The sequence below is a fragment of the Syngnathus acus genome, chromosome 3 (assembly GCF_901709675.1).
Source record: "Syngnathus acus chromosome 3, fSynAcu1.2, whole genome shotgun sequence".
NCBI classification, from domain to species: Eukaryota; Metazoa; Chordata; class Actinopteri; order Syngnathiformes; family Syngnathidae; genus Syngnathus; species Syngnathus acus.
In genome coordinates, this window is record NC_051089.1 from 13415122 (window position 1) to 13647146 (window position 232025).

Here is a 232025-nt window from a genome sequence, read left to right on the forward strand (position 1 = left end):
GCCTGCGCGTGCTACACAAAGACAACTCAAACATTCTTATCGAGTCTGCAGGCAAATACAAAGGACAGCGGTTCAATACGTAGCCTATGAGAAGGACGGACTGCTCACATGAAATCAAAGCCAGCCAGCACAAAAAGCAAGAGTCCCTTACAAACACAAGGGTGAACAGCTGGCGACGTTCCTGGGATCCAATTGAGGACCGGGCCTCTTTCTTTGGCACCAATTGGTGGGTCAAGTCAGGGACAAGTGCTACCAATCTGAGAGGAGCACTTATGAATCAAGTTTATGAACGCCTGTCTCAATGGATGTTTATATGGACAAAATTTTAGAATAAAAATTTTGATCGACTGCATTGTGTTCTACTCAACTGTCAGACCAGGCTTTTAGGTCAAAGGTCAGAGCTCTGCGCTCCCAAACCGGTGATGATGGAGGCGTCAGTTCGGGCCCTGCGTGACGGAGAGGCGGGAAAAAGCCAGCGAGTGAACGTTTTCTTCGACCGTAGCCTTTTACAGTGCTTGTTTTTGAAACCCGAGTCCTGAGTGTACATGCTGAACACCATTTAAATATTTTAAATGGGTGTTGGATGGTGCAATTACTTGACTCTTGGACAAACACCAGTTCATCCATCAGGCCAGTTGACAGACATCATGGAGCTATCCCATGAAGGTGTAACCTTTTTACCTTCACTCAAAGGCCATGGGAAAGACATCAAAGTGTCATTTTTAAAATTATTCATTTTTCATTGGGTTCAAATTAAAGTGCTTGTGGTGGTATGGATAGGATGGAAATGGTGTTACATGAGCAAGCTAAACCTCCCATCATGCACCAATGTGACAGATTATTGAACATTTCATGCGTTCCTACATCTTTGGTTTTATTTAGTAGTTGACCATTTAGTTTCCTTTTGCAATTATCCAACAGTGTCCTTGTGAGCATTTATCAATATTTATTAGTATTAGAGTGACCCTGTTCACCTGAATGCAAACTGGAATTAGAAGGGAACATATCGAGTTCATTGTATAGAACATTTTGAAACTGTACATGTGATAATTCCAATTAAAATTAAAAATACATTAAGGATTCTCTATGAAAAACCTGTCGCCTATCAGTCTTAGATTGAGAATGAATATTAAAAAAAAGAAAACAAGTTGGTGTGCTGTCATCTCCAGTTACTCCAGTCAGCGCATGCTTCGGCCTTCCAGAAAAGGAGTACATCATTCACAGGTGTAAAATGACACCTGACATGGAACAATATCTAGTCACATGGATGGAGCCATGCCAGTGAACTTGGTCTCCACCATTTTCCTTCATGGAAACTCAATGCTGCAGTACAGCACAATGCCAGCCGCTGAAACCCAATCAGCCAAATCCTAAAAGGTAAACCTGCTCACCTACTCAGGCAATGCTTCTGATGCCTGAAGCAGAACAATTGTGTTCAATGTTCCACAGACAGTAAACTTTTCTTTTACATCCAGAGAAACGGCAGTTGGCCATCTGATTTATGAATGCACCCCGTGACCTCCTCCAGGGAAACATTTAGCTTGGATGGTCTTGGATTGGTCGACTGTTCACACTCAGTTAACTGACTGGACAATCAGTGACCCCGCCTAGATGATGACTTCTCAAAAACAGTTATCACCTCCTATAATGGATCTAGAATTGGTTGTTTGAGATTGATAGCTCCCTACAGAGTAAATAGCAAACAATTCAATACATCCACTACATGAGAAAGACGGATACAGATGCTACATTGGGGCAGGGTGTGACAGTGCCCCGTCAGCTCCACTAGATGGAGCTCTTTTTAGCTTTCTTGTACCTTGACTTACAATGCCCCCCACTTACATGACACTTCTCCCATTACTGTCCTTTTTTTCCCACTTCATAAGACCCTCTCAACCACAGTTAAGTTTACCTTTATCGAATTCCATCTGTTTTATGTTGAGTCATCATACGCTGAGTTTGTAGTGTGTAACAAGGTTAGTTTGGCAAAGTAAGTAAAGAACAGCTGATGATTCTGTTTTCAAATGTAGGAAGTAAAAGTAAAACTTTTAAAAATAAACATCAAGTACAGATGCCTACAGAGTCTACCTGAAGCCCGCTTTCTACGGTAGAATTATCAATTAGATTTTAGCCCCAGATCTCCCCTTTTGCCCATTTTGAGTTAAAATTTTTATATTTCTTACAAGTGTGCAGCTTTGCTCAGTCATCATTTAAGTAACATTTTTGATGTTCAGTCGATTTAAGTAAACACGCCGGAGGAATTTGGCTTCCAATCAAATACTACAGTCTGGATGTTAAATACTCAAACAAGGTCAGATTAAAGTGTCAACATGCATTTTAGCCTGGCTTTCTTCGAGCCCATAAATTACTGACGGTTACAGCAACGGGCACTCAATAAAAGCATCTTGACAGTGTTCAATCAATTTTGAGCTGCAAGGGAGACAGACACAAGTAGAGGGATCAGCAATCAAAGCAACATTACATCAAACAACCACCGATTTCCAGTGGATTTATCTCAAAGCCCAGTAGTGCTTGGAACAAGTTTTTAGGCTTAACATTCTTGTTAGCTTTCAAATCTTTCTGCACACAAAGAAAAAAGTCAGCAAAAGATATTTGGAGGGTGTCTGTGATCAGATACCGTGCTTCGGGGTAAAGGTTTTTCACACTGATTGAGCCAATCAAATGCTGTTTGAATAAAGATGGATTATATTGAATTGTATTATGCTACTCTTCCCACAAATGTGCATTTCTCACAAATGGGGCATCATTATGTGGAATAGACATTTGTAAGATGAGCAGCAGAGCAAAGAGGAAAATCCTCTCTGCCAATAGTAAACAACATTGTGATTTTGGAGGACAGAGTTTGGACCCAAACTGGAGATACAGATGGCTTCTGGTTGCAGAATCTCATCTCAATATTTCTCGTCCAATAAAATTGCTTCCAATGAAGACAAGCCTCATTTTTTCCAATGATGGAAATGCCACTCAAAACCACTGCACACATCCACAAAAGGATTTGACTCTATCGACGTGGCAATCAGCAGAGCATTCCTCGTGTCCTCTCTACATTTTGCCTCTACAATTTAACTGTCGTGGGGAAAATTTGGACTCGTCACTCTGCACAATATTCCTCCACATTTTCAGGTTTCAGCTCACACATTTCCAAAACCAGTACAAAAGGACCTCTGAGTCTGGACAGATTGCCATATCATCCTGCAAAACCTATCTACAAATGGCAATTAAATCAGCCCATGGTACTTTCTTACTTACACACAAACCATACTTTGCTGTCTTGTCTTTTTAAAACAACCATTTTGCGGCCTGGCTCTGCCGTCCCTTATTATATAGAACTTCAGAACTTTCGTACCAGAAGCTCAACACACGAGTCAATGACAACATAAAAAGAAGCTGTTTGGTAATGCCAAAGAAGATTTCTCAAATTTTTTACTTAGCTCTGCTGCTCAGTCCAGAAAGGCATATACTGTGTGTATGTATGTGTGTGTGTGTGTGTGTGTCTGTGCGTGTGTGTGTTTCAGTCAACCCAGAATAGACCCTGTGACAGATTCTCATCCAGCTCTGACATTTTAAAGCATGAATAAAGAAGGTCAAAGGTGGAGATGTCCAAAAACAGGTCTAGGTCTGCGTTGGTGTGTGTACTGAGCAGGTTTTTTATGACCTCTCATCGTGTGTAAGGGTATCCTTGCTGTCCATCAGCACCATTGCATCCACAGTAAAGTGGAGGAGAACAACCTATTTTGGTTTGTGGGTCAAAAAAAGCATTTTTGCGATCATGTGCTGGACACAGACAGGTGACTGTGTCCTTTCCACCTCATTCTGTAGGCCAGGCTGTGTGTTCGAGCCCCAAATGGTGATATATGCCACCGGGCGGAATGTATTCATTGGTGGTGACACGTGTATGAAAAGCACATCAGTTCATTCTTCAGCTCCTTCATAAATGGAAAGCACTTGAAGGCGAGTTGAGAGAAGGCGGTGATAGGAGTGACATCTAAATTAGTCATGTGATTCATCTTGCTCGACTCGTCTGCAGCAGATCAATTGGAGCGTATTCCGCCGACTCTCCAGGATGCTGAGAACGCAGAGACGTGTAGTCTCTTGACACAGTGAGGAGGGAAGAGAATGGATTTGGTGTTGAACAGCACATGGGTAAATCGTATAGAAGGGCTGTTTGTTGTCATGGTAACAGGCAGTGTGGGCTGTGGCAAAAACACATCCCTTGCAAAGAGGCTTGATCGGGATCCAGAAGCTCGGCACGCCGCTGCTCTCCTCCTCCATTTTGAACATTGGAACACCGGTTGTGGTGCAAATGTGTTATGATGCGTTACCATCACATCTACATGAAACGCACAGATCAGCCGAGGGAGCTGAAGAAAGACGCGCAGTGTGAAGCACTGCTGAATTGGGATGATTGTGTGGAAGATGATTTTGTTTTGTCTTGTGAGATTTCAGTGTAAAGCTCAGAGAGAAAAAACAAATGTCAACAGCATTGCCATACGAACTTTTAAAATTGGTTTCATGAAGATTGGAGCTTTTTTGTTTTCTTCTTAAAACTTGTTTACAGGTACGATGGTCTACAAACACATGAATGCCACCTGACAATTAGATCATAAATTCACAAAAAAGCCTTTCATGGTGATCCAAACCAAACAGAAATCTAACAAAAAAAAATGCAGAGAACATAGATCCTAATTACGGTTGAGTCGTTGCTATGTGGATTTTGCTTTGGATTGTTTAGTTTTAACCTGCACTTGTAGACGGTTTTCTAAAGTTTCTTGAGCCCACTTGACAATAAGGGATCTAATGTTAGGGGCATTCAGTGTTGGTTTTGGTCTTGCCCCTTACATACTGAGGCTTCTCCAGATTATCTGACTCGTTTCATAATTATATAGACCACAGATGATGAAATCCTTGAATGGCTAGCAAATTTATGTTGAGATTCTTAAGATGGTGAACTATATGCTTATGTACTTGCTCAGAAAGTGGTGAACCCCGCAACATCCTTGCTTGTAAAGATGCTATAACACATTTATTGTCAAATAAAAAAACATTTAAAGATACAACTAAATTGTAATCATCGCATTAATGTAGCGGTAGTTGACCAAGTTTAGATCATGACTTCATTTTCAATCCAAACATGATGCACTGTTTGCAAATGCAATGTCGGTAGCAAATTTCTTTGTAGTAGCAGTTTGGACCCCCCTCTCTCTGTAATGTTAATTAAAACCTGAGCATTAAATGATTTGTTAATTTTATTTTTGATCAGCTATTTTACTGGATCTAATTTGTATCAAGAATACATGGATGCTTGAGTGCACCATGTATCATGTAGTGCATGATCTGTTGCCAAATGACTTACGAAACTGCTGTAAAGTAAGATGAACGATGTAATGTTTCCAGATGCCCAATATCACCATAAATTATACAAGTTTGAAGTCATTTGGACAGAAATTTGGAAGCAGGCTAGACTGATGACCCTGGACCGGTATAACAGAAACAAACAGTAGAGTAAAAAATTTAACTGTTCACAAGTGATAAATATGAAATCTTAAGGTTTAGAGCTGAGGGGAAATAACAAATCACAGAATGAGGATTAAGTTTCGGTTCAGGATTTAAGTGAGGAGTTAGGAATAAACATGAGCAGTAGGTGATGTTTTCAGGAATGGATTTGGTGAGTGGAGGTGAAGTGCACCGAGACCAATTTGTAGGGTACAAAGACACAGAGATTGTGTTATTTCTTTCAATAAATCGCCCCTTGAGTTTACTGGGCTTCATTCACAAGAAAAATAACTGAAGAAATGCATCATAAGGCTTGCCACTCCCACTTGACTGTAATCCCCTGTGTAAGTGCATCTCTAAATTGACTGATCTTCACTTTGATTGTGCATGCTTGAGTGAAAACATCTGCCTTTTCTACAGGAACAGGCTGTGAAAAAAAAATGGTCTCACCTTCTGTATATTAATACTAAGTAAGAAAAAGCTTGTCGGGAAACAACAGTCTTGCTCTCGCTCTGAACATTACACAGTCTGCGCCCAGGAGCTCCGGCTTTGCATAAAATGAGCATTGATAAATTTAGCAGCCCTTACATAACTCATGCTCAGTTTGAATCTTACTGATGAGGCAGAAAAAGACATTTATTTCCCTTCAGCCTCCCCCCTCTAATGATTTTTATTTTTTATTTTTTGCAGTAAAGCGGCAAACATGAACAGCGGGGGCCGCAGCCTTTGACAAGAGTGGTGGGCGGGCACTGGGAGGCTGACAAATGTATAGCATGTACATGCACACTCACTGCCAACTTTCAGCCATCTTCGTTCCTTAAACCCCAAATAGAGAAAGGGGGACTTATTAACATTGCTGTGAAAAACGATTTGCGCTCTCAAATTCTTGTCTTTTTGCATAGTTTCCCCACTTTAATGTTCAAAATAGAGAAACAAATATACAATTTCAGAGAAAGACAACTCAAGTAAACAAAATGCGGTTTTGAAATGATAATTTTATTTACGTACATAAACTATCAAAGCTACCTAAAGATTTTTTTGTGGATCTGGAGAAAAGATACGCTCACTGAATGTTTCATTGCTGTCAAAAAGCGTGTTTGCAAGACAAAAAATAAACACCAACTTCTCATACGCTACACATACTTCAAAGCTACTGTTGTTATTACAAGACAGAAGTGATGCATTCGATTCACGCTTGATGGACACAAGGAAAACTTATCATAAGTCTGTATTCATCTTAAGAACAGGAAACAATAACCTCATATGTTGTTTTCTCTGTGCACAAATTTCTAGAGAGGGGTAGGGGTGGCAATATAACATGAATGTAAGCAGAAAATGTGCTATAGTGTGAGACTAATGGCCCGGGGGCCAGAGCTGGCCTGCCACATCATTTGACGTGGCCTGCAGTCAGTGAGTTTAAATAAAATGCTCAAGTGAGCACATAGAGGCAGGCGGGTGAGCAGTAACCCTGGAGCGAAAATTAAAAACAAGATAAACTTAATACGAGCATGGAACTAAATCCTACAGTTTTAGTGTGATAAAGGCACAAGACAAGAATCAGTTGTTGCGATCGTCAGTGGATATGCTTAAGGCATAAGGAGTGACAGAAGGCAGGTATGTGTTAATCTGGGATTAGTGATGGTTTGATATCAACTGCAGGCGCATCAGCAGGTCAGAAGAAGCCAGGTCGGCCAACAAAACAGCGGAGGAGCAAACCGGGACAAGAAAGAACAGTCACTTTGTTGATTGCGTTACCGGCGCCACAGCACAATTCCACTGAAGTTTGTTGAAAGTGGACTTTGATGTTGCAAGAAACGATAAAACACATTCAATTTGGGTGTGGATTAATGCCGTTTTTGAAAGTGTCAGAAGTGAACATGAAGATGCACAATTCGGTGATGATTCATTCTTATATTATGCTTTATCTTTTTTCCTGTCTGGAAACCAAGAACATCAAACAAATGATGGTGCTCTGCTTGTCTTCCAAAAATAAAAATAAATAAAAGACCTGCTTCTGCATATTTGTTGCATAAAATATCTTCAAGTGGTGGTGCAACACCCGGATTTTCTTCTGGATGAAATGCGAAGGACGAGGTGTGTCAAACTGAGGCAGATGGAAAGTCCCTGAAGCCCACTTTACTAATTAAGCTCTAATGATATGTGATGTTAGAAACTCAGCCCGTGGCTATTTTTCACCACATGCTTGGCTACTTAAGACTTGTGACCTCTGGCTTCCCCAGATGCTGTGTTTCCAAACAAAAAAGTGACCTTCTGCTTTTTGCACTCCCTGTATGATAGTGGACTGATTAAAAAGGACATTTGCCATTATGGTGCATTGTTGATCCCGGGCGAACGTTTGCAATAATGGAGAGTGGGTGCTGACTTTGTGACTGTGAGCTCAAATGACAAAAATGACTTCTTGTTGCAGTTGATGACAGTTTGGGCTGACAAAATACTATAATTGAACTGATTTGGAAATCAAATCAAACTTGAGAAAGTGTCACTGAATAAGTCGAGATGCATTTTGCACCAATAAGGTATTATTTTAATATCCATGATATTAAAAGCTGAAAATGTACCGTAATTTTCGGACTATAAGTCGCACCGGAGTATAAGTCGCACCAGCCATAAAATGCCCAAAAAAGTGAAAAAAAACATATATATGTATATAAGTCGCTCCTGAGTATAAGTCGCCCCCCCACCCAAACTATGAAAAAAACCGCGACTTATAGTCCGAAAATTACGGTAATTAAAAATGTGTGTGCGGCTCCATTTTATCATGTGGAATGCAACCCTACATTAAGTTTGGCCTACATGTTTGACATTTTTCATATTACTATATTTGCACCCTTAGTATTCTGTTTTTATTTGTTGTTTTCATTTTTTCCACCAAAACCAATTTCTTTGCTACTGCTGTGAGAGAACCTCCCCACAGGGATCAATAAAATTTCATATTATCTTTTATGAATCTGTGCACAAGAGCAAGACAATGAGTAACTTAAAGGGCGTTTACTGTGCAGTGTCATCTCCTGAGTTCTGTGTTGACTCTCGAAAGGGATACTTTTTTTGCCTTTTGACTTCCACTATTATTGCATCAATATCGCTGTGCACAGCGGTTGTACTGTAAACATTTAACATGCTACATAGTGTTTCCCAATGACACAATCAGATTTAGTCCACGAGTGAATGCTTTTCAACTGCAGTTCAAGCCCAAACTCCAGACGCACGAGCATTCAAATAAAAGATTTCTGTCAATTCTGCATATCCAGGTCACAACCATTGTGGAGCAGTCCCGCAAGTAGGTGGCGTCACGGTTCGGTTCCAATAAAACTGCTTACTCGGGCTGTCTTTCAACTCCAAGCCTCAAAGGAATTCTTCTCCAAAACATTTTGACTGGCTTTGTTGCAGCACTTTGAGGCTATGGACAAGAGGTGAGTTTAATTTGATGATTTTAAATAGGATTCTTTGCTTGCTGTCTTAAAAATAAAACGTAAATGAAGGGGCTAAATCACGAGAGGTCTGTGGAAATTAAACTTGTTTTAGATGAGACGTAAAACGGATGTAGACACAATATATGATAATATATCTTATATATATATATAAGTGTACTAAAATCACTCTCAAAGTTAGCCGTCAATGATTCAGGCGTAGCTAAATTCTCTCATTTCTTCCTTTTTGTTAATTCCTAACACCCGAGACAAATGTAAACCGAAAAGATTTTCTTACAGCCCGGAGTGCACGATACAACATGCATATACTGTTCCAGTTTTCTCACCATGGAGTGTCTGCCTCCAAAATGTCTTCAATTTTGGGTTTGCTGGCTCAGAGGTGTGAGCTGACAGTTTATTTGGGTAGTGATGAATAAGATTTAGCAAAGGCCAGAAGCACAGAAGTGCAGGAGAGTAACACAAATCCCACCAAAAAAGCAGTCACACTGCAGTAGTCTTAAGATGACAGTTTCCAGCTGTCTTCTGTTAACAACTATTGATTATTAGAAGACACAGATTGGTGGGATGCTTCCTCGGGTCCACTGACAGGAACGTCTGTCTCCGCTGTTGCGTGCATTGAAGCGTCTAATGACTTTTAGAGTGAGCTGTGTGGAATTTAATGCATATTTTTCAAAGGATTATGACTGCTGTTATGGAATTATTTAAAGTGTATCCACAATAATAATGTTATAGTGAGATGTGCAGCGCAGGATAGCTCATCATCTCATAACATGGAGTTGTAATCAGATGGAAATGTGGGGTGTGAATTTCATGTACTTTGAATATTTGGGAGGGATCGCAAAACATACATTAGCAACAATTAGCAGAGACCAAATTTGACAATGGGGAAAAGACAACATCACTAATGGGCATCGAGTCTGTGTTGGAAGTTAATATTTTGCTTTCCCTCCACTCCTCTCTCCAATATTGTTTCATCCATTACAATATGAGGAGTAATTCAATGAATGTATTCGTCCTCCATGGCTTGAGGCATCATCATTATAAGATCTGAAGCGCAATTGGCTTTTTGGGGAGTGGTGTTGGGGGGGGGGGATAGTGTGGGCATGGTGCACATCTTACCATGAAAACATCACACACAGATAAACCCTCTTCAAACAAAACAACGATAAAAACCCCTTTGGCTTTCCCTGACAAGAATACTTACGAAGGTTTTAAACTGTTGAGCTAGCCTTGTTCAATTCAACTACACAAATGTATTTGGTGACCTAAAAACATTTGCAAATGCACTTACTGGTTTGATTCAAAGAGAACACAGCCTGAAGATAGTCATCACAAATCTCAAGTCGAATCAACCTGATTTACTGATACAGTCACATTTTCTTTGCTGCTTTCATGCTTGCTCCTGTTTTTTCCTCCAGAGAGAAGCATGCCTATCCGATAGAAAGTCAAGATCAGACTAAACAATAGAGAGCTGACAGATGGGTTTTTTTAGTCAATAGGATGGGTCACAGCTTCATATTTCAACCCCACACACACACAAAACACCTTCCTGCAATATTGTACTCAGCGATTATCATTGTGGCCCATGAAAGTGGCCCACAAGTGTCAGCTGCCAATGTGTGAACAGCCACTGATGAATGGAGCAGGCCATCTCGCTCAGCAGGATGCTGGCTGGACTCCTTTCCTAAATACAATCAGAGACAATGCACTAATATACAGTCCAAATTGACAAAGAAAAACCAAGCTTATGGATTGCTTAAAATAACAATTTAAATACATAAATAGATAAACGACTGGAATAGCAATCATTAAAGCACAAGTATCCACCAAGGAAACCACAACAGGGAGAATCTATTCTTTGGTATTTGTTGCAGCAGATTTGGTGTGTCTTCGGATGCTGAAGGACAGGAAACAATAGTAATTCTTTTTCATACTTTAAAAAAACAAAACAAGCAGTATGAATTGTTGCTTGCTATGGCAACAGCATGTGAACTATGAAAGAAGGGAGTGCGCACTCGTGTATACTTCGAGCAACACATTGGACCGGTGTTCTTATGTATAATGTTTGTTTTGTTTTGTTTTGGCTGGAGGATAATGTGTGCGACACAGCAAGCCTGATGTGCCTAAAATAACAATTGCCACAGACCCTGCTCGTAAACATCCCAAAGATGTGTGTTGACAGACTCTTTGTCACATGAGGATTTGCCTTACAAATGAAAACAGCACTTTTAATGTATTCTCTTCTTTTGTTGCATGTCTAATTTGCTCACAAATGACCCAATTATAATTTGTAGTTTAGACAATGATAATATAGCAAGGTTCAATGTGTTTTTTTTTAAATGATAATTTATATGATATATAATTCAGTTATTCCAGAGAACACAAGAAAAGCATTTACAATTGATTGCTAATTCGCTATGTCTTCATGTCATTGGACAAATCTCAGAGCTCCATTTGGCACTGGAGTACGGTCACACATTTTAAAAAGCTAGCCTTTTGTTTAAACATTTAAAACGAGTCGTGAAAAATGAAATAACCATCGGGGAGCTGACAGCTAATCTCCACATGCTCCATTAACTGCAATGAATGAGGGAAAAACTTATGTGAGAGCCCAAAGTGCAGCTCAATGTTTAATGACATCTAGATTAGCTTAGTCCACTCTGAAGTCCTGATGAATGTGTGTATCAAGTTCAGAAAAATATGCAATGTCCAAGAAGGAAAAATAGTTTTTGGTTGTGTCCTAGGTCAAAATTGCATTTTTAGATCTTCCATCATCCGTCCATCCATCCGTCCTTCCGTCCATCCATCCATCCATATTCTATTCCACTTATCCTCACTTCAGTTTTGGGTGGCCTTATCCTAGCTGATTATGGGTAGGGTACACCCCGAACCAAACTTGATGTGTCTGTATACACTGGAAAATAAACAATGGATAAACAAAGCAATCCATCATTACCTCTAATATTTTAGCTTTAAGTGAGGTGAATCATTTATTGAGTACAAGATGAAATTTTGAACGGTAAGTAAACTAATATCTTAAGGGGAAACAAGTCAGTTATTTCAATGGGTCCCAAACTGAAATATTTAAATTGGCTTTATGACAACCCCAAACAAAATGTCATGAATACATTTGTCACATTTGAAAAAGACAACCTAGAAATGGCTGTATTTGTTTTCATACAGATGAAATCACTCTATATGATTTTACACAGTGTTTTAATCTGTGGGGGGGGAATGCAAACATTTATTGGTTGTCTTTTTTCACCGCACTTTTATATGCAATAGGATGCGTTATGGTTAAGGTGGACTAAGGATTTAAATTTAAAAAGGGTTGTTTGTAATAAAGCTAATTTGTCACTCTTCATTTCAGAATAACCACTTGAAATTAAATGAATAAATCTTAAATTTGGGTATAATGTTGTTTTCAACTTAGATCACTTATGACAGAAAAATCAGAGCTCACCATTTCCGTTGCCAAACTCTCAAGATAGACTGAAAACCACAACTGTTGGCTGACTATTCATGCCTAACGTTTGTGTTGGAATTGTTCCAGTTAAATCCAGTAGGCAGCACTAATTTGCATTTCATTTATGACAGCAGTCTGTGGATTGCAAAGGCTGAAACAATGCTCACAACAAAGGAAGTGTGGAAATATTCCAGAATAAGGTCCTGTTTAAAGAATCAGATGAATGCATTTTTTGCAACAATGCAGATTTTTAGATGTCATTCTCACAAAAGTGATATTGTACTGTATTATGTATTGAAAGACAAGAAATCACCACTGTACATGGCAAAAACTAAAGAGATTATTTTGAACGACAGGCAGGACAGAGCAAACCCGGCCCCGCTCTACACAAACACAGACTGTGTGCAAATGTATTTTTTGCATTACACAAACCTTATTCATGCATTTTTGATACATTCTATTGCATAATCAAATATAAATATTGTTTTATATAAAGGCACTGAGGAGTGGCAAGCTCAGATTTTGTTGTGTTGGAAATTTTGTTATAAGCAAAACAACACTCAGTGATTTATAATCAAAATAGAAAAGAGAAAACAGCTTGAGGAAACGCCGCTGCCTCAATCTGTTTGTCTGTTGGATTCTCTGCAGCTGTTAAGCCAAATATCATACCAATTGTTTCTTGTAATGTCAAATGGCCTGCTATGTCATCCATCATTGTTTCAGAGAGACAAAGATTAATATGATCAATGTAGAGGCGACAAAAAAAAATAAAAAAAATAAAAACGGTCAAACGGTCAGGATGTAATATAGCGATGGACGGGAATGATGATTCGAGACCCACAAAAATAGATAGTGAGACGGGAGGCAGGCGACCATCATCATCATCACACAGCTTTTTGCAAATGTTCGCATTTTCTCCTGCATGTTAAAAATGTTCTTGAGAAGAACTTTTGAATTAAAATAAAATATAATCATTTTACTTGGGAGGATGGCCCAAAACCTCCATGGATTTTAAATGGAGGGCTTTCTCAAGATATGAGTGCACACAATAGGCCACATAACGTACCATTTGGTCATCATTTTATGAAGATTACGGGTTTAAAACGACCAGAGTTTGAGATATGTGGTAGCTAGTGGATGCTTATCTGCCTTTACGCAGCATAGGCAGTAAAAATGTCCATCTGGTATGCGATACAAGATCAGCATCAGTTACTTAAGAATACGCAGTTTTACCAACTTTGAGTCCTGACGATATTAGCCGTAAAACCAAGATGTCGCCAAAGCATGACTTTTATGCGAGTTTTTCAGAACATAACAGACAATAAGTTCCCTCAAAAATTCTGCAGATAGGTGAATCCATGAGGAGTAAACCGTGAATGTGCATAATAACGATTTTAAACGGCAGAAAATCGAGAGCAGGAACATGCTAAACAGACCTTTAACAGAAAATCTCATTTCAAAAAATATTCCGTGTCTCACTTTGGTATTCAGTAATTATGAGTTCATGAACTCAATTTCATATTTTTTTGTTTTTTTTGTTTTGACTGCTTCATTCAACAAAATCTATGCAGCATTGTGACTTTGTGTGAAGGCTGGCAGCGCTTGCCACGAGGAGTTAATGAGGTCAGCACCCAGTTACATCACTGCATGGCACTCAACCTGATAAATCTGCCCTGGGAGGAAATTGGTCCAGTTGACTGGGAATGTGCGTACATTCTGTATCATGTGACGACGCCCAAAGCGAGATTTTACATCGTATATTTTGCCACGTCCATGTGAATATTCTCGCTTTATACCATGCACTTGCTCTAAATCTGTATGATCAAACCACTTGACAAATATTACTGTTCTGTAAAATTTCAGCTTCTACATTTACTTTTGATCCTAGCAGAACTCTGGCAATGCAGCACAACGGAGAAACAAATTGGCACTGCAAATGGTCCTCAATGTCACTGGGTTGGCATTAATGAGCCCGCTCGGGCAAATAGATAACCGTCTACAGCCTGATTGAAGCTATATCCACATTAGCGATGACTGCTGCATCCTCAGATGCATCTCAATTGATGACACGCCCCTAACCCATTTCCAAATGAGCGTCTGGCAAGATCCTCCTTGTCAAGGCAGATAGGATGGCCATGCAGTCCAGGGTACAAATAGTGAGGGTGCTAACCCACAAACAGAATGAAAATGACCCAGAGAGACGCTCAGCGGGACGGAGATAGATGGAAGTATCACGCTGCTTTACTTCATGGCGTTTCTTTTTACAATGATGATGGTGCGATGAATCATGTGACCTACATGGAAGTGACCTGGCTGAGTGAATCAGATGGATATCTTTTATTACTGTGCTATCTCCTTGTAGAATTTATTGTTTGGTGGCAGATCGGAACCCTTGAGGTTTATCAAGTCATTCGTCCGTCCGTCAATCTGCTCATACATCCGTCCTTCTATTCTTGTAGGGAAAAAACACATTTGTCTTCCCTCATCTAATCAACCCAAAAGTTACAATTAACAATCAAGAAATGAAATAAGTAATATTATAAAATATGTCAAATTTCCTAAAAATCTACCGTCTCCTATATATATTTGAGTTTAGTTTGATATTTGAAGCAAACTAGAATGCATCCAACCTTTTCCTATTGTGCTTATCCTCTCTAGAGCCTATTCCAGCTAGCGTTGCGTGCCCCGAACAAGTTGCCAGCCAATTCCAGGCTAAGTGGGATATTTGAATTCATAATGTTGGTCTGCAACAACAAATTGAACCCAAATATCAAATAAGTCAAGTGTAACATATAAGATATAATCACTGTTCTGTAGATTTGAAAGCATAGCAGGAAAAAAAAAGCACATCACTTGACTTGTTGGTTGTCAGTTCATATTATTTTCCAGCTTAGACCATTGAGGAAGGCACGCTAAGCTTCACCCGCAGGATCTGAGCAGCACGTTCTCATTTCAGGACCAATGAATTATCATAATGAGCCGACTGTGGTTGTTGATGTGTATGTATGTCAAACATGCTGTAGCAAACCACCCCCGGGCACACACTGCACGTCTTCGTGTGAGTCCAAGTTACCGTTGACTGAATGGCCTTCCATAATGTGCACTCCTAGAAAGTCATTTTGTGGTTCAACGTAGGGGAGAAGACTGAACTCAACAGTAGCGTACTGCATGAAATACAAACCCAAATTCCAATGAAGTCGGGACACTTGGAACTACGATAAGGACGCTAATCGTTAAAGCTTGGTAGGGGCAATCCTTGAGATGCTCAACAGTTCGCAATCTCCGCCATGGTCATATTTTGCACATTTTAGAATAGAATAGAGTAGAATGCCCTTTATTGTCATTTTACAACTTAGTTGTACAACGAAATTCGGAGAGCTGCTCCCTTCCTAGTGCAAACATTACAAAATTTAAAAAAGTATAAAAGGAAGTCTGAGAATAAAAGTGAAAGATCTTATTTACAGTATAGCTATTAGTCTAAGAATGAAAGTTAAAAATCTTATTTACAGTATGTAAATATTTCAAATGTATGTAATATTTAATATAAATATATAAATAATATATAAATATTTAATATAAATATATAAGTAATATATAGAATATGTAATATTTCAAGACAAGAGGAGACATCAAGGTCTGAACTGCTGGTATCCGTTCACTACAAAGCCACACATTTGTCACACGTGCAGAATATGGAATTATTTATCTGAAATAAGCAGTGACTTTGGTGAAAAAGATGTGCGCAATCATATGTTGCTCCCAAATTCGTACGTATCTTTCAGCATTAATGATGCCTTGACAGATGCGCAAGTTGGGCTCATAGACACCCCCATTCCATCCCAGATGCTGACTTTTGAACTTTGGCTGATAACAATCCAGATTGTCCTTTTCCTCTTAGGCCCAGAGGACACGCCATTCATAATTTTCAAAAACAATTTGAAATGTGGACCTTGCAGTGAAGCATCTGAGATAAACTCCGGCACAGATAAGCCTGCGGCGTTTGTGCATGTTGCTGATATATGGCTATCATCGCTTTGCATGGTCTGGTTAAACTTGCATTTGTATAGAGAGCGACAAACTGTGTTAACTGACGATGGTTTCCTGATGAGTTCCCGAGTTTTTTTAATAGAGTACGGATTGGAGGTCACGGGCATTCAATGGTCATTTTTAGCCTTGGCACTTGTGTGCAGAGATTTATCCAGATTCTCTGAATATTATGGATAGATGATGAAATCCCTTAATTCCTTTCAATTGTATCTTGAGTGTTGTTTTTAACGGTCTGACTTTTTTTCACAAAGTGGTGAACCTCAGCCCATCTTTACTTGTGAACAAACAAACCTTTTGAGGATGCCCATTCATTTAACCTGTGGAATATTCCAATTTTTTTTTCAATTATTTTTACCTTCTTCAACTTTCCCAGTCTCCTGTCACCATTGTGACAACTTTTCAAATTTAAAATAAGAGAATATTTACTAAAAAAAAAAAAACAATCATTTTCATCAGTTTGAATTCAAGATTTCTGATCGTTCTCCGCGCAGCAACAATCATGTGTTGCAGACCAGTCCCAGAACAGAGTTGCTGCACAACACAATGCATCGGTTACGTAATGCAATGCGACCGTTGAGGCCCACCAGTTTATTTTCTCCCACAGGACAAGCAAGACAAATTCATATTGACCTTTGAAAACGATACGCTTAATACTATGTGTCACCGCCAGCTCCATCGTCGTCAAAAGAACTAAGTCAAAATGCAGTTAAAGGAATTCAGAACACACGCCGTCAGTTACACAAACTAAATGCAAAAGGCAGCTTGACTAAGGCAGCCTTGGCACATCTTCTGATCCTTGCTTACTTCAGTGTGCTGGTGATTTCATTCAACCATTAGCATGTTGATCTGACAAACTGTGTGTCAAGAGAAATGAATCATAAAGAAAGCACTAGTAGAGGGAAAAACCGACAGTTTGCATGTGTGCTAGAGGTGCCAATGACAACAAATATTTTTGCGATATTTTGACGACCAGTTTTGGGTGTTGTCTGCCTTTCACCCGTTGCCGTCTGGGATAGGCTTCGGCACTCCCCCGCGACCCTGAACTTTTTTTTGTGCGAAAATACATGAACTTCTATCAAGTGTGAAATTATACAACAAAGTAAATATTTGCTCAACTGTCTTTTTCTGAAAACATGTCATTTTGCACTTCCACCCTACTGCTACCTAACATCGGTGTTAATTTATGTAATACAGTAATTGCGATCTGCAGAGTTTCGTATCGTCATCACTGTCAAGTTGTCCTGATTTTTCCCAGTTCTTTGCCCCAATTTGAAAAATGGCCTTAATCCTTAAAACAACTCAGATCTTCCTCTTTTCATTTGTCTTTTTGCAGTTTATTGCAAAGGTTAATTAAAGGGTGATTAGGTTGATAACCTTAAAGAAAACATTGCATTATTTTACATTGAACTAAGTAATTTCATACATATACCAGGAAAATATGAAGCATAGGTAACTAAGTGAAAGAAAATAAGGAACATAACTGAGTGTTTAAACATAAGCATATGCCAAACATAAACATCCACTTTGCCTTTGTGAATACTTCAAATTGATTGAGCCACTCAAAGTTCAGATAAACACAGCTTGTAGCTCACACCAAACAGTTCATCAAACAAAGCATTAACCAAACATCCAAGTCAATTTCCTACCAGTTGCTGACCAGGAACTGAGGAGTATCTTTGGGTTTTCTTCTTTGCTTTCCATGTTTAAGCTTTTCTATTTTCATTAACACTTATTTGTTCATCCAGCTCACATGCTGGTCTGTAGGCAATAAGACCATCCCTGGCACCTGACAGGAAGTTTGGTGAATTGTGATGTGGCTGTTTTTTCTCTGCCTCCTGCAGGTCTGGAAGGTGACTAGTGGATATTTTGACTGAATGATCTCTGCCTCTGTCAATTGACGTGACAATTACACACCTGATCATTATCTCTGCACGTTTTGGTTGATTAAAACAAAGTAGGGAGTATCTTGATAGTGTCATGGGTCATTGGTGTGTAGCGTTAAACAGTCATGTGGAAAGTCGATGTTGCTACTTTGCTCAAATGTGTTCATCCAAATAGAAGATCCCCTCATCTAATTAGGCCTACATCTTCCCTTCAGATTCCTTATAATGCGAAGCCGTGCGTGCGTGCACATGGTATAGTGCATTTGGATGCATTTCGCTGACCCAAGTGTTTGGCCATCAAGCTTGTTGACCCTCCCAGTGTCAAATGCGTGAGAAAACAGACTCACAAGATGCACGCTATAGGACAGCGAGGCTTCCAGAGGCCATTGCTTCAACATGCAATTGCGGGTGCCACTGACAGCAACTTGAAGCCCACATGACAAACAGCAGTTGGCTTGCATGCTACCAACTTATACCAATGATGTCTCTAATGCACACAACCCCTTTACATCCAAATATCCTCCTTAGATTACCCCATTCACACATACGCACGCACGCACAGCCAAGCTGGAGGGCAACTCTGGGTGATCAACAACTATAGTTTATTTAATTTAATTTATAAATTATAAAACAATGTCACATTGTCTCATAAGACATTGCCTAATCGAGGGAAAAGGCAAACCAAAGGGAAGTGGAGCATTAACAGCATTTCCAAATATTCTAAAATAGTTTCCAAGTATGACATTTACTTAATTTGTAGATTTGAATGACTGGTAATTAGTGCAAATGAATCAGACAGTGTGAATGAGTGGGAATCAGACGTACTTATGCCTTGGGGTCTCTTGTCCAATGTAATACTAAAAATTTCATAATCCCAACACAATTATTGCCTTGAAAATAGAAAACATTAGTCTTATTATTATCATTATTATTATTGCAATATTGTGGTACATTCAGTGTTTTTTGTGTTACTGCTGCTCAGTCTCAAGTCAGTTAGGAAACATCTGTGCTCTATCTGTATGTATACAATACACACACAAAACAGCAGGCTGTCTCTGGATCACTATATTAAACAGAAATAGTGTGTTGTGGATATGACAAAGGTTCAATACGTCAATCAGTTTTCTCCAGATGATGTAAAAATTCACCTGCTGCTCAACGTCCCCATAATATGTCAGTCATTGCAGCTAATTGTCAGGTTTGAGATATTACACATTTGTCAAATCCAATGCCAGCCAAAAACTTGTTCACATAATACCATTTTTTAATGAAGAGTTAATGACTATAAGGATCTCTAATCAAATCAGAAATATTGACCTTCACAGTTTTTTTTTTTTTTGAACACCTAAATCATCTGCACTTGCAGTAATGAAAGCTTTAAAGGCATGGAGTCGCCACAAAGAAGCCGTTTAATTCAAGCCCTGCCACTATTATCGTACGTTTTAAACAACCCGCAGATGTAATTAGACCGGCTGGTCGAGCATGCAAATTTGTTGCTGTCTTCTGTAAGAAATGTCTTGTTTTTTGCAGAATACTAATTGCATATAGTTTATTTATAGTTGTACAGTTATTACTTTGCTGGGGACCGGTCCAGCATGTACATTTACATTTCAAATTCCATTTCCTGCAAAAAAATATACATGATGTATACAATGTGCAAAAATATACACCAATGTGTAGTCACTATCACTATGATGAGACCCGCAATAATTGAATACCTGTAGGTTTGGCAGAAACTTTTCGAGTCCTTCACTTCATCGGATTGATTGGTATTGACGACATGTGCTGTCAATTAAAACCATGAAAATAAAGCACAAAAAGAATCCATCAGTTCCAAGATGAAGACAAATTGTCTTTCCTACAGAAAGAAAAGTTACCTCATTACACTTGGACCATCTGCTCAGGCCGTCTTTAGAAAGTCCGACACACCTCAAGACTCAGAATCCCGTGCATCCTCCTGAATTGGATATGACCCGAAAGGGGACGGAGGGCCAGATGTTGGGCGCTACGCTTCAGGGGAGCTGGCGAGTGCTGAAGTGAGCCTGACAGAACAAGTGAGTGACAAACTGCACGGTGTGCATCCAGAAGGATAAGAGGCTCCTGTCAGCACACTGGAGCCGATAAAGTTGCTCTTCTTCAGCGTGTGCATATCCAACGACTTGCAGGCCTTCAAGCCAAGAGGCAGCTCAGGGACAGGTTTTAATACACAGCCTGAATGTTTTTTTTGGCTCACACGTTAGGGGAATGCAGATTTAAATATTATGTCGCTGTTCAAAAAGCAAAATACAATACAATCAGCCAGAAATCCACTTTACAGGTTAAACAAGAGAGAAGAAAATATTCTGTGGAGCTTCTGCTGCTAAATGAGTCATGGAAGATGTGTGATGGAAGCTGCATTAATCATGCTCTAGTAATTCATATCTGCATGTTATGGCTTTTAGCAAACCAATGCAAATATTTAGAGGACAAACCGTGCATTGAGACATCAATGAAGCTCGAATTTGTGCACAGGTGTGCAGTCATGTTTTGCAAATGGCGAGAAGCTCTTTGACAGCCAAGGAATTCATTTCATGGATTATTTTTTTTTTCTTCATGCAGTATTATATTAATTTAAATTTTATCGGTGGCCCTTGACAGCCAAGACAGAACCGGCTTTTCCCCTCATGTTATTGAGACGGATAGACCAAGAGTCTTGCTGCCATCTACAGACACATGATTACATTTGTTGGCCCTCTGCTCAGTTATACATGAAGTCACACAGTGAATCAGAATGAGACATCTGCACTAAGAGCAGCGATGAAAGAGCGAATGAAGCGCCGCATGCACAAAACGAGTTCTCACTAGCTTGCTTTCAAGTGTAACATCGCCAGAGTTGATGGAGTGAAAATCACAGCAACCAGAGACCATAAAATAATCGGCACCAAACAATTCTTTCTCTTTTATGTTTTTAAGCACTTTCTCACGCTCAAGATGGATACACAAATCGTCAAACTCGTGAAATGTGAACAACCCCTCGGGATCCGAGGTGTTCCCAGTCAAGATTGCAAATTTACAGTCGTCTATTGCAGATGCAACAACACAACTTTGTGGGAATATTTCTCAATGTAAGCTCAGAGGTCACCAATGTTGCATTAACGTGGATAAGGTTATCGACCTTGCTGTGTGCAGTCATGCCTGAACGTAAACAAGCCTTAACCACAGCGTCTGAAGCACCCAAAATGTTTGGCTTGATTACATTTGCATGATTATACTATGACCAGGATTGAGATTTCAGTTAGTGCTCGAAATTAGAACGGCTGGGGGACATAATCAACCATTTATTGTGTCTAGGAACATCCAGACATTGAGCACGGTCCAAATTTCCTTGGACGTTGTTTAGGCAGAAGGTAAATGCTGCGAAGCAGATAAAAAACAATGTTCGTGATCCCACGCTGCCAGGGTTACAGTTCAATATCATGCCAGTAATAGCATCAAGGCTAAGCTACTTTGGGTTTTCTTTGCCCATGGGTCAGAAGAGACACAAATTCCTTCACTTGTTTGCCTGTCACAAAGAAACACAAAGATTCCTGCTTGATTCAGCATGCAGGCAAGCAGAAATCCAATCAGCTTCCAGGAAAATCAAGTGCAGAGAGGAGGTGAAGGGTGTAAAAGGGTTCTCCATCTGAAAATAGCATACAGCTCTCTTCTACGGAAGATGATGTGCTGCGAACAGACAACCGCATCGGCACGAGTGGAAAGATACTTTAGAAATGTCATAGGCCGGCATTATTAACGTTTGTGTTAGCTCGTGTGTTGGCTGTCACGGCAAACAAGATAGCCTACAAACAGGCAGTGTCCTGCACGCCTGCCTCGTGAGATAGACGAGGGAGAGTTATGGTTTTCATCAGCAGGGAGCATTACTTGGGGAACACTTGTTGTTCACAGGCCTTTATTTGAAGCCGGAATTAGACAACAAGTGAAGTCAAAGGGAGGGCAGAAAACCTGTGTTCCACAGAGGTCTTGTTGGAAGTGCTCGGATAAAATTGCCATGTGTTGAAGTACTTTCACTGCAATGAGCACATTAACTGCTACCTCCCCACCATGAATAGAAAAACACCTGCTCATTTTGTAAAAAGACGATTGCCGTTTCACAGGGTGTGCTGAATGTAAACTGCACAGAGAATTGGGATTTTCCTGTGTTTAATTGCCCCATTGTTGCGGGGAGAAATTTGCACAGGAACTAATATTTGACTTAATTTGTATTTTTCAAACATCACAGCGGAAACCAATTATTGCACTGTAGCACATGGTGTAATATGATTTCCAACAGGGTGGCAATAAAGCACAAGCTGAATTTCAGACAAACAAAAACTCATTCATATCAAAACTATTCAAATCAATTTATCACGATGGTATGTACCCATTTTAACATAATTTTCAATGTGCAAAGGTCTGTTTCTTTCCTGCTTATATTAGGAACTGGAGCTATTGAAGGGAGGTAATCCTGAATAGCCTCTGGGTGTTTTTGCACATACTCACCAGCTGTTGAGTTGATGGAAATGCGGTGGGTGCCGCCTCCCTGTGTTTGCAGTCAAGCACTGCTGCCGCCGCAGTAACATTGCTGACACACAATCAGCATTACAACAGGTCATAAAACTAGGGTTAGGGTAGGGTTTAAAACTAGAGTTAGGGTTTTAAAGTCGGGTTTCAAGCTAGGGTTAGGGTTTCAAAGTAGGGTAAGGGTTTAGGGTTAGGGTTGGGGGTTAGGGTTAGGATAAGGGTTTCAAAGTAGGGTTAAGGTTAGGGCTAGGGTTAGGGTTTCAAAGTAGTTTTAAAACTAGGGTTTGGGTTTCAAAGTAGGGTTTAAAACTAGGGTTAGGGTTTCAACATAGGATTTAAACTAGAGTTAGGGTTTCATAGTAAGGTTTAAAACGAGGGTTAGGGTTTCAAACTAGGATTCAAACCAAGGTTTAGGGTTTCAAAGTAGGGTTTAAACGAGGGTTAGGGTCAGTTGTCGGAGAAATGTTTCACCATCGGAACTGACAGCCCCGCAGCACAGCGACATTAGGGAATTGATCAATACACTAATGCACCTGTAAGCCTGTGACAATCACGGAGGGGCCACTGCTTACTGGTAAGCAGGTCTGACATTTTTGAGATTTTTGTTTCGTTTTGTTAAGGGGGTGGCCTGACCTGACCACTGACATGTGAAGGTCATTGTTGGACTGCACAACATGGTTTTTTTAGATGGATAATATTGACCGCCCTGTCCCAAAAATTGCTGCTAATTTCTGACCTGGAGAAAAGAAAACACAGTAGAAACAGTTTTTGATTTTGATGGCTATTTATTAAACGCAAATTCGTGCCTGATTAGTTGGTCAAGATGCTTTTGAGGAACAAGATTACTGATGCAAAAGAATGTCAGTACCTGATTCTGCACACTGTCAAACTGTAACATTGATCATATGAAAAGTAAACAAAATCTTAACTTAAAAAGATCATCTATATACAGCATTGATTTGTCTGATTATTTGGTAAAGCAGTAGATGCGCACAGAGGTCATTCAGTGTCTATTTTTGGCATCAGTGGTAGAAAAAAAATACAGTCAAATATAAAATGGCAATGTTGATAGGCAACACACATTACAATATCAAGTCAGCTTTGCACGTCAGACGAGATATAAATAGTTAAAATCCTGGCACTATTGTGTGATTACAAAGATGGTGCACTTATGCTGGTGAGAAAGGTGCAGTCATTGTACCATCAGTCTGGCAGATAAAGTGTCCTTGCCAACACGCTGGGGGGATAAGAGTCTGATCTAACAGTGGCACGTTGCTATGTGAAGACACATTAGGCAATAAAAGCTCAACTGCAGTTATAGCTCACATTCACAAAGTATAAAAAAAAACAAAAAACAGTGGTACGACTTAGGGTTGGTAATTTATAAGGCATGGAAGACAAATGTATGAGTGGTTAGTTAACATGCAAACGAGTGGGCTTGTTAAAATGTGTAGCTGGTGATGCTGGGAAAATAAGAAATTCTGTTACCGGGGTTTAGCCCACAAATCAGGCCACCACACTAGCATGACATAACATCATATTGTACCTTGAATTTCCACAGAGGGCTAAATAAAATATTCAGAGGCAAAAATCCCAACAGTTTTTCCTAAGTGCTGTGATCTTGAGACTCTAATTTGAATGCCTAATTATTTATTGTATAACCATAATTGTTTTTCCTCCCCGACCACTTAAACAAACTCAGATAGATCAATTAATTAATCCATCACCTCCCTCCACAAGAAAAGTGATGAGATATTTGAGCATGTCGACGAGGTGACTTCATGCATCTCCTTTTTGTCTTCAGTATGGCTCCGACTTGAGACGGTGGTATAGGCAGCACGTAAACACCATCCCGATAATCTGAATGTTGAATGGAGATGCAAAAAAATAATATAAAAGTAATGTCTTCATGATTTTGGTGTTTGAAAAAGGGACATTTTTGCTTACCTGTACACAGGCAATCCCAACACCCACTGCTCCAATGATCTTGAGGTGGTCCTGAATAAATTTCTCCAGTTTTGAGATACAGCCACCCTAAAGAACAAAACAAAAAGATGTGATATGTGAGCGCAATCGCATACTATGTTTATCATTTGGATCATTAATGGCTTCGGGATCACCAGCGTCTGGCAGAGACTCACCTCAACCTTGTAGATGTTGGACGGGTGCCCCCCACGTCCACACAGCAAGGATGGAGTCTTACAGCAGCTGTCAGGCACCACCCTGCCGTCTCCGTCCTGGGAGCGGATCCAGACACTCCTCTCCCAGTCGGATGAATTGTCGCTCCCGCAGCACTTGAACTGATGGGGGAGACAGACGCAGAATACATAATCGTACATTAGGAGAGAAAATGAAAAAATATAGATAGCTTTGACTTCTGATAGCCATAGATCACAAATGATGCTCCATAAACCACCTAAAAGAGTGAACTGCTACCATCCAAACCTTCAAATGATGGAATACTGCTTGGCCTCAATACCTACACTATACTTCATGACCAATGATCCAATAAACGCATCTATCTAGCTTGGCATTTTCTAGAATTAGACCAATAACTGTAAAGACGCGGCCCTCTGAATTATAATAATTGGTTGTAAGAAAAAAAGTGAAAGGACTATTTTACAAACGTTTAATGCCAAAATGTCCTAACCGTATTGTTTCCCATTGATCACATACAGTTCAGTTCACCATTTCTAACCAATTTATGTCGAAATGTTGGTACAATACCAATAATTCCAAAAGGCTGACATCCACTTTCTTATAAGTGTCGTGTAAAATGATCTTATAGTTTGTGCTTACACTTGGGCGACGTGTATGGAACGAGTTACCTCCTGTTGCAGTTTATCCACAGCAGTGGTCACATGCTCATGAGTCTTCTGTTCATACTTCTGGACCATGGTCTCCTTCAGGTTCTGTTTCAGCTCCTCATTTAACTGGCCACAGACACAGATAAATGCACACGCAACTCACAATGTGGCCACACAATTCATCACAGTCCAGCACAGACCACGGCTGGTAATAAATGAGTTGCAACTCTTAATTTTGGCACGGATTAGATTAATATGCTGTCTTCGTGATACACGTTGTCGACTAATACGTTGAGAGGAAGTGTGTGTGTGTGTGTGTGTGTGTGTGTGTGTGTGTGTGTGTGTGTGTGTGTGTGTGTGTGTGTGTGTGTGTGTGTGTGTGTGTGTGTGTGTGTGTGTGTGTGGTTGGGGGGGCGGTCTTATGTGTTTTATTCTCAAGAATGCTCAATGGCGGAGCAGGGAGGTCTGGAGGGACTCAGTTTCTATGGCAACAAGCCAGTGGGGAAACCACTGTAAATCAAAGCATGACAGAAATATCAAGGGAATGAATGATGGGAGGAAATGTAGAGGACAGAGTGAGATTAGAGAGGGAGGAGGAAAAGGAAGGGACTGGCAGTTCAGCACCTGTATGCACTTGAGGAAGTGAAGTGAAAAGAACAATTTACGAGTCGACACACCTCATTTGACTTGCCTTGATTGTTTATCGCTGTCGTGTTGGCATTTTACCCAAGTGTAATTCAAGTTTATTTGACGTGTAAAATAATTAATAACAAAACTGATACAAGGAGGAGAGAAAAGTGGCAAACTGACTTTTATTTGGGCCAGTTACTCCCTAAGCTGCAGCAAGCAGGTCATTGTCATATGGACTCATTTATTGGAGCCAGACACAATATTAATTAGTTTATTTGGGTCTTATTGAAAACACACAAGGTAAAACAGAAAGTGTGTCTTGTACAATGTCCAACTCGGTCTCTCAACTTACCAGACAGTGATTAAAAGGCCTACGTGTGAAATGAGGACCTAGAGGAGAATTGATGAGTCTAACAATGCCCACTGTGGCCCACCATTCAATCCAAATATAAGAGGAGACGATGCACTCTGAGCTGAGTGCATCGTGCCCCCTTAAGAAATCAACATTGTTCTTGGTAGATGGGAACACCAGAATACTTGTAAATAACGTAATCTCCAGCGCACACACACAGGTGCTAGCTTTCTCCTATTGCTTGTTCCAATAGTAGGTGCTGACCTCTGGTGTTGCATGCTGTGCAATGCAACGCAAAGCAACAAATAGCTTCCGAGGGAAAAAAAAAAAGCATTGCAATACGTCTTTGTGATATACGTTTTTTTTAATCTTATATATGATGTCACAAAATGTGCATTACTTAATGTGAATTACGTAATTTTCAATTAAGAGTATAGGCACGTTTTTTACGATGTATTTGTTTTTTTCAGACTGAAAGTGAAAGGCCAATAACATGAAGCATCTTCACCGGGATAAGATCAAGTGCAGCTATGAATTGGAAAAGAGACCAGAAATAAAGCTCGAGCCATCGCCCACATGCACCTACGTTGTTTCATTCTTCTGTATAGAAGCACTATGACAATGATGGATGGTGGTGAGTAACCCGACACCTGTGTGCAGGCATGTGTGTGTTATGCAAAGCGGCAATACTTCCAATGCGACGAAGCGCTAAAAGACATTACGTGTCTGTAGATAGCGCAATAATGAATGTCAAGTATCGCAAAGCTTCTTCTCCAAGCAGCATCAAAGAACGGGTCTCATTTGAAATTTAATTGAAAAAGATTCAAAACTATGAACAATCATTTCAGGAGAAACTAAAAGTTACTCAACTTCAGGGTACAATGCAAGTAAAGCTGAGTTTTTGTAACATAAAATAGTGAATTTCATTCTTGCTACACTACTTTTGTTGCTGTGATAAAAAATTATATCACCTTTTTTACTCAATAAAACACTCCTTTGTTATTTTCTACAAATAATCATAGAAATAAAATGAGAAGTGGAAGGCAAAACGACTGGACAATGCTGTGTCGTTTGCCAAATGAGCCTTACAGACTGAGTGATTTAGAAAAGATTTTTCATGGGTGCTTTTAACAGCCTCACTAGTTTTCATGGATGAGGATTGATTTAGCTCAGGTAAGAGTCGTAAAAAGTGAATAAAGAAGACAAAGCACTTGGCAGACAAAGAACTTGGCAGACAATTTGTGTATTATAAGCAAGAAATTTATAATGAGCAGTACGGTTTTAAACAGTGGGGCCTTTAGACTTGTCAGGCTGGGATGCTGGTGGAAAAACTATTGTGTAATTTAATGCAATGTGAATGCAAAATGGGAAAATGGAAAAACTGTCCTCTTTAGTTATGTTTCAAATTTCAAACAGCAAATACGCACAGTAGTCTGTTCAACATCCAGCGGCAAAGGTAATACTGGATTTTTTTTTTGCAAAAAAGTGAATACAATAAATATTATTCTGGGAAATTTCCTGAATAATTGATGAAATAATCAAGAGAATAATCAGTCAGTAATAAAAAGATTTGTTAGTGACAGCCCTACAGCAAACCCCAAAGGATGAGAAGAAAAAACAACAACACATGTAATAATAAGGTCATGCTCACTTTGCCTCGCAGTACGTTAATCCTGGAAGGTGCTTTTTAAAATAATGAAAAAGATTTTAGCGTAGCCTACCTGCCGATAGTAGATATAAGCCAGGACACCAGCAAGGATCTCCAACAGGAAAATACACAGCAGCAGGACAAAATACTGGAGACAGATACAAATGATATATTTGTAAACACAACAATGGATATTCAGAGAAAATAGTAATGCTACAAATAGAACTATGATATGACTCGGTTTAGAACATATAGGGCAGTGCTGTGCAATGGTCAAATTATGACGTTTTATGCATTATTCTCTCACAAAAAGGAGTTTGACACCCATGTGATTGGTGATCGAGAGGAGGATTGATCAGAATTAAAGGACCTTGACCGAGAGTAGTGTATGATTTAATAGTTGTGCTCTTTAGATCTCTGAATGCTGAGCAATTTGGGATGCAATTTGTAAACTGACTACAACACAGACCATGAAAACAAAAATGTGCCACAACTTCGACTTCGATATTAATCGAAAAAGAAATGTACCATACCGCAACAGTCTAGCTATCTGAAAAGAACATTCTGCAATCGACCCATGAGACGAGGACAAAAATTAAAACATATCGCTCCAGCGCGACAGACCCACACCAAGTGTGAGGGAAAAATGATTGTTGGCTGCAGCAGTGTCCTACTCCCGAGAAGTGCTCGTGATCATCCAGCAGGCATCTTAAGGTTACACTGTAATTACTGCCAACATGACTCAGCAGGCTGATTCACAGGGCTGAACTTCAACTTTCTTACCATCTGTGTCTGACTTTTCCTCCTCATCTTGGTGAGGCTTAAGCAGATACAGCTGGACATTGGGTTTGGTTTGTTTGCCTTTTTCGACTGCTACCCAGTAAAGTGACAACCTGTGATGTTTACATAGCAGAAGCGTCTATCTTCACTGCTGCTAAGGCAGCGCATAGTGCCAGCAAACACAGGAGTCCCATGAATCAGCCTCTTTCCTCCCTTATGTTTGCCCTCTTTAACGATCTCGATAGCCTCTCTCCTTGGCGACACGTTCATTCCGTCACTGTGATTCATCGGCCTAATCTTAGCTTTTCAGGAAGCACGGGGCATTTGAAAATACACAAGATACACACTCACACAGCCCGACACTTGTTTTCAATCACATAATCACAACATCTTAGAGAACTTATTTCACACCCCTACAGTTATGTTTTCTCCAAATTGAAAATCCATTTTGGGGTAGCCTTTTAACTCTGTCAGCGAAGAGAGTGATTCCCAATTTGTTTAGGCTGCTTAAAAAAGCATAAGAGATCGTGTAATTTGTACACATTTTTAGATTCACATATTGGGGGATATTTGAAGTGCTTATGCCATGTTTTTATAGAAAATTCCACAAAGATTGCAGCCACTTGTCATGTTGCTATTTATAATCTTCTAATGTCACACAAAACACAAACCTTCATAAGGTGTCTCCACTATTTTCCATGTAGTAGTTGTGCGATCGTTTTGGTTGCAGTGTCTCTGCCAGTCTCTTACCACTCGCAGCAGCATCCTCTGCTCCTTGAAGGTGGCACAGCATCCCAGAACGCCTGTTACCATGACGATGGCTCCAGCGAGGACCAGTATGTAGGCAGAGGCGGCGTATGTCATGGAGGGGAGAAGGCTGATGTAGTCGCTCTTTTCAAACAAAGTCCAAACACCCACACCCATCACAACGCCCCCAGCGAGCTAAGAGAAGAACACAACATGAGTCAGCTCTCGAGAGGAGGAGGCGTCGCAAATGAATGAGCGTGAACTGACATACGAGAGGATTCATGTCAACACACATCTTATGCTGAGGAATTACAGTTATTGAAGTGATGGACAGTCACAGTTACTGTGAGAGATAGCTCGTGGGAGCTTTCACCTGCATTGATTCTCATCTTTAACAAATAGATAAAATTGGTTTTGATCAAATGGGTTGAGATAACCCGTGGGTACAATTACAGGGTTCCAAAAACTATTTGTGCAACTATTACTATTTGTGCATTATACATCTTGATAGATTTGAAATTGTGTATTTGAATATCAGACAAACGTTCATTCAGATCATGGGTGAATATTTTATAAAAGGTTAAGCTCATTACACAGATTAATTTAAGGAAAATACTTTTTACCTAATTTCTAGTCAAAATAACTATTTCAATTATTTATTTTGTAATATTCAAACTGCTTTGATTTTGAATTTGTGGTTTTCATTAGCTGTAAGATACTATTTAAAACAATATAAAACTAAACTCTGTATATAGTGAATGTAATGTAAAAAAAAAAACATTAAAGTCTGTACAGCATTGGTTTCACAGCTAGTTGACAGCAACAGAGGCTCGTGCATTCACAAGAGGGCCAATTGTATGGGCAAACGCCTTTAAAATAATAACAAATCTTTTGCAACATACTCCTCAAATATCTTGCAAAAAATAAGTGAATAATGTATTATAAAACATTATTATTATTCTTAACATCCACAAATATCTAATTGAGAACCTTGAAATAAAGTGTACAGCACCCCCAAGTGGTAACAAGAGGTAGTACTTCAGGCATTGGTTGGTCTCAAATCTTTGCCGAGATAATATAACTTTTTTTTTTTAAACAAAGTCAAATGATGTATCACCTTAAATTCACCTGTGTTTTCAATACATTACAGTTAATCATAATAATATGTGAAAGGTGCCAGGAAATTATTAGCACAATATGTAGTACTTGGTTGAACAAGTAAAATATTGGCTACAAATCACTGGTCAAAATAAAACAATTGATATTGGTGAATGTATTTATGCAGCTCTGGATGAACATATTGCATTGATACTTATTGTATGGAGACTTACCCAAAATAGGACATTGAATGTGATCAATAGGTATTTCAGGCAGATGGTTCCGCATGTTTCTTTCTTCTCTTCATTTGCACCCATGCTGAACAATGAACAAAACACACGATAAATGAAGACGTTATGCACCTTAAGTTTGTTTATAAAGACCTCTGGAACATTAGCTGTGAAAAAGAATGACTAAGTATAACAACTCTACCTGAATTTAATTACCATATAGTATATTGTAAATGTATCATGCTTAATGTCTTTTAATAGACTGCAACTTTTTCATTTTAATATTGTTTTGAAAAACGAACAAAACAGAAAGCAAGATTTAAATTCAAGCTTAATACATTTAGCATAATGACATGTTGCACGGCTACAGCAATTTCTGGGCGAGGAATATTAGATATGTAGTGACTCAGTCGCAGCTATTGCTTTATTCCATGTGTACAGAGAGAGATCCATGAGTAAGCAAGCATTAGGTACAAGCTGAGAGTCATGGGGCTTTTTCCATAGATTTTGCAACCACTGTTTGGATAGCTTGTGAATAATGTCTGACAATTCATGTCTTGAGAATTTCATTATTATATGACATACAGGAGACCTTTGGAATGGCACAGTCTGAATTATGAAGTCAAATCACAGAAGAACTCTCCCCATTTGCTAACATCCTTTTGAACCTCACTCCACCTTGCCGATTTTCTAGTCACGCTCGGACTTGTCCCTCTCCAGATGACTCCTATTGACTCTCTTCCCTTCCCTCATTCGACAAATGGTGATCCCTTAATTTCAATTTAGAGAGAACACTTTAGTGAATCTGTTGACCATCTGCTGGTCAGAGACCTGACACTCTTAGCATGTGCCTGGGAATTAAATGCAAACAAAAGCTATTGATTGTTGTGTTGTTTTTGCAGTTATTTTGTGCTAAAGAAAATACAGGTTGGTACAGAAAGCAATATCATTTGTTTGTGATTATCAGAAACTTTGGAAAAATGTATTTCCTGTGGAAAGTTTTTATTTAACTTCCTTAAATAGAGCCTGGGAGCTACACTTCTAAGATTAAAAAAATAAAAAAAATAATGTAAAGCTGAAAGGTTTATTGGTTTAATTTAATAAACATGCTATAGGGATTTCAACACTGTTAATATTATTATTTTTTTGTACATATTTTCCTTTTTGCTACAAACAATTATTGTCAAAATATATTGGTTACTAGTCTCCTTGAAAAACAACATTAAATATAAGTTAATCAAACACGTGGAACGAGTTGAAGAGTCTTGACTGCTTTGAATTGCATAAGCAGCCAGTATATCAAAGTTATATTTCTTATTAGACAGTTGTATTGTGTCCATCCCGCATCCTTGTCTCAATCTCAATAAATCCTGTCTATAGACTCCACACACTCGAAGTTAGAAGAAAAACAAAAAGTTGGACTCAGATGACAACATAAAATTAAGTTAAAATAAATAAAATTAATAAGTAAAATTCTCCATCAATTGCATGTTTTTGAATATAAATTTAGCATGCAGCATGATGTGCACGATAAGATGCTAGAAGAAACATCAAGCTGAGCAAAGTTAAATTCAGTTTAAAAAAAAAAAGACCCGTCATATACTGTAAATATTCATCTACACAGCATTGTATTGAGCATCTTCATAAATGTAGGATATTTTGATGCAGTTATTGTACCTGTATTGACATCAGATTTGAAGTCTGGATGTGCGTATCTTTTTAAAAGTGCTCTTATATAAATGCGATATACTCCTCTGAGAACATCTGGGTTATTTCCTGTGGATTACTTGGGTGTTTTTTCCCCCTTTCTTTCTTGTTTTTATCATATCCAATATAATTTGAGCCTCACCTGAACGTCCCCAAGATCGTTCAGCGGTAGTCATGACGTCACTATGGGGCCTTATCCCTAGTTTATAATCGTTTGAACGTGCAATGAATGAAGTTGACTAATGACTAAATATTGGCTGTAGTTTGGTTTATAACAATAAAAATCAAAGAATCTAAGCTGAAAACGCAAATGAGGGTGCATCACGAAGCTAACCAGTCATGTTGCGATATTTAGGGCTAAAACTGTGTTTTAATTTTTCATTTTAGTAAGATCAACGTCACCGGGGAAGCAAACATAAATGCTTATTAAATGTTTTCGACATTACACGTCAGTCATCAGAGGTCGAAAAGACGGTATTCCTGCAGAGGTTGGAAGTTGCCCGTGTGAGGTAAAACCGAGTCATCCCCGCGTTCACTTACCTGTTATTTGCGATTACAGTCTTGACAAAAGATTGAAATGGACACAGGAATTCTAAAGGTTGCTTGTTTTTTTTCTTTTTCACTTAGCCCTTTTGGTTTCCAAGACGAGTGAGCGAAAACTATCCCACGATTGCGACCCACACAAGCTCCACCCCAGGACACCTTCCGGGAGAGCGTGCGTCTTTTTCCTGTCCGGAGGCCACATACAGAATAATGTTGGCCTCATACCAAACCAGCGATCTCAAACAACTTGAATAATTATGTTGTTAATTTTTGTAACATTAAAAGCATTCATTTTGTGAGTACAGGTGAACCCAACCAAAATGCACGAAAAGAAGCAATTTATTAATACACGACAAGCAGCGGTTTATTCATATTCATTTCACACTTTCATCAACTAACCATACTTTTAATGTTGCTTTAATTGAACCCAGGCAGAAGGTGTTCTGAAGTTGTATGGACGCATTGATACTGTACCATGTTGTTGTTTTGCTCCAACTACAACCTTTTTTTTTCTTAGTATTTAATTTTGCGGTCGTAGTATTGAGTTGTGTGGGAATGCTCTGCATCATGCATGACGTCTAAATTAGGTCTATACGAGACCAGACGTCTAATAGACGTCTATGGCTTACTGGGTGCTTTTCAAACTTAAACGACCCATGCAGAATTGTGTGTAACGAACCTTATTGACCACTGGATGGCAATGGTTTTCTTCAATCTGTGCGCTCTGATTTGAGTCATTCTGAATTTGGTCACCCATCGGTGCTAACAGGTGGCCCCTAAACGAACCCCAGGAGGAGCCCGTGGGCCTGTTTCCAAATATTGTTCGACTTTGTCGGACATAGTGATTTCCTAGAAATTTTGTAAAAGTGATCATGTGAAAATGAAAACAAACTTGCTGAAATTTATAGAAATAAAGTGTTGAATGTTTCCCACTTTTTTAAAACATTGCTGCTTAAATCAGTACTGGTAATCACGAGAACAAACAAACAAACACACACATGCAGACACACTTCTTTCTAAAATGAGAATAATAAACAGAAAACTTTGAATGACAATTTGAATATTTTATATTAAAATTGAGCATTTTTCACTCTTTGAGCAAGGACATTCCTCACTACCCATAGTCACCCTTTTCATCAAATTGTTTACGGATAACCTCTGCTAATCTCCACCATTTGGTCTTGAGGTTATTGGTCCGCTGAAGAAGCGGGTTAATCTCCCGCACACCTGTCGAGGCTATGCCAAGCTTTTAATACATCTCCTGGATGGGCCTTATGGTTTGAAAAGAGGATCCAGCGGGTGTCACTTGAGAGACTTTCATGCATTTATTCAGGATGCAGAGCAGTGCGAGAAAATTATTTACAAAACCTCACCTAATGATCCCTGATGGCAGATGGTGATGATGAATTGGACTTATTCTTGTCACGGATGTAAGTAACTTGAACTGATTCTCATGCTTTATCTTTTTGAAATATTTAAAATTGATGCTCAAGGAAGCACTGGACAAATACAGGTAAACATAGATTAATTCACGCGCACGTTTCCAGTTTAGTGACCAGTGGGGCTTCTTATGAAACATAACTATGTAGTTGAGAGATTTAGTATAGGAAGCACCTTGTAGCCTAATTCCCAAGTATTTTTCTGACCTAGTTGTAGCATCTAAATACAAAGGTCAGTTGCGAACAAAACAAAATGTTCAATCAAAGCAGGTCTTTTAAAAGGTCTTGAAAATTCAAAAGTCACTTTGCAAAACTGGACGATGTGTAATGTAAATCATTTTAAAAACGGTTGTAAATGTGTTGTCAAGATAAGGTTAGGACACATTTATGCAAGATAATACTAGTTTACTCATAGTGTGTTGCAATTTCTATGTTGCTAAGCAGCCAATAGAACATGTAGACGGTAGAACTCGTTCCAAAAATATTAGAATGTCTTTTCATTTAGGCCTCAGGTATATATAGCTGTCATCTGATTTAGCAGTCAATGCATTGAGATTGTATTGACAGGTGACATAAAATGTCATCAAATTCAACACACACATATTTTTCACTCAGTCTTGGATGCTTTATTGCAGTCGTGATTACGTAGCCTGGTGTAGCTAAAACACTCATCTCTCCTGCTTTGCTGTGTGACCGTTTGGAAGGACAAAGCCTCAATCTACGTGTGTGCATGTGTGAATTTTCCAATCAAATTCAGGACACTGCGTGAATAAATGTATGCAAATCTGTAAGAGAATGACATTTGCACGATGCAGTAAATATGATTTGCAGGATGATGCTCTCAACAAGAATACAAATGAATCTCCCCTGTGTCCTTTCCCACAGTATCTGGATTTGGATGTAGACGTGTCTCCAGTTTCAAAATGAAGAATCAATAAAATAAATGAAAACAAGAAGTTTGCCACTATTAGAGGCTTCGCCACCACAGCGCTGATGCAGTATTACCCACGTCAGTCTTGGTATGTTGACAGCAGTCGATTTCAGACGGTTCATCCAACAGCGACCCCATAACGAAGGTCCCGATGCGCCTCTCAAACCACTGCAGGTTCCGATTGCAGATTAGTGATCAGTGCAGCCTTGGATCCATTGTGGAACCAGAATCCGCCTGGGCACCCAGCCTATGGGACGGAGAAACTCCAACCCAGCAACTACTCACTGGTGCTGCTTATTCAGCTCAGCCTGCTCTCCTTCGACCTATTTGTTAACTCGTTCAGTGAGCTGCTTAGAGATGAGCAAGCAGTCCAACTGGTACTTTTTGTGTAAGTCCAACAATAAGTAACTTAAGGTGAAGCTCTTTCATGTATTTAATATCCATTCCTGTCTTTTCTTGTCTTTCATCAATAGCATTCAAGACATTGCCATCTTGTTCAACCTCATTATCATTCTCTTGATGCTGTTTAACACCTACGTGTTCCAGGTCGGTCTGGTAGCCATATTGTTGGAGAGATTTAGAGCTTTGCTAATGCTCTCTGCACTCTATTTGACCTTCAGTGTAATACTCCATTCCTGGCTCATGGTGAGTGAGAACAGATATTTCTCCAAAATATGATCCTGCCAATGAACTTTCAAACCAGCAGCTCTACTAATTAAAAATACATTCATTTGCTGTTGTAAATGTGCACAGAAAAGATTTGACCTAAGGGAAGGCAATTTAGTTTTTGTGAGACGTTTCGGGTTCAAATGAGTTCAGCCCTTTGATGTATTGCATCAGTTATAATCAGAGACCAGACCGTCAGTACCGTATTTTCCGGACTATAAGGCGCACCTAAAAACCTAAAATCTTCTCAAAAGCCGACAGTGCGCCTTACAGTCTGGTGCGCCTTATATATGGACCAAATTCCTAAATTTAAACTGGCCCGAAGCATTGTGTCATAAAATCAGTCATAAGTGGCCTGCTGAAGACTATGAATCATGAATCAAAAAGACTATAGATCGTTATTTTGTGATTATAAAGTCATTTGTTGCATCTGAAGTTGAAATAAAAAAGATAAAATGGAGAATGATTTGATTTGGATTAAAAATCTGACATGATGCATTAATGGTGCGCCTTATAGTCCGGTGCGCCTTATATAAGGACAACGTTTTAAAATGGGCCATTCTTTGGAAGTGCGCCTTATAGTCCGGAAAATACGGTACTTCACAGGGTGAATGGTCTTGACACTTAGTCACCCATTAAAGTTGAGTGTAAACCTCACAAACAAAAATGCCTAAGTAGTTGTTGATCTCAACAGCGATCACCAAATTGCTCCAAACCTTTTATGGGTATTCAGTTGGATCCGCATGCTGGTTCATGCCAACTTTGTCATATTCATCAAGCCTTGCAATCAGCCTTGTGTTTGAATGCAAAACAACATTCGCATTCACTATGTTTCACTGACTCAGAAGATCTTTTCATTCCACATCTGTTCTTTGTATTGTGTGTTTAAAAGCAGTGATTAAAAGCAAAGTCAAGAGCGATGCTTTCTCTTTCCTTGCAGAATCTTCGATGGCTAAATACCAAACGATTTATTTGGACAGATGGCCTTCAGTTGATGTTTGTGTTCCAGAGAGCTGGTAAGAAAGATAATGTCTTATTTCAAAGCTAGTGAGCCACTTAATCACGTAACGAAACCTTGCATAGTTGTTTTAAAACCATAGCTGATTTTAAGCATAAAAAAGTGAAACGAGTACAGCTGTAATTACAAGGTTACTGAACCAATTTCATTTTCAGACGTTTGACTCATCAATTCAGACGTTAAGTATTTCTCTGCATGACTCGTCTTGTTTTCTTTTTATTTGAAGGACAGAGATAGAAAACGGGCCTCACCAATCTTGTGTACAGGATGTTTATCTTTCTATGAGCAGGATGATGCAGTAGCCTCTCGTCATGTAGTTTGGATTTTCATGTGCATGTAATCTAATACGTGGATCAGCAAACGATCTATTATCTTGTTATTGGTCTCTCCAGTTGATCCTATGAAAATGGCAACCTTGCATCTCGGTTTTGACTGTGCTCTGTTCTGTGGGCTGAACTCAAGTTAAGAGTATATAATGATCATTGAGTAAAATCCTACTACTGATATTTTGAAAACTTTCTTTTCAGAATTAATTGCTATGGGCTCTGGATTACAAATTAAATTTGTCAAAATACACAAGTTATTTTGTCTAATAACATCATTTAATGTTGCCATGTTACAAAACGAGTAATTTTGCATTTCAGATAAACCATGGGAAAAGAGTGGTGACATTGAGTTCATTTTAAAAGTACAAACAAGTAAAGAAGTACAAAACAATTTAGCGAAAATGTGTAAAATGTCTCCAGTGTCTGATTTGTGGCAAAGCATTGAAAAGTGATAAGCAGCATTTTGTCCCAGAGATACTGAATTTTACTTTCCCTATTTTCGTGTTTTCAAATGTGTTAACAGCGTCTGTGTTGTACTACTACTTCTACAAGAGGACCTCAGAGTATTTGGGTGACCCACGGCTCTATGAGGATTCACCGTGGCTGCGAGAGGTCTTTGCGCAGGTCAGGCAATGACACCCCACCACTACTACAGATGAGAGTTGCTATAAAATCCACAATACACAGTGAAACAATGATTTGCTTTGTTACATTTGACATAGTTTTGTGCATGTTTGCATACGTTCTCGATATTTCAAGAGTAATAATTACAATTGTGGGTTTATTTGTCACCGTACTTATCCACAGATTGAATTTGCCAAATCAATCACATGGGAACTACGGTAGTGAAAAATGTTGTTGAAATGTGCCAAAATTTGTGTATTTTAAGTCCGAAGTTGTTTTAAAATTTGACTGTCGTGTCGAGACTCATGAACAGAGATTTATTTTAAAGTTTAGTCACATTATTATAAGACTACAAGCCGGTATTTCCATTGTTTGGTATTCAAATCAGACTATGTATGTTGCCGTGTTTGTAATATGCTATTAAACAGTTTTACTTTGGTGGTTGCCACTTATTGAACACTCATCTGAGTTTCAACTATTTGATCACAAATAGGTTTCACTTCAACCTGTATTGTGTTCCAGTGACACGAGCTTTTATGATCTGTGTGTGAACTCCCTCAGTGATGCACTCCAATATAACAAGTCCTGAAACAATATTCCAGCATTATTTATAGATAATTTACATAATTGAAAATATATATGCCAGCTCTCAACTTATCATGCTTGAAATGCACTACATTAATGATTGAAATGCACTATAAAAAGTTGTATGTTATTGTATTGTACTGCATTATTAAATTTTCTCAACAACACATTCATACAGAAACACATCAAGGAGTGTTGTGTTCAAAATGTCTTTTCTTTATGTGAGTTCCATGAGAAGAGTGTGGCCAGTAAATGGGTCCATTTTATATGATATTTTCTAAACAATACAGAGAATGTTATTCAATTACAGTTAAATTTACCAAAGACCATTGTAGGTTATTCGATTAAAAAACGGTACGTGTTTTAAGGAAAACAGTTGACTCCAGTAGAATTTCCAATTTCATATTATAGATGTGGGGTTTGTTTTGTGTTTGCTCCCAAGCCTGAAACCACCAAGTGCGGTTCAAAGCATGATGCCAGAGGACGAGTTTGGGCCTGATCCTGCAGTTCTTTCACCTCCTTGTGAAGCAATGTGTTCTTCAGGTTGAACTGTACACCGAGAAAAAATAAAGCTCACCAAGAAAATAGTCAGGTTTGGGCTGTAAAAAAAAAAAAGCACAAACACATCTTTCCAGAAGAGAAACAGACATGTCTAACTCACCCTGATAGCGTATTTGTAGAACAATGTTGCCTCCTCTTTCCTGTCAAACTGAAAAGACAAGATCACAAGAGTATTGTGGCTGTGAAAAGGGAATCTTCCCCAATTCGGGGGATTAATGGAAGTGCACAAGGAATCTCTAACCTGGAGGCAAAGAGATCTTTTAACTTGAGAGATCTTTTAACTTGAACCAAACAATTTTATAAGGAAAACAAAGGCAGTGGTAGCATCATTTTTACTCACCCTGAGGCAAATCAGTGCCAAGTAGGCCCACACCTCAGCGTTCTGGTTGTTCAAATGGTTGGCCTCTGTCAAAGCTTCTTCAGCGATCTCAAATTCGTCCAACTATACACGCAGACATATGAGAACATGTTTAACTTTGTCTTTTTTTTCACTTCAAAGGAAATAAAATAATTTCAGTACAGCTTTGCCATAAAAATCTGATCTATCTTTTTGAAAATAAAAGTTATATATACTGTATACTAAAGAATATGTTATTTTTCCACATTTGTCAGGCATCTTGATTCACAAGAGCGCAGAAGCTATGTTATGACATGTTATCCAATAAAATAAATGTATTGCTGATCATTTAACCTCTTACTCAGGGTGATTTCATTTTTATCCATCCATCCATATTCGATATTTGTATTTATTCTGGCTCGGGTCACAGACACTTAAAGGGGCAATGTGTAGAATTTAGTGCGATCTAGAGGTGAACTAATAGAATGCAACGACCTACAAATAAAAGTTTGAAGCACGCGTATATCAGTACCACAGAGACTACCACTAATTTCTTCAACAGAGGTGCGCGCAAAATGCCTTCACCAACGATTTCTAGTTTTTCCTCAAGTGATGAAATAAGTGCATTTATATTTGTCACACATGCTGTAGTCATTGATCGAGCAAATTTGTCATCAGGTGATTGTCTCCTTCGGATAGCCATATCAGAAAGATGGCGGCGAGACATGTCAACATCCTTTACAGTGAGCCACAACTAGAGCTGTGATTATATAAAAAGATGAAAGTTGATTTGCCCTATATTTTGCACATGACTGAAATTGTTTTTTTAGTCATAAAAATGGAAAAATCAAAACATTCTATACACTGTCCCTCTAATGTTTTGATTTTATATTACTAGCTATTAAGAAACCAATTTGTCTTCATCCTAACTCTTAACCAACCCATTTAGAAAATATTTCCCACTATACTGCGCTTTCGACTGACTTGCGACTGTTACTGTCCTTCCACTGCATATTAATTTGTGTTTCCATTTAATGTTTCCACTGTCTTCGTGGTTGTCCTGTGGCTATATGTGAAGCGCTTTGATACAGCTGCTGGTGCTGTAAATGTCTTTACCCTGTAACAGGAGATACCCAGGCCCAACCAGGTGAGACAGGAGGGAGAGTTTTCACAAGCTTGTAGGTATGTGATTTTAGCTTGCTCAAACTAAAGAAAACAACAGAAAAAGGCACTCGTTATAATATTTGACAACAAATCGACTCATTCAGTAATGGGCACATAACAGTGTATGTTATGCCTAACCTTCTCCTCCCGGAGGTAAATAGATCCCAGTCGGAGAAGCACAAGGTGAGTGTCTGATGGCTGTTCTGGGAAGTCCAGGCTCCGTTCGTAACTCCCCTGGGCGTCAGCATATAAGTCACACAAGTAGTGGCAGTGACCATCCAGAGCCCACATATCTGCAACCTGTTCACAGTGTGAAATTTCTTTTTGTTAACACGGTGCCAAAAGCATGTGTCAAAATGTGATCTCTTCAAATAAAACCAAGGCAGATTCTTAATATTTGTTGGAATGAATATTTTGCCACCAGTAAATTCCCTACTGGCTCAACGCGAAGTAGCGCCTCCTTGAGAGTTGCAATGGCGTTGCAATACTCAGTTCTGAGAAACTGCACACAGGCCAGATGAAATCTGTGATCAACCTTTGAAGACAATTCCTTGGAAAGGGCACGCTCTGCCATCTGACAACAGAAAGAAGATTCCAAACTAACATAAGATATTACTAATGGATCTGTGGCTTTCCTCTTGTTTTGAAACATTACATTTTGCCCACAGGGTTACAAGATTAGAATAAGAGTGAATTTTTCATTTTGTTTTCATTTATATTTGATCAGTGTATGTCTTAACAAGCTGCTCTGTGCTAGTTTACCTCCAGGGCATGGTTGTGTAATAGAAACTCAAGGGTCCCGGTGTAAATGGATTTGGAGATGACTTTTTCTTTAGGCTCACTCTGTGCAGAATCAACATTCTCAGTGTCTGGGAGAAAGACCATAAATTAGTTATAATTGTGGCTCACGACCACTTTCAAATCCCCTCAAAATGAGCAGAAAAATATTAATATAAAGTAGCCCTATTGTATATTAGCGTCCTTTGAGCTACATCTGGTAGTCCCACAGGATTTTGTCCTGGTTGGTCTCAACCACTTTGAGGTGTCTGCCATCTTGATTCTGGAACCTCTATTTAGTGCAGGTATTCCACTACACTATTCTTACTACCTTGGTTATGTCGCACGTCGTCTCTGGGGACAATCATTGTGATATTTTCTATTGCCTTCCTATTTTGGCCGCTTTTAAAGAAACTTGTAAAATGCAGTAAGTATTGAAAAAAACAAATCCCATGTACAAAAGTGCATCAAAATTTCTTTGCAAAGACAACAATATCAGAAAATGATTCAAATAGAAACTCATCCCCAATTTATCTGGATTATTACATCGTGCCGTGAGATTAAAACAAAAAAGGCTGGATTCCTACTTGGAGAGTGGCTTCCAGGTAGAGTGCTTTTATCTTCCTCCTGGCCCTTCTGCTTCTCACTTTCTTCATCCACCTCTAACTCTTCCACCTTTGGTGTCTGATTGCTTGCTTCCTTTGCTTTCAGGAGGCTTTTGGCCTCCAGGAAAGCCCTCTCAGCTAAAATGGATTTGTTCTGGCTGTCCTGGACCAAACCTGGAAAGCAAAAACAGCTTCTTCTTCTTCTTACATCTTTCTGCATACATCTCCCCAGTTTTAGGGCTTACCCAGCAGAGTCCAGGCCACTAAACTAGGAGGCTCTATGCTAGCTGCTTGTTCCATGAAAGTTTCAGCCTGCTCAAAATCATTAAAAATGGCTGCCAGGACACCACACATCATCAGACTAAAAAGTAAAAAGATGATTATAAGCAGTACTGTAGTTTGTCCAGTCAAAAATGACAGACTGGCTCTGACCTGGGCTGGTGGGACTGCTGGACTGCAACAGCGTCATGGAAACACATTTTAGCCTTCATGTAATCTCCCGTCTGCATATAAAGGTTTCCCCACTCAAACTTGTAAGAGGGATCACGAGGATGCCTGACAACCAGCTGCAGGAAATTCGACAATATTTTCAATTTTTAGGCTGCTTCAGTCAATGACACTACTGTTTATGCAAAAGGGCAAAATAAAAAGGCTTCTAAAGTGACAACTTGAGTGAGGTGATTTGAATGAGAGTTGAGTTTGATTACAAGTCGTTGTACCTCTTGGTAGTAGCGAACAGCCAGTTGATAATCCCCAATGAGCTGAGCCTCTCGGGCAAAATGACGAAGATGAGAGGTACTCAAATGGATCTCATCAGGAGAGTCATCCTCATTTCCTTTTGAATAAATCTGGTGAGGAATAGATCAAAATGGTCATAAAATCATCTGGATGCCTGCAAGTGTGTGCCAAGGTATTTTTAACAAGATATACTTTACAAAAATAAAAAGTAAAAATAAAAATTGAGAAAAAATAATAACAACTAAGAAATAATAATAAAAAAATAATAAATATTAAATAAAAAAACTAACTTAAAAAGAAATTCAAAAAACTCAAAATAAAATTAATTCATAAGCGATTCACATAATGGATGGATAGGTGTAATGAAAAATCCCAAACTATTATATTGTGTATGCATGTGGTTGAGAGAGTGTTTTTGCATGTACTTTGTTGAGAGCAACGTGCATCTCATCCACCAGGTCCACATAGAGCTTGCTGACAAATTCGTGTAGATCTTGTTGCTCAGTAAATGTGTCTGTCTGCTGTATCTTGTCACGCACAAACCTTACCACAGCGGGCTACACACAACAAGCACACACACAGACATACACAAAATCAGTTTCTATAAAGAAAATGTGCAAACTGCAGCACACCTGGCCAACACATCTATGTTTTGAAAGTAAAACTGTGACACATGCAGTTATCCAGACCTTTATTTGCTCTTTGAAGGCAAAATATCTCCCCGACACATTAAGAGCTCCTATGAGCTGGGCCATCATTTGCTCTCGATTGCAGTCATTAGGCAACTTGACTCTTGTTCCAAACAACTCCTCATACTGCTCCAAAATATGCTTTACCACATTGCCCACCTGCTTGTGAAAGTTAAGTACTGCCTGTATGAAAGAAAAGGGGTAACATTTTAGTCCACGGTTGGGACATTATCAAGAGTGCTGTAATATCCATTGCATTCATTTAGTTGCTTTTTTATGCCAATTAAATGGGTTCTTTAAAATGTATTAGTATTTTTATTATTCATAAAAATAGTAGATTGCTTGACTGTAAAATACAAAAGACAACAAATATTAGTAAAGTCCGTTTATTTTTAATTAAATAATTGGTTATGATTAAATGCATAATAAATAACATAAATTTGAAATTGAAATAGATTCACGTTTAAACTAAACTAAATTAAACTATTTCACATATATTTTTTTAATCACAGCTACAAATGACATGTCAATTTTAAACAATCAAATGTATTATGTGGCCTTTTAGCACAGAATGTTGCCCTTACTGAACTTAGGTTGGTAAAAATGTGAATGGCACGACAGGTCTCTCTGTTTTATGTACGTATAGTTCAACAGCTCATCCAACGAGCGAAAACTTGACATGCTGTATGCTTCAGAGAGTCTGGCTTTTATCTTGTAAAGTATAAATACAATATGTTGTATATGCATTGTCATCTGCAGCTGCATGTTTGCCTGTGTTTTAAGCTTGTACGTGTGGGTTGTTTGAGTCATCAACAAAACATCAGGTAGGGTACTGCACTTAATCAGTGTGGAGCAATTGTACATTCAGTGTGAATTCCATTTAAAAGGTGCTCCCCAATATTTTTAGCCCATGCTGTGTATGCAGATACTGTACATAAGCCCCCGTACATACTGTCAATATTTTACCCTTTCAGCTCTGTTAGGTCCTCCAGAAGATGGAGGTCTTGGAGGGATCAGTGCTTTCACCCTACAGCAGAATAAAACAAATCTGATTATATCTCCTAATAAGATGTATCCAAATAGAAAATATTTAACATACAGCATATTCTGTCAAAAAATATTTTAAAACTCAGATTTTGTAAAAACAGGCCAAAATCTCACATTTTTAAGGTCAGCATTCATCATTTGTAACCTGGTGTAAATTACAGTACCTTCTTGCCAACTCCTCTGAGGACGTTTTGGGTATTAGTGAATTTGTTAGCGTAATTTCAATTATAACATATGTCCTGAAATCCAGATATGCCTGTCATGAATAAAGAAGAGATTGTTGTATCATTTTAAGAGACACCGTTCCGAAAAGATGTGCAAGCTTACTTTCCTGTCTGGAGGGATGTGATCAGGTTCATTCGAATCAGTCACGACACTTGTTCCAAGTTGAACTGAGCTAGGAACCTGAAATAATATCACCCAAATAAAAAACATTGGTGGTAAACCACACAACATGTACCCATTGTTTCTAATTGCGATAGATATATGTCAAACAACGTCAAGAAACAAATGTCTCATGAATATAAAAAGCTAATACATTTTCAAATCATCAGGCCTTATGTTTTCACAAATATACTGTATCAAATTTTGTACCTGTTTCCATGCAGAAACAAACAGGAAAGATAGTATCACTTCCCACTATGTAAATAAATTGAGCTCGTAAACATACTCACCTTAACCTTGGGGTCCTTGGACTTCCCCGTATTAGCCTTTGCTGGAGCTGAAGCTGGAGCTGGTGCCGGAGTTGCGGCTGGAGCTGGAGCTGGAGGTGGAGCTGGGGTTGGAGCAGGAGCTGGAGTTGGAGCTGCAGGAGAACGTTCTTTGCCGCTTCCAGGCTTTAACTGCTCTTTCAACAAACTGACATTTCGCCTGCTCTACGGAACACAAAGAAGATATTATAATACACCATCAAAGTATGAGATTTAATAAGTATACTGCATACTTTGTGATTCGGATATTAGAGAATATTCTGATGTAATATTTACACAGGAAGGGGCAAGGATCATAACATTCATGTTGAGAAATGAGTTAACTGATCATAACTCTATTAGTAAGTCTGTTTGAATGCTCCACTGAAAGAGATTTACTTAATTCTTTGGTTGGAACTTTATTAACTTGACTGACTAAAAACTAAAATAACTGAGCATCAGAACCAGATATTGAATGAACAATTATGTCAATAAAAGTGTGCCCGATTGGAAATATTAATCAAGATCAAAAGTCAAAGTCAGCTTTATTGTCAATCTCTTCACATGCCAAGACACACAAAGAAACCGAAATTATGTTTCCACTATCCCACGGTGACGAGACATAGTACACGATAGACCTACAAGCAAACGACAAAATAAAAATCTTGATCTAGATTCTAGATCTAGATATCTTGAATCCTGAATATAGGAATTCAAAATGAGAAATCAAGCAACAACAAAACATTGTTTTCAGTACCTTGCTAAGTAATAAAGTGCTTGAGTAAGGTTGAATAGTGTATGCTCCTCGGATATGGGTAACTCCTGGGTAAAGTAAGCGGCCCATATCAATAAAGGCCACACCGTGACAGGGGATATGCGGGTCGTCCTCTGTTTGCTACCAAAAAAAAACATTTCATTATTCACAATCAAAGAAGAGCCACACTGTTGGTAATGCTGGTACACATTTTCAGCTGTGTGCTGCATTAGCTGGGTATCCCAACGCATAAAATTTCCATTCCAGTTTCCATCCTAGCAGAGTGATTCTTGCTACCTTGGAAGATGCTCCTGACTTTTCAAACTTCATGATCTCAAGCGGAAAGAATCTGCTCTCTGTGATCTTCTGACGTAACCTGAAATCCCAGTCAACATTGCAAGACATCATCTGACATCTTCAAGCCAGCACATCATGTCATATCATTTTAATAGCATAAGCAGACAAAATTATGGGACCATCACATCAAACTAGTCTTGCATTTGGATGAGCCCTTAAGATAAGAGGACTAGCACTCTTCCTTGCATTGGAGGATTATATCATCTTAAATGTCTTCTTTGTGGTGTGAAATAAGTGTAGTGAATTTCTCTTCAGTGTGGAATAAATTAAACAATTTCAAGAGTTTCATGGGAGACATTTTTGTTGAGAAATGAAAACAATAGCAAGTCTATGCAATAGCTTGCATCCATCAGATGGGAAAATAAAGAGTGTGAATGAAGCTGACCTGGTAACTCCTTCCGCATCCAAAAAACAGGGCATTTCTATGTCCCAGCTCACTCTGTTCAGCAAGGTCTCGGCTTCATCACGGAACTCAAGATCCTGTAGTGGACATTCAACCTTCAGCCTTGTGACTGACCTTAATTCATTATCTTCTCTTCTACAGTATGTGTTCTAGGTCCATCCATCCTGCCCAAAGATCGCTGGGATAAGCGACCCTTGTGAGGATAAAGCGGTTCGGATAATGGATGGCTGGATGGATTTTTTTTAGAATGTCCTAGTCAGCCGCACCCGTCCATATGTCACTGTAAGTTACATACCTAGTTCAAAGGTCATCAGCACGCTTCTGTGGTGAATGCCCCCCCCCAATAGCCGTCAATGCTTTGTGGATTTATTCATCTGCATGCTGACTGACCTGAAGTCTCACAAGATTTGTTGCAGTTTTGTAAAATGTCGAACATGATACTGAATGCATAACTAGTGACTAGTACAATTTATTATGCATCTAGGTATTGGTTGAATTTACAGGTGCAGTACCTCTGGACCAGTAAGCTCGCCATCTTCTTGATCAATGGGCTGAGAGTAGAAAAAAGCTCCTGGCAAAAGTTGGTTCCCTGGAGCCAGGAGGGCATTATACGGCCTCTTCCTCAGTCGGCCGTTGTCTTCTCTGTGCCCCCCTGTCTTTGGCTGTCCTTCACTAAACAACAATAGCTGGTCTTTCTGGCAGTCAGAGGAGCAGAGGAACAATAAGGCAGTCACTTTTGGAAGTAATATGAAAAATGTATGTTGGATTTTCATGACAATAATAACCCTATGATGCAAACCCACAATTGACATTGTTACCTCTGCCAAGTCAAAAAGTCACATACAGTAAAAAGCAAAGCGTTAAAACTCACCTCTGCGGTACATGGGACCTCCATTATAGCGGTGCATATATATGGAGGTGCTATTGACCCAAAACCCTGATTAAATGTGTCAGGGAGAGAATAGGCCGTCTCCAAAGACACCTTCATTAGGTTGGAAGTTGCAAGTTGTTCTTCAGTCAGCAATGGAGCTGACACACTGACACACACATCCAAAATCGGGTGCTGCATGGGTTAAATGTTCTGGATTATTATTAGAAAACAACACTAGAATGTAAAAACAAAAAGGTGATTTCCTTTTAAAACCTTAATTGAGGTCACTTGATATTTAATCCCTATTTAAAATAAAAGGTGATAGTCTGATGGAGATGAATTGTAACAAACAAAATAATGGATGGGTGGGTCGGGCGGATAGATGGATGAAATGCAATCTACGATACTTATATGTTCCATTATGTAACTGCACGAGAGTGTTACAATGAAAATAGTTCAGCATGATTCATTGCAGTTCTTAGCAAAGCTAACTGACCTTGGTAACGGTTGGTGTGACATTTCCCTTTTCTGCTGCAGCATTTGGTGCATTCAGTGAGACTGTGGATGAAAAGCTGCATTCACCTGTCGCCAGAAAGTTTTAGAAAATGTACACAGTGTAGGATTAAAGGCATAAATAGACTCTTAACTGACAACCTTTGTCCTAGATCATCCTTTAAACAGCTCAGGAGGTTTTACAATGTCTGAATTAAATTCATCTTCTGTGGTTGGTTGTTATCAAGTTCATAAATCAATCAAGAAATTTAATACGTAAATTAAAAAGTATACATTAACCTTGCAGCAAAGGTAGCAGGTCAATCACTGCCTGGGCCAGGACTATTGACTTTGCCTCCACTTTTTTCTTCTCGGGAACAAGCTCTATCAACGTCACTGACGAAGCAAAATCATTCGCATTAATGTGATACAAACTATTTTGTTTACAATCCAACCAGAAGTGTTCTTGCAAATGCATTCCAAAAGAGAGAATTCATTTAATTTATTTTTTGCAGTAGATTTGATGAAGAGATGAACATACAGGTTTTATTTCACGAAACTTAATACCTTCGAAGAAAGCGGGTATTGTTTGAACCCACTCACCACGTAAAACGAAGATAACTTTAAATAAAGAAATGGACAAGCACATTTGTGGAGTAGTGAAGGTAATTTGATGGCTTGCGCTTGCATGTCTTTTCCTAGGATAGGGTCATTGATATTTCTCGGTGCAAGATAATGAGACACAAAACACGCTGCCAACAGAACCGAGGGGTACATCATGGGTAAGAAATGAAAGGTTTTGGATTTGACAAATTAATCTCGGAATTTAAAACATTTCGAGCAAAGTAGTCTTTTGGTTTTACCTAATAATGAGCAGGATGAAGGGAGCAATTTCTTAAAAGAACTGAAAGTGAAAAACCGGGAAAAGCATCAACAGAGGAAAATTGGAAACGTTTTTTGATGTCAGTGGACCAATGGCAAGTCGATTTATGTCTTTTACCTAAAAGATTTGGTCTCCCATTGCCAAATAATGTTATCTTCTAAGTTGCTTTTGAGCTCCAGATGTAAATACTTGAAATAAAAAAACTAAACTGGTGATCTCTTCTGTCATCTCATGATGTCAAATCCATGTTTTCAATCTGCACTAAATTGGCTTCACTACTAAAAAAAATGTTTTCAGCAATAGTTCGACACAACAGAAATAACAAATGTACTGGTTCAGTTAAAAAAAAAAACACTCAACACACACTGAATTTACAGTACCTACGACTGGTTTCTGAGGTATGTCACTGAGAGCCAGGACTTCATTGCCGCAGGGAAAACTTTGAGTGAAGTCATACTCAATGTACTGGGCTGCAGGATCAACTGTTCGCTTTTCGGACTCTCCCAACAGCGTACCGTTGACTTCCATCCGAAGATAACTTTGGATATTTCCTCCCTTCTTTCCATGCTTACACAAAAAAAGTACACTTTGAATTAGGGGTGGAAGTGCCAAATCATTATAGTCTGTTCATAAAACACAGATCAACATAAATCTAAAATGATAATAATACTAATTGGAATGGCCTCTCAGCTAAGTTTTTAAAGGAAGCAGGAACTCACCATGTTAGTCGCACGAGTGATAGTTATTTTAATGTCCAAAATATTTTCTGGCTTTTTGCCAGAAAGCTCCATCATTTAAGGTGAACTGTGAAGTAACCTGAGAATGAAAGTGATAGAAATGAGCGTCAACTGTACCTTTCAGTGTTCATTGTATACTATTGTTTATTGTGTATAATGAAATAGATAAAAATAACGGACATTAATTTAAATGTAATTTCACCTTTTTGCTGTCCAAGACATGCTTACGTTAGAGATAAGAAATGGACAAATTAAGTGAGAGATAAACTTGGCAGTTTTAATTGTTTGTTCTTCTTAAACAATACCACAACGCACATACTGATAATGCCTGTGATGGGGGCAAGCAGTTCAGAAAATGGATGGATGTCTAATAATTCTGATCTGCTTCTTTCCTAAAATTTAATTTTAAGTGCACCCATTCATCTACATCAGGGGTTTTCAACTGGTTTTGTCCAAGAGACCACCATTATAACCAAGAAGCAACTTAGGAACCAATGCTTTGGCGGAATATTATTTTATTTTGCACTGAAGGAGGATAGACCTATACAGGCTATTTATTTGCATCTGTATGTCTATTTTAGGAATCTCAGCTACATTTGACATATTTTTTTATAGGTAAATGATACACAAAACTAGCTGGAAAGCAAATCAAGTCTAAATAATGAATCAATTTAATATTTTAAAATATTACAATTTTCAATTTCCAATCTCGCGGACCACCTGCGATACCGTGACGGACTACTAGAGGGCCGCGGACCACCAGTTGACAATAGCTAATTGACATCTACAGAGTCTAATTCCCTTTTTACCAGTAACCACTAGGGACAGTATTTTCGGATGTGCGTTTTGTATACTTGCGTGAAGCTGGCCCCCGACCCCACGCAAAATTTAACGTGTCTTGTATACGTTACCTGAACCGTTGCCCATAGCAACCCATGTTTTCAGCACAGTTCAACGTGACAGCTTGTTTCGCGATCAAAGCTAAATTGCGGCTTACTGATGTTGAGATAAAGAACTTCTACGAGTCATTTATTATAAAAAAAAAAAACTCTCTTGCATCTTGTCCAGTTTTCCCCGCTTGGCATTAAACAATAGCCAAGATTATCGTTACTCACCACATTTCACATTTCATACCGTCAAATAGAACTTCACTTCTTGTTCACTACCGAGTTCCCCGATTTTTTTTTTAAAATCCCGTTTGTCTCTTTTCTCCAAGGGCTGCGCGCTAGACCTTCTCTTCCACCTTGTTCCTTCTGCACAAGTTTGTACCCTATCTCCTGGTGACGCCACTCCCAAGATTAACTGACGTCACAAAGATATAAACTGAAAGTGGGAAATTATTATCCAGATAGCTTTCCGCCGTGTGACCTTTATTTCTATCCTCCTTCTATATTAATGTTATTTACCCACGAAAGCCAATCACGTGAACCAACAAATCCAATTAAAAAACAAAACAAAACTTTTATATGTGCACGAGTGGCAGAGGTGGCATAAAAGTACTCTCACACTTTTTACATAATGTGAAAAAATTACCACGAAAATAATAACCGGTAAAATAAATAGTGATCGATGCCCTCTCTTGAAAATAAAAAGTACGTTTTCTGAACTGGATACAAGCAAATGTATAAATGAGCTGTTATATACATTACTCATTTTGATCATATGGCACAAAAACTCTGCATTTCTTTTGTCATCAATAGATGCATATACAAATATTTCCCTACCATTAGCTTCACGTGAAATTTTGACTTTTAGTGAGCACGGGGAGTTATTAAAGTGGAAGTCAACTCAAAATTGTTCTTTTTTTCTTATGTGCGTTTGTCTCAAATTCAGCCTTTGATTAGATAGCCGAATGTTTTCAGTAATAATAATAATAATAATAATAATAATAATAATAATGAATTATATTTATATTGCATCCACCTCCGGCCCTCCCTGTGTGGGGTTTGCATGTTCTCCCCGGGCCCGCGTGGGTTTTCTCCGGGCACTCCGGTTTCCTCCCACATCCCAAAAACATGCTTGGTAGGCTGATTGAGCGCTCCAAATTGTCCCTAGGTGTGAGTGCGAGTGCGAATGGTTGTTTGTCTCTGTGTGCCCTGCGATTGGCTGGCAACCGGTTCAGGGTGTCCCCCGCCTACTGCCCGATGACGCTGGGATAGGCTCCAGCACGCCCGCGACCCCCGTGGGGACTGAGCGGTACAGAAGATGGATGGATGGATTTATATTGCACTTTACATTTTAAGAAAATCTCAAAGTGCTACAAAAACGCTTTAAAAAAAAAAAGAAAGAAATGTCTTAAGACTGTACAACGAAAACAAATAAACTGGCCGCGTCGTTTGAATACTTTGGAGGGGAGTTTAACAGGGGGTCCCCATTTCCTCCATGTAGCCTCCGTGACAAAGAGGGCGCTCTAGGCTGCAGTTGCTGCTCGCAATGCTTCGTGGACACAGGGCTTTAGTAACAAACTACTTCCGGGAGTTGTAGTTCAATGATTTTGTCACTTTTGTAAGCGATATAACACTATTTTGGTGTTTATCTGCTACTCTTGTCAAGATGTCATACAACTACGTGGTTACGGCTCAAAAACCCACGGCGGTCAACGCCTGCATCACAGGTAAATGTCCCGTGTTGTTGTATGTCGCAGCACTAAGCTTGCAAGTTGTATGCTATCTGAACTCCCGCGCTGCACAGGCCTGGAGCCGATCGTTCTGGTTTGGCTAAGATCTTTTCACCTGCCAACTTTGTCTTGGCTATACGTTTCACAGTCAGTTTGCAATGCATTTGCCTTGTTGGTTAGCTCACATGTGATCGAGGAAAGCTGATGATCGATGCGCTTAGATTTCACGCCAACATTACCTACTTGTTAGAATATAATACTCACCAGACTTTGTTCATTAAGGTATTTCCTGTATGACTTCATCATCGTTGATAACATGAAGGAGTTACTAGTTGCAGTAAGACTAGCAGCAATTTTGTGGGGCCCATATTTGAAACATTGTTTATTAACGGCCCGAAATAAAAAGCAAAATGTTTCTCCCATCAGTTGTTTCATATTTAGCTTTGTTTTAACTCTGGTTGGTGGTGTTATAAATTAAGTCAAACTTAATTGCTGCTACACTTTAATTTTTTAAATGACACATAGTAATCCTGAGATGCAAAACCATCCATTGTCAAAATCGTTTCAATTTGTCTGTCAATCCAAACATAAACAATATCGTAAACAGCATATTTTGGCTTGATGATTTTGCAGGCCACTTCACCTCTGCAGAAGACCTCAATTTGCTAATAGCAAAGAACACAAGGTTGGAGATCTATGTTGTCACAGCTGAAGGACTCAGACCTGTCAAGGAAGTGGGCATGTATGGAAAGATTGCAGTCATGGAGCTCTTTAGACCCAAGGTGCAGGTTTATTTCAGCTCTTTTTGACTGTATACATTAATGTGTGGCATTGACTTAGCAGTCAAATATTCATTCACAGTGGACACGTCTTTTGTGTTAAGATGCCATACTTAGATATCAGGTGCATATGTTTAACAAAGCAAAGGAATGGCGGAAATCAAAATGCCAAGAAAAACATGTTCAATGTTGAAACCGTTTTAACAGCAAAGTTCCAGTTTAGTTTCTGGTTCATCACCTTCCTATCCTCTGTAGGGTGAGAACAAGGATCTGCTATTTATTCTCACATCAAAGTACAACGCCTGCATCCTTGAATACAAACAGAACGGCGAAAGCATTGACATCATCACTCGTGCCCATGGGAATGTCCAGGTGGGTCATCAATTTCAGAAAAAAAAGTTCCGTTTAATTTCAATTCTAAACTGTTTTGGTGATATTCAGCTGCATTGTAGGCTTCACACAATCAGGATTTTGGAGCCGATTGCCAATCAGTGAGTTTAAAAAAATAAATAAAAATCACTGATCCGATGAGCAGAACTCCAATCTTTTCAAAAAACTTGTTTATGTTCTGTACAATTTTGACCCTGCAACCGATCACCGATTTTGCAGAAAATGCAAATATCTGCTGGTCCAATCCAGCCAATCAGATCTGTGTGCAGTCTACTGCAAGGGTCACCAACTCCAGTCCTTGAGTACCCCTATCCACATTGTTTTAAGTATGTTTCTCCTCCAACAACACACCTAATTCAGATGATCTGCTCATCAGCAAGCTCTGCAGAAGCATGATAATGATCCTAATCATTTAAATTGTTAGAGCAGGGAGACATCTAAAAGATTGTGGATCGGGGCCCTCGAGGACTGCATTTTGTGACATATGGCCTACTGCATAGTGGTACTTGTTGTCTCATGTTGTAAAACAAAATATAAAATCGTGTTTTTCATGTTTTTATACTGCTCACATAAACGTCTGCAAATTTACTGTTTTGATTCCAGGATCGCATTGGACGGCCCTCAGAGACCGGTATTATTGGAATTGTTGACCCGGAATGTCGTATGATTGGCCTGCGGCTATATGATGGCTTGTTTAAGGTGATCCCTTTGGATCGTGACAATCGTGAACTTAAGGCCTTTAACATCAGACTGGAGGAGCTGCAAGTTATTGATGTTCATTTCCTGTATGGCTGCCAGGCCCCAACTGTGTGCCTCATTTATCAGGTATGTTTTGCTGAGGGCCATTGGTATACAGCACTGTACTGTACATCAGTTTGATTTAAACTGGCAGAAACAAAATTACAACCCATCAATGTTTTGCAGTGTATATTCTTTGCATATTTTGCAGCCATTTTCGCTTAACTATTTTGGTTCAAAGGTTACAGATTCTGGATCAAATAGGAAACTAATCAAATGACAGTGTTTATCGATCAAACTTCTTTTTCTATTGTGGTCGTAATCAAAGTTAAAGCATAAAATTTGATTGATGCTCATCTAGTCTAAAGATGTGTCTTAACGTCGGCCTTCTGTTGGCCTATGATAGGACCCCCAGGGGCGCCATGTCAAGACCTATGAGGTTTCTCTGAGGGAAAAGGAGTTCAACAAGGGCCCCTGGAAACAGGAGAATGTTGAGGCTGAAGCATCTATGGTCATACCAGGTACGTTTTCTTGTATTTTCTTGCGTACTGGATGAGCCGAGATGTTGTAACATCATGTTGCCACTAAATTCAAATAATCATTCAAATTCAATGTAATGTGTGCATGCCCCTGCTGAGGCTGTTATGGGTTGGTCAACAGCACCATGTGCAGTGTTAAAGGGTCTTTAATAGTTTTATTCAATTCGTGTGCTGTTGGCCTCTCACTTAGTTATCTTATTTGACACTTTTACCAATCAATCTTTTAAAAATGGTTCCAAGAGTCTCTTGTCTCTCTGCTTGACTTTGCTGTGCTTGCATTTTAGTTCCTGAGCCTTTTGGTGGTGCTATAATCATAGGACAGGAGTCAATTTCTTATCACAATGGAGACAAATATTTGGCCATTGCACCACCCACTATCAAGGTAATTGTATAAGCAGTAAAACAAGCTGCTATGATTGTGTTTTATATCAAAGGGATTTTTGGTGCAGATTGGGAAACGCCTGAATTAATATGGTACCTGTCAGCAAACAGACAGAAAAAGAATATTGGTACTCTATTATGTAAGACAAGCCTTCAGTGGTCGCATAAATAACGAACCTGGAAAAAGGAATAAATTAATATTTAATGAGAAATAACCAATAAAAATCAGACTCTTGAATTGTAGTTCGAGAGAAATTATAGAAAGCAAAGCCCTGAAAAATGGTTGTCGCATTAACGAGCTGTAATCCATCGAAGGAGATAAAGAATTATTAGTTAGAAATCAACATGCAGAGTAAATAACATTTGCTTAGCGTTAAACTAATAAACACAATTTTGTGCTGAATGGCATTATGTTGTCATATTTTCTTGAGTCTTGTTTGCCCTCACCGTAGCAGAGACAGGCAATTGTGTTAAAAAAAGACATTTTCCAACCTTTTCTTCATATGGCCAGAACCACACATTATTTTTAGTTCTTCTCTACAGTATTACCTATAAAACTTCAGTTCAGTTCATAAGGTTGAATTTTATTGCAGTTTAGAAAATATGTTGTAGGGAGCTACTAGAAAAGTTGCTGTGCAAGTCTGCTCACGGAAGATGTACTCTCCAGTATTACGGGTTTATTCATAAATCAACCAAAGCTTTGGTTTGACCTGTTGTTTTCCCTCTGGATTTAGTTCTTGCCTTTACCAATGCACCAAGGTCCCCATTATTTCAGCACTTTATTCAATGATACATACCTTTCTATTATTATGTTTCTTTTATATGCCTGATCCACCTTGCCTGTCGTTTTATTGACCTTGCATCTTTGTGCTTGACTGCAGCAAAGCACTATTGTCTGTCACAACCGAGTGGACCCGAATGGATCACGCTACCTGCTGGGAGACATGGAAGGGCGTCTTTTCATGTTGCTCCTGGAGAAAGAGGAGCTAATGGATGGAACGGTTGCCCTCAAAGACTTGCATGTGGAGTTGTTAGGAGAGGTGCTCTATATTATATTTACAGTGATGTCCATGTTTTTTTTACGGGATACATTCCCAATCCCGCACATTTGATTTTATTAAAACACGCTTTTTAATATATTCCTAAGAAACCATTCTAATGCTTTACTGTCAAGAAATTGTACACCACAGTATAATATCACTTTGAGCAAACAAAAATAAAGTCTCTCGCTCGCGTAGTTTGCATAATGGGTTAAGCGTGTTTGCTTCAAGCTGTTTGTCACCCCCAGTTAAAGTTCACCTTAAAACTGGTACATAAATAAAAAGACAATTAAAACAGCGCATTTAAATACCAAAATGTTCAGCCAAACAGTTATCTAGCTTGCTTAATTTTAACTTATAATACAAAATGCCTTAGAGGGACGAACGGAAGTTAGCTGTAATTCTAAACCCTCCAACAATTGCTACTTCAACACACTAAGCAGCAACATATTCATATGGGATACGACAGTACTCACAGACATGTATTCTTTGCTCTGGGGAAAACTGGCATTTAGCTGGGGACCCTCTCTTTCTTTTGCTGTTCTATTACGGGGAATCCCTTCTAGTAGACCTTCATAGTCTTTCTTTTATGTCGTCTATGGCTGTCTTCCCTATGCTTGCAGAGCTGCTTCCTTGGAATATTTCCTATCCCTTTTAGGTTGCATGGCCACTATTTCTCTGGCTTGTTGGTTTTTCTCCAGCTTTCCCATCCTCTCAGGGCTACTATAGCGTTTTTAGTGTTTTATAGCCTTGACAGGACCTAATGGATCTTTCCACACTTATACAGAGGATGCAGCAAATCATTCTCTCTTTGCTGCTTGCCGGGTGTCACTTATCAATTTTAGAGTGATTTAAACAATGGCTACACGTCAATACCAAGTCTTAAAGCCAAATCACGCGTGAAAGGCAGACAGGTCTGCAACACCTTTCTCTTACCGTCTGCCAAAGAGTCTAGTAAAGGCTGTTTTGCAAGTCCTCTGAGTGGTGCTCATGCCAGAAACCATCAAGGGGAGTGCTACAGCTGAGCTAGAGACAGATTGCTTTTTAAATTGTTGGCTTTATTGTTGGGACCATTCTGCTCAGCCAACGGGTAGCAGTTTCTCTGCGTTGTCATGTAAGAAAAATATGACTCTCGATTGCACATTAATTACACACAGTGCATAGCTTGTTTTTGCACTTTAACAGCTCCATTTCAAGTGCGTTCTTTTTGACAGCACTTTAAACCATTTGATGCCCCGCAACTTTCCAAACAAAGTTTATATTCCTTCTTTTCTCAATCCCCTAACTGATAGTAAATGCTTCAGCTATATTTCTGACTGTTCTGTTCAAACATTAGCAATTTATAGTCTTTCAAGTAATACTGGTACATCCCATACAAAGAGTATGTCGAAAAGAAGATAAAACATGATTAAAGACATTAACATGCTGTGTTTCTCTCCAATGACAGACGTCCATTGCTGAGTGTTTGACCTACTTGGATAACGGTGTGGTCTTTGTGGGATCCAGACTGGGTGACTCCCAACTGGTAAAGGTACGCAATTGGTTAGCCACACTAATGAACAAATAGTCACATCTGTAAATTGTTTTCCAGTCCTCCTGTGTAAGTTTTTTTTTTTCATTTAATTATTCTTACAAATGCTCTTATTTTCATCAACAGCTCAATGTGGACAGCAATGACCAGGGCTCATATGTGGCTGTCATGGAGACGTTCACTAATCTGGGGCCTATTGTGGATATGTGTGTGGTCGACCTGGAGAGGCAAGGACAAGGCCAGGTGAATTCCTATAGTATATTGACATTTATTATTCATCATTCATATTTTCAATCATGTGCAGTCATGAGCATTTCGATGATTGATGATGCAATCGTGATAATAATGGTGTGACTAGATTTTTAATTTATTCAATAGCAAAAAATAACTGATGTGCACTAATGACACAAAGGCAAATTTCCAGCAGCTCTATTTCACACACGTTTGGCTGCTGTCTCACAGCGAATGTAGCCTTAGCAGGGAGCCAGCATAGTCAAACCAGCTGCCACAGCTTTTACAGCTTTTGACATCTGATTATAGATTAGGGTTGGGCGATATGCCAGTCAATATAAAAAATATGACAATATCAGTCGTGTGAATCTTCCATGCTCATTTTGCACATCGTATCCTGAGGTGTTTAACAGATGTAAATACCACGGAATAAAAGCTGGGTTTCTGAACTTCATCTCATTCCTCTGGTGATGTGAAGCCCACATGTCCTCAGGATACAGCAAAAACAAAGGAATTGACCTTGCAGTTCTAATACTTTTGGAGGTTATTGTAATTTATGACTACACATTCCATTAAATTCTCATTGCATCTCACTTATAGCTGAAAGCACCCTGCTGTACCTTGGCTTTGACGTTAAAGAACAATAACGGAATGTTTCTTGACGGTACAAACAAAATGCCACAACGTTGTGTGTGTCGTGGTTGCTAGAGTGAAATCACATATTTCCACTGGGGGTAAAATTGCAGGGTTTGTTTTTCTATCTACTGTCTTGTCTATGTCTGATTGATGTTCAATGTTCTGATGCAGTCAATCAGAATGGAAAGAGAAATGGAGTTCTTTACATCAGGCTCTTGGATCAAAACACAATTGCAATTAATGTAGAAAGAGTTTTCCTGTTAATTGTAGCATCTCACTGCCATCTCAAAGCTCATGTTTATTTTGTGTTTTCATTTGCTGCCTTCAGCTAGTTACATGTTCAGGTGCATTCAAGGAAGGCTCTCTTCGGATCATCCGCAACGGCATTGGGATTCATGAGCATGCCAGCATTGACCTGCCGGGTATCAAAGGTTTGTGTGTTTCATCACCTCAATCTCAAGCCTTGAGTTTAATGAGGCCCTAATCTTGCCCTGACTTGACAGCAGAGCCTTTTGAACCTGCCCAGCTGTTTGGGTCCCCTTGCCAAAACACCAGCTGGGGCCTATCTGAGCGCTCTCAATGTTAACAGTTGGCTCTTGTCATCTATCTTGGCTTTGTATCATAAATGCCAGAAAAATTGCAAGCTTTACCACAGCTTTAAAGTGCACCCGAGGAGGTCGCACGTTGAGGTCTTGCTGGGGAAAGGAAGCAATAATGTAAAGTCACCCGTTCCAACATGGCGTCGTCCATGAAAGGTAGAGCGGGGATTATTTTGTTAAGGACATGACCGGAGTCCGTAAAATACGGTAAATGGAATCCATTCACGGTAACTATTGCAAATTGCAATATAAAATCAAAGTGAAGTATTTCTGAATGCGTTATATCGCCATTCCAATACCTTTGGAGGAGACTGTATAAGCTTTCGTTGAACCGGCTATGTCGGAAGTGTTCACATTGTTGGTGGAGATCGGAAAGCTGCACAACCTCTTCTGGTCACTGATGGCTCTTCCCATTTGATGTATAGGGTTCTTTCAGAGCTCTATAATGTAATCAGTTTTCCCTGACAAGAGCAGTTGACCTTCTTTTGTGCTTTTGCTGTTGTCTTTTCTAGTACAGCACAGTATGCAGTATAGTAATTGCTGCCAAGTGTCAATTCGCCTGGCGTGTGTTAATGATATGTTAGTCTCAGGGAATTAAGTTCTTTGTGAGGTCATTGCTGTAATTTAAATGAGCCACATAGACCAGTTAAGGTCTGCTGGCACTTTCAGATGTTTATTGATCCATTTTGCCCTAAAAGTCTTTGTTGCTGCCTCAAGATGAGACAGTTATTCACGTAAACTAATCAATGACACTCTGAGAGGGATTTGCAATGTTTGTCTTAAAATGTGAACCTTGGAGACAAAAAAACACAAAAGACTTGGGACACTTGCTGGATTTTGTACTCCTCTAATTAGAAAATTGATTGAGCAAGTAATTTTGTTTTTAATTGCGTTCCAGGTTTGTGGCCGCTCCGCTCGGAGGCAGGGAGAGAGACAGACGACATGTTGGTGCTGTCCTTCGTTGGTCAAACACGGTGAGCCGTTGCAACAGAGCATAGCAGATGCACATGGTATCAGAAATGAATTTCTGACGTAATTGTGTGTTTTAGCGTGCTGATGCTGAGTGGTGAGGAAGTTGAAGAGACAGAACTTCCAGGCTTTGTAGACAATCAGCAGACATTCTACTGCGGCAATGTTGCTCACCAGCAGCTCATTCAGGTTAGCATCCATACAGACTCACACATCACACCAGAATTGGCTAAAATTGGCACTTGTTTCATATTGAATTCTTCTTTTCTATACTTTTCTGTACATTTAAAGATGAAGAAGTTGATTTATTCAAGAGTACAGCTACCAACTTAAAAGCGAAATTTGTTGTGGAAAACCCATTACGCTTTTAACGCTGATTAATACGATTATTGACATTTATATTTTCTTTTATTATTATCATATCTCTTGCATTAACAGAATTACCAGGATTTTTTTCCATGTATTGTCCATGTCATTTGCCTGAAATGTCTTCAGCCAGCCTGGCAATACGTTTTACAGTACTAAATCAAACATCAAACTTATAGAAATATAGTGCAGCTCAATAAATGTGAATATCATAGATTTGTATTTTTGTTAGTTATAAACTATAATCAATGAACTGAATGAAATGTCCGGGTTTTTTGGCAACCAAAAAAACGAAAACCAATATTCTGAAGTACTGCTCAGTTTTCTGGTCTGACCAGATCAAATTCAGCAGATGATTGAATGCACACAGCACTTTAGAGTAAAGTCTTGACTTTGATTTCCGACAAGACTTTGGTACTTTTCTTGTAGAAAATGAAATATGTGAGCGTTTTGATAAAAGTTGGAAGAAGGGATACCAAATCCCATTTTGTCTTTGTTATAGATAGCAACAATTGTGAGATTGTAGAAAAAGCAATTAGGATTTTCTTTTCCAGGCAGAAGCAGCAATTCTGGCATACAACCAAATGTAATCAATGAACTTTTCTTTGAAGTGACTCCATCTTGTTTCACCCTAACCCATCATTGTAACCCTTCTGTCACTTGCCAGAGGTGCTGTGCAGAATAATATTCAAACTACCAAACCTTGTGTATTTTCAGATCACGTCCGGCTCCGTCCGCTTGGTGCTTCAGGATAGCAAGGCATTAGTGAGCGAATGGAAGGAGCCACAAGGCAGGAACATCAGTGTGGCTGCTTGCAACCACACTCAGGTTGTACTTGCTGTAGGCCGTGCCCTTTACTATCTTCAGATCCTGGCTGGAGAGCTCAAACAGATTAGGTAGGACAATTTGACACACGGGCACATAATTAGAAATTACATTGTATACCAATCAATGTCACCTAGTCGATGTTTGCAAGAGTGGCGGCAGGTTGTCGAGAGATAATTGACAATAATTAAAAGGTTGAGTGACATTACAGCAGCATTTAACACATTTCTGATTTCCTTGACATTGTGTAACCATTTTATAGTTGACAATACATCCGAATCTTGTTAAAATATTGAATTAAAAGATAATTATTTTGTATGTTAACTCTTCATGAAACTGTAGTCAGAGTTGGGGGCTTTATATGGGTGCTCTTGGGAGTGCTTCATCAGTTTTATTTGCCAGTCTTCGATATCTCACATGTATCTCACAACTTGGACTTTTCACATGAAGATGATTCCCCTATCCAAAGTTTGCTGTGTTGTGTCCCCATTGACGCCGTTCATAGTAAGAGTGTCAACCTCTTTGTGTCTTCTTCAGCAACACCGATATGGAACACGAGGTGGCTTGCCTTGACATCACGCCACTTGGTGAAGGGGGTGGTGAATCGCCACTCTGCGCCGTGGGACTGTGGACTGACATATCAGCCCGTGTGCTGAAACTACCCTGCTTCACTGCCCTTCACAAGGAAATGCTGGGTGGAGGTGAGGGCAAATGGCAAAAAAAACACAAATGCTGTTTCTGGCTTCTCAGAGTACTGTAAACTTCTAGGGTGCCAAGTGAAGTTCATTTCCATAGCCCAGTCAAAGTAATATAATGCCTTAAAAGGACTTTCCAAATCCACTAAAGTGAAATATCCTTACAGCTCAGGCACTCTCGAAGGCAAGACAAAAACGTCCCTAATACCTTCACATAAGTAAAACTCGAGAGGCAAGGGAAATTGCTTTGTGACAAACAGCACACTGAATATAGGCCAAGAGCAGTTTGGCACCTCATTTGGCATTTTATGTGACGGACCTTCTTTAGACATAAAAATTCAAGTCCAAGTCAAAGAATAATATGCTGCAATCCACATTTATGAACCACTGGAGGGTGCAGTGATTTTTTTTTCCAGAGATGCCCAAAGGCTATACCAGTATTTCTACATTTAGTGCATCATTTAAGGATTTGAGAGATAATTATCGTCATGTCATTAAGAAGACTGCTTATTTGGTTGAACTTATGAAATCAACAGTCTGCGGAGACCAAATTCCCTTATTGTGAAGAGAACTCGTCTTTCCAGTTAATGTTTCATCCGTGATGAATCTCTCATAAATACACAGCAGCGCAAAAATATTATCAATGAGTGTGGGTTGATCGCAGTGCAATTAAAATCATTCTTTCAAACAGATGAAAGATTGTTCTTATGTGTTCTAATTACTATGTGTAGGCTTCCCAGAAGCAAGGTAATGTTATATTTCCCCAGTGTTACCATGTTAATTTTGTCGGTTAAACATTTAGTTTCTTTAGGCGTATATTTGCTTCCTGGTCATCAATTTTCATGACTAGCCATTTTTGCCATCATTTTACTCTAGTATGAACACATTACATCTTCTAACAAAAACATGTCATTTTGTTGTGACCATTTTTAGAGATCATCCCTCGCTCTATCCTAATGACCACTTTTGAAGGCAGCTACTACCTGCTGTGTGCCCTCGGGGATGGCGCGCTCTTCTACTTTGGTCTGGATCTGCAGACGGGTATGTCCTTTTCATGATGTCAGTCCATAAGCAGCAGACCAAATGAGTTGTTTAACACCAAGTTATGCAACTCCATGTTTTCAGAATGATAAATCCACTACCTGTCATGTTAGGAGTCTTGCAACTGGATAATGACCCAGAACACTGTTAGAATACACTAGGATGCCTAAGGGCAAACCATTGGACTTTTCCAAAGTGGCACTGATCTAAATCTTATTGAACATCTGTGGAAGGAGCTGAAACAAAAAGCACCCTTCAAACCTTCAGACAACTGAGACAAATGATGATTGGACTAAAATACCTGCTTAACTAGAGGTGCAAGAGTCTCATTGAACGTTACAAAAATCGTTTGATTGCAGTGTTTGCCTCAAACCATTGTGCAACAAAATATCCAGGGTACCATCACTCCTTTTCACTCGTTTGTTTGTTTGTCGAGATACCTCTGGTGAACCCCATTCAATAGCACTGTGATTTTCATTGCTTAATTTTCAAGTTTATCAACGGACAGAAATTCACACAAAGTCTTTTTCTACTTGCTGAATTGCGCGTCAGCTTTGGACTGCAGATGTGCACGCGGTGTTATTCATAGAGTGTTCCGTAGTTCCAAAAACAACAGACACCGGAAAACTGTTTCTTTTAGTACTTTCACAGATGCACCAATTGGATAATAAATGAACATGCCAATGTGTTCATCAATTTGAATGCCCAGATTACTGCGCCTCTGTGGATTGCTTACTGACGTGAATCCTAAAATGCAGCATGCATATTCCAAACACATTCTCCTACGTGGTCCATGTGCAAGTCCAAAGCTGTCTGAATACACACAATGTGCACACTACACACACTTTCAACCACAAAATCTAATTTAGTCCCCGTGTTGGAGGGAGCATTAAAATGTATGCTGGCGACAAGATGAAATTCTTACTCCTATGCTGAAAAAAAGCGTCACTATCTCGAGACCTGTGAACTGTACTGTACTTGATCTACCCTGTCGCTGGAATGTTTATTACCTGACTGGAAACGTGAATTTCACATAAGCGTTGTAAAATATTTACGGCAAGGGTTTAAATTTAAGTTCTTTTCAACTCCACTTTTCAAACTAAAGATAACTTGGTTATTCCACATGCTTTCTTTTTGCTGTAGGCGCCCTGAGTGAGCGCAAGAAGGTTACCCTGGGCACACAGCCCACGGTGCTGAGGACCTTCCGATCCCTGTCCACCTCCAATGTCTTCGCCTGCTCTGACCGGCCTACTGTCATTTATTCCTCCAACCACAAGCTGGTCTTTTCCAACGTCAACCTCAAGGAGGTCAATTATATGTGCCCACTCAACTCAGAAGGCTATCCTGACAGGTCAGCACTCAATCAAACTCTAGATACAGATACAGTCTAAAGTAGTATTGGGAAATTTCAACTTTGAAACAAGTCATATGCACTTTGACAAAAAAAGAAAAATGTCTTTGACCAACTCTGCCGCTGGTTGCAGTCTGGCTCTGGCTAACAACAGCACTCTGACCATTGGTACCATTGACGAGATTCAGAAACTTCACATCCGTACTGTTCCTCTGTACGAATCCCCCAGGTCAGTCTTTGTCTCAAATGTATGTGTTTGGCTGCCACGCTCACAATGGCGCCATCAAAAAAAGAATATTTCATGACAATCATTTAATTCAAGAGCTCCAGTTCTTTTGTTGTGATTGCAGTATTTTGCAATTCTGACACCCCCTCCCACCTGATTTACTGGCTTCCTGCCACAACTCTTTGTGTGTCCTCTCACTTTTTTCTATTTTTCTTCACACTCCAGGCGCATCTGTTACCAGGAGGTTTCACAGTGTTTTGGGGTTCTTTCCAGCCGGGTGGAGATCCAAGATGTGAGCGGTACCACCTCTGCTGTACGACCCAGTGCAAGTACCCAGGTACTGTAGCATTGCGTTATGTTGGGATAATGAGCGCCTAGGAGCCTACTACACAGCCATGCTGACAATGAGCACTATTTACAGTATAGCACGAGCCTGAGAGCTCATTAGGGCCAGCTGAACAAGGTCTACTTGAAATTATGTTCTCAAACTATTTCATATCGGAAATGACATATAGATATATGTTTGCATGTTTGCCATTTAAGTTTAGTTTGTTTTGAATAAGACCCATAAGTCAGTCAGTTGAAATTTAATATGCTGTTGCTGTTAGGAATTGTAACTAGGATTTCAAAGGACGGAAAAATGATTATGTAACTGAGCTATTCCAAGCTTTTGATCGTTCATTTTTTATGTGCCAGTTTCAGAAATCAAAAGCATAGTTAAGATAGATAGATAGATAGATAGATAGATAGATAGATAGATATTGATCCCGAGTGGGCACACAAGAGAGGTTAAAGAACAAATATGCAGTAGTTACACAACTTGTAAAACATGCAAAATTATTATGAATTAATGATCGATTAACATTGAAAACATAAATAAATAAATGGACAATATATATAACGGTCGCAACAAACATGACAAACAAAATTAGAGCGAATGGATCTGCAGTAGACGTAATAGATACCCGTGATTGAATGAATAAACAATACACAGCAGATGCAGTTAAGGGCACAGTTTACCTTCATGTAAAATGAGCTTGATCTAATTAGCATTGTGTTTTCACTGAAATGCTGTGGGTTTTGACACATGTAATTATGACCATCCAATCGTTTTTAGGCTTGTTGTCTCTTTCTGCAATCTTTTCTAGCACTGTAGATAAGAGCTGGGGGTAGCACTTTTTAATATATCAGTTTCAAAATCAGCTTTAATGTTTTTTTGGGGGTAATTATTGTCCTGACGAAACGGCACACTTGACCTGTGGGGATAAATGCAATTTTCTATCCATGTTTCAACTGGGTTACCTGTTGATTTGAAGTGAATTTGAAGAATTTAAGGTACTATGATGGTTGACAGCTGGTACCGCATGCTTAGTCTTCAAAGCCTCACCTTTTTCACTGTTGCAAAATACTGCATTTAGTCTTTTCAGAATTTTTATCCAGCTTGAAGGTGTCATTTTCAAAGGTTGGCCTCAATGCTTGGCCAGCATGCGCTCACTGTTCATGGTGATGTAAAACCTACTCTGTACTGCAACATTTTCTTAACAATTTCCAGTTTGTAGCAGGGCATTGTTTTGGTGGTCCTAGCTTTATCCTGAACATCACCAATTTTCTCCCTTCAACTGAAATTGACATCTTTCACATTGTCACAAAGCGGCTGCACATCCAAATGCCAACTTGCGCTTACATTAAATTGTTTGGACAGATGTTGACTTTTGCAGTCACGAAGGGCTCCAACCTGTGTACATTGAACATTCTCCTGAGAGCTTCATTGGCTTCCTTGGACTTTACCCTTTTTATGAATGTCAGTTTATTTAATGTGTGCTGTCAAACAATTTGTTTTTAAAAAATGTTAACATTTGTACACTGGATAAATAGCTTGGTCTTGTCACATTAGTCATTCTACAGTCTTGTGTGACTTTATGATGAAAAATTTGAATTGTGACAATATATCATTAACAATGAATACGTATACTTCTAAACCCAAGTTTAAAAAAATGCAATTGGAAATAATCATTTTTGAAAGAAATGCGCTCATTTTGAACCATTTTATAGTCTTTTCGGTACTATTTACTGTCACAGGTTGTTGTGCTTACTAATGCCTAGACTTGTAGCCCAATTCTGTAATCGCTGTTCATACAATATTTTACCACCAAATATTGGATGAATTGGCTCTTGTCCAAATCTGCCAATTGTAAGTCAATTATAAATTCGTCACACCTACTCAAACGAATGGGGGGAAAAAAACGACCACCCATTCCTGCACAGCTCCAGTGTTTACTCTGTCAAGGAATCTACATTTTCTACCAGGGTGCACGACTTGTCGAGACAAATGTTGTCGAATGTTTCTGCATGGTGACCACAAAGAGGTTTCCCTGTTTGAATGCTGTGCATATGGTTCTACAGATGGTGTCAAGTCTCCTATAGAGCTTTTGCAGACAGAGATGAGAATTATTCTATGCACCGTATTATAATTCAATTTGTATTAATTTCAGTACCTGTCCCATGTCATCAATCTGCATAATTCCAGGCCCTCTCCAGCAGCGTGAGCTCTAGTAAGCTCTTCCCCAGCAGCACTTCTCCCCACGAGACATCTTTTGGCGATGAAGTAGAAGTTCACAGTCTGCTAGTTGTGGATCAGCACACCTTTGAAGGTGAGACAGCCAGATGTACATTTCCTTTTTTATCTCAGCCATTGGCACGTTCATATTTTGCCTCTGCTCTGATGGTAAAACAATGCACTCTGCCTTGAGAATAACTGAGGTTTATCAGGTCAATCCACAATGTATTTTCCTCCGCCTTGACTTGACACTCATTCATCATCTATTTTTTGCTCATACATATTTAAACAGGCGCATCAACAAATTTGCATTTACTTGTGTCAAGATTTACTTGAACCTGAACCTGCGTACAATTTCTGGTGTTGTATGATAAACAGGCACTCAATATTTCGTTATAGCTCAATGCGAGCGTGGGCCAACATTGATTGGATAACTGAGAATTTTGCTTCATCTTCTTGAACTTTGCAATTTCCAATTGAGAACCCAGTGAAAGGTTATATATAGTGGTTGCTCTCTTTTGTTTTGTAATGCAGATTTTGATGCACCCCACCTAGCTTTAAAAGACCTGGGCCTTCACAAATCTGCATATATTAGGAGACATTATGTAAATAATTGTAAATAAGGGATTGAGTCATCAGGTGTGTCCAAATGCAAATCAAATTCAGCAACGTTCATTCACTTAATGATCTTTTTGTTAGGCATGAACGATTTTGAAAAGTAATCTAGTTGTGATCCCGTGCCCCCAAAATTGCAATTCAATATGATTTTTTTTTTCAAGGTCCTCTTCCCATGTACCGTAATTTTCGGACTATAAGTCGCACCGGAGTATAAGTCGCACCAGCCATAAAATGCCCAAAAAAGTGAAAAAAAACATATATAAGTCGCTCCGGAGTATAAGTCGCATTTTGGGGGGCAATTTATTCGACAAAATCCAACACCAAGAACAGTCATGAACGAGCAACAACAGGCTAAACGATAGCTATGCTAACGTGACATAAACACAAACTAAGAGCTGAGAACGGCCCTGACGTAAAATTCAGAGTTATTCAAAAAACTATTACATAAATAACACGTTAATAAAACCATCTGCGTCACTCCAATTCATTAAATCCATCAATCGTCCTTTGTCAACAATGCGTGCGCGCCGCTGACGGCTCTTGCACTTAAAAATATTCCACAGGCCCATATAACGATATATAAATTATATATCAAATAACTATTATATAAGCAATAATGTTATCAAACCATCTGTGCACTCTAAATCATTAAATCCATCGATCAAATTCCTCGTCCTTTGTCAACATCGCCGCGCGTGCGCCCTGACGTCAGCCTCGTCGTTATTCCACAGATCTACTATATATAGATAATATATATTGTAGCGTTAACAAAGTTCAAGGAAAGACGTGGGTTTGGTAAACGGCTCTTTATTTAACAAAACAAACTTACAGGCGTGTGGCGGCGTGGACGTCCAGCCACGAAAGGGGACGAGAGCTCCATACGATAGGACCGGGCGTGCGTAGAAGCCATGACCGAGATCCATGCACCGTCCTCGGACAGCCACCCGGCTGAGCGCCGGCCCTCGACTTCCATCCACGGAGCTGAAAGGCAGCTCGGTAGAGTAGGACCGGGCGTGCGTAAAAGCATTGTCCGAGCACCATCCACCGTCCCTGGACAGCCACCCGGCCGAGCGCCGGCGCCCGACTTCAATCCACGAAAGTGAAAGAAAGCTGGACGAGTCGATCTTTGTCCTTTATGTAAACAACCGTCGCGCTGCTGACGCGCGACCGCGACGTCGCGTCGCGCTGCTGACGTCAGCAGCGCGACGTCGCGCGTCACTCGTCCAGCTTTCTTTCACTTTCGTGGATTGAAGTCGGGCGCCGGCGCTCGGCCGGGTGGCTGTCCAGGGACGGTGGATGGTGCTCGGACAATGCTTTTACGCACGCCCGGTCCTACTCTACCGAGCTGCCTTTCAGCTCCGTGGATGGAAGTCGAGGGCCGGCGCTCAGCCGGGTGGCTGTCCGAGGACGGTGCATGGATCTCGGTCATGGCTTCTACGCACGCCCGGTCCTATCGTATGGAGCTCTCGTCCCCTTTCGTGGCTGGACGTCCACGCCGCCACACGCCTGTAAGTTTGTTTTGTTAAATAAAGAGCCGTTTACCAAACCCACGTCTTTCCTTGAACTTTGTTAACGCTACAATATAGTTATATAGTAAATCTGTGGAATAACGACGAGGCTGGCGTCAGGGCGCACGCGCGGCGATGTTGACAAAGGACGAGGAATTTGATCGATGGATTTAATGATTTAGAGTGCACAGATGGTTTGATAACATTATTGCTTATATAATAGTTATTTGATATATAATTTATATATCGTTATATGGGCCTGTGGAATATTTTTAAGTGCAAAAGCCGTCAGCGGCGCGCACGCATTGTTGACAAAGGACGATTGATGGATTTAATGAATTGGAGTGACGCAGATGGTTTCGCGCTGCTGTCGTCACTTGAAATTCAAATTACAGTAATCCCTTGCTACATTGCGGTTCGTTTATCGCGGTTTCATTTTTTTTTTTTTGAAATTTTTTTTTTGAAATTTTTTGAAAAAAAAACCACATATAAGTCGCTCCTGAGTATAAGTCGCCCCCCCACCCAAACTATGAAAAAAACCGCGACTTATAGTCCGAAAATTACGGTAATTTTTTTATAATACAGATGAAATAAATTAATCTGTATTACAATAATGTCAGATTTATACTTTGTTTTAGTCTTATAGGTCAGGCTTCTGCTAAAGTAAAGGCAAATGGACCATGCATTCATCCGAAAGGCAGTTTATCGCTTTTAATTGTTAACTTACTAAATAAACATCTTGTTTAGCAGTCTATTTTAAGCATTCACTACAACAACTTCATACAATTCTACTGAACAAGTGTAGCATGAACATAAGTCAGTACGTCATTAATTAGATTATAACAATACTGCAAACAAATCTCTGGGTTTACCACTAGAACTTTTCATGTTTCATGAAACAAACAGCAAACAGTTGGACTGCACTACCTAAAGCACTGAACATGTTAGAACTGATATAAATATGTTAAATATTCATAGCGAGTGACCGATTTAAACCAGAGGATTTCCCCCCCCCCCCTTAATTGCAGCCTTTGCAATTTAGAAATTGCATTCTACTACATTGTGATATCAGTTTGAATTCAATTAGTTATTCAGCCTTATTTTTAATCAATTTTCTTCAGTCATGCGATAGTCGCATTGCACTGCTTATTTTTACCGTTGGTTTAAAAAAAAAAAAATTAAAACTGACAGATGGGGGGGGGGGAAATGCATTGCATCATAATTTACAACTATGATTCTTTAATCAGATTGAGCCACTCACTTAAACATGCACTTTTTCAAATGGCTAAATTCCCCAGCTGCTGAATTACTTTATTGGTCATGTCAAATATGTTTTATTGGATACATCATTCTTTTGCTTCTAGCACCCTAGGGTACTTTCACCCTGGACAAAATGCACATTGAAAATAAAACTTTCCCTTCGACAATATAAACCTGCTTCCACAATAAAATGTTATAATTTTTTGTTCACCTACCAAGGTTGAAATAAACCAACGTTAAAGTAAGCATGTTGTACACATATATAATAAACTTCCAAATCTTACATAAGGACCAAGGCATGACCAAAGTTGCTTTTACTTTTCTATAGTCTTCCACACCAACTGGATGTTACTTGGTGGTTTTATGTCAGTGGCATGGTACTGGTTGAGTTGTCACATATAGGACTGTTAAATACATTTACATAAAATTTCTAACCAGCCAGTGGCATTGAGAACTTTATGAGTCAAAATGGGACACATTCCTGACGGTCAATGGCTAATACTCATCATCCTACGACATATTTCAGCTAATAAACTCTGTAACAGTGTAATGGAGCCAAAGCCTGTCACACTGTGGAGAAGAAAAAAATGTTGCGTTTTAAAGTCTTTCACATTCACAGTGCAGAATTTGGATTTGCTGCAAAAACATATTTGAAAGACTTCATCGTTGTGCTGCTCTAACATATTTTTGTGGTGCATTTCTCTCAGTGCTGCATGCCCATCAGTTCCTCCCAAGTGAATATGCTCTCAGCTTGGTGTCCTGCCGACTGGGAAAAGACCCGTCAGTCTACTTTGTTGTTGGCACGGCCATGGTTTACCCAGAGGAAGCTGAGCCCAAGCAGGGACGTATAATTGTTTTCCACTACACTGATGGTCAGTATAGGCTTTTTCTGAAGTTTTTGCTTTCCAAACACAGGCAAACTAACCTAAATGTTTTTCTCTTTTTTTTTTTCTAAATCATATACTGTTTGTCTTCTCATCCATCTTATTTTTCTTTGCTTTTGTCCTACTACAGCCAGTTTCATTTTCTTTTTTCCACTTTCTCAGTTCAGGGACACTTTGTCCTACATTGCTCTTGTTCCGCTTTTCACTTAATCATTGCTTATCACTTCTTATCAGACGTGTCCCTAACCTCGACAGCTTCCTCTCATTTCCTTTCACGCCGCGTCCTTTCAAAGGTGTATTGCCTGCTTTGCACACTTCTAGTAATGCTGCACAATTCATCGATTTCTTTTTTTCAACCCACACCTGTATCACTGTTTGCGCAATTGAGTTGTGCCTCATTAAGTGCTTGTCTAGGTTGAAGATGAACAACACTTTGAATGTTGGCATTTATTTCCCCTTTAGGAAAACTACAAACAGTAGCAGAAAAGGAGGTGAAAGGAGCTGTCTACTCAATGCTTGAGTTCAATGGCAAACTCTTGGCCAGTATCAATAGCACGGTAATTACTGCTTCAGTGTTTCCGACATAATACTTTTGTTTGTTGTAGAAGTGAAGACAGAACAGTATCTTGCACAGTAGGTTTTGTGTATTGCTTTAAAATTCATGGTGCACATTTTACCATAGACTGGTGTGCAATCTTGGGTATTAAGGGATTGCAATTCCGTTTAAATTGAATTTAGTTTTGAGACGTTCATCAAACAAACAACTGTTTCTACCATGATCCCCATTTTCACAACGCTGCATACCTAAAGAAATTGTTGTTTGCTGGCTTTCGAAAATACCTCAGAACATATCTTAATTTTTAAGATACAGGTACACAGGTGGACAGCATTGTTCTTGCCCCACTGTAGAAGAACAAACAAAGTAAAAATGTTCACAGAAATAACTTGAGTCTGGTATTAATTTGCTGATTTTTGAAAACCCTGATCTAAATTTGATTGTGGAAGGAGTTGAAACATGTCAGCCCTTCAAACCCGAGACAACTGAAACAGTTTGCTTCTAAAATTTAGGCCAGAAGAGGGTCCGAATTCTCACTGAAAGTTACAAAATCCATTTGATTGCAGTGATTGCCTCAAAATTCTACGTAACAAAATCTTATTTTATTATTATTTTATTGGTACACTTTTTTTTGCTCAGGGCTGATTCACATTTTTTAATTAATCTGAGAAAAGATACAATTCAAAAGCAATGTCAAATTTTCATTGGTTAATTTTTTACATTTGTTAATTATTTCTGTAACCACTGTGCATTTTTCTTCATTAACGCAGTGATGCCAACTATTTTGGCCATGTGGAACTGTTCTGTGGCCCAAGCCCTGTTAATAGTTGAGTGGTTGGACCTTGTCTGCAATTACCATTTTTCATACACTGGTATTTTATGATGACAAATGGTTGCATAAATGTCTAACAAATGAAGCCACGGTGTTTCAGTTCCAAAATATCCGTGACCCATAACGTGTACTTTTCTATTCTTATAGACATAAAGTAGCTCAAATAATATTTAACTCACATTGGTTATGTCACAAAGTAATGACTAGACTCACACATATTTAGGATAATCCCACTTGCACAGTACTGCGCTAAATGCCACACTCATCCATGCTGAGCTATAGATAGACTAAAAGGATTCAAGCCATAAACACAGCCTCATCTGACAGTACTACTCTTAAGGTAGTATACTGAAACGTGCATTTGAGTCGGTTAGCAGAACCTACAATATGTCATACCCACAGTAATTAATTACGATTATATCTTTCAAGTATTGTTTAGTAATTACCGGGCTATTTCGTAGGGATTCTTCTGCCAGACACATCAGCACTTTACTTCCATTCTCACTGAGGTGCAACATATCCAGAACAATAGCCTGCTCTTCTCCCAACCACTACATAACTAAATAATTTAACCTCGCTCATCAACGTACATACTTTCTTACTTGGAGTATGTGTTTCAGGTCCGCCTATATGAGTGGACGGCTGAGAAAGAGCTTCGGACCGAGTGCAACCACTACAACAACATCATGGCCCTGTACCTGAAGACCAAAGGAGACTTTATCTTGGTGGGAGACCTGATGAGGTCTGTCTTGTTGCTAGCATACAAAGCCATGGAGGGCAACTTTGAGGAGGTAGAGTACTACATACAGCACTGTGAACTTTATGCTCGTCTATTTGGCCAGTGCGATTTGTGATTCTTTTTTTCCCCACCAGAAACATGCATCCGTCCCAGCTTTTGGGCAAGCAACTCAAATATAAAATCAATTTGAGATGGAAAAGATAAGAAGAATTTAGAATGAGCCACATGTAGAGCTCATACTGAAGGGCTAAGCTTAGAGTAGTATGTAAGATGCAAATAGGAACTACGGTTTTTAAAAATAATACATTAAACATGTACCCCCAGTTTCCTCCCTAATGGATTTGTGATTATGTTTTTGAGACTTTAGGATCTAATCTCGCATGTTGAAGTAAGACAGTTCTTACACTAGTTAGATTTCTTCTTGTATTATTAGTATGCGAAATTATAGATCTATTTTTGTTGGTGTTTTCTTTTGGGAAAAAAAAAAAACACAATTAAAATAGTCATTATTTTCACATTTACATTTTACCGCCACTGAGAATTCAGCTGTTTTGTTACTTTTGACAACTTAGTGCTTTTGTGTTTAAAACATCCTTACATTGTAAACTGGCTTTTGCATAAGCACACGGCTAAATGGTAACTCCCTAGCTCATGTCTCGCATGTTTCATAGATTGCTCGGGACTTCAATCCCAACTGGATGAGTGCAGTGGAAATTCTGGACGATGACAACTTCCTTGGGGCTGAGAACGCCTTTAATCTGTTTGTTTGCCAGAAGGACAGGTGAGAAGCTGAATGAAGGAGTTCTTTATCAATCAGATGTGTCTGTATTTCCATGGGAGTGTTATTTTTGTTCAGTATTACTGCAATACATCCAAGCGAGAAGATTGCTTGTCACGTGGTGAACATTACACGGGTGATGTCATTGTTGTATGAAAAATGATCTGACTTGTGCCGACACTTGTTATCTACTTAATACATCAGGTTGGGCACTCAATCTTAGTGACCTTTATTTTTGTATTATATGCCTCTTACTCAATATCTCTCCACCACTTCTCACCTGGTTATCTGTTTCCGCTGCTATTTTCTGACCTTTACAAAAGCCTCTCATATCTTTGGTCCTCATGATTTTCTTCAGATTAATCAATCACCTCGACACACCTCAAGACAACATCCGTTATTGCTGCTGATGTCTTTTGCTATCCCCTTCATTGAAATTCCCAATTTTCCCTTTGCCCTCGTTTTTAACGTGTCTGCTCGGTCGCAAGTGAGATTATGACAATACAATCTTTCTGGCAGTGCGGCCACCACAGACGAGGAGCGTCAGCACCTCCAGGAAGTGGGACTTTTCCACCTTGGAGAATTCGTTAACGTCTTCTGCCACGGCTCGCTGGTGCTGCAGAACTTGGGGGAAAGTTCCACACCCACCCAAGGGTCTGTTCTGTTTGGCACAGTCAATGGCATGATTGGTAGGCACAGCCACACAAATACCACCTCAACTCAATTTGTCATTTTTTTATCCGTGCTGACTTATTTTGCATCCAATGGAATAATGGCGGTTGCAAAGTTTGTCTTGCAATATATTGCCCTTTCTGTTTGGTCTCAGTCGTCATCATCTCAAAGAACCTCGTAACAATGATAATTAAGTCTTTGGAAATGTAGATGCAGTTTAGTGTTGGCCTCTGAGATGTCAAATGAACCTTTACACTTTTCACCAGCTCGTTTTTTTTCTCCACACCTTTTGTCTCTGAAAAAGGTTTAACCAGAAATGAGAACCATCCCTGTAGACTTGAGTTAAATCGCTGCCATTATGTGTTCTAAAGAAAAATCACCCTCTTAGCTTTATCGTCCCTGGAAACTGTTGAGACTGTGATGTATCTGATGGTTTAGAGAAAGGGACAAAGGCCAGCAAGTACACAGACTGAAGTAAACTTGCCTTGTTTACTTGCTTAGAGCAAGATATCGTATGATCTAGAGAAGATTGAACAATTTTCAGTGTCTGTCGTTTTTTTACTACATTTAGTTTTAGTTTTGCTCAACCTCTATGATTCTTGTGATAGATAATGATGAACTACTGTCTTGAAAGCAAAACAAAACATTCTACAACTTGTCAGGCAAAAGTTTTTAAGGTACCATTCTAGCCTTAAATAGTGCAGCATATTCTAAAACTAGCTGAGTAAACTATGCGCCAAATGAAATAATGAAAAAATTAAATGCACATGAACATCAATTATTTGTATTTGTTCGTATCCATTGGAGAAAATCACTATTAGACTGAGCGTACAAATTGAGACTAGGGATAAAAAATCTAAGCCTAGTGCAGTGTTTTTATAATCAGTATATTCTTCAAGCAGGTTGCAAGTAAAGAAACTTCTTCAAGAATTGCAGCCTTTCTCCAATTTAAGGCACTTAACTTGGTATTTGCTGTTCAAAAGAGCAACAACATAAGACGAGTCAGTACTAAAAGTGGTATTCGAGGCGTCACAGACTGTCAGGAGGATTGTCTTCCAACTCAGCACAGTCTCGTCATATTCAGCCATCCGTATATTTTAGTGCAGATTATCTCCACCGGTGTGTCAGAATAACACAGAAGTTAGTTAACTTCTAGCGTGTACTACCTACTCTCAAAGCCTTGCAACTGTAAAATTTAACAGAGAAGTCACAATGAATTATTGAATGTTAGGAAATAATGTTGCTTTTCGCTCCACACAAAGTATTTCTGGCGTACAAGCATGAAACTTGCATTATGAGGAACGCTGTCCGTCTAATGATCCTTTTATTCATTTATCATATAAAGTGTTTTGAGTTCCATTACACGACCAGCCGAGACAAGGTTTTCTCTCCCTGGATGAAAAAATATTTTTATCATTTGATACTTTGTCTTGGTGATGCATTCACTGACACTTGGCACTTACTGAGGTTAGTCGTCTAAATACTGTTTGTTCTTTCCTTTATTTTGAATTGATGTGTTAGGACTGGTGACCTCCCTGTCCGAGGGATGGTACAGCCTTCTCCTGGACCTTCAGAACCGCCTCAACAAAGTCATCAAGAGTGTTGGCAAAATTGAACACAGCTTATATCCTTTTTTCTTTGTTGATGTGCATACATGCCATCTGTTACAATGAAGGCAAATAGACAGTCCACACACTTTCCTCAAGAAGACTGGAGTTGGTATGTGCACTGTGAAATATTGGTGATATTTGGATTGTAATTTTTTCAGTATATATATATATCTTACAACTTGCTAGGTAAGAGCGTAGCTAATCTTACTGCTCCTTCTGAAAGCAAACAACTTGAGACCTAATGATTTGCGCCTCTGCTGGTTGCAATAATACTGTATTCCATTTTCCGTCAGTTACTTGAAGGCTCGATAAATCATCGATTCCAAATATTGATCGGTAAATGAACTACAGTGAACTCCCACTACTCGCAGGGAATAAGAACTGAGCCCTGCCACAAATCCATAAGTTACTGACATGCCTACCAAATAACCTAAATTGCCTAAAAATGCCACAAAAGCACTATTTTGTCCCAATGAAGGTCCTCTACTTCTATCTACATAGTTCATTACCACCAAGATTTGCCGAAGCAAATCTGTATCCAGGTGAATTCATGAACAATGAACCATGACCATGCTGTGGATGTCTGTAGTTGACTGGAATGACCGTCTCTAATAGTAGCTGTCGTCTACCGTCCGCTGTATTATTTGTCACGCAATTGGATGATTTTAGGAAACCTGGTATGAAACAAGCTTGATTTATTCAGTAAATACCATCTTCAGGCAAAGCAGTTGCCTTGTATTGATTTGCCTTGACGTTGACGCACCTGGAGGTCCTTCCACACAGAGAGAAAGACAGATCAGGCCACAGGATTTATTGACGGCGATCTGATTGAGAGTTTCCTGGATCTAGGCAGAGCCAAGATGCAGGAGGTCGTCAGTACGCTACAGGTAGGCAAAATCATTATCTTCATCTTTGGGAAGCATTCATTCCGATCCTAACCGATCAAAATTATCATTTGAAACATCTTTTGGAGGGGACTCAATCCGACTGATATTGTCATCTACGTATTGATTCTCTTTTAATAAAATGTCAACAGACGTCGATGTGTGTGGCGCAAACAGACCCCTTCAGCTGCCCAACAACATGCCTGACCTAAATTAACGTAAAGAAGGACCCCTTCGACTGTTCAGAAACATGCCTTTCTATATTATATTTACTAGGTATATTATATAAAAAATACTTTCTGCATTTCGGGGTTAACAAGATTCCCAAATTCTGGCCCCCAAAGTCCGCGTAAAATCGGGTTTAGGTGTGCTCAGTAAGCCATTGGCTTTTTTCCCATTTTTTGTCCCGGACTGCTTTTTGAGTTTGTTTTTTAAAATGATTCCCTTCAACGACAATTGAAAAGCATTGTCTATTTTTTATTGGTTAATTTCCATAAATTGGTATTCTTAGCTTGGTCAGATTCAAGGTATTTCTGACTACTGTGGGCTTTGACCTTATATTTAGTCCATGTTTCTCAATGCGGATCAGGATCTACTTTTCCACTTTGTACTCAACCCACACAACAGGTTTCTTCCCTTGGCATTTTGTGCTCAGTCATGGCAAAAACATTTACACACATTTGAGATTCTAATTATTGTCCTGTTCACATTTGAAATACAAATGTCACTGAGCAGATTCCGTGTGCCGCTGCCCTTTTGGCCTTGTGTGTGCTGGCTGCGTGCGTTTTTTTTCCCCTGCTCTGAGCTGATTAAAAAAAAATGTTGTTTTCTCTTTTATTTTGTCCACACCTACTTACTGGTGAAGCTTGAATGAAAAACAGCGTTAAAAAAAGGCAAATATTTCATATAATTTTGGAAGCGGCAAAGGATTACAATTTGTAGCTAAAATCAATAAAACAAAGCAGGCTTTGGCTTTTTGTGTACTTGTTTGTTTATGCCAGCGTTGGCGAGCTTTGTCTCACGTATGATTGCCCGCTGTTTGCTGTGATTCAATCGCAGATCGATGACGGCAGCGGCATGAAGCGTGAAGCCACTGTGGACGAGGTCATTAAGATTGTCGAGGAGCTGACGAGGATCCACTAGAATTTTACGCCCCGCAGACACAAGGTGGTCCGCTGGAGACATGAATTAGAAAAGATGTTTGGCCCTTGCAGAATTGTAAATAATTATAAATAAGCAATGTGTGCATGACTGTCAGGGGTTGAGTCCTTGAGGGTGCATCCGCATTGAACTCTTCGTTAAAAAAAGATCCTGGCCAAGCGTTGCATCCAATGGGGGAAAAAAAAGACCAAAATTATTGGTCCGAACTTGTGTGGCTGGGTCAGTGTGGAATATTGAGTGTCTAAAACAGGGAAAACACAATTCCCCCCCCCTCACCCAAAAAGGTTTTTTTAGCACATTTGTGACAGTTTCAAGCAGGTTAGCAAGTCCTTTCCATGCCATCATTGAAATGTAACCGCTTTTCATGTCTGGGGTTATTCAAGTCTGAACAACAAACAGAGGAAAATGATAGATTTATAGATATTTTGTCTGTGATGTTTTTTGTTCTAATAAACATTGCTTTAGTACTGTTACCCGTTTGTCCGGTTTTCTTTGCACCTTTGAATGAATAAGGGCAATACCTTTTGAGGGTAATTAACCAAAACAATAATTTCCTTTTTTTTCCCCCGAACATTTGTATCATGCAGGTGCCGAACTTTTTTTGGAGGCAACTACAGCCTTTGTGGATTTGATTCAACAGTGTTCTCAACTGTAGTATATAATTAATACTGTTTATTTTTCCATTGGTACAATAGTTTTTATTTTTTATGTACTGCTATATGCACTCTATTTTCTAAATGTCATTTTTTTAAATGCTCAAGATTATCATTTAGTATGTGGAATTTAGAATTGGTGGAAAATACTGCATTTTCACAAATTTGTCCCAAATTTCTGTTTATTTTCTAACAGATACCAAAGCTATAAATAATCTTCCATTATTTTTCATTGCTGCAGTTTAACATGATGAGTGAATGCAGCCAGTGAGAGTGGAAGTTGCATGCCAGTTCTGATCTATTTTCGTCTTCGGAATATGCCTTTGTTTTGCTCTGGTGGGTCTTCAACCAATTTCCTCTTCCTTCTCTCTGAATCCTCATCTCTCCTCAGTGAAAACTCTTCTGGGAATTTAGAGATAAACTTCCGTGAAGCCACACACCTCACTCACTCGTGTCGATAAAAATAGGCCAAATAGTAAAAATGCAACTGAGAGTCGACAGCCATATGGATAGTTGATGTACGTCATGTTTTTGAAAAATTAATCAACTGAACCTTGTACCTTGTTTAATCAGGACAGTACAGTATTGCAAGGCAATTAATACTTTTTGGTTTTATAATTGTGATCATTTATGATAAAGACTTACTGTAAGTTGCTACCCAGTCCGAGTTGAGGCTGTTAATTTATGAGTCACCGATATATAAAACCCACTGCAAATATTTTCACGCTCTGACTCGCGTCTATAAACTATTCAACTTTTCACCTAATCTTGCAATGAAAGGATTTCTTCAGCTTCCTCCAAGGATAGGATATGCTGAAGTTACCGTGTCTTCTGACTTCAAAGTGTGAAATGAGCAAATTCAAAAAAAGAAATGAATTGATGAGAATGTCTGTGATAATGTGCAGTCCCAGGAAAATAGCTACCAATAAAGCAAGTTTACCTCAGATAACTTGGACAAATTGCATTATCACAAATTTGCAATGTCGAGAACTGAGATTAGAAAGAGGAGAACAAAAAAGGAACCGCTTTGGGGCTCGCAAGGGCACTGGCCTCAGCAATGTCTGTTTGAAATTAAACATATACATCTTGTTGCACTGACTACCTTGAATTTTCTTGGTGGTGTACACTAAACTTCAAATAACTTCCGTGCTTAGTTTTGGTGACAGAGAACTTGTGTAATATGTAATAGCAATGTGTAACATACCATCGATCCATCTGTTTTGTACCACATCCGGTTCAGGGTCACAGCAAGCTGGACACCATCCCAGGTGATTTTAGACCAGAGGCAGGATTCACTGGTTACCAGCACAGATTTACACCCACAAACTATGAAATCGTAACTAAAGAAATAAGGACGAGTTCTCTATTGTTTTTGGATTAAGATACAGTACAAATGTTTCCACAGTGCATACTTGGGCAAAAAGAAAATAAGAAGTGACATTCTTCTTCAGCTTTGTCCTGTGCTCTGAGTCTAATCCAAATGATTCATTATTTTGCTCATGGCAACACTAGTTGAAGACAACTCCGATTAATGTTGTTTATTATAACGGCCTTTTGTGCTGATGGCACGTCCAATCATTGATGTTGAAAAAATGTTGCATGGTGAAACATCAATATTATGATGAAATTTACAAGGCTGTTGTGGTTGTGACTCAGTTGGATGAGTTATGTGAAGCAGTATGTGGACTGATGTCATTTGAGTAGTCATGAAACGCGAGATATGTACTTGCAAAAACTAACCCCACAATCCCGTGCATACCTTTGTGATCTCAAGGCTGTATTATTGCAATTCTCTGCTCCACAAAGTCCCAGATGGTAAAATTGATCTAATATCATATACCCGATGCTAACTTTATTGCACTAGCACTCTGTAAAATGTAGAACAACATTTCTAGTCCTTCTAAAATCAAACCCAAATGAATTATAAATCAACCTTGTGCCATTTTTATGTTTTTAATGTTCTGAAGGCAGTAGATGAGTAATGATAATGCGCTTTCAAGTTCACGTCTACAAAAATATCCATCGCTTGCGTGTTCTCACAACACCAAAATTAAAATAGCTCGATACCGATACTGAAACTATATTACGGCAAAAACTTAAAAGCAGTGGTCTCCTGACAATATTGATGACTAACATCCTATATTGTTGTGAATTCACCAATATATCTTCGAAGACATACCAATAAGATTTAGTTGCTTGATAAGGGCCACTCAGGTTTTGACTTTCTGTTGCTAAAAATGCCGTGCCAAATAAGGAAGAAAAACAACATGTCGTACAAAAATATTCTAAAGCCATGGTCAAGTTTATTTATGACCTAGCCGCTGAAAGGTTCCGACCTTACTGTGATGGACCACTGAACCAAATCCATTCCCACCCTTAGACTGTCAAAAATATCTTCACATACATGTACATTTGTACACTTTCATCACTTGACTTGGCTCAGCTTTTATGTATTTCCTTGAAGCAAAAGCAGAGTTCTTGTTTTTCTGTCATAGAGTCACTCAAACCTGTCCTCAAATGAACTATGTATTTTCCCCCAGGAACAAAAATGGGTTTAAGCGGCATGCTTAATGCATTAGGCAACAGCGCAATTGCTACTTTCTGTCATATAACTCTTCCTGTCAGTTGATTCACCTCCTGAAGCAGTGGAATTTTGACTGAGTTACTTTACATCTCTGCAGGTTGGTGACCCAGTCAGGTGCAGGTGTTGACTAGTTTACAAATCCTCACTTTTGGCATGAAATGTCATCATATTTGATTATTTTGGTTATTTGATGCATTCTCCTTTCAAAGTTAAATGATGGTTGTACATCTTTAGTGGTTTATTTGGTATTTTATCTCATCCACTCTGGGCCAAAATTATAGATACAGGCAATAATATTAACCATGATGTCACATGTTGCAATTCCTTTAATGGCACTGGTAAGTAAACCATTCTATTTTATTTAACCAAAGCAGACTTGCCAAAATAAAATTGTATATTGTATGAATTCATGTTTTTTCCCCCCTGTGTTGTGGTAATAGGTCGGCACTTCTGGGGGGGTCGTCATTGTTATATTGTTAGTGTTTTAAACTACAGAACGATATTTTGCAACTAATTCCCGGATTTCCTAGTTTACTTACTGTATACACACACACACACACAATCTTTTCCATTACATTGTGTTAATAACGTTATGCTTCTTATCACATTATCGTGCGATACATTTGATGTTTGGCATAAAATATTCAGATTAATAATATGCCCTACATTGGAGGATGAAGCTTTAGAAAACAGAAATACACACCGGAGGCATGTGTCTGATGAAGCAGCCTTTCTTTTATAGCCATGTCCAGATGTTAATCTCATCCAAAAGCAATCATGCATAATTTTTTCCACCATTTTATAATATCAGGAGTCGACTGGGAAATGTCACAGGCAGTGTAGTGGTTTACTCGCTTAATTTGTGTGCGGGCAGGGCAGGTACGGCTCCCACTCAGTGAACTTGACTAGTTGTCTGTCTCTGCATTTGCTGTCTGGCGGCCAGTCCAAGATGCAGTTTGTTATTCGCCCGCCCAGTCAGCTGGGACGATGTCCAGCTCCTTGCCATCATGAACTGGATTAGTGATACGGAAAATAGACGGGTGGATTGGGGAATTAGGACTACTTGTTGGAGACTAGCCAATTTACATCCTGAGCAATGTCGATATGCCCTTGAGCAAAGCACTGCACAGAGCGCTCATTCATGGGTAGCATGTCCACATTCCGTCATTGCTGCATGGTTCCTGTAGATGAATTTTAATGCTGTGTGGGTAGCATGTTCATGTTCTATAAGAGAGGAGAAAATTCAATTTGTCCTTCGGGAAACTAACAAAGGGGATGCTTGTTATTATTCTTAGCTGTAAGGACACAGGAACTAAGCGGCCTCAGCACTATGTTAATAACATTAAGGTAATGCAGGAAAATGCTAACATAAGGTCTTAAGTTAACAATCCCCTTTAGAACTTTGTAAGGTCAGAAACAATGCAGATTTAAAGCCATACCTGCAAGTGTGTGTCATTTTTGTACCAACCCATTTTGCCAAATGTGAAAATATATTGATTTGTAGAATAAATATATAAACCTACATAACAACATTCATAATTAAACTATAGGTTTTTCTAATCAGAAAACAGTTGTCTCTATTGTAAAAGCATGCATCGAATTTGTTTGGGGCCTCAGTTTGTGCTTCACTCAAATACTGGGGCTGCAACTAATCATTTTAATCATCAATTAATCTGTCCATTATTTTGTCAATTGATGAATTGAATCAAAAAATATATTTTCAAGGAGACCACCTTCCACCTTGATATTACATATCCGTGTGTAATCTGATGGACATACAGTTTGAAAAGCTTCTGTCTGTCCCCCCTTCCCCCCATACTGCCGATCATCAGACTTTTATTGTTGAAAAAGCTTGCGTCTGCACCTTTCTTTGAAACCTGATTACGTAACTCTAAATATGCAGTCGATTATTCGACAAGCCTGATAACTTTGGAAGATGTGAGTGCCTCTCTAACTCAGCCACTGTAAACTGTACAGTGAGCTCAGTGATGATTAGAAAAACATTGATTTTGAACTGCTTCAGACAATGTGGGTGTTGTTGTCCTGTTTGTAATTTGTTAAAGGTTTCTTGTGGTGGTAGGAAAGGTGGATAAAGTTAGGTAAGTCCCCACTAAAAGTCCAGTTGGCAAATGCACCTGCTGCCACTGCTTAGTATGAAGTCCTGATGCTCCCTTGCTCATGCAAGACAAAATGTCTCCTGAAGCTTACTTTACACAGAAAATGAAGTTTGCACACTTTAGATAGAATAACACCCTTCGTCCTCTCCTCGTGATGTCCCAGTTTGCTTTGTTCTGTTGGCGATTCAGTGCCTTCAAATGAACTTTTATTTTTTTCAAATGAGAGAATGAAACTGAGAAGTTCAGGGTGTGTTTGCTTCTCTCTCATGACTTCACGCAGAAGATGAAAGCTTCCCTGGGTTTGTTGTCAAACTACTTTGGCAGTGTACACCCAAATGAGAGACCTAGCTCATGCCTAAAATGCAGTCCATTTCTTCCACTCTGAAAAGACCATCTGTGCTTTTTTATCTGCTCTACATGGCCCACTATTTGGCTTTCGGAAGAAGGCAAGTGGGTGGAAAGGTGAGGGAACAAGCACATAGGTATGTTTTATTGATCAAGCGCAAGATGGGAGAAAGCCCGCGAACATGGGAATGAATAATGTATTGGATGAGAGGAAAGGATACAGAGATTTGCTGAAGCGATGAGGTGAATTGGAAAGGCAACAGGGGGATGAGAGGAGACTCTGGGGTTTGGCCGAGTTTTTTTCTGCTTGTCCCGACTAATGGAGTCAACAGGAACTCTTGTGCTACAGTTGGAATTGGTGCACAGATGCGTACAAATCTCTGCAGTCTGTGAAATAGTAGCATCATCACTCGATGATCCATCTTCACTTTTTGTTTTTCAATTTCTTTTCAGGTATCATTGACGCAAATATGAGGCCATCAGCATTTGACAACTCGGGCTGTGTTGTTTTTTGGGACTTCAGGTTGTCGGGCGTCATAATATTTCAGTTGAAGTGTACTGTGACACCCGACGCAGTGTTTCCCAACCTTCATTAAGCCAAGGCACATATTTTGCATTTAAAAAATGTCACGTCACATCACCTTTGACAAATGCAAAACTGAGTGGGAACGTGAGCGTCAGCTCCAATTGATTCTCCAGACTCAATAGCCAACCCTACTATAATGCCACGACACATCTCATTCTCAGTCTCATTCATAACTACACTACTATTCAAAAGTTTGGGGTCACCCAGATAATTTAGTGTTTTCCATGAAAACTAAGATAATTGCACAAGGGTTTTTTAATCATCCATTAGCCTTCTAACACAATTAGCAAATGCAACGGACCATTAGAAAACTGGAGGGATGGTTGCTGGAAATGGGTCTTTATACACCCATATAGATATCGCATTAAAAACTAGACGTTTGCAGCCAAAATAGTCATTTACCACATTAAAAATGTATAGCGTGTATTCCTGATTAGTTTATCTGCATTAAGGACAGTTCTAAGTGACCCCAAACATTTGAACAATAGTGTATGGGCAGTAAGTAGTCTGCAGTTAACAACATGCATATTTTTGAAATGTAGGATGAAGACAGCATCCGGGGTAAACCCAAGCATGAGGACAACATGCATAATTCACACAGGAGATCTTGACTGAGACAGACTTCCTGATCATGAGTCATGACTTCACTGTGCTGCTTTTTCTAAAAGCCCCCAAAAAAGTGGGTGTTGAGTGGCCTAGTCAATAAACTAGTAAATTTGGATTTAAGTGCTTTCAGATTCTATATCAGCTATGGATCACAAAACAGCTGGAAACGTTTTATCGATCTGACAAAGTAGGGCAGAGTTTGGAACAGTTATTTGGAGAAATGCTGGCTTGCTTCCACCACCCACAACTGCTGTGAACCTTTGACATCTCCCACCCACAACAATGGCCATGGAATGCATGTGCGCCTGTGTGGTTGTCGGACAAGAGCATCTGTAACGCCTTGATGGCGCGCGTCACTGCAGCCGACAGACCATTTGCTTCCGCCTTCTACTTTGCACCCCTTCCCAATAAAAACCGGTGCATCCAGCTTTTTGGGACCTTCTCCATGGATCATAAAATCGAAAAAATATCTTTGATTCTTAGTATTGCTATTCACTGTACAGTATTTTAATGAGGACCAAAATGTAATTGTTCACTGTCTGTTCATCTGTCTATTCACTGTACAGTATCTAAATTAATTTTTTTATTTCATTTTAATTTCATTCACTTTTAATGAGGGCCAAAATGCAATTATTCACTGTCTGTCTGTCTGTCTGTCTGTGCATATGTCAAGCTCATTTGCTTCATTTGCTCATTGACTTCCTCCTCATCCTCCAAGGTATTGTGTATATGCCTCTCTTCTGCAGACAGACCTATGGGCTGCCTCCTTTTTTTTTCTGGTGTGAAAATTCACAAGCCGCAGGGTGTGAAGTGTCATTTTCATTTATCGTTTTCATTTCTTCTTTCATAATGTACAGTAGGTGCTATGAAACTTTGGAAGGGACTTCTTTTAAGAGCTGGTCATATAAAGTAGATTTCCTATCCAGAGCATCTCCAGACATCTTCAAAGCCGCAGAGGGTTGTGTTGTTTACATTCACACTATATGAGAGTGCAGCAGTGCTTGGTTAGTGAGAAAAAAAGAAAGAAAAAAAGGCAGGTTTCAGGATCCAATTGATTTGTGGCTAATTCCGACATGTAAGTTTTGCTCGTTACTTTTGGGATTGTTAATATGAGTATTATTGTCACAAAGTATTACGATTTAGTTTTCTTTCAAAAAACAACTGACAACCAAATCTGAAAACAGTCTTTTCCCAGCTAATACCTTGGACTGATAACCCTAATGGGAGGGGCTTCACGCACCGTGTACTGAATGGATTTCAATATTAATGTCACGTTCATCTTGCTAATAGAATAACACTCAAGCCTAACTCACGAGCGGTGTGAGTGCCTTCTCTCATTTCTGCAAGACAGCTGGTTGAAAAGATGGAGGCATCTGGTAATTCTGTGACTTGTGTGCAATATTCAAAGGATAACTCACATAAAGATGTGTTCTTGTTGCGCTCTTACAAATGACCTTAGCAAGGTTGCAGCGCCAGTGGATACAGCAAAATACTTCACTTTAGCATGTCTGCTAGACTGAAACAAAATGGGATGTATTTACTCACTTTTATTTCATGGCCATGGTTTGCATGAAATAAAAGCATAGAGAAGCAGTCGACCTATTAAATGTAACTTTTGCTCCTCTTATTTATTGTTATTTGTTTATTTATTATTTATTCATCACTCTTATTTATTCATTGTTTGTGCCTTCTTGTTTTGTTTTTTTGTGTTGTTTACTTGTATGTATATTGTGTACCATGTCTTGTCACCGTGGGATAGTGGGAACATAATTCCAATTTCTTTGTGTGTCTTGGCATGTGAAGAAATTGACAAAGCAGACTTTGACTTTGATCTCGATAATATTTCTTGCAAACACTTGAGAAAATGAAATTGAGTAAATTCAACACACTATTTTTTCCAGTGACTGTCTCTTTTGGGATAGAATGCTGTCATATTGCTTTTTCATACACGTAACTCACAGCACAAGTAAATTGTTCAATTAAGGAAAGGCGTAATGGTACACAGAGGCATTGTGACTGCGGTTTTTGCTCAAGGGAGCTCCCAAAACAGCCAAAACTGCATTGACTAACTGCAGAAGCGTTTGGGAAAATTTCTTCACTTTATCTCAAGTGTGTTATAAGTATGGATTACAGTTGACAGCCAAAGATAAGTGTATGAATTTGAGGTAAAGTGAAAAGACCTGATGGAGGCTTCCAAGGCTCGAGAATAATCTTTGTCATTGGCGCTCTCGTCGGAGCTGGAGGAGAAACAGCCGAGGGCCATTTGGCTGTGTTGTGTGTGCTATGGAATTTAAATACCTGTGAGAATGTTTGTATTGACAATGGTATGATTCTTCTGCCTCATGCAAAGCCACCATACAATGCTATGCTTCGTTCTGTAGAGCCGAGGAGTTATTTTAGGTGGACTACATTGTTTCTATTTACACCAGCACTAGTCTTTGTCACGTTAAGGATTTTTGACATGAATACACACTAAAAGCCTCAAGCATTTGATGATGAGCAATGACACACTGACTGCTCACTAGATCAAAACATTTAATACACACCATCACAGGGTACATGCACTTGCAGCACTTCACTAGTGCACTTTCTTAACTGAGCCTCTCCTTTCGTAAACACATAAAAACAAAATAATTTAAAACAAATACATTTAAAAAAGGCTTACACTGCATAACATTCATTATACTGCTAGGTAAAATGCATCACAGAAATTAGTAATTGACACAAAGCAAATGATAGGAAACGTACTACACTGGGACTGTGCTTTTTGGAAAATGAGCAGGCAAGCTGTGAAGAGCAACGTCCCTGACGAAAGGTCACCAGAGAAGGAAGGTCACAAAGAAGAGAATGCGTCAGGAGGAGAAAAGCTGCATCCGTCCCCCCTTGAGTGCAGTAATGTTGCAGATGTGCTCACGGACGCCAGGCTTCAGTGTTAAGCGTAGAAGGTTTCGACTTTGACTGCCTGACAGAACATTGTCATGGAAAACACCAGGCCTAGGATCTGGAAAACATCAAACGTTCATGTCTAATCGATTCTTTCTGCTTTCATTATTCATATTCATTTTGAATTAGGATTTGTCAATTAATCCACACTCAATTACTACATCATCTAATCTATGAGCTGTCAAAAATGTGCCAATATTTTCCCTTTTACTGCAAATTAATATTGGCTGCCCTTTGGGCGACTCGCTGTTTATCACTAACCACTATTATCTTTACTGTCTTTTTTATTAAGGGGCAGCACAGTGGACGGAAGATGCAGAGCTGCATTGTTTTATATTGGCAGGTGTTCCCAATACTTTGGTGACAAACGGCTTTCTGAACATCGTAGTGCAGTTCTACATTTCAATAAGCTGCAACTGTAATAAGAGGTTAATGTCAAATGTGCAATATGTTTTGTTATCTTTGCAAAGACAACATTTGTGGATCTGATGTCGTGAGCAGTGAGTGATGCTTGACGCTCCCAGGAACAGAAAAGTGTGTTAGAATTATGTGATGTACGTCATTCTTGACATAAAAAATGAAGTTTACGTGAGCTCATACTAAGCACCAGTGGTTTTATTAATATGGTTTACACATAAAAGAGAGTGACATCATGAAATAGACCCCAAGGTACACAAGTTCATCACAATCATTTAACACCAGGGGAAGTAAAGTGAACACAAGCGTGTCGTAATACATGACCTTTCAGATGATTTATGACTTGGAGATATAGCAGGTTGTCGGTTAAACTGCAGCTTCAGCAATTTAGTCTCCCGCTCTCTATGTTCACATGGCAAAGTGTTCTTGAGCAAGACACTGGATAACATTCTCCCACTGCTTAGGTCAGTGTTATGCTTTCAAGACCACCATTAGGTGAGAAGTGCTCACCCTTTCCTTCTGGTTTCTATTCTAGTTTATTCTTATTATTATTATTATTAGTAGTAGTAGTAGTAGTAGTAGTATCTGTATCCACCCATCATCCATAAAACTAAAACTTCATTTTCCGTATCCTGTTGAGTCGAAGCCTATCGCAGATCTCTTTGGGCAAGAGGCTGGGCAAATTGGACTGGTTAATTGCAGGGCACATATTGACTCCTTGACCCTTACTGACAATTTATGTGAACCACGTAGAGTCGTCAAATGCATCTTAATAGCAATGGCTTGTATTAAAAAAAAATCTCATTAGAGGGAGACTCGTAAAAGCCAAGGTACCATTGTTATTGATGTGCAATATACATTATTATGTAAAGCTAGGCACTAACGTTGATGTTGTCATGACATAATAAAACAATAAATGGAGGAGATAATAATTCGAAGGATGACTCAGAAATATCCTCTCTGATATATATTTTCTAAATTTCATTTCGATTGTACTTTGAATTACTTTGAAGACCAAATAATGAGTTGCCCAATACAATCATTGTTCTTGCAGTCGAAGGCGACTGTTGGAAAAAAAATAAAACCTCTTGGAGTAAAGCTGACTTAGCATTACATTACACCGAGATTTATCAAAAAATACAGATATTTATTCACTTTAGTCATCATTAATGTAACACTTAAAAAAAAGTGCTTTTCTGCACATATTTTGCACTTCAAGAGAATCATTAGGGAGATTTGTATTTACGTTTAAGCTCATTGAGCAGTGGCCAACTTTGCATACTTCCCAAATAGTTACTCTGGGGGGAAAAAAGGTAATGCATCACTTTGCATGAGCCATAATTACACACACGCTCAAACACTGTTAAGTTGATTACATCTACTTTCTGGTTCATTTGCTGTATTAGAAGATTCAAAGCACCGCTGAGAGTCTAATGGCTGACTACAAATGAGCCTGCAGCTGCAGAAGAACCACGTGACTGATGCCTTCAAGAACGGAGTATTTCACTTTATCTGTTGTGCAGGCATGTCACGTAGCAATCGGCCGCGAAGGAGATAAAAGAGTTTTATGGAATGTCAACCCCCCCCCCCCCCCCCCCCCCCGATGTGGTCTTCAGTGCGAACATACTTTTGCGGTCCCTAGAAATCCTGCGGCAGCACTTAATTCAAAGGACGCTGGAAATGTTAGGTTTACCTAACCACAAGTCAGAGTGCCCGTATGCAAGTGGAAATATCAAAAAGTGACTCACAAATCATGGAAGTCTCTCTAATTACCTGAGTAAGTGCCGTGCATAGAGCAAAGATCCAAAGGGCCACCAGATTCTCATTAAGCCAGTCCTTCACCCGCTCGTAACACGGCTGTTGACACACACGCACACACAGACACACACACAGGAGATGCGTTAAACAGGAGATGCGTTAAACAGGCGAATGGCAGTCTTAGGACTGTCATCAGTCATGTCATGATTTCAGTGTGCATATACCTGCCAATCTTAATGCTTAATCTCACCAAGACATTTTTCAATAGCTCAATGGCAGCATTTTGGCGCAGGGTACTTTATGTTCCAGCATAGGTGTGCCCCAGTGCAAAAAGCAGGGTTCATAAAGTGCAAAGTTGCAAAGGTTAGCTGTGCAAGCACATTTGGGATCAACTCAAAAGGAGATTTTGAGGCAGACCATCTCTCAGGTCCAACACCAGCAATCTCTGACATCATAAATATTCTTCGAGACGAGTGGATACATACTCGCACAGAGACTCGCAAATATTGCACAAAGTATTCCCAGAGAATAGTCAAGGGTGCAACATTTTGTTGTCATTTTTACTCCCGGGTCAGCCATATAGACGCTTTAGTCCCGCAGTGTAATTACATTGTGTATCGACTGTCAATACTAAAATTGCAAATTGTCTTGACTTTTAAAAAAATGGAGATCTTTCTTGCAATTTCTATTACCATTCATCTTTTTAAAAATTTGAACAATTCTTACTAGTCTCTGACTTCAAAACTAGTTTGGTGTGTAACCTATACTATATACATGAGACGTTCATACAATTTTTTAGGTTGACAGTTGTAATGGCCCTCCGAAGGAAACTATGACTACGATGCGGCCCGCGACAAAAATGAGTTTGACACACCTGCTTTAGTCTGTCTTATTATTCTGTCTGTACACTTCAAGTAGGTTCGTGTACCTGACTAAAATGTGATTTTCCTCCCTGCAGATGCTTTGCCAGACCTTTACTCACTGCTTGTTCCTCACATTTGTTTGAACCAGAATTAGTAAGTGAAAAGCAAACTATATAGTAGGCCACAGACTTGGCCACTGAAGAATATTACAAGTATCACTGGATGTTTAGGGCAATTATACAGACAACAATTTGCCTCCTTTCCTTCTCTAAAAATGCACCTTCTTACAGCGCTGTACAAATTATCTTAATTTAACCTGTCCTGATGAGAGAGTATTCCTGTTCAGTACCTTCAACAATGATAGGAACCACCATCTTAAAACTGCATACCTTACATGAACTTTCTTTTTACACCGCCTCTATCTCAGACGTTTTTTTTGTTTTTTTTCAATTACACTTGAAAATCATTTTTTTAAAACTCCGAGTGTCCCTGACGAAGAGGAATAGTTATATCAATAAGGAGGACTGGGGCAGTGCCCTCTTGGATGAAAAATGGAAGGGTGTGACAAAAAGGAGGCGAGGTGTCAAGGAAGAACGTAAAGGCTGAATTACAAATGATGGAGGAAAGGTTTGCAAGAAGGGTCAGGTGGCAAATGTTAGCCCCAGGGAACTTTCAGACATTGAGTTGTGTCAGCTTCGGATCAGTGAAAAAAACATCTTAAGACATAGTGAAGAATGGCTGAAAGTGCTGCTACCATACAGGGGCAGTGTTCTCACTCAATAATTTATACCTACAGATACAATTTGGTGACTGCTATTTATATAATCTAAATAATCAATTGGGTGAGTCGGAGGCGCATGAACCAAAGACACAAATTATTTTGCAGTTGCCCGAAACACCAGGGAACCAAAGGTATATATTTTTCTCAGCACAAGGTAAAGTAATTCTCAGCTGGATCAAAATGGAAAGTAATGCAGTGAGCCTGCATCACTGTTATTCATCAAACAGATTTCTGTTGGACCCCAGTGGTCCATCAAAAAATGTTAGGAAAGTCAGAGCTGATATGCGAGTTCAAGGTATGTAACATTTTCTTCCATTCAAATTATACGACGCACAAAAGTGTGACGAATTAACAAAGATACTAAGGGAATGAGGAGAGGTGACGTAAGGCCAAGGGAGATGGCAAAGGCCAAACAAGAAGCATATGTATGTCAGGTCTGACAATGGAGAGAAAGATGTATTTAGGTTGACCATCCATCCAACCATTTTCTCAACCGCTTATCATCACTAGGGTTGCTGAAAAAGATAGAGATGGGGAATGGTATGCAGCAAGCCGGGTGTTTAAGGATAAAGATGGATATGTGTTGATTGGTGCCAGTATAGATAGATGGAAAAAATACTTGGAGGATTTGATGAATGAGGAAAATGGGAAGCAAGGCAGGCAATTGCAGTGAACCAGGAAGTAGCATTGATTTCTAAAGGGAGTGTTAGAAAGGCACTAAAGAGGATGAAAAATGGAAAGGCAGTTGGTGCTGATGACATAGCTGTGGATGTATTGAGGCATCATGGAGAGATGCATGCAGGGGTTTTGACGGGTTTTAATAGGTGAGAAAATGGAAGAAAGGAATGGAAGAAAAGAAAAGTGCCCATGTAGAACTAGTACAGTATAGACCTATAGAGAAATCAGAAAGTGTAGTGGAAGCTAGAACCAGGACAGAAGTGATTATTTGTGCAAGTATGGTTTCATGCTTCGGATGAGAATCACTGATGCATTATATGCTTTGAGGGTGTTCATGGAGAAGTAGAGAGTCGGTCAGGAGCTGCATTGTTTCTTCGTGGCTCTCGAGAAAACCTATGATGTGGGCACTCAGAGAGGAACTGTGGTACAACATGAAGATGTCGCAGAGAATAATGCAGTAGCAGAACAGTGGTGAGGTGTGCTGTAAATGTGACAAGAGTTCAGGGTAGAGGTGTGACTGCATCAAGATCAGTTGTCAGCCCTTTCCTCTTTGTATTAGTGATGGCTCGGCTGACAGATGAGGTTAGACTGGAATCTCTGTGGACCATGATGTTTACAGATGACATTGTAATCTGAATTGAAAGCAAAGTGGAAGAACATTTAGAAAGGTAGAGGCATGCATTGGAAAGGAAAAGAATGAAGATTATTAGAAGATAGAATATATGTGTGGGAATGAGAGGCAGATGAGGAAGAGTGAGGCTACACAGAGAAGAGATAGCGAGGGTGGAGGATTTTAAATACTTGAGGTCAACAATCAAGAGCAATGAGTGTCGTAAAGGAAATTAAAAAAAAAAAGAGATCAAAGCAGGCTGGAGGAAAGTGTCACTAGTGTTGTGTGATAAGAGTCTGCTAGGATGAAGGGGGAGGTTTATAAGACCAGCCATGATGTACACATCAGAAACAATGGCACTGTAGAGACAACATAAAGCAGAGCTGGAGGAAATGAAGATATTGAGGTTCTCTGTAGGAGTGACCAGGTTGGATAGGAATAGATATGAGCTCAATGGAGGGGCAGCAAAAAGTCATGAGGGACGGCAGACTTGGATAATTTGGTGGAAAGATTTTGGGGATGGAGCTTCCTGCCGCGACAGCTGATGAAAGCCCTAAGAGACGTTTGGTAGATGTAGGGAGGGCACGAGGGCAGCGGATGTTAGAGAGGAGGATACAGAAGATCAACTTAGATGGAAAAGGATAACATGCTGTGGCGAAACTAACGGAGCAAGCTGAGAGGAAAAGCGGAAAATGTGTTCCAGCAGGAACATATACAAATGGTCACCACTATATTCTCTCTATTTTTGTGTTGTTTAGCATTTCTTTAAACATCTTTATTCCCTTTCTTTCTAAAACCCGAAGTAGCCATGATTGTAGTGCATCCTACTTCTAACCTGCGACCTTGTGTCACAATCATAAAATAATCCCAGTCAAATTTTTGGGAAAATTTTTAACCCAAAGAAGATGAAGAGTGACTTGGCCTTATGTATGGTTTGAATTATTGATGCTTCACATTTTCAGCAATAGCAGATTGAATTGTGCAAATACGTGTTTGTCACACTGTGATTGTGTGGGTTTGAGTGCTTGAGAGTTTTTTTGGAGGACATTTTTGTCACAGTTTTCCATTTGTTCCTGCACTACTTTGTTACATTCATTAGTATAATGATGTGAACTCAGAGCCTCCACTTGCTTGTTTACGCACATTTTTAGCACCTTAGCCTAATGGCAGTACCAATAAAAATATTTTGTCAATCCACTTGACGTAGTGAAAATGGAACCTTTTGGCAGTGCACAGTGTCTATTTAATTGTTGGAGGTAATGAAGACAAGGCTGAATGGGATTTTAAAAGAATAGACTATTGTTTATGGAAATTAATCAGCTTGGAGAAAACCAATATTCCAACTGGTAAATTCATAGTGCAAAAACTGCAATAGAATTCACCGAGGTGGTGGTCTGATGGAGAAATTTAACAGCTTGACTTTCCCGCTCAGTTCATGACTGAAAGATTAGCGCTAATGTTATTAAGTGACAAGTTAATAGGAAGCGCAAGCAACCGGGCCATTTTACAAATGCGGTGCAGAAGAGTTTGCAGAGGTTAAGAACTGGTCACTGGGATGTGGCGTTTGTTTTAAATGAATATTTGATGTTCTTACGTATCTTTCTGCAGCATTAATTACTTCGGGTGCAAACTTGCTGTATCGTGCAACATAGACGGTAGATAGTAATTGTATTACAAGGTATGGTTGTGGTGTTTAATCATTAACAACCCTGGCAAAGGGTCAAGTAGATTTTTTTTGACTAGCTCACTATGCAGCTTTATCATAATTTCAAGTCACGATCACAAAAACAGGGAGAGAATCAATTCATTTTCATTCATGATATTCATGATTTTGCCCAAAAATGCTTTTGCAGCATGTTTACGACAACAAAACACAGCTAGATCAAATTGAAAAAAAAAATAAAAAATAATCCAAGCAATACGTATGTGGAATAATTGGCTTCTAAGCCAAGAATTTTATAGAAAGCAGCTATGAATCAAATCATCTTATCAGGATGGGCTTGTATCAGGAGAATACCTCTGCCATTGATTTGGCAACCTTGGATTTTGTACTTTAGTGCCAATAATAATAATAGTATACACGGTTGACCAGTTGGGACAACATGAGTGTAGTTACTTTCTTTCCCAACATTTTGGATAACAAGGCTTGTACAAACTTTGCTGTACATTAAAATGATGAACTAAAAGAATATTTAGTTAAGACATAAAAGGAAAATCCAGCCATGATGGTCCATTTTTCACTAATAAGATCAGTTTCTTTTTTCCAGCCTCAAAATGCATGCGGCCTTCCCTACTTGGACCCACTTCAAATATCGGGAAACCTCGTAAAACAAATCGCTTTTCCATGGCTGACTTAAATGAGCAAGGAATGAGCAGCCTCTCTGCATCTTAGATGAGGTTTCTGCCACAATTAACGATGAGGGCAGAGCCTTTTTAATTGTTTGGGGATCAAAGCTGGGATTAAAAGACTGAGAAGAACAACAACATATGGATCATCGTGCCAGTGCTTACCGCTGTCCACCATGTTCCCGGGTTGTCCAGGCCGCAGTTGTCACTGTACTCCAGGCAGCAGGAGTCTGGCACACGAGAAGCATTGTAGACTTCAAACCAGTCCGTGTGGTTGGTCACTCCACAGCAGCGGAACTGCGGACAAAAGAGTATTTATCATTCTCACAGAGAGACCAAAGTTAATTTACTTGCCATGAATTGGATCTATAAATTTGCCAACCCACAGTTCAATAGAGTCACTTTTCTTTAGTGCACATCTCATTTGCTTCAACGAACATTTCCTAACCCCCTTAATTCATCACCTCTTTATCTTCTCCTTTTGTGCTGCTCCATGTTTTGACAAGGTTTCACATTTGCAAATCAGTCCATTTAATGGAAAGAACAAGATAAGCGCTCTGTGTTACGGTATCTGTCGATTGTTATCCAACTAAAGAATAATTGTGTCTCTGGATTTAGACAATTTGGGGTTAAAAAAAATAGCTCTATACAATTATTCGATGATCTAATAGTTGTAATTAATTATCGATTATTTGATTAATTTAGACACCTCTTTGGACGCCTATTGTTCCTCCTCTTGTGTATGGAGATGCTATTTGTTGAGTTAATACTATTCAGAGCGGGCTCTGCTCCAGGGACATCTTCCTTCTAATCTATTCAATGACTCAGCATGTATGGAGGAGTCTTGGTGAAGAGAGTGTAGCTAAACATGAAGTGTTTTTTTTTAATGGGCATTAACTCAGCTAGACTTTTTTATGGAGCTTCTTTACTCACACAGATCCACAAACATCCTGCACATGTATGGCACGGCAGTGTATTCTTGCCTGAACATGCATAATGTCAAACTGCTCCTGTTAAGACAGACTTGTCCCATGCCATCATCATCCTGCATGCAGCTAAAACAGCACATTAACACCCACAAAGGCTGACACACAATATTGCATATTTTATTTACTCTTGTCAGCATGAATGCCTTTGATCATGCGCAAGCACACAAATGCTATGACGCTTAGCGCAGCCACATACGCAGGCCTGGCCTGTCATTATGTACTAATGGAACAGAACTGCTCCCCGGATCGCTCGATGGTGTATGTGAAAATATACCCAAAGAGCCCACAAGTCTCTGATATGTCATTTAATGTCTTCTGAAGGCATTTACCATCCGCGCTATCTGCTCCACGCATCCTCCCCCACCTCACCATATTATTCAAAATCACAAATTGCTTCCTTTTCCCTTTAAATTTTAAAACAAATATTCGGGTAAAGCACATCAAAGTGAAAGCTGAGAACAAAGATTACCTCTCAGAGAGGATGATCCATTTATCTGTCAGCTTTTTTCACTACAGCCTTTTAAAGTTGGGAATGTGGCAGAGATATTATAGCTGTTTTTCTCAGCTGATGTTTTTTTTTGGGGGGGGTAAGACTGGGACCGCAAAGCGGCACATTCTGTTAACTACAAAAATGATTGCAGTCTGAGACCTCCAAGTGACTGTGCAAAAGCAAGACAGTTGAAGACTCTATTAGCTTTATGAATCTATTTCTGTAGGAGCCCACAACTGGTCATTGTGTCTTACATCAGTTTGAACTATCATCCAGGCGTTGGTCAGACCCACGTTGCCCTCCGTGCCAAAAAGCTGTAGGCCCTTCTTCAAATCCCGCTGGGCATAGTGGTCAATCTGGAAAAAAAAAAAAGGGAAAATCAACATTCGGCAGTTACTTGACTAACATTTCAATGGCAAATGACATTCAATTACCTGCAATCATGGAACAGGCAAGGCAACATTAACAAGAAGATTTATAGATACGTGCTCATATAAAATAATCCATTATAATTATCATCATTCAAGGCTGCCTCGGATGGTTGGAAGTAAAGTTACTTCATAATTTGATAGATTGTGTTTCATTTAAAAAAAAGAAAACAAAGAAAAAAGCTGCCTCACGCATTACAGTAGATCACTTGATGTAAAAAATACAATTAAAATGTGCTTCAACCACATTCTATTGGGAGTTTTCAAATCATTAATTTTAAAATCAATTTCAAACAACATATTGAATTCAACAGTTTTTTTAAATCCAATCTTACATTCTACATGTGTTCATAAGTTAGTGCAATTAAAATGTTATTTTTTTGTGAAGTTGCCTCATGCATTAAAAACAAGTCATCTGGTTTTGGGGGTGTAATGTTTGTTTTGAAACTGACCTTTGACAATAGTGTATGACAATGAATGATTATTAAATATCTGACAGTTTTGACCCCGAGGAAAAGTTTGCCAGGTGAATGTTCTTGTTACCACAGTAACCAGCTGAGCTCGCCGAGGCCACTGATTTTCATGGCCATGTGACTTGTTCATGGTGGGGAGGTGAGGTGAATCACTGTTAATAAAAGCTGCACTGGGGACATGAGAATCGACAAAAAAATAATAAATGCATGTGGGTGGTGCTGCTCAGTTTCTACAAGAAACTACACTGGGAAAAAAACATTTGAAATCATATTTCCTCCGTTTTGGATTTGAATGTGGTTGGTGGGAAAAGCAGTCGAGCATATTGATCTGAAAATCTCTGTCACTCGTCCCTGATCGTGTCCATATTGTCATAGTTTCTGTCCTTGTGTCTGTGTGCTCGCCCTTCCCCTCCTGTGTGATCAGTGTGAGCATTCTCACCTGTCTCTTGTTACCTGTCGCGTATTTAAATCCTGTCGGTGTCACAACGTTGTCGGATTATTTCTTGTCTCTTGTCGTTCCTGTGTTTCTGTTTTTGCCTATGTCGTTTTCTGTTTGCCATCCCTGTCAGTCTGTCGGTCGGTCCGTTATGTTAGTTTGCCGGTTCTGTTGGTCTTGTTCCCCTCATCCTCCTCTCCAACTACCTTTTCCCTCAGGTCCAAGCTGCATTTGGTCACCCTGCTCCATTCCGATCCGTGACACTCTGAGGCATTAAGTCACACTCCGGAGAGGTGAAGGGCAACCGAGGCTTTCATATTGTCCTCATGTTCATCAAATTGTTAGAAAAAAATTTCATCATTCAAATTTTTGCAAAGGTAAGGTGGAATAAATTTTCTGCACTAAAAGATGTATTGCATTTCATCACATGTTGACTTAGTTCAGGAAAAAACAACCGGACTTTGGTTAGAAGCAGACTTGTAACTGTAGAGATGTCTCATCTTGCTGACATTCCAGTTATAAAACCACATTTGCACGGTGTTGTCTGCTGTCCATCTCACAAAAAATCTTGCAATGAAAGGTTTGCAGGTGTTGGCGAACAAAAAAAAGATTTAGACCTCAGTTGCTTTGGAACTCGTGTATAAAACAAAACAAAAACTTCTTGCGCTAACGCTGTGCTTTCTGGAAGAAAAGCAGTACAACTTGTTTTTGACAAGAATGAACTGTACAACGCCCCCCACCTCCCCACCCCCCGAAACTATTATATGTAGGCCTGCTTACAAACATTGGACATGTTTGCCAATCAGCCTTGAAACATACTACACTTCATCACAAAAATACAATTATTTGCTAAATCTATGGCCACATTACTTGGATAAAATGTTATCCACATATCCACTTATCCTTTTAAGTGTCACTCACTGGTGAGGTGGCGCTTATCCCAGCTCACTTTAGGCGAGTGGTATTTTAGTCTTCAGCCAATCACAGGGCACAAATCCACAAACGATTCCCATTCATACCCAATTCAGTGTTTCAGGCAATGTTCAATGTGTATGTTTTTGGAAGTACTTGGAGAGCATATTAACATTAAAAGTAAAATCTAAATATGAAAACTTGTCATTTTTAATTATTGCAAGGAAATACAGCAAAGGTTTCTACTCATTTATAGTTAATGACTATTTGCACAAGCTTCTATTCCATTCTCATGGAACAAACTCATAAAAATCTTAATGGAAGCAGCAGAGGGAATACAATGACTTCTTCCCAACTTATCAGACCTCTCCTTCACAATCTCACATTTTCAAATGCATTTGCTGCAAACATATACCATTACCGATGTGTCTTACGTTCTGCTGTTTGTGTTTTCCTGTCTTTGTATCCAACAGATGTGAAGCAATACAAGCCGACGTGATGAATGTAATTCTGACATCCACCCACGGACACAAGTATCTGGGTCATTCAGCTTTTTTTTTTTTTTAAATCCTTCACACCTGGCGGAATAACTTCAGAAAGAGAGGATGGATTTTCAAGTATTTCGTCAGGCTAGTCAATAAGGCCTGAAGACATTCATGTGTTGCTGCAGCCCCACCAACCCCGGGCTGAATGACACAACTGATTTTCTGTCATGGATGAAAATTATTCAAATGCAATCAGGTGGTAACCCAAATTAAGAATGAGTACAAAACTATCAGGTTTTCAATCAATGTCACTGAATGGGAGTGACCGTGCACGCAACGCAACACACGGGATTTTATTAAAAATGCATCAAATTAGCGATTGTGCAAAACATTAATAAAATATCATTTGGCTCAAAGGCACGGGAAGATGGAGTTGAAAGAGAATTCCGAATGAAAGGATGACGTAGAATCTAATTCTTGCCACCTTAAAGATCAGTTGTTCTGGTTTCTAAATGGAGCCCAGCAAAATACTGCTTCTTGACATCACAACAGCAGCATGTGGCAGGCTGCATGCGAGCTATCTCTGTCTTGATGCAAGAATCTAGCCCGAGCAGCTGTTATATGAGATTCGAATAGACTGCAAAAGCCTGAAGTTGTGCAAATGACAAAAAAAAAAAAGATGCTTCTAAAGTGGGTCATTAGTAAAGCATGACTACTGTGAAAGTCAGCCAGGCAAGCAACAGCCACAGTTTTACTTTTAGCTTTGTATTGACGTCCTCGGGACTTCATTCGCCTTTTAACTGCACCAGACGAGTCCAAGATAGTGCATCAATTATTCACATGCTAAGACTAGAAGCAGAGATGTAAGATGAGATGTATATGGCAATGCGAGGACAGACACAAAGATGTGACTTTTAAGAAAGCAATAGAGAGGTTAGAACGTTGAAATAAAGAAGTAAATACGAACGAATGTTGTGGAACGACAAATTCCAGCCATTCTAACGTTTAAAATAGAGTTAGAATGTTTGAAATCGAGAAGTACATACGAATGAATGTTGTGAAACAACAAATTACAAATTACAGCCATTCTAATGTTTCAAAATGACATTTTCCCTGAACAAAACTACATAATAGAATACAAGTTACAAAAGTAAAGCAAAATTCAAATCCATAAAGGTGACACTTTTGTCAAATTGGCAATAGATGGTCACAAATCTTTCATCGTATTTTAAAACTGTAAAATGTAAAAATGATGGATATCAAAGAAAAACAACAAAGTTACAGCTTCATCACAGCAATGCATTTGTTTTCAGTTGAATTCCCGGCCAATGTCGCTACTTGAATGCAGTGCTAATACAGCAGCAAGGTAAAAAAATCTACTCCCACACATTAAAAGAGCATACATAATGACATGAAAAAGGCCTCAATTTATAAGCTCTCTGCAAAGACCAAAGATCCATCACCTGCCATATATGTAGCACGCAGACAGTAGAGTGGCAGATAAAGGCATACGCGAGGAGGCACCGAAACGAGTGATCATTTACACATTACTCAGCTACAATATGACAGACCGATAAAAAAAAAACCAAAAAACAATGGTCCCTTTCCGCAACAGTATCAAACAAACATGTCTGATTCATGGCCTGAATTGCTAACTTGATGTTTGGAAGTTATTAATAAATAATACTGGTCGTTGGAAGCAAAGTAAATCACTCTGTGATTACGTGTGGTGCTCTGTTTACGTCTGGAGTTGCAGACTTGTCTGGTTTTCTCACATGCTGGGTGTCCATGGTTATTGCTAGGACCTGGATCCTGTGAATACTTTAATTACATCATCGCCCCAAGGGAACCACAACCCGGATTAACTTCCCTTGACTACAAGCCCATTTGCAGTCAGAGTCGAACTTTTCAAGGGCATTTCATTTGACTGCACTGCACTTTTTTCCCCCTGGCTAGGGATGTGGGCTTTAAAGTGTTGATGTACATTTCAAGCAGGGGGAACCCTCTCCAGTAGACAATCCGCATATAGTCTTCTCCTGCCTCAGGACAGATCAGTCAATACTTGTGAACTTCCACAGCATCACTAAATTCAAGTATACACCTTTTTAAAGCAGGATTTGAAGTTTGCAGAGCTCCTCAGATAATGACCAGAGTCCAAAATCAAAAGTTTGACTTCTAACTCAGTCCCGCGGCATAGCAAGAACATTCATAAAGTCGACTGCATTCCTCTTTAAGCAACTCATTTCATTCATTAGCGGGGCCGAATGAATTACAATACCTGCACATTTCCATTCTCTGTTTCTAATCAAGTCATGGTTGATACTTGCCGGCCATGAGAGAAGACAATTAAAGAAGGAAGATGAGGGAAGTGAAAGAGTCGAATCAAATTGCTTGAACGTCATTAATCTGTCACATAGCTTTGATAGTGTTCCATCTTTGCCTAATTAAACAAAATCAAATGAGGTTGTTCCACATTATAAAGCAGGTCACAGTTGACATACACTATGGGGGGGGAATCCTATTTTTGATGAATAAAATCACGAAACAGTCCAATGCTTTATGAGCTAAGGTGGAGGCCAATATGGTATGATGAATACAGCAAAAAATAAAAGTAAAACATTACAACCGGAGGGTTGGCGGTTCGAACCAAGCTCTGTCTACAGACGTCATTTGCGGAGGGACTTGACGGCATGTCACGTGACACACGAATGCAGGCTTGAAACTGGCCTTCATTTCCATGGCAACGAGCTTGTTTGTTATTATTACTTTTTGAAATATTTATTTAGGAACTCAGAATTTGTAAACAAAACTGTCAGTAGGGGTCAAACATTGAGCTGAAGAAATAAAGCACTCAAATACCGCATTTGTTTCAGATGATTATTTTCTGTATAAAAATTACATTTGGTGTTCAAAAAGTCTTTTTTCAAACTTGAGTCTTGAAAAAGAGGGGGTCGTCTTATAATCAGGGTCGTCTTATATTCGGGCCAATACGGTACAAGGTTTTGTGTGCTTTGGAATATGTGGATTGACCAGTAGTTACACATATAATTAGGTTTCTGGTTAGTGTATCGATATTTAAAAAAACATGCCATTATCTTAGCAATACCTTAGAAATATATATTTGTTCAGATTTGTTGCATGGGTACCACTTAAGTAGTTTTGATTCTCTTGATTGTTCTCTCCATTGTTAGAAAAGATATTTGTGATGGGGGCTTTGTAGCAGACTTTTGTGACGCCCACATTGCTCCACTCTCTACTACTATAATCTATTTAATAATGCTTGACACGTCCACTAGCCCAAGCTGTCGGGAACGAAGATGAAAAAGCTCTTGTACGCCTATGTTCAGTGTTTTCCGGTGGAGAATTTACTTTGAAGCTCCTTACAAAAGTGCAGTGTCGTTGGTTGACCAATCAGGTCTTTGGGTGGCTCCACGTATTAAGCATTGAGAAGAGCGTAGGAAAATGTAGAAGAGAGGCAAAATGAAGGCTGCGAAGGTCACATTTTTATATCCTTAACCCACTGCAGGTCTCCATAGAAACGAGACCAGATTCAATAGCTAGTTGTCATAGGCTGCGAGAATTTGGACGCCAGCGGTGCGGCCTTGTTGCGCCGGAAATGACACCACGTCATCACCATACCGTGCGTAGAAGGACGTTGCCTATACATTTGTACGGAGCTATTCCGCATGTCCAAATGGGCTGCGGAGAACCGAGTCTTTAAACTGGCCTTGGAGGATGCATCCTGCGAATTTGGACACGAGACGAACAAGCATCCGCACTGGCACTCACACCAATGGGCAATTTGGAGTGTTCAATCAGCCTACCATGCATGTTTTTGGAATGTGGGAGGAAACCAGAGTACTCGGAGAAAACCCATGCCAACTCCACTCATGGAGGGCCAGTGCCGGAATAGAATCCACAACCTCTGCACTGAGGCAGAGGAGCTAACCAGTGCTCCAGCGTGCCGCCATGGTGATATCATATATGCATCATCTGTAGAAAACTAAGAGCAGCAAATATATCAAATGTAAAGATTTCATATAATGCTGCATACGGTCTAAGCCACAGAAGGAGAAATGAAGTAAAACGCGCAAAGTCAAAGTCGAGATGAGTCCCCTGCCGTTATTGTCGCAGCAGCCCAGACAATCCTTGAAGGATCTTGTAATATCGCAGATGTTCACCCGGGGCAAACATTTGACAGCACAAGGTCGGAAATAGTATTTCATCCTTTGCCTCGAAACATATGTCGGATTTCAAGTACATGCCTTTCACCCCACAACTGCTTAATTAAATTCATGCATCAGCTACAGAGAGAGAGAAAACAAATCAGCATCTTTGCCAGTTTACCCCAATCTGTTATTTTATCACATTCCCCACACAGTTCCCCTGAAGGTGCTTGTAAAGGAACGCACTAATCTCTGAACAACCAATTGAGCTCTTTCTGATGTCCTTAAGCAGACGGAATATTTTCAAGTTAGAAGCACAACCGAGTTGACATTCCAGATTTTTGTTTTAATCAAATTCATCTCAGAAGAAGTTTGAAAAAGAAGAGGCAATTGAGTGACTGAATATTCGGTTAAGTGCATTACAAGCCATTCCTCTTCGCGCACCACTCAATCCACCTTGTGTCATGTAATCATTATACTCATTTCAACAACTAATGGCAGGTACAGATCGGTCCAAAAATATTGTGAAGCATTTGGAGGATGATGAGATCCGTTCCGTTTTCATGTATCAAAATCAGAAACAAAAGTGCCTGTTTGTAAACAAGGACAGCCTCAAGCAACTACAAAAAGGTGACTTTTTGGACTTAGACCTTAAACATTGTTAAAACATGCAATATTAATTAAGCTGGACTTTTCCTGTATCCATTTTTGCCTTCAATTTAAATTGCTACTGAAAGTCTGTTTCCGACATTGTTATGCGCAAGTGTCAAACTGTCGCTGCTCACTTGTCACATTTATCCACGTCTCCACCAATGAATATCTTGTTGCCAAATGATCTCAATTTGTCTCCCGTATGAATATTTCCTTGATATGTTTAGACCTTACTGATGTGAATAGCCAGCGCTCTTTGTCTAATTTCATTTGGTATTCAATGAGGAATGAAAATTACTCAAGCTGGAAAATATTCAGACAGTTGCAGCCACGTGATATCTTTACAAGCCCCAGTGGTCGGACGTCTGTTGCTGCAACAGTAATGATGTGGAAAGAGGGAGCTATCACACTTGAAATGGAACCTAGCTAGTCTCACGGGTGGGCTGTTTGCAGCTTTACAGATATGCAGCGCCTAGTATGAGCACACAGTCCACTAATAAATGTGTGTCGCTTTCCCTCTCTTCACCAAACATGTTTAACATGGCTTCATACCACGTAATTGTGACATCACTTACAGAATGGTTGCTGCTCTTAAAAGGTATTTGTAGAGATGTTCCATTTACAATCAAGACTGGTATGTACATTAGTGTATTGGCGACAGTGAGTGTTTGGACCATGACACATCTATACCTACAGCGCTTTTGAAATTCATGTGTATCATCATCATTAATACTGTCTATAGAATTATCAAACAACAATGCACGTAGAAATAATTACGTTTGTATTATTGCCAATGTTTTATGTGATGTGTTTTGTTGTATTGTCATTTTGTCTTATGTTCTGTAAAGCGCTTTGTAACAGCCGTTTTAACATCCGCAATTTTTGTCTTGTCGTAACCAAATTTGAAACATTTAGAAATTTGTGACCTTGTGCGTACCCTGACAAAAACTGAACATTCGCTTCTTTCCGCTCAGTGCAATAAGAGCTTAAGAGATACACATAATGACACATTATTTCAAAACTTTTCTGTTTGCTCAGCTGGACTGAGTGGCCTTCTTCATTCAATTTATATGAATATGTACAAAAAGGAGCCCAAGAAACTAAGATTTCATTCATAGTAACCTACACAGGTATAACTCCTGACCGCTTGTGTTTTACTGGAACATGACCTCACCTTGACTTGTCCCAAAGCACACAGACAGCAAATCAAACCCTACAGCCTCACTATGACACATCCTGGTAGAGGAAACAGCTCATGCAGCACTGACCTCATGGCTAATGTCATGTGGAGGTGAGGACACAAACTGCGCCAGCAGCAGCAGCACAAGAGACCCTTTAATATTGATTTCTCAGACTTGCCTTCTCCCGTATCTTACTGGCATTCTGAGAGAAAATTTGTGGAAATATTGTTTGTTTCCATAGAGCTTTAGTTTTACACCATTACTGTACTCTAACTGCATTTAAATGCATCAATATTGTTATATAATGATCTGAGAGAGGACCTCGGGGTAACTTCTCTGACGCAGGAACATGTCGTAATTGTGATCTTGTATTGATCTGTTCGCCGTCAGCGCTTTCATTCGGTTTCCATCTTCAGTCATTGTACTTTGTTAGGATCCTTTACAATCCCTGCAGGCATTTTCACGAGTGAATTACCTCAAATGTGAAATGACCATCACTACAATATTTAACAATGCCAGCAATAAAAATACATTAGTCACCAAGAATGATGTTAGCAAAATGTTTTTAGTGGTATTTGTGGAAATTGTTTTTCTGTAGCGGATGGGCTTGCGTTGTTTTGGTGCTATTTTTTGCACTGAGCTTGTGAGGCTTCTCTGTGGGTGACAGTTTCCTCCAGACCAACAGCATTGAGGTAAGGTTAATTGGAGACTCTAAATAGCGTGGGATTTGTTGCCCGTGTCTATGTGTTACCCTGGCGTTTAGCTGCTGAACCCTCACCCTGTGCCAGCTAGGATAGAATAACTGAATAACCAATAAGGATCATTGGAGGAATGATTGGCTTTTTGACTACATGTAATTTTACAACATTGATAAGGTCGTGAACTAAGTATACACGGAAGTACAAAAAAAAATCAATAGATATTATTATTCAGGTGACCTTGACCTTCAAGAAATCTGTCATCATATATGCTTAGCTAAAAAGCATGGTTTCTTTCCTAAAACTGCTATCTTCAAAACTGGGTATTTAATGTACATGTAAAAATCTGGAAATAAAATCAGAAATGTTTATCTCTTGTCTCACAGTGTTGGGAGAGTTAATTTTCTACATGAACAAGTTTCAGTTCAGAATTTTTTAAATGAACTTCAGTTCATAGTTCACATGAAAAAATGGAACCAAGCCCCTCATTCTTCTAATTTATTTATTTTTACAATAATTTACAGTGAGCCATTAGACGCCTGCAAGTTTCACCCACAATCTCCTGAGGGAAAAATTGTTGCTTGAATGCTCTTTTTTAAAAGGAAATAATGACTTGCGATACAACATAATTATCGTTATATTGTATGACAAACCCAATTATTTTTAGTGAACAAGAAAAAAAAGAGAGAAAATTGCCTCACTTTTACAATACAATTGGCATAAAGTGTATATCATTGAACTCTTGTGGTAAGATTTTATTTTCCGTCTTGTTGATTATATCAGTTTTGTCAATTTGACATCAATATTAACCCAGGAGATCCAGTTGATGGATGTGTCAGTTACTTAAAGAGGCAGGTTGTTGATGAACTCTTACAGTCGGCGGTGGTGAAAACATGCAGAGTAAATTCAAAGGCTAGTAAAACTACCGGTTGGAATAAAACACATCCATCAACTTTCAATCGTGAACCACTGAGTCAGCCTTCTTCTGTTTGCTTTGACACAACTGAGTCTTCTAGTGTTAACCTCACAAGACTTGCCATCAGCCAGCCAGGAGCCAGCGAAATGAAACAAATAGTTGTGAGGAAGATCTAGGAGCCATTTGATGTGGCTTCCAGCTGTGTCACAGTGCCTTTCATTAGACCTAAAGCAGGCGTTAAAAAGCAGGTCGTTGAGTGTGTCTATCACCAATTCTTTGAATGGACTCTACTGCAAGACTCCTTTTTTAGGTCATAACATCTGTAAAGCTGCGCACATGGCTTTAAATGCAGTACAATGGCTGCGCTGCTTGTCAGGAGTTACCGTGGGGATGGGTCAGGGCTGTGAAGATCAAATCTAGTTTATATAACAAAAAGACATATTGTTATGCATGAGGTAATGTGTATGCTTGGGAAAATATCAAATTAATGACATTTTTGGCATGTACTTGTTCAACACAAAAACATTGGTAGTGTGGTGGTAGCTGTATTATCCTTGGGAGTCGTTGAGCTGTTTTCCCGCAACAGAATAATATACAGTAGGGGTGGGTAAATGTATCGATTCATCAGCGCATTGTCAATTGAGTAAATCCTCTGAATTTATTCACCCTCAGCCAGTGGAGGGGGGGGGGGCGTTGGGTTTCCCATAAATGTTGCTGCAAATTGCCGCCAAGCTCTGTACACACACAGTGGATAACGACGTCTTTGGCCGCATTCGTATGAAAGGACCTTGGACTGTACAGTGTCATAGTAACCCAGTGGCTAATAAGATGGCACAGACACTCAAACCACAATCGCCATCCTGAAGCTGTACACAGAATTGTTCAAGTCAGTAGAGTGCCTCTTGCATGTGACGGTTGCACTTTCAGAGGTACATAATTATCAATTATTGTATCATTGAAAGGAAAGAAATGTTACATTTACATGCACTTAATTTTTAAATACTTAGCTGTCATGTTATTTTTTATTTTGTACTTCATCTACACCAGGGGTGTCAAACTCATTTTTTTGGCGGGCCGCATTGTAGTCATAGCTTCTTTCGGAGGGCCATTATGACTGTCAACCCAAATAAATGTATGAGCACCTCATATTATATACAGTAAAAGCCACAAAACAAACTGACAAATAACTTGTTTTCAAATCAGATGAGTAAAAACTGGTCAAATATAAAAAAACAGATATTATTAAAAGTGAAGACATTTTGCAATTCTAGTAATGACACGAATTTGATGCACAATTTGTCTTCGCGGGCCACATAAAAGGATGTGGCGGGCCGTATCTGGCCCCCGGGCCTTGAGTTTGACACCTGTGATCTACACATTATGCAAAATGTAAAGACAAAACAAAAAACTTTTTATTGCTGTATAAATAACATGCTACATGTTTACATGGCAAGGTTAAGTATTTAAAAATAGTCTAAATTCACTGCTATTTGTGTATTTTTACTTCTTACTAAATGGATATTGAGTAAAATCAAATGGGCGTGTGACCTAAAGAATCAAAATTGACTTGAATTTGTATGTCAAATGGCATTGTACCTATGAGCCTTCCAAATACAATTTCATTAGCACCCCAATTTTGTCAGGGGGCGGCCTTGTGTGGGTATGATAAGAGAAAATAGACAGTGCTGGTTTAAATCAATTCAATAAAGTATGCTCAAGAAACTTGATGCAGCTTTGAACATTTTTAAATGTTTTCTTAAGACAGATGTTTAGCAAAAGTAGATTTGGGACAGATTCACTAAGTCAACACCCTAATGACATCAATAAAAACAATGCATTGTTATAAGTACAATGAACTGTAAACAACAACATTCTAGAATCCAAGGAGTACACTTGCCAGTTCACGACAACTTATTTGGGAGTCACCAATGCAAGAAGAAAACAACATATTGACCTTTTGAGCCAAAGATGCCAGGACCAACCTTACAGTGAACGAGAGTCTATGGTGGTAGATGATCAAAGTACAACAGTGCATTGTTATTTACCTAAATACTACATTAAGGCATCTCACACAGGCATGGCCTTGGCTACTGTCTTTGGAGACAACATGTTTTGCCTCAACACATAAATAATGCAACACCGGTGGTTTAGAATTGCTCGTGATTTATGAACAGCCCCCATAATTCAAAAGTTGTGGTCATTACTTGCCTCTGGAGGACCACTGCTATTCCATATCCAGTGTAACTACTGGTGCTTTCGGGTGATTACAACACCAGAAGAGTTTTAATGACTTTCAGACTTTTCTGAAACAATTCTCCTAATAATATGCTACTTTACACAGATACGTAGTTGTTGTCTTGTTTTTAAAGGATATTGGACAAAATTTCCTGGTTTTGCTGAGTCACACTATACATGCACTGGTGCTTAAATATTTCATTGTAATATCTGACAGAATAAAATTAGTCACTGGAGGTCTAAGACCAATTAGTCTACCAAGAAAGGAAACTTATCAGTGCTCACACACACAACTTATATTGTACTTTATAGCTAAATACTGAGAAGAAGCGGATATGATAACTGCTGCTTTGTGTGTTATCTGGGATTCAAGATACCAAGTTAATTTTATTATTTCTCATAGTCAGCATCACGTTTATCAAGATTGTGGTGCTTGTGATTTGACGTGCCCTCTGAATGGGGTTCAATCAATTCAGCATCACAATATCACATAATTATGCTTTGGCATTGAACTTCGAGGCATGATTCACCAGTGACAGAAGTGACTAGGATCCATCAACCCAGACATATTACGTGCATTGGCATCCCCCCAGCACCTAGTAATCTCACACAGTCAATTGGATTGCCAAGACTCTGCGTGATAGACTGAACAGATGACACATTCATTGTCAAGTGTGACAGAGGCAATGCGGCCTGAAAAGATTTTGGTCTCGCAGAAATTCTGCAACAGTAGCACATTTTAGCCTCCAGTGTATCAATTATAAATTACACTTCAACTCATGAGTAGTTAATCTAATCACGTTCACTCAAGCAGTCTATATATACTAGTCTCCCATATTAGCAGTAGTGATGCTAATGTTTATATTTCAAGTTGGTCACAGTTAAACTATCCAAGATGAATCAACATTTATTGCACACTGAAATTATTCGGCTATGTTAATTTATAGACGTGCCGTAAAATATGAATGCTGTGTTGTTATAATGTTTAGTATGTGATGTTATGTAAATAATGAGCTGTGTTTTTGTCACTTCCCTGCACATTAGTCAAGATTGCACATTGGATATTTGCCACACATTTGACATTAACAATTCCTTCATTGACGAAATATAGTCATATAACTTAAAGGCTGATGCTTTGAAAAATTGAGGTATTTAGTTGTGAACAAATTGCCTGTAAATGCACTTTTATCATGGCTAATATGCAGTTCTGAAAAGAAATATTTCTTCCCGCTACTTTAGGGCAAAGAAAATTCAAAGGAAACAGGATTACCTTGTCTTGGTAGATGAAGAAGAGCATGATGGACAGGATCTCCAGGAAGAAGATGACCAGAAGAAGGATGAAAAACTGGGGGCACACAAAGAAAAGTGTGTCACGTTACAATGGAAGGGAAGGCATCACCAGTCGGGATTACAGGCATCTGTTTGTCGAGCGAACAAAGTTTACATTTATGAAGAAGACTAGCAGCAGCATAATGGAGTCTTGAACCGCAAAAGGAAAAAAAAGAGAAAGATAAATAGTGTCAAGTAGTTAGCAAAGTATGAGCGACTGAAGAATAAACAAATATTCCAGCGTGGGAATTCAAACGTTTCACTTTTCTCCTGATTCGACACCGGTCCCCGCCTGCAGCGTTAATTCATATTACAGTGAAGATGAGTTGCTTGATGGGTGATACATCTTCTTCCTGTGGGTGCATGTGACTTCTTGAAACATTTCTGAGCTCATCCATCAACCACTTACTCAAGATGGGGTTCTGAGCAACGCCGGGAGGGGTTCAACATTTCCGAAACGATAAAAAGTTCTAGACGGTCACAGAAAGATGTGATTATCAGATTATAGATGTGAAGGATGGGTTGCTCTCGCTCATGAGGCATCTGTAGGAGCAGAGTGCTTTATTTATTTAAGTCTACTGCCGGGAGACAGATAGGTTTATGGATAATGTTTTATCATAATATAAAAAAAATGTTCCAATTTGTTCCAAAAGCTTTAGGGGCTTAAAATGTGCAAAACACTTAAATCTCAAGACTACGGAGGCATTCCGAAGCAAAATCTGCTGTCCACTGTCGAAAAGCTTGGTCTCAGCCAAGGATCATTGGTTCTTCGACAGGATAATGACCCAAAACACACAGCTACAAACACCCCAGAATGACTAAGTGCAAAACATTGAACTACTCTGAAGTGGCCTTTTATATGATAATGATCTGAATCGCATTAAGAAATCTGAGGAAGGAGCTGAAACAGGCAGTTTGGAAAAGGCACCTGAGACAGCTGGAGCGGTTCAAATTCGATATTGGCTGGCTGACAGATGTAGATGATGAATGGGTGGGTGGGGTTGGATGGATGGATGGATGGATGGATGGATGGATGGATGGATGGATGGATGGATGGATGGATGGATGGATGGATGGATGGATGGATGGACACGGACGGACAGGACAAATAGATAGACAGATACTAGATAGATAGATAGCTGGATAGATGGATAGATAGACAGATACTAGATAGATAGATAGATGGATGGATAGATAGATAGATAGATAGATAGATAGATAGATAGATAGATAGATAGATAGATAGATAGATAGATAGATAGATAGATAGATAGATAGATAGATAGATAGATAGATAGATAGATAGATAGATAGATAGATAGATAGATAGATAGATGCATACATCGACCCAGTTGTGCAGTTAATGAAGTTTGACATTTAAATGTGATGTGGATCTCCTCCAGGTACGTACTTTCAACAGTTCAACCATTTGTTCAAGGCACTGAATGCCATTTACATCTGGTGCCGTGTCTTCATTCATTGTTTAAATGAACAGTTAGATTAGATTACCTAGCAATGTACACAATCATTGTGTGACAACGTAGAGCGAGTCTTCTTTCTGTCACCCCCCCACCCCCACGCTGATTAGAAGAAGACAAGCTTTGCATGAGGAAAATGTCTCAGATGTGTATTGTGTTCCTCCCAGTCTATTGTCGTCACACAAAAATGATGAATCTCAACACGCTATGATGGATCCAACTGGGCCATTTTTGGCAACGCTAATCACAGTGGAGTAGAGAATTGATGTTCTAACAATGGAAACCATACTGTACAATGTAAAATTGTCTCGCTTTGTGGAAATGGGGGTTGCTGTGTGCAAATGCCAAAGATGTCCATGGCAACAACACTGATGGATGAGAAATTGACTGGTCGACACACTGATTGCAGCCCACACTGTGCACAATGTAAGGCCCTATGAATAAAAGATGTGTTTTTTCTAAGACTGTATTTACCATTTTTCTAAATTGATATAGTTGGCAAAAAGAAAAAATCATTTCTGAGTATCCAGGTGTTTATTTGGGAATGAAAATATGCTCCCCTGTGACGTGGGCATATTAAGACTGGCGTAAATGAAATCTTGCAAAATATTTGCTTGAGTGAAATTTTATTGATCCCTACAGAATAGATTTACCTGAAAAACAGTCAATTACATGAGGACAAACTATTGTTTGACTTTTCTGTCTGAACACTGAACATGAGAGCTTACACCCTCGCATCTTCTGATGATTGCCTTAGATAAAAGGAACAATTACACAAAAAGAAATCTTTTTACCATGTCTGTCTCTAGCTACCCTTTTGAAAAACAAACATCATACTCCCCTGTGTTTCTGTGGATATTTCACTCATTAATTTGGTCTTTATAAGAAACGTAACTCATCCTTAGACCACGGGTCCTTGCCCCAGTAAGTGGGATGATTTGATAGCAGCCCACTGTTATTGCTGTATATATCACAAGATGGCTATCAAATTACTGGTTGTACCTCAAGGTATCGTAAACTGCCGGTTACTCATATCAAACTGGATTAGATTGCTGAAATTAACTGAAAATTACCAAAATCCATTTTGGATCTCGGTAGAAAGGGTATAATAAAATGAAAAACAGTCTGCCAATTTAGCCATTTGCATGGGAATTGAATAATTGTTTCCATTTTGAAATCTTAATAAATGTCAACAAGAAATGCAACTTTCGACCCAGTAATGTGTGGGATAAAACTGCATTATTTATTTGACCATAAAGTGTGAACTGCAAACTAAGTTCATTTTATGTTTCTGTGTTTTCAACGATTACAAAGCATTTCCCCCAGCCCAGAATTAAATATGGTACGATCATTTAACATGTTGTACCAAATGCTTATGGCTTTTTTTAGTGAGTTAACCTTGTTGTCTATGTTGACAAATTTATGTTCCACCAGTGTGGCATCAAGGGGACTTATTATGGAAAATTTCATTTTTAATATGCTGTACTTTTTAACTTTTTAATATTCTGTACACAAATAGTTGTTTCTGTGGCGTGCTTGCTCACAGAGTAAGTATGAAATAAACCACCAAATAAACTCTTCTGTTATTTTGCCCATTTTTGGAAATGTGAGTAAGCCAGTCTTCACTTCCACCCTAATTAATATAATAGCCAATGCCAAAACAAGTTTTTGTGACAATGATTTATTATCTTGGCTGACCAAATGAATCACTATGTGAAACCATGCCAAAGCCGAAAGAGCTGCAGTGATGGTACAGATTAACATTAACTAACAGTGTTACCAACATTAGCGCTGATAAATTAAAGTCATAATATATTTGTGTTTGACGATGTCATGTGCCACGTGTGTTTGACGATGTCATGTGCCACACCACTACAATAACTGACAAATTTATTTCTGGGCCTTGCTGATGAAATGTATGCACAGATTATCCGTTAATGCTGTCAGTGTTGCCAGTGCAGGGGCGGCTTGTCCAAGTGCCACATACACACGACTTCAATCGCATCCATGGAATACTCTGCGGGCTCTGCTTTGACGAGCAGAAGCAGGCATCCCGGTGCACCATGAACACAAGAGGAAAAAGCCCAAAAATATTAAATCCATTCAATTATCAATCCAACGGAAGCCGGGCTCATAATTGGCCCAACAATATTAAGGTGGGATGTAGGCTGGCGCAATGCATGAGACTGATCCACCCCTAAAATAATGTGGTAAATGCTCAGAATTATTAATTCATGGGCTATTTTGATGATGGCACAGACATGTTATTAAAGTGTTTTGAATTATAAAAAAAAAAAAATTGGACTCCTTTTAAGGCTCAGTGTTGTCAAAGTAGAAAAGAAAACAGCCTTGTTTTCACACCACATCACTTTGAGCTCAACCTTGAACTCTGTGCTCTATTATATATGAAACTCAAATGGGCTTTTAGTTGTTTGACATTCCTAAAATTGGCAACAAGAAAATGCACATAAACCCAATTGAGGTACTGCCTACTGCAGTTTACAATGATCGTGAAGTCTCAAAGAAATACAATACAGTAGAATCTTGCTGTTTGAGAGCATTGTTTCTCTAATGAAGGATCATTACAGAAGAGCAACGTGACAACGACGAGACGATGACGAGAGGGAACTTGGCATGCTTAATGGCGAACTTGCCCAACTACAAAATAGAACCCGCAATTGAGTCTGCACTTTTTAACCCGAAGCGCTTTATGGTGTGGAAAATATGGGATTTCATTAAAAGATGCCTACTCTTAGAGCTGTTTTGTTGTTGTAGGTCAAAGTTCGCAAATCGGTGCCTCAAAGCAACTTGAGCTGTGCCATTAACAATGTTATTTCAACCCAAAATGAATTTATTTGCTGGGCATCGACTTTGAAAGGCAACATCGGGGTAGGAAATTAATTTTGCAAAGGGGCCACATGAGAAACTGGAACGCTTGCCGAGGGCCAACTTTGTCTATATTATTTTTTAATGAGTTTAAAAAGTCTCTATTCAATAAATTGCTATGTGATTAGGTACAGTATGTAATAAAATAAGGAAATAATGAAGACAATTATAAGCAGACGTTAAAACTGACTCTACAAACTTAGAAAATTAGAACATCAATTTTGTGCATCTAACGCCATTTTATATCAACCGTTCTTAGTCAAGTCAGGTCTCCAAAATATATCGATTAGCATGAAGCATAATATCATCGACAGCAATGCACAATGATTATAATAACCCAATTTATACAATATCAAAAACTCAGGCCAACTCTTCTTGGGCTATACTATGTGGTATACTATAAGATACTACAGGATTCCAGATACAGATAAATTAAGTGCAGTGAACCCCCTGTTGATTCACAAATAACCAATTACAAACTTAATTGCTAACAAACATTTTTTGTAGAATCTAATAAGTATTTGCTGGGGAAAAAAAATCACCTATTCACACCTATCCATGTATTTTTGTGTTCTTTTTGTAATGCCGGAAGATACCACCCTAAACGCTCTTCTTCCTTCGAAGGCGCGAAGGAGTAGCTAGTGTTGGCAACAAGCTGACAGCTGGCTGGCTTGATAGCGAACAGCAACCATATGGAAGGTCCCAGATGAAGTCTGACAGACAGTCGAGGTTCCTTGCCTCCTTGTTTCAAGTGTCATCCAATACAGTGTGCATTCCTTAAGATTGATGTAGGACCAAATTCCATCACAGACACGCCGCAGCTCTTTCATGCCCTTTTTAACTGGCTTTCATATTGACAGTTTGAATTTAGTGGTGTGAAAACATTCCTTCATATCACATATATAAAATTGAATTCCTGTTGGTTACTATATCCCCTAGGGAAATAAATCCATCCACCTATAATATTATGAAAATCTGCAGTTGAATGAGATCTACAAATAATACAAGGGCTGCATCAAAAGTTCCGCCTTTGCAAAAATAACAGCCCTCAGTTTTGTGTGACATTTAACATTAAGGTATTCATTGAACAATATGTCTATTATGATAATAGTTTGGAGTGGTGTCCAAACTGCGTTGCATCACAGGGAGAGCTGTGGTTAACAAATGTGTATTAGTGAGGCATGATGATTCAGAGCAATGTACACTATAAACTACACCCAAATAAATATTTTTTTTATGATGAAAACTGATATATTTTAAATTGGTATTGGATCTCGTTAGATTAGATGCATTATTGACTGCTTGACTTGCAATCAGTTCCTACTCAGTGACAGAGTGAATGTCAGTGTTAATGCTGCAAGTCCCTGCAACCCTAAACAGCAGATAAAAAATGGATGGATGGATGGATGGATGGATGGATGGATGGATGGATGGATGGATGGATGGATGGATGGATGGATGGACGGATGGATGGACGGACGGGCGGATGGACGGACGGGCGGACGGATGGATATGGATGTATATAAATACCATAGATTACAGTAGAGAGGGTCATAACGTATCCCCACGCAAAACAAAATCCATCCATCCATTAACTGTACCGCTGGTCCCCACGGGGGCGCGGGCGTGCTGGAGCCTATCCAAGCTGTCATAGGGCAGTAGGCGGGGGACACCTTGAACTGGTTGCCAGCCAATCGCAGAGCACACAGAGACGAACAACTATCCGCACTCGCACCTACACCTATGGGCAATTTGGATTGCTCAATCGGCCTATGTGGGAGGAAACCGGAGTGCCCGGAGAAAACCCACGCAGGCACGGGGAGAACATGCAAACTCAATAGTGAAATTGGACCCGCACCCTCCGAACTGTGAGGCGGCGTGCTAACCAGTGGTCCACTGTGCCACCGATTTTCTCATGAGCTTTTGTATGCCTCAAGGGAAATAAGATTCATTTAGGTCAAGTTTTATGCAACAAGGTCATAGCTAAATATACCTCGTCAACAGATTTGAAAAAAAAGGGTGTTTTGCTTTAGTTTGAACCCAAGGACAAATCTGCTTAACTTTTTAGCAAAACATGTCACTCCAAACCAGGAAATACTGATCGCCACACATTTTTCAATTTTAGAGCTGCTCATGAATTACCGTTGAATTAATCGAGTCATCTGTGAATTACTTACTCTTTTAATTAATGAATCTGAAAAAAAAACTTCCAAACTTCCATCCCTTCATTACTGTATACAAAAACAGGACAAGGTTTCAAATTGACTGCAGAAAATGCACAAACTTGATTCAGTTACTGTCACGACTCGTCCCCGGTTGTGTCTTTATGTTACCATGGTTTCTGTTCGCGTTGCCCCTCCCCTCCTGTGTTACCTCAATCAATGTAACCACAGTCACCTGCCTCTTGTTACCTGTTTTGTATTTAAGTCCTGTCTGCCCCTCACTCCTGTCAAATCATTGATGTCTCCTGTCTCACGTCGCTGTCGGTCAGTTCTGTTTCAGTTCTCCAGTCTGTCGGTCAGTCCAGTTATTATGTTGTTGGTTGTGTTAGGCCGTTATGTTGGTTTGTCCGTCTGTTCCCCTTCATACTCCATTCCAACTCCCTTTTTGCTCAATAAACCCTGGTCCAAGCTGCATTTGGTTGCCCTGCTCCATTCCGATAGGTGACAGTTACTGGTTTGGTCTGTAACGTGCTGAGCTCCACTGCACACAGGCTGGTCTCCAGTTGGCTGCAGGTGATTGTTTTTTGTGATCGCAATGAAAGGCATTGATCAACATATGCCGAACACGGAAATTGTTCCATCACAAATAGTGGCTGTTCGATGGGAGCACCACTTTGTAGCCTACGACAGAAATAATGATTGATTCTTAAAAACCGAGAGGGAAAACCAGGCCACTGGTTGAAAAGAGACAAGCGTTGCGATTCTAAAAGGCAATAATACCATTCCAATGTTTTACTTTGATTTATATTGCAGAACTGCTTAAAAAATGTATTACATTTTCTTTTCATCATTGAAATGATTCTGAACATAATCACTACTTGATTAGGACCTTTCACCATTGAGCAATTACTTTTAAGTCGACACAGTGACCTTAAGCAGATTTGTGAGTTTGAATTTATGACTGCTATTAATAATCAATTATTGTAGCTTTTGAGCTGCACAACTAAAATGCTGATTTACTAAACTGTAGAGCAACAACGCTAATGTTGAAAGCTTTAAATGAGTTCCTTTCCAACCACCAAAGCCAACAAGCATTTGTCGCATCGACAGTGGGTGTCCCTCATCAACCATCTCCATGCTAATTACCCTAATATGTATGGTGAACGAGAAGGGAAGTGTCATTCCCGAGAAGTGCTCTGCCACTCATTAAAGCTAACGCATAACTTGTTTGCTCTCATTATATTGACAACAGAGAAATTGCTCTGGCCACTGGTAGAGCAAATGTCATGAATCACACTCAATCTTAATCCCATACTGTTTATAATTGTTTATTCCTGCTGTCCCGTTTTTTATAAATCATTCTCTGCCTTCCCCACACCAACTCAGCCCTACAGAACAACTATATATTGAAAATGTTTTTTAGGTTTGTTCTTCTTTGCACAAGGTGTTTTCCTTTTCTACACATTCACAGAGATGTGACTCTTATTTGTACCACTGTATGACAAGAAAAACACACAATGTGAAGCATTCTATTAAGGTGGCTGGCTATACTATAGAAAACATTAAAGCATCTTCAATAAATGCTGACAGATTTTTTTTTTTTGCTAATGGACTGTAAGCATGCACAATCACTGTCATATAGTGGTTCAGTCAAGCTGAGAAGTTCCTGTATGAACAGGACATGCTTCATGTCCTTTCCAAACTCTTCACTGGAGTCTTTGGATACCAAATTGAATAACAAAACAAAATGGCCATATTTTGGTTTTCCAAAAGTGGACATTAGGAAGGGGTGACGTTTGAAAGTGCCATCAATCTTCTTCTGCTTATCCGGGGTCGGGTCGTGGGGGCAGCAGCTTTAGGAGGGACGCCCAGACTTCCCGCTCCCCACTCACTTTGTCCAGCTCATCCCGGGGAATCCCAAGGCGTTCCCAGGCCAGCCGAGAGACTTAGTCTCTCCAGCGTGTCCTGGGTCGACCAAGTCCATTTGTATTACTCATCATAAGGGGTTTTGTGAGCCGTGCTTTGTCTGGCCCCTCACCTAGGACCCTTTTGTCATGGGTGACCCTGCCAGATTTTTAACAAGGGCAATTCCAACCAAACGATGTTGGCTGGCAGAGGCCACTCACCAATATTAACAAGTGAAGCCACTATTGGCTGGCTTGTGTGCTTCCATACCATCAGTCAAGTTAGAGCTCAGTATGTAGCCTACTGAAAGGTGAAAAATTTTCTAAAATAATCCAAACAGTCCAGTTTAATTCTCTGAGAATATAATGACCCCAATCAACAAAAATATTCGCAGGCATTCAGACTGAGGTGATAAAATCCTTGTGGCTTTTTAGGTTAAAAAAGATTACACCTGGTCACCCTACTAACAAGGTTTTGCAATTTTATCAATGAGACCAAAAAAACATGGCAGTTTAATGTAGTTAATGTTGCGGCAAGACTTCCCATATTTGGTGGATGCTTTGAAATGAGCAATTTGTCATTTCTGTTGCTGTGGGGATTTCTGTAGCCCGAGTCTTGATTTCTGTCTCATCTCTTACTATTTTCTCATGAGAACACATTTATCACTGACCTGTTCACTGGGTTGGTAATTAGATTTTTTTCATCAGTTTGTTACCTGGAGGGTAACAAGCTCACTGTATTTTGAATACAAATCTGAACCCTTAACATCAGCTTGATTAAGTAATCTGTTGTTTCGTTGCACATTAAAGCTGTTTACCGTTGCACTGCATTAGTGGAATTCAATCACTTTGCAAGGTTGACTAAAATGGAGGCGAGCCAATGACTTGAAATGAAATTGTACATTCAGACTGCTGATTTACATTTAAATCCTTGAAAAGCATAGAAACCTCCTATTTTTGTCTTGTACGTGTCTGTTCTTGCGGTCAAAGGTTCCCACCATGTACTGTGTCTGAAAACACTGTCATGCAAAGGTACTAACACCCAAAAATTAAGCATAGCTGCATTGAATTTTATCCGATGCACAAATTAGTGATAACATTGTGATAAGTGTCACTTATGACTGCCTTGACTTACGGGTCAAATTTATTCCGTAAACCAGTAATCATACATAAAACATACGTAACATAAAACATGGATGGACATAAAGTGCAGTCAAAATATCAGGCGACCTATCATTAAAAGGATTGATTAGATTGTTGATCGCAACCTGAGGAATGTTAGTCCAATCCTCATCAATAACTGCAAAGTTGCAGAATGTTGGCAGGAACTGGAACACTCATATTGGCCCATCACAAACATGCTCAGCGGGGGACATGTCTGCTCAGTATGCTGGCCATGCAATGACTGGGATGGTTTCAGCTTCCAGGAATTGTGTCCAGATTTATATGACATGAGCATGCTGCTTCATAAGCTGATAGTTGTGGATGAATGCCACAGTGATGGGCCCCTGAATCTCATCACCGTATCTCTGCACATTTGAAATGCCATCAATAAAATGCCCCTGTGCTCAATGTCCATTACAAATGGCGCCCCATACTATCACCTAACCGCCACCCTGGAGCAGTTGGTCATATCAGCAAACCACTCAACCACACAATACATAATGTCAGCCATCTGCCATCTGACCTATATACAGTGAAAAAATTGATTCTTAAAAGAAACATCTCTCCAGACTGTCATAAGAAATCAAATGTAAGCAAGTGCTCACACATTTTAAGACCTTAATAAGGGAAACGGGCATGCAATTGAGCTTTCCTGAGATTTGATCTTTGGAGATAAAGATGCTGGACGCTCAGATGCTAAGACTCAATGGTGTGTCTTTTATTCACAATCACCTCACGTCGAAGCATGATAATAACATGTCGCAAAGAGCTGTACACAATTCCTGGTAGCTGAAAACATCCCAGTCCTTCCCATGGACAGAATACTCATCACTCATTGAGCATGTTTGGGATGCTCTGGATGAGAGTATATGATAGTGTTTCAGTTCCTCCAGTCTTAGAAAAGGCAGTGTTAGATTCTGCCTCTTTGGCACGGATAATTAAATAGACATGAGGCCATTGTATTGTTGAGATTGCTCTCTTGCGTATCTTTTTTATGTATGTAACTCTGTGAAACACATCTTGTTAAATCCAGTTGGGACCATCGGGTCACACATTGCCACATGGACTTGGCAAACCCGCTCCTGCAAGGGGGCTGCCAAGACAGCATTAGTGAGGTAAAGTACTTTGAAGAAATGGTTTTGAGTTTTACAAACTCGCAAGGACCCGTTTCAACTCTTCCTCTTGCCCAAACCTGGCTGAAATACGCTACAGCTTAAAGATCATAAACAGAATAAGAGTCTTTACATTTATATTAAATGGTGCTAAAACGGCATTTGGAACTTTAGTTAATATTGGCCTGCTATTAGTAGTTCTAGGATGGGAATTTGCATTTTATGACGGACCAGGTTCCTTGAGGGATTACGCTATGTTGTTGGAGTTATGTGGCTCTATCTATTGACTTTTTAGCGCTGATATTTGCCATATATATATATATATATATAGACTCTGAAGATCACGGGTATTGTCTTTTTCATACTTGTGTGAATGAATATATGCAGAGCAAAATGGCAGCATTTTTAAATTCACACAGCATCTTAGTGTCAAATTATGTGATAAAAGCTTTGTTCTATTTAGGTTGGATTATCCATCTGACACTTTTAATATAGATTTATCCAAGCACAAGGTCATTTTTCTGACAAGCATGCTGTCACCCAGAGAGCGGCCACTTTAGACTGAATGTGAGACCTTTTGAAACACGTCATGAGTGTTATGATCCATTGAATCGCCATCTCTTTGCAAAGCGTACCAATGTGTCAACTGTGCAGCAGGTGCCATGAGGACAAATAACTTACTGCAAGCAGAAGAGGACGGCTTTCTTTGACGGCCCCCACACAGCCAAGGCAACCAATCACCATAATGATGGTTCCCAGCGCGATGAGAAGGTTGGCTGCCGACAAGGAGGGAAGAGATGCCGACAGGGTGGCAAAGTTGCCCTGGGTCACTGAGAGCCAAACGCCAACCCCCAGTATGCCACATCCGCCCAGCTGTACAGGGACCACAAGAGACATGACACTGTCAGCAGAGCAACAAAGAGAAAAGTTCACAGCTGGTGGTTTGAAAAAAAGAATAATAACAGTGACAGGTTAACAAGGTGCATTGTCTGTGATGACCTTCATGAAAAGTCAAAAACAACGTTTCAATGAGCTGACTGTAGAAACAAATTGTCACAACACATCAAATACACACATGTCAACCTTCGGGCAAAATTTGAGCATTCCCCCCCACCCCATATACCACATGTGTCAAACTCAGATATGGCCCGCCACATCATTTTATGTGGCCTGCGAAGACAAATTGTGCATCAAATTCGTGTCATTACTAGAATTGCAAATTGTCTTCACTTTTAATAATATCTTTTTTTTTTAATATTTGACCAGTTTTTACTCATCTGATTTGAAAACAGGTTGTTTGTCAGTTTGTTTTGTAGCTTTTACTGTATATAATGAGGTGCTCATACATTTATTTGGGTTGACAGTCATAATGGCCCTCGGAAAGAAGCTATGACTACAATGCTGCCCGCGAAAAAAATGAGTTTGACACCCCTGCCATATACGATCAAAGTCAGCAAAAGATGAATCCAACCGATTAGCCTGGTGTGGGTTTGTGTGAATAGGGACAGTCAACAATCAGAACCTACAACCGTAAATGTTAAAACTGCTCCAATTTATGACCGTAAATCGTTGCGTGACTTCGGCCGAGATACGAACTCCTTGATTGAGATATGAAACCAGACTATAACCGATTCAGAAGCGATCTGATGCTCGCATTGTTGCCAGACAGTAATCATCAATCAATCATTTGGATGTATTAGAATAAAACATCACTTGCACTTCACTTCAGTCTTTCACCACAAAAAAAAGACTTTTGCAACCCAATTATAGTTACCAAATAAGTTAACAGTCAGCCTAGCATATTAGACTCAGAATCCCTTTGTCATTCAAATATATTGCTCAATCATATGGAAAAAAAACAGCAGCCCAAAAACATGGAGGTACAATTGTATTTATTATATTTGTTGATGTATTCTAGTACCTCTCTTGCATTTTTTTTATAATTTTCATCACTCTGTACTACTTGTGGTAGCATGCTGCTGCCACGCACAGACCGACATCTTAAGTGCATCACACACCATAGGCAGTAATGACCAGAGCAGAGTTGAGGGACTCGAATCATATGACTTGAACTCATACCAATTCGAGTTGCTGAATTTACGACTTTCGACTTACTTGGCAAACGATTCTGAAAGACTTGACTTTGACTTGATATCCATGATTTGACAAGTCATTGAGTTTGCAAATCGAAGGTAAGAGACCCAACATCTATGACGTTTACCTTCACCTGTCAGACCCAGGTAAGATGAGTAGCTCAGAAGATGACCCATCTATCCATCCATCCTTCAAATTTCTGTAGCGTTATCCCCATTAGGGTCATAAGGGAGCTGGAGCATATACTCGCTGACTTTGTGTGACAGGTCGGTTACACCCTGCATTGATTGCCATCCAGTTGCAGCAAGAGACCCATTAAAATCCAAAGTATGGACATTAGGTCAACATTCACTATGGAGGGGCTCTTAAGAAAGGCACAGAACTCTCAAACTGCTTGGCGCAAGAAGACGAGTGTGTATGAATGTAAAAGTAAATAAAGTTATTGTATTTCTTTTTTTATTTAATCAAGCACAATTGTAAAAAATCATGGCAATGGCAGAGAGAATATTCTCTTCATTACAAGGCATTGTTCCATCACAATGATTTTGAAGGCTCAAGGATAAACATAACGTTACTTTATATGATATACATATATATATCCACTTTATTCCTGTCCTGTGGGGACGAATGTGGGAGGAACTTATGGTAAGACTTCCAGTAAAATGGCTCCATTGGTTTTAATGAATTTCAATTCACGGAGTGGTGTATTTGAACGGTTTCAACATCCCCTTTTCTAAGCGATCATTAGCCCTCATTGCTTTGACAAATGTCTTGGATGCCTTGGGAGCTTGTTGAGCTACTACTAACAAGCAGAAGAAGTTGAATCAGCTGAGCAAGAGCATTCTTTATAATATAATAGTCACGTTTACTTGACTTTTGTTTTCCTCACGTTTACATTCAAACATGCTTTGGACCCTTCCGACTTTTCTGACGGGGTTTTGATTTCAGATTAAAGATGAATGAGTTTCCCATCAAAAATGTGACTAACGAGCAAATTGTTTTTAAAATTTAAAAGCAGTATGTGGACACTCCAGCTGCTCAGAGAGTAAATCACTTCTTGGAGCTGATTATCTTTCTAACCTCTATATATTTTTATTAGTCACACTATTTTGTAAGGGACACAGAAGATCTTGGGGGGAGCTGTGTGTTTTTGATGTGCATCACTTACGGGTTGTAAGATTTAGAAGGCTGTAAGATTTACAGAACTGAATTACTATTTCCCACTATTTCTTTTATTCATAGCTTTAATACATGTTGTTTTTTAATGAGTTCTTTCACTGGAAGTCGGGCAAGGTGAAAATTAAAGTAGCCGCTGTGGTTGATTTTACTCACAATCCGCCAAAGTTTGGAGATTTCAGCAGACAGCAAATTAAGGGTCTTGGGGTTAGTGTGACTCACAACAAAGGCTTATTACAGCACAGAGTGTGTTGTCTAATGAAGATTGGCTACCGAATGATGGGTGAAGGATGAAAGGGATTGATGGGACGAGATGACGGTGAACATTTCGAGGTCATGTGCTCATCAGAGAAGGTATAATAACATGGGTGGTACTCATATTCTGCAAACGTGCAGAGCATTTTTATTCAAGTAAAACAAATTCTCCATATCAAATGTACCACCATTTTTTTGCATTCACAAAGACTGTACTAAAAGTACATGAAGGTTACAGAGTAATTATTACATACGTACATCATGAGCGGTTCAGAAAATGGATGGATGGATGGATGGATGGATGGATGGATGGATGGATGGATGGATGGATGGATGGATGGATGGATGATGGATGGATGGATGGATGGATGGATGGATGGATGGATGGATGGATGGATGGATGGATGGATATGACGGGACAATGGAAAGAACACTGATTCATGGGTGAGTTTTTATAGAAAGATGTGACACTATTGCCAGCCCATCAAACCACGATGAGAGAGGAAAGCATTATCATTTCCCACAGAGTTCTCATCAATTTCTCTATTTTTGGTATCTCTTAAGGGCAACTCACATGCAGAGAAAGGCAAAGCAGAAGATATTCGACTCCCATAGCTTTTGCTTGTGTACTAGTTCATTGGCAATTTTTCTTTTGTTGTTAACAATGTCGCTGTCTTTTGACACTGTTCTGGCATCAAAAGACAGGTAAATGCTGGGCATTCAAGTGTCAAGGGGTTTAAATTCCTCTTTGTTTATTAGCGATTGTAATGATTCCTTGAATAAAAGGAGGGTGGAATATGTAATTGAGGATACGTTAAATAGGTCATAAACTGGCATTGACATTACGGAGAATAGAGGAGTCACGTGCTGATACATTGTGCATCGTTAACAATGCACATTCACCTTCATTTCAAGCAATCTAAATAAGCATCTAAACAGCCGTTTCCTTTGAATACAGTATTTACATGTACACGGGTTTGCGGTGTTCATGTGGATCCAGCCTTTTGAGTTGCATCCAAATGTTGTGCAGGATAGTGCCTGTAACATGGACATGAAAATTAGGCAACTTAATGCCTTTCATTATAGCAAAGCTTCATTCAAACAAGACAATGAAGCTAAATGGGAGAGCAACCACTCAATGTAAGAGCAATCACTGTGTGGTGTCAGCCCAAGATGCCATACCACAACCCATTGTCCAAATGTGTTCACTTAAGCGGCTTATTATGACACACAAATAAGCATTTCCCTCACAATGTTCTTGTTGAATTGTGTAAAGAATTATACTTCAGTCCAAATTACATAACATTTAACGGATTAGTGTAACAGTTATATCATTAAAAAGATTACAGACAATATGCTTCACTGTTTTTGACAAGAAAAATATGTACAGTCAATAAATGAAAGGGCACCAAAAATTCCCTACAAATTAATTTTGAACAAGGAATTTATATACAGGTTATATACCGCATTAGCTCACTGCTTTAAAAATCAACTTCACAAGATTCTGGAATGAATATCGGCCAGTAGCGTCTTTCGCAACTGTAGCCTTGATTTTTTCATAAGGTTGTGTTCATAAAACAACTTTTTTTGGTGATGATCCAAGTTCTTAAGTAGGTATTCAGCTGCAAAGGGCCTTGGAAAGATATAATATTCCAGATTTTTTAGAACAATTTAGAGCACGCACTGGTTTCACATAAGAATTGTTTTTCTGGACCAAGATGAGCAAATAAAAACAAATGATGAAAAATACAACTCACCTTTATGCTGATTGTAGTTATAACTAGTGGGATCCATGCACATGTTTTTTTCCCTTAAAGGAGTCAGCTATTTTTTTTTTCCTTTGTGTTCCATCTGTAAGCATCATAGTCAGGCTAAAAAAAATTAAGCATTTTTCTTGTAATGTTTTGTATGTGAAGATAGCTTTGCATATTTTGCAAGCGTCCATGCTCCCGTGTTATTTTTGGTTGAATATTTCCATGTGTTTGCAGCATATGTCGTACTGTGAAAAATCTTTTGACACAGTGTCATAAAGATGTTTGTTGTGATTTGAAAAATACAGCAAATCACACAGTTGTTGCCCACGCATAATACTTTTGGGACAAACCACTGCCCTTGTTCCTCATCAGCAGGATGCTGCAGTGGTTCCTCAATAACAATAATAATGGTAAAAATAATAATAAGAAGAATGTGAATATAATTATTTGTGATTGCCTGCCTGATTGGGATGTAAAAGTGTCATATTTTGTTGCTTTGCGTATAAAAGCACATTCATCATTTGTACCAATAAGCACTTAAGGGATGTCAAAGGGCCAGACAAATCAAGGCTACCACTTGCAGGCTTTCAAAGCCATCCTCATTATTTATCTGCCACCTGAACAACAACCCCGACTGACAAAAAGGCTTTCTGATCTAAACCCTTAGATAAAAAAAGAAATATATAACTAGAGTCTTTCTTTCAGCAAAATCATGGTGCTGTGGTTGTCTTCTCACAAATGTGATTTTATCACCCATTTTATTCTTGAAATGTAGATTATGGTGGCAGTCAATAAAAGTCACTTTGAGTACTGATCCGAAAAAAACCTTTGAGGCATTATGGCAATGAATAAAGTCCATGAGTACATCTGGAGCATTATATGGTGCTTACAATGTCACATGGACCCAACTAACCAATTCACTGGACAATGTACTTTTCCTGATGTCCTGATATATTTACCTCACTTCTTTTCTGAATAGGTCTGTGTCACCTGGTACAAGGTGAAAGTTGTTGTAGAAAGAATACAATAAATTCTAACAAAAGCTTGCATAACTTGATAAAATCATTGCTGAGTCCTCTCCAAGGATGTCTCCTCTGTCCACTCCATTTCTGCTTTCTACAAACAACTGGTCCTCAAGATATCCAGCTGTTAAGCTCCTGAAATTTGTGCATGAGAATACACACTCCTCGGCCTCATTGACAATGGTACAGGTTTGCATATCGAAAGGCGATAGGCCCATGCTGTGGTGCAAGTTGTGGACTTCAAGGGAAATCCTTCACAACACCTTCCCCTTTCCTAAATGCCCTGTGGCAACTGTTGAGCTTCCTGAAAAGTACAATCTCTCAGGACCTGAAGTGGGAGTTCAAAATCAAGAAAGTTACTACTACAATTGGCCTATAGCATAAACACTTTGCCATGTTTTATTTGCACATCTATGTTGTGTTATTATTACATAGCAGCATTCTTCAGTTTTTGATCAATATTACAGCACGACTGCATTTTCATTTCTTTTGTGTATCCATATTAAATGTAGATTTAGTTGTTGTTGTCGTTGTTTGTTCTTGTCCTATTACTAGTAACACTAACTATTGCCAATCAATTCCTTGTGTTATTAACACATTCAACCAACTACGCCACAAAATACAATTATTATTAAATTTCAGAGCTCAAAAAAAGAGTCTGTAATCACTACGTTGCTTATTGTTCCTTTTAAGTGAAAGGATGAAATGCTTCCTCTTGGCCAGACATCAGATATCAGAGATGATGATGATGACGCTCTACTCGCAGCTAATTCGTAAAACAATTTCCCAGTCAGGCTTGTTGTGGGTGAGCAGCTCCACGGCAATAACAAGGCGCTCCTCCGCAAACTTCTGGCTTGTAAGCTATCAATTTGTTTACCACAGAACTTGCCCTTGCAACGTTGTCATTCTGTGGTCTAATAGAAGCTGACAGTCGGACACCCACACTCAGACATAGAGTGCTACTTTAACTGCTTCGTATTTGTCCTTACAGCCCATCCACTTCAGTGTGTTTCAAACTGTAATGAGACTCGAGATTGGACTTTTTCATCACCGCCATCGCCTCGGCAAGCCGACCACACTGCTTTTACCTTGACATAAGTGGACAAATAAATATTTGTAAAAATGACAACATGACATATGGGCTCTGTTCACACTGCAGGCCTTAAAGCACACACCTGTTTGTGTGTTGTGAGCTCTGCACATTGAGTTATATGACATGTGCTATTTCACTAAAACACCAGCTGCAACAGCTCATTATAACAGGCCATCATATTGGCATTCTCCACATATCTCGGAGGGTCAGAGATCAACAGCACAAAATATGGCCAGTCAAAGGCAACTAAAGTTCCATTTTTAAACAGGATTCAGAGTATTGTCATTGACTGTGTAATTGTGGGCTGGAAATGCTATTTTCACAGCTGGAGAACAAAGCCAAGACGCCATTGAGATCACTTCTGAAGATCAAGTCATTCAGGTGCATTGTCATTATCACTTTATTGTGATGTAGTTATTCTCTCACGGTCACTGTCTCGTGAGCATTACCTGTAGCCCTCACAATTCACACACTCTATGTACGTTTAATATTCCCTGCACTATCAAATAGATTTTTTTTTTAAATGTGCCAATAACGAGAATTTTTGAAATACTCTTTCCTGAATTCTTTCACGAGCAAGCCTCACACCGAACTTTCCTTCACAGTATGGCTACCAAAAAGGTGAACTCATAGGGAAGGACACATATAATAGAAGTGCATAAAAGTAAGCAAAGGAAAGTAGCCTTGGTCTGATATGAGCAGTTCGAAAAGAAGATATGTCTAATATATAGGTAAAAAAATTATAATGGGCCATTTTTGCAGCATGAACATGCTGTCACTCGTACTCACGCTATATGATGTAGCATTTAATCTCATATGTTGCGCTCACTGAACCTTGGCCCGCAGGCCTGAGGTTCCCCATCTCAGGGAGCAATACTGGATTCTGACTGAAACACGTTAACTTCCTCATGACCATCCATCTCGAGCCTGCAAAGCCAGTAGACAGTCAACTGCATTGCCACTTATTGTTCATTTGTTTGCCAAGCCTCACCTAGGGGAAAATGACACACTTGACCTACTTTCAGTAATAAAATCCTAACAATGTCTGTTCATTCTGGAAATTTCTGTTCCTCCATTAACTGGAGAGAAACATATTAAAAGTCTCTTTACGTCGCCTTTCTTGTCGCCAGACAGATTTCATGGGTTGGGAGATGACAGCAGAAAGCTCCAACGAGTAATATTTCAATATAAAACGGCAGTCAGACTTTTGCCATGATCCCCTGACCTCCAATAAGCTTTTACATCTCAGTCCAATTCACTTTCTTGACACCGTGCAATGAATGCCGAAAGATCTCAAATGCCATCGGACTTTACAAGTGACTAAGGTTTTTTTTACTAAATCGCTAGGGTTTGAGCTTTGCGGGATTAAAAACAAAAGAAAAACAAACAGGATCAAGATGATCTTATAATCCTTAAATTTCCTCCTCCGTGTGAATTGAGTATTAACCTAGAAAGTCAAACTGCACAGCGAGTAGTTGACTCTCAAGGTGGTAGCTATTTAATGGATGTTACAATTTTCTTATCCGTCAAATTTAATCTCAGCCTGAAAAACATGAATGCAGCAATTACTAAATACACACAGGCCTGGATAATCATGCAGATGTGTGCTGGGGCTTTGACATTAATAAAGGAGAATATATACATACAAAGCATGATGTATATTAATGGTCTGTTAAATTATGTACATAGACTTTTTCCCCTTGAATTCTATGATGGGACTCATGCACATAGATAATTCATGAATGTAAATTACATACTGCACGTGTTCTGCTCAGAAGCAGGCTCAGATATGCTTCATAGTCATGAATATCTTTTAATCTAGCGAAAAGGTGCAGGTGGATTAATAAATATAGCTACCCTAGCCTCCACCAGATATCTGAATGTAGATCCATGGCATGGCAGTTCGCTCATCCTAGAACAGTGTTTGGCCTCGAAGCCAAATACTGGATATGGAGATCACAACACACAATTCCCAAAGAAGCTGGAGATATTCCCTTATGTACGACTTAAACAATTGCCATTACACAAGAGAGAAACTCATGTTAATGCTTTGCTAATGTAAATCTTGGACAGTAATGTTTTTCATGGCACGCCATGCGTGGTCAAGACTATTCCAGAATGCTAATCATTAAAAATGTGACATTAAAGTACACTTTTGAATCCAGTAAGTATTTTAATGCAGGTCGGCAGATTGTTGCAAATTGGAATGAAGGAATAAATCAGTGGCATCGGTGAAGAGATGATTTGGTGCTGATCTAAATTTGGACTTTTTGCACCGTAGCAGAGGTTCTAGTCGTGTGTGTGTGGGTGTGAGATATAGATATGGGTGCCAGTCAGTTGAAAAGTTGGCAGTGCTAAAGACTTGCTGCTCATCACAACAGCTAGAAGCCATAATACAATGCAGGTTAGACTCTGTGGGAAATCACCAGAGAAACACATGGTGTAAAAAAAAAAAAAAAAAGCAGCCTGCAGCAGACTTGAGGAGAAACTGTCAAGCCAATAGCTACGTGCTCACCTCCTGCTTTCCTCGGCATTCACTTTCACCACACTGCCATAATCTGCTTTATCATTTATATGTCTTGCTTTTTTATGCCCATCAGAACATAATTACTGGAACAGCAGCAGCCAGTGGAGAATCTGCATTTACATTTTAATGGTGTGTAAACAGGAGCGTGTCATGGAGCATTTAAACTGAAGGAGAAACCTCCCTTCTTGCTTAAAGTGGTTGTTGACTTCATATTCACATTTTAACCACTCAATATGCCCCTGAAACTATGTCTAACAAGGAGACAAGTCACTTGCGCTAAGAACCTGCAGAGCCCAAAAATATAGCCTTCCACATTCCACTATAAATTAACTAGTAAAGAATAGAAGGCCCATGGAAGATGGAAAGGGGAAAAGAGAGGGAAATAAGGGAAGGGGGGGGGGGGGGGGCTAAGACGCTGCAAAGGGTAATCAATAAATCTCTAATCTCACGAGTATGCTTCAGCTCTCTGTGCAGCTGGGAACACACACATATATAGACCTTGAAAGGCGCGCATGCACACACATGCATGCCTCCAGCTGCCTACAGGTCTGGTCTCATTATATCGACTGGGATTGGGTGGAGACTGATTTGTTGCCGCGGCGCCTGGTTTGTCAGACATGGTGACAGCAGTCCTCCACTTCCACCGCAAAGTCAGAGTGGAGGGACTAGCTTACAAACACATAATATGCTTTAGCTTATTTCCCTTATGTCAACTGTGGGAAAATGTCCATAAATCACACTGTAAACATTCTTAAGGTAGATACATATATGCACACACCTTGGCATCAACTCACGACAGAAGCACATTATTGATTTTATTATCTGAATACTGAGAGACCAGCATTCACATTATTTCTGTTTGCTTTTTCAGGTTAATACTATGAAGAATTCACATATGAATCAATCTGAAAGTAGTTATTGATTCATCGCTTCAAAACAAATTGATGCACTAGTAAATGCAAGCTCACATTTTCCTGATCAAAAATTACGTGGCAAATTTTCGAATATAAACTGGACTATCCCAATGACAAACGTGTTACTGGAAGAAGGAAACAAATATTAGTGTTACGGTAAAGAAGTCGATTGCTCCACCTTTCCTTTTTGTCTGCTATACGTATGATGACACCGCTTTTTTTCTGCTTTGCACCTGCCTTTTGGACTTTTTTAAAAATGCAGCCGTCACCCTTCACCTAAGGTTTCTCAAAACAAGCGTGTGCTAATTTAATCTACTTGCAGGGTTATCAAAATACGCAAAATGAATAGCGTGTCAAATTTGCATGTTTTGCAGACTACGCGCGGCTAGTAGATCAGCTTCTTCAACTATTTACATACTCAATCAAGTTTACACCTGTTCATCTGCAAGCCTTTGAGTAAATCTTCCCTTAAGTGTTCAGCAAAGTGCCCTTGAATTTCAATGTGGAATAATTAAATTGTAATCCAAATCTTCTACAGATTAGAAGAGCACCGATGGGAAGCACTTCAAGATACAGCTGGTGGTATAAACTGCTCTTGCGCAGTGATGTCTCGATTCGACCGTAGAGAGTAATTATCAAACCAAATGACAATTGACATTCACTCTAGCACAACAATCCCTATTTTTAACCATTTAAATCAACAGAATTCTAACAGTAAAGCATGGTGGTGGCAGTATGAGAAGAAGATTCTGAAGGAGAATGTCCGGCCATCAGTTTGTGTCCTCAAACTCAAACGCTCGTGGATCATGCACCAGGACAAAAATCCATCACACACCAGCACGTCCACCATAAAACGACATTTGTAGTCAAGTCAAAGTCCGGATTCAAATCCAATTGAGATGCTGTGGTGTGACCTTAACAACAGCAATATGTGCAAAAAAAAGTTGAAGCAATTCTGCAAAGAGTGGTCTGAAATCCCTCCACTACGGTGTGAAGGACTCTTCCCCAAATATCGAGAACGTTTGATTTCAGTTATTGTTGCCGAAGGCGGCACAACTCACTATTAGCTTCAGGGGGGCCATTACATTTTCACAGCGGGTCAGATAAGTTTGTACCCCCCCCCAATTTAGAAACTGCAATTTATAAATCCTTAGGATGTCTCACTGTGATATTGTTGGCTTGATGAAATGGGTGAGTTTTGCAGAACAATAAAAAAACTGGATTTTTCCGACAATGCTGTCTGTCATTCTACAAAGTATATATGAAACGTGCCTTAAGGGATATTTTTGATTTGTTGTTGGCCACATGTGGAGTCGAGGAGCATGAAGCATCACCTTGTCGTAGAGCCACGAGAGCTCGTAGTTTATGACCCACAGAGTTCTGATATAGAGAGCCTAAGTACGCGCTACAAAGCCATCACTGAGCAACAGGAAACCCGCTCTGATGCATTTTGCAGCACTGCAGGGGGAGTTGAACCTGAGACTCCAGCTTTTGTACCAGTGGCGGATGGTGCATTTTGGTCCTCCAGTTGGGACTAACGTGACTTCATTCACCACTCCCACAATACTGTCACAATCAAAGAAAGCATTCATACAACACAAAAAAGCAACATTATGCACGTATGCCAAGTAGGATTTGGGTTCACAATCAATATTTGTCTATTATCTATATACTTGTATCCACAATTCGACAAAACCCCAAAAATAAATACTGTCAGACTGTTCAGCGATAATTCCCTTCGATTATTTAATGTACGTATTGATGTGTGGAGATCACAAGAGATTCACAGATTTGCTATCAGAGTTGCTTTGAAAAAGAAAAAAAGCAGTCCTTTAACCAGATTCCATGAGTGACATGGCAACCCATGCAGGTGGCATTTGATTGGACAAAAGAAAATCCATCGAACATTACAAAATGAAGAGAAAACCAAACTTTTAAGTAGTAAAATTTGATCACTGTTTTAAGTGTTTAAGCCAGCAGAGAACGCTTTGCTGGCCCGGATGCTTTTTTTTTTTAACTAACTAGCATTTTATTTTAGCAATGCAACATTTCTATTACATGGCTACCTGTGACTTACCAGTTTTGTATCAAAAGGTTTTCGCTCTTAATATATAGCAGGATGTGACAACACTACATTAACGAGATGAAGTCTGCAGTATAAAGTGAGTTGAAAAAACATACTGTATGCACTGCAGGTTACCGACTATAAGACAGCAACACCAGGATAATATACTTGACATGTATCAACAGCACTTACTCGCGTATGTGCTGAGATGAAGAACTTGAAGGCATTTGTTGACTACGATATGCAATTTGTCTGTCTTGATCTGCCAGTTCTATTATTTTGTCTCTTCACTGCTCTGTGTAAATGACACATTACACACTGTTGCCTTTGGCAATGAACATGAGTATTGCACACGGGAAAAAGTGCCTATGTTTTCTGCGAATAACCTAATATTGGCTTCAGCTCAAGGCTCCATACAGGCAATGAAAGGTGCACGCAGAAAAAATAAATTCTCTTGAATTAAAACCTGGACAAAGCTGCGAATCGTATATGAAGCTCCTCGATGATGTGCACTCTTTGTGTTCTCTGCTGATAAAGATGTTGCATAGGGGGGGGAAAAAACACCTCAGCAGCATGCTGTCGAGAAAACAAATTTCTGACTGCATGAGATCAAACACATGGGGAGGGAAGTGAACAGGAGGGCTTAGTGAGAGAGCCTAATAGAAAACTCAGCGGACAGTGACCAATGAGACTTATACAGGGGAATGTCGTTGGCATAACAAATCAGAAGTGGAGGAGACAGAGAAGGAGACCAAGAAGAACCACTGTGGCATGACAAATTATGAGTGTCAAGGGGAGAAGATGGGGGTTAAAGGAGCAAAAAGGGGACAGAGCGGTAAGGCCAGTGTGAAAGAGGGAGAGCAAGAAGCATGACAAAAATAATCAGAGTGTCAAAAACATAAAGACATGGACGTAATAGTGACTAATGGCCATCAGGAGGCTGCTGTTATGCACATTACATTGCACACAAGAGAGTCAACTGTTGTTAGCCTTCAATATTTTGTTTTTTATTAAGTTTAGCTGTTTTTTTTATTTTGATTTTATATTCCAGTGTTTCTTCATGGGCGTCGTGATGGGCTACCAAAGATGCAGTGCTGACCCTGAGGGCGGACAGGACTTGGCCTTAGTTTTTTGCCTGTGTCGGCCCTGGGGCAGGTAATTCCATGTGCTGGCTATGAGCTGCTCGATATTTGATACAAACTGGCCTTCCATGATGCCATTTCTTCATTCCATTCCATGGATGAGCACTCATGTTTCAGCAGCCAAGTATTTAATTATCTTTTAAACAACTACATTGATACATGGTTGTTGGGCACTAGAGACTCAATTTTGATACAATTGATTGATTATTGCCATTTGTCTTTGCAGGACAGCTCTGGTTGCAATGCACATGTATCCATCCCCAGACTTGAAGGCATTGGTGCGGGGCTTTCACAAAGTGACTTAACCTGACAGTTCATCTATGTTTTTGTCTTATAAATTTGCAGTAAACGACACAAATGTTAGGACAGACATATGCACTAAAAACCCAACAGGCGGGTCCATTAGTATTAGGGTCTTTTACATTGCACAGCGCCAGCTTGCCTCTGTTCTACATCGCTCTACTCATTTAGACGCAGATGGCATTTCACTTGTAAATAGTGGAGCTGGAATGTGTGAGAATCACACCACATTCGGAATAAAACGCACAAATAGACGGGAACAATGATTGAAAATGGAAACCTTCCTTACTTTTCAACAAGCTACAGATTGGAGGGCAAATTCATTCAAGGGAAGACTAAGGGATCCAAGAAACAACACAATCAAAGTGTAAAGTGGAAAGTGTAACAATAAAATACTGTCATGTTCACACATGAGGCACGGCAGCAAGGTCAGCTAATGGAAGCATTTTTCTTGATTTTTGCTTTTCCATTTTATCCATAAAAGGCAACATCAAAGCACTGCTTCAAATAACCCGCACGGTATCAGATAGTTGGAAACCCACTTGTGCCTCATAGCACTTGGTTTTCCCAAAAGCAAAGAGGCAGTAGGGAGTAGTCCAATGTCAATAGGTACTATTAAGTGAAAAGAGGGGGCAATAAGTCCATTCAAAAAGCGAGACACCATGGTTAATGACAGTGACGCTATCCTTTTCACAGGACATTGTAGCATCAACATAATATTGACATTATTGTTTTCAATTTAACTAAATACTTTTTTTAATTCCATTTGACCTAGCCTCCTAGGGGTGAGTGTAGAGCATTTGTAGAAAATAGCACCTTGATTGAGCTGCTTTGTTAAGATCATTTGGTGCTATTACAATTCAATCTAATTAGAAGCTAGCATTTTTCCCACTCCGAGTGAGAAAATCTTTTTTTTCTGTGCTTGGCACAGTCAGTGCAGTTTGCTTATAAAGTCATTGTTGGGAAACACAAACTTGCTTGTTTAAGCTCAAACACTAAAGATCAGTAGTCTACAATATGGCCAAAAATGTCTCCACTTTTTCCAAACAAATGTGATAGTCCCAAACTCCCTCGTGTGCTTATTTCTTTCATGCCACAACTACATAAGAGCATTAATTGTCTTTCAGGTTGGTCTCTCATTCTCCCAGTTGACTTCTCTGACATTGTAATTTGTTGATTGTGTTGCTTTTCTTTTTTTTAACACATCACCTCTGTGTCTCTACCATCCTCCCTCTCCCTACTCCCTTGTCAAGACTCACAATCACATCCTCAATGTCATCTATCCTCCCTCCACTAAGCTCTCCGCCTTACGTATGAGTGGGGAAGTTCTCCCTTCTAAGTCTCCACACCACGTCTCTGCAGACCTGAAACCCCCACCGTCAGGCCAGAAATGTCATAATTTATAGCACACTTGGAATCAAGGTACTATAGTTAATCTTAACCCACCTAAAAAAATGTCACACCCTTTATAATTGATTTTCTGATAGTTCTGTTGCCAATTAACCTTTATAGAATTACTCAAACTGTGATTTGACCTGTCCTTTACTACGCTGACATCGGAAATGGAAAGCAGTCTTGTGGAAATGGTTAAATGTATTTCTGACCTGACGATGGAGAATTGCAGTCAGTACAGATCTAAGTAGTAGGGGACTACCAGAGTCTCTTGCAATCCTTGAGCAACAACAAGACCTGCAACCACTTCTTCATCATCACTACCATGTCAAACAGCTTCCTCAATGCGGGCAATCCTCTCAGTTGCTGTGTGGTTAAGGGGGTGGACGAAAACATAAAGCAGGCTCAACCAAACCAATCTTGCTGTTAGAAGTGGGTATTGACAACAAAAAGGAGGATTCCATACTATTTTCTGCTCACCCACCACCTGGTCTGAAGCACCAATGCAAAATGAAGGTTGTGCACTGAATATTTCAAAATGCCTGTGCAGAAAATACAGGGAAGTGGACCAGAAAACAAGGGGATAAAACCTGGTTGCTATGAACTGTGCTTTAGAGAAATGAAATGGCTTTGGAATCAAAATTGTACATGGGAAGAACGAGTGCGTAGATCAAACAAAGCCACCGTCAAGACGGGGGGGCGTGTGTGCTTGGGCTACAATCAATATGTGCCGTTACTCCCTGGAATTCAGGTGCAGCCGATGTTTATTTTATGTCTACTTTGAGCATGAATGTATTTCTACAGTCTTCCTGGCAGAACAGCCTGTGACAATGACGATGTAATTTTATTCTGAGAAGATATCCAAGAAACTGTGACATGGATTATAGATTTGTAAGCAAATGCCTGTGGAAAAAGATCCTTCTAATAAGAACTGGTTCAAGAAAAAGACAGGAGAAAAGGAGTCTGAGCTCTGAGTAATTAGAACATCCAGCTCAACGAACAATCAGTCCATCAGTTTGACATTAAGTGGTGTGTAAAGAGGTTGTAAGACTTGCCTCACATTCTCGTGCTACATATACCTTCAAAGGCCAACACTTACAGTTCATCCAGTATTGATGCTTTCGCACACACCCACCAATAAGAAGCTGCATAAGGCTTTAGTACTTGGTGAGTACTGCTTCAATACGAGAGACAATGGGGAACAAGATGACATCAATATATGTTGAGAAACGTGAAAGCGGTTGGGATCCATGAGGGGGGACGTTTGAAACACAACAGACGATTCGATTCAAAATCCCACTCATAATCCACCACATCTGCACCACTGGCCAGCATTTGCGCTATGAACTAGTGGCTTTGTAGGCCGGTTGGAAATGACCTTTTCTTGACTCATGCCACCTCAACTCACATCAAGACATATCTTAAAAGGCTGGAAAGATTTATCTTCAATTTTTGCAATTTGGATTTCTTTCTGTCAGTCAGCCCACGTTCACACGCTGTCGTATTTCAAAACAAAAGGTTATTTTCATTCAATTCAACAACAACAATGACCATTCCAAAACAAAGCAGAAAATCATTCCTGGAGGTTTTCGCAATGCACAGTTGATCCTGTTTCACAGTAGCGTAGTGTTGCCCATTAAACATAGAGTATATGTAGGTGTATATATAGTGTATCAATTGGTCCAATTGATCTTCTTGTTTGATCTTGCCCTGATTCCATTTACAGTGAATATAACTAACATGCTTCTCATCCATTTGCCAAAGGCAGAGCTCTGTATTTTAGGTTCATAGGTCAGTGTCTGAAGATGTGAGTTGAGGGACCAATTACAGAACCCCACCTGGATATCCGATCTCTCTTGTAATTATCTAGATGAGAAAATGCCTTGAGTCTATTTGCTGGTGACTGTGACAAATGCAAATATCACATCTAAAACGTCATTTGACATCTTGTTCCGAACAGCAATTTGGTAAAGTTTATTTGATGCATTTAATACAATTTAACTAGAGCAAATCATTTGCAAAGATATTAGTTTCAAAAAGACTTCTGAAGAGAGAGATTCTTTTTTTACTTGCATCAAGAGTGGCAGGATCTTGACTCAAATTAGAAGTCTAGTGATGACCAGTGTCTATAATTGCAAAAAGATTGATGACTGATTATCATGCCTCAGTAAGTAGGAGAGCACAATGATAATGACTGATACATTTATTTTGTACATGTCGCTCTGCGTACTACGGCACTTGCATAACACTAACCTTGAGGAATGTGTTGATTTATCTTGCTGTCCCCATTTTGAGGTCAATTATCTATAGGAAATGTACAGAAAATCTGAAAAGAGGCTCCGTAACAGCGTCAGATGAAGATTGTCTTGAACGCCCCATACACTTCCTTTGCACTCCAGAGAGTTTTCAAAGCGGGCCATGTTTTGGTTCTTGCTGCACATGCAGGCTTTTAAACATGGCCTGCGTCTCTTTACAGAAATGCAAATTTCATGAGAACATTTGTGTTTGGCCTGCATGTTTTACCTTGTTAACAATTGACAAAGTTGCCTTAAAGGCCTCTGAGCTCTCATTTGTACCCTTGCTATGGTTTCGACATGATAAAAGACCAATAACAATGTTAGTCCAATGGAAAAGAGTTTGATTATGGCAGATCAAGGCAGATTTGAGAATTTAACTGTAGCCCTGAAAAAGCGCAGACTGGTAGAAATGTCTCATGTAAAAAAATAAAAAATAAATGGCAGAAACTGTCTTTCCTGCAGAAATAGATTGACTTAGTGTCCACATCATTAGAGTCAATTTCTCTAACTTGCCTCTGTGTGTTATTACTGTTTAAAGAGTGTGCCAGATGACAGGATAGATAACAATAAAATACATAATTTTATATGGCGCTGTGCTGTTTACTGCTCTTGCAGCTTGCACTCGCTTGTTATTTAGGAAGCTTAATGAAGCCTCAATCATGCTTTCGCCCTTTGGTGGTTGGCTGAGTACGGGTTGTTAAAGTGTCGATTAGATATGCGTATGTACCAGAGCCCACTTTTTAAACGTAAATGCTGTGAGCAGGTTCATTTATTCGTAGCAGCCAAAATCATTGTCACGTTTAAAATTCGATCACTACTTAGCCTTAGGAGCAGAAGAAGTCCAGTTTGGATATTGCCAATCAATCATCTGTCCAAATACTAACCAACAATTCAACACCTTTTTTTTATGTGTTCAGTAACATTGTTTTGCAGCCTGGAATCCCCCAAAGTTCTTAACGGTCTTGAAAATCATGATTGTTCCTACATTAATGATGTAAACAGTCATCCCAGCTGTTTCTCTCATTCTCCCACTGTTGACAGTGATCAGAGCAACCGAATCTCATCACAACAGTGACGGTCTCTAAAGTGCAAAGTGCAAGTGGATCCAAAAAACCCGCGTTTTGGACAACATCCGGCTACATCACAATGACTGAGTTGTTTAATTTCAAAATCTGGATGATTTGACTACAAATAGGTTCTCACAGCACGCTTAAGAATGCTTGGGCTCGGGCCATGAGATATTTTTTCCTTTTGCCACCTGCTGTTACCCCACCTGTTCGTGTAACCTCCGCATCGCCGCTCCACTTCCCCTTCACCGCCAGCTCTGCTGGCTCTGCACCACTCTACGTGCATTCAGCACAGGTCCCAAGGTACACAGGCATCCTCTGTTTTCTGAACCTACCCTGTTTGGACTCTCAGCTGCACCACTATGGAGTCCACACTACTGCAATTGGACCTCAATTACACAAAGAAGGGTAATGAAGATAACAGTACCCACGACCCCTCATCTTCTTTCATTCCCCCATCTGTCTGTTCTCTCAGCATCCCAAATCCTCTCTGGCAGTTAGTGTCCATTCCCCATTCCCCATCACTCTATGCCCAGTCTTTTTTCCCCAAGCCATCTGGCTGTTTCATTTTGCTGGGTTTCATTTAAATACACCCCCTACATAGCTTCTTTGCTTTCTTTCTTTCTTTCTGTGCTGTATTCCATGAGGTGCTCCAGAAAAATCCTCCCACCCATTTTCTTTTTGCTCTTAGTAAGCAGATGGATTTTTTTTATGTTTCTTGGTAAAAAAAAATTTAATAAAAAAGACTATTTTTGCAGTCTACTAAAATAGCAGGCTATCATCTTTTTATCTCATAGTGATGTAATGAATAATTGTTTTGAATCAGAAAAATCGATTTAGCTTTAAAAGATGCGAGCATGGACTTATTAATAAGTCTCAATGTAATGTGAACCAGTCGATGGCTCATATTAATAAACATAAGTTAAAAATACATTTCTTCAGAAGTCTGAGGAATTCCTTTTAAAGAGATACCACATATTGTCACGCTTGTAAAATGATGACCAAAGTCAAATTTTGACTGCAAAAAATTCCAGCATATGGTTCATTTTTTAATAATTGGGGAAAAAACAACATAGGCCATTCTTTTATGAAAGTGACAATATATACTGTTGTGACAAGTTAATGAATGATTGTTACTTTCAACAAGAATCACATTTCATTTTTTTCTATTTCTTCAATGCTTTACCAGGTAAATTGAGAACACTTTCTCATTTACAATGACAACCTGTTCATACCCTCTCAAACTGAGCTTTGCTTTATCGAATCAAGTCGTTCCACTTTAAAATGTAACATCCTCGAAGTGATACGTACATCAAATCATCTTTTATTGGAAAGATGCATTTCCCCAGTATGTAGTCACAGTCAATTGCTTTTGATTGTGCGTGTGCGTGCATGTGTGCGTGCGTGTGTGTGTGTGTGTGTGTGTGTGTGTGTGTGTGTGTGTGTGTGTGTGTGTGTGCGTGTGTGTGTGTGTGTGTGTGTCTGTGTGTGAGGGGAACGGTGTGTGTCCAGAACTCACAACTGTAAAGAAGAGATGCAAAGTTTTGTTTATGTAAATGTGGTGCGGGCTGACCAGGCCCAGAGATAGTAAAATCCTATAAGTTATTCATGTGTTATCTAAATTAAAGACTTACCTTTTTGGAGTCGCTGGACTATAAAATAAGCATTACTATAAGCATGGGGGAGCAGCTAAGATTTGTACCTGTGTAGCTCAACCTTCACACTTCCAGATGGGTGAAGTTACAAAGTCAAAAAGTTCTCCTCTGTGTAACAACTCAATCGAAATTGAGTACCGGATTTTCCGCACTATAAGGTGCACCGGATTATAAGGCGCACCTTCAATGAATGGCCCATTTTAAAACTTGGAGGTTTTAAAACTTTTAAAACTTTAAAAAAAAACAAAAATTAAAACTTGGAGGAAAATTTGAGGTTTTTAGGTGTGCCTTATAGTTCGGAAAATACGGTACCTGTCCTCTCATAGACCCTATGCGGTATGTGTGATGATGTTGTTCCAAGCAGCATATGTGGCATTTTTCCATGTTTCTCACTTGTGGTGGTGTGGCTGAGTGTGTGCTATGTCTGAGCCACACTTAGATTGCATATGACGTCTACTCTGACTCATTGCTGACATTCACACAAATCCTTCAGAAGGAATATTGAGACAATAGAATGTTTATCCCCAAAAATGGAGTCTGCTTTGAATATCCTTGTGAATTGATTGTTTAAACGTGCTAGGTCTGTTTACGAGTCCCAGGTGCGGTTGTGTGGTTTTTGGTTCCGGAGATGTGTCAAAATAATCCAATCTCATCAGGTTAGTTGGGCTTTGGGCCATGTTACTGGCCAGGGACGAATGGAACAGTGCAGCACTACAATATTTGTGTGTTCAAGTGTAAGCGAGCATGGACTGAAAAACAGAAATATTCCTAATTGCTTTTTTATCAGGCTTAAAAAGCAGAGCATATGTAAGGCTTTGTTTTATCAAAAGCAAAAACTGTGAACTGTCACTGCCTCTACTAATTCTTACTGGTATTTCACACACATCTATTTAGCTCATTTCCATATAAATCGCAGTGCCTGTGGATTCACTCTGTTGATCTTATTCAGAAATGGTAGAAAAGAAACAGCTATCAGTGCGGAGGGAATAATATATTTGCTTACAAATATTAGGCGGGCACAGGAATGGCAGAATTTTGAATTAAGTTATCTAAATTGCACGATGCACATTGGAATAATAAATGTAAACGACTCTTGACACAGATTTGTTTTATTTGATTTGTTTACGATGTCTCAATTTCATAGCAAGTGATGAAGCTGGACCATAGATCAAAATCTCACATTCATGCTTACTAACTGGTGCCACTATCAGATTACTATGGTGGGACTGGTTGTCTTTTGCAAACATGTTGTATATTTTGTATTATTCAGCATTATTAGAAATATTTTGCTTTTAAAATAAAAAAACTAAAATAATCAGTAGTAAGTTATCCAAAACAACCAATCACACCAAAGAAAATTTCAAACCAATATACTCTAACAGTAAAAATGGCTTTTCTTTTTCCAGTGGCTTTTGGTGAAGGTCTACAGATATTATAATGAGTAAACCACATGACATCTTCAACATCCCGCCGTGGACAGAGCTGTTCTGATTATTTTTTCAGTTCAGAGCTTTCCGTAAAATCACCGTGGCGTGTCTTGAGACGTGCCCTGAACTCAATTAGGTAAACTAGCACAAAAATCATTTTGAATGATAAAAGGTAATGCTCGGCTTCACCCAGGGTGATAGCAACTTAAAAATGAAAATAAGAACTCTTAGAAAGAGAGACGCTATGAGAGAATGAAACTTTCACAACCATGCATCACGCTGTGTGGATGCCAATTGTAAACGACTGACGAATGACAATCTCAGACTCCCACAGCACCATTGAGTGTCAAAACTGTGGTTATCTTCTCAATAAAGTTACCCATTTCTTGGCTCTAAATACCAATGGACCTATACGCGCTTCCTTCATCCCACTCTGAAAATCCCTAAGACGCCTTTCTTATGAAGCATTTTCTTTTCACTGTTATGGCAACAAATGATGCCTATCCCAGTTGACTAAGAGGATTACATAGGAGAATTACACAGCAAACAGAATCTCTCTGTTAATATAGAAAAACAGTTTCCAAAGAATACAATTCCCCTATCAATTGAATTCAACTACATTTTGCTGTACAGTGTTTTTTGTGGCAAGGTACAATATGTTTCAGAAATGTCCTAGGCACTACAAAAGAATGCTAAGAATTTAAAAGTATCTTTTCACAATACTCATATATGTGATCTTTTTAAAAAAGTTTAAGCAGCTTTGACTTTCCTGTCCGAATATGTCTGTCTGATCCCTTGTCAATTACAAGTCACATATTAACAAATTCACACAAAATCACACCAGTGGTCAGATGAACCTGTTGTAGGCTACACATTTTGGAATGTGGAAGGAACATGGGATAATCAAAATCCAGACAGAATCTTACATTGGATGCATTCCAGTGGAGAGTGCGCCGCACCCTAAACCTAAGGAAGTGTCTGGCATGAAACCACTCTGTCAAATAGATGTGTCAAGAAGCGTTTTTTTTTTTCTTCCTATTAAAACAGAGTTGGTCTGGTGAGGGAGCTGACTGGTTCCATCTGGTCACCATCTGTAATAAGACAGGCTGCCAGGATGTTCATTCTTGGACATATGCATGTATCTTGAACACATCACAGCTGTCTTTGGGAATTTATTCATCTCATGAGAACCTGTTTGTGCTGATTTTAAAACCGCATGACTCAGTAGATCAATTTTCATTCAAACAATCCGTTAACGTCCTGAAGTGAGCTGCGGTTCACAAAGTACGGAATGTGACTCAATGATCCATTGACAAAATTGAGGGGGGATGTCTGTAGTGAAGTGCTGATTTTAACACCCACTTACTGTTTTTCCACTACATTGCACATCACTTTGACACATTCAGCCCTCAAGTGTCCTCTATGAATATTTTAAGATTTTCACAATTCAGGTCTGTCAGCATGGATTACTCAATGACCATTAATTTTACTCTCAGCTTTCTGGTATGGTGTAAAAGAGTGTTTTGTAAAGTGAGGCCATAGATCTTTGAACCATATGATCCTACCGTGAATAAGCTTATTTCTATGGGTCCAAGCTCACTAAATCAATTATCTCCAACACACCAACAAGAGCTAACCGTAGCATGCCAGCCCCTTTCCAGTCGCTTACAAAGGACTCAAAAAAACAATAGCAAAAATTTGAACGGTCACTAAAAATGATCACTGGACTGGTCTAAATTCCCACTCAATCAAAATAAAAGGTACCCTGCCCCCTCCCAAGATCTTTTGAGCTTGGCTATCAAAAACAGCAGCAGTCACACCAGTAAAAGACAAAACATCCTGAATATGCAGGAAAAAACCCTTCACCGATAATTGGATAACTAATGACGCACAATCATAATCTCCTTAATGGCAGGATTTCAGGATTTTGTTCATTATCGCCGATGTCGAGCCAGGTGTGAACACTGTGGTGTGCGCTGTCTGCTGATGCAATGAAACCGCTGGAGATGGACATGAATAGTTGCTCAGTTGTTTTGACAGTGTGACGAGCCTGTGGTCTCTAGTGCTGGAACCCGGATTGTTGTTTTCGCAAGGATAGTGCTCGTTGACTTGTACAAAAGAGCAGTTTTTAACATCGCTTCCACGGAGAACCACCCTCCAGGGAGTTTTACAACAATGTTGTAACAAATTGTTGAGGGAAGGAGAAGTATCCCACTAAAAAAACGGATTTTAGTAAGGAATGATTTCACACCTGCGATGACAGCACCACACTCAGAATTTATTGCAGACTGTAAAGTGGATCAGTAAGTACTTTGATTTGTGAACTATTACTGCATCATCCAACGACAGGCACTTGTGCAAGAGCCAGGTTGTTAAAATCATCAAGTCCAATCAGAGATTTTCTGGAGGAATGTTGTGTTAGATTCTGGAGGTACCCTCAGTCACACTTAGCTCAGATGGCTAAGCAAATACATTAGCATTTTCTGTCCTCGCTTGATGACAGCAAGAATTTCATTGTTATGAGTAGAGAGGATACGGCTGATTGGCTGTTGTTGTCTATGAGGGGTCGGGAATTTTTCAGACAGATTCTGTGACTTCGAGGAAATTGGAAGCCTGCGTGACCTTTATTGCTAACCCCATTCTTGATGTGGACATCAATGAGTTGTCAGAATAGATGGTTGAACTTTTCGACATTGACCCCGATGTGATTGAGAACAGATGCACAGGTAACATCCCGGAAGCATTTCTGAAGTTTGATAGAACCAGACAATTACCAAGATTTTCACCAGACTGCTTTAATTGGGGTCAACAAGTCGTTCTTTTCAGATATTAATGACATCAAATCTAAGTTCACAAGCAAAATTTTAGAAAAGCGTTCTAAAGACAACAATAGAGCAGAAACATTGCTTCTTACAGTACAGCTCGCTAGTTGTATCCATGCATTGCCACTCCTCTGACTGATGAGTAACATTTTGATAAAAGTCAGTTTGCTGTATGCTCTTGTTTTTATACAATACATGGTGTATGCCACTGTATTTTCTATTATTTACACAAAAACACATTTTGTGCAAATGCCGAGTGTACATTTGTCGAGCCCCACAAAGCCCAAGTTAAAAGCGCAAATGCTGGTTTGAACAGCCTACTCCCATTCAAATTTAAGGTCCATTTAGGTTCCAGTGCACTTAATTCAACAACCTACACGAATTCTGTGAGACACATTGACAAAGTAAAGTTTCATAAATCAGAATGTTCTGCGCCCACTAAACTTTGGTGTTTGAATTTGATCCCTGACCTTTATTGAAGCAGCATAATGACTGCCTTGCCAACTTCTTTCGGTGTGTGGAGGATATATGATGTGATTTTGATTGACCTTTCTGAAATATCGCAGTGTGTCAAGGAGAGACATATTTTATCCAGTCGAAAATTATATTCAACACGGAGCATTTTTAAGACCTGTCTTATTTATAATTTATAGCACTGTAAGAGGCTCCTCTCTAAAAGACTGTCATGCCAGTCTTTACACAGACGACATTATTCTGTGTTGTTTGGCTGACTCAGTGCAATATGCTGCGGGAAACCAACACATTTCTTATCATGCTCCTGCAAGACCCAGTTGTCAATCAGTATTTCATCAATAATGCGGGCAACCCAGTTGTCAATCAGTATTTCATCAATAATGCGGGCAAGAAAAACCCAATTTAAATAGATGTTGATTTTCTTGGATTAACAAACAGGCATTTGCCTTTTGTTAAATATTAATGTTGAACAATGTTTTGCAAATTAGGAATCAATAAAGGCTTGTTTTTGCATTATGATGTTGAAATGCGTTCTCCTCCGTGCAGTTGATTTAGCCGCTAAATTGTAGCGCATTTTAGTAAGTGATTAAGTCACAGGTGTCAAACTCACGGCCCGGGGGCCAGATACGGCCCGCCACATCATTTTATGTGGCCCGCGAAGACAAATTGCGCATCAAATTTGTGTGTCATTACTAGAATTGCAAATTGTCTTCACTTTTAATAATTTTTTTTTTTAAATATTTGACCAGTTTTTACTCGTCTGATTTGAAAACGAGTTATTTGTCAGTTTGTTTTGTAGCTTTGACTGTATATAATATGAGGTGCTCATACATTTATTTGGGTTGGCAGTCATAATGGCCCTCCGAAAGAAGCTATGACTACAATGCGGCCCGTGAAAATAATGAGTTTGACACCCCTGGATTAAGTGAACAACAGGAATTGGCCAAACACCTCACATCTCACTTATTTATTTGATCCTAATACAGCATAACTCCTAATGTTGAGTAAAAAACAAGACATTGACAAACAAAGAGTTCAACACATTCTCAGTAATTAGACATTGTTTGGATATATTATATTACATACTGTGTCGATGCTTGACTTGATTACAAATCCTTTTAAATGCATTTTGAGAAAAACTGTACAATAACAAGGAAGTGTTGATAGGCTGATGCGGTGAAAGAAATACTGTACCGTATGTTCTCACACCAACACTGACATACTAAGAGTCAGCACATTGCTCACTGATTATTTCGACTCCATGCACTCATGCCCCAGGCTAATTTGGAAAGTTGATGGCGTCTTTGGTGGAGGCTCACTCACTCAGTATTAACAGCTAGAGGAAGATAAGGGTTTCACTTACAGTATCATTTTTGATTGACAATTATTTGGGGGAGGGGGGGCGTACAACAATGATTTCTAAAATGAAAACCTACTCAAAATGAACTCACTGACTTGCGTGTGACTGAGGCACCTTGGGGGTGTTTTTGACCCTTGTCACTGTGGATGCCTGGTAACTGGCTGAATTGGTCTGAGTGGCTACTGTAACGGCAATTTGAGTGGGCAGGCGACTTCAGTTTTTCGACAAGTGTGGTGTGAAAAAAAGCCCATACTTTGTCGACTTTTTCTTTACCATCTTCTTCCAAATCTTTTTTTGACCTCCATGGCACCTTATCTTTCAAACCCTTGGATCTATCTTGAATCGATCTATATTTAGTGTAGACAGCCAAGGACCAGTCATGTTTTTCTAAGTGACTTGTTAGTTTGTTATGCATGCAGACATTAGTGGTAGTGGGTTTTTAAGAGCGCCTGTAACAGGTCCCCTCACACAAACCTGTCAAAGCCTCGGAGGCTCCGTATTTTTGCAAGTGTGATTAAAGGTGACGGGCACACTGGGTTTCATTGTAATTAAATCCTTCGAGGGTTAGTTTAATTTGTGTTGTCTCAGTCCAATGAAAGTGAAGCTAAAAAAAAACTTAGGAGAGCAATTAGTTTATTGGCAGCTCAATGTATTTTTTAGTGGTGTGCGCCGAATGAATTGTTGGTTTTGCCTTGGTTCGGTGTTGTAAACTTTTATTTCCAGTTTATATCCCAATTTTATGTCATTTAAATGTTTATATTTCAAATTAAGGTGCCAGTGAGAATGGATTGGTTAGATGTGCTCATAGGACTTGAAAAGTAATTGATTGTGAAGAATTTGATAGATTGTGCTGGTATTGGTTTTAAATGTCAAAAACAATTGATGCAAGAAGGAGGTGTTGGTATTGATTTTAAATGTCAAAAACAATTGATGCAAGAAGGAAAGCCCTTCATGGCTGCAACCAGCAGAGGCAGTGTCGATTCTGTCTGAAGGTATTTGCGGTCAGCTACTGAAAGCTCAGTGACATCCACTTGGACGTACGTTGCGAAGGAGCAATACTCTACTCAATACAACGTGCGCCGATATAAGCCGGCATCTCTTGTTCGGACTTTTCGGTGTATCTCCAGTGAAGTTCCAGTGACATCCTGTATGTAATTTGCACTTCAAACATGTCTCAGCCATGCAATATGCATGAAGATGGAACCTTAAATTACCTTTTCCAAACAGGTTCCACAAAGTCGAAAGGTTGGGACGGCTGAAGATTTAAGATTTAGGGGGCATCTAGTCCAACACATGATTGATTAATAAACTGATTAAAAGAGGTGCATCTGAAGACTTCAGGCCATATCTGTATTTCATAGTCCAGTGGTCAGCCTTAATGAGCTCTCTGAAGCCAGGGAAAACCTGAGGTGAATATTCAAGTGGTAATATTGGTGTATTGTGCGAGTGTGAATATTTAGATTTATTTGGCTTTAAACGTCCAGTTGAGTGTCCCACTGTGGCCTATGATGTCAACCTGATTTGATTACTGATCGTGAAGAGAAATACAAACACGGTAGCTGCTCTCACCTCACAGTAATCATGAAAATAAACAATGCAAAGATCCCTTGTGCCGCGGCTCCGTTTCCAGGTTTCACCAAAAGCCAGACACAGCGTGCTATTGTTGCCTTTGACTTTATGTGCACAAACATGTCTCACTCGACAAATGCAAAGTGCAGCCCTAATAAATGAGCTTCTCATGCCACGCACGTCCCCGTGTGCTGCTTTGAATCGATGGATTGTGTGGCAGCAGGGGCTGAGCAGGGCAGGTCAGACACAACTCAGATCAGTAGAAGGGCAATTTCTATTGATCTGTTAAAATCGTTGGAGACGGATGCAATCCATTCACAACTCTGGCAATCTCTGGATTTTCCACTGGGTTCTGACCTACATTATGACGACAAGTAAACACAACTTCAGAGAACATGTCTTCAGGCTCTTCCTACAGCCTGCAATCATATCTCTTGCATCTCTGTCCCAGAATCAGCCACTGTTGAAAAGGGTATCACCCACCTACTCAACACTCTTCTAAAAGTGAGGAAAAGCCCTTTTGTGCTGTCCAAATTAATTAAAATTTGTTTTGGTCTTTCTTTTCCGCGCTGAGCCATTTACCAGCCCCTGTAGTGATTTGCAACTATAAGCGCTTGCATATTTTTTAGCATCGTACTGTTGCAATTTTCTGCAAAAGTCATCACGACTACATTCAGGGGATAATCAGCATTTGTCTTGCGTTACAGTCTTTGCTTATTAGCTTTTTTGTTTGCTTGGGAAGACGCAATATTTTCCCCCTCTAACACTCGTAGCCAAGGTTTAAGCTTATTTAACACTTCACACATTGGTACTCCTGTTTCAGTGAATGTTGTCCCTGTTTGACTTTCTTTTCAAGGGTATGATGTACGCACACAGCAGCACAAAGCAGAGCTCCGATTGAATGTGTTTCTATGGCAATGTCTTTTCATTACCAAAATATAAAATACATCCCCAAGTTTGCACCAATACCACTCGGAATGTAATCACAAAATTCAACAATCTCCAGATTATTTTCACCTCTCTTCCCATTCTACTTTCAAAGGAGAGAAATTTACTTATATTTATATTGACTTAAAAAGTGTTAATAATGTTGGAATTTTGGTTCGGAACTCCTGCTTATAATAAAGCCCTGATTCCATGCCGGCCGGACGAAAGCCTGACCATATTTGGAACTGGGTGCTAAGCAAGGATTCGTGATACCAGGGATAGTTTACTTGAAAATAACGTAAAAGACGCTAAAATCACGGTTTTAGTTTTCTAAAATACTGGCACATGCTTAGTCATGACTGTGTTACTTTATGTATTATGGAGTCAGGGCTCGAGGCTGCAACCAAATTGGTTGCAATTGGTGTAGGTGTTCATGTTGTTCCATTCATTTATGATGAAAACATTTTAGGATGTCGTAATGCGTTTCACCCATGCGCTGCTTTGGTCCATGAATCTCTGTTGATGAACATTCAGTGCATGCAGGTGAGACGGTGATTGCCAGCCAGGGTGCTGTGGCACTAATGCACTGTGAGATATTATTCAAGCATCCAGTAATTCAAGGAATTTTATTGTCATACATTTCCACATGATATGGAACGAAATACGATAACCGAAATCAGAGGTTAGCCCAGTAAGTAAGAAATTATCCAGTTTCATTTAACTGGTCCAAAGATGATTTATTAATTACATGTATACCTTTGTCCATCTAAGCCAACGACATAGAGAATAATAGGAATCAATTTGTGAGTAGAATGAGATGAGCTCATCATTATTTCAGGATACATATTTTCTGTGACATTTTTGTTTGGTGCTCTGCCTTGGTTCAATTAAAGGTTGGGAAAGACTGCTAAAATGCATAGTTGTCTACTAAAAGAATTCACTGGTGCATTTAACCACATCATTATTTTGTCTTCCTCCAATGTTTTTTTTTTATAAGATCCACACTGGGCTGTGAAAATCTTGTTTTGTTTTTTTCTTATTAGCGACAATGACAACTGCAAAAATGTAACTTAGCTTCAAACCCAATTAGGCTCGAACCAATATGTCATTCATATACACACTAATTATTTTTGGTGTTAGTCTCAGTCTTTTGGATGAAAATATTTATTATTATTTATTTTACCATCTTGATATTAAATAGTTTTAGTCCAGTTTTTATCAACGAAAACTCCCCAAAAAAGTTTCAGTCTAGTTTTACAGAAATTTTTTTATAATCAATATTAATAATTAATTGTTTAGTAAAAATTTACAATCTATTTAATAATTTTGACAAAGTAGTGCCTCATAAAGAAATGATGATGGCGTAAACGATCTAAACGATCTAAACTAAAAGCAAAACAAAAACAGGACCACCTTATTAACCAAGGTGCAGGGTTATTTGCATTGTTGTGGGTGTGATCACAAAAGACTGTCAATAAAAGCTGCTCCTCTCATCCCCTTTAAATGCTGTGCACAAGAGAAGTACTGATATTCCTTGGCATTGAGGGAGAAGACAATAATTAGGTTAGGTCCTGTGGCAGGTTGAGGTGTGTTAAGTATGGTTAAGCAACTGCAAGCAGAGCCCCTCGGGTCGATGATGCAATGTTGGCCAGAGAAATCACAGAAGTGGAAGTGGACACTCTGACACTGCCTTCCACTCTGATTGTAGGAGTCCAAATAGGACCGTTTTTAGATAATTCAATGTAAATATATTTAAATGAAACAAAATTCCATTTTGATAAGTATCACAGGGGTTATATTTCACAACACTGTGAAATCCGTGGCATAAAAATACACCGCAGGCGTGTTATTGTATAATTTATGGTGCTTGGAAAAAACATTTAAACACACATTTAAAACAATACAAGCACATTTGAACATATAATACATTTATAAAGATCAGAATCAATGAATGAAGGAAAAAACTTTGCACCAAAAATGCCAAATTTGCTAAATCCTAGGACGGAGGGGGTTTCACTGTAGTGTCCAACAGCTAGCTGCATTTAATCATTTTAAATAGTTTATTTATTTATTTATTTATTTTTGACAGTTTCTATAAAAGTAGTATACATTCAACTACTCTGTGTGCCTTTTTAATTGCCACTTGCTTATAGAGACTGATCAACACACTGAATGACATTCCTGAAGCAACACTTTAATTTATCAGGGCTTGGAGAGTTTAAGTGGATGTTGTATATTAATGTTTACTTATGATGTGAGGGTATATACTGAACTAAACAATGGCGTTAATTGCAGAACTAACAATTTAATTAATGTTTGTTGGACAGTGTGTAGTACCCAGCGAAAGCTCCCCAATGCTGATTCAAACGCAGATAAACCTTGAACGTGATTTGAAACAGCAATGCTAACCATTCATCCCCTGTGCCGCTTCAAAGTTCTGATGTAGTGCATCTTCCTGTCGCTCATTTTTTTTTTCTACTGCAGCAAAACCTGAGCAAAGTGGCAACTGGTGTGTGGGTGCAAATGAGCTGTCAGCCTTCTCCAGTCAACATAACCATGCGCATGTTCTTTTCGTTTTTGCCCTCAGCAAGTCTGACCCACGTCGTCATAACATTCAATTGTAGTTTGGCGCAATGTACCAGTTCTAGCATTTGTTTTGAAAGTTTAACACCGGTGTTATATGACAGCAGATTGGCTGAGCTCAGTTAGCATGCACTAGTGAGCAGAAGTCTAACACATGAATATAGAAAATAATAGTCTGACTTTGTAAGATTGTCTTTGTCCTCCTCTAAGCTTCCCATTTCTCAATGTCAGTGATGTTTATCAACTGAAAATGTCAACTCTTTGCTCTTTGTGTTGATATACTGAAGAACTGTCGTCAACACACAGCTCGTGCAAAGACACCTGTTATTATTTTATCGTAAAACCATTCGCTTACTCATCACATTTTAGGCTTCACTGGACAGTCAACAGCATTGAGGAAGATGATAAAAAGTGCATAAAAACATTGTTAACATTAACCTAAAACTGAGCCTGAATCCAGACAGCATGATATATTGTGGCTTATCTTAGAAATTCTGTTGGGTCAATTATTTATGATTTATGCCTGCACTATTGGTGTTGGTAGGTTGCCAATATTAATTTTTTGTATTTATAGACCATCTAAATGTTTTTCCTGCTTGAATTAAATGTTCAACTATGATGGAGTAATGCAGGAAATATTTACATATTAGACAGTGGAGACAAGCACGAATCAGCCTTTTTGCTTAAAAATAAATGAACCGTTAATGTGATTTCTCTTTGTGAAATGATAATTTATTAACCAAAATATTATTCATTTTGTAACTGTCTTGATTAAGCTTTGATTAATACACCAGTTCCCTCCCTCCTATTATATATTTCCTTTCATACATCTATATTTATGAAATCTAGAGCTTGGCTGTCCTTTCTGCCTTGTTAGTGTCTATGTATAGATGTCGTATGTGTGTATCTAGTGTAGTATTTGTATTGCATTGTTAAAATATTGGAAAAAATTCAAAACACATCATTAGGCATCAGTGGACTCTGTAATTCCTGCGTGAATTATCAATTAAATGGTTGTATATTACACTTATACATATATTCAATTGCAGTCCAAATGTATTCACTTTTGAATTGCAGTAATTAACATAATCCCAATGTTAAATGAGGTTTGATTTAGATGAATCTGTGTGACTCAGATAAAAAGACAGGTGCCATATTGCCATATTGCCAATTCTTACCTGGAGGTTTGTAACATGATTGGCTTCACTGCAGAGGAGAGGGCCAATAGCTCAGTGTGGTCAAGTGGTCAATATTTTTCTCATGGCGCCAACACACACACATGCGCGCACGCACGCACACACACACACATCTGTGCAAATAACAAATTGTGACCTCTCTTCCACTGAGTTTTATAGCAGACACAAGATATGGGAGTGAAGAGGTTGCTCGATGCCTAAGGGAGATTGCATCTGGGCAACTAGATTGTATTTCGAGATTCAGCTCATCCCATTACCACTAAGAACAGAACAATACGGCAAATCAAAGAAAGTGCCAGCAAGGTAGCCATGGGGACCAGAATCCTTTGCAAACTATGTGACAAGTTAAAAGAAATTTCCCAAGGGAGCTTGTGGCCAAAACACACAATAGTCAAGTCGGATCCACTTGGGAGGAACCTGACATTTTTAACAGTGTGAGTGAAAGTGACCTGTTGTTGCGTTATCAGAGTGCCAGTGACACCGGCAGACAAAACAACTTCATGGGTAACTGATATGATCAGTGAGCTACCGCAGACTGACACTCACTTAGATGTTTAAACGTTGAGGTGCACACGCAGGCAGGCAAAGCACAGCCAGGGAAAGATTTACTGAATAATAATAACACTATGATTAAGTACATATAAAACATGGTGCAAGGAAGCCAAAGCTTAATACGGCGAACAAGTCAGCGTACACCTACACTTTAAGTATGCTATAGTAAGAAAAATACGCTTGAATCACCCACACAGTGAGGATAGCGCATATCGAAATCCATAATCTGGACCACCTTCGCCCTCTCCTCTCACATCATTACCACATCACAAACAAGCAAAGCTGTATGAGAGTAAACAGAAACAAGAAATCGAAAGCAAACAAGCTGGAAAATAGTTGGTAAGTCAGACAGAGTAAACAAAATGTTGTCTTACCCAGAACAGGAGGTTGAAGAAGACCATCCCATAACGCAGTGCCATCATACAACCTTCAGCCATCCTGCAGCGTCGTAGTTCTAGAAGGAAGATGAAGGAGAGGTCCAGGTAAAACACCACATACTTCTTTCCTGGAGCACAGCGGCCTTTGGTTGTCTGTGGCCCCTTTGTGGTGGTGAAGCCGAACGCAAACGGCGGCCGCTTGTATTCAAACTCTCCACTGAATCGATGGAAGCCAGAGGTGAACGGCGGTGTGTCAGGCTTGCTGTCCAGAGACGGACTTCGCCGGTACGGCGTCTCATCCGTGCTCGAGCGTCTCATGATGCAAGTTTTAAGCAGCAACTGCCTAACTCAGCACTGTGCAAAGTTCACAATGAGGGAGCCAAAGTCATTGACGGGTGATGTTGAAAGTGCTTTCACCTCTCCTCAGGTTACCTTTTAAATCCTGGAGCAACTGATACAATTATATCCAAAGAGTCATAGGTTGATAAGAATTAATCTGCTGGAGATAATACTCTGTCATTCACCTGATTCCTAAATCCTATAATGTCACTGCGTACAGCAGGAGAGTTTGCATAATCCTGCCGCAACACCTGTGTAATTCTTGTGTGTTTAGAGCCTAATCCAAGCATACACATCTGACCATCCCTGATTCCCACCGCTCTAATCCTTCAAACGCAGGTGTCGTGCCCTGGCAGATAAAATGGTTAGCAGGTTCATCTCGAATCACTTTAATCAGCCAGATGATTGGAGAGCTTTGACACCTCCCGTTCCGTCATGCCCAGCTGCTTTGGGCTGTCAAAATGATCCAGAAATGTCCTGCCGGGTCTCATGAGAAGTTGCTGATCGGGCTCCCGCTGCAACTTCTTCAACATGCGCTCACGCTGTGTCTCAGAGCTCAGCAGCGTGCATGTGCGAGACGTGATTTTGCTGACATGCAGTGCGAAGAGAAGGTTGCGGGTGGGAGTGTGAATGGAACATTAACAAGCACACATGGATGGATGATGTACATGAGCAAACTAATCGTTGTGGATTGAAATCCCTAATCTACTCTCCTCTGTTTTTACCTCTGCCCTAGCTTGCCAATTCTACCCGAAAAGTCTCTCGCGGTAACTCCTCCTCTCTTCTCTGCCCACGCAAACGGCGTATCAAGTCGTCTTCTTCAACTCCCTCATATTCTCCCTCAGTGCTGACGATGCTTAATTAATTTCCAGACCCAAATTAGTAAGTGTCCCGTCCTTTGGTGCCTCCCTCCCGCGCCAGAGAGCGTTTGTCTCGTCCTCTCTAGGTGGGCATGGAGAACAAGACGTCCAGTGGGGTCATAGCTGAGCAGCGAGACAGACAGGCAGTTGAAAGAGGGACAGTTTCTTCTCAGAAGCAAAAGAAAGACTGCAGTGTTTGAACGCCGGTCCGGTCTCTCTGCCTTAAGCTCCCGCCCTCTCTTTTCACGAGCTTCTGTTCTCTTTCTCTCTTGCTCCCCCCTCCCTCCAACCTTTTCTCTTGTCCCCTCTCTCACAAGCTGAGATGCTCTGCGCTCGGCATGCGCAATCACTTAAACACCACGTCTCCTCGATAGCTGTCCCGAAAACCTGCCCAAGCAAAAGGCAGGAGCAGACGTTCGTATTCCAGCCACTCCTTACTATCAAGCACAGCCAATCGCTGTCTTGCAGCACCAACCTCCCTGGAGCGCACGCCAATCATACCTGGCTGGCCATCTCTACTCAATTATACACGTGCATTCCAAGTACACATTCACGCACACCCAGAAACTGGTGCGTGTGTTGTTGACATAGCACCCTTGAGAAAGCTGCTGCTCTTGCACGAGTGCTTCATCTTCTTCTGCACTCTACTTCCTGTCTAAAACTCATTCCACATGCAGACGCTGTTGTTGCACACAAGCCCCACCATTCTGTGCATGCTCGGCTTCAATCATGTTCCCTTCTCCCCGTGGCCCGAGCTCATGCAGCATCCGGCGAGCTGCAGCTGACACAGATTCGCACCACAAAGCGCGATTATGTCGACATAAATATAAAGTGGCCACTGCAGCTCGCATTCACACTAAAATAAACATTTGCTCTACACATTTGTGTCCATTGCGTTACGGGTCTAAAGGGATGTTTCAAAGCTTCAGAATTAACTCATGACTTCATTAAAAATGTAATGGTTTTCTGTCATGCCTCATCTGTCGATTGAATGCGACTTGCACGCGTGACATTTGAACTAATGGTGTTTTCTCATGAAACATTCCTGAGCTCCGCGTAGACAGACGTCAGTGATAAAATGGTAATTAGCAATTAGACGGACTGGCCTTTTTACCGTATGAGGAATATTGATGGAAGCAGAGGACATTATTACATAGATGAACCTGATACTATTTTTTTTTTTTGACATTTATGTTTCATGGCCATTAGGTAGCATTTTCTATTAAAGTTATTTTTAACAAGCATTGAGGGGCATCGAGGTGATGTTTTTAAAAACTCTTGTCATCTGATTTATATTAACATAATATTTACTCCAAAACTGTGTGTGTGGACTTTGTCTGTGTTCAGTTTCATAATCTAAAAATAAGTTACCTTGAAAAAAAATTAAATGTTCCATATTTTAGTGCTTTTTTTTTTTTTTTACTTTTTCTACCCTGGACTTCACTCAGTAATGGAATCAGGAAATATTGCAAGATACTGTGATACGGCTCCTTTACAGATACACTTTTGGGAAATAAGGAAGGAAAAAAATATTGAATCTTTTATTTAATTGTACATTTGATGGATGGGCAGGCTCTCAGTGCCTATTTTTATACAAACAATTAATGAGCCCCCTTTCAAAATGGTAAAATGTCCAGAGCTCAGTTGCAAACAGCTGTAAACACTTGTAAACTGCAAAGACATTCCCAAACAGTTTTAATGATAACAGTTTTTCTTGTTGCCATAGAACAAGAAAAAGCGCGTGAGACCATTAAAATTGTTGCCAAACAACCATTTGTGACCCTGATGAAAAAAACAACATTCCACTATGCACACAAATCCCGTCATATTTGGATTTAAAAAACGCAATGGTGCATTCCCGAAAATACATAAAAAACAAAAAAGATTTTTTTCATTAACTGGAATAATCTTACACATAATACAAAGATGCAGCCATACTTAAAATATTTATTACCAATCTGTATTTGTAGTTGAGACTCTATGAAAGAAATGTGACCCACTTATATGTTGATTAAGATACTAATTGCAATAATCATTTTTATAAAATATACAGGCTGGGATCAACTAAACAGAAGGAAACTCATTAAGAATGAAACTGGATCATACTTTTCTGACTATGTTGTCATTCATGTTATTGCCAAATTGCCGAGCACGCCACCTCCGATGAGCTCTCTGCCTTCGATAAGCTCTCTCTCTCTCTCTCTCTCTCTCGCTCTCTCTCACTCTCTTTTTCGCTCTCTCTTTCCCTCTCTCTCGCTGTGTGTGTGTTTGTGCGTGTGTGTGTGTCAACACATTGCATAATGAAATTCATCACTCTGATCTTTCCCAGATAAAAGAAACTATTAACGTACTAGTGAATGCCTGTGTCGGAGCAAGAGGCAAATGGCCAACCCTCGGAAAGCTAAACAAAGTGCACCGTGTTGCTCTGTGGCCTCTGTGCAGTTGTAAAGGGCTATGAGGCTACCTCGCTTTTCCTTGTTTAAAGATAGAATACGGGGCTCTTGAGAATATCTCATTTAAATGACAAAACAGGCCAGGCAGAAAACTGTATACGCATTACGCCGCACTAACATTAAGCATACAGAATGAGCTTGAAGATGTGCTTTTTTTTATCTCTATAAATAAAAATTGCAGATGTAAGAGTGCTACTTTGAATCATTCACAGATGTTTGTCTGATACCTTTCATCACATGCAACTACAAAATAATTGCAAGATGATGCTATTTAAGCAAGATCTGTAGATATACGTTGGTTCTTGTTATGCCACGTTTTCAGTTTTGTGCATGAGCTTCATTTGACGAGAAAGGGTTTGCATATAGATTCTCTTATAACAAGTCGGCTCATTGTAATTATTCTTTTTCATTTTTCACTGTACTCAAGGACTGTCCAAGAATATATTGAAATGCATACACATGTTTCTTTAAGTCACAGAGAATGTAGTGATTCACTCCCCCAATTTCTGTTCTGGCAGCGGGGATCACTTCCCACACAACAAGAGTGTGAATGTGACCAATATTGTATGACTGTGAGTGACTGGCATGCAGTCCAGGGTGCAAATTATCTTTTGCACAAAGTCAGCGGGGATGGACTCCAACTCCTAACAACCCTGCACAGCATAAGTGGTACAGAAAATGGATGGATGGCTGATTTCTGTAACTGACCTTTCTAGTTAATTGTGTTGTTTCACTGCAGGCTTCTCTTAAAAAAGTAAAATTTCACTATCCACCATAGCAGCTGATTAAATTATGTTGAAATGTGGAAACTGAGATAATCAAACTGGGTATATTTACATAAGAACTCACAATATTACTTGGTGACCTCAAGAGTTCATCACTGATTTGAATCACACAAACATAAATTGGTTCTTTTGGTGTTTCAATCAGATGCAGCTTGTTCCAGCACTTGAGATGAAAATATATTTAAATTTTCTGAGATCATTTCTGAGCTCTCAGCAAGTTCGCACTTCAGTTGTTTTCCAAAGCTAAAATGCACTAATCAAAATATGACAGCATGATCATTTGTTTGGTTTAACTTTTGCTTTCAGAAATTTCAGAAACCCATTAGGTAAAAAAAATAACACCATAATTAGAGACATCAGACACGTGAATATTATTCTTTGTGCATTCCTTTGACCAAAGTGAGAAAAGATTTCTTTTAAAACCATCTCCAAAACTGTCTGTCAAAAAAAAAAAAACACCTTTGATGGCATTAACCACGGCGTACAGAAGGATGCATTCAATTATTAAACATGTCAAACATTTTTCTAGTCCATCAATGTAAGGGAGCGCTTATGACATCTGTTAAACTGGCTAATTAATATCTTGTGACAAGTGAAAATGATTCTTCATTGAAACCCTTTCCTGGGCCGATCTTTAAATAACATATACGTACAGTAAATAGTCTACTTAACTGGGACAGTTTTTCAAATACCTCCCCATTTAGCTATCCATCACTTTTACGATGTTGGGTGCATTTCTACAGATTGCTGACATCCAGTAGAAGTGCTGATGATGGTACCATTAAGATGTTTGAACATTCTGGATATTCATAATTTATTTGTCAATCAATTATTCAGTTTTCACATTCAATGCAACACTATTTGGGGGGAGAATTTTGGTGTGCCTTTCAAGACAAGCTTCTGTTCATTGTGCTACATTTATTTGGTGACATGCACCTGATTTGGTGCCTAGTTTCTTGATTGTCAATGTAATAAATGCAATGGCCTTTACAACTAACAGAGGGTTGAAATATGAATCCCCTATTAAAGAAGACTTTCCAGAAGATGTTAGATGAAAAGGACCAGTTCCGCAACAGTGTTTTTAATGGGCTCTCGAATTTTCCCGCACCAAACTGATCCAACCGTGCTGCTATTGACGACGCTTTGTTCACGAGGGAGCATGGCTGTCGTGCTTTCAACCTATAGATCATTTGAATTGGGCCCATCTATGTGAATTATGGTAGCGTCAAGACATCGAAGCTGTTCAAATGATAAAACCATTACTTTCACTCTGGAGTGGCTTCCTCATTAGTCGTCTTCGTGAGAGCTAATTACGAAACACAGACGATCGCGCAGATGCCAGGAATTTAACAATCCAACCTTATCATGTGGTATTTTTACCCTCCTTATAAACTGATAAGAAGATTGCAACTGTGTCAGGGGAAGTCTGTTCCAGTGATCTACAGCTATGAATATCTTTCATCAGTTTATCTTTCCACTCACATGTCTCCTCTCGATGAGGTACGAGTATCTCGATGACAGACTGATGATCTGTGCTCCATATCTGTTGTATGAGCACCTGACAATGCAGATGCATTTGTGTTCCATCTATTTTCATTCTGTGGCTAATCCCTGCTAGAAGGGGCAGGTGGGTGCCAGTCAAACTCTGCCCAAGAAAACACAAATATGTTCTCCGTCTATGTATGTATTTATAGATATGAAAGGAATAATACTCCCCTATAGCTAAAAAGCAGGGTGATGCAGTACAGTGTATGCAATAACAGAACAAACGTGCATTGCGTTCACGTAAAGACAGTGACAGGAACTCATATGCATGATGGACAACTCCGACTGGTTTATAAAGGAGATGACTATTTGACAGGTCAGACACAGAACTCTCATTGCAGATGACTTTAACTCAATCCACATTTACTGAAATGATCCAACCAATGCAGTTTCCTCGATGAAACCGACTGGTGTGTTGTGAGAGAATACAAGTGTTTGTGGAGATGATATATCTAGGAGAGTTGAGTGAAAAGCAAATTGGATTGCCACATTGAAATTCATTCCCTGCCACGCAGAACAGTTGGAAATTTGATTTACGCAGCCAAAGTCAGACACATATCAAATGAATGTCTTAAATGTGATTTGTGAAAATCAATTTCCATGTGGTTCCAGACTGCAAAGTATGAAATGTTTGCAACAGAACTTAAGTAAACTCTGACTGCCAATTAAGTCACACTGCGTCCCATTGTTATGTAAAATGTAGTCTGTACTTTGTTTGAAATGTAACGTATATACTAGGTCTTAAGGGGAAAAAAAATGAACGTTTTCTGGTTTTCTTTCCTGGTGAAGTTCACAAATTATGCAAAAGAAATATTGTTGTCATCCTGATCATTTTGTTCAGTAAAATATTTAAGCCAATATAACTGTTGATGGTTCAAAAATGTCTATTCAGTATAAATCAGATTCACTGTTGAGGAAAAGAAAGTAAAACATCATATGCTGAGTGTTTTGGAACACAATTAAATTCAACTAAACTTTCATCTCTGACTTTAAAGGGTGTGAAATCACGATGCATGAGATAAGTTCTATCATATAGGATTCCTAGTGTTTTTCTTCAAGATTAAGAGATAAATAGTTATTGCTGTCAGCTTTGACCAGTCCCATCAACACAATGTAAAGCTATCAGTGAAATCCCATAGGAAGTAATATATTCAGTGGAGTGTTCTCATACTGTAAGGTCCTGTGTGTGGGATTTATCTACAGTAGAAGACAGAGCACTGGGCATAACAAACAGCACATCTCTGAGGAGCACATGAAATGACTTACTTTACGCCAAGTCAGATGATTCAATTTATGATACCAACAGTGTTGGAAGATTACTTTGTAAATGTAACAGTAACAAAATAGCAGCAAAACTAGAAAGTACTAGTTTAATTGCTTTCCCAAAAAAATGTAACCAATTACATTTGATCAAATTAATTTAACTGTGTTAACTGTTTTCATAGTTTAAGATCATATAGTGTTCAAATGTTTCAGTAATACCTAAGACCACACAAAGAAAATATGATAAATGAGATCGACCTTAATTCATGACAGTGTTCTGGCATCATGTTAAACTGGAGCTGACATTGTCATCATCATTTCAAGACACACGGAAGGTTGGCCGCTTACGCCCCATTTTAGCACGTACGTGTGTGACCTCTCTTAAACTTGAAAAGATTCAAATGAAAACGTGGGTGTCAGGTGGTTTGAGGTTCAATAGTTGAAAAAACAACCTTCCAACAGATGGTGGGAAAAAAAAAAGCTGTTGAGTGAAATGTAAAAATATGAATTATAAGCACCAGAATATTTTTTCGAATATCATAAGGGTTTTTGTTCTGAAAGAAAATAATAGGTTTGAAAACTGACTGAAAACTATTATCAAGATAAAGTGTATATCATTTGAATTCTGTAAATTGTTGCTTCACCAAAGCGTGTAATCCCTGAATGTTTAGAGATCAGTATCAGATTTGATGACAATGAACAGAGAACAAATCTGCCTCCATTGTGGAGTCATGCCAAATACGTTTGTAACAAGGCACTGACCCACAACATGAATACGGTCGGCTCTTACATGATGAACCTGCCTATAAGAAGAAGCTATGGAAACATGGTGAGATCCACCAAATCAAAGCTACAAACCTGCTTGAAATATGGTCCAATAAAGTCACATGACTAGACCACTACCACGACATCCCATACGCCATTACTGTATTGTGGGCATTTATGTTTCGTTCCATCTCTCCATTTCAGTTCCATACGGTATGTTACTCCGATATTATGGTGTGTTTTGTTTCGACTCCGCTAATTACAGTGCTCTGGTTGATTGAGAGCAATCACATCTATCTTTAAATGAAATGTCAAAACTTTACGCCATTTGTGCATCTTATTTATGGATAAAGTTAATGCATAGCATTCACAACTGTACCAAGTTTCTCATAATTGTTTGATCAATTACAAAATTAGAAGCTATTGTGCTGGTATGAAAGCCTTCTCTTTCCAATTTGATTTGTACCATAGCAAACTGTAAGAGGAAATTTTTACTGGTTGGAGCAGCAAAAGATAGTGAAGGGGATTCAAAAGGCAAACAATATCATGAAACAGAAGCTTTATCAAATAAAGCACATGAGAAGGAGGAAACAATCTCTAGAGCATTAGCTGAAGCAGCAGCAAGGATGTACATTTACGCTTTGTGTCAATTGCACAGAAAATACTGCACAAACGCTTTGTGATGCTGAAAGTGTGAGGGCTGCTACACTTTCTTGCAAAGTTAAAATTGAGTACGCCCTGCCAAAAGCCCACTCTGGCACTTTGTGCAAATGCAATTAAGATACAAATAAGATATTTTATAAGGTAAAATAATTGGAAAATGAAAACTGACTGAGTTTAATTTGGTTTTCTCTGTAATATCAGAATATTTTACACCACACATGCATAATGTGCTCACAGGGATGTTTTTCCCAAACGTATTACATCACGTTCAGCTATTGAACATAAATATTTGGAATTCCTATCTCCAGCCTATTGTATTGTGCTGTCACAAGTAACTAGAGGCAGTCAACAGCCGTCACCATGTTATAGAAATTAGAAAAATTGATGTTGTTCTTTGAAATGCACTGCATGTGTCTCGGTCCAATTATTCACAACACTGTCGGTTGAACATTTGTTATTTGTTGATAAAAATTATATTTTTTTGTGAATGTGACATCTGTAGATGTTTTTGACAAAAAGATGGGTATATCTTAGTGACTGTGAACGGAGATGATGATGGTGATGATTGAATGATTATATTTATTTACACTCAAAAACTAATTATTGTTTTCATCAGATACCATAGATCAAGGGTGTCAAACTCATTTTTCTCGCGGGCCGCATTGTAGTCATAGCTTCTTTCGGAGGGCCATTATGACTGTCAACCCAAATAAATGTATGAGCACCTCATATTATATACAGTATAAGCTACAAAACTAACTGACAAATAACTCCTTTTCAAATCAGACAAGTAAAAACTGGTCAAATATTAAAAAAAAAAAAAAGATATTATTAAAAGTGAAGACAATTTGCAATTCTAGTAATGACACACAAATTTGATGCACAATTTGTCTTCGCGGGCCACATCAAATGATGTGGCGGGCCGTATCTGGCCCCCGGGCCTTGAGTTTGACACCTGTGCCATAGATGATCAAAATAATTCGGCACGACCTGCTTTGCACCTCATTTTGAAAATATGGGCGTATTAGACAAGCATGTCACTGAACATCTGCAGCATGTGTTCATCATTAGGTTTGTCAAGGTTAACTCGTGGGCTTTTTTTTTTTAACCTTACCTTCAAAGGGACTTATCGACATAATCCACCTTTAAGTAACACCACTATTAGGCCATGATTATAGAAACCATCAATTATAAAATCACACAACTGTGCTATGTTGAGCATCTGGAGCAGTTTAGAATCTAATAAATGACAAAAGGTTTTAAAAAAGTGCGTGCCTGCGTGCCTGCGTGCCTGCATGCGTGCGTGTGCATTGCATCCATCCATCCATTATCTGAACAGCTTATCCTTATCCTGGAGCCTATCCCTGCTGACTGTGAGCAGTAGGCGGGGGACACCCTAAATGTGTGTGTAATTACAGATTCGACAGGTGTTTTGGAGCCAACTGGCATCTGTATCTCATTCAAAAAGAATTACTAAAACATGCCTGTTTAACCTGTCTTGAACCGCACTACACTACCAGATCGTCAGCACTCTTTGTTAAGTTACTAGTTGCATCCAGGCATTAAGAAAGTTCTAGTTTGTATTTACCAGTGGTGGGCCGTCAGGGCCTGCAAGGCCTTCTCTGCTGGCCTAAAAATATCTGAATCACAGACTGACGTTAATTATATTTTGTCCATGAATAAATTTAATACGTATTCATGGACAAGATTTATTTAAAATGTATTTAATATGTATTCAATAATTCCAAATGGTCTGTCCTGCTTCCTTTCATTGCGATAGTTAGTGAGGGTTGGATTGATTCAGCCGGAGCACTAATGAAGGCCTAGATGTGAAATGCACGGCCCGCTACCCTGCCCTGTTCTCCCTTCTGCTTCCTCCTCATCTCTTGGACACCTGGAGGCTGCATTCATTTTCCTGCAACCCTCTCAAACAAGGAGAATTTCACTCCAACAACCGCAATACCCATGTTACAAAATAATATAACTACATCGCAATCTGCTGTTCGTCTCTTATATCTGTTGTTGGATACTCCTCATAAACGGAACCTAAACAAAATTAATGTTTGGTTGATTATTCTCTTTTTGTAATAATGCTTCCTGCTAATAAATTTGACACTGTTGGAACACCTGTTTGTGTTTCTTGTAAATGGTGCTACATTTGTAAATAATCTGCATTTGAGGGATGAGCAGCAGAGCCGAAAATGTGGGTTGGCCCATGAAAAAAAAAAAGAAGCAAAATCATCTCTGTCAATAGTAGACAGCTTACTTTGTTGTTGCCATTGACGATTGTTGCGTTTCTGGTGTCTGAAAATGCGGAGAAATATTATGTTCACTGATGAGTCCAGATTCTGCCTAGAGCAGTTGGATCAAAATGTGGAGACGGCGCTGAGAACACCATTCTGATTGATGAGCTGATGGAGTAAAATATTTTGGAGGAGGCAGTGGGGCAGCAATCACTGTAGCCTGCAATAATAAGCTCTGTAGCTCATCTTGATGAATAATTCATTATGAAGTTAGCTGGTTATGTATCACAGAATAACCATTATTCTAAATGGATTATCTTGTTTTGACATTACACATTTTTTGTGGAAGTCAGAAACTCAACAAACATATGGGGAAGCAGTTAAAGGTGGAAAAAAATATTGAGTTTTTACAGACGCTCTTCTGTCAACTCAGAAAAGTCAGAAAGCAAAAGTGGTGCTATCAGCAATACACTGAAGGCTTCTTTGCAAAATCTACACTACACAAGGAGGAAATAGGCATCTGTAGAGTATTGCTCGTCACTTCCAACATTTTTGTCTCCATGGCAACTAATCTGAAGGCTTTGATGGAAAAAAGGTGCCTTGTTAACTTCACGATTGATATGACAATTGTAAAGAACGGCAGAGTAAGAATGTTAATCATAGCACTGACCACAATTTCAAAACCGTTTGAACAATTGTCCTTGGTCACGTGTGTTTCTGCATAACAATATTAAGATGAGAACATTTTTATCCCCAATCAAATGTCTGTCTGTCTGTACATACGTACGTACGTATGTATGTATGTACCGTAATTTCTCGACTATTTCTCGACAAATTATAAGCCGCACGAGCAAAAATCTGGAAAAATTGTGTGTGCGTGTGTGTGCGTGTGTATACATATATATGTACGTACGTATATATATGTATATATATATATATATACACACAGGGTCCGGATAAATGATCTGACACAGGTTTAATAAAATGCAAATAAATTAACGTTTATCAAGGACGAATCTGTAACTGCAACACAACGAGCGACCCGTTTGCACTTCAGACTTGGGAGACATGATCCCGTACCTGCTTGAAACACAATCTTGTTATGGGTTACTAACTTCAGAGCCAGTGGATCAGCATTGAAACAAAAATCAACCGGCCGATCTCGCACCGCCAGAACTCCAGAAAATATGGTAGCGGTAAGAGCTTAAGTTCAACAGTCTCCACGGCGTTCAGCAAAAGTGCACTGCAGGGCACATTTCCATTTTCTTATTTGCCCTTAGAGTGCAACAAGAATAAAACTAGTACAGAAATTGACAATATTTTTTAAATGCAAATGTTTTCATTCTTGTTAGTGTGATTTTCTAAGATTGCCTTTCAAAACATTCCAGTGTGTTTGGTTGTGAATGTAGGCTCTTAATTCCAGCAATCTATGTCAATCTATGTTATGTTACTCAGTAGAGCATAATTTATATTTTATATGTCTAAACAGTGAGATTACGTACAAAATTAAACTGAAAGTGCCACAGACCTTTTCAGTTTGCAGACAACATCAGAATCCGTCATAGTACAAAACAGAGCCGCAGCTGCACCGAATGTATAAATAAGTGAGGCACAGGCCAAAAAAATCAATCCTGAATTAATCCAATTTAATCAGATCAGAGAAACAGTGAAGATTAAACAATTGAATCAAAATTAGATCAACAACCACACACGCATCTGTAAGCAAGATGTTATTTCATCCACAAATTACTCAGCATAAAACACAACATAGAGGTTTGCAGTATTCATAGCTGCACTCGAACGTGTGTGTATGTAAATATACACGTTCAAATGCAGTTATGAATCTACTGTAAATCTACATAGTAAAACACAAATGTACACAAGATGCTTGGATTTCTGGAGCTTTGCAAACAAATTAGAGGGAACAGTATGCTCCTTTTATCTTAAATGGAAATTGAAGGATATGTGTAGATTAGACAGCTCCTGCATCACCCAAGAGAACTAAAAATAACAGGCTGTGTAAAATTACTGTTGCTACTTTCACTACATACAGAGAAAACATTCTGACAAATATTTCAATAGACCATATAATTGAGGGCTTCATTTAGGAAAGCTTTTTGATAGCTGTGATGATCTGAAAATATATGAGAATGTGAGGAGGGTAGTGAACATAAAGCAAAGAAGGGGAAAAACATGCTCCTTTTTTGTCATTTTTAAACTGGGTGTGATAGTGGGAGTCAGTGGCTTTGAAAGACTGTGGTTACATACCGTGGTTTTCATTCTAAGCAGTTCTCATCGAGGAGACAAAATAGACCTTTCAAAATGTACAAGGCCAAGCTAGTGCTTTACATCTCAAAAGGTCTGGTTGAACAATAAAACGTGAAACAATAATATTATTTGCCCTTGTTTGTCAGGGTAGCTCAAGAATAAATCCTTTGTGCAACTTTCAATTTTTTTTTGTAACATCATAAAACACCTAAGATTTTGTTTTTGCCAATTGAAACCATCTGCTCTGCCTGGATAATGGCTAATGACTGTACTCCTATATTTGCTGTGGTTCAGAATAACATAAATTGGAAAAGTATTTTGCGGTTTGTACTTGAAAACATTGTACGAGTTTCAATAAAAATGTGGTTCTTGCAAAAGTCACTGTGGATGAAATGCCTACTATACGTTGCTATTAATGTAATCAATAAAAAATATTTTAAGGTAGGTTTAGCAAATACAACTTATGATTTATTTGTAAATTGTGTATTTGTATATGTGTGGAAACTAATACAATTTAAAAGAGATTACAAATCCATAATGATATTTAATTCTCTTGGTCTATTGCCATCCCAGAATTCGACCCTTGAGCACCTCTATTCTTGTGCGAATACTACTGCAATGATAAAAAAAAAACAGGAAACAATAATACCATTTGCATTTTTACTTAAATCCAAAACAACACTATCTCCTTCCTTTCCATGACTGCTGAAGTTTGGGCATAATGTATTTAAAAAATTAATTCAATTTTGGAATCAAAAAGAAACTGGGGGGGGGACAAAAACTTAAGACAAAAGTACACAAGTTAAATTCAATCAACCCACTAGTGCATGCACAACACAAATACACCATTAGGGGGTAGTATACTTCACCCCTGTTGAAACCATTCACAGTAGAGCTAGTGTTTAGGACACATATGTGGAGTGGTACCACACCCAGAGAAGCCCACAAGTGAACCACAGAAGTGCACTTAGACAAACACCACCAACTAGCTGTGACTCTTCAAGAAAACACCCCACACCTCTCTACTGAACTATATTTTCCACCGTGTCTTTGTGAATACCATGAGGCCTTACGGAATGTTACCCACAGACAACACATGTAAAGAATGTTGTAATAGTATTATTCTTGACTACAGTGTGCAGACTGATTGTAAACAACAGCGGGTTAAGATGGCCAACTGCCATGAGCCATCACTTCAGCCACACTGAAGTTGATAACTATGGGAGGACACGGGAAAAGGAAGCTGCCTCCTTTTTCGTAACTGTCTGCATGCACATCCTGGAAAGTGTCAAGCCGAGCTATGAGTGAGCTAGTGATTTTATGAGTGGTCGTTTGGTTCCATAAAGAGCACAAGTTAAGTAGCTCTCATAGGAAATGAAGCAATCATTTGGTTTGAGCTGAAAGCTAAACGTTCTGCCGTGTGTCCAAAACATAAACAAATAATGCCAATAATGCTTTACACGTATTATGCCTCATGAAAAAGAAAATAAAGTCGATGATACGGAAAGCAAGTTCTCATATGAAGTAGCGTACAAAGTTCGGGACAGAAATAATGGGCCTTGTGATACAGTAACGTGCATATACTTTTGTATATGCTTCATTGTAGTAATCCTTTATTGATAGCCCCGTACAAAACAAGAACACAAAAGAAAAACAATACTGTACATAGTACGAAGATTTATGCAATTTATGTAAATGCTTAGACTTAAATCTATAACAGCCTCACCCACTTATTTAAGGTAACTACCATATTCGCTGCCATTCCATTGATGGAATTTAATTATTAGGTGCTAAATCTTCTCCTAATGGTAGCTATCAAAATAACCAACAAAGGTTTTTTGTCATTTTAAGTGTGATGACTTCACTTGTAAATGTGCATGCTTCAGAGATGTCTTGTGGGGGTTTTTTTGCCCCTCATTTTAAAGCAGTTCCCAACATGCTTTGGCCAAAATACTGCAAGAATCTAGAATTGCAACAATCTATGAACCGCTCTTTTGAAATCAAACCGTTGTATCAGCTTATGTAAATGAGCTACAGCTCACCGTTATTCTTTATATTGCCATGACGACCAGAGTCAAAGCTGTTTCAAGCCCCCCAAAAAATTTTACTCTTTAAGGAATAAACCAGTGTGAAGTCTGCCTGAGCACGCATAAACAAACTAAAAGCATTGATTAAATTTTCAACCTACCAGAAGCCTTAAAATGTAAGCGACTGCGACAAATATATTAGGCTCTTTTTGGGCTCATGCCAGCAAGGCCGTGCCCCACCGGATTCAGCTGATGGTGCAGTTTTCCTTTCTTTGCATATCCAAGGTATTTTATATTCAATATAGAATGGTGACAAAATTGTTGGCCTTTGACAACGACAGATTTTGTTTTTGCTCTGTGTGCGCGCGCGCGCGCGTGTGGGGGGGGGGCGTGCGCGTGTGCGTGCGTGCGCACCTGGTGGACTGAAGTGTTTACCTAAAGTTAACGTGACCAAGAAGCAATGAAATTCAGTTAATGTGATCTTCATAATAATCATTAGAAATACATATTGTATAAACAAAGAAATCAATGGAAGTTAAAATGTAAGTGTAAATGTATTTGCCTTAATAAGTGCCAGATCTTAGAACTTACTTTTAAACGTGACTTATTTCCTTCACTGCACCAACATAAAGACGCATTGTGAGGTGGTGAATTTTACTGAAATACATATTTTAGAAGTCCTGGGACAAGCAAAGTTCCTTTGAGCCATTCTGAAAAGAGAAAGAGAAGGGAGGGAATACTCCCCGGAATGGTTGGTATTTTGAAATGTTGGACTTATCCACAAGTTTATTTCTGGCTTACATCGTGGTCTAGACAATCAAGAGCTCACAATGTCCACCATCATAACATGTTTACAAAAGGAGACGTGAAAACGTGGCTAGTGAAAGCATCTTTGCTTGTAAAAAAAAAAAAACATTGCGACTGTGAACATTAAACTTCAGTGTGATCCATTATGTAAAACAGAAGCAACATTCATTCAAGAAATTCCCTTCAAGGTGAACAGTGAAATGGTGCAGATACGCATCCTCACTAAACAACTTTAGCACACCAGCAATTCCCTTCACCAAACAGTTAGACAAGTTGTCTGACACCAAAGCAACCACATGGTAAATCTTGACCAAAAGAGAAATTCAAAAACCGGTGCATTCTGAGTTATAGAATAAATGCGCGTTTCCAATAAATAGTAATAATTTTGAATAGTAACAAACAAAAAACACTTACCCTTATTTATGGCTCTTTTTCTCTATACCGGCTGCTCTCTCTTTCCTGCAGTGTGGCAAAACTTCCCAAGCTTTTTCCTTTCCAAAGAGCCTCTCTCTCCCTCCTGCCACATGGGGGCACATGTGACTGACATTCGACCTGTAAAAACAAATGCTGACATCTAGTGGCAGAAGAAATCAGTAGCATTTTAAAGCGCTATAAAAATCGTCCTTTGCGATGATGGTTTGGAAAATGAAATTCACTGAAAGTGTGAAATATAAAGGTAGGGAAGGACGGGCGGGCGTAATATTGGGCAAGTTTTTTCTTCCAAATTGTAATTCTGTATATTTCATATTATATTATGAGTTACTTGCATTTTCCCCCAATATTAGTAATATTATAATACCATCTATGTACAGTGATAATTTATTTATATTCAAATTACTTTTAATATATTAATGAGGTTGAAATATGAAATTTGCAATCATGGATGGTACAATTAGCTTGTATTGAGGATTTGTTTATGGTGGACGGTATAATTTTAAACGTTACTGCCTTTGAATATTATATGCATCAATACCAAGGGTTTACGGGTATATGACAGTTTTATTAAATCAGTCACTTTCATACAATCATCCCCAACAATAGCAAAACAAAAAGTGAATTTGGACCCAGAACCTCTCAACTGAAGCAGTTTAGCATACAATACATTTGGGTCTTACATTCAGTTGGGGTCATCAGGTTCAATGTACATTATTACAGTATGTTATATACTTATTAACAACAATGTTGTTTTTTTACTTAGCAGTGATTGACAATCTTGCGTGGGTGGTATTTTTCTTGCATTGTTCAGGGATTTAGTTATTTTTCAAGCCCCCAAACCAGTTACACAGTGGACAGAGGCATCATAATTTTGAATTGCTCATCCATCTCGGGGTTATTTTGAGGTCGCCTCAATCTCACAAACACAATATATTGGCACCGGGAATGCTTGGAGGGAATCGTTATATCTGGCCCAAGCATCCACTTGGACTGCGGATTTACAGATAACGTTTTGGTGGTCAGAATTACAGGTTACCTTCAGCGTAACAAAATATGTTTTTGGCCATATACTACTAAAAATTAGAAAGATTTCACATTACTCTCGCGACTGCCATAATGTGATGGCATTTCATTATATCTTTGGTTGTGATTGACAAGACCTGGAATACAATGGTGAACCATTAATGTCTGAATCAATAAGGAACATAATTGTCTCAGAGTTTGAATTGCCATAAGAAAAGTCTGACTTATATCTTACAATTATTTTTGTTTACCATTTGGAATTAAATGCTTCCTGAGTGTTGAAATGAATAACATTACCATTTTGTAATAAACCCGATTCCGTGTGAGTGTTTTTGCACTAGATTTGTCTTGTTCCTACTTATTTGTTTCTCTTAGGATACGACTACCAGAAACTGAATACTCATCACAATCATTTAAACAATTGTTTTACTAGCTGCATTTCCCCTCTGTGGAACATATATAAAAAACATTCCTCATTTCAGAAAGGTTAATGGACAGCTTGACTGTGACAACATAATATGGTGCCAAAAATTCCCATTATTTGCCCTCATCCATGTTCTACACCACTTATTTTGTTCATGGTGAAATATTACGACACTTATTTGCCATCACTCACAGGGCTGTCACAGAGACCATGCATGAAAGGTTCCTTTCCAATCCTCAGTTGAAATGTTTTTGGACTGTGAACTAAAGGGAAGGCAAATATCAAACACATGGAAAACAGAAAGGATCTGAACCAAGATTCAAACACAAACTTTTAATGAGCTAAATTTGCACACTCTTTGGTTTGTCCTGCCACCTAATGCAGAAGTCTGCGAAGACAACTCAGGTGGAGATGCTTGAGCTGTCGGATATGTCTGCCATCCAGGTCTCGCTAGCGTAAAGAACCACTGCTTGGTAGACCCTCAGCTTGGTGGACAGACTGAGTTCCTTTCACTCCCATACGTTCTCACAGAGTCTCCCGAAAGCAGCGCTGGCCTGAGCGATCCTGTTGTTGACCTCAACGTCGATGTTCACCGCTCGTGAAGGCACTGCCTAGATAGGTGAAGTCCACTGCTTGTAGCTTCTGTGATATGAGGGTCCTGGTACAGTGGTAGAGCATTTGACTGCAGAGGTCCCCCAGTTCAAATCAGTGTGCCCCCTTTCTAGCTCTTTGTCAACCCAGGGGGTATAGCTCAGTGGTAGAGCATTTGACTGCAGATCAAGAGGTCCCCAGTTCAAATCTGGGTGCCCCCTTCCAAGCTCTTTTGTAGACCCAGGTCCTTTGCCCCACACAGGGCTATTTTACAGCACATTTACAAGTACCGAGTCTCTGGTTCTAAGTAACTTTTTATTTTTCAGGAAATACACGCGATTACAGTGTAGCTCAGTGGTAGAGAATTTGACTGCAGATCGAGAGGTCCCCAGTTCAATTCTGGGTGCCCCCTCACTGGCTCTTTCTGGACATGACATCCCCTTGAGAACCTTCTTTTACAACAGTCACAAGTACCTATTTGAACCGGCTCTGGTTCTTAGTCATTAATTTATTTGTCAGTAATCAAAAGTACAAAGGTGGGTCCTTTATCTCAGTGGTAGAGCATTTAACTGCACATCAAGAAGTCCCGAGTTTGAGTCGTTTGCGGCTCTTACCAGACACAAGTCCTTTGCCCCCCTGAAGGGCTTCCATTACAGCAGAGCCAGCAATAACCATTTGCAGCGGCTCTGGCTCTGTCACTCTTTCATGTGTCAGGACAAATACACACAGAGGGCCAGGGGGTATAGCTCAGTGGTAGAGCATTTGACTGCAGATCAAGAGGTCCCCAGTTCAAATCTGGGTGCCCCCTTCCAAGCTCTTTTGTAGACCCAGGTCCTTTGCCCCACACAGGCCTATTTTACAGCACAGCAACAAGTACCGGGTCTCTGGTCCTAAGTAACTTTTTATTTTTCAGGAAATACACACTATTACGCCAGGGGGTGTAGCTCAGTGGTAGAGAATTTGACTGCAGATCAAGAGGTCCCCAGTTCAACTCTGGGTACCCCCTTACTGGCTCTTTCTGGACATGACATCCCCTCGAGAACCTTCTTTTACAACAGTCACAAGTACCTATTTGAACCGGCTCTGGTTCTTAGTTATTAATTTATTTGTCAGTAATCAAACGTACAAAGGTGGGTCCTATATCATAGTGGTAGAGCATTTGACTGCACATCAAGAAGTCCCGAGTTTGAGTCTATTGCGGCTCTTACCAGACACAAGTCCTTTGCCCCCTTGAAGGGCTTCCATTAGAGCAGAGCCAGCAATAACCATTTGCAGCGGCTCTGGCTCTGTCACTCTTTCATGTGTCAGGACAAATACACACAGAGGGCCAGGGGGTATAGCTCAGTGGTAGAGCATTTGACTGCAGATCAAGAGGTCCCCAGTTCAAATCTGGGTGCCCCCTTCCAAGCTCTTTTGTAGACCCAGGTCCTTTGCCCCACACAGGGCTATTTTACAGCACAGCCACGAGTACTGGGTCTCTGGTCCTAAGTAACTTTTTATTTTTCAGGAAATACACACTATTACGCCAGGGGGTGTAGCTCAGTGGTAGAGCATTTGACTGCAGATCAAGAGGTCCCCAGTTCAACTCTGGGTACCCCCTTACTGGCTCTTTCTGGACATGACATCCCCTCGAGAACCTTCTTTTACAACAGTCACAAGTACCTATTTGAACCGGCTCTGGTTCTTAGTTATTAATTTATTTGTCAGTAATCAAACGTACAAAGGTGGGTCCTATATCATAGTGGTAGAGCATTTGACTGCACATCAAGAAGTCCCGAGTTTGAGTCTATTGCGGCTCTTACCAGACACAAGTCCTTTGCCCCCTTGAAGGGCTTCCATTAGAGCAGAGCCAGCAATAACCATTTGCAGCGGCTCTGGTTCCGTCACTTTTTCATGTGTCAGGAGACACGAGCACATGGGCCAGGGGGTATAGCTCAGTGGTAGAGCATTTGACTGCAGATCAAGAGGTCCCCAGTTCAACTCTGGGTGCCCCCTCACTGGCTCCTTCTGGACATGACGTCCCCTCGAGGACCTTCTTTTACAACAGTCACAGGTACCTATTTGAACCAGCTCTGGTTCTTAGTCATTAATTTATTTGTCAGTAATCAAAAGTACAAAGGTGGGTGCTTTATCTCAGTGGTAGAGCATTTGACTGCACATCAATAAGTCCCGAGTTTGAGTCGTTTGCGGCTCTTACCAGACACAAATCCTTTGCCCCCCTGAAGGGCTTCCATCACAGCAGAGCCAGCAATAACCATTTGCAGCGGCTCTGGCTCTGTCACTCTTTTGTGTGTCAGGACAAATGCGCACAGTGGGCCAGGGGGTATAGCTCAGTGGTAGAGCATTTGACTGCAGATCAAGAGGTCCCCAGTTCAAATCTGGGTTCCCCCTTCCAGACTATTGTGTCCTTTGTCCTCCACAGGGCTATTTTACAGCAGAGCAAGAGGTACCGGGTCTCTGGTTCTAAGTCCCTTTTTGTTTTCAGGAAATCCAAGCTATTAAGCCAGGGGGTGTCGCTCAGTGGTGGAGCATTTGACTGCAGATCAAGAGGTCCCCAGTTCAGCTCTGGGTGCCCCCCCACTGACCCACGTCTTTTACAGCAGCCTTACCAAGTCCGGCGCTTTTAATTTAGCCAGGCTATATAGCTCAGTTTGAGAGAACACAGGGGGTATAGCTCAGTGGTAGAGCATTTGACTGCAGATCAAGAGGTCCCCAGTTCAACTCTGGGTACCCCCTTGCAGACTCTTTGTACATTGAGGTCTTTGCCCTCAACGGGTGTCTCTTACAGCAGAGCCTGAGGTACCAAGTCTGTTGTTCTTAGTTGTCTAATTCTTAGTAAATCAAGCCAGCGTATATTGCGCTGTGATAGAGCACTTGACTGCCCAGTTCAATTCTATGAGCCTGCTTATTGGCTCATTCTCAACACAAGTCTTTTGCCCCCCAAGAGGGGCTTCTTCTACAGCCCAGCCGGAGGTACTCATTAGAAGTGGCTCCGATTTTAAGTCATTTTTATGGTCTGTTAGGAAATTGCTTCCAACGTCAGGGGGTATAGCTCAGTGGTAGAGCATTTGACTGCAGATCAAGAGGTCCCCAGTTCGAATCTGGGTGCCCCCTCCCAGACTTGTGTAGACCCAGGTCCTTTGCCTCCCAGAAGGCTATTTTACAGCAGAGCCAGAAGTACCGGGTCTCTGGTCTGTTGCCCCCCAAGAGGGGCTTCTTCTACAGCGCAGGTACCCATTAGCAGTGGCTCTGAGTTTAAATCTTATTTTTTTGCCTATTAGGAAGTTGCATTTAAAGTCAGGGGGTATAGCTCAGTGGTAGAGCATTTGACTGCAGATCAAGAGGTCCCCAGTTCAAATCTGGGTACCCCCTTGCAGACTCTTTGTACATCGAGGTCTTTGCCCCTTGTCGGGTGTCGTTTACAGCAGAGCCTGAGGTACCAAGTCTTTTCTTTGTTCATTTTTTAGTAAATCAAGCCAGGCTATATAGCTCAGTGATAGAGTACACAGGGGGTATAGCTCAGTGGTAGAGCATTTGACTGCAGATCAAGAGGTCCCCAGTTCAACTCTGGGTGCCCCCTTGCAGACTCTTTGTACATTGAGGTCTTTGACCCTCATCGGGTTGTTTTTACAGCAGAGCCTGAAGTACCAAGTCTGTTGTTCTTAGTCGTTTATTTTTTAGTAAATCAAAGCTGCTCAGCCAAGTGGTGTAGCTCAGTAGTAGTGCATTTGACTACAGATCAAGGGCTCCCCAGTTCAACGCTGGGTGCCCCCTCACTGGCCCATTCCGTATATGTCGTCCGCTCAAGGGGCCTCTTTTACAGCAGAGCCACAGGTAGTCATTTGCCCCCTTGAAGGGCTTCTATTACAGCAGAGCCAGCAATAACCATTTGCAATGTCTCTGGTTCTAAGTCACTTTTAATTTGTCACGAAATAAATGATAAAAGGCCAGGGGGTATAGCTCAGTGGTAGAGCATTTGACTGCAGATCAAGAGGTCCCTAGTTCAATTCTGGGTGCCCCCTTGCAGACCGAGGTCCTTTACCCCCTGGTGGATGTGTTTAAAGTAGTGCCAGAGGTACCTAGTCTCTAGTTCTAAGTCACTTATTTAATTTTCAGCAAATCAAGCAACGGGATATACTAGCTCAGTGGTAGAGCATTTGGCTGCCCAGTTCAATTCTATGTGCTCACTTACTGGCTCATTCTAGACACAAGCCTTTTGCCCCCCATTTTGCCCCATTCGAAGCGGCTCTGATTCTAAGTAAATTTTTCATTTTTCAGGAAATCAAATGCATATACCACTGGGGGTATAGCTCAGTGGTAGAGCATTTGACTGCAGATCAAGAGGTCCCCAGTTCAAATCTGGTTACCCCCTCACTGTGCTTTTCCAGACAAGTCTTTCATGTAGGTTGTCGACCCAGTGCAGGGCTTCTTTTACAGTAGAGCAACAGGTACCCATTTCAACTGGCTCTGGTTCCTAGTCATCAATTTATTTGCCATGTAATCAGAGTCTTACATGCAGGGGGTATAGCTCAGTGGTAGAGCATTTGACTGCAGATCAAGAGGTCCCTAGTTCAAATCTGGGTGCCCCCTTGCAGATTCTTTGTACATTGAGGTCCTTTACCCCTTATTACAGGGGTGGCCAACCCGCGGCTCTTTGCCGGGTTTCATGCGGCTCCTTTACGTTCGGCTCCCGCAAAGGAGGAGGGGCAAACCCATTCGGGGGATGTGGCTCTTTGCGGTACACAGTAAAAAAATGTGGCTCTTACTCTCTGACTGGTTGGCCACCCCTCCCTTATTGGGTGGCTTTTGCAGCAGAGCCTGAGGTACCAAATCAGTGGTTCTAAGTCACTTGTTTATTTTTTAGTAAATCAAGCCAGGGTATATAGCTCAGTGATAGAACACTTGACTGCCCAGTTCAATTCTATGTGCCCACTTATTGGCTCAAGCTAGACACAAGTCTGTTGCCCCCCAAGAGGGGCTTCTTCTACAGCACAGGTACCCATTAGGTGGCTCAGAGTTTAAGTCTTTTTTTTTTTTGCCTATTAGGAAGTTGCCATTAAAGTCAGGGGGTATAGCTCAGTGGTAGAGCATTTGACTGCAGATCAAGAGGTCCCCAGGTCAAATCTGGGTGCTCCCTTCCAGCCTCTTTTGTAGACCCAGGTCCTTTGCCCCCCACAGGGCTATTTTACAGCAGAGCCACAAGTACCGGGTCTCAGGTTCTAAGTCACTTTTTATTTTTCAGGAAACCAAAGCTGCTAAGCCAGGGGGTATAGCTCAGTGGTAGAGCATTTGACTGCAGATCAAGAGGTCCCCAGTTCAAATCTGGGTACCCCCTTGCGGACTCTTTGTACATCGAGGTCTTTGCCCCTTGTCGGGTGTCGTTTACAGCAGAGCCTGAGGTACCAAGTCTTTTTTTTTTCATTTTTTAGTAAATCAAGCCAGGCTATATAGCTCAGTGATAGAGTACACAGGGGGTATAGCTCAGTGGTAGAGCATTTGACTGCAGATCAAGAGGTCCCCAGTTCAACTCTGGGTTCCCCCTTGCAGACTCTTTGTATATTGAGGTCTTTGACCCTCATCGGGTTGTTTTTACAGCAGAGCCTGAAGTACCAAGTCTGTTGTTCTTAGTCGTTTATTTTTTAGTAAATCAAAGTTGCCCAGCCAAGTGGTGTAGCTCAGTAGTAGTGCATTTGACTGAAGATCGAGGGCTCCCCAGTTCAACGCTGGTTGCCCCCTCACTGGCCCATTCCGTATATGTCGTCCGCTCAAGTGGCCTCTTTTACAGCAGAGCCACAGGTAGTCATTTGCCCCCTTGAAGGGCTTCTATTACAGCAGAGCCAGCAATAACCATTTGCAGTCTCTGGTTCTAAGTCACTTTTAATTTGTCATGAAATAAATGATAAAAGGCCAGGGGGTATAGCTCAGTGGTAGAGCATTTGATTGCAGATCTAGAGGTCCGTAGTTCAATTCTGGGTGCCCCCTTGCAGACCGAGGTCCTTTACCCCCTGGTGGGTGTGTTTTACAGTAGCGCCAGAGGTACCCAGTCTCTAGTTCTAAGTCACTTATTTATTTTTCAGCAAATCAAGCAACGGGATATAGCTCAGTGGTAGAGCATTTGACTGCCCAGTTCAATTCTATGTGCCCACTTACTGGCTCATTCTAGACACAAGCCTTTTGCCCCCCATTTTGCCCCATTCGAAGCGGCTCTGATTCTAAGTAAATTTTTCATTTTTCAAGAAATCAAATGCTTTAAGACAGGGGGTGTAGCTCAGTGGTAGAGCATTTGACTGCAGATCAAGAGGTCCCCAGTTCAAATCTGGGTGCCCCCTCACTGTGCTTTTCCAGACATGTCTTTCATGTACGTAGGTTGTCTACCCAGTGCGGGGCTTCTTTTACAGTAGAGCAACAGGTACCCATTTTAACTGGCTCTGGTTCCTAGTCATCAATTTATTTGCCAAGTAATCAGAGTCTTACATGCAGTGGGTATAGCTCAGTGGTAGAGCATTTGACTGCAGATCAAGAGGTCCTGAGTTCAAATCTGGGTGCCCCCTTGCAGATTCTTTGTACATTGAGGTCCTTTACCCCTTATTGGGTGGCTTTTGCAGCAGAGCCTGAGGTACCAAATCTGTGGTTCTAAGTCACTTGTTTATTTTTTAGTAAATCAAGCCAGGGTATATAGCTCAGTGATAGAACACTTGACTGCCCAGTTCAATTCTATGTGCCCACTTATTGGCTCAAGCTAGACACAAGTCTGTTGCCCCCCAAGAGGGGCTTCTTCTACAGCACAGGTACCCATAAGAAGTGGCTCTAAGTATTTTTTTGTTTTTGCCTGTTAGGAAGTTGCCATTATAGTCAGGGGGTATAGCTCAGTGGTAGAGCATTTGACTGCAGATCAAGAGGTCCCCAGTTCAAATCTGGGTGCCCCCTTCCAGCCTCTTTTGTAGACCCAGGTCCTTTGCCCCCCACAGGGCTATTTTACAGCAGACCCACAAGTACCGGGTCTCAGGTTCTAAGTCACTTTTTATTTTTCAGGAAATCAAAGCTGCTAAGCCAGGGGGTGTAGCTCAGTGGTAGAGCATTTGACTGCAGATCAAGAGGTCCCCAGTTCAACTCTGGGTGCCCCCTTGCAGACTCTTTGTACATTTGAGGTCTTTGACCCTCATCGGGTTGTTTTTACAGCAGAGCCTGAAGTACCAAGTCTGTTGTTCTTAGTAGTTTATTTTTTAGTAAATAAAGCCAGGCTATATAGCTCAGTGATAGAGCACACAGGGGGTATAGCTCAGTGGTAGAGCATTTGACTGCAGATCAAGAGGTCCCCAGTTCAACTCTGGGTGCCCCCTTGCAGACTCTTTGTACATTGAGGTCTTTGACCCTCATCGGGTGTCTTTTACAGCAGAGCCTCAGGTACCAAGTCTGTCGTTCTTAGTCGTTTATTTTTTAGTAAATCAAACCTGCTCAGCCATGTGGTGTAGCTCAGTAGTAGAGCATTTGACTACAGATCGAGGGCTCCCCAGTTCAACGCTGGCTGCCACCTCACTGGCCCATTCCGTATATGTCGTCCGCTCAAGGAGCCTCTTTTACAGCAGAGCCACAGGTAGTCATTTGCCCCCTTGAAGGCCTTCTATTACAGCAGAGCCAGCAATAACCATTTGCGATGTCTCTGGTTCTAAGTCACTTTTAATTTGTCAAGAAATGAATGATAAAAGGCCAGGGGGTATAGCTCAGTGGTAGAGCATTTGACTGCAGATCAAGCGGTCCCCAGTTCAAATCTGGGTGCCCCCTCACTGCGCTTTTCCAGACATGTCTTTCATGTAGGTTGTCTACCCAGTGCGGGGCCCCTTTTACAGTAGAGCAACAGGTACCCATTGCTGGCTCTGGTTCCTAGTCATCAATTTATTTGTCAAGTAATCAGAGCCCCAAATGCAGGGGGTATAGCTCAGTGGTAGAGCATTTGACTGCAGATCAAGAGGTCCCTAGTTCAAATCTGGGTGCTCCCTTCCAGCCTCTTTTGTAGACCCAGGTCCTTTGCCCCCCACAGGGCTATTTTACAGCAGAGCCAGAAGTACCGAGTCTCAGGTTCTAAGTCACTTTTTATTTTTCAGGAAACCAAAGCTGCTAAGCCAGGGGGTATAGCTCAGTGGTAGAGCATTTGACTGCAGATCAAGAGGTCCCCAGTTCAAATCTGGGTACCCCCTTGCAGACTCTTTGTACATCAAGGTCTTTGCCCCTTGTCGGGTGTCGTTTACAGCAGAGCCTGAGGTACCAAGCCTGTTGTTCTTAGTCGTTTATTTTTTAGTAAATCAAAGCTGCTCAGCCAAGTGGTGTAGCTCAGTAGTAGTGCATTTGAATGCAGATCGAGGGCTCCCCAGTTCAACGCTGGTTGCCCCCTCACTGGCCCATTCCGTATATGTCGTCCGCTCAAGTGGCCTCTTTTACAGCAGAGCCACAGGTTGTCATTTACCCCCTTGAAGGGCTTCTATTACAGCAGAGCCAGCAATAACCATTTGCAATGTCTCTGGTTCTAAGTCACTTTTAATTTGTCAAGAAATGAATGATAAAAGGCCAGGGGGTATAGCTCAGTGGTAGAGCATTTGACTGCAGATCAAGAGGTCCCTAGTTCAAATCTGGGTGCCCCCTTGCAGACCGAGGTCCTTTACCCCCTGGTGGATGTGTTTTACAGTAGCGCCAGAGGTACCCAGTCTCTAGTTCTAAGTCACATATTTTTCAGCAAATCAAGCCACGGTATATAGCTCAGTGGTAGAGCATTTGACTGCCCAGTTCAATTCTATGTGCCCACTTACTGGCTCATTCTAGAGACAAATCTTCTGCTCCCCATTAGAAGCGGCTCTGATTCTAAGTAAATTTTTCATATTTCAGGAAATCAAATGCATTAAGGGGGTATAGCTCAGTGGTAGAGCATTTGACTGCAGATCAAGAGGTCCCCAGTTCAAATCTGGGTGCCCCCTCACTGCGCTTTTCCAGACATGTCTTTCATGTAGGTTGTCTACCCAGTGCGGGGCCCCTTTTACAGTAGAGCAACAGGTACCCATTGCTGGCTCTGGTTCCTAGTCATCAATTTATTTGTCAAGTAATCAGAGCCCCAAATGCAGGGGGTATAGCTCAGTGGTAGAGCATTTGACTGCAGATCAAGAGGTCCCCAGTTCAAATCTGGGTGCCCCCTTGCAAGCTCTTTGTAGAATCAGGACTTTTGCCCCCCAGGGTGCTTCTTTTACAGTAGAGCCAGAGTTACCCAGTCTCTGATTCTAAGTCACTTTTTTATTTTTCAGCAACTCAAGCCAAGTGATATAGCTGGCTCATTCCTGTCATGTATTTTCTGGGTTAAAAAGACCCCAATTTGGGTTAAAAATTGGACTGACCCAGGAATTGTATATATTGTGTAACAAGCCTCTTTGTTTTAAGGGGGCTGCTGTTGTTTTCTGTGTGCGTTTGTTAATGACTGCGCAGCGTGCGCGCACCCGATGGCTGCTTCCTGCTTCCTGGATGTGCTGCGCGCTCCCGTAACGCTTGCATTCCGTTTGCGCTCACGTGTTTTCTGTGTATAAAAAGCTCACAGTCGCTGCTCAGCATGCTCAGTGTGTCTCCGGACAAGCGGCGAAAGATGGAGTCGGCACTCAACCAGTTGAAGAAGTACACCGTAGTGGTGGCCGACACAGGAGACTTTAACGGTAAAATGCACGCTTCCACCAGCGGCTAATGCTAGCCGGTTAGCGTGCTGGATTAAGTAGGCAGGAGTGCTGCATCGATAATGCTTATGACCGCCGTGTCAATAATCAACCCGAGCGGGACTGCTAGGCATGCTAGTATCGCGCGAATAAGGCCCGTGCAGTTACACCAGCCAACTCTAATATTTGTTGGAAGTTTGTATTGTTTGTATCTACTTGTTGTTCAAATTTGATTAATCCGAGTAACCTGCTAAACTTGTCAGGTTACCGAATTGAAAGTGGACTAGTTCCGTGCGACTTTAAAACTTTCGCTTGGTTAAAGAAAATGTATTTCAATAATTCTGACATTATACTGTAACTTAACAGTATATGTGGATAATGAATGTCATATAATTTGCGAAAAAAGATTTATATAGTTTATACTTCCTGATTTGCCTTGCCCTAGGCGTGAAAACCCTTGATGAGGAAACAAGTGGAGTAATTCAATTGGCTTGTGATGCAAACGCAGAAAGGCTTGCACAGTCAGGATGACATAACAGTTTGCCAACTAAAACTGCATTTGGGAAACAAAACCAGTGTTTTTGTGTCATAAGAGAACCGTAGCTGAATTAAGTTTATTACGCAAAATGTCAGCGCCAGACTATAGTGCACAAGAGTTGTTTCAAACTACTTTTCTTTCAAATACACCGATCATACATCCTTCACTGAGCTCAAACCCATTGTTTGCATTAGAAATAGCTCATGCAAACCGTTGCACTAAAATGTCAAGTATTTATACTGAAACAACGATGATGTTGCAATTTGCCCATAAATGTTTTCATTCAGATTGGAAGCCAGACATGTTTAACTGTATTGTCGTATGAATGGCAGCAAGTAGGTTGATTGTTTCCCCTGGCATAAATTGCTGAACAAAGATATGTAATTTGAATAAAATAAATTAGTTTTCAGGTGATATTCCAGAGCAGTGTCTGTGGTGCACGTGAGCTCTCAGGGCTCACTAACGTGTAAAGTGGTTGGGAATCACAATGTCAAGTTGGTAACTCTTAGGTGGACACAGTAGTTAGGAATCAACCAGCTTATTCCTCATTTTTATTTAAATAATGAATTGATCACCAAGTGACATGTAAAATATTTTATAACAATTATGCAAAACCTGAATTACCAACACTTTTCTCCTTGTGAACTTTTTTTAACCTGAAATTTCACTTAACAATGACACAATACACAATTATGAATAGCAGTGGGATCTTCAAGACTGATCTTATGTCAGTTTTCTTTGAAAAATTCTTTCATTAATTACTTGTTACACTGAAGTTGTAGGACAAATGTCAGTATATGGCTACTTATGTGGAAACCCCAGGTACTTTCTTAACTTGTGTTTATGGTGTAAGGCAGGCTTGTAGGAAATGTTGCAAACTACGCAACATCTTTTTTTTTTTTTTTTTTTAATTTGAAGTAATTTCACTTAAAAGGAAAAAACAGACTCATGTATTGTACAATTATCCAAAACTGTTATTAGTGCTCATATCTGTTAGGTGGTGTACAATACCAGTCCGCTAAAATGATTATTTTATGACATTGTACAGACAAGTTAGTGTTTGAAATTTCATTAATGTTTCCGTCTATGTATATATATTTGTGTGTGTTTAGCATGTTCTTTGGCTTGGCCTATTTAGTTTATAGTATATCGAATGACGGAACATTTTTATGCATAGATCCGCCATAAGAGCATTTATCCACTTGAGCTTGTTACCCGGAAGCTAACAAAGTGGGAATTTGCAAGTGTGTATGCTTTCACAAGGTGGTTGGTACATAGCATCCCGCAATCAGATAGATGTGATATCTGTGCCAATGTCTTGTGATGTCACAGTTGAAAAATGTTGTGGATACTTCCTTATTATTGGAAGAATAAACATGTTAGAACACTTGCCAGAACAGGGATGTGTTTGTTCTCTGGAGAGTTGGCACCTCTGACTAGGCTGCCAAAAATGTAAAGCTGACAAACAACAAGCTGAATGGAAAGGCTCATCACTTGTATGAATTTTGAGAAAGGCACACAGCATTCAAAACTGCTGTTTTGTACATTTAATTGTTGCAAAACTGTCACTGGCTGTTTGATTCCAGTTAATGTAGCTCTTCAAATGATCTTTTGTTTGAACTAAGACCTGTGTATCAAGAAAACTAAACTCCAATCGTTTATTTCCTGATTCAGAGTTTTTCTTATTTGTGAATGTTAGTTTTTGTTCTATTTCAATGCTAAAATGGCAGTGAGAAACAGAATTTACCCTTGAGTATGAAAACACGATAATAGACTACATTTGTTCCTTTGATTCACATAAACATGAATTAAACATTTGGATACTGAACCATACATAAAGAAAATTCAGATAAGTATTGTACAGTTGTACTCTTATCAAAACAGTTTGTCAGCCTGCTTCAACCAACCGAGCAGGTTTTAAAGAGTGCTGTGACAAATTTATACTTAAGATGGTGCTGTTTTCTTTGTCAACTCATTTGAACTGGGAAAAAAAAAAACTTTTCCCCATTCTAATGTTGTTCCAATTCATTATCTTGCAGCCATTGATGAGTACAAGCCTCAGGATGCAACCACCAACCCTTCTCTGATCCTCGCCGCTGCCAAAATGCCAGCATATCAGAACCTGTTGGATCAGGCTATCAAATACGGGATCGCCAAGGGCGGGTGGGTGATTGTGCTTTCTGTAATCTGCACATCTTATAGCGCATGTTTAGGATTGTAGTTGTAAACCGGTTAAAAAAGAAAACTTCCTGCCTATTTCCTTGTTGGCCAGAACTGAGAACGAGCAGATTGCCAACACCATGGACAAGCTGTTTGTGAGTTTTGGTCTTGAGATCCTCAAGAAGGTCCCAGGCAGGGTCTCAACTGAGGTGGACGCCAGGTACATGCACATACAATCAAAAGTGGTGTCTTCTGAAACCTTGAAAAAAAAAAGAATGCACTGATTTTTCTATGAAATGATCACCTATAAGCTAATACTTGAAAATCACATTCGCTTGCTTTCTGTAGCTTGCTTTTTTTTTTGCCACTTCCTCTTAAGGAATTATAGCGAACATGCAGTACATTAGACACAACTATTTGAATGTAATTGTGTTGAACATTTAAGGTCAAGATGTCTGAGTGAGAGGTCAAGCTTCCCTTCTGTACACTACATAGCAACTTTTGCAAACTGGTTTTGCTTTGACATTTAAGTCATTATCAATCGACGTATAATTACCCCCATATACCAGGAGTAATAATTATTATAGTAAATACAATTGTATTCCACAGACTGTCTTTTGACAAAGATGAAATGGTGGCCAAGGCTTTGAGGCTTATCGCACTCTACAAGGAAGCTGGGATCAGCAAGGAGCGGGTGCTCATCAAGCTGTCATCCACATGGGAGGGAATCCAAGCTGGCAAGTGAGTGTGAGATGTTTGCATCAGCTTAATTTCTGTCACACTCGCTACAGGAGGAGCCAAAATTGAATAAGACTGTATTTTGGTCTAGTGGAAGAGTACTAATGTTGATAGTCACAAGTGTTTTGTAAATATGCTCTGTTTCAGGGAGCTTGAAGCCAAGCATGGCGTCCACTGCAACATGACGCTGCTTTTCTCTTTTGCACAAGCAGTAGCTTGTGCAGAAGCAAAGGTAACGCTCATCTCGCCTTTTGTTGGGCGCATCTTCGACTGGTACAAGGAAAACACAGACCGCAAAACCTACGAGCCCCATGAAGATCCAGGTACTGATATTTTTCCTGTCGACACAAATGTATAACTAAAATTAATATTTCAAAACCATACTTGTGATGTTCGGAACCCATGTTGGTGGCTGCGGACGGGCTCTCAAACTTAATTTATATGGCGCCTGCTGGAGATGGGATCTAGCTGTGTCTGGGCTTCATCAGCTATTCCACAAAAATGAGATATGACATTAGTTGGCATGACTAGTGCATTACCGCCAACTTCTGAAATGGAATTTGTGCAACAATATTCATTGATTATATGATTTGAATCTAAAAATTCCTGTCGCATTGCTAGTTTGGCATGCAGCATCTGCCTCAACAAGGATTTTTTTGTTTATCACACGAAAATAATTTTACCTATGTCCAAAATGTGATGTAGGATTCTAGTTAAAATAAGACATTTTAAACACAAAAGATGTTTTTCTCTGTAGCTAGGAGAGTAAGTTTTGATTACAACCAGAACTCGTTTGCTGCCACAAACACATTAGGAAACAGGGCTTTGGCTATAGATTTGTTGAAATTACAGCGGCAGTTAATCGCCAATCTGGTCTGGCTGCTTTTCTGATGATGACATGATAGCCAAACAATGTCAATGTAGTTTTCTTTTCTCTAACTTCCTCATTCTCCTGATATTTTGTTTCCCCCCAGGTGTTCAGAGTGTGACAAAGATATACAACTACTACAAGAAATTTGGTTACACCACTGTGGTCATGGGTGCTTCTTTCCGAAACACGGGACAAGTGAAAGCCCTGGCTGGATGCGACCTGCTCACTATCTCTCCTGGGCTGCTTGCAGAGCTCAGTCAGGACAACAGCGTTGTCGCAGAGACGCTTTCCATGGACACAGGTACTGCTGTGTTTGTTTCGTTAGTGCTCGCCTACATCAAGCAAAAAATGCATCTTCAAATTCCACCAATGTTCCACTTTGGTGGTGGCAGACCTGTTTGTGACGCATTTAGTTTTTTGGGGCGGGTGTAAGTTTAAAAGTTGCTAAAGCTATATTATAGAGCAAGTATCTTTCATTGTGCTTGTGGAAAAGTCCAGACCATTCCCTTTGAAAAAAGAAAAGTTGATTTTTGGATTTTGAGTTAGTATAAGCAATAGCCTGGCCTGTTGTGCATTTCACAATCCAAGTATGGAATTTCCACATTGACTTAATTTTGCATCAACAGCAAAGAATTGCAATCTACCAAAGGTCCACTTGGATGAGAAGGACTTCCGCTGGCAGCACAATGAGGATCGCATGGCAGTTGAAAAACTGTCTGACGGCATCCGCAAGTTCGCTGCGGACGCCGTTAAACTGGAAACAATGATCAAAGTAAGTCTTGACTTAAAATACTTTGCTTATTGCACAGTTTGCTCACAAGTCTTAATTTGTCATTTCAGGAGAAAATGCTCCATGTTAAGAATGGTCAGTAAAACACATGGGCAATATCCTGCTGCATTGATGCAAGTTTTTAAGAGTCAGAACTCTGCCATGTTTGCTAGATTTCATTTGACAGACATTTGAAAGCACTAAAAAACATTCCCAATCCATCTGACCAAAATCAGGAAACTCCCTCATGAAAGAAAGACTATCTCCCATCCAATCTTTGGATGGAGCCAAGTTTTATGTGACCTAACAATTATAAAATGCTTCTGTTATGGAATCATAACAAGATGGGGATAAATCATTCTAGAGTTACATAATGAGACGACTAGTTCTAGATCACAAACACATTTAACCAGAAGAACCAGTGTTTGAATTGACGATCAATGAATGAAGCAATTGTGTACCGCCCATCCCTAAATTTCTGTTTTTCTTGCCAAGAAATATAATAAATATGAATTCTAAGCAGTTTAATTGTTGCTCTCTTGTGTTCCAATTAAATACTGTACGTACATGTGGATATAATTGTTGGTAGCCATCCTTTAAAAAAAAAAAAGGGTCATTCTTGCAACTGTCGAATATACCCTATTTTAATTATAATTGTTGGTAGTCATCCTTTTTATATAAAAAAAAAAAAAAAAAAAAGGAATTCAAACAACTTTCAACTGTCAAACGTACCGCAATAAAACTTTTGAAAATCCTGTTTTGCTTTATTTGTGTGGTCCAAATGAATTACTGTAGTATGTGGGGGGTGGAAGGGGGGGGGGGGGGGGTGGAGATAAAATTGGCCTGTAGCAAAATGAACATTTTGTTCCTCAACAAAGCTAATTTCTGTAAGTGCAAGTAAGACTTGTCCACCTCTAAACAGATTTCTAGCTCATGTGCCATGTGCAGTCCGCTTCTTTGGCTTTGAAAGAACCCTGAATAACATTTGGCACTGCACTTTCCCTAGAGTTACTCAATATTACATTGTACCAATCATTGTCCCAGAACAAAATGCCCTCCACGTTGCACATCTTTTTTGACGAGGCACAATGCTGGGATAATGTCCTTGTTACAGATTGTGTGTGTCTTGGGGCTGCTTTGCAAAAATTGGCACAGTGAGCCTTTTTATCTACACAGGGTACAATGAAATCTCGAGTCTATTCTGAAGAGAAATGTGCTAGCCAGTGCCTGAAATTCTGATCTCAGTCGCAACAAATCATGACTCGTAAAATTGTTTTGGATCACATAATTAAAGCGATGTTTTTTTTGTTGTTTTTAGTTAATATTTAGTCAAGGGTTCCATTTTGAATTCTTTCACCGAGCATAGTTTTTCTTCAAGGCGCTCTCAACTCTGTACATGTGGGGTTACAACTTAACGTCAGACAAACAACTGTGAGGAAACAAAGAAAAACAATTATGTAAGGCCTCCTCCTGTCATGCAGTGTTTGTCAATCTTTTTTTTTTTTTTGCCTATGGTCCAGCCAGTTTAACTTCATTCTCTATCGGCCTCAATTTTCCCATAACTCCACCTTTCGTTAAGATGTGAGTTTTTACTTCTTCACTTAACCCAGGTGAGACTTTATTAGGTGCAACGTTGGAGCTGCTGACAGGTAATCATTCATTTAATTTGTTACATATGCTGGAATATGCTACATTTAACAGATGAGCATAATAAAGGTAACTTGTATAGAAAACAATGTATTTTTATTGGTATTTCTTTTGGCATTTTAGGCATCAGGAGTCACTCAGGCCAGACTGTTCACACTACACACGGTCGAATCTCACTGGCTTTCTGATCAATTTAAATATCAGTCTGATTTTGTAGTTCCAATGCTGTCAGCGAGCACTTGCAACCTGTCGAGGAGCCCTGAACTCTGTTTGCTATATTTTGATGTTACTTGCTTTCATTCAACAAAAGTTACTCTTTGTGAGAATATATATATATATAAATGTATGTATATTTTTAATGAGGTGATATCTAATATATATATATTTTTTAACCTTTACAACTCTTGTTACGGTGGACATCGATGGCATATCAATTTGCATTCCCATGAAAAGAAAGAAATACCTGCACCTGTCCCCTACATTCTTGTCATTCATCAACACAGTCATTTTCTTCACGAGAAGAATTGTCACATTCTGTAGCATTTGTAACACCGCTTAGCAGTTGTCTTCTTTTTTTAATGTGAATTTTAGATCGTCAGCATGTTTTCTGCACATTGCAAAGTACCACTTATATCTTGCTGTGATGGACTCTAACTGATAAAACATCTGTCTGTTTTTTAAAGCTGTAACAATGCTGTATGAATGAAGAGCTGAGATGCTTGACAGACTGACATTGGCAATCGTGGTGCAGAGGCTGGCTCTCCTCTGGCTAGCGCCGGCCTGTGAAGCCTCCTCCCTTGGCCTCACTGTCCACGTTGTGCCCTTGCAAAGTGATGGAGGGCAATCGGTCGGTGACATTTTCTCAATTTGCCATTTGTATTGGTTTTAGTACTGGCATCAAGCTACATTGACACGCAGCATTTGTAAAAAGCTGACATTGTTTCGCCTCTTGGATTTTTGCAGGTGAGAGCTCATTTTACCGTGATTGCATCCAATCCATGCCCCCCGTTAACTGGACTGTGTACTGAAGGGGACAACTGCATCCTTCACAAAGCCTCCTCCCCCTTCAGTGGCGCCAAACCCAACTCAGGATGGTGCGTTCGCCAATGGGAGCAAGTGGTCCCCAGTAACTACAACAGCGCAATCAGTTTGAGGTATGAGACCTCGTTCTCTGTTTTTTTTTTCTTTTCAACTTATTGATACACCACTGTCTTTTTTTTGTAGTGTAAAAATAATAGACTCAACACCACTGCCAGCTTCTATGTTCCTATTTTTTAATTATTGTTATTTACATATTCAGCTCTTAGAATCTGGCCTTTTCTTTTTTAGTTCCAGCACCACCTTTTATGTATCAGTGAAGGCAGAACCACATGTACGTGCAAACTCTGGGAAACTCAATCAACCTGCTTTTGTTGCATTGCCTCCTCCAATAAGGTAATGTACACAATCATACAAATATTCATCAGGAAAAACGCTAAAAGTACCAGTTTAATTAATAAAATCATCTCAAAGGAATCTTTTCTACTTTACGTAAGATTTCTGAAGATTATGCCTTTTAATTTCCGAGAGCAGGACCCGTGAGAACTGCCCTCACCACATCCAACTGTCAGTGAAAGATCCGGATGGTGACAGGGTACGATGCCGGTTTGCTGTGGAAGAACAAGGAGAGTGTCTCAACTGTACTCCACACTCTTTTATCGAGCTAAACGAGGTCAGTGTGACTTGAAAATTAAACTCAGTGCATGATTTTCTACATGAAAAAAGGAATGTACGTACACGTTATTGTAGTGGATATCAAAATAGCCACACAGATTCTTTTTCACCAGAATTTACAAACAAAACTTTGTATAGGATGAGTGAATGGATCAAGGGGGCAGTACATTTTGGTGTGCGTGCAGTTAGTATTCACAATTTGAATCACTATGGCATTTTTTAATTACTGAGAAAATAACATACAAACAAGCCATGCCAGTTCATCATCATAATTATTATTTTATTTTATATTATTCGCTGTCTATGTCATTTTTAATGGGCATTCAAAAGGCAAAAAATGAAATGAATCATTTCAGTCTTGGTCAACTGTCTTCATCGCACATTTGACATTGAATTTGTCTAGGATGCATGTGCTTTGACGTTCACTGAAAACGCACCAGTTGGGCAGTATTCCATCTACATGATGGCAGAGGACTTCAATCCGACCCCCAAAGTCTGCCAAACCAGTGAGAGCCATCCACTAAGTTCCGTTCCGGTGCACCTGTCCCTCACCGGTGTGTTTGAACATGCAGCTGGTTGTCACTATTGGATTAGACTTTAATAGTGTCCTATTTTTGTCCATTTTATTATATCGGAACATGTAGTAAGACTAAAACTATGTTGTTGTCTTTAGACTTGTTCCATATTATGTACTGTGACTGATGTACTTTTATTCATCTACAGTGGAACCGTCTTCCTCCAGCTGTACAAATGACCCTGTGGCAACAGGAAAGACCCCAAAAAAGCATGCAACATTTAATGTCCTGCCATTCGAGGATGTGAAGTTTGCGGCCGAATTCATGTCCCATAAAGAAAGGTGTGTCTGTCACAATCCTTATTTCTGTTGTGGATTTTATTCTTGCATCAAAAACTGAATGGAGAAGTATTTTTGAATGCTGCTTCATTCATCAATTACTTACACTTTTAATTTAATATCTTAAATTATTATTAAAAATCAGCTGCCCTCCTGGTAGCTGATGACACCGGGAAGAAACCTTACTTTACTTTTTTCTCAGTTCAAATTTACGAATATATTTATTTATTAATATATATTGTGTCGTGTCATGCAGTGATTAATGCGCGTTGGGTATGCTAAGGAAACTTATCGATTTTCACTTCATTGGCCCGAACATTATTTCTGAAGACTGAATTGGTCTGCATCGTTGAGCCCATCACTCAGTTTTTAGGTTGGCAGGCAGAATAATTAACTGCCCTTCAGTTAGATCACAGAAGATCCAATTGACCTGTAAATCCACCTTTTGTTCCAATTTCCAGATTTAACAGTGAGGAGTACATTTGTGATGTCTTTTTGTCTCGACACTTGTCTCATGAAACGCTGATGGATTGCATTGAACTCCAAATGTAGTGACACTCTCATGGTTTGTGAACCAATTATAGCCCAAAGGTCAGCCGTCTTGGGTTGTTTGCATATGAGCTCTTCCAAAGTTATTGGCAGGATTCCTCATTCAAAAGAATACCCAAAGGTTACACTTCTCAAATATTAAAGGGCCTCACCCTCATTAGAGTGGAATGAGACAAGAGTAACTGGCATGATGACAATGCACTTAATCTGTTTGGTGTCATTGATGATAAATCTTCTTGATTTCCACATTGTTGGTGTTTTGTGAGCAGTAATTACATTTTAACGGTACTCATTGTGCTTTGCAGTGTCTCAGAAATAGCAGTCGTCGGCCAACCCGGACTCATTGTGTATGGCTTCACTTCAATTGGTGCCATGTCACAAATTTCCATGTCCTGGGTCCGTGGGGAAAACCCTCTCTCTCATCTTCTTCCTATCTGCTTTGTTGCCAATTCCATGAGGTATGTAAACTGAACTGATGCCACGTTTTGTAAATCAGATACTCTCAAATAAATCAACACAGAAGTACAAATATAGTTGGGTGAAACAAATATTAATAATGTTCACAGTCACACAGAAAAAAGAAAGATGACACATCAAAGTAGTTGGTTAGTTCATCGGATGATTGTTAAAAGGTCTCATCTTCACTTCTTGTCTTTCTAGTTTTCAGTCAGAGCCTCACTGTGTGTGGTTGTACCAAAGTAAGGCTATGTTTGTTATCATTATTACTGTTTTCAGTGCAGCAATGTATATTTCAAGCTGTTGCTCTTGTTGACTGCAGGAGAAATGAGGACACTTCCTGATGGGACAGGTTAGGATCCCCCCCCCTCTCCTCCACCTATTTATTTTTCTGGTTGAATTGTTTCAATGTCACTTGTTTATGGGTTAGCCTTAAAACGTGATCTTGTCTGCCTCCAGAGCTGATTTGTAATAAGACCGAGATGACACTGGTGCTTCCTGTTGCCTCACTGAGCAACATCAACCTGACAGAGCTTCAGCTCAACAGCCCCGCTTGTCCCGTCATCTTCAACGACACTCATCTCACTGCTCGCATTGCTTTGGATGGCTGTGGCACCAAAACGGTGGTAAAAGCCTGACGTGATCCTTTTATTTTCTTATTCTATCCCACTCTATTCTCTGGAGTTCCAATCCAGAAACGTACACATCCTCTCCTGTTTTCCAGCATGCTGGTACAGAGCTGGTCTACACCAACACCTTGAAAAGTGTCCGTCCTTTCTCCATCATCAGCCGTCGGCCCTCCCTCATTCTCCCACTGGCTTGCCGCATCCCTGCAGTCCAAGCCAGAGGCCCAAATTTCAACATTGCTGTGCCCACAACAGTCTTTGATGACGCTGATGTTCGGCTAGAATTTCACTTGCCAGGAGAAGGGCCCTTGGCTATATACACAAACCATCCACAATTCAAATCTCTTGGTCTTTTGCCAGGACGAATGCGGCGGGATTCAGCACCAGTGCGTCATATCCGTGCTTTCCAAGCGGAACTAGGGTCCAGGATTAAAGAGCTGGACCTCCATTTGCTCTCCAACACGACTCTGGAGCGAGCTGAGCTTAATATCAAACGCTGTGTGCAGTCTGGGACGGATGACTTTGCTGAAAGTAGCATTATTTTAGAGAATGGGTCAGTGACATGTGACTTCAATGAACCTGAATCGCGTACAGAAACTTTTTTTTAAGTCCATCACATCTCTTTATAGGTGCAAAGCTTCCAGCACAACAAAAGAGATTCGAGCAACAAACCATGCAAGAATCTTTCGCCTTGATTTGTCCAACCTGGTTGCAGTACAAAATATGGTCAGTCATTTTGTTTTATAGTTGCACCTTTTCTGTCTATTCTTTAAGCATTCCAGTGATGCCTTGACATACGAGTGACCCGATTTCCCTCAATACCAGACAATTTCTTTTTCAGTATCAAGCTGTTTATTAGCACTGTCATCTTACTCCCAAACTAAACATACATTTTAGTTTAAATTCTGCTGTATCATTATTTGGAAACATGATTGATTGTTTGTTTAGAAATGTGTGCTTCACAAGAAAGCAATAAGGTAATTTTGTGTGGGAGAAAAATTAAAAACCTTTCCTTTTTTCTCTTGTCACACAGCTGTACGTGAAGTGTGAGTTGGATTTGTGCATTAGCTCCCTTCCCTCTCAAAAGTGCGCAAGACAGTGCAACCAGGGCTTGTTAAATAGAGCATCTGTGGAAATTCTGAGCAAGACCTTCACCGTCAAGTCAGGACCTGTGAGCCTTGTAGTAACCACACCAGCTCCATCTTCAAGTGTTGCCACTGGTACAAGTGTTGAAGTCACCAGCACCTCAAGTGGTAAGATGCATCTTGAATACGCACCTCATTTAACCTGTTTTCAGCATAAGACGAGGGAATTGGGGACCTATTAGTCTTATGAGACAAAAAGTTTGTAATCTTTTGTAGAGCATGAAAATCTACGCAGCATGGTGAAATTGTGTCTAGCGCATCTGTGAATGATGACATTAAATGTCTATTTGTGCCCTACAATTGGTAGACCAGTTCAAGGTGTACATATCCATCCATCCATCCATCCATCCATCCATCCATCCATCCATCCATCCATCCATTCAGCAAAACGCAGACTACACCCTGAACTGGTCGCCAGCCAGTCGCAGAGCACATATAGAGACAAACAACCAGGCACACCCACATGCACACTGCCAGAGTGAGAATCAACCCCATGCTGACCGCACACAAGTCAGGCGTGTGTACCCCTACACCATCAGCGACTTTGTGTACATTCCCTCTAATCCCAATTCAACTGCAATAGGCTTCATTTTACCTGTCATCTAGAATGAAAGTATGAATTAAAATGTTCTTGAATGTGACCAGTGTCCAACATCAGTATTTCCTCTCTTGTGTTGCAGCTCCAGGACAAGTCTCTTTCATGGCAGTGGGATTGATCCTGAATATTTTCTGCATATATCTTCAATACGCCTTGATTCACTAAATTTTGATGGGAAATTTAGCATAGTCTCTGTCTGTACAAGAATAATAGATGATGAAGCTGATTATGACAAAAGCCACTAAGTCAGTAAAGTCTTTTGCCTTGTCAGATACTACTTTGGACCTTTTGTTGGGAAATATTTTTTTTATTGATTTACCCTTTGTTTTAGACTTGAACTATTATTAACTGACAGGTGTAATAAAAGAATTAAGCAATGGCAATAAAGATTCTCATTCTAAGTCTTTTTTGGTGTATATTGATCTGTTTATAGTTAATTAACCAGCTTATTTACAACATAAAAACGATTTAAAATACTTATTTTTAATATATTTTACTATTATTATTATTAAATATCTAAATGCTTCACAGTAGACCCAAATATGATTATAGAAACAGCTTTATATGGCAATTGCTGTAGTGAAAGTAACTCATCAATTATTAAGGATCCATAAAATATTAGCATTTATTGCCAGACTGAAGTTAATTCTTTGTCTAGAAAGGCAGATATTTGTAGTGATGTGTTGGAGTCTGAGTGAAGCCATTTTATTCAGATTTGATTGCAAAATGTATCTCCACATTTCACATTAGTAAATATCAGTAGCATTATGTCATAAATCCCTTATTGGAGTTGACTCTATATAATGTTAAGTGATACAAGCCATGTGTTTATTATTGTTCTTTGCAGTGCAGCATTGCTTGCTCTGGATCATACTGTGAGCAGATTCTACCATATTTGGCTAAATAGAGGGATTGAAATGAATCATTTTAATTTTTAAATAATTTTTATTAATTCTACACCATATGACAGTACAGTAAAAACAGTTCAACACTTGTATCTCCACCCTCCAAGTTGACCAGGCTCTCGCTTCAGTGTATGTATTTGTTTTCATCTTTTCAAGTAACCAATCAGAGTAAAGACTGGGAGGAAACTTCCTCCATGACAGTCACGCCCCTTATGTTCAACGAACGCCGCTTCATACATACCCTGTTGTTAATGGCGCGGACTATTTCATTTTTGTCGATTTTTGTGGACAAGCAGTCAAAAGCGCACGTCTTTTCACTGCCATCTTAATGCGCCTGTGAGGTTTGCTGGGGGGAATTTTTGTCACTGATGTGGCAGCGTTGTTGCTGGAGGCAGCCCAGCGAGGTAAGCTAAGTAGCTAGTTAGCTGACCATAGCTTGCGTTGGTGAGGGTGCTTGTTGTGCTAACATAGCACATTAGCGGCTACATAACCTTGTCAAATAGGAAAGCGCTTGCCGATTATTTGTTGGCAGTGTTTTCATGTTTTGTTGTCTTCCGGTTGTTTGAAATGTGAAGTTTGTATTGGGGAGTTACTTTTACTATTAAGTTACTTTGAGTAAGGCTAACGAGGTAAGACTGTTCTTCTGAGCTTGATTTAGCTGTCAAGCTAACACCAAAAAGGAGGACTTGGCAAGACGTTTTGATTCCGTCTAGTTCACAGCGTGCGCTGCAAAGTTTTGTGAGCCAAGCGTTTATATCAACGTGAAAGTCTTTTACTTGACAGCACTGTGAATTCCCGACCAAACTTAACGCTGTACTCGTCGTAACGTGGAAGCTAGCGCAAGGGTAACGTTAGCCCAGCACATTCACTTCGTCTTTTTGAGTTTGTCATCTATGGAGGCGATAACTTGCCATAAGACACACCGACATCTGTCCCTTCTGTCGAGGGTTATCTTCTAAATCGCCAACTCTTAAGAGTGGCAAAGACTCGTTTGCTCGCCACCTAACTTCATTTCGGGCGAATGCAAACGTCAGCCATCACACAAGCGAAAGCGGTCGGCTCGACGACAACGGATGAGTTAAAGTCGGCGTTTACTGGGAGGGGGAGGGGAAAAGGATCGGCCTCACGGCAGCAGCGAAACAACAAGAGCGACACGGCAGCAAATCGGAGCTTTTGGAATCGTTACACAGCCACCTTCGTTGTATTTAACTCATCAGCGAATTCCTTGAGCCTTTTGGGCGACGATATTAGCGACTGGATATGAATCTGACACGATCCCTGCTCCTCAACACCGCGCGCTCCGCTTGCGTGTTGTCCCAATTTGGTGCAGAGCAGCGAGTCGACAAGGCGGCACTGTGCTCGCCTCGCGTCCTCTCCCTCCCGAACCGACCCAAGGCTGTGACGTCTGCCTGCTCAGGGAGCGTCAACAAATGAAACTTGTTCGAAATCCTAGTGTTTGCAATAATATGAAATGCATGTGAGCGGCGTTTAACTCGGCGTTTATTTAAAAGAATGCATGAAAAGAACTTTTTTTCCCAACCACCTATCTGCCATGATTCATTGTCACTCGATCTCCGACAAATAATGATAGCCACAGAAATCAAATGTTCTTCAGTTACATGGAATTTGTTGCCATCCATACAAATGGGTGTTGTGTTCAAACATGCCCATATTTCTCATTTGTGTGTGAATTATACAAAATCGCCATTATTTTAATTTACGGTATTTACCATAAAGTTTGTTATTCATATGTTCACCTTCACATGGATTTTTTTTTTTTTAGGACCTGACGTCTGTTAATCACTGCAAAACATACCAATTTGCTGTTTTGTGCTCTTTCTGAAAGAAGATGCCACAAGCTGGTGCCGAAGGGGCTTTTAAGGTAAAAAAAAAAAAAAGAGGGCTCATAAGGGTAATGTAAACAAGTTTTAGATGATTCACTTTTTGTGATGTTTTATTTTAATGGTATTCCGTGAGAGTTTTCTAATGTATAATATGTTCCTTGGCTCAATAAAGTTTGGCAAACACTGAAGTAGACCACATTGTACAACGCTGTGTTGACAACATTTTGGTTAGATTCTTTTGTTAGAGGGGTGTAAAAGATTTAAAATGCCTCTGTGGGATGCTCTGTCGCTCTACACCACTGTAACCAATGAATAGTGACAACGGATTGATTTAGTGTCTTAGTTACAGTCCAAATTGAAACCTATCTTGCAGTCGTTGATGATTCGCAAAAATGTTCCATTGTTGAATTATAAAACATTTTATGTTATGTGATCAAGAATTGTAATTGTATTGTGTGCTAACACAGCAGATAATATTTTCAGTTAGAACACATACTCAAGAGAACATTTTAACTAAACTAAAAGCACTGATGAGAGAGTATGGTTGGTTACTATCCAACTGTCTTTTCATCCATTCTCTTCTGGTTATAACCTCATCCTTATTAGGATAACTTGTCTTTTGTTTTGCGAATACACCTAATCAGCATTTGTTTTTTATAGTACGCTCTAGTCTCCACAAAACAAGATTAGTTTCTAATAAATATAAGTTAAACACTGCCTCATCTTTTTTACACCTAATCAGGTTTTTTTATTAGTTTATTATTATTATTTTTACCACTCTCTAGTCTCCACAAAGCAAGTTTAGTAACAAATATAAGTTAAACACTGCCTTTCATCTTTTTTAAATTTTTTTTGTTTTTGTTTTCCTGTAGCCCCTTTGAGTATGTTTCAACAATGAAGAGGCATGTGGAGGACCAGGAACCCATATTTGCGCCCCAGCAACCACATACCCCAGTGCAGGGCATTGCAGAAAGCTTCCAACAGAGGGCTCTAGCCCCAACTACCACTGTGATAGAGGCAGCTACAGACAATATGCAGCCATCATCTGGCATCCAGTATTCTCTACCCCAGGGTTACCAGGTATGGTGCTACAGCAGGCTCCGCTAAGACCATTTCCTATACTTTATGTCTGTGGGCAACCCCTCCTCTTCTTTGTATTTGAATGGTGTACAAGGACAAAGTTATGGCAAGCAGTCATATTTTGAGGGCCACTACCAGTTGCTTTGTAATCCCAGGGAACAATTGTCTATGTTAAAGTATTTCCATAGATTACTTTTACCAATGGCAAGCTCATTCTAATGAGTAGATTCATGGAAGGGAGGTGCGATGCAGATGGAATTCTTTGTTAATTAATATGTCACTCATTCACATATTGTAACATTACCACCAGTGGAGCAATCCTAACAATCCTTTGTTTGAATCGTTTCTTTGTTTGATAGAGACAATTCTGGGTCAAGGGGGACACTAAAAATAATATTCCTAATGTTACATATTGTTTTAGAGTCCCCGGTAATCAACGAGATAACAAGAGAAACTTGAAATTGCTGTTGATTATCACCAAGGAAAGCAAACCAGTGTACAACTTGTTTGGCCCTAACAGATATGTTTTAAAATAGACTATGTGACAAAGCCAGTATTGACACAAGTCCAGGGAGAGCTGTCAAACAACATTAAGAAAGCACGAAGCCAACTCAGATTCAAACCAGAGACCTTCTTGCATTACCATTCAATCAGTCCCAGTCAATCTGAGTCTCAGATGTCTTCAAGCTAAAGTTCTTGCTGACTGAGTCTCCCGTTTAGAGACTGGTCTAAACTGTTTTTTCCCGAAAGGTGCCGACAATGCCCCAGAGCACAAGTGGGCACGGACTTAACAGTTCTGCACAACATGTTGGAGCCCATGCACACAGCATAGCAGTCCAATCCCAGGCCCCTGCAGTTGTCCAAGGTCATGTGCATCCAACTGCGCCCATGACTTCAGCACAAGGACAGCAGCAGTTTCAGCGTCTGAAGGTAAGAAAAGAGGACCGAAATTGAAAATGGCTAAATGTGTGTGCATTTGGTTGCGTGATACACTATACCAGGCGTCAGCAACCTGGTGCCTATGGTAACGTCCAAGGACCACAGAAGTAAACCCCCCCTGGGCTTGTTCTAAAAGTAGCTCACCAGTGATGAGACATTATGATTTACTGGGAATGATGGAGAAATGATCATTTCAACCTATAAACACAAGTCAATAACGTCGGTGCACTAATTTCTGTTTTAGGTTGAAGATGCTTTGTCATATCTTGACCAAGTGAAGCTTCAGTTTGGAAATCAGCCTCAAGTGTATAATGATTTCCTGGATATTATGAAAGAATTCAAATCGCAGAGGTAAGCTCTAGTAATCTACACAATATGTTGAAAAATTGCATCAATATATTTCTTTTTAAATCAAGAAAAAACGTTTTTCTCAATTACAGCATAGACACTCCAGGTGTTATCAGTCGCGTGTCGCAACTCTTCAAGGGCCATCCCGACCTCATTATGGGCTTCAATACTTTCTTGCCACCTGGATATAAAATTGAGGTTCAAACTAACGATCTGGTCAACGTGACCACGCCAGGCCAGATTCACTACATCACGCCTCACGGTATATCTGTTCAAAACATCCCCGTAAGTGCACCACCCAGCCAGCCTCTAAACCAGCATCAGCACCAGACTGTGCCACAGGCTGGCTTACACACTGCTACTGTCACCCCACCTGTCCCCACCCAGCCTGCGGCAAATAAAGTCAACAAGGTTAGTTCCATTAGATTCATGACTTGGACAAAATATGTCCTAGGTTTTTCTAATAGTTGTCTGTTCAACATGTGTTTTTGTTCCAACAGGCCATGCAGTCTCCAGCCCACACGCCCACCAGCCAGCCGAACCCATCCATCCCATCTTACACCTCACCGCGCTCACCTTCAGTTCAGTCTCACACACCAGTAAGCAGCACGCCGTCTGGGGGGCCGCCTCCACAGAACAATCAGCCAGTGGAATTCAACCACGCGATAAACTACGTCAACAAGATCAAGAATCGCTTCCAGGGTCAGCCAGATATCTACAAAGCCTTCCTGGAAATCCTGCATACATACCAGGTCAGGAAGCACTCCAACCTTTTGTATGAACACTATTGTATATTTTGCCGAATTAGTTAATAGATGCCCATTGACTGCAGAAAGAGCAGCGAAATGCCAAAGAGGCAGGAGGCAATTACACTCCAGCCCTGACTGAGCAGGAGGTTTATACTCAAGTGGCGCGACTCTTCAAGAATCAGGAAGACCTGCTGTCAGAATTTGGACAGTTCCTGCCTGATGCTAACAGCTCAATGGTGAGTAGTTTATCAGCTCCTAATATGAGCAAACCACATTGGCGTCTGTAGCTTTAACAGTAGCTGTTTTTGACTCCAATTCAGACTAGTTTTGGGGTGCCGCATACACAAATAGCAGGGATGCTTGTAAAATCGTTTTCTTTTTGTTCTCCAAGCCAGATGTGTCCTGTAAAATGATTACAACATTTGTATAATGAGATATTTATGCTCTTTCCTCTGCGCAGCTGCTTGGGAAAACTGCACCTGACAGGGCAGACTCTGTGCGTAATGATCATGGCGGGACAGTAAAGAGACCAGTACCAAACAATAAACAGAAATTAAGCCACAATGGGCTGACTGTCAAAAGACCCGGAGCTGTGGGAGTCTCACCCCTTCTCAAGGTAAATGCACTCTTTATATAATCCCAGCTTTTTAAGATGACATAGCTTTGTTCTATGTGCTATCAACAAGACTATCATTAAAATAATATCAACCTAAAATAGTTGTATTTATTGGATGTTTTGCAGAAGAAACCCAAAATAGTCGGCAAGGACCATCATGGCTTTGGCGAAGTTGGAAAGCACAGCAACAGCACTGAAAGCATGTTCTTTGACAAGGTCAAATTGTTACAAACAGTATGGTTGTCCTCATTAAGTATTTTCTTTTCATGTGAGCATAAAATGAAAAGTACTTTTGACTGTCATCGCAAACAGGTCAAGAAAGCTCTGAGGAGCTCTGAGGCATATGAAAGCTTCCTGCGTTGTTTACACATCTTCAACCAGGAGGTGATTTCCCGTGCTGAATTGGTTCAGTTAGTCATCCCATTTCTTGGGTAAGTTCATATTACCTTTCTGATTGATTTCATTCATTGGTAACTTTGAAAACACTTAACTTGGATTCAATGATGCTGCACACTTAAATTAGATGTTAATTCTTCAAACAATATATGGAGTTACAGTATATTATTTGTATTAACGGTGTATTCCACGTAAATTATGTCACAATTGACAGAAAATTCCCAGAACTGTTTACATGGTTTAAAAACTTCCTGGGCTACCGAGAATCAAGTCAGGGTGAGTCGAGCCATGCGGAGAGTTTACCCAAGGAGCGGGCAACGGAGGGCATCGCCATGGAGATTGACTATGCATCCTGCAAGAGGCTGGGCTCCAGCTACAGAGCTCTCCCTAAGAGTTATCAGCAGCCTAAATGTACCGGAAGGACGCCACTATGTAGAGAGGTTAGTCAAAAGTTGTTTTTTCTGACCATCAGCTCCTTTTGGATTTTGATCTTTTTAGTGTGAAGGTTTAAAGAAATCAATCAATCATTGTCCTACTTCAGGTTCTGAATGACACATGGGTGTCATTTCCATCATGGTCTGAAGATTCGACTTTTGTAAGCTCCAAGAAGACACAGTATGAAGAGCACATTTACAGATGTGAAGATGAGCGTTTCGAGGTAAGAGGCCCAGTTTTCTCACTCTGCAAGATGAATTTATTTCCAATTGCCTTCTTGGGAGCTTTCCATCGATTGTACACATGATCACATTTTCATTTCTTCTAAAATACAAGACAAATGTGCCTGTTTGTCACGCTTTTCGTGATGCTGTATTGCAAGACTGTACAAGTTTGGTGCCGTTAGAATTGGCCTCTTTGGCACATGTGATTATCTTGGTAGCTTGAGCTGAACTGTTATCTTGTTGTTAACCTTGTCTTGCTTTCATTGGCTTTCCCTTCTCTATGACGTCTTTGCACACACATGAGTTGCTCACACTGAAGACTGCAAGTTCACACATTATCACACAGGCTAGGCAGAGTTTCCCCCTTGCAGGAGGGCGGCCAAGAGTATTAGAGTAGTGATCCTGGAGGTGGTGGGTGTTAGGCCTTCTTCTGCAATCTCGCAGAGGAAGCTCCATAGCTGTTTCTCAACCTTTCTGGCATACATTAAATAGTTAAACTGAGAAGGCAACCTCCTGGTCATTACTATTAACATAGCGAGCAATAAAGATAAAGAACTGAGACAAAATATAACAATGTGCTACAGCCAGGAATAATGTTATTTTTCTATTATTAATTTCAGTCATTATTTTAATGATTCGACAGTTTTGACGCAACTTGTAATGGCCGCCCATTTTCTCACCATTTGGGGTCTGCATTCAGTTTTTTTTTATAATTGCATCCCCTCAGCTTGACGTTGTGCTGGAGACCAATCTTGCCACGATTCGAGCTCTCGAGTCAGTCCAACAGAGGCTTTCGCGAATGTCTGCGGAGGAGCAGCTGCGCTTTAAGCTGGACAACACGTTGGGCAGCTCTTCAGAGGTCATTCACCGCAAAGCGATTCAGAGGATATACGGAGACCGAGCCAACGACATCATTGATGGTCTTAAGAAGAACCCGACTGTGTGTGTCCCCATAGTGATAAAAAGGTTAATAGCATGTATTATTTTTCAAATGATTTAAATTGAATACATTTGTTTCGCGCTGGAACTGAGCCTTTGCATTTTCATTCATGGCTTCAGGTTAAAGATCAAAGAAGAAGAGTGGAGAGAAGCCCAGAGAGGCTTCAACAAAATTTGGCGGGAACAGAATGAAAAGTATTATCTGAAGTCACTCGACCATCAAGGCATCAACTTCAAACAGAACGACACCAAAGTGTTTCGCTCAAAGACCTTGCTCAGTGAAATAGAAATGCTGTATGATGAGGTAAGAGATTGATACTAACACAAAATGAGTCTAACATTTACGTGACAGACTAAGAAATAAACTTGTGGCTGTGTGGCAGCGTCAGGAGCGTGCCTCAGAGGATCCTGCCATTCCTCCTCCTAGCGGCCCACACATGAACCTGGCCTACGAAGACAGTCAAATCCTAGAAGACGCCGCGGCCCTTATTATTCACCATGTCAAGAGACAAGTTGGCATCCAGAAAGATGACAAGTACAAGATCAAACAGATCATACGCCACTTCATCCCCGATCTCCTTTTCGCCCGGCGAGGCGAGCTCTCTGATGTGGAGGAGGAGGAGGAGGACGACGAGGAAGTGGAGGATATGGATGCAGATCCAGATGGCAGCAAAAAACATAATGGCCTGCCAGGCAGCAACCCGTCAAAGTCCAAGCTCCTCTTCAGCAACATGGCAGCTCAGAAGTTGCGTGCCACCGATGAGGCCTATAACTTGTTCTTTGTGAACAACTACTGGTACATCTTCTTGCGCCTTCATCAAATCCTCTGCTCTCGTTTGCTGCGAATCTACGGGTACGCTGAGAAGCAGATTGAAGAAGATGCTCGCGAGAGGGAATGGGAAAAAGAAATGTTTGGCCTCCAAAAAGAAAAGAATGACAATACAGCCTTCCAACTTAAGATGAGGGAGCCAAGTAAGTGTGTCGTACTGAAACCGCACTCAATTTTACAATATTGTGATGAAGGAAAATCTCCACCACTTACTTTTTGTTCCTTTTCCAGTGGATGTTGAAGTAGAGGATTATTATTCTGTCTTTCTGGAAATGGTGCGGAACCTTTTGGATGGTAACATGGAACCAGCTCAGTATGAGGATTCCTTGAGGGAAATGTTTACCATCCATGCCTACATTGCCTTCACAATGGACAAACTCATCCAAAGCATCGTCCGGCAGGTCGGCATAGTCCTTTTTTTATTGACTTGTAGCTCAAGAATAGATTTAAAAAAAAATGGATTCATAATGTCAGTTAAGTAAACAAACAATCTCAACCATAAAAAATGACCCACGAATAAATGTTTAGATTTATAGCAAAAGACTTATCATCAAAACAAGCCATCTGAAACAAAACAAGATGAGGTGATGATGCAAGAAAAAGCGCTGTTGATAGTCTCACTTGGAACAATATGGTCAGCGAAGGAAAGTTGAGCTACATGCTCTGTGCAGCCGCACAACTGATTCTATTCTCAATCTCCCCCATAGTCGATCGAGGCAATATGGTGAATTGCGTCTTCTTACTGCAAAGTCATTGTCGTTTACAGCTCCAACACCTCGTCACTGATGACGCATGTGCGCGGGTGATGGACTTGTACCTGAGTGAGGTTGCCAATAAAGCCACGGGTGGTTCCCTGCTCACTCAGGCGTCCCGGGCCACAGCAGAGGGCACCTACCAGCGCAAATCAGAGCAGCTCATGTCTGAAGAGAACTGCTTCAAGGTACTGTAAACCCAAGCTTGTCCATACTCTCTGATGCACACAGAACTCTCATCTTTTATGGTTTGGTGCAGCTGATGTTTATGAAGAACCAAGACTCTGTTTGTATGGGAATGGAGCTGCTGGACACAGAAGAGGAGAACTCTGATGAGCCTGCAGAGGCAAGTACTCAAATAATCAAGCACGATCATTTTAGTATGTGAATTCAAGCATTTAGTATTTATAGTCACTAATAGTTAGATGAGGTCGTAATGTTCCTCTGCCATGTACTCGACAGAGGTGGTCGGACTATGTGGGCAGATACCTGAACTCAGATTCGACTTCCGCAGAGCTGCGTGAGCATTTGGCCCAGAAACCAGTGTTCCTGCCCAGGTGAGGCCCCAGCCATGTCTCCCTCTTGTCTGCTCTCGTTCAACTTCCGTCCTGATCCTCAGCTGTTGATGTGCCAAACAACTCCTCACAAACAAGAGCAATAGCACATCGGGAAACAAAAAGTCTCTCTTATGGTTTTGGTGCGTGGTAATAATGGACTGACAACACGGTTAGGCAGAGTTAAGATGTGACGCCACAGTTGCAACGGAAGCTTGTTCAGTTTCAGACCTCTGCCTCTCTTGGAAGATTGCACTTTACATAGTCATTCTTTTAACAAAAGGGAATTATGTATTCAACTATTGAGTTCCTTTTTTAAATGGGTTTTTATTTATGAGTTAAAAGATTTTTAAGAAGGGTTTGGCTTTGTCATGGCTTGGAATTCCAACTTGTGCAGACTTTTGGTTTGACTACGAGTTTGCTTGTGTTGAGTTGAAACGATTTTCATTGTGTGGCGTCACGACAGTCTGGAAAATCGCAAACAGAGTAAAACAAATGGGGCAGACTCCATGTCGCATTGTTTTGTTTTTTTACAATTTCTTCGGCACGACTTTGACTATTGAATAACGAAAGCTATTGTATCAGGACTTTGTGAAAAATATCTTGAACTTATCATGCCATCTTTGCAACTGTATTCAAAGCAAGAGTCTTGTACGTGACTTCATCTCTGTTTGCAAATTCAATTGTCAACAACCTAACACGTCCCTTTGTTTCAATTCAGTGTTTGTAAGGACTGGGAACGTGCACTCCCTGACCCTGTTGTTGTTGTTGTGGGTGAGGTTTTACCACCATTTGAGAGATTTGTGCTCAAGTTTGTTTTTTGAACTCTGGTGAAGCACATTTTCTGCATCACTTGTAAAGAGGAATAGGCTTTGTCAATAAAAATGATCCTCTAAATTGTATGCTCATATGTTGGTCTATTTCTTTCTTGACACTTTTGAGCTGTGCACGAGGGCCTGTCAATGTCTGGTTTGTCTTCATGTTCCACATGTGAAGCCTGTCTTGTCAAGTCGAGCACTCAGTATTTTCTGTCTTTTGAGATGGCTGTCCATAACCATATACATTTCAAAAGGCCTTCAAACGACTTGACCAGTTTCTGTGCTTTGCTTTGTCTTTCCTTATTTCAACCCATTGCACAAATTGCTTTCTCTGATTTATGATTCATCATTGGGCTCACCTACATCATTTTATCCCCTGCCCCGCCTCCCCACTAAATCTATGAGATGTCAGCAGCACAGCCAAAACTCTGCCCCTCTTCACAAAAAAAAAAATCACCTCAGTGGCCGCACAGATCCAATTTCTTCTCAGATTTCGTTCGGTTGGTTCTCATCTCATAATCATAACACTGCATTGTTGGTGGCAGTATGTGAACATCTTAAGTGATCTCCGCTCATATTTGGGATTGGTATTCAACAAGGCAGCAATTCTGTAGTGTTTGTTTCTAACAGTTTGACCCGAAATTGGCCGGGAAAGACTGTGTCTTGTCTTTTTAAGTGGAGCCCTGAATGCAAAAATAAGCCTCATGCGCTCAGTCTGCGCTCACCCATACTCTCTGCGGTAAGTACATATTTCAAACTTTCATTGCGGTGGGGTGATTATTTTCGTATCTGCAAAGTGTCGGGCTCACTAAAATGACTTGTTCTCCTTTATTTCGTGCAAATTTTCACTGTCACTGTGCTACGGTCAATGTCACTGTATTGGAAATATTACGTCTGCTGCTCTTATAGATCCCCCATATCCCGAATGATTTGACCTATCTAATTCTGTTCCTTGGTGAGTTGCAATGCATGGGTGTAAACATTGTTCTTGAAAGGGACAGTCTTCTCAAATTTGAATAGACAGCACTTTTCAGTGTGTATAGATAAGGCTGTGAAATAGCATGTGACATGCTGAACTCAATAAAAAATACTCTTTGAACCTAACCCGTAAACAGGATGCACTTTTGATATGTGAACTATTCAGATGTTTGACTGTTTTGAGTCATCGCGTCTTACTCCTGTCAACCGTTGTTTGGCTTTCAGGAATCTGAGGAGAATCAGGAAGTGCCAGAGAGGATGGGAACAGCTGCAACAGGAGAGGATGACCACAGGCCCCTCGGACGAGTTGCAAGGTGACAAGAGCAAACTGAAGATGGAGTGCATGTTCAAGCTCAACTCCTACAAGATGGTGTATGTCTGCAAATCGGAGGACTTCATGTACAGGCACACTGCACTTACACGCGCTCATCAGGTAAGAGCCACGCGCAGTTTATTTTTGTCCCACTTGTTCTCATTTGGATATTGGGTCAGCTGCAGCCTTGGAACACAAAACGAGTCTAAACATTGATTTGACACTTGCGTAAATATAATACATTTTTTTTACTGTTTGTCCTCCGAAGGATCTATCATCCTATCAATTATTCGTTTGATGATTTCACTTTACATTAAGATGTATTACAATACCGTTGCCCCTAATTACGCTATCAACCAATTAGTCAAAAGAACCGATACTTTTGGTACCAATTTGGTACCAACACGCAAAAAATACGTCAATACCTGCTTTTTGTGGTACCGACTACCGAATATTTAACTTTTCACTTGGCGAGCTGTGTCGATTCTTGCCGAAACTGAAGGGGACAGTATACACATGCGAGCAGCACGGAGCAGCAGTCAGCAGCGCTGAAGAAGAAAACGTTCGGTCTTTCATAACAATGACTTCAACAAGTGGGAGTGGAAGTTGAGAAGCCAGGTCGCTCAAAGAGTCGTGTGTGGAAATATTTTGCATTCAAGGCGGATGCAACCAGAGCAATTATAGATTCGAAGAAGCCAACATGCAAATAATGTTTGAGAGGTTTGAGGCTTGAGAGGCTGCATGCCACTGCTGCTCTTTTTTTAATGTATATAGTTGAATATTGTTATGTATTATCAGTCTTGCTTGTTTTTATAGATGTGTGACTTGAAGGCTCCATGCCACTGCTGCTCTTTTTTAATGTATAAAGTTTACTATTCGGTTTAGCAGTTTTAAATAAATTAGGGATTTTAAAAGTAAGTGGATTCTGTTGTTTTGTTGTTTTTGTACCGTGCTACCAAATTAGTATCGAGAATCGTGGTAAATCACAGGTATTGGTACCGACTACTGAAATTCTGATATCATGACAACACTACAACCAATTCTTATTTATTTAGTGGTTTTAAAAAACAACTCACAATTAAGCAATATTACATGAGAGTGACTGATGTACTCTACTCACCAACCTTTTTGAAACCGGTTCAGTGACAGAAATCAGAGAATATTTACTATTGAGAGGGTGAAATAAGAAGATTTTAAGTTAAACTGTGGCTCTAAACGATTACTTGATGATTAAAATATTCATCGATTCATTTGATCATCGATTACTTGTTGATTAATCGATTTCATTTTGACAGCTCTAACCTGAAGTCCATCATTTCTTTTTAAATGGATGTGTCTTGCAGTCCCATAAACGGGTCCACAGACGCCTGCACAGACGCTTTCAGGCCTGCTTGGACACCTGGGCCAAAGAGCATGTGACAAGCGACATGGCTAACGACTGCCGGAGTTGGCTGGTGGGAGACGGACGAGAAGGCCTGTTGCCCTGTACTACAACGTGCAACCCAGAGGTGCTGCATTATCTCACTGTTAACAAGTACCGAGTCAAGTACAAAACATAGTAGCCAATGATCCTGTCAGCGACCACACAAGTAGGACTGTCCAAGGACAACGGATGGAACTTTGTTCTTCACCCTGCCTATTCTTTTGCCAACTTTGGGCTGCTTTTTTCATCACTCAATTTAGGTCAATTTAATACTTTTCAATCTTAGAAAATCTATTCAGAAAAAAAAAGATTTTCAGGTCATTCTGTTGAGAAAGTTTTCTTTTCCATGGGAAAATCTTTTGAGTGAACGACAGAAGCTCTTTGGGTAATGAGAAAACTGTTTCTTCCAGTTCTAAAAGTGAACAGGTTTTGAATGTTCCCCTTGCTGATAACTCTGGAATCAACTTTTCGAATAGGACAAGCCAACCATTTCTTTTGTAAATGATGTCCATTAAATGTCATTCTTGATGTCTGATGCCCTGTATGACACAGTGGCAGTATTTAGCTAGTTGCAACTAAATGCAAAATATAATTTCTTTTAAATCACTACAGTTGGGGGGTGTCGGGTTAGGGACTTTTGTGTTAGTGGTCTGGTGAACGTCAAGCCTTGATTTACACAATTAATTTATATGCCCTTCAAGACTGAACTGTCTACACCTTTACACTGTCTGGCATGGCTACATTGTGATTTTAAAACGATTGACCGTTCCCAAGCAGCATTTTGTGCTGGTGCGCACAGTGTTCATTCATCTGTTTTGGAAAGTACAGTTTTCAAGACTGAAATGAACCATCAACGGCTCGCTCTTTGTATTTACGTTTGTCAAAACGATCCGTATCTGTGTGACAGATTGGTGAAACCTGCTTACGAATGGATGGATGAATTCTCCCCATGTTTAGTGTCTATGCCTCCTCTCACAGTTGTATATAGTAGTTCTATCCGTGAATGTCAGCCATGTCCAGTATTTGGTAATCCAGTCAGCAATACTTATACCCCACTGTGAATGTTAATTCTTATTGCCCGCCCACCCACCCTAAAACTCATCCGAAAGTGCTAACATTGATGTTCAGATTGTAGTTATCGTAGGATAAAATGAAAGAAGTACGTTTTTATTAATAATTTCGGAGGACGTGGAACAGCCTGTCACTCCAACTTCAATGTGCCACATGTCCAGTCGAGCCTGAAAGTCTTCGTACTCCTCAGGTTCATCTGAATAATTTTGAGCTTGATTGTATGCAGAGATGAGAAATCGAGATTTGGAAAAGAAATAGACTGGCACGATTTGATTTTAGCCACAGGTGCTTCTACTCAACCGGCAGGTAAACAAGCTCATTTACCTTACCTGTAGAAACAAATGTGGCCAAAGTCAAAATGGTGCGGTTTTTTTTGTTTTGTTTTTCTCCCCGGATGTCGATTTGCCACCCCTGACTGTATGTAATAAGTTATTTGTAATGGCCCCAAAACAGGAAAGATTCAGTCTGATTTCATGTCAGACAATGAGGACAAAAAAGCATTTGTCTTTTGATATAGCCTATGTAAACTTCTGGTTTCATACATTTTCCATTAAGAATGAATTATAACATGAACACAGTTTGACACTGAAGGAAAGATTGAGAGGGAAAAAAAAGATATACCACCATTTTAAAGTGATGAAAACCGAACCAGCTATCTTGCAGTTGGGTTTTAGTTTTGTATGTATTCACTGTGCGTATTTTGGTTAAAACGCCGCACAGTTCAGATGAGCTGATTGTAAACAAATTCATTGTATCTTTTACTGTGTCTGTTCTCTTCTCTTGGTGTACATGGTAGTCAGGTGTTTGTTATTAAACAATCCTTTATAGACAGAAATATTTACATTTTCTTTTCATCCTTTGTTTCATGCATTCACTGCATCCTTCACTTAAAAAACAGCCTGTGCACACAAGTTGAATTGAAGCCTCATTTTATTACTTCAGTATTCACCAATTTATTAGAAAACACAACTACACGGTGAAATTGAATGCACAATGCTGCTAAAAGATATTGCCGATACATCCAGATCATCAAGTGTTTTAAGAAGTTGTGAAACGGTATGATCAGATTGTTTATTGACAGGTTGTTGAATGTTTTACGTTTGTCAGTTTGCTGCTATGCTCGCATGTAGATCCTAGTGCACACCACATCGTCCGCTCCAAAAGTCTGAAACAAACAATATAATAAATATATTATATATAATTCACAATTATGTATAATTTACAAAAATACAGTAGGTTATGAAAAATCAATACTTTTGAGTTTTTCTGATGGGAAAAAAAGCAAGAAAAATTTGAATCTTTTCCATCTTTATTGTGTAACTACTAATTACAGAACTGTATCCATGGTATGTTTGATTCCTTGGCATTTCTTTATTACTCATCTCCTGACTGATACCTTTGAAAAAATATCTCTGATGCTGTGTGGATCATGCTTGGTGCTGTAAGTCTTGAATACACAAATATCAGGAACAGTCTACTAGAACAGATCAGTTTTTGAGGAGGATTAATCAGAGGCAGTTTAAAAGTCAGCTGTCTTCTGACTTGAGTTTGAATGGAATGGAATTGGTTTGCTGTGAACACAGTTATACGGTCACAATTATTTATTTTACTTTTAATGAATACAATTTGGAAGAATAGGACCTTACTGTTTTTCTTAAATGTATTTTTAATATGTTTATTTATGGGTACAGGTGGTGGTTATGTTGAATTTGGCATCAGGTTTATGGGAGGATTCTTGGAAAAAGAATGTCTCCCCTTTAAGAGGTCCCATAGGATCCTAAAGAAATGTAGAACTCTTGGCCTAAGATAGATGATGATACTGGCCGTTATCATGGAAAGAATGTAAGTTTCTTGCTCAAAGGTACTTCAACAGGTTTGAGGATAAAATCTGCAACATCACTGAGCCAAGATAAAGTCCTTTTCTCTGCACCGCATTTCCCAATTTCCAGTCTTGATTCCAAGAAAACTTCCCAGTCTGACTGTTCGGAATACAGAATTAGCGGTCCAGGCACCCGTGTTTAGCTCCTTAAGATTTATGGAAGTCAGAGAGGAAAATATTTATGGCCGACTGCAGCAGCACACATCATTATCTCAGGCCACGCTGCAGTGCAGAGCGTGCAAGCGGATGCCCGAGTTAGTGATAAATTGGCCCGACGAGTCCATCTGGCACATGGCCAGTTGCTCTGGGACGCATTAAGTAAAGCTAATGTCAGGGTTCATTTGCATTTCTCCACACCGTGATCAATGAGGCCAATTAGACGGCGAAGGATTATCAAAGGCACACATTTTCACCTGACTCTTTTCTCAACTCCAACTGCCCATTAGAGGCCTGCACTCTTCCTCTCAAATCTAAAGCAAGAAGGAGTTTCCCATCATGAAGAATAACGATATTTTTTCTATACGGCCACTTATCATTTTAAGGGTTGGCTCAAAGTGGTCATTAAGTCTGGCCGTCCTCAATCACACTGAGGGCGGTTGTAATCCACCATGTCTGCTGTAGAACTGGAAGCAGAGGGAGCACCCTGGCACAATAAAAAGATGACTTGCGAACTCTGTTTTTAGCTTGCTATCCTGGAAACTCTTGACCTGATGCTAAACTATATTGCGCAGTATTGTGAAGATTCCGGGCTATATTTGCTTTCATCTAACAACTGCAATCCTCATTTTGTTGCATTGGGTGTCAAACTGGGTTTCATCACTGGACATCATCATCATCTTAGGGGACTGGTGTAAAAGTGAAAACTTGAGCTGTCACTATTGACTAATTTTAGAATCATTGATGAATTAATTTGCATTTAAAAGTATTAATATATTTTCCCTTTACCGTTTATTAAACCATTATTGATATAATGTGATTAGCAATGCATCCATTTGTGAGGCTGATGTGTAAACTGCTATACTATGCTCCAAAATATTATGACTACTATTAGAAATGGTGTTAGTGTTCTTTTTATTATACATTGTGATACTAGACTTAACTTCACATCATCCATCTCCTGCCCAGTAGAACTCACACTGTGAATTTAAAACAGTCTTGGTTTTTTCCCAATGATCCATCCCCATGTGCCTATCGTTTTACAGTCCAATACTCCACATGGACACCCACACCCTTATCTTGAATAAAAACAGATTTTGTCCTGCTGAAAACACATCATGGATCCAAATTACATCTCTTCACAAATATTTACGTGATTGATGCTTAGTCACAGTCAGTACAGAGGAGCTTGTCATCCTGATTTTGTAGCCCATCTGGTCCATCATGTCCAGTGGGCCCTGATGTTTACTCGGAAAGCACATGCTGAGTTTTCCTTCTCTTAAACTGCAACAAATTGGTGGACAGAACTGTTTCTGATGACTTTGTTTCCTTTTTGTCAATGATTTCAGGTGACCACTGTTACAATGTTTTTATTATTTTATATTACATTGAGTTTTTCACATTGTGTCATTTTTTTTTTTTGTCGTTTGCATGTCTTGCTCATTAGGTTTTGTTTCTTCCTGTTCTCATCAGCCTCGCCCCTTGTGTAGACGAATAAGCCTTTTTTAGTTTATGCCTAGTTTTTGGTTTGTTACTTTCATCTAATTTTTGGACTTTGCTAATTTAGTTTTTGATTCCTCCCGGTAGAATTTTTTTTGCCTTTTTCTTATGAATTTATTTATTGAGAACAAACCTTATTCCTTGTATTTGGGTCCAGTGACAACCACTGATGTCCAAATTGAAATTTTGTTGAACTTTGAGTCAGCACAATAGATAATTGGTTGCCTCACAGTGCTGCGATTTACGGTTCCAATCTGAGTTCCTGCTTTCCTGCGGTGTATTTCCATGCGCTCTCCTTTTATTCTGTAATCTGGCTTTGTCCCACATTCCAAAAGTATGCATGCTGGTTTTAGGGACTCTATTCTCCGTAGGTGTGAATTTAAGCGTGAATGCTTTATCTATTCTATACTGTACATGTCCTGTGATCGTCTGATGACTTGCCCAGGGTGTACCCTGCATCTCGCTCAAAATCAACTAGGATTGGCTCCATTGTAATGTGTTTGTAAAATGATGACCTTTTTTGACACAGTCAAAACTTTGCATTATCATCTTGGACTGATGCACTTCTTTTATGTGCATCTGAACAAAATGCTGTATTGAAAAGAATAATACCGACCGAAAAAAAAAATCAAATACCAACCAGAATGAGTTCATCCCCTCTGAGCTCTCTGGTCCAGAAGGTTTTTGGTCCATTGCCACTCAATAGAGTCTGCTTGCAATACATTTTGTTTTCCGTCTCCCAAGTGACCAAACTCTGTAAAGGTAAGAATGAGTCATGTCTCACATTATGTTTTTGGCCATCATTCAACTCTGTCCTCAAGTGAACTACTGATGAAACACACTGATTTGAATTTAGCGCAGTTTGGATTGTGTCCGAAATGTCAGTTTAAGGAAGGGGAAAAAAATAAAATGTTATGATTTACTGTCAGTACAGCAGATTGTCTCTAGCTATTTTTTTCCCCTGACAGTTCGATTTATTTCTTGTTCACATGATGGCTCTTACGTGATCTTTATGAAATGACCTTACACTTTCTTCCATCCACAGTCTCCTCGTTGAACTCTTTATGAAATTACCTTACACTTTCTTCCATCCACAGTCTCCTCGTTGAACTCCTCGCCAATGAGGAAGTTGATCTCTGTGGTGCGGACCGTGGTGGAAGTCTTGATGTAGAATTGATCGCCATTCTGCCGGATTTCCACATGAGGCTTGGAAGCGGCCGCCCCGGCCACTCTCCTCAGCATTGAGTTCACACCTGAGAATACAGACCAGCTTTATGTGCCAACTGTCCAGAAGCACCTTACGAGTTGCCTCGTGTGAATTTGTCCTTAATCAATCCAAAGAAGCAAAGGTCACTGATGGTGTAGTAGTGCATTTGTGGGTTCAGCTCCCACTCAGTGATGCTGTGAGTGGGAGTATTCTACCAGTGGGCCGCAGACCAGTATCGACCGGTTTGTGGATCATTTAGTACTGGGCCGCACAAAAAAGAATAAATATTTTTATTATTTCCGTTTTATCTGAGTCTCAACAATCTTTTATTTTGGAAAATGGACCGGATTCTCTCGGTGACGTAAACATAACATAACGCCCATCTATCCATCCAAAGTTGGCGCAATGTTATGACTACGCTGCTAAATTTGCAAAGAAGTACACAGTGGATCCACGTTTATTATTATAATATACTGTGATGTTCGAATACATAATTCCCGCATGGAATTAAAGGGTGTTGCGAACGCGGTATTCATGTGGTAACGCACTTCCGTTCTTTCTATTCCTTAAGTATTTTGCAACACACCGCCTGCGTGTCCTTTCCTTCGGCACCACAATACTATTGTTTTTATGCCGGTCGTACTTTATTTCGTATTTATCCACGTAAAAGTGAATATTGTCTGACAATAATCCGGTCCGTGGCGCTAAAAAGGTTGGGGACCACTGCTCTATTTGTTCCCTGTGACTGACTGGCGACAAGTAGTATTCTGAGGTTCCAACCCCTTGCAGGATAAACAGGATTGAAAATGGATGGATGCCATGGTATCGTTACTTTACCGGTTACAAACTGTAAAGTATAAGTTGTTAGTAATTATCTAGTTCGTTGCAAATGTCATTTGTTTTTAAGGAACTGTAATGTATTACACTTATTGATGATGATGATGATGATTATCTATTCCATCTAGCCATTAATTCATTTGACGACTTTCCATGTTCAGGGTTGCAGGTGAACTGCAGCCTATCCCAGATGGCGTTGGGCAAACTCCATACTATGCATCACTCTGTCACCTAGTGGGAACTGAACCAACGTTGCCTTCACCCAAGTCAGGTGAATTTACAACCCCAATTCCAGTAAAGTTGCATAAGAAAACCCAAATACATTATCCGAATCACTTATCCTCAATGATTTGCAAATCAAAATATTTAATGTTCAAACTAATGCTTATTGATTGTAGGTTAAAATTTAAAAAAAAAAAAATTGAAATGCATTGCAGGCGCAATATTTTCAAAAACATCCCCAGAAATTTAACAGTTTGAAAATCAGATCTCTTGTCTATTTATTTATTTTTATTTTTTTAAATAGATATTGGTTGAATAGTATTTGCAAATCATTGTATTCTGTTTTAGTAACATTGTCCCAACTTCACTACAACAGGGGTTCATCCCAAAACTTCATGACCTCACCTCACTCCCTTTTGTTATGATCTCAAATTTGATACTTGAGGTATAGAGCAGCAGAAGGGTGCCAAATTTGAAACAAATTCATTTTTGAGACAAACTATGTTGTAAAGAAGCGCAGAGTTTGCGCTCAGAAAATGTTGAATCCAGTGAGAAAAAAAGGAACGAGGAATATTGGCCCTCTTTTCCCTGTTTAACTCTACTGTCCATAATGATGTATTTCATCCTGCAAATGAGCGGTAAAACTTAAACAAATGGACATCTAAAGCAAACAAGTGAATATATTGTAAAAGCTGATACTTCTACTTCCTGCAACAAATTCAAACACTACACATTATTATAATACTGTGAACTGTTGAATTAGTCCCAGTCTAATTCTAGCATTGCAGGTACCCTCATCAGCATTAGACAAGAGCCTGCTTTCTCACTGACAAAGCTCCAACCTGAGGTCACTCAGAAAAACATTCTCACCCAGCGCCTTTAGTAACTCGTCGAAATTCTCACTGCTTTTCATCTTCCAGGTGCCTGCGAAATTGGGCATTTCTTCTCCTCTGTACGTGTGTCCGACTTTGTCAGTATTTGTCTCGACTGTTTCTTCTCCCTCCAAAGCGTCCTCCTCCCTCTGGCGTTCCTCTTGTGTGCTTAATGATCCCAGGCGAAGAGCCAAACCCCCTGCACCTCCTCCCTTGTATCACGCACGCACACACCCATTCAGCCAGCCACATACTTCACTATTAATTGTATCATTAAAGTATCAATGTGTTTGTCCCTTGAAACAAGGTTTTGATTTGAATGTCTCATCCAAATGTGCTGGTAATTTGATGACTAACACTGACATAAAAACAGACGAGATGTCAGATTTTCTATCCCATCAGTACACCCATCATTTCACAATCTTCATTAATGTGGCCCTCCTCCTGAACCCCTCACCCCCGCCCCTTGAGAATAGCTCTCATGGTTCCTCCTCTTCGAGACTGCGGCCACGTTACACATCAAAAACATCCATCTTTTTCCACAAAGCGCTCCTCCAGACAGGCTTTGATAAATAACGCGTGGAGTCGAGCGGTGAGCACTCTGTCTTCCCAGCAGGAAGTGTCAGCTCAAAGACGTCCTCCCTTGTTGCTCTGTGTTGGTCTTATTTCAAGGAGCAAAATAGTTTGTGGAGTAAAGATGGACATCAATAGATATCGAACGGTTTTTTAGTGGATGTGCCGACACTCATCCAGAAACCTGATTTTGGTGTTGACTTTTATCTGACATAATGAGCTATGAGCTTAGGTGTCATGAAGGTCACCTCCATGAGACGCATGGAAGGCTCGGGGTTTGGCGGGCATTGAGGGAAAACACATTATTGGGTGACTATTTTTTTGTCTTGGTAGATAGCTGACTGTTTTTTTTAGGGCAGTAGAGTACTGCAGGGAGTTGGGTGGGTCATGGTCAGGTAGGAAAAAAAATTACAGGAGGTTGGTCATATGATACATGATGTTTCGAGGTTACAAACTACGCACAATGAAGTATAGTGGCACTTTCACATTTTTATTTATTTATTATCTGCTTTGTGTTGTGAGCCAAAATTTGTATTAGTGCTTCACACTTCAACACAGGGCATTTTTGACCATAGTTTCCCAGGCCTTTACAGTACAAGACACAATTCAAATGTACTTGCTCTAGAGGAGCCAAACTTATTGAAATATGTGTTCCCAAAACATAGACATAAACAGTGCTTAACAAACTTGTTAGACCACCACCTTCCATTTGTGACAGACCATTCAGCATCATGAATTACTTACTCATTAGTAAGCTCATGATCGTATTGGAGAGGAATGAGAACTGAAAATAAAATCACCTTTCACATACAAATTTGAACTGTCTCAGTGAGGCGAGGAGGAGTCAATGCATTTTACAATTTGACATTCGAAGAAGCATTAGGAAGTAATGTGCTTCAGTATATTTCTCAATTTGAACATTTCTGGATGCAATAATTATAAATGCACAATCTACATAATGTTGTATTGACATGACAGACACATGAGAAAAATGACAGATAGATAATCACTTCTGTTAAATCTGTGGGTAATTGGCTGGTTATATTTCATACACTTGTTACCTAACCCTTCAAAAAACCTTATTTACCCAAATGGTTAATAAAATAGTTTACAGTAGTTTTTATTTGAGATTTGGTAACTCAATGAAAACTTCAAGTTTAGCAAAGGGTACCTTTGACGCAGAAATTGATGCATAGACACTCAAAAGAAAACCGATTTCATGATGTAATGATTAATGGCTTCTGAGGCACGATTCAACATAAGGACTGTACCATATTCAGTAGTCCGGACAAAAGTGAATTGTTGTCGAAGTGCGAGCGTGCAGAGAATCTGTAGATAATATATCAGAGACCACATTGCAATGTTTCTAATGCAGTGTTCAGAATTCAAATATACATTTTTCATAATGCATTATCCCAATAAAATGTCAAATAATCCTCAAAATGTTATCACATTTCTTGATAAATTCATTACAGGAAATTTCATTAATTAAATCCTATGATTTACATGATTACATACACCTCATCAATATACAGTAGAGTGTTAAAATTGCCACTGTCCCCAAAAAACATTTTAGACAATTGTGCACAAAAATCACAAATGTAAATGACAAGTTGTGAGTTGTTAACAACCCATTTTCAAAAAACAGCAACACCAAAATACAATAGAAATTAATTATGCATGATAGATTCTTTTAAGACCAACAATAAATGCACCATTTTTTTTGTGCTTAAAGCCATAAAATATTTTAGATGACAAATTATGTTTTTCAGTTGTATGGAATTTGCCATCTCGTCAGGTTTGAATGTAGGCCCACAATTTGCTGTACGTTTACAGCAAAGAACAACTCTCCTTATAAATGTAGTTCATGCTCAGAAGCAGAAAATAAAATCAAGTTGCAATCATTTCCGAAGTGTTCTATTATTAAAAAATAAAATAAAAATGCAAAGTATTCTTATTTTTATGTCCAATCTTAAAATTCTTCTTCTTTACTCTTCACCAGCACAGGAGTGTGTCCCAATGGTTACTACAGTCCTTCTGAATCAGTTCATGCCCTCGTTGGCTCAGCGCTGACATGATGCATGCGATGGCTTGTTTCTACCAGTGTCTGGAGTCCACAAGCTCCGGCCGCAAACTTAGTTTTTTGAGGCTCTCATAGCCCACCACCATGACGATGGCGGTGGGGGTGGATGAAATGATCCGGGCCGACAGCCCTTTGGTCATTCCCCAGAAGCCCTCCTCCTTGATAAGCTGTCTGAAGGTCTCTGTGATTGAATTGCGACCTTCAACCTGGACAGACCACAAACGCATTAATTGTATCATTTGGAATGTGTGCAGCCATGAGTTATCTGTGGACTTGCCTGCACTCTAGCTCTGATGACATCCATGGGGTTGGTGACTGTGGACGCAGTGGCCGCGGCGAGTGGACCTGCCATGGCCTGTAGGACCAGATGAGGACAGCCAGAGGGGGCCAGATTTGACAGCTGTTCTGTTGGGAAGAAGACCAATTCATTTAATGCAGAACTAGACATACATTACTCACAAAACGTTGGGGATATTTGGCTTTCGGGAAAAATTTCTAAAACTTGATATTTATATTTCTACTTATTTTAACATTTTGCTGACAAATAGGCTAAAGTGTAGAGCAGAAGTTTGTCAGCAACAAAAAATAATTTGGGAAAAAAACCACAGCAAATTCATTGGTAATATGAATGCGAATCGGAGAAATGTTTCATTTCACTGTCTCAAATTTTTGGGCCAAAATATTTTATGAAAGTGGACTTCTGATTTATGGATCAAACACCCTTTTTGCACTTCAACCACTTGAGTGGGTGGCAGAAAGTACGGAACCACTGAATAGATGAAAAAAACGTGCATTAACTTTTGAGGAGGTCAAATTGAGTTCATTGTGAAGGTTATACTGCAGCTCATTATAATTCCTCCTGAAATTTCAACCTGATGCCAAATATCCCTAACTTTCTGTGAGCAGTGTATTCTCAAATGTGAATTTATCTTTACCTGCATAAAAATGATAAAAAGGCCACCATACAGCACTGTTTGGGATGTAGGTGAGTAAAGAAGCAAGGGCTCCTCTGTAGAAACCCGGAAAACCATCCGCAGCAAATATTTGGGCCACTATGCTCCTGGTTTGGCCGAACACTGTTTTGGGCTTGCCGGCCTCCATGCAGGCATTAGGGTGAAAGCGGCTGAGGTGCGCCCCTTGGCCCTGCATCATCAGCTGCTGTGACACCACATCTATGGGGACAGTGATGCTCTGAGCCACCATGGAAGCCAGGCCGCCCGCCACCACCGACTTGACCGTGTTGTCATTGCTATACTTGGAGACGTACTTCCTCACCAGCTCATAGGTGGTTATGTACGCCTGGCCAGAGATGAGGGTGAAGCTGTTGACCATGAAGCCACGGTACAGGCCCCGAACGCCGTCCACCCGCAAGATCTTAACAAAGGCATCAAAGGTGCCGGCGTAAAGCGATTTGCCACGCTGCACCTGCAGCCGAGTCCGGATTAGGGTGGCCGGGTAGACTGTGACCCTAATGCTCAAGGTGATGAACATGCCAAAAGAGTAGAATTTCTTTTTGTCCAAGTCCTCCCACTCGATGATCTGGATGTTCCTCTTTTGCTGCATGGTGTTGGCTGGAGGAGCATCCTCATTGGAATGACTCATGTCTGACATCTAGTGGCAACGTATTCGGAGCATTTGATGGTATCCCAGGCACAGTAGGTGGGAAGCCCTGTTTGCAGCGTCAGGGTGTACCTCGCTTCAACACTAACAGAGGAAAATGAATGTCATAAATATAATAATCAAGGACTGTGGTATGGATTCTTTACTCAAACATTGGCTGATGTCCAAATAGCTTTGAATAGAGCAGTGAGAAAGTTCACCGGTCAAGTTACATTCCAACTAGCCCACTAAAAATAAGTAAAAATTAAGAATATGGCAAAGTAAACAAAGACTGTTGTTACTGTGTTTATTCACGATAATCATGTGTTGTCAAAAACACAGTTTAAGCATCACAGCAGATAGATACCCTACTGTGATGCTCGAACCAAGGTGACCATCGAAATACAACCCCAAATACAGAACCGTACTACTACACAGCATTTTCATTGTGTTAGCAATACGTTAGCATAGCCGTCAGAAATCCCGTCTTACCCCTTTGAACATGAGTTTACATTGAATCCATGCTCTGAAAGACTTGAAACGCCACACCAAAATGTGCTGAGAGTAACGTCATTGACCAGATGAAAAGATCACAGCTTGACAAAGAGGTGGCTTGGCGACCTCCGACCTCATCTCAACTTCCGGCTTCCATTCAAAACAGTGGTGATGTCACAACCAATCAGGACACGCGTCCTTCTTTTTCTTCTTTTCTTAACTTGAAATTTGTGCGTCATTATACAGTATAGCGCCGTCTTGATTGACTCGGAGATCCTTCGTTCATGTTATGATCGTTCATGATAAAAAGAAAAAATGGCAGTAATTTAATAAATTAATTCCTGCAACATTTCTTTGTCATTCCTATGTTGTTATGCACATAGGTGACTAAGTAAAATAACGTTTAAATATATTTTGGAATATCAAAACTATGTTGGAGTTAGCACCATTCCTGATCTGACCCTTTTAGTATATATTTTTTGAGGAGGCATCCTCTGTCATTTTTCCAATTTGAATTTAAGCTTATATGATTAATTGCTTTTCTACTGCATATGTAGAAGTCACTATTGACTTTTCTTTGCAGAATATGGGATACATGCTGTTTCCAGGTTACGAGTGGCGCACGTACTTTCTTACTTACTTACGTACTTTACGTACTTTCTTGTTACAACTTTTTTTTTAAAAATAGCCATAGAGGGTTTTTTTTTTTTTTTTTTAGACAAATGAAGTTATCGTGACTTCACTACTGCGTTAGCATTGGTGGGTTGCTGATCGACTATGGCGCGTTTCGACGTCCGTACGAATTCGTCGGAACTCCATCGTTAACCAAGGACCCCTGGATGTCCTCCCACAGGTAGGTGGCGCTGTTTAGGCCACTCTTCCAACGTAGCGGCAACTCCGGCACCGGTGCTCCACGCGAAGAAGAACCCCAAACAGAAAGTACAAGAATTCTCTTCGTTGGATACGACAACAATTTACGCTTTTCCATCGAAGGTACTACAAACATACGTTGTCAGTAGCGTTAATAACTTTGCTTTCGACTATGTGTCTAGAGTCTGAATGTTTGACTGTCTTCTTCGTACTCTTTTATTATGAAGTAGCATGCCAGTTAGCTTAGCTTCGATATTGCAGATTCATTCTGTTAGCTGGTTGTCACACGGAGACACAGTAGTTCATCATTGCGCTATATAAATGCGTGTCAAAAGATCAGTGAAGTCCTTACTTAGGTAAATAACAAATGTGGCACGATTCAAAACAGTTAAGAAATTGCTACAGCAATATATAGAATGTTATTACTGATCACGTTCTGTTACCATTTTATTTGTTACTATTTGTATTCATCACTTCTCGTGACTCTGACCTTTTCTAACCTTCTGACTTGTTCTAACCTTCAATTTCTTATCCGCAGGGTAGTTATTTGCTGACGAAGAAATGGTAAGTTACATCATTATGTTTTTTATTAGTTGTTTTGTATGTTTGTCTAATAATTTCTGTTCCTGCATGATGTTTAGTCTCGCAGATATGATTCCCGTACAACCATATTTTCTCCTGAAGGCAAGTGTCATTTCTTTGTGTTTGTTAATAATAGTTTTGGTGCATTGTGGTGGGTAGTTCATCCCTTGGATTTTTGCAAAGCTGTGATGTTGAATCTGTATGATTTATTTTTCAATTACATTTCCGCGTTCAAGGCCGCCTGTATCAGGTGGAATATGCAATGGAAGCAATCGGCCATGCCGGAACGTGTCTCGGCATTCTGGCAAACAATGGGGTGCTGCTAGCAGCAGAGAGACGCAACATCCACAAACTGTTGGACGAGGTCTTTTTCTCTGAGAAGATTTACAAGCTCAATGAGTGAGTGCATGAGTTCTTGTTGCTCACCACTGTGAAAGTTCACGGATAAAGTGTCGTCATCGTAATTCCCATTTGTGTGTGTGTTTTTTCCAGAGACATGGCTTGCAGTGTTGCTGGTATCACATCAGATGCTAATGTGCTGACAAATGAACTGCGTCTAATTGCACAGAGGTTAGGCTTATGTTGATGGTCGCAAACGTTCCATCTCTTAAGTCTTAGACATTGTTTTCAGGCATTTTTTTTTCCTCTCTTCAGGTATTTATTGCAGTACCAGGAGCCAATCCCTTGTGAGCAGTTGGTGACAGCACTGTGTGACATCAAGCAGGCTTACACCCAGTTTGGAGGTAGGAACTTTGGTCAGATCTTCATGAAGACTGCAGTGGGTTTGATTGGAGGGTCTGTCATCGCACAACTTGTTAATACATCTGCAAATTAACCCATGTAAATCTTAGTGGGACAACTGTAATCCCTCACAAGTGGTTCAATTATCAGAAATTCACCTTTTTTCATTTTTTTTTCCTGTGGAATTTACTCTTTGCTCACAGTCTTTATAAAATGTCCTTGAATTACATCAAATATAAATAAATAAGGATTCATGTCAGAGAGTCGATTTGCATTTAGTTTTAAAGGTAATGTTGGATTATGAAATGGTATTTAATTATTTTTAGGGGGTCATAGTTTGTGATATTTTTAAAGTTTGAGCTATTATAACAGGGAATTGTGAACATCTTTAAGGGTATGGGGTGTCACTTACTCCTTCTTTCCCTACCTCACACCAATACTTGCAGATTATTGTGCACAGTTTCTGATTTTTAACATGTGAGTGACCCCACACATAAGGGGGGAAAATGACTGACAATTTTCGTACATGTACCTGGCATGTACACTGTATGCTCAGATAGCAGTGTCTTTATGAATAGATTTATTTTGGTTTCCATTCACAGGCAAGAGGCCGTTTGGAGTGTCGCTCTTGTACATGGGCTGGGACAAACACTACGGCTTCCAGTTGTACCAAAGTGACCCCAGTGGCAACTATGGCGGCTGGAAGGCAACATGCATTGGCAACAACAGCGCTGTAATGACTGCAAATTTTCAACTGCCATCTGTCTCAGAACAGAAGAGTCATTTTTGAGACATTGTACACATTACATTAATGTTGGGTTTTCTTTCTTTCTGCATTTATATCACTCAGGCTGCAGTTTCCATGTTGAAGCAAGACTACAAAGAAGGAGAAATGACCCTCTCCTCAGCTTTGGCACTAGCCGTCAAAGTTCTCAACAAAACTATGGATGTCAGCAAGCTTTCTGCAGAGAAAGGTGAGCGCAAACCACCCACACCTAAAATATACACCATTTAAGGTTTCCCCGCAAACAAAAGGATTTCACATTTGGTGTGATTGCGCTCCTATTTCAGTGGAGATCGCCACCCTAACACGGGAGGACGGCAAAACAAAGATCAAGGTGCTGAAACAAAAAGAGGTAGAGGAGCTGATCAAAAAACACGAGGCTGAGGAGGCCAAGGCTGAGAAAGATAAAAAGGAAAAGGAGCAGAAGGAAAAGGATAAATGAACCATATGACATTCCATCATGTCAGAGAACCTTGTATTGTTTTGTCTTTTACATTAAAAGTTTGGAAATGGTTACATTGTGGTCCTGTATCCTTCACTTGATAAATGTGCGAGGAAACACCTGTTTTGATACAGGAGGACAATGTAGCTTTAGTGGAAAATGTTCCTAATCTCCATGTTGCTCAAAGCAAAATAGAAGAAGAAAGTAAAATATAGTTGACTTGAAATACAAGCAGGGACGTGCTAACCCTAACCCAAGCTCTAACCCTAGCTCTAACCCTACCCCTAGCTCTAACCCTAATCCTAGCTCTAACCCTAATCCTAGCTCTAACCCTAACCCAAGCTCTAACCTTAACCCTAGCTCAAACCCTAGGAGGGAGACGCAACACCTTCACTGACTGATCCGTTGATGCACGGGGGGAAGGAAGGCAGTTCACTCTTTGACTCGTTCGCGAACTGGAAAGTCCGGATTCGTTCCCTCACTGATCCGTTCTCGCGATGAACTGGAAATGCGAATCACTCACTCACAGATTCGTTCACTCACAGATCCATTCAGTTGTCGAACGGGAAATGCAATTCACGACTCGTTCGTGAACGGGAAGTTACGTCATTGTCTTCTTCGTTTTGTTTTACGGCGAGGTGGCACCAGCTTCAATGGGCATTACTGACACCTACTGGTTGAAGTCATATGAACTGAAAAAAGAACGAATCACTATAAAGATTCGTTCTTTTGAACGAATCGTTCACTCACGAGCCAACACTAGTAACGTCACTTCACTGGTTCTTTTATGTCAAACAAAGTATTTTAGGTTGCATTACCTGACATGTAAATACTTTGTTTGAGATAAAAGAACCAGTGAAGTAATTGAAAAGTGAAAACAAAATGAACTTAATACAACTGTCTGTAACGTCGTGTTTCTTTAGATGTACAAAACGGCTTTGAAAAGAGATCTTACGGAGGCTGCGAAAAAAGGTTCTCCAGCTTTATGGCAGGGGGTGCTAGTGATCCCGGGATGCTTCGTGCGCCTACCTGTAGATTAAGAGATCTCCAGTTCAAATTTACAGTGAACAACTGAGGAGCAGTCGTCCATTTACTTCGTTTTACATTCGTTTTTCTTACGTTTTTGCATTTCGTTTAAAATGGATGATTAGATATCTAAACGATTTTCAACTGTGGATTTTCCGTCGAAGCAGGAGGTCATCAGTAAAGGAAGAGCAACTCCGGAGTTAAAAGGTTTGATTCGGACAACGGGACTTCGGAATGGAGTGGTACGTACGATCGAAAACAAGTTTTTGATTCCATGTGCTTTATTGAGTGGTTTTATGTGTGAAGACTGCTGATATGAGATTTTAATTAAATTAGTTCTAATGAATAAGCCACACGAGAGCAGCGTTCCCTAACCTTTTTTGTGACACGGTTAGGTGCCGGACAAATTTTACCGGGGGCGGGTTGACGTCAGTGCCTCCCCAGGCATGAACCTCACCGCACGTCACTGGTTCACGCTTTTCAGAACACAGGTCGAATAATTTCTTTCTAATGTGTCGTGTGCTCTAGTTACCACATGATGGCGATAGTGTTTAGTCATTATGTTGAAACGGATCAGGTCCACGTTGTTGTCATTTCATTTCTGAAATATCTTTCTGCATGTAAATAGACAATGGAGAAAGACCCTTTTTAATAATTAATGCTTATATAGTGCATTTAGGAATATTAACATGCCTCATGTAAAATCATTCGTCATTTGTAATTGATAATTTTATTTTCAGTGCTTGAAGTTCAACAAATTTTAAAAGATGAAAACGATGAACTGGATAGTTGACCAACTTTCTTGCCTGTAGATTGAAGTTTCCATATTCAAATGTATTAAAACCAAACCAAGTTCTCATTGTTGTTATACACATGGTGTGTGCAAGTTTCACTCACATCGGCCTGTCATGTGATGAAATGAACATTTCAGTGAGTGTAAACTCTAATTTGATGTAGTAAAGCCATTAACACCTGGCATAACTCTGAGGTGACGACTTTAGTTGAAAACTTGCTTTTATTTGACGCCAATCTTTGCTTTGAGGTCTTTCACGGCCTGTAAATCAACATCACTAATTCATTGAAAGGCCGCAGGCAGTGAGGTCATGGTGTTCACATGAGCTTGAGTGGGAGGATCTTGGCATGTTGTGAGTGACCCCCTCGGTACAGACCACCCCGTCCTTTGCTATTTCAGACCGATTGTGTAAAAACATAACACTCAGGCTGACTTTCATTTTTGGGAACGCTTGCTCTTTTACAGGCTCCTCTTCTTCAGGAAGACCCGCCACTGTAGATGCAGATTAGAAACACGGGGCTGCCTGTTGTATTGTAAACACAGAGCCCTCCAAAAAAGTGTTGGAATGTCTGCGGTGGGGGAGCTGGAGAGCGAGGTCAGCCAGAGGCCAAGACAGGTGGTATACATCAGAATCAAGGCTGACATCTCAGCATTAACTTATCCAAACAAGCGGCAGGCAGTATGTTGTCTCACTGGCACTGCGAGGAAGCAAAATGAAAGCGAAGGGGGAGGAATGGGGACAAGGCAGACAGGAACGAGTGGGAGTGCCCCCTCAATGCAACGCGATCCTCTGGCCATCTCCTATTTAGACTCGCAGGAGAAAGACATTTAGAAAACAAGGCTAAAAATGACAATTGTTATTTTTCCCTCCTATCTTGATTCATTCGTAGATATAAATAGTTTAGGGATGACTTTTTTCCTGAGAGAGCACAGTGCAAGCAGGAATTATACGACACAACAGCCAGCCATTTTCATCTTCATTTAAGTTGCGGATGAGCTTGTACACCTTTGTTCTCTATTTGATCGCGCGGCGCCAATGCAAACACACTAGCGCACAGTATGAATTGAAAGCAAGGACAAACCAGTCAAAGCATGGTTTTTATCTCAATAGTCGCACTTAATGAGGTGTAATGGTGAGGTCTGTTTTTAAAGATTTGAAAGTATTAAATGAGTATGCACCGCAATTTTACACTGAAATAATTCGGTTGTATAACTGCCTCATTGGTACATATCTGTCATTTTTACAAATACTAAAGAAACTTTGCAAAGAAAGTTAAAAAAAAAAACACAATGTTGTCATAGCAATAGATAATGGTGACTGAGAAACTATTATCAATAACTGTAACAGTAAACAAAACAAGGCTGTGTCTTTAAATTACAGAGTTAACTTTTCCTGTGACTCACTCATCTCATCCATGGAATATTTTTAAGGTCAACAAGCAAACTTGACTTGTAAACATTGGAGAGTCACTCTCAAAGTCATTGGTCCACTTGGATTGTTTTTACAAACCATGAACTGCTGCTATCTGTATACATACAGACATTATGTGCAAAAAGTGAACAGTCCAAATAGATTCCATATAAGTTGTATTTATTTGAGGTCAGTCAAACTTAAAGAATGCTCCCTCTTGGCGTGCACTTTACTGCACACTTCCCACCGTTGTACAATTATATTCACTCAGTGGATTGTAAAGAACTGACTGACCTTACAGGGGAACGAGCCCTTATGCAGTCTTCTCATCCATGACAGTCATTTTGTGAGCAGCCTGCAATTGCTTGAAAGACATCACTGGCTGACTTCACCATAAATGGAGCTGAGTTTTTGTAAACAGTACTTACCAAGCCGTGCTCATATGGCCTGTTAAGGACAGTATATGAAGCTTGTCTTTTTGTTGGCACGCTTTGGTGGTACTTACTGCATGTTGGTGTAATTATCTTTTTTTTTTTTTTTTTATCTAGATTTAATATTTCTTTGGATACAAAATAGCACGACATAGTGACATTCATTCAAACTGCAATCGTGCAGGGATCTTAATGTTCTGTGGTTTTAATGTTGCAATTATAGAGCACTCTATTCATAACATTATGGTTATATTACATTATACTCACAATATCGTGACCCTTATTGTTTCAAAACAAACGCTCTTGCAAATTATAAGGCACCATATCTGACAAGATAATATAAAACAGTATCTTCAGTTTCTGACATTGAATTAGTAGAGGGATTTTTCGTCCCTCACTGGCTTGGAGTCACCATTGGGGACTGGCTTTCCTTCCTCATAACTTAGCCTCACTCACTCACCCACCAACCTGATTTACCTTCAAATTGTGGAGGCCAACCATGACTAGGTTTGAACATAAAGTACCTTTTTCCCCACACACATTCAAAAACAGTTACTGGCAACCCACGGAACATCTCCGTCATCAAACACCTACTCTTCTCAATTGACTTTCACTCCTCTCCCCCCAAAATCAATTTACCCTGACCTCTGCACCACATTTTTGGTCTTCTTCAATCAACCCTCAAGAAGGGATAATTATTTTGACCAAGCAGATTGGGGTGACAATTGGGCTGAAGATAGATGCCATTTTGGGCTCATAAACTGAAGTTAAGTAAATTCAATGTAATGTGCTGGTGATGGCCTAATGGCTCAATAAGTAGCACTGCTGACATTGGACACAGAAATTATGTGGCAAGTGGCCCACCCATGAAAAATGCATAAGTGCTACAGAAAATGAATGGATG

The 232025-nt window shown here is 39.8% G+C and overlaps 11 protein-coding genes, 1 long non-coding RNA gene and 29 other non-coding genes across 48 annotated transcripts; 36 read left to right on the forward strand and 5 right to left on the reverse strand.

The window, feature by feature from the left end:
- Positions 1 to 23663: 23663 nt before the first annotated feature.
- On the reverse strand, positions 23664 to 33611 carry cd151l (CD151 antigen, like). The gene is made up of 8 exons (XM_037247954.1): positions 33438 to 33611; positions 31194 to 31278; positions 29866 to 30057; positions 28409 to 28483; positions 25727 to 25831; positions 25040 to 25198; positions 24846 to 24932; positions 23664 to 24758 (listed from the first exon to the last, which is right to left on the reverse strand). The coding sequence occupies exons 2-8, from the start codon at positions 31275 to 31277 to the stop codon at positions 24699 to 24701; spliced, it is 762 nt and encodes a 253-aa protein (XP_037103849.1). The 5' UTR covers position 31278; positions 33438 to 33611; the 3' UTR covers positions 23664 to 24698.
- A 2261-nt stretch (positions 33612 to 35872) lies between these two features.
- LOC119120838 (transmembrane protein 138-like) lies at positions 35873 to 38766 on the forward strand. Its single transcript, XM_037248055.1, has 5 exons — positions 35873 to 35888; positions 35985 to 36198; positions 36284 to 36455; positions 37417 to 37492; positions 38344 to 38766. The coding sequence occupies exons 1-5, from the start codon at positions 35873 to 35875 to the stop codon at positions 38454 to 38456; spliced, it is 591 nt and encodes a 196-aa protein (XP_037103950.1). The 3' UTR covers positions 38457 to 38766.
- A 455-nt stretch (positions 38767 to 39221) lies between these two features.
- Positions 39222 to 53085, reverse strand: cfap70 (cilia and flagella associated protein 70). Of its 5 annotated transcripts, none has more exons than XM_037247198.1 (27): positions 53015 to 53085; positions 50116 to 50212; positions 49777 to 49963; positions 48814 to 48909; positions 48518 to 48603; positions 48022 to 48213; positions 47663 to 47845; positions 47133 to 47227; positions 46688 to 46766; positions 46394 to 46531; positions 45622 to 45822; positions 45275 to 45352; positions 45112 to 45203; positions 44867 to 44927; positions 43901 to 44083; positions 43637 to 43768; positions 43193 to 43321; positions 42906 to 43039; positions 42719 to 42834; positions 42456 to 42647; positions 41854 to 41960; positions 41528 to 41665; positions 41230 to 41391; positions 41044 to 41133; positions 39931 to 40032; positions 39691 to 39738; positions 39222 to 39578 (listed from the first exon to the last, which is right to left on the reverse strand). In XM_037247198.1, exons 2-27 carry the CDS (start codon positions 50188 to 50190, stop codon positions 39435 to 39437), a joined length of 3240 nt encoding a protein of 1079 aa, XP_037103093.1. In that variant the 5' UTR covers positions 50191 to 50212; positions 53015 to 53085; the 3' UTR covers positions 39222 to 39434. The 5 variants fall into 5 exon arrangements, with proteins under 5 accessions (XP_037103093.1, XP_037103092.1, XP_037103090.1 ...); XM_037247197.1 differs by lacking the exon at positions 53015 to 53085 and adding an exon at positions 51268 to 51410; XM_037247195.1 differs by lacking the exon at positions 53015 to 53085 and adding an exon at positions 51249 to 51410.
- On the forward strand, positions 52582 to 79619 carry ddb1 (damage-specific DNA binding protein 1). Its single transcript, XM_037247194.1, has 27 exons — positions 52582 to 52747; positions 53384 to 53532; positions 53785 to 53901; positions 54523 to 54744; positions 55064 to 55178; positions 55481 to 55578; positions 56459 to 56617; positions 58065 to 58148; positions 58275 to 58391; positions 59344 to 59446; positions 60513 to 60588; positions 60664 to 60772; positions 61667 to 61845; positions 62312 to 62475; positions 63403 to 63510; positions 64654 to 64861; positions 64995 to 65090; positions 65313 to 65424; positions 67615 to 67738; positions 71738 to 71902; positions 72377 to 72471; positions 73923 to 74093; positions 74713 to 74822; positions 75339 to 75508; positions 77013 to 77115; positions 77865 to 77988; positions 79045 to 79619. The coding sequence occupies exons 1-27, from the start codon at positions 52687 to 52689 to the stop codon at positions 79126 to 79128; spliced, it is 3423 nt and encodes a 1140-aa protein (XP_037103089.1). The 5' UTR covers positions 52582 to 52686; the 3' UTR covers positions 79129 to 79619.
- On the forward strand, positions 65863 to 67323 carry LOC119120375. The gene is made up of 2 exons (XR_005097500.1): positions 65863 to 66433; positions 66550 to 67323. It is a non-coding gene; the product is annotated as an uncharacterized LOC119120375 (long non-coding RNA).
- An 8933-nt stretch (positions 79620 to 88552) lies between the features above and the next one.
- Positions 88553 to 173101, reverse strand: tspan4a (tetraspanin 4a). 4 transcript variants are annotated; one of them, XM_037247745.1, is made up of 8 exons: positions 173001 to 173101; positions 156566 to 156645; positions 123210 to 123401; positions 111764 to 111838; positions 98167 to 98268; positions 96599 to 96730; positions 91171 to 91254; positions 88553 to 89038 (listed from the first exon to the last, which is right to left on the reverse strand). In XM_037247745.1, the coding sequence occupies exons 2-8, from the start codon at positions 156626 to 156628 to the stop codon at positions 88970 to 88972; spliced, it is 717 nt and encodes a 238-aa protein (XP_037103640.1). In that variant the 5' UTR covers positions 156629 to 156645; positions 173001 to 173101; the 3' UTR covers positions 88553 to 88969. The 4 variants fall into 4 exon arrangements, with proteins under 4 accessions (XP_037103640.1, XP_037103641.1, XP_037103638.1 ...); XM_037247746.1 differs by lacking the exon at positions 173001 to 173101 and adding an exon at positions 157633 to 158190; XM_037247743.1 differs by lacking the exon at positions 173001 to 173101 and having other exon boundaries at positions 156566 to 158311.
- A 2107-nt stretch (positions 173102 to 175208) lies between these two features.
- trnac-gca lies at positions 175209 to 175280 on the forward strand. The gene has a single exon. It is a non-coding gene; the product is annotated as a tRNA-Cys (tRNA).
- Positions 175281 to 175795: 515 nt separating this feature from the next.
- Positions 175796 to 175867, forward strand: trnac-gca. The gene has a single exon. It is a non-coding gene; the product is annotated as a tRNA-Cys (tRNA).
- Positions 175868 to 175993: 126 nt separating this feature from the next.
- trnac-gca lies at positions 175994 to 176065 on the forward strand. Its single transcript has one exon. It is a non-coding gene; the product is annotated as a tRNA-Cys (tRNA).
- A 324-nt stretch (positions 176066 to 176389) lies between these two features.
- trnac-gca lies at positions 176390 to 176461 on the forward strand. Its single transcript has one exon. It is a non-coding gene; the product is annotated as a tRNA-Cys (tRNA).
- A 126-nt stretch (positions 176462 to 176587) lies between these two features.
- Positions 176588 to 176659, forward strand: trnac-gca. The gene has a single exon. It is a non-coding gene; the product is annotated as a tRNA-Cys (tRNA).
- A 323-nt stretch (positions 176660 to 176982) lies between these two features.
- On the forward strand, positions 176983 to 177054 carry trnac-gca. Its single transcript has one exon. It is a non-coding gene; the product is annotated as a tRNA-Cys (tRNA).
- Positions 177055 to 177378: 324 nt separating this feature from the next.
- trnac-gca lies at positions 177379 to 177450 on the forward strand. Its single transcript has one exon. It is a non-coding gene; the product is annotated as a tRNA-Cys (tRNA).
- A 273-nt stretch (positions 177451 to 177723) lies between these two features.
- trnac-gca lies at positions 177724 to 177795 on the forward strand. Its single transcript has one exon. It is a non-coding gene; the product is annotated as a tRNA-Cys (tRNA).
- Positions 177796 to 178101: 306 nt separating this feature from the next.
- Positions 178102 to 178173, forward strand: trnac-gca. Its single transcript has one exon. It is a non-coding gene; the product is annotated as a tRNA-Cys (tRNA).
- Positions 178174 to 178359: 186 nt separating this feature from the next.
- On the forward strand, positions 178360 to 178431 carry trnac-gca. The gene has a single exon. It is a non-coding gene; the product is annotated as a tRNA-Cys (tRNA).
- A 136-nt stretch (positions 178432 to 178567) lies between these two features.
- trnac-gca lies at positions 178568 to 178639 on the forward strand. Its single transcript has one exon. It is a non-coding gene; the product is annotated as a tRNA-Cys (tRNA).
- Positions 178640 to 179009: 370 nt separating this feature from the next.
- Positions 179010 to 179081, forward strand: trnac-gca. The gene has a single exon. It is a non-coding gene; the product is annotated as a tRNA-Cys (tRNA).
- A 278-nt stretch (positions 179082 to 179359) lies between these two features.
- Positions 179360 to 179431, forward strand: trnac-gca. Its single transcript has one exon. It is a non-coding gene; the product is annotated as a tRNA-Cys (tRNA).
- A 146-nt stretch (positions 179432 to 179577) lies between these two features.
- Positions 179578 to 179649, forward strand: trnac-gca. Its single transcript has one exon. It is a non-coding gene; the product is annotated as a tRNA-Cys (tRNA).
- A 475-nt stretch (positions 179650 to 180124) lies between these two features.
- On the forward strand, positions 180125 to 180196 carry trnac-gca. Its single transcript has one exon. It is a non-coding gene; the product is annotated as a tRNA-Cys (tRNA).
- Positions 180197 to 180322: 126 nt separating this feature from the next.
- Positions 180323 to 180394, forward strand: trnac-gca. Its single transcript has one exon. It is a non-coding gene; the product is annotated as a tRNA-Cys (tRNA).
- A 135-nt stretch (positions 180395 to 180529) lies between these two features.
- On the forward strand, positions 180530 to 180601 carry trnac-gca. The gene has a single exon. It is a non-coding gene; the product is annotated as a tRNA-Cys (tRNA).
- Positions 180602 to 180969: 368 nt separating this feature from the next.
- trnac-gca lies at positions 180970 to 181041 on the forward strand. Its single transcript has one exon. It is a non-coding gene; the product is annotated as a tRNA-Cys (tRNA).
- A 275-nt stretch (positions 181042 to 181316) lies between these two features.
- On the forward strand, positions 181317 to 181388 carry trnac-gca. The gene has a single exon. It is a non-coding gene; the product is annotated as a tRNA-Cys (tRNA).
- Positions 181389 to 181538: 150 nt separating this feature from the next.
- On the forward strand, positions 181539 to 181610 carry trnac-gca. The gene has a single exon. It is a non-coding gene; the product is annotated as a tRNA-Cys (tRNA).
- Positions 181611 to 181914: 304 nt separating this feature from the next.
- On the forward strand, positions 181915 to 181986 carry trnac-gca. Its single transcript has one exon. It is a non-coding gene; the product is annotated as a tRNA-Cys (tRNA).
- Positions 181987 to 182112: 126 nt separating this feature from the next.
- On the forward strand, positions 182113 to 182184 carry trnac-gca. The gene has a single exon. It is a non-coding gene; the product is annotated as a tRNA-Cys (tRNA).
- Positions 182185 to 182327: 143 nt separating this feature from the next.
- On the forward strand, positions 182328 to 182399 carry trnac-gca. The gene has a single exon. It is a non-coding gene; the product is annotated as a tRNA-Cys (tRNA).
- A 370-nt stretch (positions 182400 to 182769) lies between these two features.
- On the forward strand, positions 182770 to 182841 carry trnac-gca. The gene has a single exon. It is a non-coding gene; the product is annotated as a tRNA-Cys (tRNA).
- A 143-nt stretch (positions 182842 to 182984) lies between these two features.
- Positions 182985 to 183056, forward strand: trnac-gca. Its single transcript has one exon. It is a non-coding gene; the product is annotated as a tRNA-Cys (tRNA).
- A 126-nt stretch (positions 183057 to 183182) lies between these two features.
- On the forward strand, positions 183183 to 183254 carry trnac-gca. Its single transcript has one exon. It is a non-coding gene; the product is annotated as a tRNA-Cys (tRNA).
- Positions 183255 to 183624: 370 nt separating this feature from the next.
- trnac-gca lies at positions 183625 to 183696 on the forward strand. Its single transcript has one exon. It is a non-coding gene; the product is annotated as a tRNA-Cys (tRNA).
- Positions 183697 to 183953: 257 nt separating this feature from the next.
- Positions 183954 to 184025, forward strand: trnac-gca. The gene has a single exon. It is a non-coding gene; the product is annotated as a tRNA-Cys (tRNA).
- A 143-nt stretch (positions 184026 to 184168) lies between these two features.
- Positions 184169 to 184240, forward strand: trnac-gca. Its single transcript has one exon. It is a non-coding gene; the product is annotated as a tRNA-Cys (tRNA).
- Positions 184241 to 184539: 299 nt separating this feature from the next.
- Positions 184540 to 190490, forward strand: taldo1 (transaldolase 1). Its single transcript, XM_037247984.1, has 8 exons — positions 184540 to 184745; positions 187320 to 187443; positions 187553 to 187660; positions 188050 to 188181; positions 188326 to 188501; positions 189153 to 189350; positions 189676 to 189821; positions 189890 to 190490. The coding sequence occupies exons 1-8, from the start codon at positions 184646 to 184648 to the stop codon at positions 189920 to 189922; spliced, it is 1017 nt and encodes a 338-aa protein (XP_037103879.1). The 5' UTR covers positions 184540 to 184645; the 3' UTR covers positions 189923 to 190490.
- Positions 190491 to 190662: 172 nt separating this feature from the next.
- On the forward strand, positions 190663 to 197811 carry LOC119120776. Its single transcript, XM_037247983.1, has 15 exons — positions 190663 to 191467; positions 192149 to 192312; positions 192429 to 192619; positions 192795 to 192899; positions 193038 to 193176; positions 193582 to 193732; positions 193902 to 194034; positions 194886 to 195038; positions 195241 to 195278; positions 195359 to 195388; positions 195496 to 195662; positions 195761 to 196215; positions 196292 to 196388; positions 196696 to 196915; positions 197488 to 197811. Exons 2-15 carry the CDS (start codon positions 192181 to 192183, stop codon positions 197568 to 197570), a joined length of 2094 nt encoding a protein of 697 aa, XP_037103878.1. The 5' UTR covers positions 190663 to 191467; positions 192149 to 192180; the 3' UTR covers positions 197571 to 197811.
- A 690-nt stretch (positions 197812 to 198501) lies between these two features.
- Positions 198502 to 213453, forward strand: LOC119120775 (paired amphipathic helix protein Sin3a-like). The gene is made up of 22 exons (XM_037247982.1): positions 198502 to 198714; positions 200094 to 200192; positions 201027 to 201234; positions 201985 to 202164; positions 202418 to 202524; positions 202614 to 202932; positions 203022 to 203273; positions 203354 to 203506; positions 203731 to 203886; positions 204013 to 204102; positions 204199 to 204317; positions 204497 to 204722; positions 204824 to 204940; positions 205669 to 205907; positions 206001 to 206184; positions 206264 to 206852; positions 206941 to 207110; positions 207476 to 207649; positions 207721 to 207807; positions 207924 to 208018; positions 210037 to 210244; positions 211468 to 213453. Exons 3-22 carry the CDS (start codon positions 201049 to 201051, stop codon positions 211681 to 211683), a joined length of 3867 nt encoding a protein of 1288 aa, XP_037103877.1. The 5' UTR covers positions 198502 to 198714; positions 200094 to 200192; positions 201027 to 201048; the 3' UTR covers positions 211684 to 213453.
- A 77-nt stretch (positions 213454 to 213530) lies between these two features.
- Positions 213531 to 219619, reverse strand: LOC119120780 (cellular retinoic acid-binding protein 1). The gene is made up of 4 exons (XM_037247988.1): positions 219290 to 219619; positions 217228 to 217406; positions 216794 to 216907; positions 213531 to 213783 (listed from the first exon to the last, which is right to left on the reverse strand). The coding sequence occupies exons 1-4, from the start codon at positions 219357 to 219359 to the stop codon at positions 213733 to 213735; spliced, it is 414 nt and encodes a 137-aa protein (XP_037103883.1). The 5' UTR covers positions 219360 to 219619; the 3' UTR covers positions 213531 to 213732.
- Positions 219620 to 220333: 714 nt separating this feature from the next.
- Positions 220334 to 224207, reverse strand: LOC119120778 (solute carrier family 25 member 44-like). The gene is made up of 4 exons (XM_037247986.1): positions 224039 to 224207; positions 222883 to 223651; positions 222225 to 222352; positions 220334 to 222153 (listed from the first exon to the last, which is right to left on the reverse strand). Exons 2-4 carry the CDS (start codon positions 223556 to 223558, stop codon positions 221962 to 221964), a joined length of 996 nt encoding a protein of 331 aa, XP_037103881.1. The 5' UTR covers positions 223559 to 223651; positions 224039 to 224207; the 3' UTR covers positions 220334 to 221961.
- Positions 224208 to 224889: 682 nt separating this feature from the next.
- Positions 224890 to 227534, forward strand: psma4 (proteasome 20S subunit alpha 4). The gene is made up of 9 exons (XM_037247987.1): positions 224890 to 225034; positions 225450 to 225475; positions 225553 to 225595; positions 225730 to 225892; positions 225986 to 226063; positions 226148 to 226236; positions 226837 to 226967; positions 227085 to 227208; positions 227306 to 227534. The coding sequence occupies exons 2-9, from the start codon at positions 225473 to 225475 to the stop codon at positions 227458 to 227460; spliced, it is 786 nt and encodes a 261-aa protein (XP_037103882.1). The 5' UTR covers positions 224890 to 225034; positions 225450 to 225472; the 3' UTR covers positions 227461 to 227534.
- The last annotated feature ends 4491 nt before the right edge of the window (positions 227535 to 232025 follow it).

Excerpts from the sequence above, each read along its gene's own strand:
- cd151l (XM_037247954.1), bottom strand. The coding sequence starts at position 31,277 with ATGGGTGCAAATGAAGAGAAGAAAGAAACATGCGGAACCATCTGCCTG. Across the intron at positions 28,484-29,865 it reads AGAGGATGCTGCTGCGAGTG|TATTTTGTCCTGCTGCTGTG; the intron begins GTAAGAGACTGG and ends ATCTGTCTCCAG. Across the intron at positions 24,759-24,845 it reads TTGGGATTGCCTGTGTACAG|ATTATCGGGATGGTGTTTAC; the intron begins GTAAGCAAAAAT and ends TTCAACATTCAG.
- LOC119120838 (XM_037248055.1), top strand. Across the intron at positions 36,199-36,283 it reads GTCCAACTGGTACTTTTTGT|CATTCAAGACATTGCCATCT; the intron begins GTAAGTCCAACA and ends TTTCATCAATAG. Across the intron at positions 37,493-38,343 it reads GTTTGTGTTCCAGAGAGCTG|CGTCTGTGTTGTACTACTAC; the intron begins GTAAGAAAGATA and ends ATGTGTTAACAG.
- cfap70 (XM_037247198.1), bottom strand. The coding sequence starts at position 50,190 with ATGATGGAGCTTTCTGGCAAAAAGCCAGAAAATATTTTGGACATTAAA. Across the intron at positions 41,134-41,229 it reads TTTACCTCCGGGAGGAGAAG|TTTGAGCAAGCTAAAATCAC; the intron begins GTTAGGCATAAC and ends TGTTTTCTTTAG. Across the intron at positions 40,033-41,043 it reads TGGGTATCTCCTGTTACAGG|TTGGACGAATTTGAGATCGC; the intron begins GTAAAGACATTT and ends CTGCGTGTATAG.
- ddb1 (XM_037247194.1), top strand. The coding sequence starts at position 52,687 with ATGTCATACAACTACGTGGTTACGGCTCAAAAACCCACGGCGGTCAAC. Across the intron at positions 53,902-54,522 it reads GTGCCCATGGGAATGTCCAG|GATCGCATTGGACGGCCCTC; the intron begins GTGGGTCATCAA and ends TTTTGATTCCAG. Across the intron at positions 65,425-67,614 it reads GACCCAGTGCAAGTACCCAG|GCCCTCTCCAGCAGCGTGAG; the intron begins GTACTGTAGCAT and ends GCATAATTCCAG.
- tspan4a (XM_037247743.1), bottom strand. The coding sequence starts at position 156,886 with ATGAGACGCTCGAGCACGGATGAGACGCCGTACCGGCGAAGTCCGTCT. Across the intron at positions 123,402-156,565 it reads TCTTCAACCTCCTGTTCTGG|CTGGGCGGATGTGGCATACT; the intron begins GTAAGACAACAT and ends GTCCCTGTACAG. Across the intron at positions 91,255-96,598 it reads CGGGAACATGGTGGACAGCG|CCGTGTTACGAGCGGGTGAA; the intron begins GTAAGCACTGGC and ends GTGTGTCAACAG.
- taldo1 (XM_037247984.1), top strand. The coding sequence starts at position 184,646 with ATGCTCAGTGTGTCTCCGGACAAGCGGCGAAAGATGGAGTCGGCACTC. Across the intron at positions 188,182-188,325 it reads GAGGGAATCCAAGCTGGCAA|GGAGCTTGAAGCCAAGCATG; the intron begins GTGAGTGTGAGA and ends GCTCTGTTTCAG. Across the intron at positions 189,351-189,675 it reads GACGCTTTCCATGGACACAG|CAAAGAATTGCAATCTACCA; the intron begins GTACTGCTGTGT and ends TTGCATCAACAG.
- LOC119120776 (XM_037247983.1), top strand. The coding sequence starts at position 192,181 with ATGCTTGACAGACTGACATTGGCAATCGTGGTGCAGAGGCTGGCTCTC. Across the intron at positions 193,733-193,901 it reads GGTGCACCTGTCCCTCACCG|TGGAACCGTCTTCCTCCAGC; the intron begins GTGTGTTTGAAC and ends ATTCATCTACAG. Across the intron at positions 195,389-195,495 it reads GACACTTCCTGATGGGACAG|AGCTGATTTGTAATAAGACC; the intron begins GTTAGGATCCCC and ends GTCTGCCTCCAG.
- LOC119120775 (XM_037247982.1), top strand. The coding sequence starts at position 201,049 with ATGAAGAGGCATGTGGAGGACCAGGAACCCATATTTGCGCCCCAGCAA. Across the intron at positions 202,525-202,613 it reads AAAGAATTCAAATCGCAGAG|CATAGACACTCCAGGTGTTA; the intron begins GTAAGCTCTAGT and ends TCTCAATTACAG. Across the intron at positions 203,507-203,730 it reads CTGATGCTAACAGCTCAATG|CTGCTTGGGAAAACTGCACC; the intron begins GTGAGTAGTTTA and ends TCCTCTGCGCAG.
- LOC119120780 (XM_037247988.1), bottom strand. The coding sequence starts at position 219,359 with ATGCCCAATTTCGCAGGCACCTGGAAGATGAAAAGCAGTGAGAATTTC. Across the intron at positions 217,407-219,289 it reads CGAGTTACTAAAGGCGCTGG|GTGTGAACTCAATGCTGAGG; the intron begins GTGAGAATGTTT and ends CTGTATTCTCAG. Across the intron at positions 216,908-217,227 it reads TGGATGGAAGAAAGTGTAAG|AGTTTGGTCACTTGGGAGAC; the intron begins GTAATTTCATAA and ends TTACCTTTACAG.
- LOC119120778 (XM_037247986.1), bottom strand. The coding sequence starts at position 223,558 with ATGTCAGACATGAGTCATTCCAATGAGGATGCTCCTCCAGCCAACACC. Across the intron at positions 222,353-222,882 it reads TTTTTATCATTTTTATGCAG|AACAGCTGTCAAATCTGGCC; the intron begins GTAAAGATAAAT and ends TCTTCCCAACAG. Across the intron at positions 222,154-222,224 it reads TCATCAGAGCTAGAGTGCAG|GTTGAAGGTCGCAATTCAAT; the intron begins GCAAGTCCACAG and ends TGGTCTGTCCAG.
- psma4 (XM_037247987.1), top strand. Across the intron at positions 225,893-225,985 it reads AAGATTTACAAGCTCAATGA|AGACATGGCTTGCAGTGTTG; the intron begins GTGAGTGCATGA and ends TGTTTTTTCCAG. Across the intron at positions 226,968-227,084 it reads GCATTGGCAACAACAGCGCT|GCTGCAGTTTCCATGTTGAA; the intron begins GTAATGACTGCA and ends TATATCACTCAG.